The sequence below is a fragment of the Halichoeres trimaculatus genome, unplaced genomic scaffold, assembly GCF_033239565.1.
Source record: "Halichoeres trimaculatus isolate MK-OKI-2021-1 unplaced genomic scaffold, fHalTri1.1 fHalTri1_scaffold_17, whole genome shotgun sequence".
Lineage (NCBI taxonomy): Eukaryota > Metazoa > Chordata > Actinopteri > Labriformes > Labridae > Halichoeres > Halichoeres trimaculatus.
The window spans coordinates 15,875,655-16,130,135 of record NW_027437195.1 but is presented as its reverse complement, the minus strand read 5'-3'; the positions used below and the strand labels follow the sequence as shown (position 1 = coordinate 16,130,135).

The following is a 254,481-nucleotide window of genomic DNA, read 5'->3' as shown; positions in this document are numbered from 1 at the left end:
TCTGTTGCAGTGTTAAAAGTTACACTTGTCAACAATGCTAGCCATTGAAGACCAAGTATTCTTATTGGCTTTAACGTTGTATCAAGAACGCAACTCTATAAATAAAATTTGAAATGATTTTAACCCACTGACCCAAAAATAGAGAGAAAACACTGATGTCTATGGCACAGTGACTCTCAGTACAACAAAACCCATTTCATCAAGTTTAGAAATGAAAGATTTCAGCTATAGTTTGAGGTAATATTTCATAACAAATAAATTGCATTACCTATAGGAAGGTGAAATATTTAATACTTATCATATTTCTGACCAGTAAAATTTACATAATGCAACTCACTGTACTTTTTCAAAAACGAGCAGGTTTTTTAAATTAATTAATTAATCAACTAATTAATTTATCTAACTTTTAATTATTAGAAACTGCTAACAAGCGTTTATCCAGCCGATTACAGTTTGCCATTTACAAAACTTAGTAGGATAAAAAATTTCATCTCATAATCTCCATGGTTTGTCAGAGTTTTAACTTTTTTCTGCTGGCAATGCTTGATGAAAAGTTCATACCTTTAGGTACCATAGTTATCTGAATAGGGATGGAAACAAATGTCGGGATGCCTCTGTAAGGGTCAGTCACTGACTTACTCAACCGTTAAATGATTAACGCATGTGCTATGATGCAGACAAGCTACGTACGGCTCATCTGAGCCTGTGCGTGGTGGTATTTACTTCTCCATCCAAAGCCATTTGTCTGTCGACATAAAGCAGGATTTCTGGTTACAAATGTGGTAATGACATAATACATTTTCAGGCTTTCTAACAATCTGGAAAATTAGAAGAGTGAAATAATGTCTAACATTAGTATCAAAATTCAGTTCAGCCCCCCTGAGGATTATACTGTTACGCTACTAAATAGACTGTTATTCCAAAGGTAATACAGACTTTGCTTTGGCTTTGAAAAGTCAATATTTCAGAGGTATTGAGTACCATGAACCTCTGTGACGTTTTTATTACAGAAACACGATTCCTTTGGTTATTGTGAATTTCTCAGGATAGTCACTGTGAGTTTTAAGCTCTACACTGAAATAAGCTTATTTATGTGTTTTCGTATTTGAAGACATTCAAAGGTACATTTTAAGGTTGGAGTTCATTATTGAGCGTGGTGACCAAAATGGTGCCAACCTACTTATCTTTTATCTACTTGCTGTAGTTTTTTACTATTATAACCTCTCTTTTAAGAATTTTCCTTTTCAAACATTAAAATATAGAACTGTAAGTCTTTCAAAGTTTAGGTGGAGTTTATGTTTCTTGTATTCTTTATACTGACAAAAATCAAAGCATAAAAAAGCTGTTGTGCTTTTTCTTGACTGACAGCAGTAACTTTCAGGAGTTTCCATCAGCTGTAAAAGAAGAAATAGTTCGACATGTACCTCACCGCATAATGAAAGACTCTCATCCTGTAGTTTTAGCGGCATAAAACAAATAAATATAATACTTTAATCAGTGGGCTTTATAGTAACTGGAAGGCTGTTGGTTGAAACCCTATAAGTATATGAGACATGAGAGCATAATCCTAGACTACAGTTAATCACAAGCAAATTAGGGTTTTGCGTTAAAGTGGTTTAAATATATCTATTTATCATTTCCTCTCATATTAAACTGCAACCTTAGGCTCTTTCTGCTGCTATCAAACATCCATCATGAGATACTTTTTGTTAGTTCCTTGTACCTTAAACACCCAAAGTTTATTGTGATTCTTATGTAATATGTTGCTCCAGACGTCTAATTGCATCCATTTCAGAAGCTGTTCTGTGTGAGTCTTCTCTCATGAGAAATGAAATGTGCGCCGGGGGTATTTACGTGATAAACTGAGTTCAATTTCATGGTGAAAAGCTGTGGAAAATCTCCCTGTAAAGGAGGATAATGAGCTTCTGTGGTTGTCTCTTATTTGCGTCTCCTGTTGTGTCTGTTTACAATGAGGCCCTCTTAATAGACAGTGAATACTTTGGGTGTTGATGACTGGAACATTTGATTCTGGTACGTTTATGGGTGTCCTGTCTTCCTCATGCTGTTAATGTGATGAATGCGATCATCTTCAGGGGCCAAAGGGCCAAACCACAGGTCTGTTGTATGCACATTGTACACAGTCGCTCCATCAGCACCACACTGCACAGCACATTTAGCTACTTTATAGATGAGATGATTTGAGCTGTCCTCTATTTTTAATTTTTACGGTTAAATGTGTTGATAAGAAGCAATAGTACAGCTTTAGGAATATCTTCTATATAATTTTGTGTGAGCACACATTAGAAGTTGTGTGCAAAAAAAAAAAAAAAAAAAAAATTCCTTCAATTTAATTGTTTGAAATCTGTTTCCTAACATTTTACTATGAGACAGTTATCATCTTCGAATGCTTGATGCTTTAGCACCTTGAATGCTTTAGCACGAAAGCAAAAGTTGATGAGGCTAATTATGATGCAAATTTCTCTGCTAACAGTTGAGTTCTATTACAAGTATCTACATTTTCAGCGGATAGATAGATAGATAGATAGATAGATAGATAGATAGATAGATAGATAGATAGATAGATAGATAGATAGATAGATATTCATCCTGAGAGAAACTCATATGATATATTTTATTTGTAGCCCTGTGTTTGTCTATATTAGGGGCTCTCAAACATTTTCAGACCATGGAACAGTTTCAGCTGAGAAATTTTTCCAAGTAGTCTCTAATTACCATAACACTGATTAGCATAATGATGATATCATGTAATAATGCACTATGTAATACTCTGCAGCGACTGAATAAGGCAACATTTAAAATTTCCAAGAAAGTAATTTTGTAAACTTTGAGAAAATTATGGCTCTGAGGGGATTTTCATTTTGAGTTGTTGTTTTTTTTTTGGCTTACTTTTTTACTATTTTTAAAATTTTTCACTACTATTTTACTGCTGATCTCAAGGCACAAAACTGAAATGGGTAGGAGTATTGGCAAAAAAAGAGCTGGTTTTGTTGTTGCAAGAGATACTGGTTTGCTTTCAGTGATATACTTTTACAATCGTTTTTCAATGATCCCCAAGCTATGGTTCACGAACCCCTAGGAGTCCTGGGGCCCCACTTTGAGAATCATTGATCTTTATTTTTAAAATCCATTACTCAACTGTTCTAGCCCTAGTATCTGTTAACTACCTTTTGCTCCCTTTTGCTACCTTTACTGCTTTATGCTCGGATCTGCCATCAGGCCCTCAGTAAAATTTGATTTGGGGCCCTCTATTTCTATTCATAATACTACACAAACAGGTTAGCAGGAATAGTACGCTATTTAACAGGCCAGTTAAAAGATAACTTTCTCTCATTTTTAACTAGCTAGCTTATTTTCTATTTAAGACTACACAAATCTGTTTGATAAACATCCCATTACTAAGACATGCAAACATACCTTTATCTTTGTGTTTCTCTACCTGCATGGAGGCACACATAATTGGTGCAATGGAGCTTTGACGTCACAGATAGTAAAACTCACCAGGCCTAGACCATACATCCAAAAAATACAAAACTATAAACTATATATTTATTTTGCTGATTGCTCTTGGGAGCCCCCTAGTGGCCACGGGACCCTAAGCACGCGTTTTGTTCACTCTGATTATGCTTCTGTACAGTATTTTGAACAGCTAGTATTGATGCAGACAGATAGTGTACACATCATTTTGAGCTTTCTGAGCTTTCTGCCTCTTTCTGTCTTTAATTTGTTCCCACATCTTGTAGTGCTAAAAACTGCTGCTAGTCACAGGACTGTGCGCACCAACTGACGGATAACGTCATCAGTCTAGCACTTAAAGCTATGTAGACAGATTTCAATCTGTTTGGAGGAATTGTTTTTGGTTCTCATTCACAGCTGCTTGAAACAAACAGAGATAAAACCTGTGGGACTGAACCAAAACAGTCAAGTTGAGACTAAAAGAGCCAAAAAGACAAGGTGGAAGATGCTGTAAAGCTCCACAGAGCAAATGAAGACTAATTATGCTGGAGGTAGTTTCTGTTCTCCACGACTGATACCTTCCACATTAGCCCTGATTGTTACCTCAGCACTCTGAATCTTACTTTGGAAGTACGTTGCATAATGTGCTTTCCTTAGTCTTAGAGGGAAAGTAAAAACAGGGTTTTTTCTCACCTTTATCCAGCAGCAGGCTTTAATTTGTGTTTTTGTGACCTCACATCCTTCTGTTTCTGCCTAGAGTGATAAAATGCTTGCCCAGGAAGAATCTAACATATAAATCAAATATTTCCATAAACAGTGCCGTTCTGCTCTTCTTCTTCTTCTTCTTTTTCTTCCCTGGAACATACGTACAGAGACGTAGACCTCTGGCTGAGTGTGTGGAAACATTGCACTTCAATTTGGTTCAGCAGAGGACAAACATTTTATTAGCCCAGGCAGAAAATAGACATCTGTGGGATCACACAAAAATATTTGAGGACAGGAGCCACTGCTGGATAACAGGTGAAGGCAAAATGTTTTTATTTTCCCCTGATAATGACTGAAAGTACATTTTGTGACCAAAAAGGGGCAAAGAGAGCTGAAGTCACTGGGACAATTACACAGAGCTTCAGTAGTACTGAGTTTACTTATGACACACAGTATAAGAGTTTTTACAGGTTAACAGCATTAAAGTTTTTGATTTCTGATATTTTTTTAATGAAAATAAAGCAGACAGAAATCCACTTGTCTGGCTGATAAGTAAAGCATGTGTTGTTTTTTAGTGAGTAATGGAAAAACTGATAAGGTCAAGCTGTCCGTCGGTGATCTGGACTAGTATAAATGTTTTTCTCAAGGTCTCTCGTGGCATTACAGATGGAGGAGTAGTCATGCCTGGTTTGGTTTATGTGTGGTTCCTTTTATCAAAATCCTACAATAGAGACCACAATATGAAAAAAAACCTTTGCCAGCATTGATTTCAATGATGCGATTTATCTTGACTTCAGGAATGCTCACCAACTGCTACTGTGAAGTAATCATTGAACCTCAGACATGACGTATTTGAGAAGACCTGGCCACCGAGAAAGCTTCAAATGTTTATTAATGAGCTCCTCAGACTCACCACAGTTATGTTGCTGGATGCTTAGAAAGACATGAGCTAACTCAATAAACTTCTAAAGCCCGTCAGATTACAGCTTTACCCTTTGCTGTGCAGGCTGCAGATCACCCTGCAGTGTCATCTAAGATGGCGTGTCACAGATGTTAATCGTCATAATAGATTGGGAGCATTAGAGAGCGAGGCAGTGGTCACATTCTCTACGTTTCGCTAGCCTGCGTAGGAGGTTGTGTTGGAAATATTAACAAGATGGTGAGGCCAAAAGTAAGTCAGAACCATTAACAGTTCAATACCCAGTGTTTGTGGTATGGATATCTCTTTCTGTGTGTCTCAGGAGTGAGATCAACACAAAGGCAGTGAAACTATCGGAGCCCTAAGTGATCTAGCAGAAGGAAATGGGTTGTCTAATGTCTGCAGAGAGGTTTGTGCAGAGGTATGCTCGCAAGTTTTCCATGATTGCATGTTCAAATCACAATAAATATCCCTCTCTGTTGAGCTACTGAGGTAAAATGTTCAGAGGCCCTACCAGATGTATTTGCCATTTAAAGCCCATGGTAAGGTGCTCACAGTGTGAAATACCTGCAGTTGTGATTACTGCTTGAACCACTAGAGGGGGGAACCTGGGTCCAATGAATCCTGGAGTGGAGAGAATATGTATAAAAACTGATGTAAATAATGTGTTTCATATGCAAGCTCAACAAGAGAAATAAACATGCCTGTAATGTGAGACCAACATTCATAATTCTACTTCTGTAAACCTTTGTTGACTACCATCCAGCTTTTACAAATGGGGCTTTTGTTTTGAAACAGCTCGATTAAAATAAGTACCAACTGTAAAGGTTCTTAGTCAGGAGGAACAATTAAATTAAAGGTCAAGGTTTGAATCTTTGCATGTTATTGCTCCACTCTGTAAAAGGGAATGGCTTAATAGAATATTCAGGATTTGTATTATATTTAAAAAAATAAGGATTGCATCTATATTAGAGGCATTGTGAAAAGGACTGAGGTTTCTAAGTGGTTTTGAAAGAGTCTCTCGTCTGGATATATGCCTGATTAAAATCCACAACTTAAAATGAGAACATCAGCATCAGAATAGGTTATTTCTCTGCTAAAAACAATTTAGAAATAGAACAGAAGAGCAGAAGAAAGCTAAACAGGACCGTGACCGAGCACAGGCTTAAGGCTAAAACAGGATCTAGGCTGTTTGTTATAATGTGCAACCCACAGCCTGCAGTGGTCTGTTCAAACTTAAGTCTTTCAATAAAATGAAGAGTAAGGTTACATTTACTCTGCTTGGTGAGGTTGGATTGGTAGGACATAACGCAGATTCACTGATGTTACACGCTACAGAAACATCTCAGAGCATTGGACTGTGAGCACTAAACTTAGCCAACTTTTTAAAGTGTCGCTGCAATCCACTTCAAACTGATAGTCCCTACAGTATCTTGGAATAGATATTAAAATTCCAATCCGAAATCTTGATGGCTGGTGGTGAAACTGCTTTCTTCTTGATTTAGACAGCCGAGCGGTCCAATGTTTTGATGGTTGAAGCTGTTTCAGCCTTTTTGAAATGGCCACTATCTACTAAGTGTCAACAGGATGCCTGAACACACTTATCGACGTGTTTTTTGGTGACATTTTTGTTGAATGGCCTTTGTCATTGTCTGACCGCCCTCTGCTGGTCTAGGAGAGTATTGCAATTTCCTTTATTTTTTCCTCCATATGTCGGTTGTCTGATCTGCATAATCTACCCAGATCTTCAGCCTGTGATGAAAACAGACAAACAATGGCAGCCATGTAGTGTCTAGGGGATGTCTTTATAGGAACTTAAAAGTTCCTGGGCCTTCTGGTCAAAAAGCATCTGTATTCTCTGTTTTGCACGATTTAGCTCTTTCATAATATTTGGAATTCTCAGTAAATCTTTGTTCAAATGTTTGTCTATCTTCAGGAGGGATATACTAGGGCATTTATACCATCAGTCTTCTTGATGTTTGGCCTCATAGAACCACAAAAAAGTGTTTGGCACTTCCTCACCACACATGCCCTCCACCTGTGTGTTTATGTTAAATCCAGTCTGTAAGAAAGTTCACCAACAGTGCAGCCCTAAATGTAAAGGAAACTTTTCTGGCCTCCTTTTAGGAAATAGGTGAATTCCTCTTGAGTTTATGTTTCTGTTTATTACCCCTGAATTCTCCATGTTCTCATGTCAAAATACAGAACACTTTCCTCACCATATAAGAACTGTGTCATAAACCCAGCCGTACGGTAAATGATATCATGGAATAAAGACCCAAATGAGGTGCGAATACGGCACAGAGCACTCCTGAAATTCTTTTCACTGTAGATAATTTGCAGCGCAGACAGACACCACATGGAATAGCATTTGTGGGGCTATAATCCCAATGCAGCCGCAGCAGCAAACGTGACAGTAAAGTTTTGCTGCTTCATGTTTGGACTTTATGTGAAACACTGAGATCAGAAAAAAAAACACTCCGCCTCAGTTTTAAGATCATGTTTAGAAGACCCTGGAGGTCAACCCACAACAGCAGGAAAGAGCTCAAAGCACGAGGCCGACACAAACTTTCCGTAAGGCTTTTTATTTTTTATTATTTTGCTCAGTTGAGGAGACTTTGGGCTGTTAGGTCAGCTATTACTGAAGAGGTATAGAGGCATGATCAGCTTTTCCATGTGGTGGACATTCCAGGCCACATCTGCTTTAAATACTGACACATGTCCAGCTGTTTCAGACCTATAGGCTACCAGTCTTCTCACAGCTAGTCCACTGAAATCCACTGAAGCTGCAAGTGAGACTGTCATTAACGTTGATCAAATCTATGAATGTACTGTCTTTTTGTTAAGGATGGTGTTAAGAAAAGCTACGTCACATACTGTGATTGTTGGAGCACTACAGCAGCAATGAAAAGATGATGTCTTTATGATGCCCGTCTTTTTACATCTGAAACCATTTGTTCGAAACACATCAGCAGGCAGTAGATCATCAAGGATTAATTTGAATGTTGTTGTTGACATCTTTCATAACATTCATTATTGAAGCATCATCCAGAAGATTGTCATTTACTGGTAGATGTTTGAGAAATTACAGCTCTCTGTGGAGGAAGTGAGCGTACATCTTTGGAGACATCTGCTTTTGATGTGCAATTTAAATCAAAAGAAACAACCATGTCTTTGCTTGTCTGGCTGCAGCTGTGTGACGAGCATCACGTCCTCTCAGGGTGTTATTTCCTTCATCCCTTGACTGTTCCACACTAAAGACTACAACTACTGAGCTGTGAGAAGCTCAACAATGGTTCAGATATGAAAGTCTGCTTCTGTCCACACTGAAACTATAGATGGAGATGAGAGCATACAGAGTATATGGGCTTGTATTTCATACAGACCCCAAGGGAGAGTTAAGACTTTTTTCCTTGTCTGGCCTTTGGATCTATAAACCCCCACAGCTGATCTATTCAAAGTCCCTTCTACCCCCCAAAATGTGTTTTGCTTATTGTTGCTGTGCTACACTTGGACTCTTACTTAGCAGAATGATGTACGATGATTGTTTTTACATTTATCTGCTGATGGGCAGAAGTTTCTTGATGCTCACATTTTCTAATGCACCTCTTACTCTACTATACATCAATACACCACATCTGGATTGTTGAAGGAACACAATGCAAACAAACTTCTTCACACTGCCTCTGCAACATCCTGCACATTCCTATACAGAGTTAACACCTCTTTTCTAACACTACAGTTGAAGTTGAGCTACATTGACAGATCAGCGGTCACCAACCTTTTTGAGCCCAAGATCTCTAAACCCTACTGGCATGAATGCAAGATCTACCTATTGAAGGCTTGAGGAAAAATTGAAAGCACATTATGTATTTCCAGTTTTAACAAGCCTCAGCTGATGTGAAATACATGCAAGCGCCAGGGCGCAGCACTCATCATTACAGTATCTACAGACTAATTAAGATGGAGGTTAAAGTAAATATAACCCACACAGAGTGACAGAGGAGCGAGCCTTCAGGTGGAACTCCATCATGCGTGATCACGAGTGATTCGTTTTTCTATTACGGGCGTCGGTGGCGCAGTTGGAGAATGCGCTTGGTCGGTGATCGGAAGGTTGCAGGTTCAAGCCCAGTTCTGGGCGACACATGGCGATGTGTCCTTGGGCAAGACACTTAACCTCCCACTGCTGCGTCAGAGGTGTGTGAATGGGTATGAAAGGGCATGACTGTGTTAGATGTACTGATGGATAGCTGTAATAGTAAAGATTGGATCTATCAGTGTGTGAATGTGAAAGCGAATGGGTGTGTGGATGGGTAAGTGTGATCTGTGGTGTCCAGCAGCTTTGAGTGGTCCATGACTAGAAAAGCGCTATATAAGCTCAAGTCCATTTATTATTTTCAAGAGCTACCGGGAAGCTTCAAAGCTCGACCAATAGATCACGATCGATTGATTGGTCGATCCTCTGCAGTAGATTGTAGCTTCTTTTTTTTCTATCTTTCAATATCTTATTTTAACTGTAAGGCACTTTGATAATAAATGGATTGAATGTCTGTGTTAACCTACTTTGCAGTGCACTCTAATTCTGCTTGTGTGTGACATAGCCTCAAAGAAAAGCTCAAAGTAGAAATAAAATCTTTGTCAGAGCAGGCAACCTAAACCACATGTACATCTGCCAAACCAAAAAATTAGTCATCACCTCTAAAGGCTGTTCTGCTTTTCCTTTTAATCTTTTATTGTTAAGCACTTTGTGACCTCTGCTCATGAAAAGTTGCTTTATGGATAAAGGTCATTTTCTGCGTTGCTTACTCTTGTAAAATCTAAAAATACTGCCCTGATTGAGCACAGATATCCACTTTAAGACACTTTTAAAGTTTGCTTTTAAAGTGTGGGACACACATGCCTGTCATGGCTTTTAGGTGGAAACAAAATAATATGTTTGGCCTGACAAACCACAATGAGGCCAAGAAGACAAAGCAACAGAAAACTGGCTCTTACTGTCACCTATAGGTAACTCTATGCATTTTTCATGAACTGGATATGGATGAAACAGTTCCAACTTGAAACCTAATACCCAAATACATGAGCATCACCAAGAAGCTTCTGAAGGGTTTATTTGGAGCCAGCGTGGTCTTCCTCCTCAGACCTACTGAAACATTTGTGAGCTGCCATCTTTGATAACTGTTGACTTTCACAAGACCCCATACTGCAGAAATCCATACATATCTGTGTACGTATCAACAAAAGGAACATACAATGTGAGATATCCTTCAAATAAACTGAGCATAGACAGTTAGAAGATGGTTGTTGGTGCCAGACAGGCTGGTCTCAGTATTTCAGGAACTGCTGATCTACTGGGATTTTAACCCACGACCATCTCTGGGGTTTACAGAGAATGGTCCCAAAAAGAGAAAATGTCCAGTGAGCATCTCTGAACACACAACACGTCCACCCTTGAGGCAGATGGGCTACAGCAGCAGAAGAAAACACCGGGTGACCCTCCTGTCAGCTAAGAACAGGAAACTGAGGCTACAGTTCACACAGCAACACCAAAACTGGACAATAGAAGATTGGAAAAACGTTGCCTGGTCTGATGAGTCTGGATTTCTGCTCCACATTCAGATGGTAGGGTCAGAATTTGGCATCAACAACATGAAAGCATGGATCCATCCTACCTTGTATCAACGGTTCAGGCTGGTGGTGGTGGTGTAATGGTGTGGGGGATATTTTCTTGGCTCACTTTGGGCCCCTTAGTACCAACTGAGCATGGTTTAAAGTCCACAGCCTACCTGAGTATTGTTGCTGACCATGTCCATCCCTTTATGAGCACAGTGTACCCATCTTCGGATGGATACTTCCAGCAAAATAACGCTCCATGTCATAAAGCTGGAATCATCTCAGACTGGTTTCTTGAACATGACGATGAGTTCCCTGTACTCAAATGGCCTCCACAGTCCCCAGATCTCAATCCAATAGAGCAGAGGTCTCCAACTCCTACCCTGGAGGGTCAAGAGACTGCAGGTTTTCTTTCCAACCAAAACTCCACCAGCTGATTTCACTGATTAGTCCCTGCTCTCTGCTTGAAGGTGAGATAATCAGTGAAATCAGCTGGTGGAAGTTTTTGGTTGGAACGAAAACCTGCAGCCTCTCGACCCTCCAGGGTAGGAGTTGGAGAACCCTGCAATAGAGCACTTTTGGGATGTGGTGGAACGGGCGATTCTCATCATGGATGTTCAGCTGACAAATCTGCAGCAACTGTGTGATGTTGTCATGTCAATATGGACCAAACTCTCTGAGGAATGTTTCCAGGACCTTGTTGAATCTATGCCACCAAGGATTAAGGCAGTTCTGAAGGCAAAAGGGGGTCCAACCTGGTACTAGCAAGGTGTACCTAATAAAGTGGCTGGTGAGTGTACACTGAGAGATAACAAGATTTTAGAAAGAGGTGGAATGAATAGAAAAACAAGTGAATGGGTGATCAAAAATGATGTTATATCCGTTGAACATTTTGATTTCATAAAACATGTGTAGAATAACTGCCACAGTTGTATGTTAAAGTTTGTTGAGAATAAAGTTTAGTCAGTGTGGTAGACGTATGTGCACTAGCTGTGGGTGTTAAAAAGACTCAACTCAACTCTCTTCTGTTTCAGTCTCTCGTCAGTGCTCTTCTAACAGTCTGAAAACATAAAATTAATGAGCTGTGACAACTGATAAAAACCCTCATGTTCCCAGCATCTACTCGATAAAATGTCTCTCAGTTCACTAAGGGCAGACAATGCTCTGAACATAAAACAAAGACATGCCTCCTGTCTGGTTCCTAACTTCGTGTAATGTGTCTTTCACCATCATCACCTTAATCTTTGCCCTGGCCGTCAGCCAATTGCTTCCTCCCTGCGTCGACCCCAAACAGCCCTTTGCCATCGAGTCGCCATCAGCGTCTCGAGAGTTCATGTGGCGGTAGAGTCTGGACTCGTCTGACCCCTGTTCTCATCTGGACTTTGGAGCTGTGTCAAGCTGCCCTGGAGGGGCGCTGGTCAGACTGGAAAGACCCTTTCCTGGGCGGCAGCGGAGTGAATGCATGGTACTTAAGTTGTCTGTTTTTATTTTCCCAGAAATCTTTCACACATTCCTCAACTTTTCCCATGTTTGCTGTGTTTTATCATTTAAGATGGAATTAATTATTACATTTTGTTGCTTCAGGATAAATGTCTGATTTTATGTAATCATCTGGTGGTGCTAAACTAAATCAAACATATCTCAGCCCAGGGACTGCAGACCTGATTTACAGTAGTTGACAAGCTCTGCAAATATACATCCAAAGGTTAATCATGCCTTGATCTGCATCCAGCTCGGCCTCCCTGATCTTAAACGGTTTTACAGATGAGGAGCATAACGTTGTTTCTCAGCAGATAAATTTCTCCCCTGGAGCGGTGTCAGCATTTCCAAAGTGACAGCTGATGCTCACAGGTCAGGTTCTGTTGTGTGTTTAAAGCGTCCTCTTTAGTAAGGGAGGTCAGTCTCCTCGTTGATCCCTCAGGACAGAGGCGTGCTGCAGCTTCCAGCGGTCAGTGCAGGTGGTCAGCAGTCACAACATGTAATTGTTCAAAAGAATGTATTTACTTTAACCTTAACCAAAAAATTAATAAGATATAAATGAAAGTTTTTGTTGACACTCACTGACATCTTTTTTCATTCATTGTGTTTGTCCTAACTTGAGCTTGTGTGATGAAAAAAAAAAGAAATAAAAAATCATGTCAGGTGGACAATAGATTTACATTTCCCACTGGAAAAACTTTTCAGAATAAAACACAGCTATGCAGTGCTGTAAAAAAGTGCTGCTGTGTCAGCACTTTAAAAAGCTGAATTCCAGATAAAGATGGTCCCGCTGGGAAGGGAACTTCCAGCTTGGAAACAACTTGTTTTTGACTCGTCAGATTGCTTGTAAATGTAGGAAGATATACAGGACTCTCTGCTTTCCCACTACTCTGTGAGTTCCTGCAAAGAAAAAGATAAAAGCGGCTCCCAAACTGAAACATCTTCAATCCCAGCCAGAGCTTACATAAGACAGTCAGACGTGTAGATCAGGATGATTTAAAGGCTACAGAGAGGTGTTTGGCAATAATATCGGAAAGCGACTGTGTGTGTGTGGTTAATGCTTCCATATGCAATGACCAAAATATGTCTTCAATTTTAGGTTTTCAGGATTCCTCTCAATGCATGCTCTGAATATGCCAACAATCCTTTTGCTGTGTAGTTTGACACGTGCTGTAGTTTTTTTGAAATTCTGAAAGTCTCACCCCCACGCCACAAATACCTACAGTGCTTTCCACTGCTGGAAGCAACAATGAGAGGAGCATAGATGCTGGTGTGTTTCATCTTTCAGGTTTCTGGGCGTCTTGGATAGACTTCATGTCCTACATTATTTTCAAGAAGTTACAAAACAACCAACTGTTTTAGAAATGTATGACCTGGCTAGGTTAGATACTTGATTCTGATTGGTTAAAATCCCATAACAACTGTTATTCATTCTCAACAGCACAAGTGTTGCCAGGGACAACCTGATCACACTCGTCATTTTAATACAATCATCAGAAAGGAGTTCAGCACACCACCTCTGTCTGTTGGCGCCGTGGAAAACCATAATTTTCTGCCCCAGATTGGTCCCAAAGTCAGGAAACAACAACAGTTGTGGGCCACGAATGTAAGCCAGACTGCGGAGCAACTGAGCTCCAAACATCTCTGAAAGAGAAAAGTAGAGCAAGTTCCTGTCCTGCATCTTGTAGTTGTGGCGTAACGGTCATTTGCGTTCAAGATGTGTCAGCTGCAAAAGCTTCCAGAGAGGAAGAGCTGAATTAAGGCAAAAATGTCAGCATATAACATTCCTGCAGAATCAAGTTCACCTTGTCTAATGTCAACTTCAGTGTAAAAGTTCAGTGCAGTGTGAATTACAATAAAAAAGTAGGGTAATGCTTTGATGTTGTGTGATTATTCAAGAAGATTTGATAAGAAATATGATGGAACAAAAGATTATCTGACCCCGAAATCCTGGTAGTGGGAGCAAGACTCAGGCTGAGTCTTACTGATTTTCTCAGTGGCAGCTGGGCGATGTACAGTGGGGGAAATAAGTATTGAACACGTCAACTTTTTTCTCATCACATTTATTTCCAAAGATGCAATTTAAACTAAATTTCTACCAGACATTGGAATTAACTCAAATAATCCACACATGAAAAGAAATCACAACGTTCAGGTCTGCAAATAATGATTATATGGAATTAAGTACGATAATACAGGAAAAAAGAATTGAACACACTAACTGAGACTCATTGTCTGCTGGAAGGTCAAGCCACGTCTAATCTCCATCATCCTGGTGGATGGCAGCAGATTCATATCAAGAATTTCTCCATACATGGCTCCATTCATTGCTCCATCAATTATATGAAGTTTGCCAACACCATGAGATGAGAAACAACCCCAAGCCATGATGCTTCCACCTCCAAACTTCATTGTTGATATAGTGTTTTTTGGGTGATGTGTAGTGCCATTTCTCCTCCAAACATGGTATGTAGTATGACAGCCCAAAAGTTCAATTTTTGTCTCATCTAATCAGACAACATTCTTTCAGTATTCTACATGCTTGTCAAGATGCTGTTTAGCAAACTTTAAACCAGCTTCAACATGCCTTTTCTTGAGTAATGGAGTCCTGCAGGCTGAGTATCCATAGGCCATGGCGGTGGAGTGCACTGCCTATTGTTTTCTCTGTAACAATTGTACCTGCTGCCTCCAAGTCTTTCTGGAGCACTTTCAGCGTCGTCCTTGGCTCGTTGAGTACTCTTCTGGCTATCTTTCTGACTCCCTGGCCAGAAATCTTGCAAGGAGCTCTTGTGCGTGGCCTATTGATGGTAAGGTGGTGCTTTTTCCACTTGCGAATAATGGCCCCAACAGTGCTGACTGGAATATTCGGGTGCTTTGATATAAGTCTGTAACAAGTTCCATTCTGATGCTGAGCAACAATCAGGTTGCGAATGTCTTCAGAGAGCTCTTTGCCTTTACCCTTCATGAGGTGACTCGTATTTATCTGCTTGGTGAAAAAACAACCTTTTTTATAGGACCATCAATTTGCTGTAGCCCAGCTGATGTTGGTTTGCACGAATTGAAAGTTCAAGTAATAATTACTGACAGATTTCAGGTGGTATGGTGCATTTCCTTGCCAAAGTATACAGCCTTTCCATGGTGTGTTCATTGCTTTTTCCTGTGTTATCATACTTAATTTCACACAATCATTATTTATGGACCTGAACGTTGTGATTTCTTTTCATGTGTGGATTATTTGAGTTAATACCAATGTCTGGTAGAAATTTCGTTTGAATTGCAGCTTTGGAAATAAATGTGATGTGAAAAAAGTTGATGTGTTCAATATTTATTTCCCCCACTGTAGTTTTGAACAAAAGTGACACAAACAGGATTGGATCATGTATCTCTTGGAGACTGTTTTGAGTCCCCAAAACATTTACAGCATCACCCTGGTGTAACAACAATGCTACAGGATATTTCTGATGATGAAGTGATCAGTAATCCTTTTCAGTTTCTTGATGACAATGGGGAGGGTGAATGGTAGAGCAGAGTAAAATACGTCAAGCTTTGGCTAAACAAGAAATACTTTTTGGTTTGAGTGAGGTTAGGGTTGGTTTTGGGTCTGCTCATAGCATTTTTGACAAAATCCTAATAGTAATAGGAAAATCCCACAAACAAAGAGGAACTATCAGGCTGAAATCTACACAATCTGTCTCATCTTTCCTGTCAGCACGTTATAATGTTTCTAGGAATATTTGTAATCCATCATTCTGTGATCCTGAGTGCCACTTTCGGAAGGAGCTTGTCCAGCTTTCATTTACTGTCATCAAAACTGGAATGTCCATAACTCCAGTAATTCCTACTTTGGAAAACTAAAGAACTAAAGCCACATAAAATCACATCCTCATATTTCTGCAATTGCATAAAAATATCACTCACCCTACACCACAATCCCTAACTGAGCTTAAAACAATATTATGATGGAAACTGAGCAACACACAGCTTGGTCTTCAAGGACATGAATGTTAAAATGACATTTTCCAGCTCTACTCACTCAAGGTTTCTTTTTTTGGTCACAAGCAGACGACAACACTGCTCAGCTTCTCTGTACACGTCTGTTCACTTTAGAACTTCTTCCTGACTGCAGGAGTTTTGATAGTGTTTTACTTTGGCAGATATCGTGCTCGCTCAGTTTATTTGCCAAAGTAGACCTTGTCAAACTCATCCACCCCCGGGTAAGCAGCTTCAAACATAACACATCTGTGCGATGGGTTGCTCGGTGTTGAAAGAAAGCTGGTCAGAAAGTGGAAGTAGAGGAAGGTAAAAGAGCAGTTTCTGTCTGAGAGGTCACACCAGCAGATGTTTATGTGATTTATTTGTGGAGGCACGGATGTAAAAGGACATTTATTTGTCCTTTGTTACCGTCTGCAGTGCGATGGATGCCTTCATCAGGTCTCTGTCCTGCAGGATTACTGACATTCCTCACCGTCTCCTGGATCCAGCATAAGTCAGACATGATCTGTATTCACAAAAATGACTCACATGTTGCTCTGCAGAAGTGTTTTGGTCATAAATTTAAGTCAAAGAATAATCACATGGTCCTGCTGCTGCTGGGTACTTCTAGACAAATCCAGCAGATTATTCTGAAAACCATTTACTCCATTTAGCAAAGTTCAGCAGTAAATCCTACTGCTGACAACACATTACTAAAGTGAGGATGCTCTGGTCATGTCCTGGTCACAGCAAGCCAACATCGCCTAGTTAACATGTTTGGACAGACCAAGAAATGAGAGAAAAAACAGGAGGAGCTAAAGAGAAAACTTGTAAGTTACCAAAGAAATCCACAAAACTTAAGAAGAAGAATGAAAGACCATTGGGATAGGAATACCTTACAAAGCACATTTGGAAGTTTAACTGGTTTTAAAGTTGTAAAAAGAAGAGCTTTGAACCAACTACTGTAAATTGAAGTGTGCTGCACACACTCAAACCCAAGCTTTGTGTTTTCACTAGCAGCACATGAACCTGAGCAGCTCAGCGTCTGTGATGGACCACACTTGAAGACCCCGCGTTATCTCCTACCATCAGACAGCCTCTCAATTAGAACTTCTGTCAGGCATGCATTTTCTACAACATAAACTCAGACTAACTGCATGCTGCATGAGCAGTCAACAAAAGAGCGAGACAGATAAGTATATCATTGCACAGACTTCCTTTTAAAATCAGTGAAACGACATAACACACAGGTGACTCAGCCAAGGTTTGCTACAAAGGAGGTGTTGACGCCAAGTCTGCTGGAATACTCTCGGTGTTACTCAGAGCGCAGCTGCTAAAATTAATCTCTGAACGTCCAAGTGTTTAAACAGAGTGTAAGGCTGCTCCACCCATTAATGAAGTATCCTTACAACGATTAATTATCTTTTAAATGCACAAGAAAGCAAGATGGAAATACAGAACTTGACCTTCTAAAAAAAAGGTCAAACCTCATTGGCTTGTTAAACTTAATAGCCAAAACAGCAGGTTCCCATTTCACAAGCACCAAACTGTTGCAAATCTGCACCTTTCTCTCAACTTTTGTCCTGCAACCGAAAAAAACCCACATCAAGCACAAAACAAACTCTCCCTGAGGTTTTGTTTGTGTTGCTTAAGTCTCCTGTAGGCCGACAGTAGCAGCCATCCAGAGCAGGCTCCTGAGGCAGAGCTGCTGTCTGGGATATATGAGAGCCCCAGAGGAGGAAAACCGGGATTCTAATAAATCCTTCAAGCGGGGGAGAGGTCTATAAAAACTGGCCTCCATTAAAAACACTCAGCTGTCATGGCTTGTCTTTGTACTCGGCACTGTGAGTGATTTAATTGTCAACATCTTTACTGCTGGTGAAGAAGTGAATTGGTCAATAAAGTTGCTTTTTAGTTAGGCACCATTATTGCACTGATTTAGCAAAGAGGATAGTAAATCAGTGCCATGATATAATACAATAAATATCCCTATAGATATATAGGGATACATCTAAACCTTCTTTTATCATGTGCATCACAAGTCAAAAGAAATGCTGTTGTGTAAATATCAACTTTCAGGAGCTGAAGAAAGTATAGAAATATTAAGACTAGTGAGTAGAAGTTGGTTAGGTAGCAATCAAGTTGATTCGACTGAGTCAAAATTGCACATAACACCTCAAATACACTAGATACATGTTTGGTCCGGCAAGCCCCATGACTGACAGACAGCTGGAATCACCTCAAACCTGTCGCCCCCTGGTCTGGCTCCACTCATTATGAAAGTTTATCATCACAGTCATGCTAAATATGAAGTGCTTTGGACACAGTTTGTTTTATTTTGAAAGTCACAATGTTTTTTTTAGGTCGTTTACAGTCATGACTTCTGTCCTCGATCTTCCCTACACTAAATTTATGCGTCACAGCTTCATGTCCGACAAAAATAGGATGGCTACATATTACCTGCGACATGATGGACCAGCCACGCCAACGGACTGCAAAGGAACAGATCCAGTATAAAGGACAAACTGGCTTGATTGGAAACCTATTTGATCAGTTGCCGTGACGAAGTGGAGACGGACTGCTGATGCATCAGGTGTATTTCAGTCTATTCAGTCAAGAGCTCTCAAGTTGAGAGAAAGCTTCCTAAGCATGCAAGCAAGCTAGTTAGCCACATATATAGGTGGCCTCACAAAAGAAGGGAAAACTGGAGAAGCATGGCAAAACAGCACAACAAGACTGATTTTCTTGCTTTAACATCTCTACTGAATGAAAATGTGAGAGCTGAAAGGACAGTTAGAAGTTTTTATTTCTGAGTCACTTTTCAACCCCTGAAGAGCTGCAACAATAGCAACTTATTGTGTCAGTCACACTCTGGATAAACACATGGATGGACTTTTGAAGATGGCAAAGCCAGAAAGACAAAGAAAATGGTCCTTTTGAGAACTGTTTCTGGTTAGCTTTTCCATTTGTTGAGTTTTAAATACTGACTATTGTGTTTTTATGCATAAATTGCTGTAACAATTTCTATTCAACCCCTCTCCTTGTTGCCTTGGAAGTTTCCATTGGAGAATGTTTTACCTGTCTTGTTGTATAGACACGTGCATTTCTTCTTAAAATCAGTAAATTTCTTGGCTTTCTTTCAACCTTTCAAGTTTTTCTACTTTTTTAATATTTAGTGTTTTTCTGTGCTTTTTCTATTTACAACAATTGTACAAAGAGAGTGCAGCTTTAACCGAAGTCAAATTCCTTGTATTCTGGAAATACATGGCAATAAAGCCCATTCTGATTCTGACTCTGATTCTGATTTCTTTTTTCTTTCTGTTTACTCTCCGCAGCCAGGCTGCTTTTGTGGTGTTTCCTTCCCTCGAACCACAGAGTGTGTGCTTGGCTGTCCTTAGGGTTATCCCACAACAGGATATCTGACAACAAATATTCAAAATGTTTATTATTTCAAACCAGTCCAGCCATGATCATCTTCTGATCTGGTGGGAGGAATTAAAACCACTCTTAAAGGACAAGTTCGGTTTGTACAGCTTTTACATTGATTACAGAATGAAGTAGAACAAAATACTCACCCAGAAGGCGTTCCTGATCCATGCAGTGCTTCGGGAGATATTTAGATCCAAAATCGTGCAGCGGACGTCCGTATAATGGGATCCATCGGGGCATAGACAGCGCCGCTCCTAAAACTCCATTAATCATCCAAAAACTCGTGATTTTCATCAATATTCCATCATGGTCTGCTCCAGGTAAGTCCTCTGTTGCAGTCTTGTCACTTCAGACAGAGCTATGTATCTGTAATGACCTCTAAACTGACGAAGACTTTGTTTACGTTTGCCCCTCAAAGAAATGAGTCAGCTCTCCAGAAAGTACTGCGCATGCGCAGTCGGCTCTCCAGAGAGTACTGCGCATGCGCAGTACTCTCTGGAGAGCTGACTCCTCTCTTTGAAGGGCAACGTAAACAAAGTCTTCATCAGTTTAGAGGTCATTACAGCTACATATCGCTGTCTGAAGTGACAAGACTGCAACAGAGGACTTACCTGGAGCAGACCATGATGGAATATTGATGAAAATCACGAGTTTTTGGACGATTAATGCAGTTTTAGGAGCGGCGCTGTCTGTGCCCCAATGGATCCCATTATACGGACGTCTGCTGCACGATTTTGGATCTAAATATCTCCCGAAGCACTGCATGGATCAGGAAAACCTTCTGGGTGAGTATTTTGTTCTACTTTATTCTATAAAATATGTAAAAGCAAACCGAACTTATCCTTTAACTAGGGATTGGTACCGAATTAGGTACTTTTACAGGTACCGACTGAATTCTGTCAAAAGTACCCGGTACCGATTCGCGTAAAATCAAAAGGTACCATGTTTAGGGACCTAAATGCATCCTTATGACTATGAGGGAGTGGAGAAGTAGGCGATTTTCCATGCTGGACATGAACACAGCACACACTCTATTTAAAAAACAAAATAGTATTTTTTTTTAAACAAATTAATATTTTTTTACCATATTAACCCCAAAAAGTATCAAAAATTGGTACTGTTGAGTACTGGTACCGATTGCTAAGTACCGGGCATTGGTACAATATCGTTTCAAATATGAAAGGTACCCATCCCTACTCTTAACACACCTCACACCAAAAACTGCCAAGACATAAGAAAATCCGACATTTGATGAGTTTTGTCAGGAAGGAGCTTGGGTCCTTCAGCCTGCTCGATTATTAGCAGGCGCTTGAAAAAAATTTAATACAAATTCATGGTTCGGTTTCTAATTATTATTCCATAAAGGTCTGTCGTTCTTCTTGTGGGGAGTGAGGGAGTGATGTCCTCATGTGCTCTACTGACAGTTATATCCCTAAAAAGAGCTCTATAAATGTTGCGTTTTAATGCTCCTTCGATCATAAGTACATAAGTCTATCAGCAGATTTGCAACAAATGTGTTAAAATAAACGAGTTGTGAGAGCAGATTGATGAGCTGTGAATGATATGATCTTAGTTTGTTTGGAAAAAGCACTGAGTGGAACATGTTTACACCGTTAAGCATTTACCTCCCAACGTGTCTCCAGGCATTCGAGGAAAAAAACCAAACAAGAGGCTGCTGACAGAGCTCCAAGTAATCCTATTGATGTTTCCAACAAGAGAGGTCTGATTTTTGAATCAGATGAGCCGGCCAGAGACAGATTTAGTGCTTTTGCTGTTTTGGGTTTTTCCAACACTTTAAATGGCAATGTCACCTTTTGAAGTGGTGGGATCAAATTACAGCATTGCAACTCTTAATCTGGGAGAAGAAGACGCCTCTTCTTGTTGTTTCTTTGGTTCTGTTTCCTGAGAACACATACCTCTTGTGATTGTCATCTGTTTACATCCTGTTGTCAGTTCTCTGACTTGCTGTGTCAGTAGTCACTTACTGCCAGCAGGTAATGAGCTTAGGTGGCTGGAAAGTAACCACAGTGTCCTGTCTGAAGTCTGCTCTTAGTTTTCTTTGATGGACATTTTTCAGTTCACATGCATTTAGGCCATAGTGTACTGATAAGTTGTAGCTGTGGAAACTCATTCATTCATCACTTTCACATTCCCCAGTGGTCCTCAAACGGTCAGGTTTAATTAAAAAGCTTTGTGGATACATCAGCCAAGAATAACTTTGGTAAAATATTGTGAAAAGTTCTAATGAGATTATAGTGATTAATGGACACTAATTGGACTGTGTTGTCAGTGTGAGGATTACTGTTATTTTGGGCTGGTTATTCATGATTCATTGACTTTGAACATAACTTGGTCACTGGGTTTATGAGTCAGGATCTAGAGGTGACGATGGAGCCTTTCTGAGTTTGGATTAACAATGAGTCAGAAAGATGAGATTCACAAGATTTGTTTTGCACTGTCAGTTCTCTTCCCACACTTTGTCTTATTTTATAATGTCACTGATATCAATCATTTTACTTCATTATTAAGGTCCAGGGCTGCATCAGTTTTTAAGAAATACTTCAGGAAATACCTCCATAAACTCAGTAACAATCTCTAACAAGCAGTATAAATGATGTTATTGTTATAGTTATATACTTAAGCAATGGACACTAATTTATGGAAAGTGAATTACATGGGCCTTTTTGTAACACTGCAGGGCATACAAGCCCCCCCAGCAGCTTTTCTTGGCTGACTTTCTGCCTCCTGATGGGGTCTGGAAAACATATATCCCTGCAAGGGGCTCCAGTGGATGCTGCTGCTCATTGCTGCAGCTCAGCAGGCAGCGCTCCACTGTATTATGCCCCTCGCTGGGAGCACCACCGGAAAGTGTCAGTCACGAGACTTCGGCATCTGCAACCTCAGGAAAGCCAAACACTTACCTTCTGTTTCATTACTTTCCCTGACACAGCACATCGTCAAGAGCACATGCCCACTGAGCCGGACCTCCAGCAGAGGAGTACACACTGCAGAGAGCTGGACATGATGGTGCTGGGAGGTTAGGCTCCTCTGGAGAGGCTGCTCTGTGTCATGTCATTTTAAAAGTCTCATCCATTAGCTGTGTCTGTTGGCTTGTACCATGTCTCCTTCAGCAGATGACAAAGTACCCTCAGAGGGCCAACACTCACAGGCCCAGCGGTGCAGTTAAACTCAGTTTATTTGTTTCACACTAGAACAGAGAAATATGGCTAATATGAAAACCACACTATGTGTAAATAAAGCTCAATGAGGAGTGCTCTCACCATACATTTTTACCTTGTATTATTTGAGTATGCTTGACACTAGTGGCTCAGCTTTCCTTAAGTTAAAAAAGCCTGCAACAGCTTTCCAGAGGGCACATTGCACAATCCCCATGAGGGTAAAACTAATATTTTAAACTTAAAAATAGGAAGCTGGGGTGGTGTTGCTCAGCTTAGGGAAAAGGACATGTTTACATGGACCACCTTGTTGTGAGAACGGGCTGTGTTATGGAGCATGCTGTCTCCCTGGCCATTAAGTCATCCTGGATAAATGTTGATATTAAAGCTGAGAGAAGGACGTGCACATTCCCCTCGCTCATAAACCAGTGGCAGTTTATCCTTTTAATGTTTTTATTTAGTTACATTTTCAGATATGAACTAAGCTCATTTTTCTGTTTTAATAAATGAATGTTCATGTTTATTTCTTCAAGAGTTCTTCAAGAGTTCTTCAGAGGATGTATTTTGGTTCTTGTGAAGTCTGTGAGGAGCGCCAGTTTTCCCTGTCATGACTTGTACTTCCCTTTTCTTTTTTTTCCACTTTTGTATCAACAGGGGACCCCCAAAGAATTATTTTCTTACCAAACTGACCTGGATACAGATTCCTTCAAATGAGAAAAACAAATTCTGGTTGTCAATTTTTCCACAAACTGCCTGTTCTCCACAGGACAAAGTTCTCCAACTGGTATGTTAGAAGTTAGAAAAAAAGATTCAGTCAGCTGATCTCAGCTAAGGTGTATGACTTCTGCAACTTAAGTTCACAAGACGCACCAAGAAGAAGAATTAAAAGAATATGGGTCTTTTTTATAAATCCTTGAGGTATACAATGTCTGACTATGCACAGTTTTCTGTTTTATGGGGAATACATAGGGCTTCACATGGATACTGCCACCCAATCAAATGCAGGTTGATTTCAGCTATGGTGTGTAACACAGTCACTCCAACTGGCCTCTTTTGCAAGCTGCAAAATTACTACACAAAATTTGACTTGTGGTCTTCTCAAAATAAACCTGTATTAATGAGCAAAGTGCAGTGTGACACTAAGAAACTACATCTCCCATACTGCCTTAGGCTTAATTTCCCGGTTTGATGCATGTCCCATCAGTTAACATAGAGGAAGTGGGCTTCGGGATCTTTAAAGCAGCTAATCAGAAGTAGGAAACCGTGATGTTTTGGCTTCACTTTTGTGAAGCAATCATGCTGTGCATCATTTCAGATGCCATGGAATGGAGTGATGGAAAAGAGTCATTTTGTGTTTCCCGGAACCAAACAGAGCTTGGTACAGCATGTCTCTGACCGGTCCTGCAGTTCCGATGTTTATTCTGACAGATAGTGCGGAAAACTTAAGAGTGATTTGATGTGAAAATGGAAATTAAACAGACGTACCAAAGAAAAGATACCCTCATAAGTGTAATGGGGAGTCATGATGTTTCCTGGCTCTCATTTTGGTCCAGTCAGTGCAACAAAAAGGCTTCAGTTCAATCTTTGATTGATTCAACAGTTTGTCTTCATCAGCATTTAGAGTTTGACGGAAGAGGCTCTGACCTCTCTGCTGATTTGGAACAGAACATACCTCATACTCTGCTATTTCATAGCGATAGAGATGGAGTTTTGTCTTCTTCTGCCTGGGATCATCTGATGTTAAAAGTTATATGAATTTAATTTCATGAATTAAGACAAAAGATAAAGTCCAGTTGAGAACAAACGTCACTGGTTGAGAAAGCCTCGACATGATCTGACATGGGTCACAAACCAGTACTGAAGCTGATGCATACTATAACCTATTAAACCTACATTATTACATAGAATAAGCTTTTAAAACCAGTATAAATTTAGGGCCCAAATGTTGGAGTGTGATTGAGCATGTGTTTTTCTTTAACATCTGTATCTGTTACCTTCCACATAAACAACAGTTACACTTATCCCTGCTGCATTTCTGCTAGATCAGATTCTTAACCTGAGTTAAATAAAATATATGTGCAGCTCTTAAGTCTGTTCATGCATTTTCAAGCTCCTGTGAGAAAACTAAAGTTAATAGTCATGTCTAATGTGCCTGATATGTCATGCCTGATGTCCTATTTAGATTACTGCCCCTTCAACAGAGGGTTTCCCCATTAGGACACACAGGTACGTTCCACAAATAAACAAAGGCATGTATTTTTGGAAAAATATAAAGAAAAACTTAAGTCTTATTCACAATATAAAAATAGTTGTTTAAAGAAATACAATAATAATAATTTACTCAATAAGTTGCAGTAAAACGGTCTGTAGGTCACCCTCTGTAAAAGAGACACTGAACTGTGCCTCACAGGCTTATTGGGTCAAATCATAAATCAGTGGATAAACAACACATCTACTGATGAATAGAAATGCACATCCAAACATGAAAGAAAAAAAAGAATAGCCAGACTAAATGATCTAAGCAGCTACAGCCACGGCCTCCTGGACACGAATAAATCCCAAAGTGGTACAGAGAAGAAAGAGAAAAGAGAGACTAAACCCAACACTGAAAGCCAAAGAAAAGTAACAGTGTTATAACTGTAACAAAACAGGACATTACCAAACAACAACAATAGTGAAGGTCAACTAAGGCTGCATGGTAGCTATGGCAAACTGTAACAAAAAGCACAACATATTAGCCAATGACAAATCACCTTGGCTGCTCGCGACTTCATGGCACTCCGCCAGTAATCACTCGTCACATGAATAGTCAGCACTTCAAACTTGCTGAAACACCAAAGACCCCCACGCAAATGCGGTCCTGGGATTGAAACATTAAAGTTAGCAAATGCTAACTCAGCTAACCACGAGGTAACCTGCAGCACAGCTCTTACCTGCTCCTGACCTGGAAGTTCAAAGAATGATAGGAGCTCTTGCAAGCAAATTTATCCCCCTGGGCACAATCAGGTATCAATCATTGGTTGGCCGCAGGGCATAACCGCTAACCAGCCGGTCACACAGGGTTAAATGAGAGTCTTTTCAAAAGCAAGCGCATTATCCACAGAGGATGCTAGTCAAGACAGCAGAGAACACTTGGTGACTGCTACAGACACTGTCCCTTTTTATTTTTAAAAAGAACTCCTGATGGGGAATCATTGCATTAAGCTGTCTAAAAGTCACTCATGTGTAGAGCAAATTCCATGGCAAAATAACACTCCTGTATTCATCACAGTTAACGAGAGATGAGTGGATGATTTGCCCATGCTGGAAAACTTGATATTTGTAAATATGAGTTTGAACAGGCTGTACCCATTCAAGCTCTGTACAAGTTGTATTTTATTTTTAAATGATGTGGTATGAATATTGTGCAGCAGCATTGCAGAGATGACAACATCCCTAATTTTGTAATCAAGGGAAACCTTCCCATCTAGACCTCAGCTAAAACCAGCAGCACAAGAACACAGAGCCTCCCTTTGGTCCCCAGAGACATAACTCCAGCATGCTTCAGCTTTACCGTAAATGCCTCGACATGACAGCAAGAGTTATATGTCCACCCGTGGAGGGAACTTCCAATTTGTGGGGGTATGGAAAGATCCTCTGAGCAAGTACGAGGAGGAGGAGCAAGGGGTTCCCGGCACTCTTCAAAGGGTGATGACCTGATATTCCATCCTCCTTTCTGAGAAGGACCCATTTTTTTCTTCATTGTCAGGAAGAGGAGAAGCCCCCCAAAAAACGTGCGGAAAATTCCTCAGATTCTTGCTTTTTCTAGAAACTCTGGTTGTTCGTCCAGCTTGTTCTTTGGTTCTCATTTTCTTTTTATAGCACACTGATGTGTCATGTTTATTTCCAAACACTCTCCTGGCTATTTTAAGGGCATTGCTGGGAAAAGCCTTTCGAAGGTATTTATTGTCTGATAAATGGGTGACTTTACCACACATATGGCCAACACATGGGGTGAGAATTATTCACTTCTAAACATGTACGCGAGTGAAATGACTCTCAATGCAAATATGTCTGTGAATTTCCATAAAAAGTAGATTGTTGGAGGTTGAAATGAGAGGGAAGCTTTTGGAAGACTTTGTAAAACAGATTAAAAAGAATCCTCAACAGCCGGATAGGGAATGACTCAGCTGACCACAGGGAGACACTGAACCGTTTGATCAAAGAGAAGAAAGCAAATGAGTTTTTTCTCAAAGAAACATATTAGCCTGTAATATTTATTACATAATGCACATAAATTACAGCAGCGAGTCTTCCAGTGAACATCTGCATGTGCTGGCGTGTCCCGCGTTACGAATGACTGGAAGTGATGCAGAGTACCTCTGAGGCCTGCTAAAGCTCTGTTGACTTGGGAATTAATCTGTTTGCACAACATGCAGGTTGTCCAGATTTCAGCCAATACACGAGTCATCTCCGAGGCCTGAGGTCTGACAACTACGAACTGTGATGCACTTTCACAGACTCGTGTCCAGATCAGCAAGAGAGCATAAATCTAATGAATCCTTTAACGGGAAAAAGTTAACGTCACAGTTACAGGTAGCACCTGCTGTTTTAATACCAGGAGCCTGAGGAAACATTTACAAAGCTGAATAAACCCTGTTTACCCCAAGATTTCAAATAAAGAAATGACAGATGTTTAGAAATGCTGACCCTGGTGACACCAAAAGAAATCTGAAGAAACAAACTCAAGAAATGAAATGCTGTATTTTTCATCTGTGTCTAAAACTTCTTGACAACACAGAGAATGTCTCCCACCTTATTTCTCATTTTCACATGACTAATTGCCCAGAAGTCCCGCTCAGATCATTATTTATATCAGTGCAGTATTTTAAACCCAAACTTGCAGGTTCACTGATGTTGAACTACAGGATAAATAATCAGACGGGCTCTGTTTTAAAGCCCTCCTGAGAAACCAGGACAACACGCGGCTCTGCTCGTGCCGCTGAACCAGCCTCATGTTTGGAAGAGTTATTCTATGTGAGCTGTTCCACAGTTGTAACTGGCATTACAATAAATCAGCCACATACTGACCTGAGCTTTAATAACAATGTTGTAATGTTTAGTGTGATAGTGTGTGGTGTGTTGGAGCCTCCGTTTGAAGCTTTTACTTCATCCATTTGGCTCAGGAGTCAGTGTGGTGTTGAAGTCGTGTTAAACTCCCTGCAAAGTATCTCTCTTTCATCGGTGCTGTACCGTGAAACAAGCTAAACCAAACTGGGCTCTCCTCACCAAACTGTAATTACTTGAATGATGACGTTCCAAGAGCTGTAATAAGTCATTTTAATGTATACGCTCTGCCTGTGGATGAGAACCCTCTGCTCTCAACAACCCCCTGCAGCTGCAGCTGCAGGAAGAACACTGAGGGAGATGCACTGATAGGTTTTCAAGATGTAAGGACTACAAACAGTAGTCGGCGCTCGGTTTAAGTGCTCTCCAAGCTGTGAGAGGCCCTTGCAGACTGAATGGTAACAGATTCAATTGAGGGAAAAAAGCCAAGGCAATATCTGTGTTTGGGTACATTCTTCGGCCACATTCCCAGACACCAGCAGTGGCTTCAGTGACGCTCGAAGACCGGACTGGATTTGCCAAGTTTATCCAAAATACAGGGACAATTAAAATGATCCAAATTGGTGATTGATGGAAAGAATAAAAGGGAAATGGAAAAACAAAGGAACAGTTTTTGATCAGGCTTTCATGTTACGCAAACATCTAGTCCAGCTCCTTGGAGTAATCCGTTTGTGTATGTTGCATGCGTCAGTGCTACATGGCAGAGGAAACCTTTTTGAGTTAAAGTTGACCTGGTAGTTTTCCCAAGAGACTTGGCTGATGTGTATGCCACTGACTGGAAGAAGCAGCTGCAGGAAATAAAAACGGTCTTTATCAAGCACATAACCGACAATAAAAGAAACCGCTGCCATTAATTAGCTTCTTTACCGCCCTGACACACTCTGTTGATTCGTTTCCAGGTAGAGAGCAGAGGAATGATTCGGATGGCATAGTCCCCAGAACACAGTGAACACTTACTTTACACAGTCAGAACCAGCGGTAAACACTGCACGGTACATTTGCAGATTTAGACGTGATGAAAATGGGGGAAAAAAATCTAACAAACTGCCATGGAATTACCAAAGAAAATGAAATCAGTCTTCACAAGCAAATGTCTAGACAATGACTGTCTGAACAAATACAGAAGCTTGGAATGAGCCAGAAAGTTCTGCTATGAAACCCTCTACAATTTTTAAAGAGGGTTTAAAAGTTGTGCACAACAAATCTGTTCACCCTGAGAGGCGAACTTGATCACGTGTAAGGTGAGCAGGGGATCTCAGGACAGCTCGTGCAGAGCTGCATAACCTATAACTTGAGGCAAATATGTGCAATAAAGCTACTGGAAGACATTATATTCCCACCTGGTTCAACTCAGCAAAAACATGTGAAGGAATGTATGGAATTCCTAGGATAGCACCATAAAAGAGATTTTAATCAATGGCTAGGTTACACAAACTGTTTTTCTACTGAGAGCCTGACACTGACGGTGATGATAACAATGTACTTCTACTGTTTTAATCATTTAGGTCAAATATGAAAACGCATGTTTAAACTGCACCTTAAAGCTGGATTCTTTTACTCATAAGTAGGTCAGTCATTGCACAAAGAGTGCTTTGGATTCTTCCTCTTCGAATGTTTTCGTTTCCCTGCACCTTCATCACACTTTGTTTGAACTTCACAGCCCCACAGACTCCTCTTTTTCTTTGTAGGTCACTCATGTGCTATGGATCATTAAAAAGAGGGCGTGATTGACACATTTACCTCTGAAAGTCCCCCGGTGCACTGAGGGGTGAGCTGAAGCAGATTCATGTCCCAAACGTGCCTCAGTGGGGGATTGTCTCTGATCTCCTCACCTAAATAGACAAGAATGTTCATCCTATACATGAGTGATGATGTTTTTGAAGCATGTTCTCCACTTCATTTTCCCTCTGAGTTATCTGGCTGCACGTGTGATGCTTTCAATAACCGCGAGTGAAAAGTGATTCCTTCTCACTGGACCCAAGGGATGTTACATAGGAACTACACGACTCTGCAAAGTTTACTTCTTATAAGTTCCCAAGAATAACGAGTCAAAAGAAGTTGTGAGGAATGATGCCGCATTCAGTAGAATCGGTGTTTTTCTTCATTATTTCTTGGTGAAATGTTTTGAGTTAACTTGTTCCTCTTTATTTGAACAGAAATTTGAATCTACTCCGAAAAAAGACAAAGGTGAACAGAGTTAAATCAGTGAACTCAGCTTAACACAGGATCACAGGGTGTGCTGTCAAACAATGTTGAATACTTTGATGAGTGTGGCTAATGGCAGCAGGGCTGCTCTAAATTTTGGCCAACTACATTCTGCAATGAGATGACCTCTGTCATCTCTCGTTGTTTTTGGCAGATCAAGCTCCAGCTTGTGGTGGGTGCCTCTGCAACAGCCATACAAATCACCAGCATTTCAGGTGAATGATAAACAAAATCTTGATATCTTTGCAAGTAATGACTGAAAAAACTGACAAACTGTGCTGCACTGCAAGACACCATCTGTCATCTGTGCTTGTTTTTATCTGGGTTGTAGAGCATTATAGCATGATGGCAGTAGTCATTCACTGGACCAGCCAGTGGAGGTTGGCTGTGCTCTGACAGAACAACTGACAGACTGTTTTAGATAATAGTAACAAAAATATTAATTGTTGAATATCAATTGTTATTATAACAAACTAATAATTCTGCTGCCTACTAGACGAGCTGACAACATTAAGTCCACTAAACTCTCTCATCCCTACTTCTCATCATTGTGAACACTGTTTTCTGACTGCAGCAAGGTGGTAGTTGGTGTAAAAATGATCCAAAGTGCATTGAGCAGCATCTGTTGAAGAAAAAACAATACATTTAGTTCCTGCAGCCATAGACAGTGTAAAAAAGGGAAGCCAATTCTAAAATGCAGCAGTTTCTCGAGTGAATGAAAAAGTCATGGAATCCTCGTTGGGCCTCATGAGGTTTGTGGGGGTTGTCACAGGGTTGCACTTTATTTGCCTGCTAGGAGACTAAAATCCTGCCTTGGATTCATCGCATTGCCTGTGTCTTGGTTGACAAAATTAGGTTGCATTTCAAATGTGCAAGCAACTTTAAGTCCTTAGATCAGGGGTGGCCAACCAGTCAGAGACCAAGAGCCACAAAAACTACCATGGTACTACAAAGGGCCACACCACACACACACTTCCTCCCACACATAAACGAAAGAACATAAGATGTGAATCAACACACTTCCAAATTTTGAAGTGGCATTTATTGCGTTTGTAAGTGTGTTACAATTCGTACTTGGAGCCGTGTCAAAGACAAGTTTCTGTTTTCACAGCAGAAAAGACAAAGTTCCATCCATCTATCTAGCTAGATAGCTATGAGCACAGGTACGATGTTGAGAAAAGAAACTGAAACTTAAGTATCAATCTCATCACCCAAGTATTGATCAATAGTGATCACAACATTAATATATCAATAATTTAGATTGGTTGGTACACCACTACTCATAATAACAATAATTAATGGATCAAAGAGTCGCACACCGAAAGGCAAAGAGCCGCATGTGGCTTGCCAGCCGCAGGTTGGCCACCCCTGCCCTAGATATCTGATGTCTGACGTCACACAGAGTATGTCCTTGTTTTTTTCCAGTCTATTGTTCATCTTCCTCCATTTTTTCTGGAGGTGGTGCAGACCAAAACTGAACTAAAAAGGAGAGCAAAAACATCCATATCTGTTAGTCTGGTATGGAACAAGAATATTTATGCATTATTTTTCTATAGAGTAAAGTAAAAGCTGAAGGGTCTACAGGTTTATTAGTTTAAGCTCAATGCTCCTTTAAAAAAGCACAGGAACCAGAGGTGATAAAATTTACAAGATACCAACACTGAGCAGTAGGACTCCCTGAGGGCTTGAATGTACAGTGCATACAGGGATTTCAGCATAAGTCGACCTTGTGCAATAACACAGGCTTATGATGTCAATGAGAAAGATACAGAGTGACACACTGACCCCGGGGTGCTGTGTTTTGAGCGGCTGATCGGTGCCTGAAGAAGGGGAAGAATGGAGGAATTGAGTCTCACCTGACTGCCATCATTAAAGGCTGTTTCACTGACTTTAATATCCTTCAGGGTCGGCATGGCAAGAGTGCACTTCCTAAATTCAGTGTGGAATTTTTAAAGAATGCCAAGACAAGCAGAGCAAACTGAACTCAGTGTGTGGGAGGAAGAAACAGTGCCATCAACTTTTAGTTTATTCAGTACAGATGAACGCACCATAACATCAGTTACTTTCGTTGGAAAACCACAATTTCCTTCTGAGGAATTGTAGGAGGGACAGGCTCTGATGGTGCTCTGTCAGAAGCCTTGTTTCAAGGACTTCTCTCTGTAAGGAACACATTTCCTGTTCGGGTAAGTTCACAAGAACTGAAAATCTGTTAACATTTCTACAGTGTTACACCACATCAAAAAAAAAAAAAGAAACATGAAAGAACAAATGAATTAGACACCTCAGTTTCCAGTGAAATCAAAACTTTCCTAAGGAGATGGATGAGCAGCCAAACTGCAAGAGAGCAATATGATAACCCACCATGGAGTATTCCCAGTTTTGCATAATATTTTATGTTTCACAATGTATTCAAATGTTGCATAAAGTGTTGCCTTTGACTGACGGCTCTTATCACTCCCTGATGGAAGAAGAAGTTAGGCACATGAATAAAAATGCATTGCCTTGTTGAAGAGTTTAGATAAAACTTTGGCAGTCACACCCAAGCAAATTTTACAGCACTAAAATCATTTTATGTCTTTCTTTTAAGTTTGGGAAATGCTTTCTAGAGTTGGAAAAAGAAGCTAATGTTTTTCTCATGTCTGCACATGCATGCATTCAACAGCCAACAGGGTCTAAATCAAAGATAGTTTTCCTCTAGCTTCATGTTAAATCTGAGGGCAGAGAAGCAAACACTTAACAAGGTCTTTGTAGAAATATTTATGATGAAAACCCTCAAATAACCAAAATTTATACTGGCAATGCTCTTTCTAAGAATTAGAAAATATTTGCATTTGGAGACTAGATTAGCACTTAGCCACCCAAAATCTCAATTAGGATGTACTAGGCAGAGCCCACTGAGAATGAATACTACTTCTCCAGATTTCATTTAACTGTTATGAAACTCACAGTATGGCACCATTCTGCATACCATCAAGTCACATACATAGACCGTAAAAAAAAAAAAAATGGACGTCCGCTTGCTCGGCTGGAAGTGAGGTCTCCCCAAATCTGCTTTCCCTGGTGGCTGGCTGCAGTATAGGTCAAAAATTCCATCTCCCCAGTCGTTCCAGATGGGCTGTGGTCAAACTTTAAAAAATTAATACTCCTCGTAGAAATGTTTGTCATGTCAGATTGTTGTGGTGATTTGAAGATATTATTTGGCTGTCTTGTGTTCAAGTCCTTTTTTTCAGAAAAGTTTGGTTTTCATTAGTTATACGAGGTTAAAAATGAGGCTTTACGTAACGTTCAATGATGATTGACAGCTGCCGTTCTCGTGTATTCTTTTTCTGGGATTGTAAAATATGTTGGGAGGTAGGGTCAAGACGTGGTTAGACTCTCAAAAGAAAAAAAAAGATTATTATTTTTGTCACCCAGCTCCACTCAGATTCTCCCAGAATCCCTCACAGTCTCTACTGCGCAGACTCTGGCTGCAATTGCTGCCAATGGCTGCTCCTGTGACGGGGGTATTTTGGCTTCAAAACCGTACAGCTGTCCACTCTATACACAGTCTATGGTCACATACAGCATCCACTCACACAGTGTTGAATCAGACTAAGTTAAAGCACACTGCGTTGTGATTAGGGTGTGTATCGTTTTGTATTACATCAGTTGTTGCTGCATTAGCATCATTACTACAAGACTCCCACTGGAGATGCCCAACCCTGATCCAAAGTGATGCTATTACTGCTCTGTGTCCTTTGGATGAGAAAGTATTTGTTGGTTCAGCCTTTAAAACTTCTTAAACTGATAATCGCTCAAGTGCACCATGACTATATCCACTTAGATCTCTTACATAATCTCTAACAATACAAAACAACTGTTGCGTGTTTTCACTCTTTTCAACGTGCTCTAACATTAGCTGTCTGACTCAGTGTTGTCTTAAGGTGTATTTTTCTTTTAAAGTTCAGTCATAACAGTGTTTCTGAAACCACTGAGATTCCTAAAAAGCCATTATCCACTTGTGTGGTCACCAGAAGCTTCGTGATCATGAGCCCCACTTCTTGTACAAACCAAACACTCGCTCGTGCCTCTTTTCAAACGACCTTTAACATTCCTGCATACAGCGTCTTCCTCCATCTGAGTGGCGTGTGGTCTCTCTGCTCATTAGTCAAAGGTGGGCACTTAACAGCAGAGAAGTCGGAGAACAGCGGCGAACATTTAGCGCCATCATTCACCAAACCCAGAGCCCTCTGTGTTTGAAAACCTGGCATGCTAAGAGCATCATGGATGACTTGGTGTCGCTCCGTCAACAGTGAAGAAGAAGACAAGCTTTCATCGAGTCTGTCCAACATAATCAGACTCTGACATCACTTGCCGGAATAGAGCAGACTCACTCCAACCAATTAATCATTTTCTTTCATGCATACATCCAGACGTAACGTAGCAAAATGCAACCACAAGAAGAGCTAATTCCAGCTTTTCAGTAATAAAGAGTTTAAAACAGCAGATTCATGAGATATACATTTAACGGTTCAGTACAAAGCCGCGTCTGGACATCATGAGCACATCAAAGCAAGAAGAAGATGACAGTAGAAGGCCTTCTACATACAGACTATTTTTATAGACGATATTTGACCACGGGCAGGCTCTTACAAGGCTTTCACCGACCACCCCTTTGGCCAAGCTAGGCCTGTTCCTAAGCCACCAGTAATATCCATATTTCCCATTTTTATCCTTCCGTAGCCAAGCATGGATCACGATCAATGATTTACTACAGCCAAAAGGTCTAAGCCGTTTAGTATTCTGGCATATGCCGGAGACAAAACAGCTGAAAGAATAAAAGGAATCCTGGTTTGGCAACACACTGCCTTCAGCTCCTCTCACAAAGGATACTTTTTGATTCCCCAATTCTCTTGGAAGGCCCTTAAGCTCCTCTGTTAACATTTAATGGTCAGTTGCTTCCTGGCCCTCTGAAATATGTGCACACTAAGTTCAGCAACCTGACAAGACAAGCATGAGGATGAGTGTGCATGTCGTAAATGCACCGAAACAGCACATGTTCCAAAACAACAGTCACATCTGATCTTGCTACTGACCATGTTTTCTGACAGTCCCCCGTGACTCATTTAGTTCTTTGTGTGACTAGTATCTATGTAGGACTCTTAATCACCTCTCCATCCTCTAGACCTTGTATTTTTTTCCTCCTTGAACAGAACTTGCACAAGCTTTCTCCTCAGGGGCACGTTTTGTGTCAGGTAAGAATGATGGGCTCAAGAAGGGCTCACTTGCCAAATAAAATGTGTTGATTCACGCTAGGTTTTATATACGCCTCCTTTAGAAAAAATAAAACTCTTCTCTCATGCTGCCATCCTGCAGTATAAAACTACAGCTGCAGGGGACACTACGCTGGAAGCTTTCCAGATTAAAGATGGTACAGACTTGAACTGTTTGATGACTTATTCAATAAGAATGATGGCAAGGAGAAAGTCTAAACGTGTCTGCACGATAACACTGCGTCATTCGTACCAAATATCAATCCTAAACTGCCCAACCTCAGATGTCTTTCCAGTGCAGTGCCCTGTTTCTATGCTTCCATAAACACTAAACATGCAGCTTGGAAGATACAAAGGCCCACATAAGATAAGTATTCTGGCAGTGAATTCATCAAGAAGCCCATTTTTAAATAATTTCCTACTGGTTGGTTAAACTTTTACAATACAAACGCATCAAAATCTCAGTTTAAGCATTATAACTTGTTAAAGATAGGAATTTCACTTGTTATAAAGATAACAATGGCAAAACGCTTAGTGGTTGGAGTTGTGGCTAGATCTGAACAATTACCAACAGTGATGAGTCTTTGTTTCATTGATTCTTTGAGTACTTAATTGCTAGATTAATGTCTGTCTTTCATCTGGTACATGCACAGATGGCACAAACAAGTTTTCACCTGAATGCTCGTGACTTTGAGGCAGCTCTCTTAAAGCCACAAACCCATATTATGATAGATGATACCTTCCTATTGTCTTTCATGTTGCCTGTTATACCAGCCTTAGCCTGAGGTCATGTTAAATGATAAAAAAAAAAACATTAAATACAGGGCAGTTATGCTTTTTAATGTTTTAATCTGATCTCTTCACATGCTCAGACACATGCAATTACTCATCACTCAAACAACAAAGTGTTGCTCTCAGTGTTGTTTTTAAGATTGCCAATGTTGCCATAGAGTTGGTTCTTCACTGGTCCTTAATTTCTTTCACTGTTTGTTTTGACTGGATACCTGTTTCCAGCTGTAAACAGATTACATTAACCAGTATTTACACACATCATACAGATATGACTTAAGCATTTTGTTGATGTGCGAAGGATTTATTTACACCTTTGGACAGAGCTAGGCTAGTTGTTTTACTGTCTAAAATGTTTGTGCTAAGCTGCTAAGCTATGTGTAATGTAGTTGGTGCAGGTGTGTGGAGCTAGAGGCTAATACTAGGACAGCAGCTCAACGTGAAACAGAAAGAGGGATTTTCCACACAACTGTTTTACGACCAAAACTAAACTTGGACGATATAGCCGGGTTTCCATGGCACTACATTCACTCTTCTTACATGAAAAGTCAAATGTCGATGTAAAATCACTAACGGAAGTGCTCCACACGGTGGGTCAGGAATGCAGTCTTTGAAGCACCACCTAGCGGTGCCACTTGATACTACCGAAGTACATCACTGTAATACTGACTGACAATGGGACTGTTACTTATGCTAATGTCATAATGTCTGTAGCAATTTAGTGTCTCTTTTACCATAGCGCACAGACAAGCAAAGTGAAACTACTGGTTCATATTAACCCTGTTAGCTTAGCTTGGGACAACAAACACTCAAGGGTGACACAGTTAGCCCAGCCCTGCTATACCTTGCCTACATTTCAGTGATATTAATTACTATTCTATTTTTTTCTAAAGTGAAGTTAAGTTAGGCTAACATGCTGCTAGCTTAAACCTCTCTACTAGGGCTTATTCTCAAACTAGTTGCTTAAGAACCATCAAAGTGTCTTTTTCAGGGCTCTTTTTTCGGCAGATAATGTTTTTAGTCAGTAAAGCCATTAAATCATTTAGACTTTTACTTACAGAAGCACTTAAACACCAATTCTCAAACTGACTTCTGGTAAAAGATGGTTGTTGTTTAAAAGATACTGTTACACAATATAATGCTGAGAGTTGCCTGATAGAAGCTTTTCTTTCCCCAGCACATTATGGCATACAGTTTTTCCATTGGGGACTTCAAATGGACTTATGTTTCTTATATATTTTGTTTTATTTAAGCCCATGGACTAAGGAGCGGATAAATTCTGCATTGTAACACCCATTAACTTTCCCACCCTCTGACAGGTGTATGTAAGCTCCCCCGTTGGAAAGAAGAGTCCAGGGACACACTGGGAGTAAACACTCACTATCTGAGGGCTGTTTCCGCTGAAGTCCTGGCTCCGTTCTGCGAGTATTCATCAGAGCTTGGCAAGCCTCTTCACCTCCAACACAGTCTTGTCAGTCTCACCTCCCACGCTGTGAGCTCACAGTCACACCCACATTGATGTGCCTTGTCACACCTGTCTATGATATCTCCACTGTGGTTCCCATGAAACCAGAGACTCTTATCCCACCTCTGTCCTATTTCGCAGCCTTGGAGACATTTTCCAGTTGAATGATGGATCAACCCAGACACATTAAGGATTGTCACTGCCTTATCACCCGGTGTAGGTTTGTGTTTCACCATGAATATTACAAGCTGTAAACCCTTTTGTCAGAGTGATCATATAAACCTAAATACTTCCGATGTGTTCTGTATCTTCTGGATGAAGAACAGGTACCAGATGTAATGTCTCAGAGGTCCAGAGATCTAATCTATTATTAGAACCTTCCTTTACTTTGTAATGCCGTCATCCATGGCGTCACTCAATGCTCCTGTTTTTCCTGAGCACTTTCATGTCTGCCGTCTACTCTAAACATCCCTATATCCAGAAATCTGCAAGCCTGCATGATTAAAAGCCTCCTATTTCAGCACTGACTGTCTTGGAATGTAAAGAAACAAGTCTGTCATGGGGTTTGTTTTCACGTTGTGCTCTTGCAAAAAGACACGAGTCAAAGGTTAAGTGCCTGGTCATAAAATCGTAACCTAGATCTGTCCAATGATGTCAGGATTTGGGAATAAATTAGAGGATTTGAGGTCATAAGGATTGGGGAAAACTTATAAACTTGCTGAGAAAATGAAGTTGAGAATGCTGGAACCTCAATAAACATTTTTTTTTCTGGACACCTTAAAAGTTAAAAAGGTTCTTGTGATTAACAGTGTCTGGTGTTTTCATTTGGAGTGTTTTACAGTTATCAGTTTCTGCACCGCTAATAGTGAGACACACTGATATCTTAGGCTAAAAAAGTAAATAAATATATAATATATGACAGAATGTTTGTTGTCTTTTAGTGTCACCTAATATGACTGATCATAAAAAGAGCAACATATGTTGCAGTTCAAAGCCTTTGTAGCTTGTCCCAGACAAAAATTAGAAGTTAGAGGCTGAAGTTTTCACGTAGTTTGCATTTCAGCGACTGAGAATTTCACTCAACATTTTTAAGACAGTTTAATTTAACAAATATCTGTGGAGTTCTGGGATAAATTTTCCTCTATTTCAGTAAAATATGATAAAAATTGTACAGTGCTCTACATCAACATGTTTTGTTTTATTTTTACTGCCCCATACATCTTCTAAAGCCCCTCAGATGTTTTCTGTGACCTTTCAGTGAAGGCCAGGCACAGAGAGCCTGCTGGACTGACCTGAAGCATCAGGGAGGGGATTTTAGTTGGTTATTAAACAGACTAAATGAACACATATATCAATTTGAAACCTAAACAAAGCAGATTATACTAACTGGAAAATCATGTTCAATGATAGGATCTCTATATTATAGGTTATAGGTTCTTCTTCCACTCAATCAAAAATGAAAAGTCACCTGCACACTGGATGCTCTGTGATTGACTGATGGAAAGACGCTTACTTTCCGCCCAGAAACGTTTTGACAAAACCAAAACATCAACATACAGGCAGAGGAGGGGTTAGAGGCAGACTAATAGACACTATAGGAGACAATTAAGCAAGATTATTCCTGTTTAAGTAGACGTTTTGCTTCTTTTGGAAAATTCTGACAGACATTACCTTTAAACTGAACATAATGAATGCTTTCCTCTGAATGATTGTGTTTACGTTTCCATATATTTTTGACATAATCCTCACATTATTTATATTCTGTGTCTTCAAAGTGTCTTCTGGTTTGAGTTATTCTATCATAACAAGTGTATGATTAATTACTAAGAGTGCATGAAGTGTGTGCATTGCTGTTTTTGTTGTTTGTTTTTTTTTCCTCAGGTTTTCCACACCACTACTTCTCAGAGAAAACCTGCTATTACAGAACAGAACCATGTCCTCATGTACCAAAGACACTAAAACATAGCAGTTTATGATGATTCAAATAATTAGTATTAGAACTGACATTCTTAGACTGTTGGTTTAATCATGTGACCTTTACAGCTGTTAAACACTGTGATAATGTGATTATTCCTTTACTCGTGTGGTGGGCAGCTCATGACTATTAAGATCCTTTGAGACTAGGCATCATTTGACTTCTGTCACCACTGTACCACAAAAACTGCACTCAGACATGGCAGCAACAGTTTCACAACTTCAAGATTCTCTAAAATAATCTTTCATTGATTTGATTCAATTAGGAGGATCAGTATCCATACAAGGGGATAGAGACCAATTCAAGTCGAAAACAGTCTCCGTACATAGAGGGACACATGCAAAATTAAAGAATGAGCATGAAGTAACCTTTTTTTTAACAAAACAAAAAAAAAAAAATCAGAAGGAATAGATTGATTTTAATTTAAGATTCCACAAAACATTTGTCTGTACACATTATGTGTATTATCTCACTTTTATTCACATCAACTGCTGGATTCTAAAAGGTTTTCTGCAAATGAATCTTTTTTTTTCTCATCATTTTGACTTTATTAAGCTTTGTCAAGCTTTTTGACCTTTCTTTAAGCTCACTCTCACATTTCTAGACCTTCCCTTTTTGCACACATCCAGTTTAAAGAATACACAGTTACACCTCTCACTCACCCTGAACATATCAAACTTTTATTACTCACTGAGTCCCCTGGTGGCCAGACGTGGTACAAAGAAAAAAAAAAAACACCAGGCCAACTGAGCAGAGAAACCGTCTCTTGCTTTTTGTTATAAATATGAAGTGAAATTAATACGTACGTCTGAAATATGGAATATAACTTAATGTTTATTTTGACTTTTATATTCCCTCATAACTCGTTTTATATTTCAGTCTACTGAGTTAATTGGCCTACTTATGTGGGAGCATAAGAAATATAAATCTACATATATTTAGGAGGGAAATGACTGCTTTGTAAAATTGAGACTGTTTGCCGAACAATTAAACTTTTATTAGACCGGAAACGACCACGTCTTGGCTCCACAGTGTGTATGAAATATTTGTCCGGTGATGGAAACTCAGCTCAGGAATGCATTTTCCCCCTCGGTGTGTGCGTCGCGGATATTCCTCTGACTGGCTGTGAGGTAAGACAACAAGTCCGTCCCTTTGTGCTGCTGCGATCCTATTGGTGGAGACCGCAGCTCAGGAATGTACTCAAACTGTTTAAATAGCAGTAGTATCGATGGGATAAGTCAGTAGAATAAGTCAAATCCCCGGAATAAATCCCGGAGAGGAGCTCAAAGAGACTTTGAAACACTCTTCAAGAAACTTCAAGGAGCTTCTACAGAGAGGGAGCTATAAGGGAAGAGAAACGGGACAGATAACCAGAGAAGAAGGGAATTTTTCCTACTTTAAAAAATCTTTCCACTGAGGGAGTTTTCATTTTAAAGGTTTGTACATCATTTTGTATCATTGTGAATGGGAAACATAGCTTTAATGTGTCTCTAACGGTGTGTTTGCTGTTCTTTGGTTGCATCAGGAATCACTTGAGATTTCAAGATGATGCTGTGTGGCATCTTTTTGCTGTTGATGCTTTGGAGTTGTGAAGGCGCGAGGTTGGCAGGTGAGAGTTGAAAATGTCTGTTTATTCTTCATTGTAAAATACGTTTTAAAACCTGTGTGTGCTGGGCTTTTTGTGTTGTCTGCTGTGTTTATTCCTTTGGCAGTTTCTGACTTTCAGTGCGTTTTTACGCACACTGTCATTATGAGAGAAAAAGAGCTGACGAGGTTTTTCTTTTATTTCCCTTGACCGCAGAGAGCCGAGATGATAACAGTGTTTTTGACTTGTTCGATCTGGTCCGAGTAAACAAGAGACAACACGGCGTGACCCTGGTCAAAGGCGCAGATCCTTACAGCAATGCATACAAAGTCCTGAACGCAGACCTGATCCCCGCGGTCCCCGACAACGACTTCAGGGACCTCCTCGACTCCATCCAGGCTGAGAGAGGCTTCCTCCTCCTCGTCAACCTGAAGCAGTTTAAGAGAACCAGGGGCAGCCTTTTGACCATTGAGAAGACTGACGGGTCTGGACCAATCTTTGAGATCATCTCCAACGGGCAGGCGAATACTCTGGATGTCTTCTTCTCCACCGCGAACCAGCAGCAGCTTGTGTCCATCGAGGATGCAGAACTGGCCTCCGGACACTGGAAGAACATCACTCTGTTCGTTCAAGATGATCGGGTGCAGCTGTACGTCGGCTGTGAGGAAATCAATGTGTCAGAGCTGGACGTGCCAATCCAGAGGGTGCTGTCTCAGGAGGTGGCTGACATTGCCAAGCTCAGGATTGGAAAAGGATCCGCCAGGGCAAAATTCATGGTAGGTTTATCAGCGCTGTACTATTTACTACTAATTATTTTCTACTTTTCTTTAAAACTTATTCTAATATGTTTTTTGTCCTTTAGGGAGTCCTTCAGAATGTGCGCTTTGTCTTTGGAACAACTCTTGAGACCATTCTGAGAAATAAAGGATGCCAGAGTGGAGGTAAGTCTAAAAATATATGAATCATCACCAAACAGCAGAATAAAATACCTTTAAAGTTTTGAACAGAGGGAGTCTTAATCAGATGTAAAATATAGAAGTATTAATCATAATAAAATTAGACTTTCAGCTTAATTGAACAGAAATGCATTAATCTTCTCACCCCTTTCCCCCTGAAGCTGCTTTAACTGATGTCATGACCCTGGACAACCCTGTCAATGGCTCCAGCCCTGCCATTAGGACTGATTACACAGGCCACAAATCCAAAGGTGAGACATCTCCTCCCCAGACACACAACCTGTGTCTCTGTACCAAGGCTCAGCTGTAAACTTTAGCAGGTAAACTTATTTATGGTACTCTCCTCTCTTCTCTCCGCTCAGACCTGAAGTCTGTCTGCGGCTTCTCCTGCGAGGACATCGCCGGCATATTCAAGGAGCTCAGAGGACTCGGCGTGGTTGTCAAACAGCTGTCAAATGAGCTGCGCAAAGTGGTAAGCTCAGAGGGCCTTCAGGCTGTCTGCTCTTTTTCACCATCGTCACTCACCCCCATTTTCCCTTTTGCTCTCTCCCTCTTTCCCTCCGCGCTCTCACTGCTGCCACTTGTCACTGGTATTGTAATTACTGGCCAAGTCCTTAATGAGTCCCATGTGAATACACAAATATGTTTGGCCGTCGGTCACATTTGCACTGCTTCGCTAGAGTCAAGCAATGTCTTAATCATGGTGTCAGTCAGTGATTCATTTGTACTGGAACTTTGGCAAAGTGAAAGTTTTCCATCCTCTGTCCTGAGTAGCTCCATTAACTCCTCCTCTCTTTTTTGTCTCCAGTCTGCAGAAAGTGACCTGATGAAAAATCAAATGAACATCTACAGTGGCATTTGCATCCATAACGGCATTGTGCACAAGGACAAAGATGAGTGGACTGTGGACGGCTGCACCGAGTGCACCTGCCAAGTAAGTGCTGTCACACCTCCTGGAATGCAACCTTCGAACCTAAAGCAGAAACCAGCTCAGGGAAGATGCAGTGGTGTTTCCTGTATCTTAGTTGTAATGAGGTGATAATAGTGTTAAAGCTACTTAGCTCCTGTCTGAGAGCTATCAGCACGTCCTTCAGACCATGAACAAAGCAGCAGGAGGCCTCACCAGCAATGTCTAGTGAAGGTCGTTCAAATGTAGAGTAATTAGTTTGGTTAGGTGAGGGAAGAGTTTCCCATCAACACAGGAGGAGTGTTATATCCTTGATAAAGATCTCACCATTGGGGAAAAGCAATTAGGCTTGGAGCAGCACCAGTAACCACTCATCCAGTCAGCTCGCTCATTATTTCTGTACTAATTTGACTGTTCCTTTCTCCAGAACTCTGCTACCGTGTGTCGCAAAATCTCCTGCCCTCTGATCCCATGTGTTAATGCCACTGTGCCTGATGGAGAGTGCTGCCCCCGCTGTGAACCACGTAAGCTTCTTTTTCTTTTTCAAACCTGCTTCACCTTTTATCAGAGTCTCTTGATTTCTTTCTCAATTGCTTTTTCCCTGAGGTAATCATCCCTGTTTCTTGTTTCCTCCCTGCTACAGCGAGAGACTTTGCAGAGGATGGTTGGTCGCAGTGGTCTGAATGGACCCCTTGTTCAGTGACTTGCGGCCGTGGCATCCAGCAGCGTGGACGCTCCTGTGACCGCATCAACAGCAACTGTGAGGGCACCTCTGTCCAGACCCGTGACTGCTACCCCCAGGAATGTGACAAGCGCTGTAAGTCATTCAGGATTCTTCACATGACAATCATGATAATAAATATTCTCAGTTTGAGAAATGAATTAATTGTGAATGTGTTTCTCACAGTCAAACAGGATGGTGCTTGGAGCCACTGGTCCCCCTGGTCTTCGTGCTCTGTGACCTGTGGTGAGGGTGACATCACCCGGATACGCCTCTGCAACTCTCCAACCCCACAGATGGGTGGCCGGGACTGCCAGGGAGAGGGACGCCAAACTGAACGCTGTCAGAAGTCCCCCTGTCCCAGTGAGTTCATTTCAAAAGCAACATTTGAGCCATTTTTTGTGTATCAACTGAGTTTGAAATATTAAATGTTGTTTTTCTGATGCTTTTCAGTCAATGGAGGCTGGGGACCATGGTCACCATGGGACACTTGCACTGTTACTTGCGGAAGAGGAATCCAGTACCGCAAACGTCTTTGCTCAGACCCTGTCCCCAAATATGGTGGAAAGGATTGCGTTGGTGATGCTACCATGTCTCAAATGTGCAACAACCAGAGCTGCCCTATCGGTAAATATTAATGATTTCACAAACATTAAAAAAACTGTCATGAACATATATATTTCTTTATTGAACACTGTTTATTCCTCTCTGCAGATGGTTGTCTCTCCAACCCATGCTTCTCTGGAACAAGATGCACCAGCTTCCCTGATGGCTCATTCAAGTGTGGCAAGTGCCCACTTGGATACAGAGGAAATGGCATCATCTGCAAAGACATTAATGAGTGTGCTGAGGTCCCTGATGCCTGCCATATGCATAACGGCATTCATCGTTGTGAGAACACAGAGCCTGGTTACAACTGTTTACCTTGCCCTGCACGTTTCTCTGGTCCCCAACCGTTTGGAAGAGGAGTTGAACAGGCAACTGCTAAAAAACAGGTGTGTGTTTTTACATATATGCTAGGTTTTTGGCAAGTACACTTGCTGCTTGCAGTCTTTTGAACTCTCTGTAATTTTCCATAGGTTTGCAAACCTCGCAACCCTTGCCAGGATGGTAGCCACGACTGCCACAAGAATGCAAACTGTATCTATTTGGGCGTGTACTCCGACTCCATGTTCCGCTGTGAGTGCAAGCCAGGCTATGCTGGAAATGGCCGTATTTGCGGAGAGGACACTGACTTGGATGGATGGCCAAACACCAATCTGGTGTGTGTGGAGAACGCCACCTACCACTGCAAGAAGGTAGCCAGACCCCACATGGATAGAAACACCAAGGGCTATCATTATCCATCTGCACTCCATTATTGTGATGATTACCTTCTTAACCGCTCTTTTGTCCCCCTCATAGGATAACTGCCCTAACCTTCCCAACTCTGGACAAGAAGATCATGACAAAGATGGCCTGGGTGATGAATGTGACAATGATGATGACAACGATGGGATCCCCGATGATAGGGTGAGTCATCACAGCAGTTTATTTTTGTCCCAAACTGTGCTCTGCCTCAGAAACCAGACGTAGCAATCAGGAGAAGCCATCCTTCCTTTGGGCATGACGCATGTCAAGTCTCCATGTTTGTGAGCCTCCACCAGACAGTCAAAGTGGAAAGCAAGTAGCATAGGAATACCCTAATTTGATTCCAAATAAGGCAGAATTGAAGAAAAGGTGGCTTATTGCCCATAATTCATAGTGTGTGGATTTGGAAAGTTGGGGAAGAAAAATGTTGTGGTAAAATTACCAGCTCACTTGCAGTGGAACATCACATTCCAGCTTAAGCTAGAGGAGGAAAAGTCTTAAACAGCAGAGCTTTGTTCCTATAAATGTATCTTCTTTGAGTAATAACCCATTTCAGAAATTTAAACCTGTTTATGAAACTTCTTTTGAATCTCAGGACAACTGCCCAAGAGTGTACAACCCTGCCCAGTATGACGCAGACAGGGATGATGTTGGCGACACTTGTGACAACTGTGTGTTTGAGGAGAACACAGACCAAACTGACACCGACAACAATGGAGAGGGTGATGCCTGTGCAGTGGACATCGATGGTGATGGTAAGGGGTTTCTATTAATTCTAAGTCCTTTGAAATGCCTTACCCCAGCCCCCCAAAAATCCCTTTCTGAGCCCTGGTGACTAAGTTAAATACTTTCCAACAGGCATTCTGAATGAAAACGACAACTGCCCATATGTCTACAATGTGGACCAGAGAGATACTGACAGGGATGGTGTGGGAGATCATTGTGACAACTGCCCTCTGGAGCACAACCCTGATCAGGTAATGCCAGTGCTCATTTTCAAGAAACATAACTTCATAGATGATCCTTTATAAAAGCATTAGCTCTCTTTTACACCTTATGTAAAGCAGAGACTTGAGAGTCTGTATTTAAGGAACCTCATCAAACATGAATTCTGCTCTCCTACAGGTGGACTCTGACTCAGATCGCATTGGAGACAAGTGTGACAACAACCAGGACATTGACGAGGACGGCCACCAGAACAACATGGATAACTGCCCCTACATTCCCAATGCCAACCAAGCTGACCACGACAAAGATGGCAAGGGTGACGCCTGCGACCATGATGACGATAATGACGGCATTCCTGATGATAAAGACAACTGCAGACTGGCCTTTAACCCAGATCAAGTGGACTCTGATGGTGAGTTGAGTTTTCCTCATTGTTCATTTTGTTGCACCTTGTCTATGCTTTCTATGGTTGTGATTTTTACTTGTTTGTTTTCCTCTCAGGTGACGGTCGTGGTGATGTGTGCAAAGATGATTTTGACCAAGACAATGTCCTGGACATCCATGACGTTTGTCCCGAGAACTTTGCCATCAGTGAAACAGACTTCCGCAGATTCCAAATGGTTCCCCTGGACCCCAAGGGTACCTCTCAGATCGACCCCAACTGGGTGGTGCGGCATCAGGGCAAGGAGTTGGTGCAGACTGTCAACTGTGACCCAGGCATTGCTGTTGGTACGTCAAACCAAAATCAGACTCTCACTGCTTGTACACAGATACAAAGCGAGAGTAGTATCATGTTCTAAACTATCTCACATCTTACTTCAGGTTTTGATGAGTTCAGCGCTGTGGATTTCAGTGGAACCTTCTTCATCAACACAGACAGAGATGACGACTACGCTGGGTTTGTGTTTGGCTACCAGTCCAGCTCACGCTTCTACACAGTCATGTGGAAACAGATCACACAAACCTACTGGTCCCACACACCCACAAGAGCTCAAGGCTACTCTGGCCTGTCAATCAAAGTGGTCAACTCCACCACCGGTCCTGGTGAGCATCTGAGGAATGCTCTGTGGCACACAGGAGACACCCCTGGACAGGTGAGAGAAGATTCATTCACTCAAGATTGAAGCAACACAGCAAAAAGGTGTTTACAAGTGTTCACATTTTTAACCTTCGCATTTGATCCTTCTCAGGTTCGCACTCTGTGGCACGACCCAAAGAACATTGGCTGGAAGGACTTCACCGCCTACAGATGGCATCTGACACACAGACCCAAGACTGGACTTATCAGGTGAGTTTGAAACCTGCCAACTAGTGTATGTCAATAAGTTTGCGTCTTCTCGTTCAGATTTATGTGGAAATAAGCTGATGAAAGTTCATCGTCTCTTTTAGGGTGGTCATGTATGAAGGCAAGAGAATAATGGCTGATTCTGGAAACATCTACGACAAGACATATGCAGGTGGACGACTAGGCTTGTACGTCTTCTCTCAGGAGATGGTCTACTTCTCAGATCTCAAATATGAATGCAGAGGTAAGCACATTAGTGACGCTCCAGTATCTTAGAAAGAGTGGTTGCCAAATGCCAGATTTTATTTCTAACCATATTTCTTTAATTCTTTCAGATACATAATCGGACAACAGAGACTTCCAGACAGAATCAACCTGTCAGTATGAGTATTTAAAACAAGACCTGGATCAACATCTCTTTAACCTTTCCTTTTGAAAACTGCACATTTGGAGGAATGACGGGCAAGTGAGCAAGAATGAGGAGATCTGACCTCTGGACTCAAAGCCAAATGAAAGTTCAATGATAATTCTGCGCCAAACTCAAATATGAGCGCAGCTCTGCTCAGAAGAAATTAACCCTCTCTTTGTCACTATGCAATGAAAGGGGGCCAAATTTCAGCGCTTTGCACACATGAACTATCTTTGGTTTTCCTCTGTGGATGAGGGACCAAATGAAAGAGAGTTCCACGTCTTAAAATATTTTTTTATAACTTTTTTTGAGCATTATTATACATCTGCTGTGGACTCAAAAATACTTGTGTAAGTGTGGAGAAGGCAGTGGGAGACCTTTCATAGGCTGGGGTGATGACACCCGTTGAAGGAGCTGTTGAGGGACCGTGGACAGTATGGACCGACTGTTACTATCAAAGAGAGTGAATGGGGTTTGTGTGTATGTGCATGTGTGCCAACCAACAAGCATAGTTAAGAAGTCAAGTGGATCATTTTTTTATTTTTTGTTTGGTTCCTTTAAATGACTGCCCACTCTAATTTAAAGCAGACCTGCGTATGCATGGTCTTGTATTCAGCCAAGGCTTAGGGCTGGCCCAGAATATTTGTCTTCTCAGGAAAAAGCACAAGAGGAAACAAGGTGAGCACAAAATTCAGGACAGCACAGGGCCCTAAAGCAGAGACACTAAACACTGCTTTAGACAGTAATTATTATCAATTATGATGTAAATATCTCAGACAGTTTCTAGGGACATTAACATTATGGGCCAGTCTATTTCTTGCCATGAGTAAACCTATGCAAGTCTGTCTTTATTTACTTATTCATCATAGAGGCTGTTACTGTTGCTCATCTTTCCAGCTTAAAATGTTGTCAGCAACTCATCACAAACACCTAAAATCAGTATCTCCTAGTGGCAAGAAATTGCATCATATTTGACCAAAATAGGCCTCACATACAGTAAGTCTAAATATTCTGCTTGTACAGTGTGCATGACTGGTGTGCCTGAGCTTGTGTGTACATTTATGACGAGGGAGAATCTAAAGAAACCCTTTATGTACAAATATTACCTCATTAATTCTTTTTATATTGAGGCCAGCAATGCACAAGAATCACTTGTCTTTGCATCAGAGTAAAAATTGGTTGGCTTCTTCTTCTTCTTCTTGTTTTGTTTTTTTTTTTTTTCTAAACGCAAGACTTTTTCATCCTTTTATATGCTGTACATAAGATATTTTTGTAGTGAGAGAAGCCCAAACAGGAACGTAAAGGAACTAAAAGAAATGTTGTCTTGACTTTTTTTTGTGCTATATGTTTTTTTTTCTGTGCATTTTGTGATAAATTATTGTTTGTTGTATGTTGAGATTATTTCATTTGTGTAGATATATGCTATTTAAATAATTTATCTAGAAGCGTAGCCTCATATGGAAGCGTTTCTGTCTGTATAAACTTATTTGCACACTGACATGAGGATGTCTTTGTTATTTTGGTTTTTGTATGTGTCTTTTTTAATTAATAGTGAAGCTTTTCTATAAACTTTGTACTATAGTTTCTACTCAAAGTGCTGTTTATACTCCTACCTGGTATTTTGTAATGTCAAGTGAACAATAAACACTTCAGGAAAAATGTATCTTTGTTTGTGGTGTTCTGTTTTGGCAAACAAATGGTTAAAAGTGCAAAAAGGGGCCAAAGAACCGAACTTCCTTCTTAGCCCTTTTTGACATCATATCTCCTTGGATTGAGGTCCTCTCCCATGCTGTGTCAAGCAACTGGAATCTATTAGTTGATTCTAGTGAAGCCTTGGAGAAAGGGAGTATCCTTGGGAGTCAAAAGCAGGAAAACACGACATGAAGTACAACCCACTAAACAGGCCATCCAGATCTTTTTACATATTACACCGGCATCTTCTTACACTTTCCAACGACAGCTCCCCACGTGAGAGGTCGACAGAAGGAATTTAGCAGTGAGCTGAGGGAGTGAACAGAAGTTATAGCTCTGCTCTCACCAGTGAGACTATGAATTGAAAATTCCAAAGTTTTCTCTAAAAATGTCAAAATGGAACTTGTCAAAGTAGATGAATCATCCACAATAAGACCCTGAAGCACTACATCATCAGCTCACAGCATTCAGACTGCTAATTGAGCTGTTTCACAGGGCCAGAAAGAGCTGTAATCTCAGGCACCAGTGAGGCTTTCTGCCAGAAAAACCAGACAGTCTCAGTATGCCGCAGGTCTCCTTACATTAGGAGTGACCTCATTCTTACCATGCTGAGCTCACCAAGTTTCCATTCTCCCAAACAAATGGTATATCTGCCCTACTAAAATTACATTGGCGTTTCACAGATGGTTTTTGTAAAAAAGGCAGAAATCCTACATGTGCTGTAAATGGGGCTAAAATATTGTCAAGGAGGTAAAGATTAAAAAAACAGTTCATCTGTGGGATAACAGCTTGCATGCTCTCTGTTTGACTTGTGCAGAGGTGTCTGTTTAGATCCCCTTACAGATAGGGCTGCACGTCTCACTGATAGCAGAGCTCTGGTTTGGAGTTTCTGACCCCAGAGGCTCACCTGGCCGACGTGTTTTCAGTCCTGAGGAATGTGAGATAATTCCTGTCGTTTACACGGGGTCAGCATGCGTGAGTGGGGTGAAGAGTGAGATGAACAGGCCCGTAGGTGTCCAGTGCCAGGAGAGAGAGAACAGGAGGGACCTCTGGGCTGGGGTCAGCCAGGTGCAGACTAACCACTCACACTGCGCAAGCAGGAGGGAAGAAGACTGGTGTCAACAACTTTTCCAAATCTCCTGAACAAACCAAAAATGCATAAAACTCAAAGCTGGTCCTGTCTTGTCAGTGGGGTCCTGTTCCTTTGAATAAAACTGGGAAAAAAATGTCATACAGGGCCCAGTTTCAGGAGATCCTTTTAATCTGAAGTAAAGTAGATCCCACTCCGAAGCAGATCACCTACAGAGACAGGAATGAAAGGAATGCTCAAAGCTGAACTTGCAATCACTCATATGAGGCCGACACCATCGCCCTGCTCTGTGTTTGAAAAAAATAAAAATAATGAATGCTTAAACTCCCATCTGAGACATTTATCTTAAAGAAAAGGAGAAATTTATTACAATTAAGTGCTCAGGCTCCATCAGAAAGACGTGCAGCTGTCAGCTGAGTGTTTATGTGTTCAGTAGAACATTCTGTGGCCACCGTACCCAGCTATTACACTTAATGACAGCAATTTTCTGTTCTTGTATATGATACTTGGTTAATACAAAGGGTGGCCCTGCTGCTAAGCTTCCTCATGCAGAGACATTAGCACAAATAAAAACAATGGGATGCTTTCCAGCTGTATAAAAACACAAAGGCAATTAGAATAGAAAATAGCTGTTATTTTACTCAGCTAGGCAAAAAGACAGATATATTGCATTTTCAAATTCTGAATCATATGCTGAATATTTATTTTCCTTTTCAGAAAAAAAACCCATCATGTCTAAATTAATATAAAAGCATTTCACTCTAGTATGTTACAGGTGTTTGTGAGATGAAAATGACTTTCATGATTTTAAAATTTTCTCATTTAGTTCTGTTTAGATCCAAGGAGTCCTCTATGGTGGCAGCAAAGGGAGAACCTTTTTTGAAATCAGGACTTTAGATCTTTAGATAAGGCCTCTTGATGACTCCCGATCCTGGACCCAGCTCTCTGCTAGCTCACATTCATACAGCAGACTCGATAACTGCTCCTCAGTGAGGCCTGGTGACTCTGTCTGCAGGGAGACAAAATCAAAACACATACATGTTAACAACCCAGCTTCATCACAAATCACTCAGCTGTGTTAAGTACTTGATTCTGATTGGTCCAAACCCCATTGCAATGATTACTAACTCTAAATAGGAAGTGCAAAACCTGAGACAACCAGATCAAATCAATACATGCACAAGAGTTCAGTCACATTGCAGTCATCCTCGTCTGCACTACAGAAAAAAAAAAAAAAAAAAATATATATATATATATATATATATATATATATATATATATATATATATATATATATATATATATATATATATATATATATATATATTTTTTTTTTTTTCTAACAGAAAAAAAGCCTGAGGTCAAGCTAGCCTCAAAACACACCGATGCATACTACATGTGTGCAGGACAATGAAAACATTTCATCCTGTTTTTTTTTTTGTTTTATCTACTTGTCACTGAGATGTGAGAAAAAAAGATCATAATAACCAATTCATTTTAAGACGTTAAAATAACCAGCAACCATGACCTGCTACATGGTATTAGCTTTGGGCTTAAGCCTGGTTTTATACTTCAGTGTTGACTCCACATCATAGCTTCTACTTCTCGTCTTCCACTTTCTTTCAAAGCATATCAAAGACGCTTAATACACCAATGACAATTTGATGGCAGAATATTATTCAGCTTAACCGCTCATACCTCATCTAACACCCTCCCTACATATTTTCCCATTTCAAACATCCTTTACTGGTATTAAAAGTCAGTTCTTGACAAATCCAGACTACGTGTTGTATTAAAGCATGACCTGTGATAACAGTGGCAGTTTATAATAATATACTTCACCGCTGCGGCCTTCCCCTGTGCCTGGTTGGAAGCTGTCCGGGAAAAAAACGCTTCCAGTTGGATATAGCTGTTGTTTTTGTACTGATAAGTCAGATTCCTCTAAGGCAGCGCTCTGGGAGTGCATGTGAGTTCAAGAAGAGACGCCAACCTTCTTAAACTAGGTTATGAGGAAACATGTCTAAATGAACATCTTTTCATAAGAGTGATGGGATATTTGGCAACTTCAAGAGAAATTTCTGTTATCGAGCTCTTTGGCCATGTAAACCTTTAATCCACTTTCTTTACACTAATAAGGAGAGACGTGACTAATTTACCTATGCAAGAGTGCTCATATACAATTGCCGTGTCTTAGTGTGAGAATGCAGTACTTTATTTAGACAGCTGCGACTCAACAGTCAATTTGTTCCAGTAATATCAACTCATTACCTTTCATGACACGAACATTAAGCCAAAAACGTGTCCAGGAAAGCTAGACCTTACTTGTCTGGATTGTATAGTAATGACTGCCTTCATTCTTTCAGCGTGCCACAGTGAAACTCATGTTTCTAGCTGTAATACCCCTCTGACATGAATGTCCATGACCTTAAAGAACTGATGTCCTGATTCACTCTTTAGGTCTTTGTTCTTGATGCAACACAGTGCTGGGTTATTCTGTTTTTTGGGGGTTCATTTAAGGGAAATGAAACAATTTGTAAGCTCAACATTAATGTTATTTACTGTTGAAAAAAATATTTACACACTGAGAGGATGAGCAACATTGTTTGTCCATATAGAGTCCAACTGAGAAATATGGACCTTACTTTAATTGAGCTCTGTTTAGCTGAAAGAAATTACAGCTGATGCTGTGCTAAAAGGAGCAACTTAGCCTAGCCTAGAAGACAAAAAACAGGCATCTTAGCCAGTACTTTGTGAGCCTTACTGACACTAGCAGTTTGATTCTATTCCCCTCAGAAAGAGAGAAAGAAAGCTTTTTCATCTTACTGAAAGTTTTCATGCTAATGCTAGCTGTGTGGTTGAAACTGATCTGTGTTTTTCCTGTTTGTTTATGTTTTTAGAACAAATGCCTTGGTAAAAGAAAGACAATTCCTTTGTATTGTTCGCTCCAACAAGAACACCTTTAGAGTCATGCAGTTTTGTCCATCTGTAGCTACTGCTAGCCTTGTGCTAATTGCTAAATAACATTCATATTTTTATAAATGGTAATCCAAATTTGGCTCCTGTCTGGCACTTTTTCCTCAGACAGAGAGAATATTTACTCATGCAGTTTGTTTTCAACCATTCACCACATCCTGCTGAGTCACTCGAGACAAAATCACATTCCTGTGTCTCATTTATCCAGACTAACTGCTGCTAATACTCTTCATCGATCATCTACTCCTCCTCTGACCAGACCACCCTCTGAAACTCCTCAGCCCCTTAGCCAAGACCAAGATGCTGATATAGATCTCTACCTAAACCCTGTCCATGTTCAAAGTCCCAAGACTAAAGTGACACCCCTTAGGTCATGGCAGGTTAGGTTGTGTTACTCATTTATGACCCTTGCATTTACCCAGAAGCTGCACATCATCTCCTTCCTATGGATAGGACGACCACAGGCAGCAGGGGCACATTCCAGCATGGACGCCCCCTGCAGCTCTACATGTTTTGGTGCTTTGACATGCATGTAGCAAGATCTGTCCTTTGGCTATGGACATGACCTTCACATTTAAATGGCAAAGAATATAAAATAAAATGTGTTTTTTTACAAATGAATATCATGACAAAAGTAGCTTCCCTTTCATGTTTACTCCAGACTTAGCTAAAACTGAGATCCCACTTGTGGCAAAAAATGATTTGCTGGCACTAACATAATTGAGCCATTACTGCAGCTTGAGACGATAAGCACAAAAAAGCACAGGGCATTTACAGGCATATCAGTGTTCAGTGCTCATGAATAAGGCAGTAAAAAGTGCCCCACTGGCTAGAGCATTAACGGCCACAAATGCTTCTAACAAGCACCAGACGGCTGGATGGGAGCTGTGACTTTCCTGCAGAGGAGAGATCAGCGATGGAACAAAGAAAGTGTGTTTTAACTTCTGTGTCAAAATGCTGCAGCTCTTTAAAGCTGGTTGACCTCAGGTGCCCTTAATACTAGAGAGGCCAAGGGTGTCTTTGGGTGACTGGTGTGTGTTTTCCTGTCTGACTGTCTGTCTGAGCTAGCTGAACTGACTTTAACTCAATCCAGTAATGCCAAGCAGACACCACTTTTATTTCAGTATACAGGAGAGTATAAAGCTGGAAATACTGACAGAGCTGTCCAAAGAAAACACATGACATGTTCGAATGAGGTTGTTCCAGGCAGTTCCTTTCTCTAAATGGGGTTATCAAAGAGACAGGAACAACTTCAGCTTAGTTTAAAGAGCATAAACATAGCGCTTCCATCAGCCAGATTCCACAAGGAAATGGATGAAAAGGGTGAGGGGAGAGGAAACTTTTGTCTGAATTGGACAAGCATTTGTTTTTAAGCTGCCATGGGTGGTTTTGTGCAGCCATCCTGTGTGACAGATGTAAATACAAAAAATATTTAGGGTTTATTTTTTTGAAGACCACAGCCCAGTCAAAGGAGGCATGCAGCTGTGCGAGCAGCTAGACTTCAGGCTGGATTTGGAGTTTCACCCAGACATACATCCTCTGGCATAAACATGTGAAATACAAGCTGGATGTGGAAAATCTATGGACTCACTTACCACTGACAAAAGTAGGGCCTTTGACTCGTCTATGGAAAGACATTCACTTGTCATAACTGAGGGATAAAACTACAGAGAAAGAAGTACCGACAACCTTTTCATTCAGAAAACATGCTCACTAAACATGATGTTTGGTTTCATAATGGTTCTGTATCCAAACACTGCTTTAAGCCTCTTCTTAAATAGCATTTTCTGCAATAAGAGCTGATTGAATATTTTCATCTATTCATTCAAATAACAAAACCTCATTGAGGAGCTCAATGACACAGTTGCTCATAAACCAAACTAATTAATGGCAAATTATCGATTTGGCCCCGATGAATGTCAGACTGTCAGGTCAGCAGTTTTTTTGTCTGGCCTGGGATCACGACCCTGCAGGTGCACAGGTGGTCTGTGGATGCACAGAAACTTGCAGAGAAGATGTAAAGAAAACCATCCGTCTCTATTATGTTTAGCAGCTCTTGAAAGTGTAACCCCTCTAGGATAATGTACTGTCATTTGTCACTCACCTCCTTGTGGATTTGAATGGTGCATTTGTGACAGTGTGTATTTCACCCTCAAGTCAGGCAACTCAGGTTCCTTGCCTACAGGTAATGGTAGCATGTTTAAACCCTCAACCTTTTCTACATGATCATGCCTACTATCTGTTTCCCTTCTGTAGATCAGTCTGACAAAGCGTAAACTGTTTCACCCGCCAGCTATCTGCCCTCAACAGACCACCGCCTCTGCACAGCTAACTGTTGGCTCCTGTACACACAGGGAGCAGGACCCAATTACTACAAGGATGGGCCGCTCAGTTTTCAAACCCACTGACTTCAGTCACATACCTCAGCTCTATCGTCCTCAGACCCAGAGGCCAGATCTCCTCCAATATATGAAGGAATTTGATTCATTACACACTTAATGCTCTCAATCAAATGTTGACACCAACTTGCTAAACAAACCTTGTGCTTTTGTGAACCAGTTACACCACCGAGAAGCACTGAGGTCAAAGAAAAAATATTGTATTTGTCAAATGTCAGTTAATGTAGATAATATAGATTGTTCGCCCCAGGGTGACTCTGTGCTACTTTGTAAATGTCAGTGAGTCCTGGCTGACTCTATCACCTCACTTTACCCATCAGTGCATGCATGGCTCCTTGCACGTGTATTCTTTAAATAAAAACACAATTTAGTTTTAGCTTGAGTAGTTGGAACGAGCCATGATCAACCCCAAATTAGAGATAGAGTGCATTTACACAATAAGCTATGGTAACAAAGCATGAGCTAAAAGTACAGTCTGGCTAACCTATTTAGTCTGGCTTGCTAAGCTTAGCAAGCTAAACTAAGTGTGCATTGTTGTTATCCTAGATTTAGCGACCTCATTGGAGTGAAATCAAAATAAGACAAGGTTTTCAAGAAATGAAAAAAAAAAAAAAAAAATATATATATATATATATATATATATATATATATATATATATATATATATATATATATATGGGGAAAGTTGGGTGAATTTAGAAGCTGCATAGCTGTATGTTGTACCTATAATGGAGAGGTAAGGTGAGAGACACAGGAGTAATTTCAGGGGCAAGGTATAATCATCCATAGCTAAAAAAAAAAAATCAAGTTTGCAGACCTAAATTACAAATCATAGGCAGATAAAGAGGTAAACTTTTATCAGAAATATTGATTTATAAAGTGTAAGTAAATAGACTTTTTCTGTTGCTTATTTTGACCTAGTACTCAGCCCTGGGGTAGATTGCCTCCACCTGCTGTGTTAGAGTGTGAACTAAGCCCAATTTAATTCTTGTGATTAGCCCTGCTTCTCTTCCTTTTCTTATTACGCATTAAGGCATAGCTTAGAAAAGCCAAATTAAACATGCAGGGAAAAGAAAAAAGAAGCAAAACTTATTGAACCTAAATCTTCAACTATATGATATCGGAGCACATGGTCAGCTCCAACCAGCTTACTCAAGCATGAGGGCCTCGACTGGGCTTGGCCTCTTTTGATTAAACCAGGAAGTGATATGTGTCCAAGTCAGGAGATTCAAAGACAAAATGTTATGATCAGTAGGTAGATTAGATAAGGTCAAACAAGGGAAGACCCCATGCAAAAAATACACTGAATAAAGCTGTGTTGATTGGGTGATTGACCTCAATGAGCAACAAGTGTTCAAGTTACACCTTGATTCCTACCATTGCTACACTGGCTCACAAATGAGGAAATAAATCACAACTATGAGGCTGATTGACAGTAAAAAAATGTAGGTCAAAAAACAACTAAATCTCCCAGTAAAAGAAGGGTATTTGCTGCAAATACTTCAGTATCATTAGAGTCAATTTTCCTACAAAAATAAGAAAAGTTTTCTTTTGAATGATTGAAAACAAAACAACTTTTTATGAGGAGATGTTTAAAAACAGAGCTGCAGTAAACAAACCGGTGCACACCCATGCCCACATGGTTTTAAGTTGCCTTGCTAGAAACCCCCCTAATCTGACACACAATGGGAACGCTTCAAAGAGAATGGTTGTCAGAGTTTTTACCTTGGGTCAATTTGTTTTAAACACCCACCAAAAGCTTACAGACAAGTAGTTTTGCTATCCTTAGAAGAAATGTCCTCAGATTTGAGGGCAGAGTTGTTTTTCACAATTTAAACAAATCCATATTGGATTTTTTTTGCCCTCCAAACCCATCTTCTTTTATTCCTTTGCAATTTGAACTGAAGAGACAGACTATGCCATGTCCTTATTTCACTTGAAACATACAGATGACCCTGTGCATAAAAACTGGTATGCAATTACCAATAACATACCACAAATACTTCGACTTAAGAAGAAAATCATTGATGGCACAGAGAATGAGTGTGTGTGTAATTCTCTGCCACTGATTAAAAGCAGTGCCAGAGGAAAAACAGAGACCATTGTAGGAATCCCTTTTTGTTGAATGGTCTCTATTTCATGAGATCATAAAGAGGGAAAACAAGAGCAGACAGCGTGACTAGCCAAAGGCCAACAGCCAAGACATGGATGGGATGAGGTAGAGGAGGGTGATGGCTCCCTCTCTTCTTGTGAACCTACCTGGCCTCTGTGGAAGGACTCCCTCATGGTAAATTGAATCAGGGAGTCTTGGCTAACCTGAAAATGTCTGTTTGATAAACAACATCTGCCTGATTGGTCCAAGACTGCCTGGTGTGCCCGTTCTGTCATTCTGTAGGGATGGTTCTCTCATTTGATCTTGGAACAAAGCCAAAAGATGCTTCAGAAAAACTCAGGGATCATAGATTAAGCTTTAACTGTTCATCACAATCCAGAATGAACTGTATCATCACCTTTTTACTGTGTTCCTAAATAGGTCATAAAAAGAAGGCACTGGCCTCAATTTGTTACAGCCTGGTATTTTGGAAAGGCAAGATGAGAGGTGTTTCTTTGGCAAAGAAGAAACATTTCACAGAAACAAGGTGTCGTTTGGACTGAGAAAAAGTAGAGCAAAGATGACGCACATCCTGGGTTTTGAATCTGAACCCAACATGGCAAAGCTTTGGTTCAAATAAATCACTGTGAAAGCGTAAACCAGGTAGATCTCTACACAAACACTTGAACTCTTATCATCACACACTTATTCAATCAAACTTAAGTGGAGTGGAAAATTGGTAGCCACTGCTGCCACAAACTGGTGACATAAACCTTTTGAATGTATTTGGGCCAAGCAATGATTAGAGTACTATAACAGAACAATTATATCCAATCAGTCCTGGCAGTATCATAAGAGACACTGCATACCTGGAAGAAAAACATTTCCACAGAATACGTCATGAGAGGTCAAACTCTTATTTGGCTGTTTCATCTGGAATTAGGGATAGTAACTCTCCAAGCAAAGAGGAACAGCAAACCAAAGCTCCTTTCAGGGTGTCAAAACTAAACCTTTATGTTGATTCAAACAATATTGTGCTATCTCTTTAAATAAATGGGAAACCTTAGCCTCATGATGGCATAAGAAGATGTATACTGTGAGCTCTGCAAACAGTCAGAAAGTTCACCTCAAACTGACTTGAACTTTCCCTGTCCTGCCCTGTCAGCAAAATGTAATGGAAGGCAAGAAAATGGATGTAAGGCATTGGTATGAACGCAAAATCTGTTATCAAAGCTTTGCATTTCTAAAAGGAAAGCTCAAAAAATATCAAGACAATTTTAACAGAGCATAAGCAGGAGGCTGTGTTCAAACTCAAATAACCTGGTGCATGATTTTCACGTTCCTCTGTGTAAAACATTAAACATGTGACAATACTAAGAGATGGGTGGGGTAGATGTTTGACATATTTCTGAGTAGTTGCAGGCCAGACCCAAGTGATGAAGAGGTAGTGAACAAGTATGAGCATTTGTGGCATTTAAGTGTTAACTGTAGTACTTAAAGTGAAAAAACTAACTCAAGTCAAGTTAATGAAATACTTAATGATTTTAAAAACTGACCTCTTTTATAATTTTCACTTCTCATACACAGGAAAACTAAGCAGACAGTCGGTCTGTGCTTCAGGTGCAGACAGACTGTGAGAAGAGACTTGAGCTACGGATGTGACATAAATCAACTTTATGAGTCAACAGAACTGTGTGAAGCTGTTTAAGAATGCCCTCCCAGACAAATTCCATACAAATAAATTTCTCCATACCACAAAACAGGCCTGGTGGCTAAGAATATACACAGTGAGAGTGCTGTTTACATTGCAGCCGCTCGCTGGCTTCAATCATTTAGTCACGGTGTATAAATGCTCTGACACATGGCTAAATGCAAAGAGTGTCTCGCAGCAGTAGTAGTTAAGAGTCTGGTGGTTTTGGTGTTTTGAGATCATAATGAGAGAACAGTTTCCTAAAACAGAGAGTGGCTTCATTAGCAAAGAAAATTCAGATTGTGTCTCTGTCATTAGGCCAGGAATAGGTTTGGGCTGCATGGCATGGGGCCTTGTTTGAAGAAAGGGTGTGGCTGCCACTTCACGTTTTACTGCCTCACTTAGTGAGGGCACAAAGGGCATCTTTTATGTTTAAATTAAGCATGTATGCATCATGTTGTGGTTCATCAGCGTCTTTCATGTTTAAATTAAGCATGTTTACATCATGTTGTGGTTTATCAGTGTGAGAACAGAAAGGTTGGTGAGGGTTTTTGTATTCCACTGACACCATCACAGCCAAGAAGCAAACAGGTAGCTTTTCCTGCAGGTCCATGAGGAGCTACCCATGGAAGTAATAACAAAGTCAGACCAGGGAGTTTATCTATAATGTTTTCCTTCTTTTCTCACAAAATTTAAGGTCATAAATGTCAGCGAGAGCAGAAATCAAAGCCATCCACCTTTGTTCTCAGAGCATTCCTCCTTTGGGTCTTTAGCTACGGGTTTTGGGGAGAGAGTGACAGTTTTGTGGTTGTAGCTCTACAGAGACTCCTCAAAGCAGACGGAGCTCAAAGGTTTCTAGGGAACACTGTGGACATGGAGATCCAGTCTGAGTGAAGAATGCTCCAAAGCAATGAAACACAGGGGAGGACAAAAGGGTATCAGTGGGGAAACGACTGTCCTTTCTGTACAATCAGACCCAAGAACTACTTAAAAAGCACTTGAAACAAAAGTAAATCAAAATATTGAATTTACACAAAACTGCAAACTTTAGAGTGGCTGTGTGTTTTGGACAAAACAGAAGAAGGATACTTAGAAACAGGGGAAGAAATATGGGCCTGCAGAGACAGAAATATTGCATCTGATTTCATCGTCCCCCTGTGAGGAGGCCTGAGGATGAGCTGTGTGCATGTAATAATTTGTCACACACGTGTCTACGGATAGAAGTGCTGAGGAGTATTCAAAAGCAGAACGCAGACAGTGTGTGGATGTAAGTCTCATGTGAGTTTGAGCGTGTGTGTGTGTGTGTGTGTGTGAACGAACATAGCTTTGAACTCACAGTCATCTCCTGGCCCAGACACAGGAGCTCCAGCTGCTGTTGGATCTCTTGAAGACGCCTCTCCTGCCCTCTTCTCTCCTTTATATCCTGCAGAACCTTCTCTCCTGGCTGCTGGTCCCCATCACACGTACAGCCACCCTGGGAGCCACTGACCTGATACACAACAGATACAACTGTTTTTCACAGGGTACAAACGACTCATCTCACATATGGACCAGCTTGGGTGCTCTGCTGGCTGATGGCTGTCACTCGGGAACAATGAAACAGGGATCAAATCCATAAAACAGCTCATAATTTGGGTGAAAAGTTTCCATTCCTTCATGATTCTTCTGTCACAATGTGCTTATCACTTTCAATTTGTCAGAAGTTTGGTATTTCTAAGATATGGCAATCAGTACCAAATGTTGTTTCTTTCGTTTTACAGATGAGGAATAAATAATTCTGGTGAACTTTCCAGAACTGGAGAGAGGTCATTTCCTTAGACAAAGTATACATGGGTCAGTGCATTAATGGCATCTACGTGCACAAGTTTGCCACACTGAATCAAATGTCACTCTTATACCACACTTTAAAAAGACATGTTGGTAGAGAGTAAGATAATCATGCTGAGAGGAATATCTAGGAACATAGCTGCCTCTATGACCACAAAATGCACTTTTTCACTAACAAGAGAGTCATTTAAACAAAAAAAACAAGAACTTTTAAAGCCTTAGAGCCTAAGACTGGTTGCAACATATGAGATAAGTGATCTTCAATACGACCCTTTCTTTTTGTCTATGTCAAGACTGATATGATCACATAGATTAGGGTAAATGCCAAACATCAATTTAAAAAATACTTTGAAAGAGTTTTTCAATTATCTCACTGAAACTTAAAGGTGTAGCTGCAGTGACAGCTTAGCTTCTGTAGATGTAGCAAGGTGAACAAATGCTAAAATGCTTACAGGGTTTGGCCAATTATCAGAGGCTATGCTTAACTGTAAATATACATTTCCATCTGACCCACACTTTAAATCTTCCTGAAGAAGGATAAAAAAATAAACAATGTTGAGGCTGACCAGTGAATGATATGCAGTGGGGCCATATTTCGCCATAACACGCAACTACCCCATTAAAGCAGCAGCTAGGTTGAAAAACGGTTTGGTCTGGGGCGAGGATGTTGCCAACCACAGGGCTGTTTTGGAGTGTCAGTCCAGCGCCGTGTGGTTGAAATCTCCATTTTTCTTGGTTAGTCTGATTGCCAGGATGGCGTATATATGATCTAATAATGTCAAAATTAATGGATATCTCATAAAACACCGACCTCCCAAAGGGGACATGCATACAGCAAAATGGTAGGTTACAGGAGACAGCGAGATGAGGCAGAAAAATGAAGTGAAGAACTGAGTTACTAAATCTATTTTGACACATTTATGATAGGATGTAATCTTAGCTAAAACTTAGGGAGGAGAAGAGCTCAGATAAGTTGAGGCAGCAAATTTAGGAGAGGAATAAAGCCTTTTCCCAAGCTTATCAGCAAAAGAGACGTGCTTTCTCTACGTTTAGCTCATATATGTTTAAACAGCTGAATGGTGGCAGTGTGACTCTAAGGTCTTGGCAAAAACAGGACTTTTCTGTTCCAAAGTGTGTGTGGCCTCACCTAGCAGTGCCCTTTCTCCCTATGGAGAAATAATGACAGCTTTTCTTTCTGAAGCCGCTTTTAAGTGGTCGTTACCAGAGCCCTTCAGTTAAGACTGTCTCATCCAGACTACAAAAGCCAGGACCACGATGGGATTAGACTCCTGTTTTGCACCAGAGTGAGAAACACAGCATCACAACCAGGGAAAATAAAAATTAAAGTCTAACTTTACCACCATCCTAACACCACTAAATGCATGGTTACAAAAAAGCCCAAATCTTCAGGAGCGATCATTTATTTCATTTGGAAATAAAGTTGCCCTACTTTCAAGAACTATACGCTGCAAAGTTTAAAATTGTCTGCAGGGATAAGTGGTGATAAAGCTATCACTCAGCAAAGCCTAAATTAATTTAGAGTGTGTGTCACACATTTTCATACTAAAGCATTTGTTTGTGGCTAAATTAACACCCAATGAACTCTAGTGTGTTGAGGGAGCCCACAGCCCCATTGTAAAAATAATAGTGATTTACTGGATTAACATGGTTTTTCCAGCTTTCCTCACCTCATTACTGTTTCTGATACGTGGACGTCCATTCTCCTTTCCATACTTTTATCATTGAACCAACTTAGGCCCCGTTTACACGACAACGTTTCATCTGAAAACGCTAAAACTCTGTGAAAACGCAGTGAAAAAAATCTGTGTTTACACGGAAACGCTGATGGACTGAAAACGCTGTAGCAAGCATGCCAGGCCTGTAGATGGTGCTATAACTATCTTGTCCAGAAGTCGCTTTTGGTATATCTCCAACGAAGTAGAGTTGAGCCGTTCATCTGGTGTATTGGGGAATACTAAGTTAAAAAGTGGAGCAAAAGATGCACATTTTGTTGAAAGACAGTCAGCAGATTCAGCGGATTGAGCAGCACAAGCACAACACGGTAGTTTGTGACGGTTGTAACAACGGTACTGTTGTTCTGTTGTATGCGGGCGCGGGAAGCGGAGTGTGACATAATAATTTCCACTGAAAACGCCGACTTACTGTTTACACGGCAACGGTATCGGTAGCGTTTAAAAAAAATCCCAATCTGGAGGCCATTCTCAAAAGTTGGCGTTTTAGGTCGGCTGAAACACTGTTTCCGTCCAAAGGCAAGGCTGAAACACAACAAAACTTTTGCGTTTCACCTTAAAACCGTTGTCGTGTAAACGGCCTCTTAGTTTGGAAATCTAACACAGGCTGGGTTTTTTGCATTGTTTTCTTGCATACATGCTCACAGTGCTTTTATGATAATGTTTTGCAAATGTAAACTTTACCATATGCTCGTTTAAGGGATTGGCATGCTAACATGGTTCAAACGCATTTGGTACAAACATAGACTGTGTTGTACATGAATAAAGCCTTAATGCAATCATTGATCAATTTCTAAAGTTGAGTTCTGAAGTCTTTTCTCATTGGATACCATGTTGGAGAAGCTGACTGCACTTTTTGACGGAACTACAGGCACTGAGGTGGAGTTGAGACAGGTCTTTAGTCTTCTTGCAAACAGCCACAGAACACACACTTGTCAGTTAAGTTAACCAGGTCCAATCAAGCAAAAGCCTGAACCTCAATATCTCCTAAACTTAGGCACAAACTCTAAGTGGACATTTGAAGAACTGCAGTTTTGAACACTTCTGCTTCATTTCTCACATCCAGAGGTTGCCACAAAGTACAGTACATCTGGGGCTAATGGGAGCAAGTTGAGTGGATTTTGGTGATAAACCAAAAAACCTGCTGGTTTGATGATGACCAAGAAGATACATTACAGGATCAAATACTTAACTTTAGTTGATCTTGAGCAGAATATTAATTTTGAGCCGAGTTTCATGGCAGTCTGTTGAAGAACTTCGATATTTGACTGAAACTCAACCTAACATTGGATGCATGAGAAGGCTCATAAAATAGTTTTATGAAATTCAAAAGTTTTATGAGAACATGAGTGTAAAACTAACATGGTTCGTGTCCCAGTTCATGAAAGACTCAGCAGGCTGTTTTATTAGCAGCATTCTGTGCCGATGTCTCTACATGTATAATTGATTAAGCAATAATAGGAGTTCAACAAGTTTAGATCCATCGACCAACAAGAATAAACACAAGAAAGGTCTCTTATTCATGTCAAATTATAGATGATTCACTTTTTGGAGACAGAAATTTTGTTTCTTGACCTTAAATGGCTCCAGTGGCTGTTCTCGTACATTACAGCATTTACGCTTTTTACTTTAGGAATGTGTTCAAGCTTTAACTCTGTGTGAGGTTATGAACTGAGCAGAGGAGAGAGACCAGGGTTCACCTTATCTGAACATCAGAAAAACGCTGTAATTGGCTCTCCTGGAGTAGCCACTTGACATCCTTGTGAAGATGTCCAATAATCACATCATCTAACTAGGTCACGAGACTGTTGTGAGGCCACGTAGATCCACACTCTGTTTTCTTTAAGTTTGAAAAACATGTCAAACATAATCATCTGTCAGGAGGAGGGTATGTCAGCCTACTGATGACACATCAAATGAATCTCCTGGAATTTAAAGTGGCATCAGTGTCGAGAGTTAATTTAAAGTGCAGCACTGTATATATGTATGAAATGATCTGCCAAGTGCTCTTTGAATGTAGAGTCAAAGTTATTACAAAAAGGAAAAGCTCACCGGTGCGTGATACGGCAGCTCCTGAGGAGCTGTCCTTGTTTTACCCTGTGGTTCACATTTTGTTTCTCCCAATGTGAAAAATTATTTTCTACTCCCAGAAGCAAAACCATCATTAGTAGCTAATTTGTATGACTTTCAGATGACTTGAACCAAACATGCATTCGGCAGTCATTGATGATCAGTTTAATGGTTTCGAATAAAAGCAATGCATTCCATCCTGAGTTTGTCATGCTGCGTTAGTGAGAAACATCTGCAGGGTTTCCGTTTGTGTCCAAAGTGATGAAATTGGAAAACTATAGAGCTTTGTTTATGTTTGTGATTGAAAAACAAATTCTGATGCCCAAATTCCAACTAGACTGAGCATGTCATATCATGAAAGTTCATGTAATGTTCACGTAGGTTTAAATGGACATTACTCATATAGTTCTATTAGATGGTAAGGGGGGGTCGTTGAGATTGTGAGCCTGGAGCTCCTGCTCTGGATTACATCTGTGTTTGGATTTGCCAGATATAACAGCTGGATCCTTTCATGCAGATGCATTCACAGAAACAACTCCAAACAGCAACAAAACAAGGCAAATGCCTTGGTCACCATTAGCTTGGACATCTTCTGCATCCTGCAGCAATATAACACACAAGAGCCTCTGGGTTCCTTCTTAGACTGTATGAGACCAGGACAAAGCACTGACACAGAGGCCTGATGACCTCCTTCACATCCTCAAAACAAGCTAATGAAGGAAAACGTGCACAGAGGCAGTGGGCTAATCCAAGAAAACGTCAATCTGAAATCTGCTGCTGCTTTCTCTAAACAAACTAATTAAAACAATTTGTGGTCTTTTCAACTCCTTTTTTCCACTTAATTCAAACAATCTAAGACAAAACATGGTTTGAGAAACTGTCCTCACAAAAAGGAAAATGAGGACTTCTGGGCATTTTTGCAAGCATGATGTAAAGACCTAAACAAATCAAACCTAAGACAAAGCCCTCGATGGACTTTCCCTCTAAAAACACTTAAATTATGTGGATGCTCGCCAACATTTCAAACAGCAATTTGTTTTAGCATGAAGTAGCCACAAAATGGTTCACTGGCCTCAACTCTTGGGGCCTTTGTAATATCAAAACTATATGTAGGCCAGATTGAGTCACCCTGTTGTTAAAAAACAGGCCACACAGTAATGAAAACAGCATGTTTTTTTCCGTTACTAGTTTATTGGGTAATTAAAGTCAGTCCAAAACAATAGCTGCAAAATAATTCCTATCTTTTTTAAAAACTTCCTATTGGAGTTCAGATTCAAACCTACCATGATAAATTTGTGGTTTTGGGCAAAGCAGTGTGCAGCTTTTTGAAAATGAACTCTATAAGAGAAGAAAACAGGTTGCAAAGATGCACCTGACTGCTGGCAACTTACTATAGCTCTTTATAATGCAACCTCGATTCCAGAAAACTTGTATGAGTTAATGTACAAAATCATTGATGGGTGTTCAAAAAACAACAACATGAGTAAGAGTTGAAACATTCAGGAATGATTATTTTAAAATGTAAAAAAATTGCCTAATCAACTATAAATATCATGGACACCCTGCAGTGCCTCCACAGACCCGCAGGGGCCGTGGCCTCCCCTGCTGAAGACCTCTGGCCTTGACGCTTTTACTACAGAGCCATGGTGTTGGGATACATACCGAATATGGTTTAGCATTGTTTTGCTCAAACAAACTAGGTCTTCTCTTAACTGGCATTGTCTAGATGGCAGAACATGCTACTCCAGAAACCTGTACTGTTCAGCATTGCTGGGCGCCGCCCTGTTGGCTATGGCTGCCTTTTGCAGCAGCTCTCTCTTCTTTTCCATTTCTTATAATTTTCTCATCTCTTTTTTGTAATCTTTATATTTGGAGCGGATCTTTACTTTGTATGGCCCTTAAGTTTGGTCATTGACACCAAACTTTTTGTGGCTTCAGCGATATTTTTACTACTTTTTTCTCCTGTGTTTGTTTGGAGATCCTACATGAAGCCATGGCTGCATTGTTTACATTTGAAATCAGCTGTTAGCAGCATGTAGCATGTCAATGCTAACTGGTGCAAGGCCTGATGCTTCCCCACAAGGTGAGGAGAAGGAGCTGAGGACGTGCTGGTTCTCAGGTGAGAGCTAAGAAGTGATGACATGGACCTGTCCTTCCACCCACTGTTATTGGGAACGTAAGATCTATCTCCAATAAGATGGATGAGCTAGCTGTGCTAACCCAGCAACAGAGGGAACACCAGAGGGCAGAGTGGCATCATGCTATTCACAGACGTGGCTAACGGAGCTAACATCAGACACCAACGCCACATTGGAAGAGCTTCACCTGCTGTGAGCAGACAGGATCTAGGAGACAGAGACTGAACAGACTGCTGAAGAGGCTCAGTCCTGGACCCTGTGGAGGTGGAGGCTGGCTGAACTGGACAATGATGGACAAGCTGTCAGCATCTATTTTCTTATGGACCTTTTTGTACTTTCTATACACTTTCTTACTTTTGTTTTCTTGATTGCTGCTGTGACTTCAATTTCATTGTGTTTGTTACAATGACAATAAAGTTCTATTCTCTTCTATTCTATTAATGGTGCCCTCTCATGTTTGCACCACTTTTAATGAAATATGAAATTCCTACCAGTATTTTACCCAATATCACGACTTCTTTGAAAACGGGGTTATAAATTGTGAAGGTCTACTTCTAGAGAACTCGATTCCAGCTGAGTGAAAAGTATTTCCCCCTGTGTTCACAGACAATATTTTTGTAAACAACTTTCAGCTACACATTCCAAAGGGACAGAGTTGTTTGATAAAAGGGAGCCAGCCATGCTGACTCACCCAGAGAGAAGGCAGTGGTGTTGTTCTCAGCAGCAGTTTCCTCGCTCTTCACTTTCTGTTTCTCTCCGCTGCTCTGCCTCTGTCTCTCAGGAAATATAAAGTATAGTAGGAGCTCTGGCTGTGCCACGTGGACCAAGGCTACCTGCCAAGGCCCGTCCACATGCCTTGCCACGAGCACTCCCTGTGAGAGCTCAGGAGTGAGCTGCTCGGAAGCCATGGCTGAGAGTCTCCTCTTAATTTCTTGAATTTCTTTCTCTGCCTCTCAGATTGATGTTTTGCCCAGCCATGACCTGCTGCTATGTGCCACGTAACTGGGGCAGAAAGTGCTACAGTTCAGATGTCTGCCATACACATTAGAGGAGCTAAAACTTAAACCAGGTAATGCAAACAAACATGTTTGATTATGCAAGGCTCTCCTTGCTCCAAGGCAGAGTCTACTTCTTAACCCTGTTATTTCTTCCACCTCATTCTCTTCAAAAACTGGAACACAAATCAATCTGATATGACACCATAAGAAGCTACGTAACTGTTTGTGTGTCTTCAAATGTCCTAGATATGACAGTTGTTTTTATCCAAGTTTGAATCTGGGGTAAGGGACTTGGTGATTGCCATAACATTCCTTAAGTATTAGGAGATTTACTCGTAGGTCATCTGGACTTTGAACATGTTTTTTCTTTCTCAGAACTGGGGGTGGTCTGGAGCAATCACTATTGCACAGATCAAAACCTCCTGCTGTCTCTTACAATCAAAGAAGCATGTTGAATGTGATACTGGGTGAAGATATTCACACCACCTGTGAGTTTGCCACATCATCCAACAAGCAATCAAAGGCCCAGAAATGTTTCAATTGGAGATTTTACTGTTCTTGTTATGGAATACAATCTTGTCTTGCGATACCTCCAGACCACTGTACAAACCACACTGTCTATGGCTTTCACTGCGGTTTAGGAAGACTCTCCAACAAGCATCAAGTTGCTAATAGAAAGTAATTTAAGCATTTGCCAAATAATGACACACACAAAATGAATCCAAACAAAGAGCTTAAAAGCAGGCCATTTAGATATTTATCTAAAGCATATGGAGAGAAAATACATCCCAGCATCTTTTTGCGCTTCTTGTCCCCCCTTGACACATGCTGCTGTGTACTGTCAGGCTCAGTATCTGACCTAGATTTCAGCTGCTGAAAGGTTTACGATGAAGCGCTCATCAACAGAGAGAGTTAAAACTGAACCGTGAGTTCTGTTAGAGCAGTTTGCTAGCTAACAGTTAGCTTTGGGTCATCCAAAGCAAAACAAAACAAAACCTGCTGTTCAAACACTTGAAGGATTGGAAGAATTTAAAAAATTACGTAGCTTGCTAGTTGGAAAGTTAGTACACGGTCACACTGGCAAACTGTACCGTACTTGAGCACACTTCAACCCCAAAGTCCACATCATTTGGCCAGTGTGACCAGAAGCATGCCATGCTTGAGCACGACTCACTTCTCTGCTTTGGCACACTTTGGAGAGGTGGACTTCAGCATGGCACCTCATGCACGAGCACAGGCAGCCTGTAAGATCCGAAGTCTGGTTCATGTTGGAGTTGTGTGACCGCTGGTCGTCCTCTCCAGCAGGGGAATGGGGCTGCTGGGGGCAATCGTGCTTGAGTACGGCACAGTTTGGATGGCCAGTGTGACCGCGCCCTTAGAGTTTGAAGCTGTGTCCTAGTTCGGGGACTCTTGCATCACAAAACACCACCCCATCACCTCACAATAAGTAAACAGGCTTACTAGAGGGTTGCGTGACACCATCCCATCTTCAAACTTAAGCTAAGTTGAACTAGGCTACATGTTGCAACAGCTTCATGTGCACCTCTCTGAGGTATTTGTTGAACCTTGGCTCTAATCTTCATACACCCTATATCAGATGGGTTTTTCAAACTTTGAAACAACCCAGAGTCACTTAATTTGGGTCACAGAGACAAGAGTTGAAAAAAGGCACTTTTGTACTATAAGCAGATGAATAATCCTCTGAGAAGAGTCATAACGAGTGGAAAAGTCAAAAGTTAGATCCCGACCCAAGCAGGGAAAAACTTCCCCAAACCACTTAACACAACTCCTGCTGCTGCTGTGGATAACACCACTGGGAGAGGCGTTTATAAGAAGACAATAAACTTGGTCCCATGGCAATTATAGGGTGGAGAAGGGTGTGGAGTTTATTCTTCTTCCCCAAGTTAACCATGTGAAAAACACTAAGCATGCCACATGTCAAACCTGACATCTCAGGTCTTGTCATGTAGCCGTAAAGACTCCTGCAAGATATAAAGGCTACAGAGGCATCTGAGATGATACTAGAATGTCCATGTTAACTCATGATTTGAGGAAAATTGGGAAATCTCGACCTTTTTCATGTCAGTACTTCATTGGAAACAAATCTATTTACAGCTAAAATGGGGGCAGAGAGCTGGATTCAGTCAAACTCCTGGCACCAGTGAGAAACAGAACTAAGTCACATCCTTTCCTGTTGTGAATTAGCATATTTTCAATATTTCAAAGAGGGAAAAGAACATTGTTCTCTGGAAACCAGACAAATCTGTAAGTACATGTTTCATTTACTCTGGCAGATGCGCCTGGTCTCTCTCCTGTTCGATCAGGTTTTCATCTGGCCTGATTCAGGTCAGGACAATCATAAGCGTTTATCTAATATGGGGCAGGTTTTAGGGTCGTTGAGGCATTAAAGCAAAGATGGCTGCCACTGATGTGGAACACTTTGAGTCTGTTATTGTGTAAGTATTAAACAAACCGGAAAATTATGCATAAAGGGTAAGTAGGTTACTAAATCATGTCAAGCAGAACCTCGATGTAATATTTTGGATGAGAAGTCATATTATTGTGACTAAAGAACTAGGTTATCAGTCTGCTGCTATGTAACGAGTGTTTTGTTCTTATTGGGGTGGGTGGCGAAAGTGTTTTAATATTAAAAATGGATTGAGAGGTCCCAGACTTATTGGCAGTGGATAAACTACTCCGCAGAAGACCCGCTATACACATCTTTTCCAGAGAGGACAGTTACTTCCTTTGCAAAGACTTCACTAATATAAAAGAGGAACTATACTTCTATTTCATTGTACTGCCATTTCTTTATTTGCTCCAGTTCTGGTTTTATTTTGATACGGACACATCCATACTTTTATGTTTGCAAAATAATGGTTTTCGTAAAGTCAGCTGTCCAACAATCCATTTGGTCACAAAATTAAAACCCATTCAAAACTGTTTTCAGAGTCCATACTGACAAAGAAAAGCCAAAAAAAGAAAGGCTATAAGGAAGGCAAGACCACTAAGCAGGAAATGTTCTGCTCTCCACTGAAGTGACCACCTTAAGAAAAACTATCCACTGAAGTTGAATTTCACATTGTCAGACAAAAATAGATAACACAGTTAGGAAAAAATAAAAAATCTTGCATCTCAGCTGGACCAGGCGTTCCATACACGCTGCACAGTTTGCACACTGGGCTTTGACCCAGAAGTCAAACAGCATAAATGCAGTAAAGAAAAGTAAGGTAGTAAAGAAAATCATGTGTACAGAGCTGTAACGTTGTCCATGCTAATTTCAATGCTCCATATACAACCAGCTCGCCTCTTGCTAACTTATATGCTGTTTGTTTCAATATGTTTTTAACAGGTCATCCAGAAAAGGGTCCAATAAAGTGAAGTTGGGCGTATCTCAAGACATTGCATATATATGTTCAAGTGCATATTTCTTTTTACATATCAACTGAGCCTTTGTGGAGTTTATTAAATTGAAATATGTCATTCAGGAGGGCAATAGTCTTTTTTTCTATCTGCAGCAGAGGGAAGCAGGTTGATGCTGCAGCTTGTCCACAGTGTGTGGATGGGTAAAAAATCGCATGTGATTAACGAACACTTAAAGACTGGTTAACACTGACAGCCCTGGTTGCAAATGTGTTTGGTTAAGATTCATTTGATGAGAGCTTGGTGAGCAGATTTGTTGTTTACAATGCTTCCTCTGCTATCAGTCACTGAGTGGGTCTGTGGTAAGGTGGATTAATATGTAGTGTAATGAATGCTGAAAAAAAAAAAGTCCAGACGCAAATTCGGTCCATTTACTTATTTTAAAGTGGTACAGGGTAGGAAACTTTAAGGGCACCTTTATAAATACCTTTGGTTAGCTGTCTATTATGAATTCTAAATAAGCCTACAATCGATGATTTCAAAGAGAACTAACCTATAGTTTGGATGAATACAACATGACCAAAGCTTTTCCACGTCTGTTTAATTATATGACTAGACCAAATAGGATACATTTGTAAACTAGCTGCTGACCACTTTGTGTTGGTCAAAAGGGCGTTTTCTGCCCAAACTCTGCACTCTCACTTAACACTCGCTAGTTAAAATCATGGGTGCTCATCAGCAACCGCGCAAAATGACCTCATAGTCCTACATCAAAACATAGCCAACCAATACAAACAAAAACACAGCTGGAGTTACTATGCAAACAAAAGAGGATCTGAAGCTCTGATGATGACAGCAGGGATCTGAAGCAATCCAACACCGGGACATGTACTAAAAAGCCATGATAACACTCATTAATTTTTATTATAATCACACTAAAAAGCCACATGTGAGAAAATAGCATGTGCAGCTCTGATCACACTGAAACACTTACACACCCATGTCACCAAACACCCACAGCAGCTAATTCTCATGACACAGTCCCCTTTTCTGGCTTTGAACTGTGGGTGGTGCAGGCATTACCGCACAGCAGTACAGTAGGATGGGTGAACTGTACATCAGTCCTATACACCAACACATGTTTTTAATGACAGAGGCTATTTCAGCTGAAGCCTGTGAAAAAGGGAGAAAATGAGGAATGCAAAAGAAGCAATTCTGTCGCAAGAACAATATCAGCAGCATCCAAGGAAAACGCTGTTCAAAGGGATGTTTTGATTCCATTCAATCCAGATCATTAAAGCAAGGCTTCAAGCTCCGTGACCTGTTTCCTGGCATCAAAAAATAATCAAAATGGGGGCCAGAGGTAAAAAGAACAAGGCTCTTTTTAATCAATACTTCCAGTGTGACTCATATAGTGGACATCTTTTCACAAAGGACAAAAACTGGAGCATCAAAAACTTAATTTCCTGTTTTCTGGGCAATGGTTATGCAAGAATTGATACTTTTGCATCACTGTGAGGGAAAACTATGAAGTAAGCCGCTGTCTTTTTAAAATCAGAAGGTTGACCTTGATGTGGGCAGGGAGACGAAGGCTAGTGCTTAAAAACAAAACAAACAAAAAAAAAACAGCTGCAGCATGATAAACTAAACCATTTTTGCACCAAAAGCTGTTCCTGCATTGTCTGCATTTCTGTTTCCCTGATTCAGTCAGTGCATTACACCTTTAACAGTGACTTCACAGTGACAATGGCCTAGGTCAAGAGGGTGACTTAGGCCACTTTATTTCTGGCCTAAGTCAAAGTTTCAGAATATTTAAGATAAAATGTGTGACTTGGGCAATAAAACAAGCTTTCATGATTTTTCTTTTTCAAGAAGAAACAGAATCTTTAATGCAGACAGACAAAGCTGTAAACATGATTCTTGATTCAGTTTCTACTGGTGAGTGATTTGGTTCACTGTCACAAAGACTAGGGTGCGACAAAGTGCTACAAGTTATTTGGCTGCAGGTGCCGCCATTAAGTGCAAGATATTTTTTATTCTTTTTGTAGAATAATGCAGCCAACTAACCACAATAAGTTGCTGCAACAAAATAGCCTAACCTCCAACAACATACAGTTATTAGTGCTGAAAATTCAACAAGAGCTGGGTCTGAGACCTTCTGACTCATTATACCCCTGAGGACAAAGAGAAGAAGGGTCAGCTTAAGTGCTCAAGTGTTCCCTGAACAGATGAGTTTTCAGACATCTCTTAAAAGTAGAAAGGGACTCTGTGAATCGTATGGAGTTAGATAATTCATTCCACCATTTGGGCACAACAGAGGAGAAGAGTCTGGCTGGAGATTTAGAGCAGCGCTGGGCTGGGAGCACCAGGCGTCTTTCACAAGCAGAGCGTAGTGGGCAAGAAGGAGTGTGGACCTGGATGAGGGACCCCAGGTAGTAAGGAGCTGTTCCTGTCAGTGTTTTGTAAGCCAGAAGAAGAGCTTTGAATTTGATTCAAGATGCCACTGGAAGCCAGTGAAGAGAGATTAACAGTGGGGTGACGTGTGCTGTGCAGTTATAAAAATTGAAGAAATGTTTTTGCTTTTTGGTAGATGTATGAGTATGTCTACTAGACAGAAGACCTGGAGAAGTGAGAAAAGAGACCATTTGATTTTCCTGACATTTGTTCAATTTAACTCAGGGTAATTTCACTTTAGAGTTTGCACTATGGATTAAGAGGGCAGTTTAAGCCAGGTTGCCTAAGTCACACTAGAATGTTAGAAATTCTCATAAGTCACTTTATTCTTTAATGTTATAGGATTGACACAATGTTCTATGCATGTCAGCAGTCATCCACTGGTAAGGCCTTTTCGATTGAAATGATCAATAAATATGACATGTTCAGTATTTCGTGAAGTTTTTTTTGTTTTCTCAAAAAGCATTGCAAGTTCACATATTGAGAATAAACATGTTAAACTGAAAAGCCTCATTCCTTTTCTGGCACTCCTCTAACTTCACCAGCTCTGCAGTTATGTCCTGGAGATATCTCCCTCCATGGCAGTATCTCAGCTGGTGCCAGACCTCACAGACTGCATCCATCCTTAAACACTTAAGAGAACAGCCCATCTCAGAGATGCTACACCTTAGGTGTCCAAACAAGAATGCAAGATCTGCTTTTTCTTCAGAGTATCAATCATGACTTATTGGGAAAGGATGCGGCCAAACTCTGAGGTCAGCGATTCAAGGACCGACTGCTCTTCTCTGAGCCAGCACTCACTGGAGAGCTGAGTAACTCCTCCCTGTAAAAACTGACAGATGATCAATCTGACATCAAGGGAAAGCAAATGTTGAAATGCAGGCTGTGATTGAGCATCAAGGTGAAAAAACACAGTTTTAAGAGGTGTTGAAACACAGATATGATGATGTCGTTTGTGTATCTAATAGACTGCACTGGAATGAGCGAGTGAACAAGCAGGGTCCTGCCACACCGTGCGAATGGTTTCAGTTAGAAACGACTGGTGCAAGCTACCACCGAGAAGAAAGCTAACCACAAAACAAAAGCATATTTATTTTATGACCAACTTTAAGATTTACAGGCCCTTATGTGGAATGAATGACTGACTCTGAGAAAGATTTACTGTCAGGGCAGTCTATGTTTAATGTATGCCACAACAGTGAGACGGGATCAACCTCTTTAGCCACACAGGTGTGGCATCCAACAACATTTCACTCTTTATTCTCTAAACTGCATGTAAAACCTAAACGCAGTGACTTTTAGCAACCTCAGGGGTGAGCCATCTGCTAATACTTGAGAGACAAAGGTCCTTTTTGTCATTGTTTAATTCATATTTTCCATCGTTTTAAAAGAAATGCCTGCATTAGCTGTTTCAGCACTAATGGAGAGCAGATGATGGATGGCGGGGAGTTTTACTCTCCCTTAAAACTTTTTTAAACAGGCAGGATGGTTGAAGGGTGGGATGGGGGAAGAAGTAGACTACATAAAGTAACACATTCATCTGCCCAGTTATATCACATTGTTGTACTGTTGGCCAGAAATCCACTCAGGAGGACGATAAGGGCGGGTTGTCTTATTTTGAAAGAGTCTTACGTAAGGCAATAGTCACGTTTATTGAGCAATGACAGTATCATACTTGTGCATCAGTTCTGCATTAGTGCCACTAGTTTCATTAATAGTCTGTTAAATCTGAAAGATTCTTTTAGGCCTCCTAAGGTTTCTCCTATTGCTCTAATCTGTTTGGGTCCAATCCGCTCTCAGTGGAATGGTGATTATCAATTACATATTGATGGGAGTTTTATTAGCTCAGTTAGTCTACTAATGATTTTATCATGCCATTCCTTTTTAAACAGTAATGGCTTTAGAGCTACCTGTCATTTAATCGTTGTCATTTTAAACTTTGAGCACAAAACACAGATGACCTCAGTAGCTCAGCTTTAAATGTTAGACACTTCTTTGCCATTTCCTTATGACATAAGATGAATGATTGATGAAATGTACAATAGGAAAGTTAAATACTTCAGCCAATGACATAAATCTCAGTCCAAGCATTATGACATGGGTGATGAGCTATTCCAGCTCTGAGATCAGGCGCTGCAGATTTTCCTTGTCTACATCCAGTGATAGTAGAAAATGGCACCATGGGTTTACAGAAACTGTTGTAAAGTTTTTATGATTTTAAAACACCATTTTCCATTGACAGGTTATGCAAATGATGAGCATGCCATCTGGCCTTTAAAAATGCAGTGAGATAAGCTCCTGAGATATCTCACTGAGCTCACGTCTAGGAGAGGACCCAAACGCATGCATGAAGCAAGGCCTGGAAAAACTGCACCCTAATAAATGTTTGTTAAGCCGGTTGCTGTCTGGTGTGGTTACTACGGATGGATCATATTGTAAGTGTTGACATGTACTACATTTAAAGGATGGGTACTTGAAAATGGTAAAAACTTCAGCCAAAATGTAGTAAATACAGAACTCTAACGCAATAGAGAGACTTCCAGGAATCACAATAAAACAAATGTTCAGTGCTGAACTACTAATTTACATCTATGAGAAAAGGATATACAAAATGTTCCCATGAAACAACTCAACACTGTACATTGAGATGGGATTAATGCCAACATGTAGGATGTATCATATTAACCAGTGCACTTCTGGAAAAAGAAAGAAAGCTCTTTTTAACAATGAAACAATAGTCTCTCAACTTATTTCTTCTATAAAGTTTACTAGCTGCAAATCAGGCACCAGAGGCTTTAGATTATGGCCTTCATATGGAGATGTGGAAAATGGGGATGGAAAGTGAGGCAACCCTTAGATCCAAATTACTCCAGCTTACATAACAGTACTTTCCCCTGCTTCTGAAGAGGAGAGAGTCTCCCTGATGGTCAATAACAAAAGGTTTTACAACATGTTGCTATACCCTGCTGATCTTGTATCGTGATGTAACACTGATCAGAACAATCCAGAGCAGCCCTGGATTCTGTTTAAAGCCACTTTGTTTAAACTCTGTCACCGTACAGGTTGACGGTAGTGCTGTTGGACACAAACCTGGGACATCTCTCCAAGGTTGAGGTATGAGCTTTGCACTGAGAGGAAATCCTCCACTGGGTGGAAACGCTGAATTTCAGAGTCAATGTCACTGAGCTGCTCCAGGTCCGAGGGCTCTGGGGTGTAACCCTGGCCGGGTGGGAATGACACAGCCCACATGTCCACCTGGAAGAGAATAATTGATAATATAAGTCAAAAGGGATGTCTGCGAACTGAATATGATCGATTTAAAATCAACCTGGTGCTTTAACCAACCAAGGGCATCCAGAGACTGCAGTGCATACAAAACTGCCAGGATCCTGCAAAGGGTCTGTAAATACAACCACATCACCCCCTTTCTGAAAACTCTCCACTGGCTCTTTATCTCACTCAGAATTAAGTACAAGGTCTTGTTTTCACAGCAGAAATTAACATTTTTACAGCCTGGTACAATAAAAAGCATTTCCTGTCTGAATTTCTAATTTATCTTAGTTCAGCCAGTCAGAGGAACAACTGATTCAATCATTTGTTTCTGTTCATCCAAGAGTTCATGACAGGCTCATTCAGTGTCTGCATTCAGCAGTTCAGCACAGGCTTTTCAAGACTTTATTAAACCATTTTCAGACATATCTTCACTTATTCATCCTCAGAATCCTGCTCTGATTCTGGCACTTGACTTAAAGCTAGCTATTCAGACTTAAGCCAATTTTCAATCGTACTGAAAAATATTTCTTTTAGGTAGGGATGGGTACCGAATTTGGTACTTTTATAGGTACCGACCAAAATCTGTCTTAAGTACTGATTACTGATTCACATAAAATCAAGGTGATTTTCCATGCTGGACATGAACACAGCATTGCAAGTTTACATATTGAGAATAAATATGTTAATTGAAAAATTTTGAGATTTTATTATTACGCGAATAAATATTTATTACCACATAAACACACACAGAAGAACCAAAAATTAGTCCCCTTGAGTACTGATACCGATTGCTATGTACCAGGCATCAGTACTGTATTGTTTCAAGTGTGAAAGACAACTTTCAAAGGTTTCACACCCTTTTGACAATTTAGAAAGTATTCTTATTGTCTCATTGCTCATGTAGGTCTTATTTGACTTGACTCCAACAATTCCTAAACTGACCTTTTGAAAAATCAAAGGTATGTTAGGAATGTAATCAGATGTTTTATTTTTTTACTTGATGACAACAAATGTTACTATTAAGGGCCTGTGGTGTAGATTTTAGACCAAAGTTAGAGGGTAAATGTTGGTTAAGAGATTACATTCAATACTAAGAAGAAAAATATTCTGTTATTTGCAGCTGCAGATTTTCTGCCTCAGGTTACTAGATCCACATGAAAAGAAGAGCTTGTTAGAACAGGCAGTCATAATTTTATGAAAAAAAGGTGACACAAACAAATAAGTAGCAACTTGATGTGTCCAGGGGGATTCATCTAAGGCCTGGGTGCAGCCTTCAAAACCAAAGACACTTCACTGCCAAAGTCCTGGTGACAAAAGTCATGTGCTTACAACACAATGACCATTCATAATAGTATGCCTCACAATAACAGGAAGTCTCCCTCCAGCCAATAAAAAACCAGAGGATCTCCACTCCCCTGAGTATGGTATCTACCACCTCAATTACAGCGGTACTGTTTGAAAGTCAAGGCAAAGATCATAAATAGAAGAGAGAGACATAAAAAAACTGGCAGCTTGTCCCACGGATGCAGAGCTGTTGGGGTCAGGCTAAATGGAACCGCATGTGAAAGGTAAGTATGTTCCCTCTCGCCTCCCAGCATCCCATCTGACTTCAAACTGGCCTTACAGCTGCCAAAAAGGGCTGTTAAGCAAATCGAAACTGACTATAACAACATTTGGAGCCAGGATGGTGTTGGTGGGTTAACAGCAAAACACAGGATCTCAAATGCACCATCAAAGGAAAGAAAGAATTAAAATATGCTGCTACAATCTCTTTCCTTTAAGTTCCATCATCACATCACCACTGTGAGTGCACTCACGCTGATAGCACAGCTATTCGAAAGATCCAGGAAGCTGGATTTCATAGAAATACAACAGAGGGAATTGTTATGAAAATGTGCTAATAAAATGGATTCAGATCATGCGGCCTTCCATGTGAACTGCATATGGCACTTAACATCTGGTTCATAATCTGAACTGCTTTGAGGAGACAGAGTCTTCTGCCCAGAGGCTGAATCAACTGCCAAGTAGTCATCAAAACATAGATATGTGACCAGTGTTCCTCTGCAAGCTGTTCCTGGGTTACTCAATAAGTTTGTTAACGTAGTTTAAAAGACAAAATATTACATATTGATAGAGGTGAAAGGAATTAAGATCATAACACACACATTTATTGATTTCAAATTGTGTCAAAAGGATGTCTGGAAACTGTATATGCTTCCAATAAATTCTTGACGTACTATGGATTTTATGCAGTTCATGTAAGGTGAGAATGTCGGTCAAATAAGCAGTGAAAGGATCATCTGCTGTAATGCTGCTCTCCATAAAAATTTTGGATATGAAGTGAGGTATTAGGGAACTTGAAAAAAGAGACTCATCATAAGCATGTGTTGTCTGTTAAGGCTTTATGTCAGTCTACCTCACTGTCAGCCCCTCTGGCATTGTCGTCTTCCTCTTCGTCTACTTCTCGCAGGAGCTCAGCCAGACGCTCTTTTTCTGCTTGGGTCAAAAGCACCTGGGCCCCCTCGCCACTCACAAGCTGTTGGATTGGAAAAAAACGTCTAGAAAATCATTTTTTCTTTTACACAGCACTCATCTTCAGTGGTGGCCTAGTGGGCTGAAGATCTGTCTTTTTCTTGAGCCAGAGACAAATATTTTCTTACTAGAAAAACAAACTGTTGACAGACTTGCTGCCTGTCATGCGATACACCCCAGCACTGCATTTGGCCTGACATGAACTTTGACATACCTCAATGTTTCTCTTGACAAAGTCCTTCTGTTTTTTCTTGCCTTTGTAAGCTCCACAGTGGCTGCTTTCAAATTGCTCTTCCCCTCTCTCCTCATGGCCTATTTTAAATGATTCTCTCCAGCTGTCTGGCATCTTGTCACCTGTCAGGTAAAAAACACTTAAGATTCCAAGTGGTCAATACTCTTGTGGAAACACTTTACCAGCTTAGTGAATAAAAAAAAGGTATTTTCAGCCATGTGCTCTTATTCTGTCACCCTATCCACATATATTTCCCAAGAGGATTGATTTCATAAAAACCCACAAGATCTTGATCAGGAAATTGTTCATAATTGGCATAGTGGGTGAACTATTACGCATTCACTCCTGGAAAACTGCTTAATATCTGAGTATGTGCCCTTATGTCAGCACCAGCCTGCTATGAAGAGAAAAGCACAAGTGCTTTTAGTTCAACAAGCTCATGGCGCCATCAAGTGCACAAACAATGCAGTACAGCTACGTTTGAGAGAAGATTGCCAGGCCCACGACGACAATAAAAACACGGGAATAAAGCACACTGCACTCCTCTGATTTTCATTGACTCACATTGCTCCATGTCTTTGCTGCCTCTCATTTGGTCAGAATCGGGAACCTGAGTTTCAAACACTGGCACAAAGTTTTCTTCCTCTTCTGTACCTTAAGGGGGAGACACATTTATAATGTCACACGGTTACCAAATGTAGACTGCTTCTGATTTGAATACAGCTACTTGTACTTACCAGTGGATTCTTCCAGAGCCAGAAACAACCTTGTGTTTAAAGCTTCATGGGCACTTTCAGAATGACCTTCAGGCTTACTTTGCTGCAGAAAAATATTCAGCATAACAAAACGTAAACGAGAAGAATGGCCATTTTCAAATGATACAAGACTTGTTTGAGGAACTGTTAATTTGGTAAGATTGAATAGGTATATGAGTGACAATTAAATCAAAAAAGGTGCGTCAAGCCAAATGCATAATTATCATAAACAACCAGATCAACAGCGTGTGTTAACCCTCTCTGTGGTATATGCCACTAGTATGCCACTTAAATTTTCTCTCGCCTGTTAGCTGATCTACAGTAGCCATTCAGAATAATTCATAGCAGACAGAACATGATTCATCCCAACTTGCACACCATAATACATATACGCAGATTGCCCAACCATAAATGCACAGATTAAAAACAGTTAACTACATAACATCAATACTTTTCAAAGTGTTTCTTCAAGCCATAGGTTTTTATGTTTGAGGATCATATTATACCCATTATTAATAATTGGTTAGGCTGAGGAGGGCTATATGTATTTTATGTCATTGTGATGGTAATGAAATACTATATAAAGGAAACAGCCACACTTTAAAAACACATGAAAGACATACAAGGGGAACATAAAAAAATGTGTGTAGCATTATGATGGCATAATGACATGTCAGTAGCAACTTTTTAAACTTTTGCTGCAGATAAATACATTGACTACCATCAGCTCTTGCCAGAGTCTTGCTTGAAGTTCTTTCCTTTGACGCCTGGCTTCTTTTTCGCGGATGATTCTCTGATTTAATAATTCATCAAGTCGTCTCATTTTCTCAATGGCACTCTGTAGATTATAATCTTCTTTCTCTTCATCAGTTAGATCAGCATAAAGTTGACCTAAAATAAATATATTACACAGTGTCTGTATCTGTATCATCTCAACAGAAAGTGTACAAATCTACATCACATTACTGACCTTTATCATGGTGACCTCTGGCTGATGAGATGATCATAGTATCTTCAGTGTTGCTCTGCATCTACAAGAGATAGGCTATTCTTAAGGGCTGGCAAATCTTTCAGTTATTATGAAATTTTACAAAATCAATTTACTAAGATCCGATTACCTTGACATCAGTGTCATCCTTTGACAAAACAACAAGGGAAAACGGTGTCGTAAGACAAATTCTCTCATTATGAGGCAAAGACACGCTGGACACACGACTACCTGTTTGCTCACTCGATGCAGGTCGGGAAATGTCCTCCAAAGTCCCTCTGAATATTTCCATTCTGTGACCTTTTAATGATGCTAATGGGTATTTAAAGTGACAAATTTAAAGTTGTGGTTCTGTTAAAAATGTGACACAAAACTTGCTAGCTTTTTCCGCCTGTTTTGGTATCTAAGGACGCAAACACTCCCGGATGTTGTAACTATGGAAATGTGCATTTGTTACTCTGGCTGCCGGACGGGAGTGAGGCGGCGGAGCTGATGTTGCAGCCAGCTAGCGTCACTGTTAGCGGGCTAGCCTTTAGGGCGCTAGCTAACTGTTAGATATATTAGCACCGCTCGGCTCGTTTAGTCGTATTATTTTTTGCTACTACAAGACATACAATGTCTATGGTACACCAAATTTATTGGTGATTAATGTCACCAGTTTGACAAAACGAGTGTGGAGGTTTAAAGGGGCCTTGCTTTGTGGTAGGTAACGTTTACCGAATAGCCCTTTTCAGTTTCAGGCTAGCGTAACATTTTGTTGCCTCTAAAGGCTAATAGTGATCATCTTTTACTAAGCCTAAAATGAAATATGTGTTCCGTTGAACACCGTTTTTATCGAGAGATGGTAGCATTGATGCTTTCTTGTTATCGTCAACATTGTATACGAAATAAAGTCGCTGGTGTTTTGGCCTTTTTCCCTTTCACGTTCCAAAGCTTAGCTATCAAAGCTAATTAGAAAGCATCGCAGCGGGTGTGTAACACAGTAGTAAGCCTCTGAAACGCAACCATTTAGCAGTCATAATGGTACATTATATGTCAAATATAATTATCCAACGTCATTGCATTTCTAGACATATGTTATTATTAGCAGGTGTAAAGGCGAGTAGTTATTGGGATGTGATAACTGCGAGCTTTTGTTATTCCTATCCTGATCTCAGTCTTGTCATTTTACCCACTGTCTGTCCCACGATCACGCCCATTTCTCTGGCAGCTGTCCAGGCTCTGCAGAGTACCTGCGCCAGGCAGGTGTTAGCATATGGTCAAGGCTTCGGGCAATTACTGTTTGAGCATGATTCGTGATGATTTTGAATGAAAATGCATGATATATATATATATATTTTTTCAATCTTGACAGGTTGGGTTGACTCGATAGGGGAAGATGTGCAATGGAATGATAGAGTCAACATCAAATGCCTTTCTGGCCCACACCTCAGCCACTAAAGGGTCCATCCTGTTGTTGTTGATACTGACTGCAGTGTCCACTGGACTGGGGTCAGGTAAGAGACAAGATACACTGTTAAACATTAAAACAATACAAAGCTCTTGAGATTGTGTCCTGTATATATCAAATATTCTTTTAGCTGCTGAAGAAACATCAATCAGTTTCAGCATTAGGAGGATTGGTGAAAGAATATAGTCTTTGTGTCATTGATTTAAATATTAAAACTCAGTGAACCAAACAAATCATCTGATTTCTGACTGTTAACAGTATTTTTCAGCTCATTGAGAAATCTGCAAGTTTTAGATTTATATCAACAATGTTGCTTCTCAAAATGTGACTATTCAGTCATTTATCTGTAGTTTGAGTTAGAAAGTTAAATACTAACAAAGCACAGGTTCTGATACTGTCCTATAGGTGTCAAAACGCTGCCAGTCCACATTAAAACAGCTAGTTAGTTAGCACCAATACCACAGCGCTTCCTTTTGCAGAAAGATTTGTTATGCAAATACGTTGTCGTTCTCACCACATGGCTTCACAGCTGATGTGTAACTCCAAATATTTGTGTTTTAGTTCAAAGTTTCATAGAATTAATTCTTCTTCTGTCTCCTCTTCCCAGGATGTGTGAGGCCATACATGGTCCAGAACAGCTGGGTAAACCTCACAGAAACCAACAGAGGCTTGTTTCCTGTGGGTACTGTACTGCAGTACAGCTGTGACCCTGGTTACCTGCCTGATGGACCCAGCATTCTCACTTGCACAGCTGTGGGACGCTGGACCTCTGACCCTCCCCATTGTATACGCAGCGGTGGTAAGTTATTCTGACCACAACATGCTGAGGCTAAGTTGTGAGCTGTCTCTAAGTTTCGAGTGGCTTGCCTCTTTTTCTCCTCAAATGATTATCAGCGAATTTCGCCAACCAATAAGATTGTCTGTTTATTTTCCACACCAGCGTGCCTCCCCCTCTCCAGACCTGAGAATGGAGGATACACCTGCCACCCAACCCCTTGTCGAATGTTTGCACACGGTACTGTGATTGAGTTCTTCTGCGATGAAGGCTTCATTCTCACTGGGGACTATTACTACCTGACCTGTCAGGATGGACAGTGGGACGGCCCCATGCAGATCAGCTGTGTGAGCCAAGGTGGGTCAACCTCAAACTTTCATAAAACTGCTGTTTTTATCTTAAAGGCTATGGCTTAGTGATTTAGTCTTTGAAATAGCCAGACATACTATCTTACTTTTTACAGTGTGTTACTTGGTGCAGATCTTTAAAGCTACTTAAAAATAAGGTTTTATGTTAAAACACATTTATTTATTTTTATTACACACAACTGTCAAAGTAATTTTTACAAACCTTTAACGTAATTGTTTGTTTCCAGCTTTTCTGCCCACCAACATCTAAAAAGACTGACGGCAATTCATAACATATGGATACAGAGTGTAGCTATGTGATATAGTACAAAAATAAGTAAATAAAGATAAACATCAACAAAGACTGTGCAACAAAAATGTATATTTATTTAGCACTGTACAGATATGACCTGTAATTTTGAATGTTGTCTCTGTTTTCCAGGTTGTATACGGCCCTCTACAGTCCAGCATGGCACAACCAACTTGACCGACACAAATAGAAACTTGTTCCCTGTGGGTACCGTCCTGCAGTACAGCTGTGACCCAGGTTACCTGCCGGATGGACCCAGTATTCTCACCTGCACTTCACTGGGACACTGGTCCTCTGAACCTCCTCTCTGTGTACACAGTGATGGTAAAGACAAACCCTACGAGGCTTTTGTTTTCTTAACTCTGCATTCAAGGAACATAAATCATCAATACACCTTAGACCTTTACTATGAAACAAATTTAGCATACCAATATTTTTTGATAGCTTTATATCTGTAACCCAAAAGTGAAAATACTTTAGGCCATCAAGTCAATAAACACCACTGGACTCCATGAGGGCATTAAAACAAAAATGATGGTGTGCAGCATAGAGCCAGTGCTGCACAAAAACAGATCCGCAATCAATAGAGCCACATATTTTAGACAAATGTTAGACAGGTACAACTCTGTGAATTACTCTATCGAGGCTAACAGCAAAACTGTGATATGGGCAGCTATGTCATCCTTATCCTGATGTGTCGAGGCTCTAACATTAGCACTAAAAAAATGCAAAATTAGTATTTTTAGTGATAAAGCAGTGCCAGTATCAAAACTGTTTTTAATAAAAACCTTATAAAAAATGTACAGTAACCGTATGTTTATTATCTATTCAGTCAATAAACTGAAATTTCTTGCTTCTCTTTCTCAGGATGTATACGACCCTCCACGGTGCAGCATGGCTCGACTAATCTCACAGAAACCAACAGGAGCTCATTCCCTGTGGGCACAGTGTTGGAGTACCGCTGTGACCCAGGCTACCTGCCAGATGGGCCGAACATCCTGACTTGCACCACACTGGGACACTGGTCATCCCAGCCTCCTCGCTGTGTACGCAGTGACGGTAAAAACAAGACTGTCTACTATCTGAGTGTTAAATTTTGGTTTATAATGAGTTTTCAGTCTTTTGTAGCTCTCAGTGATGGCTGTTCGTGTGAAACAACACATCCTACTGCTGATGATGATTGCTTTCCTTCTTTTCCAATGACAGTGTGCCAGTCTCCATATCAGCCTGAGAACGGAGGCTACACCTGCCATCCCTCTGCATGTGGAAGACTTTCTCACGGCACTGTGATTGAGTATTTCTGTGATGAAGGTTATATTCTGAAAGGAGATTATAAATACTTGACCTGTCAGTATGGAGAATGGGACAGCCAAATGAAGCTAAGCTGCATCATGGAGCAAGGTAAGAGGGAATGATAACATAAGTATTCTATGAGAGAATAATTACAGGAAGTTCTGTCTGAAAGCGTGATTATTTGTTTCCCCACAGGCCGTGATCCAACTCTACCGCTGGGGATGCCCGCCTTGTCCATAGTGGCATCCACAGCCAGCTCCGTGGCTCTGATCCTGCTGCTGGTGGTACTGTTTGTTCTTCTGCAGCCCAAGCTAAAGTCTCTCCACCGGTAAATCTGCTTTTAATCACATCACTTAGCTTTAAATTTATATCTATCAATCAGTCAGTCAATCAGCTTTTAATTGTAAAGACCATTACAGCACACAAAGTGACCAAAGTGCTTTCCATCAAAATCAACATCAGTTCCAAACAATTCAAATTAAATATAACAATACAATACAAATATAATGGCAAGATATCCCTCTGCATTATTGTGTGTAGCCAGTCTGAATAAGTAGGTTTTGAGCCTGGATTAAAAAAGCCAAAAGTCCGTAATGGTGCACATTTCAGGTAGCAGCTTATTCCAGAGTCTGGGCCTAGCAACCGAGAAGGCCTAATCACCCCAATTAGAGTTAAAGTTAGATCTTTGGGCCTGTGTCCACATAGCTTTCTGTTCAGGCTGGGAAACACTGGAAGGATGCTGGGTAGTGTTTGGAAGAAGTGCTTGTGCCCCTGGGCTAACACATGTCACCACAAATGCTTTCTTCTGATCAGGAAACAGATTTAGTTAGAGCTGTTGTAGACACAGGCTTATTTACATAAAAACACATTGAGCACACTTATGGAGACTAAATCGTGACAGATGTTAACTTCTCTTTACTCATCCAGACGTGATCAGGGCGTGACTGGCCAGCCTGTCTCCATCATGGTGGAAGGAGTCCAGGTAAATCTGCCCTCGTATGAAGAGGCTGTGAGCAGCGGCAGAGCTTCAGCCTCGGCTCACAGCTCTGAGTCTCGAGTCCAGATCGTGCTGTCTGAGGGTCAGCATGCTACAGCGCCAGAGGCTGGCCCCTCTCGGCCCTCCTCCCTCAAACAGCAGCAGTCAGAGATGGCAGTGGTTCACCCTGTACCACCCTCCTCTTCTTCACCATCACCCTCCCCGTCATCTTCTACCTGGGTCCTGGAGCATGTAGGTGCAGCTGCTCCTTCAACATCATCACTGAGAAGGACATCTCCAGGCAGTGACCAACACAGCTTGTCTTTGGACTCTGAGATGGACTACTCTGATGGTAACACCCTCTTCAGATTTCATTTAACTCATTGGAATCCCCACTTTGCTCTGACCTCTGTTTTTATCTGCTGTTTATAGATATGCCATTACTGAAGGAGGCCTGAAAAACGCTTCAGCCTTTGGACTTTACAGAGGGAGCCAGCATTTCTCAAGATCTGTACTGGTGAGCAGGGTGCCTCATGAGGGTTTGACAACACAGCTGTCAACACAGACGAGTCCAACATGAGAGGCTTTGTGTGGAGCTGTGAGTTCCTTAGGAAAAAATCCTCTGAACATCCCAAAGGAGAGAAGAGATTCACATGTACATACATGCTTACATCTTTTTATAGGAATTCCTACACTCTGTATGTACGTCTTATGTCGGGAGCTGGGTTTGAATTGTTGAGCAAATACAGAAAAGAACGGGCATCACTAAAAGAGTTTGAAAGAATTGCTGAGGAACTGAATGGGCAAAGCTACAAACTCGTTTTGGGAGCTAATAATCTCACCAGTGTCTTGGAAACGTACCTTTCATAAACCACATATCACACCATTAGACACAAACATTTCTGTGATGATGAATCATTATTTAAGTTTTTTAATCATGACTCACATCATTCCACGGCCACTGTGCAGTTATTGGCTTGTTATCCATGAGATTATTGAATATTCCATGGTTTCCTTGTTGGATTGTGGGTAAACCTATTTTTTTAAACCATTTGTCCACGCCTGTATTCACCACATCATCCTTTCTTCAAGTCAAGATTTATGGTCTTCATCTTCACACATGCTCCCAATGGCCTTAGCTTTCCACTTCTATGCACAAGTATCAGTATTGGACTTAAGGAGTTTTAAAAATGAATGTCAGTTAAATGCCTCCACTGCTTGGTGATGTTATGTGTGGCTTTGTCTGACACATCACTTGTACAACAGAAAATATTGTTCTCTTAATTTATGCAGGCTGCTTGGAGACTGCTGTTTTCAGTCTTTACAGGAAATTGTGTAACTAATTTATTTGTGTCCAGAACGCTGTTGATCAGCCATGGCTTCTTTTGACGCTTCCACAGCTCTTGGAGGGAAAAAAGTCTTTTTATTTTGTGGCTTTAGTTCTGATCTTTCTGCAGGCACGTTATTTGTGTCACTGTAAACGTGAATGGTTAGGGACAACCCTAAAATGAATAAGTGTACAGATGTGTGTAATGTCGGTGTTCACTTATTGACTGTCCATTGAATTCACTTTTGGACTAAGGAATGATTTTTTTCTTTGTAAAGATGTTTCATAAATGTATGTAAAAAGTTCTTATTTAAGTTTACTCTGTATATACCATCTGACCATTTTGATTAAATATTATTTCGGGTGTTCAGTTTGCCTATATTCTTCTTTTTTTAGCAGACTGCTTTTCATATTTAAACTTAAACTTTAAAACTATTTTTCTCTTTTTCCATCACAAACCCTTTTCCCTCTGATTGGCCAGCCCTCCGGAGGCCTTTTGGGGGCAAAGCCTTGTTGTTTGAGGCTCACCCCCACAATGTATCAGGATTTCAGCAAGTCTCACGAAGATCTTGTGCTATTTTTTAGAATGAACCGTTGTCAGCACTTGCTGACAGATTCAGCGATTTCAGCAACATCTAAACATTTAGCAATTTAAAAATCGGGACATCCAGTATTGGTACTTGATGTCAATGTTTAAAATATGGAAAAGCACATACCCTTTCTTTAACAAAAGGTTAAAAATTTAAACGAAAAAAAAAGCTTACCTTATCAAATGGCGAGTGATGATAGTTGAAGCTCTATTAAGGAGTTTTTAGTTTGTTGCTAGACAGGAGAAAGTAATGATGATACAGAATAACCTTCGCCAAGGAGGTTATGTTTTTGGGAGAGTTTGTCTGTTTGTCTGTGAACAACATAACTCAAAAAGTAACAAACAGATCTTGATGAAATTTTCAGGAAATGTTCAAAATGGGATAAAGAAGAAGTGATTAAATTTTGGAGGTGATCTGGATCACCATCTGGATCCAGATTTTTTTTAAAGGATTCTTTATTATTGTGAGATAGGGCTGTTTTCACCATGTGTATATAACTCCACCATAAAACATTGGATTGCTTTGCAAAATGAAACAAGACAGGGTCACCATAATTTCTGACAGATTTAAAAGTATGATCCAGATCCTGCCAATATTCTGGATACTAAGATCTGGAATATGAAATATGTACTGGGTCATCATCATTTTCAACACTGTCAGGCAACAAATTATTGTACAAACCTGCAACTAACACCAAATTGTAGCAGACAGTCTGCTGAAAGGGAGTATAACATTAAAGTAGGACTAAAGCGTTGGTGACAATCACAATATGCTTGGTGGAGGTTTGTGCTCTCTGACTGCTTTTCTAGTTTTAGCCTTACAATGCAAAAAAAAAAAAAACTGAAAAGATTACGCTCACTTGGATGGTATGCTTGACTGTTAAAAGAAAATAGTATAAGCATTAAAGAAACATGCGCAACATAGAGAGGGTCAAATCACCAAAAAAAAAAAAACACATTTTCAACAGGGGGCGCCAAAAATAGTGAAATCTAAAAGTTCCTTACAGAAGCTTTAACAGGATCAGAAAATAAAAAGGAGAGTGAACTTTAAAGTCAGTATAGGAGCATAAAGGTTAACAAGAACAAGAACAATTACAATGAGAAGTTGACAGGTCAATATTTTCTTGTGTCTATGAAATCATTTATTTTTACATTAAATTGTACTTGAACAGCTTCATTCAGAAAATTAATGGAATTATTCATTCATTCATCATTCATATTTTGAATACAAAAATATAAATACAAAATGTCATTTAAAATCATGAACTTGCTGCTTTAACTTTAACACTATCTGTACTTAACATTGTGTAGGTTGATTTAGTTAACAGTTAGTATTACTGTTACACAATCTCTAGTAATGTTTCCTGAAGAATCTTAGACCTGAGTGAAGAGTCTAATCCCTCAATCATCATCCATGAAGAATATGCAGATGATAAAATGACAATGAGCTGAGAGCAGCTACCTCATTGGTGAGTATGATTCAGCTCCGCTTTGTTTTCTTCTCTGCAGTGAGGTTGACTGCTGTGAGGCTGTCGCCCCTCTTCTGTTAAATAACACCTTCCTTGGGTATATTTTTTTCTGTGTAAGAAGAAGAACAGTTGCATTGGACTTTCTTTAATCTAAATTTAAAGGAGCAAAAATATTGTGGAGAGAGTGCATGTGCTCACCCCCCCTCACAGCCTATCTCTACACAAACACACATGCAGCTGTGACATTTACCCTGGGCTGGTGGCTTGAATCTTCGGTAACATCTGAAGCACAGCGTCAACAGAAGGCCCTCAGTGACCTGGGACCCGAAGTAAATCAGAGGGAAGAGAAAGAAAGCTCCAATGGCCTGCAGGGAAAAGGTCACCTTTAAGATGGCAAAGCACAGCTGGATGTTTTGACATCCTGTTTCCATGGCGATGGTCCTGCATAATCTGAAAGGGAAATTAAAAATTAGTATTTTTGATGATGCTGACAGCTGAAGCACAGCTTTGCAATGGGCACTCATGCATCCCACTACCTGATTCTCCTTTTTAAAGCAATGGACAAGGTGAACATGATGAGAAGTCCCTGTTGTTTCTACATGGTTTCCTTTTTACATGGTTTCCTTTTTACACGTGTGGAGGCAGAAACGAACTTGTTCACAGACAATGGTTTTGAGCTTATCCAGTGATTCCTATTGTAGAGTCATATCCACTTTTAAAGCAGTGCAACCTAAAGGTCAGCTGATCACACAAGTCCAGTACTGGTTTGTCTACCATGTCCCTTTTGTTCAGATTTCTACAGATTCTTTAAATCTTTTTATGATATCCTGTACTGTAGATGTCGAAATCCATAAATTCTTTGTAAATTTTCACCAAGGAACATTTTCTAAAATTGTTGAACTATTTGCTCAAACAGTCTCTTGCCAAGTGGTCAGCCTCTCTGAAATGTCCTATTAAACCCAGTCACGTTCCTGACCTGGTACAAATTAACCTTGGTAGTTGGGTGAGGTTTTTACAGTAGTTTTTGAAATTGAGCATCTATTTCAGTGCTGTTTCAAATTTTTCTAAAGTGTTACTGTCTTCAAATTTTGGCTTAGTATAAATATTTTTATATAACAATCAAATGTTTCAGTTACAGCATTCAACATGTCCTTTTGCACTACAATCAATGGGACTTATGGTTTAAATATTTTGCAAACCATTAAAATCTATTTTTAGTGGACATTTTACACTGCCTCCTTAGTTTTTTTCTCCTTTTTTGGAATTAAGGATGTAGTAAGAGCATAAATACAATGTTTAAATACAAGTATGTGACATTTTACATTTTAAGGCAAACTTGTTATAGCACCGGTTGTGATATAATATATGTGATATAAAAAGTAAAAGTACTTGACACAGGGTGGTAACAGGCAGAAAAAAAGGCTTAAAAATCCTGTTATACTGGATTTTCATCCGATATTCAGAATTGAGTGTAGGTCAAGATTTATTAATTTTCCTGATACATAAATCCACACTAATACTTAACTGCGTTAATTCAGGCTACATGAACCACGTTATGAATTAGATTGAGAAAACAAGTGACAGCTCACTACCTTTGCTTGAACTATTTAGATGCCATATTACTATGGGCGTCGTCTACCTCACAAGACAACGCACTCCGGTCGGTCTGAACCTTGATGGCCACCACTGGATTAAAGGATGATTCATTAAAATAAAGAACAATCTGGTACAACTTGATTTGATTTGATTCAGTTCAGTTGGGTGTAAATTAATAATGAAATCCCTTGTTATTTTTTACTTTGTATAACTAAGTTAAAAATTAAACACAGTTTGTTTTTCAAAACGGCATGCTTGTGTTTATTACTTTTCTGAGCAACAACAGGGCCGAATTAAATGAACAGTTTTCCCACTTGTGGAGTAATGTGAAAGTTGACAGGAACCTTGTTTCTGTTGCCCAGCCTTTATAGACTTTGTAATAGCCCTCTGAGCTGTTAAAACAAAGTATTTCTCAGAGACATAATTCAGAGCCAGTTTTTCAATCAAATTAAATGAAAAAAAATCCCTGTACAACAAAGTTCACTGTATTACATTTGACAGCGGAGCTATTACCTTGTTAAAGTGAGCTAACAAATGCTACGATAGGACATATACGCTAATGTTACTTTGGTGAAGGATAAAAGATCAACATTCGAGTTATGCAGATCTGAAGATGCTGAGCACAGTTTGAGGAAGTAACAGAAAAATCAGTCAGTAACCAGGCCATCAACAGGCGGCCAACTCAAACATGGGTTATATGAAGGGTGCGCCCACTCACTTGTGACTTTGTTTGCATAACAAGGACAAAATGTATCCCATCGTGAAGCCAATTAGGGGCATCAACCCCGCCACGGCAATAATATCGGGTGTGAGGATCAACATCAGGACATCTTTGATGGCATATCCAGACAGAGCAGACACTATGATGGAGCAGATCACCAACAAGGTCAGACCACCCTGTCAGGAAAGTGAAGAGATACACATTACTCTCTATCTCTGATTTTAGGTCAATCTCAGGATCAGAAACAAAAAAACTTCTCTCTGCTCATCTCCTGAATGCATCAAAGGATGGTGGCTTTCTCAAAAGCTTTTCTCTGGGGGTCAAAGTTATTTACGTGTCAATGGCTTTGCCACACAATCATAACCTACTGGAACACTTTCTGCTAGAGGCCACAATCAAAATTTCTGTTGAAAGAAAGCTTAGAGCAGATTTCAGGAGACTCACATTTTTGATGATTGGTGTGTACTTGGGTTTGTAGTGATTCACAGCGATGCCAATGGCACAAGGAACCAGTGTGAACACGAGGGCAGTGATGATGCCAAGGTAGGGCACAGCATTTTTCAGACTGGGGAAGCCTTGGCAGTAGATAAAAAGCAGCAGAGGCATCATACCCAGGGCTGCCACACTGGAGAACGTGGTCATCACAATGCTAAGAACAAGAGAGGAAACATGTTAGTTATGCATGATGAAGTTCAAATGTCTGGAATGATGCATGTTAAAAATCTCTGGGAACCAAGACAGATTCAATCTCACTAAAAGACATGGATCAATGCATGGATATGGGTTTACCTGAGGTTCATGTCCCCCTCTACAGCCAGGGAAAGAATATTTGATAGTGTCCCCCCCGGGCAGCAGCCACAGATGAGTACAGTCACAGCTTTGAAGGATTCCATCTGTAGCACTTTGGCTAAACAGAAAGCGGTTAGGGGCATGATGCCAAACTGGGCCAGCAGGGCGATGGCTACACCTTTTGGTTTAAGGCAGTGGGCCTTTATTTTGGACATTTCCATGGTACAGCCTAGAGATATCATGGTAATGAAGAGGATGACCATGGTCAGGATGTTGATGATGCTGTTCAGCATTGGGGGGATGCTCAGGAGAGCTAAGCCTCCATTGTCTGTGGTGTTTGACACATTGTAGATGTGAGTGAGTCCATCGTACACTTCTGTTACATTCATGACGACACTCAGTCCAACGGTGTGTGTTCGATGTGCCACAGTTTTCACCTGTCACACAAAAGCAGATACATTCAAAGGAATAATTGATAATAATAATAAAAATAGGATAATCTTGCCATAATTGTCCCAATTGTGTGTGAGAAAAACTGGTAGCATTTGGCACATTGCAAATGATATAAGCCATAGCGCCTTAAAATCGCTCTAGTTAATTACTGTGCTGAACATTTCTGTTATTAGTTAATTTTCCAGATTCTCCAGTACAATCCCATCTGGACTGAAAGTAGGGTGTGATTTGGAGTCTGTCTACTTGTGACTGAATAGTCACTTCCTGGAAACCAAGACTGTAACAAACCAAATGCTATAGATTGTATAAGTTATTGTCTTAGTTTCTGTGGTGTCACTGGTCAGTCACTGAAGAGACTTGAAGCCTTTGAATTTGGATTTGTGCTATATCATCAGTTACGTTATGGAATTTTTTTTTTCTTAGACATTCCCTGGCTCTGACAGAGCTGTAAAACTGGGGATTTTAACTTTGGAACGGAAGGGTTTCTTAGGCTTTTTGAGGCAGCCTCACATGCACACCAGTTTTGCTTGGTGCATACAGAATGTTACCTGAATATGATTACTCCTGGCTTCATTAAAAAAAAAAAGATTTTTATGAAAAAAATGGTGAAAGCAAGGGCTGACAGTTGTGGAAAAAAATGCGACAGCACTGTGGCTTGTTCCTCCTTTGGTACTATGAGGTCTGGTTACATTTTGTGGGTGCCCACATGGGGACCTGTAAAATCTTTTTAAAAGAGATTCTTGACAAAGCGTCTCAACAAAATGTTGAACAAAAAGTCCAGAAGTCCCTTCAGATTGCAGATGTCTGCATCTGTGTCTTCTACTGGCAGCTGCTTAACTTTCATTATTACCACCCGGCATTTGTTGTTACAGCTATGATTCACTCGCTCCATTGAGACCTGCACGGACATTAAGAAACTTCAACGCTGTTGCTTTTCTAGTGGACAATAGACTAAAATGGCAAATTTATAACTTCCTGATCCTAAAATGTAATTAGTGACTAAACCATCAACATATCACTCCATCTCTCACATTTTCAATGTCTATGCTTTTTATAAAAAAAAAAAAAAAAAAAAAAAGATGAGATAGTTTGTGAAAAAGTGTATGTTTTCCAAACAGAACTAAACATTCCCCTTGTTGGGAACTTTTTTTTATGAAAGAAAACCCCAGTGTCCAGGCTCATTGCGATTGGATGAAATGTGTGTTTCATTCATTTTTAAACTTAAGGGGAGTTTGCAGTTCAGGGGGACAAGCTTGAGGAAGATATAACTAGATAAAGTTAAATCAATTAGTCCATTGTTGTTTGGGTAAACATGCTTTAGTTGCTGACGGTAGAATATTGGAAACACTTTTTGTAGTAACACACTCTAGCATGTGGAAGCATCTCACCATGTGTGATCCTTTATAACAGCAGTAGGCCTGTAAAGCATCCCCCATGTGTCCTTGCAGTTTTCTTTGCCAGTACTTGGTTTCTGTTTCTGTCTGAGGATTTTTCTTCAAGTGTTGTCTAATTTTTTGGTTAACAAATGTTATTCAGTAGCTAAAACCAACAATAGTCGGATTATCTGGGCACAGGATCCCCCTGCTTCTTATAATACATCACTGAGTAATGTGCTGTTCACATGGCATCACCAGAACACGATGCAGCTGTGTCTCGGCAATGCTTGAAGCAAAAGACATGACTGCATTGATCACTGCTGGTTGGTCACAATGCTATCAGCTTCTCAGTTTTCAGCCTGTTCAGTTCAGATCACTGATTAAAGAGCAAAGAGACAGAAACAGCTGTTTGTTGCAGCTGCAGATATAGACAGTGTTGATTTATTTAAAATCCTTCCCATGAGAAATTCAAGGCCCACTTATTTTCATTTTCTGTATGTAATATTAACAGAATAGACAGAATGTGAACTTAAGTGTCAGAAATTTTGTCTGTCTTGTTACTGTTTTGATGTTTAATGTAATGTGCTACAACATTCATTTTCAGGCATTCTGAAAATCTGCATATGCTTTACAGAGTACAAATACGTGCCACTGAAATGCTCCCAGACATCTTACTGTGTGTGTTCTGGATTGTTTTTGAGAGTCGGTCAAAGCAAAAGTAAGGAAACAGAGCTGAAAAATATTCACTCTTAAAAAAAAAAAACTTTTTGAATTACAGGAAAGACAGTCAAGATGCAGCAAACATGTTTTTTTTAAATAATTTTTTTTTTAGCATTAATTGCTGCTGATGATTTAATAATAACAAAGGGAGGTTTTATGGATATAAAAAGTAACAAGAGCACTTTCTTACCTTGTTTGGGACAAACTTATGAAGCTTCTCAGTTCCGGCTCACTCACTTGTTTCAGTCTCACTTCACATTCTTGTGTCTGGCTGCTTTTCTCTGCATTTGGACCCCTGTGCCCTCCCTTCCCTGTCACATGGGCTCATGACAACAAGCTAGGTGTAAACAAGGCAGTCCACTCCAGAAGAAATCCCCTAAAACTGTGTCCCCCAAAACTCCTTGCACAACCCTTTCCCCCTGTGTGACTCAGATTTCTTGTGAAACCTACACGTTTTTCAGCCGTTTACTGGAAGTCAGCCCTGCTCCATGGTGAGACAGTTGCACGGTAAAACTTTTTCAGGACACCGTGGGAAAATCTGGTATTGGTGAACTGGATAATGGGGAAAGAATGTAACTGCCTCTGTAACCCCTGAAGAGGCACTTTATTCATTAGGCCTCTCTTGCATGTGTAAACAGACCTTCAATTAAAATTATGCAACCAGGCAGAGGCAGAGGGTGTCGTTTGCCTGGCAGAGTTATCAGTCCTTTCAGAGAGAGGCCATCTTTTTTTCTTTGAGGCTGCTTTGTAAACCACAGCTTTTACTTACAGCTGGAACAATAGATAAGATATTTTACACAAGGCTTGAAGGTTGTTGCTTTAATCCTCAAAGCATGACTGAGATTCTCAGAGCACCTCACGTGTTGGATCCTCTCATGGAAACAACAATAAACTCCAACTTTTGCATTCATTTAAGGCTTCTTGAAAAACGTGGGCTATAAAAAGTATTTCACAGCAAAACAGCTGCTAATCCTTTAGGGTCTATTCCAATCAGCACTTAAAGTTGTATTCACAAAGACAGAGAGAGAAAAAGAAATCAAGGTTGCTGATCCAAACATACAGTGGATGAACTCAGATACAATGGAAATAAAAAGTCCACACATCCCAGTTAAATGCAAGGTTTTTGTGATGTAAAAAAGAGATCTCTATAACCTCTACAACTCAACTGGGGGATAGAAAAAGTAAAAAAATAAAAGTAGTTGCATAAGTTTGCACAGCCTCCTATAACTTGGGATGTGGCTGTGTAATGTGGCATGTTTTCTCACAAAGAAACGCATCCAAGCTCGGCTAATTCAGTGAAAACACGTTTAAAGTCTCCCAAAATCATTTGAGAAAATATGTTATGGCCATAATCCCGAAAGGTATGTTAGGTGCAAAAACAACATTGCTCATCACCAAAATAGCACCATACCTACAGTAAGGCACGGTGGTGGTGGTGGCAGCATGATGCTTTGGGTCTGTTTTTCTTCAGCTTGAGCTGGGGCCTTAGTCAGGGTGATGGGAATTATGAGCAGTTCCAAATAACAACCTGTGTTAGCGTAAAACCTTCAGGTTTCTGCTGAAGAGTTGAAAATAAAGAAGAACTTAATCTTTCAGCATGAAAATGACCCAAAGTATACATCCACGTCAACAAAAGAACAGCCCCACCAGAAGAAGATTAAAGCGTTGCTCAGCCAGGGCCTTGACCTGAATCCATCTGAAAATCTGTGGAGTGATCAGAAAAGGGTCATGCACAGAAGACGCCCTCGCTATCAGATACGTTTGGAGCATTTTTGCAAAGAAGTGTGGCCAAATAGTTTTCTAAAGTAACATGTTAAATGTTGTATGTTATGGTGTAATATGATATCATACCATGTTAACTCAATAATATTTTATTCTAATATATTATGTCATATTATATACTGTCTTATACAAACATATTGTTGTGTTGTGTATCATGCTGTTGTATCATATGGTATAATATGGTATCATATTGTATTGCTGATATTGTGTTGTGTTGGATTGTAGTTTTTTATATCATATTTTACTTTAACATATCGTAACTTCCACACTGTAGACTCCTATTTTAGAAAGTTACCTTGGGCTAAAACACTTGTGACACCTCAGCCTTTACTGAGATGTCCATTTTGATGCTTTGATGTCAAGTCCTCCAATAACAGAGAAGCTGAATTCACCAATTAGTAGTGATGGTGTTCACCCGCTTATGAGAGATGTAAGCTGTGTTTTGACCATGTTTGAAGAGGTTGGTTTTGGCCCTTCAGTCTGGTTTAAGCAGTCATTTGGGATTTGTTTGTGAGTGTTATGATATCACAGTGTGCATGTGAGCTCCTACAGCAATGTATGACATTTCCAATACTTAGCTTTGCCTTGATTTTGATAGAAATATCCAGTTCTTGATTTTAATGTTCATCCTTGTATCTGTTCGTAGGTTTGTAGGCAGTGATGGCTTGCTGCAGTGACTATTAAAAGACCCTATAGAGGCAAGCATGCAGCAATGGTGAGTGGGGGAGGGCAGCCAATGTGAGCTAGGCCACCATCTGGCCTCATAATCATATGCTGAGTGAAGCCTGGTTATTGTCTCTAACCTCTCTGCCTCCAGTATCCACTGAAACTACAGTATTTGAACCTCTGCATCTTAGAATCCCCTGAATCCTGTGCATGGATGTTTTATTCCTGAAACACGTCCCTATGAACACGGACTTAATGAATATATTTAATACGACATTTATTTAATCGTGGCATTTTAATTAATTATGGAAATATATTCGCAAAGGCACACAAAAATGTAAATCATGATGTACTGGAGGGAACACGCTGGAGGTCCAAAGGATGCTGTGTTTGCTTCTTGTGGGAGATAACGGTTTACTTTAGTAGGCGTGTCCAAGTCCCTTTGCTCCTGGGGAATGTAGTTTAAAATTGAAGCCAATCACCGAAGATTAAACCTGGACAGTGTCTGGGAAATGACTCTATTACCCACAAGGCCTCGTTCTGTTACGCCTGCGCTGTGAATGTTTTCCCGTCCATGTGTAGGCGAATCACGTGTAGAGAACGCGTTGATCGTCATGTATCTGCTGTAGCAAAGCCCTGTGCTACATTTCATTTGCCCCCAGTTGTCGCTGCACTTTGTTTTGACAGCTGCTTGTTTTCTTTTCTCAGACCATTTTACCGAAGAATGAGTGAAAACGATGACATCGAAGTCGACAGCGATGTATGTGGTTTAGTTTCCTTTAGAATTAGCTAGTCAGATTTGAGCCAAACAGCAACTTTAACATTCCTGACATCCTACGCTGCCTTCACTCTGCTAGCTAGCTAGCAGGGTCTTTTGGCTAACATAGCTGATAAATAGGAAGTGAGCCCAGAGAAGTGCTATTTTAGAAGTGCTGGCTGACAGGCTTTTTACTGAAAGTTTATTACTTTAAAGAGATGATTGAGGTACATTGGGTAATAACGTAGAAGTTGTCTGTAGCTCGCAAAAAAACGTGTTTGGCGATTAACCGTGTAGATTCTGTTGCGCAATAGCTCGAGTAATTACGTTACGGGAATTGACAGCGACCAAAAAGAATGAAGGGAGATAGCAGCACATTATGATAATCTTATTAAAGCCATTTCTCCCTTTGTAAAAACGGAATATTACTTTAAATTACCTAAAGTGTGTAGGGTTGCCTGTTTATATAGCTAGTTACTCGTTTATGTAGCAAGAGGTACCTAGGATGTGATAAGTAGAGCAAAAAAAAAAAATATGGTACATAACTATTAATTCTGAAATTTGACTTGATACACTAATGTTCATAAAAAAATCCGAAAGCAGTTGGGAGTTAAGCGTAATAAATTTGTACTGGCAATGATATCCCAGTATTCCTCTTGATCCTTTTGACTTCTAGTTAAGCCTTTATACCATTGCATGACACGACAGCCTTGAGTATGCCGCTGATTAAATCGCCCACCTTTTGTCTCCTGTATGTTTGCAATAATGTTATATCTGTTACTGTTCAATAATCCCTGCAAAAATACAGTCTTCGATCTAAACACGTCCATTTTGACCGCTTCAAGTACTGGTGCCGTAATGACAGAAATGGATGCGCAAGCAACCTAAGCGACAGCTCAGTTGACCGCAGTACAACTAGGACATCAGAGTCGGTCGTGTGAGGGTTTTATGTTTTTTTTATATCCGAGAAGAGTCCAGTCGAGTTTTCCTGCTCTCCCCTGAACCTTTAAAAGATGATGCCCTTTAATAGCAACCCTGCACTGCTTTAAGACTTCAGTTGCATGAAATGCTTATATTTCATATGGACCATTGAACAGTTTTTAACATGATCACCAGCGTCCCAGAATACGTACAGACCAGCTGTATTGCGTTAACCGATTATGTGATGCATGGTTTGAAAACACTTCGCTTCGGTAACAATGTCAGATCCTCGAGCTGTCACATATTTGTCGGGGCTTTGGATTCCCCTCCCCCCATTTGATTATGCTGGGATCTCCAGCTTTGGAAACATACTCTGCATTGTTGGGCCTGTTGAGCCTACACGTTAGGACAGTGATAAATTAAGTATATATATTACAAATAAAGTGGCAACTATTTTCTTAGTGACAGCTACTGATTTACTTTAAGGCATGAAAATAGCTGACCCATGGAAAAATCTTAACCTGCACTAAATCTGTGCTGCTATCGGCACAGCGGCACAGTATTTAATGTTTAATTACTCAATTGTATATTGATGGATTTTGATGACAATAGTGTCCCGGTGTGAACTATACTGATGTCAGACCGTAATGGATAATTCTTTAAAAGGTGTCTGTAGCTTGTTTATCATAGTTAACAGGGTTCAACATGTCAGAACGCAGTATGCCAGAGTCCTTGTTAATCCAATTTATATTTGACAACGCAATTGGGAACATTTTGCCTCCAGTCAGGAAAAGCGTTTTTCTGTCCTGTCCTTAAATTATTAACCTGGATTGCATCCTGTCTCTGCCTTTGCCATTCATCTTTAAAAGACACCCTTTTGTAAATGCATCTAGCTTCAGGCTCAAGGTGCTAAACAAGTCCATGTAAACATAAGAGGTTACTACTGTTGTCAAAGTGACAAAAAGTAAACAACATGTTCAGTTACGATTCTGTAAACACACCTTATCCTTCTACACAGTGTACTTCACACAGGTTTGGGTTGTTAAGTGTTGAAAGAGTGAGCTTTAAATGTGACCTGCCTTTATTTCATTTTCAAAGCTTCTTTATTTTTTAATCTGGTGCATGTTGTAAATTAAGTTATTTTCTCTCTCTTTGCAGGCAGACAAGCGAGCACATCACAATGCGCTGGAGCGCAAACGCAGGGACCACATCAAAGACAGTTTCCACGGTTTACGAGATTCTGTGCCTGCACTACAAGGGGAGAAGGTGAGAGCAAGACATACTTATTCTCTACTTTATATATACTTCAATAATTTTTCATTCATATTAAGATGAATGTCAAGACTCAGTAACCTTTCTCACACGACACACCTGTTATTGACTTTTAATGAGTTTGAAAGAGGGAAATTTCCAAAAGACCCAGCAAAGCTGTCATATTGCACTTTCAGAATAGATGTTTCCACAATATCTGGGAATCATTGTCACAAGTCTTGAATCAGAGCCGATCTGGGCCTTTTCGAATTGATTAGTAATTAGCATTTAAGTTGATTGTTGATCTACACATGCGACTAAATACACTAAAGGAAAGAAACAAACTCCAGACTTAGAAGGAAAGACAAATATCTTTGAGAGAGGATAAAGGCCACCAGCCTATCTTTGTGGAAAAGAGTAGATCCATGGTTCATCCTGTTGTCTCTAACATGTCAGACACCTCCTTACCAGAGCTGTACAGCAAAGTTAGTGACGACATAGTCAGGGATGTACAACATAATGTAACTGCAGTAAGTTTAACAGAAGAGCTCTGATGCCTCACTGCACACTGGGTTGATCATTCCACTTTCAAGTTTCAGTTGATACAGGTCAGTTAATAGTGTTATCCAGTGTATAAGTGACAAAAAGGGAAAAATAGACTAGAAAGCTGAGTTAAGTTGGAATATTCTTTGTCCAGCAAGAAGGTGCCTCTATTGTGAATCTTGCAAGAGTCGCATTCACAGCAGCACGGCAGAGAAAGTCAAACAGACAACAAGGCTAGCTGGACTGAGTTCAACGAAACAAAGAAACAACAACTATGTGCTGGTCTATTAGCTAAGCTTGGCTAAAATTTGGGAGTAGAACCTGGTATCAGCAGATACTCAGTATTAAAATAGCTGTTCTGGACATCCCTAGTTGACATAAACCACAGGCGAACCTTTATAAGATGGTCATAGTATTTTGAAAAAGAGCTTTAAAACTTTTCAGCAGCTTAGCATTTTAATACTGGATAAAGAGCAAAATCTTTGTAACTCCAGGCACTTTAAGTAGTCAGAAAATCATTCAAACTAAACCGTACAGTTCACAGGAAGTTATTTTTTCTAGTGAGAAATGTTTCAGTCGATATATTCATGGCCAACATCATAAACTGTAGAAATCAATTGGTGTCTGATGAATGATAAATTGAGCTAAAGACATCTCAGAAACCACTGTTTTTGTTTTCATGGTATGAGTGGGATACTATGTGTTTGCCAAGGTGAAACTTGTATCTCCACAATTCTCGATGTGGTTCAGCTGGAGAAAGAGGAGGAAAGGTATTTCCCCTCTTTCTGTGGTCAATCTGCTACATGAAAGTGTTAGTTTATGTATTAAAAGTTGCTGTCGTCTCTAATGCTGCGTTCCATTTGTACTCAGAACTGGGAGGTACGGAGTGGGAATGACATCATCCCAGAGTTGGGCGTTCCAGTTGCCAAGTCAGAAAAACTTAACATTTAACTTAATATTTCTGTATACAAACATAGAATAATACTATGTTTATGGCTGATTTGTTGGGACAAACACTAGTCAGAAATTCTAAACTTAAGTGAATCTAATAAGAGCTTAATTACTGTTTATCCCTGAACTCGGAATTTCCTACTAGGGGTCGTGAATGGGGCAACATCCGATTAGTTAAAATGAAGCCTATGCGAAAGTGATAAAAGTTGCCGTTCGTGGAGTATCCTCTTGAGGCTGGCTGCAGAAAAACCGGAAGTCACGTACACACCCAGCTATTAAAACAGACTTTTACAGCATTAAAAAGCATATTTGCAGACTAGTTCAAAAAACAGCTTTGGTATAAAACACTGATTTCACTATCAGCACACACTGTACGGTGAGTGATTTTTTTTCTATCTCTACGGTTTAGAAGTTATTAGGATCGTTTGATTTACCAATCGGAGACACAGCTCAGGTCATGTGACTGCCGGGCGCCCTGTAGCTGCTTGAAGAAAAACTCACAGCCGGCGTCATAGCGAATATGGTTGCTTCTGCGGTTTGGCTTCATTTCATGGTTTCAAGAGCAGACGGGTGACATCGTGGATGCTTTGTCCATGTTTTATACAGTCTATGGGGGCGTGTGGGTGCTTCCGACATACGAGCCGGAAATTCTGACCTCTGAACGGCATTCCAGCTGGGTGGTCCCTCTCGGAACTTGGAAATGCCGACTCCTGAGTACAAATTGAATTCAGCATAAGCGTTTACATTTTTTACCAGTTTATAATCTGGACTAAGAACTCTGTGGAGCATATAACCTGTGATCTCTGAATAGCATGTTCTGTGTAAAATATGAAACTGCTACATTGTCCCAATGCTCTCTGAAATCTCCGCTGACAGAGTTCTGTCAAACAGGCTTCCCGAGCACAGATTCTAGACAAAGCCACAGAATACATCCAGTACATGAGGCGAAAAAACCACACCCACCAGCAAGACATCGATGACCTGAAGAAACAGAATGCACTGTTGGAGCAGCAGGGTAAGCAGAAACTTTGGTCTACAGAATGTTTTTTTTTCTACGACACAGAGTAGTATTTACCACTGTATTTACTGTCTTTCTGTGTGTATGCGTGTAGTTCGTGCTCTTGAGAAGGCCAAGGGGAACACTCAGCTCCAGACAAACTACTCTTCTGACAGCAGCTTGTACACAAACCGTAAAGGGAGCGCGGTGTCCGCCTTTGATGGTGGCTCCGACTCCAGCTCTGAATCAGAGCCGGACGAGCCGCCCACCCGGAAGAAGCTGCGCATGGATGCCAGCTAAACTGGGACCTCGACAGGTTCTCCTAACAGACTCTTTGGGCCCCACCAGCCATCCTGACTCCTCCGACCTGTCCACACTCAGTCCTTCCTTTTAACACCAGTCCAGGTGACGAGGTGGAGACTGTGTGAGAGAGGTGCTCTTATGTATAAAATGCTTTTACCTTTCCTTTTCCTCCTGGCAAGCATCCTGTCACTCCTTTTTGTGGCCCAGCAACAACTTTTAAGACTCCCACAGTGAGGCAGCTCTGCAGTTTTGAAGGACTTTAAGCTTTTCAAACCCCACAATAAGCTTTCATAATCAAATGTGGAGATGACATATTATGGGGCTTTCTTGAAGCTACAAAAATAAAAAGTTTTTTTTTCATTTGTTGGACTTGTGAGGCTTTACCACCTTTGACAAAAAGTGTAATTAGGGATAGTTCACCTTTGTGATATTCATACTTTTCCACAAAAGAATGTGAAGTTGCTTTCGAGAAAAATGTCTGTAATGCAAAATGCAACCTTCCTTGTTCAGTGTAGGTGGCTCAAGTTTTTGTTCCTGAAAATGTTTGTGTAATGAAATGAACCCTTATATTTATGGTATCACATCAAAATTGGTTTTTAACTCTGCAGTCTGGTCTCTTTTCTGTTCGGCCTGAGATTTTCCCTGAGAAGACAGGAGGAAGGAGAAGCTGACCTGCTGTTTCAGTGGGTTTAACACAGGTTCAGCTGATTATTTCTCCTCTGTTTTTATTATCACCAGATGAACTGTGCGTATAAAAAAAATTCCCTAATGGATACTGAATGTTACACAATGCAGTCAAAGGACAGTGACCTTTTATTTTTGTTAATGAAAGTCCTATTCAGTGTGTAGTATATAACACTGTATACTCTTAAATGGTATCAGCTCTGCAAAGAAAAACCTTCCCTTGAAATATTTGCCTGTGCTGGGAATGTTTATCTTTCTTTTTTTTTCTCTTTTTTTGCAGAGGTGAAGTTAGTGTGTACGTAATCAATATTTGTTTGTTCCATTCCGTGGAAATTACAGGTATGTTGTACATACTGCCAACGGTTGTCTTGCAAGTTGAGGCATACCTTTATTATGAAACTATAAATAAAACTATTTTATCCTTTTGGGATGTATTTGTGGCTCGGCATGTTTTTAATAACATTGCATGGTGGCTCTTGTATATCATTAATTAATTATGATATTGTATTTGTTGTTGGATCAGAAGTTCCAACAGTAGTAATTGGGGTCATTAGATACTGATGTAAATTCTTAAGTATTATCATGACCATATTGGAAATGTGATTTAAAAAAAAAAAAAACACATAATTTTTATTGAAATGAATAATACCGATAAAAACACCGACAGGAAGGTCTGCGTATTGATACATAGTGTTTATAACATATGCTATATATATATATATAACATAAAGTAAATGCTACGAAGGACCTGTGGGACATTGGTGTATATTATAAAATAAAAGGAGTAAACGCTTGTTAATTAAAGTGTTGTAAAATGGGAGGGGTTATCTTTGAGCAATTTGGTATAATTACTTCAGCGTTCATCACCCAGCTACTACTTTACCCTTCTTTGTTTAAATATTGAACTTGAGTCAGCCCAGAGATGTGTCCCAGCTGTCCTGCTGCTACGAGGCAGCCTCTTAAGGATACAGGTTGGATGCTGCCTTTAAGGGTCATAGGAAATAAAATGACGTTAACTAGGCATACTAAACTGTGCAAAACTGAAATATTGTTGTGCATTTAACAGAGGCTGAAGACTGCGTTAGGGCACGGACAGGGGAAATCAGAAAAGATGATACGAGTTGCATTGTATATGGTGTTCTTTACCGATAAGGTAAGCTTATTGGTATGTTGATATAGCTACAGTGTTCTTTATTTACGAAGAAGAATTTACAGACGGATTAGTTTCTGAAATACTCTAATATGCAATCTCACGTCTCTTTCTTTCTTTGGGATATTATCCAAGTTGTTAAGAGTTTAAGTCGTTTAACAAGTTTTTCCACTACAATCAGAAGTTTCCGAGGGTCCCTGAAGGCAGCTCAAAGCGCCAGTGCGCTCGAGAACATCACCGAGCACAGCTAAATGGTAGAGTCATGGTCCTGTCAATATTATAGTTTTTTATCATGGCGAAACAGTACGACGTTTTGGTCAGGCTGCTCATGCTGGGAGACTCGGGGGTCGGGAAGACCTGCATGCTGCGCAGGTTCACGGAGAGTGAATTTAATCCTACACATATCTCCACTATCGGTAAGTCATTCAACAAGTTTTCAGTGTCGTTTCAAAAAAAAGTCATCACATGTCTGTGTTAGCCTTTCATTGAGGCGTGCTGATGCCATTGATAAGCCTTTCTCCAGCTTTAATGTTATGGCTCCAACTTTTAAATGAAACATTTACCGAGTTTTCACTTGTTCAGAGAACAGAAGCAGGCCTATTTAGCTGGTAGGATTAGTGCAAAGTGCCTCAGGTCATAACAGCTTTGGAAGTAACTGAAAAAGCTGTTGGTACTGTGTAAGTTCTGCAAATAGAGGCCAAAGTAAAGTGTTACCTTTTAACGGAGATGTGTCTCTAGGCTTTAAATGTCTGAGAAATATGTCATTTAAACATTGGCGAGGGATAACAAAAGCAGGAATATCTCCATTTACGCACACCGTGTTTGATCTTTTCCCCCTTGTTTGTCTAAAAATTGTAACCTGTGAATTGATCTGCTCGTTAATGCTCCATATCCTTATGCTCCTTTCCTTCCTCTGAGATACACTAACGACACAGGGGAAAGTGCTGAGGCTGATTAAAAGCAAAAGAATGATCTTTTGTCCACTTTAACAAAGAAAACAGCCTGCACATACTTCCATGTTGTTCTGTATGGTTTGTTGTGACTGTTGAAGAAAGCACTGGAGCTGAAAAGAGAGCTTTATTCAGGGCAGAAGGTTTTTGAGGTGAGGCTGCATTGTGGGAAAGCTTTATGGGATTAATCAAAGATATTTGACCCGGTGCACGTTGTATAAATTCTCATTGCAACTGTGATTGAAAGATTGTTATGCCACTCCATTCATTCTTTCAGGAGTGCATGAATTTCTGACAAAGCGGTGATACTTCCCATCTCTGTACCAGGCCCCTCTTTCTACTCTGATGAGGACACCCAGTCGGACTGAGTCAAGCATATTTTCATTATCACTTCAAGTCCCTCATATCAAAATTATTAAGTTGTGAAAAGGAGCAGAGCCTCTGTTAATGCTATTAGGTCATGTGCTAACAACATTAAAAAGTTAACAGGAGATTACTAATGATGGAATAGATAATCTTCTCCTTCTTAATGAACTGTTTGAGGGTAAACAGCTTCTTTGATCTTTCAGAAAAGAACGCCATACAACCCTTTAAAGCATGCGATGTCAGTGAAGTGCATAAAGAATAGAAATGAATATCTCACAGTCACACTGTTATGACTTCTTGTGGCACTTGAGTAAAACAGAGCCATTTTTAATTATATTTGTGAGTGTATTTTTCACACTCTAACTGAAAAGCTGTTTGAAAATAGAGGAAGTCCTTATTGAAAAAATCAACCCACAGTTTGTATGGTTTGGTATGGTTTATGTCAGGATGATAGGCTTAAGAAAACAGAATACTACTGTATAAACAATACTACTGTTGATTAAGGTATGTAGCCTGGAGCATCAAAAATGTGTATCACTGTTGGCTTTCTGGTACAGTTAAAAAGTACAGAGTCATTGTTAACACTATTAGCAATTTGCTGCATTATCTTTGAAAAATGTAATGCCCAAGGAAACATACACAAAATCAATATTTATTACACAACTGCTGCAGTTTTCCAGATATTTTCAAAAGATTCTAATTGAGATAGATTGAATTGAATAAAAAGATTATATAACAGTATAAATATTTTATGGATCTGATTTACAGTTTGTAGCATGATAACAGAACTGAGCATCTCACTGTCACATGGTCAAGTCGTTCAGGGACAGCTGAATAGAAGAGAGACATTGTTAACGTAGTTCAGTCATGCATCCTGCAACTGTCACAAGTTCATATCTCTGGGAAATCACTCAGTGGACTGATCATCATTTCAATTATTTAAGAGCTTTTTTAAACAGTTTTATATTCAGGAAAGAAAACTTTTAAAAGACTGATACACAACTGAGATGTCATTTAAAGAACTCAATGTTTACAGGAAACAGCATTAAGAATGGATGAATGAATACTGTCACACTGCCATGGCTTGCACAGTTGATGGGACTGAAACAGAAGTGTTGTTTATGCCACCAGCTCATGTGCTTTATTACCTTACCATTTTAATATCTCATGGAAATAATGTGCAGCTCAATCATTATTAAAAAAGGAATGACACTGAAGGATGAATAACCTAAAATACATGGTGCACCAAAGAATATCACCTGTAAAAGCCATAAGGAATAGGAATTTTACTGCAGCTCTGTCATGGTGACTAATAAAGACAGTTAAATCGAATCCAGCTATCGTCTGTTAACCACATGTGTAATCTTTTTCACTGTGACAGTCTTACTGTTGTGGTAACACAGCAGTGTAAACATTAAAAAAGTAATTATGGTTCAGTTTACAACATAAAGAATTTGAACGAACATTTCACTGCCAGACCACGGCTGCTTGAAACGTTGCTAATGTTGTTAGCACGCTGGTTCCTCCATGTGCTGATGGTGTTAACAATTTGTAATCTCTTAAAAGAATGAACAATAGATTTTTCAGTGTTAGATGATTTTCCACTTATGATTTGAATCTGTTTATTTTAAGATTTAATAGAATATTTAATTAAAGATATGTTCAGAATCTAATCTTTGGAAGACTTTGCTTAAAGAACAGTGACTAATGTCACACTGTTATGGCTCACCAGGACGGTAAAAGTTCAAATCTCTGTGAAATGGATTAGTAGATTAATTGTGTATAAATAACAGTCGTAAAGTTAAATACTGAAAAAAATAATAATAAAAGAATGAATAAGACCAGTTTACAGTAGAGCCCGACCAATTTGGGATTTTTGGGGCCGAAGCTGATACCGATAGTGGGGGCAAAAAAAAAAGCTGATATCCGATATATCGACCGATATCCGATATATCAGCTGATATATAATAAATTCATTGATATACACAGGATATATACTGTATATGAACACAAGTCATTATAATACCCAAATTATTCAAGACAGAGACAGAACAATATTAAATTAAAACAAGGAACTTTAATTATAAAACTGTCAACATAAGAACTGTAGTGTTAACCAATGTTAAATAAAAAATAGCTGTAAACACAATAATAAATAAATAAGTCAAACTTTAAACACAGTAAGTAGAAAAAAAATTCAAAACTGTAAACACACAATGAGCAACTTACACAACGTTAAAACGCTGTATTATAGTCTTACATTAGATAATGGTGGATGGAGGGGCCGAGCACTCGGGCAGTGTGCAGCCCAACACACAGGCGCAGGAGCGACAGAATCTCAGCAGAGTAAAAAATTTTTATGATCGGCTACATTTTGGCCGATGTTGATTAATCGGCCCGACCAATTAATCGGTTGGGCTCTAGTTTACAGTATTTGGCATAAAAAAAACAAAGCTAATGGATACGGTTAGTACTGGACTGTTCAGCAAAGATCAGTTGAAACAGAAAAAAATACCCTACCTTTTATGATTGAACGTGTTTGTCGCACTGATCTTGTCAGTAAACTATAGAGCAAAACATAAATAAATAAAGAAGCATGGATCATAATGGAGGTTAAATGTTTCTTTCGCCCTGGGATTGATATGGTCCCAGCTCAGTCTGAAGTGATGCACTGCTGTTTTTGACAGCCTGGTAAGACATCTTTTTCTGAAAACTACCAGGTAAAACACTATGTGAAGGGAAGAGAGTGGTACGGAGGGCTACTTGTCTGATACAAACCTCCTCAAAAAAATTATACTGATCACTTTTTTAATAACAATAACTGTAGTAGTAGTAGTAATACTATGTGAAGACACTGCTCAATGTTAAATATTCCACAATAATTAATAAAGATTGACACAAAAATGATGGTAGGAAACGTATTCAACCTCTAGCATCGTGTTGGTGACCCCGATGATAAGTCAACACTCTGGCATTTGAAAAACAGTTCATTAGGGACAGGAGCAGTTGAGCTATGCTCATTAGGTTCCCTGCTCATAAAAGCACGTGTTGTAACCTGATTCTCTCTGTAATGTTTCTCATTTTGTCTTTTTATATGAAGGAGTTGACTTCAAAATGAAAACACTAGAAATAGATGGAGTCAAGGTGCGGGTACAAATATGGTAGGTGAAGTGATGCATGTATTTATATTTTTAATTCACACCATGCTTATGTGCAAACAATGGAAACATGAAAAATGATTCCTTTCTACTGATATGATGTGTTCATCTGATGTGTGTTTGCGTGCAGGGACACAGCTGGTCAGGAGCGTTATAAGACCATTACCAAACAGTACTACCGGAGAGCACAGGTGACCCCCTCACATCAACCATCTGAAGAATCAATGCACTTTAATCTATCAATACACAACTCATTCTTTCATTGTACCATTCATTCTTTCATTGTTTTGTTTTGTTTTTTTAATTATTGTCCAGGGTATCGTTTTTGTCTATGACATCACAAACAGACTGTCCTTTCAGCACCTGGCAATGTGGGCCAGTGATGTGGATGAAGTAAGTCAATAAGCACTCGTGTTTCACGCCCTTGCACTTGTCATCCTTCAGAGTCACCCATTATTTGTACTTCTTCTAAGCCTTATGAGTCTTGTGGTTTTGTTTGAGTGACAAGAACATGAAGTCCTTCATCTCTGTGCTCTCTGTCTTGTCTCTTCATTTTGTTGTGTTTGCAGTTTGCCCCAGATAAGGTGCAGAGGATTTTAGTGGGAAATAAGTCTGATGATGAGACCAGCAGGGAGGTTACAAGAGACCAAGGAAGCAAGGTTTGTTTGAATTCTATTGAGCAAGCTCAAAAGTTTCTGTATATGCTAAGTCGATATTTCTTCAGGATACACAACTTACATCTGCATATTTAGTCAATTAGTTTGCCTCATATTTCTCACAACAGAAATCTGGAATATTCTTTCAGGAGTTCTTTTTGTTTTTGTTATTTACACAAAATCTAGAAGCATTCAGTGTAAGACTGTGTGCATGGTGGGATAAAAGATTCACACATTCATTTCTCAAATAAGCTGACCAAGCACACAAGCTTATTTCAAATTTCACAAAAATACTGATTTAGGAAAAAAATATTACTTTGCATTCAACACTGTTCCCAGGATGATGATACAAATTTTTTTCTTATTGAGAGTTTTGCTTTCATCATAAATAAAGCAATATAAACCATTAGGCTGAAGAAACAAGCCTCCAGCATAATGGAAAGAAAGGTTCAGAAAGTTTTTATCATGTTGATCTAAACTTCTAGCAGAGCTAAAGCTGAAGAAGATGCAGAGTCAGAGGAACTTTACTGTCCCACAAAGCAGAATGTGTTGCACCAAGGGCTCAAAGAATGACATAATGCACAAAGAAAACATTAACAGTCAAATAAGATTCAATTAAAATCAGATGCAAAAATCGTACTTGGTACTAATAAAACATGATAGCAAAACAGAACTTGTACTGAGCTCAAAATCATAGAATGGAAATTACTACAGAAAGAAAACACTGACAGGTGGACCCTCAGTAAAAATTCCTATTCTTCAGTTGGAGGTAGGTTGAGTATGTCTGCATGTATTGTTGAGTCAGGAGTGGTATTAAAAGGATGGTGTGTGAGGTTATATGAGGAACCTCAGCTGTAGGTGTCTCACCCACAGGGACATCAGTCGGCTCGGCTGTTTTCTTAAGAACTGGATCAGATTGCTGATCAGTGCCCTGCAGGCAAGGGAACATGTTTGTGTTGTCTCTATGAATAGTGCAACACAAAAAGGCTGAACACAAACTAAAGTGCTAAAATATTTCAAAACACAGCATACACTTATGCTGCCATTAGTGTTTGGTAGAGAGTTTCTTGGAATGTGCTAACTGACATGGTAAAGCTGAGCCCATCTACAGCAGCTAATGGCCCAGCTTCTGTTTTCTGGCTGGTTTCTAAACAAAGGCGCTAAGCTGACCGGGATCACCTGTGGGTCATACATTTACTGTTGGCAAGTACCTCATACAACCTGACATCAAAAGTAAATAAAGTGTTTCTCTAAAACTGTGTCTAAGTTTAAGGAAAGAATTACTGATTTGAAAAACGCCTTCAGCCAGCCTTCTTAAATATGCTCAATGATAATAATACCTTCCATTTACTGTCATTGAATATAAGGAAAAAATATGAGAAGCAAAGCAATTTGACAGACAAATTGATTAACTTGTGTCTCTTTTTTGTGTCTGCCCTCTGTTTATTTTTAAAGAAAACTCAAAAAATCTTAAGAGATGCCTTTAGTTGTTTTATATTTTAAATCCATTTGGGTCTTGCAGCTAGCAGAAACCTATGGTATGGACTTCTTTGAGACCAGTGCCTCCACTAGCAAAAACATCAGTGAGGTAGGACACTGTCACAAACAAGTCAAACATGTCAGGGAACTCCCTGCTGTGCTTTAAACCATGGTTTATTTGTTCTTCCTCTTCCTCCTTCCTTCAGTCCTTCACAAGAGCAACAGAACTTGTGCTGCAAGCTCACATGAGAGACGTGGACGACCTGTTGGGTTCACTGGATGATTACCTGGAGAAGGCAGCTCTGGAGGCAGAGAAAGGCAGTCAAGATCCTGATGAAAACACCAGAAAGACCTGCGCGTGTTGAAAAAAGCCACATCCCAGTGCTAAAGCCTCTTTCCTCACTGTGACTTGAGTCAGTTTTCCTCACACCATGCCCTATTGGCTGGGAAGGTGCTCAACTGGTTTCACTTTTCAAAGTTAATACAGTGACATTCTGGTAAATGTTACCATCAGCAACCAGCAGAGGGCAGTTTTATTACTTGGTGATTGAACCACTTTCAAAGGCAAAGTGAACAGAGCTTAAATCATCACCATCACTTGAACTGTTTAAGTGTTTGCCATTTGTTGCATTTTAGGATGAAAAAGTCTTTAGATATTTATGTAGTGATTTTAAATATATAGACCATGAATAAGGAAGAAATTTCTTATGAAGCTGTAAACAGAAACATGCTTAAAAATGGTCGCCTGAGGATGGTGTTGAATTATTCACACCTCGAAACTCAAACCGAGCAGGGGTGGATTCATTTACACAACGGACTTATTTCCTCAGAAGAGACAGTGTTGTGCCTTGTCAGTTGACCTTTCTGAATGGAGTACATATTTATTTTCAAGCCTGAATGTATATGTACAGTTTTTTTTTTTTATGAATGTGACTGTCATTGCTTCCTGTCTGCAATGCACTCCAGAAATGTGACTGCAGTTTAGAATATTGTTTCTGGGTTTACTGAGGTGCCATAAAAATGTGATCATAGTCTTATTATTGAAACGTATAAATGTTTGAATCAGACCATGGATGAGTGAATAAATTATATATGCTGTACTTAAAACTAGTTTATTGGCCGTTGGTGCCTTGCTGAGTCACTAAATTTGGATCGAGAGTGAAGTGAGGTCCTAAAAGAGTTCAGACAGTTGGTTCATTCATTTTTTATTACCTGCTGTGAAAGACAGGTGATAACATGTTAAAGCTACAATAGAGAGAAACTGGATACATGTCATACAGGTACCATAAAAAAAGCACTGCAATCAACACGGTTTCCCAAACAACCACGTTTTTAATGATCACGCCGGGATAATGACCAGATGTTACAGCATTTTAAAGAATAAACAACTTTTGGAGTAAAAATCCCTTTTTGGGGTTTACCAAGAACAGAATATTGCATCCCAAAGGAAACCATGCAAAACCACTTCATGTAGTTGTGTTGTCACCAATCCATCTGAACTGCTTAAAGGGTATTGTATGTCAGGTGTAGATCAGTTTCTTGCAGAGCCATTTGACACCCCTGAAAGGCAGCTTTATGCACCGAATGAGTCACATGACCAAGCAGCAGGGTACAGCCACACGTTGAGATCCTGTCTACTTTTATTGTGGAAGCACAGGAGGCAAGATGACGTTCATCGCCAAGACCTTTTACGACCTAAGGGCCACCACACTGGAGGGAGACTCGGTGGATTTTAACGTGTTCAGGGGCCGGGTTGTCCTAATTGAGAATGTGGCCTCACTCTGAGGTACCACCACCCGGGACTACAATGAGCTAAACCTGCTTCAGAGCAAGTACCCTCATCGGTTTGTGGTCCTGGGTTTTCCCTGCAACCAGTTTGGATATCAGGTTAGTAGAGCAAAGATTCTGTCTGCAGACCTTAAAAGACCAGGCTTGAGCTAGGCCACAACATTTAGAATACTTTATATACTAATAATGTTTAACCACACATGTAAAATCTAATACCAGCTCAGTTTAGAATACTTGAACCATAGTAAACTTTCATCTGGTTGTAAAAAATTTGGTTCTCTATAGATGCACATACTCATTCATCGCTCAGTGCTTCTCAATCTTTAGCTTTAACCCTTTATCTTAGCAGCTGAAAAGAACCTTCTCTTGTATGTGACTCTCAGATGAGTGCCTCTTATTAAACTTACCTCAAAGATATTGAAAAATCAGCTTGATTACATTGTTTAGCTTGCTGTGATGCTGGAGTCACATTTAAATGATCTTATATGTAAATGAATACTTGTGTTATTGTAGGAGAACTGCTCCAATGGTGAGATCCTGAATTCCCTGCAGCATGTGCGTCCAGGAGGTGGCTATCAGCCAAACTTCACCATCTTTGAGAAGTGCGATGTCAACGGTACAAACACACACCCAGTCTTTGCCTACCTTAAAGACAAGCTCCCCTATCCTGACGATGACCCACACTCCCTCATGCAGGACCCAAAGTTTCTGGTTTGGAGTCCAATCTGCCGCACAGATGTCTCATGGAACTTTGAGAAATTCCTCATCGGACCTGAGGGAGAGCCCTTTAAAAGATACAGCAAAAAATTCCCCACCATTGAGATCGAGCCTGACATTCAAAGACTGCTGAGATTAACAAAGACCTAAGAATCACCTCCGTCTCTTTAACAGCTTCTCATCCATCACACCCAAAGCTGATATGCTGTCCTCCACGCTTTTAAGCCTTATTTAATGAGGGTGATATTCTGAAAAGCTGAGGGAATATTATCTGAGGCCTTATAAGTGCTTAAGACTAGTGGAAGAAAGAATTCAACATATTTGAAGGAAATTTAACAGTGTAATTAAAAGATTAATTTTAGGGTTACATCAAAGAAACTGCACTTTTTACTCTGCATGTCTTTTTGTTCCTATCATTCTCAATCCTGACCAGCAGATGGCACTGCTGACTTGATTAAACAGACTTCCATCGTGATTTTGTGAATTAACATTCCTCACACACGCTCACTCAATGTTTGCTCTTGAATAAAACCCTGAAAACCTTTTTTTTCTCTCTGTAGTTTATAATTCAACCATAAGCAGCTTGAAAGATTTATGCCTCTTACGCAAGGTTAAAAAAAAGTTGTTGTCATGTTGGATGAGATCTGTGTAGGCATACTAATGTGGATTGAAATACATTTCAGGGAGTGGAATCATGATGCATGTTATCCACACACTGACTTAAATAACTTATAAGCCATTCATCTGTGTTGTGCATCCTCCAGTCTGCTGATCCAGTGTTTGTATGTTGATATTTTCTACATTTCCACGTAAGCTGATACCAGTTGCCAAATAAAACTGCAGGAATGCTTTATTGCCATAGGGACACTTAAGGACATGCTCTAAATAATGATTTCAGGTAAGTATTTACCTTGTTGCTTTTAATGAGCTCTTGCACAGCTTTTATTTCCTATGCACAGTCCGCACTTTTTGAAAGGTCCTGCAGATTAGCAGCGGATTTTCTGCACATCTGCTGCTAATTCACATTCACATCAGCTGATGATGATGTCAGAGCCACAGGGTGCACAGGTCAGACAGCGCCTTAATGTGTTTGGCAGGTTGCTGCAGGGACAACAGTGAAACACCCTGCCACCTGACACTGTTATTTCTGTTTGTAGATAACCTGACTCAGCATCTTTGAATATTACATTTGTCTGTTTGTGTTGTTATGACACATAAGGATGTGTGATTAATATTTCTCCATGAGGACTGCTGATCTGTAGTAGACAGCCAGGTAAGTAATGTTTCCTATTTAGAAGAAGCAAATATTGGTGGAGGAAAATCAGGAGCCTCCCCCCTCTTTGCACTGCTCATACTCACTTAGCTTGCAGAAAAACACCACCAAAGATTGTTTATGTAAGAGCAATGAGCCACAGATTCAACACTCAGAAACAATGCATACCCTACCTCAGATGTTAAATAAAATACACCATGATCACTGCAGTGTCATGAAAAATTGGTGTCATGTGTTGAAACAACCCAGCACATTGTGGTTAGAAAGATTATAATGCACATTATGATTTAGACCTTCTTGTAGGTCCATCTCATCCCTTTCTGAATAGATGATAATGTATATTCAATATGAACACAGTTTCTTTCATAGTGCAGATCTAAAAGGTTTTTTTTTTTTTTTTTTAAATAACACAGCCAGGCCTGACTTAAATAGAAAAGCTTAATATTTTCCACCTCATTACTAAGAAGACTCTTCTTTAGTGTTGCTCCCACTGGGTTTCTAGTTATATTTCTGAATGTCACTGAAGTGCAAATGTGGGGTGGCTTTGTTGAAGGTCTCAGCATGTGTGCTCCATTGTTTCTGGACAAATCTTGCATCTGATTGGAGAAAAAAAGGAAAATGCTAATTTGCCTCTCAAGGGTATTCAAACAGGCAACAAAATGGGGTTTACTCGTTTATTTGTCAAATTGAAAAAAGCATAATTTGCAAAAAATGTGGAATTAGTAAACTCAAGATATCATTGGGTTATCCTTTAACTTTACATATCTAAAAACACAGCACCAAAGTTCACCTCTAAACCGATTATCTGACCTCACAAATATGATGCACCTGTAATTGTTATCACCACGATACAATTATTTTGCTTAATGAATGAACATGTGAACCTCACACAAACATATTTTCATCCACATGAGACCTGTGTAATAGTCATTACATGGATTACAATTTTATTGCTTGCAATCAGTAGTCCTATCATTCTAACAAACCATATCTCATTTGAAACAAAGACATAATCCAAGAGTGATGAGCATGGGATTTCTTCTGCATCACTTATCTCTTCTATTTAAGACCATATTTTAGGTTTAGGTTATTTTTGGTTTTAGCTCTTTGTGTAGGACTGTGCAAGAGAATTTAGCATATTTTTCTTTATGATTAACATTTGAGACATACACTTCCTCTCAAAGCTACACAGCTTCCTATTTTTTTTTGTCCAATCCTGTTTTATTGGTCTTTTTTTCCCCAAAATTAATCTCTAGCAGTCTCAGCAATAAGGGGATTTAAATGACAGTAATCATAATATGTACACTTTCACACACACACACATGTTCATACAATTAACACATAGGCTATCATGCCTTTACATTCAACAGATAATAATTGTAAAAAACATATATATTTACATGTATTCATAACCATGTATATATATACCAACTGTGCATTACCAGTAGACAGTAGTAGTAGTAGTATTATTATGGATGAAAGCTTTTTTATCATTATTTTAGTGTTGCACTACTTGCCAGTACAAAAACAAACAAATAGTTACACAATACCTAAAAAAATATCTAATAAATAAATAATAATAATAACAATGATACCTAAAAAAAAATAACAAATAAATCAACAGATAAGTGAATCGATAGATAAGTTAAGACAAAGGGAGAAAGGGGGTTTCCTTATAACTGGTTGCTATTTTTAAAAAATCTGCCCCAACTGTAAAAAACAAGTAAAGACTTGATCTTATAGATATTTTAAATTGTCAGTGATCTCATTGCATTGTTATGTTGTTCAGAAATATCATAGATAGTGTTACACAGCTGCTTGCTTCACGATGCTGTAAGGAAACGAGATTTACCTTGTTAAAGCACCCTGTAGCTTTTATAACTAGCTTAAGATAATAAAACAGGCTCATAGACACAACATAAGCACAACATAGCTTCATGTTCAGTTCACTTGGAGGCATATGAAATCACTTTAAATTTGCTTAACTATTTCCATCTTTTATGGTAGTACCTCAAAAGTTGCTAGTTTTCCTTAACCAGTGATTACACTGGCAGTGTTCGGGGTAAGTTTTAATGATTAAACCTGAAAGTTTGGGAGAAAAATTTAAAATGGCAAAATAAAAAAGTAGGGAGATGTCAAGAATAGCCTAAATGAGAGTTTCAGCTTCGTGTGCTTCTACCTCCACACAGAGTGAACCCTCTTCTCGTCCCCCTCCTTCTCGTCCCCCCTCCAGGTGAGCACTGTTGCCACGGAAACGTTTGCTTTCCCCACGTTTGCCCTTCTCTCGCGAGACTCTGAGGGCAGAGGGAAAGGGAGAGAGAGAGAGCCAGCGAGGGGAGTCTGCCTGAATGATCTCATCCCTCCAGCAGCTGCATAGCGCAGCCAGGCAAACACGTAACTTTCTATCAAACTTCCAAGTTGCCTTTCGGAAGAGGACACGGGAGCGTTTTCGGTTTGAACCGGAGCAGACACGTTTCCCGCGAAGGTAAGGAAAACGCGGTGCGCAGTTTGTGTGTCGGAGTTCGCTATTGGACCTGAGTTGAAACAAAAGGAGGAAACCCCGCTTGGTGTTGTGTGACATCTGAAAGCTTGTATGAGAAAGAAGGAAAGGTGAGTGGGAAACGGAGTGCTCGCTTTGTGTGGGGTGTAGCTCGTGGTAAAGGTGTATACACATCTGTGTGCTGTCTGTGGACAAAGCTTATCTCTGTGCTGTGTGAAGGTGCTGTGTTGAGCCACTACGCAGTGAATGCCACTGTTTTTTACTTAATGGGGTTGGTGTTAGACGAAAAAAACGACTTTACCCGACATTCAATGGGGCTGTCAAAATGTATCTAGCCGCTGCGTCGTTGTTGCTATATGTCAAGGGCATTGTTCCCAGCTCTGATTTAGGAATAAGATTCACAGGTGGTATCATAACCACCATCCCATGACATGTAACTTAAATGTGTGAATGTCACCTTGTGTAATCGCCGAAAAATCAGTTTATTTTTCCAGGTGACTTTGGTATAGCCTGCGAACGAGGGGAGATCACAGACAGGTGATTTCTTTGAGTCACATCTGCCTGGCCCTATGAGCTCTGGTTAATCCAGTTCATTGCCTGTTCATCATTTTGATCAGAATAAACCAACCGGATTGCACTTTGAATGCAGAGTCCAGTCTGATCAAAGGCCTTTTAGAATGTATTCTGTCCAACAATGTGTCTAGTCATTGAGTATTCATCCAGCTAACTCGCAGTCATCCTTCGTGGCTCATTTATCAGACTGTTTGAGAGATTGTTTTCACATATGGATCACACCAGTCATGGCAGCATGATAGGATAAGATATGGCAAAGCAGGGACACAATGCAAACAGATTTGTTTAGACAGTCAGGAGCAGCCAGGAAGCAGTGCCAACCTGTTCAAAGTTCAAACATAAGCAGGATTGTGTCCTAAACTGGCATATTTACATGATATCAACTGTGACAAACCAGGGCTCCCTTAGCTCATGGCAACCTGCTCCTGCAGCAGTGCTTATTGGAAAACCTGGCAGGAGTCAGGTGAATTAAAGGAAGCTTTGGAGTTTGGCTTTGGGCAGAGATCAAGGATTTTTAGCATTCTTGATAGGCTTAGTTGACCTGGCATGACTGATCATAGAGCCGCACTGCCATTTTTTAAACTAGCGAGTCTAATCTCAGCTTTGCCGCTAAATCGAAGCTATTACTCAAACTGGAATGCATCTTGTTTTCTGTGATTGGATTTATTCTGGAGAATTAATCTAATGCAAATGCAGCAGGTTTATATAACAATGAGGAAAGGATCCACTCTCTGTTACAATCTGCCACAGCCTGCCAAGAGGTCTGCTTTTGCTTTCATACTGCTGAGAACAACACCTTTGTGGCTCAAGACGTCTCATTTATGAAGACTGTTGTAAGGCCATAGTTCCATCCATAAAGCTGACAAATAAAGTCAAAGTATTTGTTTCATACTCTGCATGGCATGCAACTTTAAAACTGGTTTCCTTTCCTTAAGGAAACATTGCTTCTCTCATTTCCTATAATCTTAAGGGTCCCCCCTTTTGCCTCATTACCAGAGGACAGTGCTTCTATTTCCACTTCTTTGCATCATCTAACACAACAATAACAATTGTTTCTGTCATCATTTTGTCGTGGACTCATTTTGAGGTGCCTACTCGTTCACACAGGGTTGCTTCCTGTTGCTAAGTTGAGCTCATGTTTCTATTGTTTCTTGTGGGTTGGCTCATTGGGGATAGCTTGAGCAAAGATGAAAGACAACAACAACAAGAGCGTTGTGCTGCTTTAGAGTTTGCCACTCTGGAATGTGTCATCTGTAATTATCCTAAGTGGCTATCGCTAATTTCTAAATTGACAGTTTACATGTCCAGGTTGTTTTGAATTGCATTTGGTGTTTCCGGTCGGTTTTGACCAAAGGGCTACCTCCAGTTTTTAAAAACGAGACCAGAGTGAAGACCCATGTAGACTTAAGCATCAGAATTGAACATGCTTATGGTGATTTAGGTGTCTTAAGCACATTTCTTGCTGTAAAAACAGCATGGAGGGTGATTTATTGGAATTACTTTTCTTCTTTTTGTTTTATTAGACTCAGAGTTGGGCTTAATTCGTAGCACAGCTAATTTGACTGACAGATAAGGAGATTGAGGCCAGTAAGCAAGATTGATTCAGCCTGCCTTAGCTCCACCGCTTCTTCTAGACAGACCTGAAGTTGGCTCTGTGTGGCAATTGCCAATGTTGGGCTTCTTCACCACCTTTTTGTGAACCCAAGGGGGTTGTCACCAAAACTACATCCACATTTTCCAGTACTTGGATTTGACAGGGCACTTTCCATTTGGAGCCAAGTGGCAACATCCAGTCTCAAAGTATGAAGCCTGTGCAGAAGCGGTAAAAACTATTACTGTAAACAATAATTTGATATTTTTAAAGTGATTAGATGTAAGTAGGGGTGCACCGATTGCAATTTTCTAGTCAATCACAGATCACTGTTAACTAAAAACAGCAACCTGCTGGTACCGTTTTTTATTTTCTATTTTTTATAACTGACAGCATATACCTTCTATGTTCCAGTCTTATTTTACTGAAAATCATTGAACAATACCTGTGAAACAACAAAATCTTTATGTTTTAACTTAAACAACCAAAAGAGTGTCCTGAGTTTTAGGTCTCAGAGCAAAAAGCAACAATGGCTGGCTGTCAGACCTTCCTGGAGGTACATAAGATCAGTTTCATATGTAAGGATGGGCCGATCACCGATCCCCTCAAATTAAGGAAATCGTCACCGATCAATTAGTGCATGTCTAAAAGTAAGTTTTGCTCATTTACGGACGTAGTGCATTTAACTGACAGGCAGGGGTAAAGACCTGCCTCTTAACCTCATCCAAACCCTGATTGAAGGTTGTGTCAAGCTTTTTCGTCATACCACTTGCTGGTGATTGGCTCAAACGCTTCATCAGAAACAAATAGGTGACATAATAGATACTACATCCATGTATTACACAGTCCATGGATGGGACAAAATATCACTGTGGCTGTGTACTCCATAGTGTTTTTCTGACTAGAAACAGATAAGCCTTCCAAATGTGTCACTATTATTATTTTGGGATTCTGTGACTCGGTGGTCGAGTTATTTTGCCTCTTGCACGTGTCTTATCAATCATACCATGAACTTCTTAAGTTCTCACTTAGGCCTGTCACAATAATCAATAAATTGATTAACCGAACAATAAATACAAATGTCCTCGGTGAGTTTGCCAGCCTCGATAAACTGACTTTCGACCAAAGAGGCTGAATGAGAAGATGGCTCACTACGTCTATCGTTCCTAACATCGGGGTGCATAGGTTCTATAGCGGATTAAGTGGATTTATAGCGGAGTGAGCATCTGTCAAAAATGCGGTCTTTTGCATCTTTTGTGATGGGGCTGCTCGCGCGTACACACTGAGAGAGCTGAAGCGAGCGTCTTGAGGGGTAAGGAGGAAACACACGCTAATATGAGTGATGGCACGAAAGATACGGTTCTTAAGCCGCCTGCCACAGTCCCAGTGTGGGAATATTTTGTGTTTTTATCAGAATGAATAAAGTGTGAGCTCATGAACACCAACGAGCTGATATGTCGCATTTATTTGAAAATAGTGGCGACGAAGAAGAAGAGGGAGGTGCAGTGGAGCCCTATTCTTTGACAATCCGCTCTTACTGAGGCTTTTGGTCTGCAAAGTAAATAGAAATAAAAGCGCCAAATAGTGGGGGCTCAAAGACAGCTACATCGCCAAAGAAATGCAGCCCTTCAATACGGTTGAAAGCCATAAATGTCAAAAATGTTTGACAGACAGTACGGATTGACTGGGAAAAAGTACATGTTACAAACAATTCAGGAACTGTATAAACTCCCTTTTATTTAGGCTATAGTTTTTATTGTTGTTGTTTTTTTTGTAGTTTTGGTTTTTTCTTTAGAGACAGGGTCTATGTTTTATTGTTTTTGATTAGTATTTATTATTTTCATTGACATGTATTTTTTTCTGAAAGAGAGTCCATTTCATTTTCATTGTATTTTTTTCTCTTTCTTGTTTGTTAAATTTATAATATATTTTGTTTAATTCATTTTATTTAAAAGATTCTGACCTTTTAATTACAGTTAAATACTCTTAAGAAATTAAAGTTTCTTGCTTTTGATATGGTGTACTCACTTTATTATCCCATTTATCATAATTACATCAATGAATAAATGGAAAAAAAAAATCAAAATAATATTGACAATAATATTGTTTATCGGCAATATTATTTTGGAAAATTATCGTCTAGCAAAATTTGTTATTGTGACAGGCCTATTCTCACTCTGCTTTTCATTATGGAATTCTGTTTCGTTGGTGCTTTGACAAGTTTAAAGGTTAAATATTTCTGTTAATTACTTGATCCTAACTTTAAGAAATGTGCTGCCAGTCCTGACTGGCTGCTTGTAAACCTGTGCCTCCTCCTTCTTCCTGTCCCTGGGGACCAACTAGCGGACAAACTAAACTGACCTTCAGTAAAGTCCCTGGATGATCTGGAGCACAAACATGAAATGTCAGCAACAAGGCCAAGTTCTCCATGCCTCTATGACAGACAGACAGAACATGAGTCATATATATTTGTGTGTGTGTGTGTATGTGTGTGTGTGAGGTTTGACACAATAAAAAGAGGAAGCTCCATGAGTTTTAAATGAGTGGTGTGTCTGTCCAGTATTAGTCAGCTCATCGTCACAAGTCAAATGATTTGATGATAATTTGTCTGCTGGCGCTTTTTTTCCGTGCCACTGTCTTTTTTCGCCGGTGACTGACAGGGTCGATGAGTTTGACTGTAATGAGGTGTGAATACTGGGTCCACACTTCCTGCTTGCTAAACTGTTGGAATGCTCTTTCTTTGTGTGGATCGGACGGGCCGCCGTACATCGGCCAATGGATGAAGGCAGAGGGCTCGGAAGCTACAATGCTGGTGATGTAATCCCTTTTCAGTGCACTGCCACAGAGAAAATGCCTTCAGACAAAGGAAAATTCCCCTCCTCTCTCCCCCACCTGCCACAACGTTTGGGGAATTTTGACCCTGGAATCACGACCCTGTAATTATCTGAGGAAGATTCTTTATAGTTTACTAAAACTACGTGAGTTCAGTTTGGGCACAGGTGCAGAATGCTCCTTTGTCTCAGATCTGGACTCACCTGTCTTACATTTGGGGTTCATTCTAGAGGTGCACACACTTGAGAGTTAAAGCAACATCTCTGTGACTGGTTTCTGTTATCCTGCATCAAACTTTTGAACTCCCAGGCAGAACCCACAGTCATGCAGAGATCAGACACTGTGAAATCCCCCTTCTTGCTCCAATCAAACCTCATACAAGCCCCAAAATAGCACGACACGGCACAGAAGTTGTGCGATGATGTAGTAAAACGAAAACACTTTGACAAACAACCACCTCAGTTAGGAAAAAAAAAAAACTTTCCGTAATGAAATATGGGATTGTGCTGATGATGTGTTGCTGCAGGCTATCTCTCTGCAGCCACACGCTCATGACGTGCTCGGTATTGTCTCGACATGTCTGCCAGTCGCTACACTGTCTCTCTGTTTGGCCTGCTCACTCTCCCTGGAGCGGATTACAGAACTCTGTGCTCGGGGAAGAATCAAAACATCAAGTGGAGCTGCAGGCCCCGTGCCCCATGCCGAGCTAATGTGGGCAGCGGTGGAAAATAATTCCACATACAAAAAAAATAACACACTCACATGCAGAGGTTTAGGCTGTTGTCCCTCCTGTGGACAGAAATCTGAGAAGCAGGCAGGAATGCGTGAGGGCTTGGTCATGGCTGAGCTCAAAACAGATCTCGATGCATAGACAGGTCTGTTCAGCCGGTCCTCATTCCTGCTCGTGCTTACAACTGTTTTTGTTACTTTCAGGAGCCTGTTTTTATGTGGAGTAAAACATGGTCTGCAGGCAAAGCAAAACACTGCGTGAGGTTCTCTCTCCTGCACATTCTTCAAAATACTGAAAGCATTCTTGCTTTAGTCTGTGTTGCGCTTCGTTTCCTGTACTGAAAGTCAAAAATTCCTTCCTTATACTGCTCCTAAATTCCACATCCTTTGCTTTGGGAGCAGGGAATCCATTTCCATCCTGCCAGTTCCTGCTTCGCTCAGGGTAAAGCTGAGGGGGAAGAATGAGTCCACTGTGAAATAAAGGCTTCCTCTGCAAGATTCAGATGACTTTTTAAACACATGGATGTTTGAAGTGCTCTGCTTGAGAAGTGAAGGAAGAGCTTCTCCTCTCGCAGCGTGACCATCAAGTTCTGTTGTACTGATACAGCCTTAGAAATAAGTTCACAGTGAATTATAAAACAGTAAGGCTGTACAGTATATAACGGCACTTTGTCTGATGAATCAGGCCACAGTCCTTTCCTCATGTTGCTCCAGGTGCTGGGGGCAGATAGGGTTGACTAATAACAAACATGGCTGCTTTCCCAGCCTTTCCTCTCTGGCTGCCTGTTTCCTGTATGTTTCATTGATGTGTTCCTGGATACTCGGTCTACAGCGCTGCTACAAGAGATGCAAATTTGAAACTGAAAGCTGTTATGGATATGACAGAAATGTGTAGAACATGGATGGATACAATGCTGGGTGGACCATGATGAAACTGGAGGCCCAGAATAAGCTCAGATATCAACATGGAAAAGTGAAGAATCTCATTTTAGGTCTACTTTCTGAATCAGTTCTATTAAACTGAAAACTCAGCGTCTTGGTTATTTTTTCAAAGATGACATTTGTTTTGAAATTCTGACTATTTCTGATAATTGTATGTCAAAGGAAATGTTAAAAAATGAGTGCAAATTAGGTTGGTATGTTCAATCAGAGGAGACCTGTTTTAGTCAGGTGTAGCCTTTTGAGGGGTTTAGTAGTTTTGCATGAAAGAACTCAGGGATACACCAATCTGACTTTTCAGGTCCTGATACCAACAGTAGCCATGTTTACATCAGGAGTTTTTCGTCTTTCTGAATGGAATCTTTCTGAATGACTTTTCTGAAAACAATAGTATACATGGAAAGGAATATTCCAATCTCTAGTCTACATGCGCCGCTATAATCAAACAGAATGGTCAATGGGGCATGCACAGAAAAACGTAAGCATCATGTGATTTATCAAAGACAGAGGACAACAGTTTTTTTATCACAGTGTTGCTGTACTCCGTTTTGCGAGTGTCCGTCCAGTCTTGAAATTATGTTCAGTTCTTCAGAGTTTGGATCAAAAGCAAACTTTCCTACAAATATGACTGCTCGCCGCCATTTCTCAATTGAGGAACGTCTCTAGTTGCGTCTTTCGTCATATCTGAGCATGCGCTGAAAGAAGGCACCCTGACAACTTTCTGTCTGAGTGGATACATGATACCTCAATCGGTTTGAGGAAAGGAATATTCCACCCCTTTGAAACCGATTAAATGTCCATTCGGATTGGCACTTTTCTTTTGGAATGAGGTGAATACAAAGGTTAAATTCTTTCCGTTTGAGCAAATAAACCAAATGCAAGCGGAATAGTTGGGTCCATGTATACGTGGCTACTGATACCTGGACCTTGGGATTGGCCAATGCCAAAATGTGTACATTTGTAAAAAAAAAAATTGAATAACAATATTCAAATTGACAACATTATTATTTAATGGGATTATGAATGGGTAATGTGTGGTAAATAGATTTCTTAGTACTAACAGGAATTACAGTTAAACTATAAACCGTAAGCAGATAAGTGAGGAATTGAACTTGACAAAACAACTATAAAATACCCCCAAACTGCTGAGCAGCTGAAGATTCCTTTTTCATACTTTTTCAGCAAAAATGTACCAAACTGCTGGTGTTGATGAACACTGAATTGTCTAAAACTGAGTGGAATAAATCTGTCCTTTTGATTAGGGAATGTATCAATCCAATCCTGGTATCAGGTATCAGCCTGATCAAGCCCCTCAAAGCTAGATAAGGTATCCGTGGGAAAAGATCGGTCTGACCTTGACACTAAGGCTAAACTATGATTTAGTCTCCAGGGTATAAAAGTTTTTAATTTAATCAGATCAGTATCGGTATCAGGATTCAAGATAAAAAAAAGTTGTATTCGTGCACCCCTACTTTGGATTGGCCTTAAGTCATGGATACTGGGTCTTACTTTTTTGAGTCCATATCAGAAGTGAAAAGTGATACCAGAAACTGGTAACATGTAAAAGAACTATTTCAATGCCCAGACAAAAACATCAGAGAATAGCTGAGCTCATTCTGCCCATCAAACCTGGACACACTCTTTGGTTGTTGAAGCATTTTGTCTGATGTTAATAGTAACATCTGGATGTTTAAGTGACTGATAGTCTGACTCTGATTTGGGGAAGGCTTGCAGTATGTGGACATAACCCAACAGGGGATCATCACAGGTAGGGATGGGTACCTTTCACATTTGAAACGATACGGTACTGATGCCCAGTACCTGGCAATCTGTACCGGTACTCAGCCGTACCAATTTTCTGTACTTTTTTGTGTTTCTGTGGTAAAAAATACCAATTTGTTTAGTAATAAAATACTTTTTTTTTTTTTTACTACACCTATTTATTCTTCTTTCAAAAACCTTGCAATGCTGTATTCATCTCCAGCGTGGAAAATTGGCTACCCTTCCACTCCGTCACAGTCACAAGGACATTTAGGTACCTAAACATGGTACCTTTAGATTTTACATGAACCGGCACCCGGAACTTTTGACAGAATTCGGTCGGTACTAGTGCTGCATGATTTGGGGAAAAGGTGCGATTTGCGATTAGGTGGACAATGTTGCGATTGCAATTGTGCTTGCGATTAAATAAAAAAAGTTGTGTCATGATGAGTCTACAGACTTGCTTGGTTATCATGGAGAAAAATCTGAATTGCATGTGCTGACATTGCGATTGCGATAACCTCTTTTGTGATTACGTAATTGCGTGTGCTGACATTGCGATTGCGATTGTGAATGCGATAGTCGTGCAGCCCTAGTCGGTACCTTTAAAAGTACCTAATTCGGTTCCCATCCCTAATCACAGGTCACCAGCTCAGTACACTTTCTATGAGCCATATTTTCATGATAGTGCACCAGTGTTTCAGTTATCAGTCAGCGCTCATGAGTAGTAAAGGAAGTGTTACTCTGCTTGTATTAGCATGTTGTTAACACTTGACTTGAAATGCTGATTACATTCAGGTCACATGTGTCTGTCTGCTACCAGGACTATAAAACCTGCGCCTGTTCCTGTCTTAGTTCCCTGGACCTTAGACTCCTGCCTGATTTTCACAAACTCCAGAAACCTGAACCAGGTGCTGAAATCCTCAGCACGTGTGAGGCAAACAAAATGCAAATGAAAGCCTCACAGAGAGACCCAGAAACTTGCATGTTTCCCTCCTCCCCCGTGACTCGTGGGGATGCAGCGTTGTAAGCTAATGTAGGATTGGGGGTGTTAATTGCTGTCAGCTCTGATCTGTATCTTAGAACCAAGACTAAAACTGAAAAAAGAAACAATGTGGACAGCTGTCTGATTAATAAAGCTCATGCTAATTTTCTCCTCTTTTTCAGTCACGTGTTTTAAAATTTGCTGTGCTTGATTAAAAAAAAGCATTCAGCACTGCTCCCTGGGCTGCTCTTCATATCTGATGTGTCGTGCATGCGTCTGACTCTGCAGCATGATAAACCACAGTTGCAGAGCTGGACGGAGCGTCCCAGTGATTGCAGCAGCAGCAGCAGCAGCAGAACACCGTGCAGGTTTGGTTCTCTGGCACATACTGTGATTTAGCAAGACACCCCTGTTATGCAACACTAGCTGGCTTATCACAGTCCAAATGACTCTGTATGAATTGATTAACTCTGCGGCCTGACTGTTTATAATTGGACTGGAAGTGCACTGGGCTGTGCACTGGACACGTGCCAGAATCAATGACGGGGAAACGGTTTGTGTGTATAACTTTGTTACATCGCTGTTGTGGATTTTGTGTTCTCATTATGCCTCCCTGCAGTCAGAGCTGTGAGTTTAGAATCTACAGCATTTCTGATGAATAATACTCATTGCTGTGGCACACCTGAGCTCTCCTCTGAGTTCTTACTTAGATCAGGCTGCCCTCTAAGCTGTAGGGACAGCACTGTCACCCTGGCTTCTCCAGAGACATGGCAGAGAATTCCCCCGAGCTTTCCAGAAAGGATAACAAGCCCTGCCTTTGTACCCCTCCTTCTTCCCTGCACTGGTCCTCGTGTCAACTCACACTGAAGCTCTCCCTCCTGGTCCTTCGCACTGCAGCACATGCCGTTACCTTGTTTAAGTGCTTACCTGGCAAGATCATATTCTTGCTGTTCTGCCTCCATCCGTGCAAGCTTAAAAGGGTTAATTGCAAAATTGTACAGAACGTCCTGTGCCGAGGAAGACGATTAATGTCTGGTGGCAGCACAGCAGCTCTTTGGCCAACGTGAGTGGATATTAATCAAGCTTTCACCTTGACTTTAGCCTTCCAGAATGACTCACTGTGTTTTCCTCTGATTCCTGTCCTCTTAGCTGAGGCTTTAATTGTTTCTAACAGCACAACTGTGCTCCTCTGTCTGTTATTTGTCTGTGGGGAATCCTTGAACAGTTGAAATGCATCCCATTATAGCCGCCCCTATTCATCCAAGCAATCAAATGATCTGCTTAGCTTCCCCCGATTACTGCAGAGGTGTATTTGTAGGCTAAGCAGCTGATCGATTGATACTTGACTGATGAAAATGAACTCCAGAAGGATGTGTAGAGGATCTTATGATAGATCTGTTGGTATTCTCCAGGGGGCTTTTAAAAAGCCTGTGGTCAATGCTGCTGCTGCGGCAGTGGAGCTCATGTTTCTCATGTTTGCTCTGTGGGGTCCTAACCTCTCACAAACAGTCAAATCAAACAGCTGCTCCTCCACAACATCACCTCACCACAACCTGTCCAGACAAACGACAAACACGCCAGCACGTCATTCCCAAAATACTTCATTCTTGCTATTTAAACCAGGCAGTGAGGTCTCTTTGGTGGTTTTTGTTCCCTGAGAGCTTTCCATTCCTCTGTGGCTGCCTGTGTTTCCATTCTTTCCTCCTGAAAGGCTGTTATCTGATCTGAGCTCCCAGTGATTGTGTCTGTGTTTTAGCAACAGATACTGTTGTTATTGTTTCGCTGGCACATAAAGGCTCTGATTGTCTTCGGATGCACCTGATTAATTCCATGTTTGCGATGAATTAAGATGTGCAGTGGGGGTGGTCTCATCAGGATTCTGTCTGTGATCCGCCTTGTTTGCTACCTGTGTAATCAGACAGAGGATGTGAGAGGCCGGAGGTGGATGACTTCCAAACATCACAGACATCTGTCACATTGACACCTCGGCTGGGAGAATCAGTCAGCCTGTTGTCAGCTGACCTTGCTGCACACTCACTGTTGTTCACCAGGAGCTAACTGCTGTCACCCTTGCCCTGTCTTGCTCCTTAACCCACACCACGATGCATAATTAGGCCCTTAAAAAATCGCATCCACACGTTGCAGGGCACTCAGAGAAAAAGCTTGATGGATGCAATATGACGCAATATGGAGCGAGAGGCAATTAGGAAGGAAAGAGGAAGGCACACCTCTGCCAAGGCCAACAGTCCAGCCTGGTGTGATGTGCTAATCTGCGAGGAGAACCACTATATCTGTCAAGTAAAATTAGTTGAATGTGTTTTTATAGCTTGTCACAGAGTCAGGTCTGGATTCAGACCAAATTTTAAAAGGTCCTTCCTCTGCACTTACAGCGAGATTCATTTAAACTGATGAGAAGATTTGACAGCACTGAATGAAGAGCTGCAGACGGCATCTTGGTTTACCTTTTTGTAAAATGAACACACAGAATGCTCAAACTAAACAAGGTTTGCTTCATGTTTGAGACATGTAAGAGCCCAGCAGTGAATTTATGACTTTTTGTATTTAGGAAAGACAAATGCAATCTCAAAAGTGATACCACATTGTAATGCTAGTTCAAATGTTGATATTTTAATTTCATTTCACTCATTTATATTCTCTAAAAATATCTTTAGATTTGATTTTAGAGCTGGTGCCAAAGAATAAGCCCTTTCATATGTTTAAGGAGTATTTTGTACTCTTCAGTTTATCAGACATTGAGATGTGTCGTCATATGGTTGTTTTGAAAGCACTCTTAGTATTAAACATTCAGAAGAGCCAAAAAAAAAAAAAAAACTAGTAAGACATGATCTTTCCTTACCATAGACTGTTGAGAAAATGGAAGTCATCTTGCTTGGCACAAAGTGAAACTGCCCCAAAACTGCTCCCCCTGGTGGCTGGCTGCAGTATAGGCAAAAAAAAAAAAAATCTGTCTCCCCAGTCATTTCAGGTGGGCTGTGGGCAAACTTTAAAAAATTAAAACACCTCGTGGAAATGTTTCTCACATTTGATTGTTGTGGTGATTTGAGGATATCATTTGGCTGCCTTGTATTCAAGTCCTCTTTTTTCCGAGGAGTTCTGTTTTCATTAGTTAAAAGAGGTTAGAAACGAGGCTCTATGTCACTTATAACAATGATCGACAGCTGCTGTTCTTGTGTATTTTTCTTGGGGATTGTAAAATATGTCAGGAGGGAGAGCTAAAAAGATATTAGACACTCGAAAGAAAAAAATACCTTTATTTTTGTCACCTGGCTCCACTCCGATTCCCTTCGAGTCCCTTAGCTTCTACTGCGCAGACTCTGGCCGCACAACGGCTGCCAATGGCGGCGCCTGTGACGGGGGTATTTTGGCTTCACAACCATACAATGGTGAATGGTGGAGCCACGCTGTCCACTCTGTATACAGTCTATAGTCCCCACTTAGAGGGAAATAAAGACCACACTGGACAGCCTGGACAACTTTTGAAACAAGGAGATTTCCTACATCAGCTGAGTGCTTGGCTTCAAGTGATGTTTGAGACTCAACGTCCTCCAGTAATGACACGATTTATATTGAGTGTGTGTGTGTGTGTGTAATTGTGTGTGTGTGTATACCCCAAATAGCGAGCCCTGCACTGATGCCTGTAGCTGATATTTATCTGTATCTGATGCATCCTATCCTAGTTTAATCAATTTAATGGTAGCAAGCTAGCGTACAGTGCTGCTGATTCAGAGGTAGGAGAAGTCCCCTTTTGAAACGGATTCATTCATTTTCCAAATCCCTTGTCCTGTTCAGGGTCTCAAGAGCCTATTCTGGCTGTCATTGGGCGAGAGGCGGGGTACACCCTGGACTGGTCACTAGTCAATCACAGAGCTGACTAGGGATGGGTACCGATTTAGGTACTTTTAAAAGGACCGACCAAATCCTGTCAAAAGTACCGGGTATCGATTAATGTAAAATCAAAAGGTACCATGCTTAGGTACCTAAATGCATCCTTGTGACTGTGAGGGAGTGGAAAAGTAGGCAATTTTCCATGCTGGACATGAACACAGCATTGCAAGTTAATATACTGAAGAATAAATATGTCAAAGTGAAAAAAAAACTTTATTATGAAACAAATTGATATTTTTTACCACATGAACACAAAAAAGTACCGAAAATAGGTACTGTTGAGTACAGGTACCGATTGCCAGGTACTGGGCATCGGTACCGTATCGTTTCAAATGTGAAAGGTACCCATCCCTAGAGCTGACACAGAGACAGACAACCTTTCACGCACACACTCACACCTATGGACAATTTAGAGTTACCAATTAACCTGATGAGCATGTTTTTGGACTGTGGGGGGAACCGGAGTACCCGGAGAGAACCCACGCATGCACAGTGAGAATGAAAAAAAAGGAAGCTAAATCATTATTTCAAACATGGGTGTCAGTGTCTACCTTGATTTTGAAGATTGGTGCATCTCCTCTCCCTGCACATTGTAAATTGTGCTCATATCCTGCAGGCCCATCCAAAATGATGTTTATTGGTTGAGATGAATTCCTGCTGGTGGCCCCTTGAGGCCATGCTGCCCTTTCACCTGACATTACCAAAGTAGCTTCATCTAATGGAGTGACCAGAATTATCAGTCACTCTGAGCTCTCAGTTTCAGGGTTAACATTTAAGAATTGATTGGTTTGTTCCAGGCAGGAACAATGTGTCCATGTGATTAGTACCAGTAAAGATTTCTATGTATGTCATGCGTCCTCCTTGTTTCTAAGCATGAGGATTTTCAGGAATATTATTGACTGCCTGCCACGGTTTATTTCCACCGTCACTCGCCATGAGCCACAGGAGCAAAAGGCCGTATTGGCCTGTGCCCAGCGAGGACTTGAGCTGGGCAAGTGACCAATCCTCAGTGATGGGCGCACTCATGCACACAGCATGGCGGTCTGGCATACAGAGTGTGTGACCACTGGATGCCCCCAGCCCGGAGCGACCAGCAGTGCACGCGACACCATGAAGCACCAGCCTTTCCTACGATCCAACACAAAGATCTGATTGACATTTTGATTGATGTCGGATGACCCACTCTGTTTTTTTCATCCAAACTTTCCTGCAGCTCCATAACTCGGCTGCTGCTCCAGAGATGTGACATCGATCCCGCGGGCAGTCGAAGTGAATCTCAGCTTGCTTCATACGCACAAAGAGTGAGCAGCGCTGCCGTCCTGTCCTGATTTGTGTTGCTTGTGAGTGCCTGTGATCCCAGAATGAAGTAATAGTGGGTTTGGAAGTATTTGGCAGCCCCCCTTGGCTGAGCCCCATCCTCCCAACTCCTGGCACGTGGAGAGGCTGAATTATAGACGGCAAACACAAACTATTCACTCAGCCCTCCTCCTTGCATCAACACTGTTAATTATGTTGCTGCGACTCTTGCATCTCTTCTATTTTAATCCTCAACTGATGGAAATTACCCCATCCAAACACACACACTCCAGAGCGCACACACACACACACACACAGGCATGCGCCAGCCTCATGCTGTGCTGGGAGTCTTTGTTTAGTAACACATCTGCCTTTCACATACTAAGAAAGAGAGGCATATTTACCTTTTGTTAGGTGAAGAAAGGAAACTTTCCCCCTGTAAACACCTCCCTGCCCCGACCCTCATGTCCCTGTTTAACAAGGTGCACTGCTGGGAATTGCTCCCGTTGCACCAGGGTTAATCTGGAGGGCTTGGTTGCTGGGATCAGCGTGGTAAAACTGTGTCAAACACAAGAACTGCTTACATTTTTACCCCAATTCAAAAAGTCAAAGTACTGGAACAGAATAGCTGTTAACCCCCAGGTTTGAAACTCAGGGGCCGTTTACACGGCAATGGTTTCAGGGTGAAATGCAAAAGTTTTGTTGCATTTCGGCCTCGCATTTACATGGAAACGGCGTTTCAGCCGACCTAAAACACAAACTTTTGAAAACGGCCTTCAGAGTGGGGTTTTTCTGAAATGCTGCTGACACTGTTTCCATGTAAACAGTAAGCCGGCGTTTTCAGGTGAAACGCTGACATCACACTCTGCTTTACGCTAGCGCATACAGTACAACAGTACTGTTATTAGGATCATTACAAACTACCGTGTTGTGCTCAATCTGCTGAATCTGCTGACTGTGTTTCAACAAAATGTGCGTCTTTTGCTCCACTTTTTTTACTTAGTATCCCCCAATACACCAGATGATCAGACCAACTCTACTTCAGTGAAGATCTACCAAAGGCAGCTTCTGAACAAGACAGTTATAGCGCCGACTACAGGCCTGGCATGCTTACTACAGCGTTTTCAGTCCCTTGGCGTTTCCGTGTAAACGCAGATTTTTTTCACTGCGTATTGGAGTGAAATGTATTGGTGTAAACAGGGCCTGATTGGCCACCAAAAGCCTAAGGTATCATCGGCTGTTTCCTTGTCAGAGATGGGACTTTTTAATCAACTACTTTGGCTGTGTCGTAATAGGCTGGCTGTAGCTTTCCTGGTTTTTAGTGAATTTTCTTTGGATAAAATTTGGATGAACATCCTACTTTAAACCCTTCAATAAATAAACTAAGAAAATGTATGTGTAGCTGGTCTGTAGTATCATCCCTTAAAGGATTAAACATCGCACGCCACCTACAGGCCTGGCATGCTTATTACAGCCCTTTCAGTCCCTTGGCGTTTTTGTGTAAATGAACATTTTTTTCACTGCGTTTTAGCATTTTTGGATGAAACGCTGTCGTGTAAACTGGGCCTCAGATGCTGTAGTGGGAAACCTTTCAGCTGAGGAGGCATCCGTTGTAACAGCAGGAGAGACAGACTCCCTACAGGGGTCACAGAGAAACAATCCCATATCAATCTTTAAACTTTTTCATCTGGAGGAAACTGTGTCGCAGAATGTGTTTTGGCACAGTTCCTGTGTGAAAGTGGAAGCGCTGGTGTGTTTCTCTGCACTAAGGATTGTGTTTTTATACTCTAAAGCTCTTTTAATGATATCAAAGTATCTCTGCCTTTTCAAAGAGGCAGACTCGTCTGATGTGTTAGGCAGTCAAGGACGTTGGTTACTCTGCACTCAGTCACAGTGTTGCAAGCCGAGGTCAGATTAATATGTTACAAAGAATAAGCAATAAAAAATTGCTTGTGGGAAGTTTATATGCATCTGACTGGCAGCAGTGGTGAGAGAAACTTCAAAGCAGGGGATCGTGAGCTTTGGACTGCGTCATTCACAAAGGGGGCACTAGCAAAACCCTTCAACCTGCTAAAAATCACCTGGTAATCTTTAATACGAGTCTGCATTGGTAAAATACAATCCACCAACAACCACACAGTCCCTGTGTCTCTACATTTAGAGCTAACCAACAGCAGCCAGTTTGAGGCTTCAACACTGCAATCTCTCCAGCCAGTCGTTTGGCCTGCAACCAAGCAGGAAACACCGCTGCAGAGTCTTTGACCTGCTCATGAATGAAGGTTGTTCATTGAATTTTTCAGTAAAACTTGATTTCTACTTTTATTTGAACCCACTTTACATCCTGTTTGAGTCAGTATGAAGGCAGACAGGTTGAACCGCCTCTTTTGCATTGGCTTTCAGCAACCATAGCCTGCAGTCATGTGATTTCCAGGAAAAGGTGATTTCCTTTTGAGACAGGTGTTGTAAAAATAATAACTATGGACTGATGGAGAAAAGGAAAGTGCTGTCTGTGGTTGATGTTAGCAGAAAACAAAAGTAGTTTTTTTTTTAAACAGATTTCGTCCCATGAGTTCGAGAGCTGATTCTCAAATTAACTGCTTTGTGTTCTTCTTCTTTCTCTTTGCTTTGTCATGCATGTGTGTGTTTGAGAGCTTTTGTCTTTGCGTGTACCTGTCCATGTGCATCAGGAGCTCACCGCCCCTCTAATGGAGTCCTCGGGTTGGAGACTGCGAGCAGGGAGAGGGAAAGTGCAGCCTGAAGCAGACATCAACTTTTAAGCCTCAGATCCCGACTGCTGCAGTTCAGGAGCCAGGCAGCCGCCTCATTATAATTTTTTACATTCCTCTTCAGGCAGCAGCACACTCCTCCTTCCCATTGCTCTTTATAAGGCACCACTTTTAAAAGCTGACAAGCTTAAATCTGAGCTTTCTCAATAAAGACAAGCCATCTATAGCCTCCTGTCAAATATGAGACACTAAACCAACTCTCGCTCGGCCTCTGTAGATTTAATGTATTTATGAAGCATGACGCTGTAAAACTGCTGTGCAGACTTCTGCTGATGGAGCCACAAACTTGAAACCACCTGAATACAAGCCTATAAGACCGAGGACTTTTCCATCTTTTATTTTGACGGGGCAGCTAATAGATTAGTCTTCTTTACTCCAGACAGAAGAGACCACCTAAGCTGTAAGCAGGGCAATTAGTTTTCTCTCTCAAGGTAAACGGCCCTCAAAGAGTCGGACAAAGGCTTTCAGTGAGAAAACCCCCTCACCCACCCAGATAATGACATTGAGAACAGGAACGGGTTTGCCGCTGCTAACTTTAAACTATGTCAAGTGCCTCAAGTGTCTATTTATCCCGCTGTCTCTCCCACGTAACCGTGAAACCCTGCTGGAGCACTGAGTGGATAAGAAAGGATGAAGAATCGAGGACACCCTGCTGGAGATAATGGAAAAGAATATATCCTGGCGCTCCTCCAGAACTGTCTTCTTTGAGGGAAATTCACTCTGCCAGTAGTTAGCTCTGCCCATTTACTTAGTGAACTGTGCTGCAGTGATAGCGTGGGGCCCAGCGTTGGTGCAGAGCAGCACAGAACAATGGTGATGATGATGAATGTCGATTCACTGCCACCGGTTTTTGAAGTTCTCTAAATACACGAGGTGTGTGCTCAGTTGAACCGTTTGTCGCTTCAGTTCTCATGTTGTGATTGTCTTCATCCTTAGATGGAGCTTTTATTTCACAGATCAAAGCTCAATTAAAGACTGAGCCATTGTTTTAAAGTCGTAGCAGGCTTCACAGTGTTTGTAACAGACTATCACTTGGAGGACTGGTGTTACTCTACCCTCGCAGAGTTTGCCTGAACATGCCTTTCGTCTTCTCTCCCCCTTCACTCACACGTTCACCACTTCCTCTCCTGAAATTGGTGGAATTCCAGGCTCTCGCCTCGCGGTTGGGTGACGCGACTATCGTTTGTCTGCCAGCAGGCCTGCCTGTTTTCCTCTCAAGGTGTCAGCTTCTCAGGCTTGCTCAATCAGACGGGCAGGTTTGTGCCTGGTTCTCAGCCAGATGCACACACAGGAGCAGACAGAAAAGGATGGAAATGAAAAAAAAAAAAAAAAGAGTCCCACAGATGGAGACAGGGGAGTAAGGGAGATGCTCTCTTACTTCCTGTGCATGTGTTGTGCCTCTGGGCAGCAGTGGCTGAGCTACACCTCTGAGGATGTGAAGAGACCCCAGTTAACCCCACTCTCCTCAGGATGATGTTGTGTGGGAGGAAGAGAAAATATTGTAGCTGCAGATTTTTTTTTTCTGCCAGACAGCTTCATAAATTTGTGGGAGAGCTTGCTCACTTTGGAAGAGTTTGAAGTTTTCCAGTCAGGCTCCACTCTTCTGTTGTTAACATACTTATTTTACAGATCAGACCTGACCAAACACAAATAATGCAAGAAATGTAGAGTCAGCATCTCTAGAAATCTGATCTATAGCAGTATGAGATTATTGTAAAATCAAACTACAACTAGTGTCATCTGTCTGTTATGATTCTTATTTTCCTTTCCTCTCATGCAGATAACTTTCTCTCTATTATTCCTCAACTTACTGATTGTTACAGTCCATTCTCCTGCAGCTCTTTCCTCATCACAACTACATCGTCCTCACTCTTTGACGCTTTTGTTTAACTTGTTTCCAAACTCTGCTTCACTGTTTATCTCATCTCGAACTCTTCAGCTCTCCCTCGCATCTCATTTATTCTGTTTTCCTGGCTTCATACACACAGCCGTAGTGGGGCTCCAGTGCCAGGCAATTTTTCAAAGACTTCACTATGTTGGAATGAGGCCCCGGTGTTGCCCAAGCCAGGACAGAGGGACCTTTGTGCCTGCTGCCCAACAGCTCAGGCAGCCCTTGGAGAGGGAAGATTAGGAGACAGGGAGAGCCAGTGGCCTAAATGGTAGGGTGCCTGTTTGAAAGCCAGTGGTGTCGGCCAAACAGCTCCTTAGTCCCATTGAAGCACACAGTAATTACAACCTTGTAGGGCAATCCTTGGGCTCTTTTGTCTCGGCTTTGGAGACACTCGCCCAGTTCACTAAGAAACTTCATTACCTCTGTGTTTGGAGTCCCAAGACGAAGAGTCTTTCAGCTCCAGCATGTTGCTTTTTATGTCTGAGACATCAGCTAACCAAGCCAGCCCAGAAACAGAGACCCCAGCTTTGGAAGCACCTAGCCCCCCTACTGTGAGCTTAATGACGATGACTCAGATCTTGTTCTTTTGCTTACTCTTATGTTTGTGAGTCAAGTTTTAAAACCTCTGACTATGGGTTCATGCTCCTGATTCATCCCACAACTGTTACATTGTCATCTCCTGACTGACTGGGTGCTGTCTGACTCCCAACTTTTATTCCATGTAGAGTGTTTGTGTGTGATTTATCACAAGATCCCGAGAAGTCCTCTGTCTGAGTCAACGTGTGCAGGCTGAGCTGTTATTCAGGCATGTTACTTCATCAGAGCGCAGTCCTCTTCTGTGTCTAGACTCGCTCTGACAACCAAAACAACAAACTGTAGCACCTCATAGGTGAGCTGTGAAATCAGCCACTCTTTGTTACATAAGTACCTTTGCTTTGTTTAACTCTCTGTGGGGCCGATGGAGCATCTGGAGGGTCAGAGCCTCAATTACAAGAAGTTAACCTCATTTAGAAAACAGGCTCAAGCTGTCAAGACATGACCTACAGACTTGTGAATAATTTCTCTGCTTAATTCTGCTGGAAAGTGAAGAACAGGGTGGACTGGAATAACTTTACCACAAGTTCTTGGGATGTTTTATTTTGAAAGACTATGAAGCAGCGATGGCATTAACTGTATATTTTACATCTAGGCACAATTTTTTAAAGCATGATGGAAAATCTGAAGGCAGTCCACCATTTACACATTAACAGTAAATGAGTTAACCCAGTTTGCTTTCTCTATAAGCTAGTGTGCAGTTAATGGAGAAGGGGACCATGAGCACAACAATATGATATCTCTATGACCACAATTAGCTGTGTTTAACATTACGTGCATTGGGCCATCATTACAACAAAGGAGCATTAAAAGTCTTACTTGGTGTTGTAGCGAACCTGAAGCCGTGCCCATGACAGATGTGATGATTTAACAACCAAGTTTGAAAGAGTACAGCTAACTGTCTTTTTTGGGTGGGTGGGGGGGCTACAAGATCTTCAGCCGACTTGCTAAAATGATGAAGTCATTACACATGAAGCAATTTTTAACTTGTTCATGACACTTTAGTTGGGGGACATTTAGGGATGGGTACCAATTAGGCACTTTTATAGGTACCGACCGAATTCTGTCACAAATACTAGGTATAATCAAAAGGCACCATGTATAGGTACCTAAATGCATCCTTGTGACTGTGAGGGAGTGGAAGAGAAGGCAATTTTCCATGCTGGACATGAACACAGCATTGCAAGGTTATATATTAAAGAAGAATTATGTTAAATTGAAAAGTTTATATATTTTATTATTAAACAAATTGATGTTTGTTTTAACACAAACACCGTATTGTTTTAAATGTGAAAGGTAGCCATCCCTGGGGACATTCACTTCAAACACATTAGGCCAGAGAAGCCTCTAAAAGGCTGGCCAATCAGAGGGAAGGAGGCTTAAAGAATGGGTACTCTTAAAGAGATAGCAGCCAGAAGGAAAAACTTTATCAGAGTCTGAAATAAGGGTTTTCTAAAAAAAAACAAGAAATCAGTGTGAGAAGGCTTTAAATCCTTTAAATTTTCTTTTTCACCTCTTTAAACAGCTTCATAGAGACATTACAACAAATGCTTGTGCAAGCCAAAGGTAAAATTTATGTTTGCACTACATCAATGGGTTTGTTTAATCAGATTTATTGAATGCTTTAGTCATCTCAACTAAATTTAGACTGAGCTCTGAAGTGTTGAGTGCTATGGGTTTTGTCAGGTTTAACCCTGTCCATTAAAATCCCTGTAAAAAAAAGAAAAAGAAAATATCTCACCCTGCTTCTGCCATGTAGCCTGCCATCTCTCTGTGTCCACCAGCAGGGAGATTAAAGGCCCTGCTTTCTGGGACATATGTGTGTTTTTTGTCTGTTGCTTCTGTTCTTTTGTGTGTCCCCACGGATGCTCAACAGCAGGAGAGAATGAGGCTCAACCCTGTGGGACTGGATCTGCAGTTTAACTCACAGTCCCTGATCATTTCTTCTCATTTTCATGTCAGAGAAAGTAAGGGTGTTAGTAGGACATGAATTAGTTTTTTTAATTACTTAAAAGGATTTTATTAATCTGCTCTAGACACAAACTTTTTGTCTATGCCCTGAAGAATAGAAGCCCATTCATGAGAAAAGTGTATCCTGTATGGTGTGGCAGATAAGAAACAGGAGTGAATATTATCTTCTATCCTGATTTTTTTTTTTTTTTGAGATTCTGTATCATGTAACCAGGAAGCTTTTGTGTCCTGGATTTGAATAGAGACAGGTCCTGTCCTTTTCTTTTGACGATCTTTTTTGCTCATTATCAGACACTAGGCGTCTGTTATTAATGTGTCTTGTGTAAGCACCCTAGTTTATTCCTACTTTATGTGCGAGGTAAAAAAAATAAAAAGTAGGATTGTAATATTAATGCAAAAGAAAAGACAGCTCGTTCAGCGTTCCACGGGGACACAGATTATGCCTCTTAGTCTTACCTTAAAAGCTCGTGCTGCATTGTTTTGCTGGATATTGGTCGAGCAGACGCTGCATAATGAGCCGAGCTTTAGAGGTTTGCTGTGAGAAAACATCAAATCTTGTGTTTTGAAGAAAAGCTAACATTGGATCCTTTGCCTCAGGCTGTGTGAGATCTGAACCACCTTCAGAGCCTCGAGGTTTTACTCTCTTCTTTTAAGAAAGCTTTGCTTTCTAAGAAAATTTGACCAGTCTCTCAGCTGAATGTACCTCCTTGGTAATAGCTTTGGTCACATGGGATTATGCAGTAATTTCTTTTTGAGACTCAAAAGCTCCCATGCATCAGATTCATTTCTATGATTCAAAAGGAAGGTGAATGTCTTCTTTTCAGTAAGTAAATGTATGTGTCATTGTTAGCATAGACTTTGCCCTGAAGCTGGGATGAAGTGTGAAGGTGGTTCTGCTGTAGGCCCGTCACACTGCTGTGATTGCTAGTGGCTAATGTGATCACAGCCACAGCCAGGCAGAGCTGACGGAGAGACGAGCCTTAATCTCCCCCAGTGTCTTCACTGCCAAATTGGCTCGATTTGTCAGGCAGAGGATCATCACTCACTTCTCAGATGACTTTCAAAGAGCCTCTTTGCTTTTTGATGTGCAGCTTGGGATATTGGTTGGAGAAAACTGCAACTCTGCATAACAATTCAGTTATGTAGGCTGCTGGAGGAGCACAGCAAGAAGACGACCGACAAGTCACAAGCTAACACTCGCTGACAGAGGGAGGTTCAGAGGTTTGCCAGCTGAAGAGATTGTAGTTTATTTATAGATCCAGATAATTTTACTCTCACTTGTTTGTCATTTTGATTACAATACAGTCCTGAATGTAGAGGGTAAAAAGACAAATATGTCATCCCTGCTTTTCACTTTGCAAAACTAAGAAAGGTAAAGGCGTAATTTAGCTTTGGCTCTCAAGAATTTAAATGACATTCATTCATTTTAAATATGGCTGAGCTTTCATGTTCCTTCTTCAGTGTGTACTCTGAAATTGGTTCAAAAAGTAGGTGCTCTTATCTGAAATTGAAGATGTCAGTGACTTTTCATTTACTCATTATAAAAAACATCCTTGTTGGCAAAAAAAAGAAAAAAACATCCATTCTTTCTGCAGGCAGCTTTCTGGTTTTGAAGTCTTGTGCTATTTTCATAGCATACGTAAAAAAGATGAATGCAAAAAAAAAATGCTTTAAGAGTTTTAAGAATGGTATAGAGCGAACCCCACGCCACGTTCAGATGTATTCCCTTGCTGCGTATGCTTTGGATAGAACATTAAAGATCTGTGGCAGAAAGCCCTGAAGGTGAACACCTCCTGTTCCTGGTGTTAGCTTGGTCTACTCCTTAAAGATATGACAGCACTGGCATTAGAGTCTTCAGAGGAAGTCAACATTAAAAATAGAGTGAGAATATCTGAGGAAAAGGCGGATAGAATTAAAACTCTGCTCATTGTGGTTAGTTATTGTTGGCAAGAGAGGAAGCTTCAGTCTCAAGCTTTGGAGGAACCAGTTCTAAAACAATATTGCTTTTTGCTTTTAGATTGTCATTGTGCTTCCCCCATGTCAGGGAAAGTTCAGCGCGGCACTGTTCAAAGCTAATCAAGCGTAAAGGCCTCTGATTGCAAGTACAAAGGATTTTGTCTCAAAAGCCTTTTGGTATCAGACCTCATACTTAGCTAAGCTCTAGATCTACAAGGTCTTGCGTTAATAGATGTGTTGTTGACTGATTTTTCTTTTCTTTTCTTTTCAGGATTGGAGGACGTTTAGGGGCAGACAAGTATCAAGATACAATGTGGGGGAATCAGCTTGAGTCCTGAAGACGTAGACTTCTCTTTCCTTTTCTCACCTCCTCACCTGTTGATCCAGACAATCAACCTGCTCATGAAGCCAGGGAGCAGCATCCCCTCCCAGAGACAGCCATGTCTCCCTGCTAAGTGCCTTTAGCCTTTGGCACTGGTGTCATGACCAGCCTGAAGCGGCCACCTATGGAGCGCACTGTTGGGGGAACCATCCCCGCCACTGATGAGTTTTACACCCGCCACCTTCGTATGGTAAACGGAGTAGCTTTGCCAACCCGCACAGACAACATCCATGCCACTGTGAGCACAGGAGTGCCTAAAATGGGTGTACGGGCTCGGGTGGCCGACTGGCCCCCCAGGAAAGACATTTCAGGAGCTGTGTGGCAAGCATCTACAGAGCCTGAGAACTCTGGTGTGCCCTCTGCTGGAAAAAGTCACGTTAAGTTAGGCTCTATAATGAGCCCTCAGGACTCGTCTATGCTGCGTAACATCCACAATACTCTGAAGAACCGAGCTCAGATCCAGGCCAACAACTATAGCCTCGACACGCGTTATTTGGCCCCAGACTACCGAGGTCCTGCTCATAGAAACCCACGACAGAAACGTATCCGTCAGCGCAGCAACAGTGACATGACTATCAGCGAGATGGAAGCAAGTGGAGACAGTGGAGAAGAGTGGGGCTCACCAGCAGGGGCTAAATGGTCTCCTCTTCACCGTGAGTATGGTAGCACCTCTTCAATAGATCAGCATGGGGCATCTGGAGAGAGCTTCTTTGAAATGTTGAAGGGCTACCAAGGGGACAAAGTTGACCAGCGTAGCCCTGCCCCGGCTAAACTGGAGGACATGCTGAATGTGGGGCAGAAGCAGGCAGCTGTGGATCTCCATGAGGACGCTGTAGATGGCCAGCCCCCCAGAGCTAAGGACAGAGATAAGCCCCCAAAGAGACGGACTAAATCTGAGACTGGGGGCGAGTCCATATTCCGCAAACTTCGCAGTGTGAGGGGTGAGTCAGACTCCCCCAGGGTGGGCTCTGATGCAGAGGACAGCCGGGGCGACGACATGGGTCCACCTTGGGTGTGTCAGAAGGGTTTTGCCCACTATGATGTTCAGAGCATGCTGTTTGACCTGAATGAAGTCAGCCAGCTCAGACAGACTGCAACCAAGAGGAAAAACACCACCACAGGGGCATCCGCTGCTGCGGTAGCCTCTGCTACTTCCACACTGTCCTCCACGCACAGCCTGCCTTACAGCTCCCCGAGTGGCAGCCAGGAAGAGCTCAGTTCCAGGGACAGCCCGGGTCTAGATGCAGAGGACGAGCAGAGCAATGAGATGCTCCTAAGTTGCCCCTGTTTCCGCAATGAGATCGGTTTTGACAGCATTGGTAGGCGCAGACTGGGGGCAGCTGGAGGGGGGTACAATGGGCTTTTGGGTGGTGGAACAGGAAACAGTGGCTCAGGGAGCACGTGTGGGGACAGTAACCTGTATGAAACATCTGTGACCACACACTGCACCAATGCTGGAGTTGCAGTGCTCGAGGGCCCAAAGGAAGGGCCCAGCACACTGAGTGAGAAGGGCAAACAGTACATCGTGGAGCATGTGGACCTGGGCGCTTACTACTACAGGAAGTTCTTCTATCTACGTGGTAAGATTCTACTTACCAGCATATGGCTGTATGTTGTTTGAAGCAGATGTTTTCTAAGGTAAAATTTGCCACTTCTCTTCTCCAGAGCACTGGAACTACTTTGGGATAGATGAGGCACTGGGTCCAGTGGCTGTGAGCTTACGCAGAGAGAAGCTGGAGGAGGAGAAGGAACTCAGTCAGCAGTACAACTACCGCCTCATCTTCAGAACCAGTGAGGTAGGCCACAGAGTCATGTTGTTTACCCAAAACTCAAACATCAGTACACATTTTATCAACTCCTCCTGTCCATAGAATTCAGAATAGATTAACATGATCTTGAATATCCATAGCTTTGGACCCTTTTTAATTTTGGAGGAAGTTACTCTTAATGTGGATCAAAATCAGTACTGAGAGGTGAAACGGTTGGGGTTAGAGAATCGGAATCGGAATCAGAATAGTCTGAGAAGCTAACGATCCTGCGTCGATGTGTAGGGGCCTTCAGGAGGCCGTCATCCACAGGAGACCACCCCCCACCCCGTGGAGAGTTAAAATGATTGGAGCTAAAACAATGATATCTGCCCCGCTTATCTATCTGTATTCAGAGAGAGGAAGGGGTTGAATACCTGATGACCCCCTGATAGGTTCTGGCTGATCTAATCATGACACAACACACCTGGACAGATCATGTGTCTCCAAATGCGTCTCTGAATATGTCTGCTTTAGAATTAGAAAAGCCCAACAGCCATATAGGGAAGGTTTTGGGGAAGAAAAGCAGAAACCAGTAAATATTTTAGGTCACGAAGCCCCTAAAGGGATATAGGCAGAGAAAATAAAGATATATGTTCTTCATGCACCTGAGAAACTAACTTGTGCTCATGAAAAACTTTCTTGTGCGCACGGGAAAGTTTCACATGTTCACAATACATCAGGTGCACAACAGAAACCAGCCGGTCTTAGCCTTCTTAATTCTTGTGATGGACATTACAGGACTTAGTTGGGCTATATTTTAACCTTGGACTTAATTAAGAGGACATAACTGCTTTGTTTGCGCACTGTCCCTGTTATACTGTCTCAGAATATGATTAAAAACAGGTTTTAAAGTCTTGTAATCTGTTTCTGCACAAGGGATACACCTGTATACATCAGGTAATCGCTTTAAATTTACTAACAAAACATCGGGCCAACCTTATGGATACGGAAAGCTGTACATAAAATGCAAGGGATATGGATTACAAATCAAGGAAGATCAGTCTGCAGCGCACAGCCAGCCAAAGACGTCCTTTTCCAGCTTCAATCAAACAATGTCAGAGAAACTACAAGAAATGTGGCCACAGGAAAACTTTCTTGTGACCATGCAAAAGTTTGGTGAATACACAAAACTTTATTGTGTGTGCGCACAAGTTAGTTTCTCATGAGCACCAGTTATTTTCTTGTGTGCACAAGAAACATACATTTTTATCTTCTCTGCCTATGTCACTTTAGGTGCTCCGTAGGCTTGGGGTGCAAAAATTATTGTGAAGTGGAAAACTCAGGGGTTAAAAAACATAACAGTAATAACATTTTTCACATAGAAATGCAAAAAATGCAGCTGGTCCCAAGAAACCCTCATTAGTGCCTATTTTAAACATCTCATTTCGTAAATTATTCTTTGAGCTTCTTTGTGCCTTTAGGGTATAGGAGAGGACAGTGAATAGAGCTGGACGCAGGCTGAGAGTGCAGGAAAGAGGCCACAGGTGGGACTTGAACACTGGCCGCCCACACAGGGGCAAACCCTATGAGCGTGATCTTGACCACTTGGCCATCTGTGTTCCATCAAACCTTGTTTATTTCCATACAAAACATGTTTACAGTCAGATCTGAAAATAAACAGTCCTAGTCTATCTCTTGTTTCTTTATTTCTGACCTCTGTACGAGTCAGTGTGTCTCACCTGTTTTGATTGTATCAATGTTTTTTATTTTTAGGGGTGTGACTTATTTGATTGATTATTGTTTATAAGTCTTTTTGGTTGGCAGATGAGTGCACTGAAGTGTTTTGCCAGGCAAAAATGCTACAGGCTGATTTCTAGATAAGCCAAAGATTGGTTGGAGTCAGCATTTCCAATTTGGTGACCATCATTTTTGGACTTCATAATGCTGCTCTAGAAACTAATCAGTGAGTCCCTGAGGCTCTGTCCATGTTTTACACTCTGACTCATGCATTTGTGAAAGGAAAGGAACTGCACTGGTTGGTTGTGATAGTTGACATTAAGTCTGTTGACATTATTGTTTTAAAGATTGTACAATCTGAATCCCCAACCAGACTCAGGGTCATTTTTAACACTTGTTGGGGTCTTTAGCCTGTTTTTCTGTAAAGGCAGTCTTTACAGTTCATGCACTACTTTTGCTGCTCCACACACTGAAGACCAGCATCAAGGTAAATCCTGTCTTGGTCCTTGTTTGTTATTATGCTAAAAGGCCTGAGGCTGTTCTGCTGTCTGCAGATATTAACAGTGTGTGAAGAAACTTCAGAAAGTGCGCTCATCTTCCAGCCTTCCAGGCCTGTCAGTGTCCGCCAACCTCAAACCGCTGCGTGGAGAGCTTTGCCTCAGTGTCTCAGCAAAAATAGATCGTCATATTTAGCAGTGCTGTCGGCCTCCAGTCTTCTGTGTTTGGTTGGGGATTTTGAGGTTTTCAGTTTTGGGTTATTGGCTTTATTACATGAACACACATTCCCAGACAGAGGGTAACCAGCCTGAGGATGTTTGTTGTGGACTGGAGAAGGACAGGTGCATGTGATTAAACCCTCTGCTTTAGACTGAAGTGCTTTAGGACCCTCGCTCTGGCTCACATCTTCCACACATAGGAAACACAGGCCCATTGTAAACACAGTCCCTGCGCTGCCTCAAGCGGCAGGAGAGAAAGTCTCCGTCCGTTCCAGGTGCTTATGATAGCCGAGAGATTGAGTTCACTCCCTGAGCCGAGACAATGCTGACTCTGTGTACACAGAACACTTGGACAAGCCCTCCTAACTCTCCTTTCCAGTTCAACTTTTTTTTGTCAAACTTCAGTCAAACTTGTATTTTGGTTCCTTTCTCAGTCTTGTTAAGCTTACAACATGTCCATGACATGACTTTGAAGAACTCCAGCAGCACGCTCCCTGTGTCTGAACAGGCAGGTTTTCCTATCAGGGTGTGCAATCTCCAAGAAGACATTCAAAGCCCAGCAAAGATTCCTGAGATGCATTTGTTCAGTCTCCTCTCACCCTGCTCTGTGATCTTCCTCCATCAGCTGACAACTCTGAGGGGCTCAATCCTCGAGGATGCGGTGCCTTCCACCTCTAAGCACGGCACCTCCCGGGGTCTGCCTGTTAAAGAGGTGCTGGAGTACCTTCTTCCTGAGCTGGACCTGTCCTGCCTCAGACTGGCCCTCAACACACCTAAAGTCACCGAGCAGCTGATGAAACTGGATGAACAAGGGGTAGGTAACAGAGCAGGATTATCACATTTAAATCCAAGTGCTAACTAAAAAATGAGTTGGTGTCTTTTGATTTATTGAGTTAATCTGCATCCTGACACAAATGGTTAATATTGTTTCTGCTTCTTCTCTGTTCGTCAGCTGAGTTTTCAGGTGAAGGTGGGGGTGATGTACTGCCGTGCGGGTCAGAGCTCAGAGGAGGAGATGTACAACAATGAGATGGCTGGTCCTGCCCTGGAGGAGTTCCTCCAACTGCTGGGAGAGAAGGTTCGCCTCAAGGGCTTCACCAAGTACAGAGCCCAGCTGGACACCAAAAGTACCTCCCACACACACACACACACACACACACACACACACACACACACACACACACACACACACACACACACACACACACACACACACACATACACACACATTTCATGACCTGTTTGGTTAAGAATCTTTAAAATAACCATTAGTTTTAGATAAAATAGTGTCTAGCCACATATCAGATTGTGGATGTAATGTTTTTTACGATCTTGATTTGTAAATTTATTACTCCTGCTTTAAGTTAGTTTCACTTTTCCCCATAAAAGAGGTTATTGTCTTCTAATTACACTGAACTTGCAGTGTGTTCACTTTGCTCCTTTGTCCCACTCCAGTAACACTCTCACTTTACACTTTACTTTGTAGTAATCATTCTTTTCAGCTCCTCTTTTTATTCCTCATTTTGCAGAAAACAGTCTGTTTTTTTAGCTTTATCAAAACACTATTTTTCTATTTGGTTGTATTTTTTGTTTAATCCAAAAAGAAACTAAACTGTCACACAAAACCACAAAGGCCTCTGACAGCTTCTTGTTAACAGTCTGACAAGTGACAGTCATCTTATCCTCTACAACTGATCCTCTATTGTCTTGTTGTTTGTGCTGAAGTGAAATTGCATCCTGTCTTGAACAGAAAACACTGAGCACACATAATGCACATTGAAGAAAGATGGATTGCAGTTATTGTACGATGGGTCTCAACACTCTGTCGCTATTTTTCCTGCAGCGGATTCCACGGGCACTCACTCGCTGTACACGACATACAAGGACTATGAGCTCATGTTCCATGTGTCGACTCTGCTGCCTTACACACCCAACAACAAACAACAGGTAGAGACTGGGAGCCCTGCCTTTTGTGGTGCACCATTAGTTGTTTATCAGGAAGTAGAAAACCCCTTTGTTTGGGAACAAATGTAGTACAGAAAACCAAGGAGGAAGGGCGTATAGTTAAGAGGAATGTGTGATATGATTTGTATGAGATTTGACTCCTGTCCAACTTTCATTTAAAGAATTGGCTCAGTGCATTTTTTGTTGTGATGACATAAAGATAACAATGTGATTTAATACCAGGATTCCTTTAATTCAGCCTTTTTTTCTCATCTATCAGCTGCTAAGGAAGCGCCACATAGGGAACGACATAGTGACCATCGTGTTCCAGGAGCCCGGTGCTCATCCCTTCACCCCAAAGGCCATCCGCTCTCATTTCCAGCATGTCTTCATCGTCGTACGGGTGCATGACCCTTGCTCTGACAACACATGCTACAGGTGGGTGTTTGAGCTGAGTATCAGTTTATATTTATAAAATGTGCCGTCCATTGAGGTGACAGCAGTGCTTATGTGTAGCGTGTGTTGTGTGCTTTTGTGCTTGTGTGGTGCTGTCTGTTAACGTGCTGTCTTGTGTGCTTCTGTAATGAGTAATGCAGAGGAAAAACATACACTGGGACTGTATTTCTTTGCAGGGTGGGGAGTTCAATAATCTTGGATTACTTATGTTTTAGGATAAGATTGCACAGCAGTTACTGTACTTACCTTTTAGTGATTTGTGCACACGACTCACAGTAAGGATAGTAAGAACGAAAGATGGCTCACTCCTCGCAGCTCTGTTCCAGAAAAATATGTCATGCCTGTTCACAGTGTGAATACACATGTGGAGAATGATTGTTTTCTGGCACGGACAGTGTCGTCTAATTGCTGCATCCCTGGTTTGTGCAGTGAGTTGAACATAATGGAAATGTGCCTTTTTCTCCATCACACATGTACATCTGCTTTGTGGTTTGAGTTTGTCAACAAAAAGAATGGGTTCATGTGCACCAAACAAAACCTCTTCCCGGGTAAATGCAGGTTTGCAACCCACGAAAAGCCTTGGAGAGGCTTCCGGTTTACTGCCTCAGAGCATTCTGGGCACAGACTGTGACTGACCATGAGGCTAAGGTTAGCCCATCATCTACGGTTAAACACGAGCGTGTCACTTAGACTTAGGAAACTAATTACAATTTCAAAGTGGGGCAGACTGACCAAACCCCACAGCTATGTTGAATTAAACCCAGATTTGTCTTTTCTATCTCAGTGCAAGGCTGCTCTCTTTTTATAGGAGCAGTAAAAGCCAAACACCACGTTCATTGCTATGAGCGGTGTGGTTTTTATGCAGGTAGCTACAGCAGCATTAAGACAAAAGCATTAGCTGGAAGGCACGGGTCAATCATAAAAGCCAGCTGTGTGACTGTCCCATCTTTCTGGGCTGTTAGTGCTCATGTCCCCAGTTTGTCCGCACAAGTCTGAATTTGTTTGATTCTGGTGCTATAAAAGAGAGGAGTCCTGCAGTGGCTGTCAAACTGATGAGATCTCCTCCTCTGCTCCTCCTCTGGCTGATTCTTGTCCTCGTGATGATCAGACTGCAACTCTGTGGCATTCACACTTCTGCATGGCTGCCCCACACAAAAGCACACATACACACTTTCTGTGCTCTGCATACACAGATATTATCCACACTTAGTTGCTCCCTCTCACTCTCATACACTCGTTTCTCCTCTTACCCCTTTCTTATGCTCACTTGCACACAGTTACACTCACGCACACATTTTCTTTCCCCTGCACATCAATTCACTCAAAAGCTCACTCTTTCACACACTCCTGTAACACAAGACTCTCCCCCTACCGTCTCCCCCCTCCTCCCCCCAGCCTGCCACTTTGCCTTTGGGCAGCGTGAGCCGGAATGGTCTGAAGGAGTTAGCGCCGTGCACATGAAGTGCTCTCTTCACCCGGACATGCATGTGAGCGCGGATGATTGTTGAGAGCAGAGTCCCCTCAGAGCTTGCAGAGTCTATCTCAGGAGCGGATGGGTCAGGCCACGTTTCTGTCCCAGAGATCACACCCGCTTCAGATTTGGGCTAATTCATCTCAAGACCCCTTTTTTTCATTGCTGGCAAATTTTTGACCAGCTGCTAAATTGAGTGTGGACAGGTGGATGCATTCTTTAAGCTTGTTTTCAGGCCAATGTGAGCTTCTGGAAAAGTGAGAGGTAAACATGCTGGTTTTCCTGGTTCGCTTGATGGACGAAATGGAGAGGCGCGGGACACAGAATCCTTAAGGACAACCTGGCAGCTCCACCCAGAGACACAGACACACTATCAGCCTTTTACCTCTACTCTTACTCTGCGGATCGAGCCACCACATGTTCAACTAAACTCCTGACTCTTTGTCACAAGTCTTTCCATGGATGCTTTTCTCTGCTCGTTTGGAAAAAGTAACGGCAGCCTAGAAAGGGAAACAGGATACAAGGATTTTCTACACCATCCTGTGTGGCGTCTTTGTGGTCTTAACCTTATCACTTCAGAATGTTTTAGTAACACTGGAGATATCACTGTTACCCTTTGGTAAAAGTGGGAGGTAAGTTAAACTTTAGCTGTTTGTGTTGATGCTTGGAGCTTGTGGTGCGTTGGGTTTTAACCATGTTCAGTTGTTCAAGCACTGATCTGACTTTTCAACTCATATACTGGAAGATGTTTGGATTTTAGCAGATTGCTAAGCAGTATTCACAAACACTTAACATTTACACTGAGTCTTACACTCAAACATTCTGGCTTAAAGCTTAATTTTTTGCAGAGACAATAATTTCTCTGATTTGTGTCTCCATGTCATGTGACTGTCTTTGTATCTTGTGAAAGCCTGTGTCACCACCAGGGCCGTCTTTATGTCTCTAATCTCTATAAATATAAAGCGTAAGGATTTGTGGAGTCATCAAGATATTAATAGCTGGTTTTTGCTTTCTGTTGAGATTTGGGAAAAGCTCAGGTCATATTGAGCCAGACCAGAGCATTAGAGGAGTGAGTGGCCTGGGGCCAGCAGGGTGCTAATCTGCTGCTTTCAACTGCTGTCTCTAAGTCACACGGGGCCAGCAAGGCAGATTGCATAACTAAACCTTTGTTTGGGGAACGCTGGCTGTTTGAGCTCACCAGCTCGAGCTGCAGCGCTGCCTCCACACAGCACGATGTGGCAGAGAGTGGCAGCGTGTCCGCACTGGGAGCAGGCCTGTCAGCTGTGATTGGATGTATAGTATTTATACGCTGAGGTTATTCATCCATGGTTGCAACATTTCTGCTACAGGCGATGGGGGTGTTATCTGTTAAATGGACTGGATGGAGACTTGTCAGAAATATCACTTCAGCTTAGTTGAGACATGACTTGCTTTTCACAAACTTGTGGGCTTTAGTATATTCGCTGCTGACAGTATGCATATATGCCCCTATAGACTCCATATAATCCTCATACAGTGGACACGTCTAACCAATTAGGCCTGCATTATGTGTGAAAAATGTGCAATGTGAGATAACATTGATCAATGCTGCAAAATCAGCTTTGACATATTTCACAAATACCTGTTTGTCACATGTGTGACTGAATGTGCTGAATGAAGGGTCCACAGAAAAAGTTAGCTCTGTAGCTAACTCTAGCTTCACAGTTTCTCTTTTTAGTATGTTTTGTATGGCCCCTGTCAAATAAACTATAAAAAACAAAACCATAAATCCAGTATTTTTTCCCATGACTTAATCTGAGCTAGCTGATGGCTAACATGGATCTCATCTAAGGAAATCAAAATGATGTGCAAGTAGTGTTGCTTGGTAGCATCCCTTTTTAAAGTTATTTTGCTGCATGCATTCAGACTTTTAAAAATGTATTTATTGCTCATTTTAATTTTGCAAAACAAAGAAACAAATGATTTTATTTGTGCAGCTAAAATACCAACTAATATGACAGTCCAAGCATGGTGAATGCTTACATTTGAAAAGTGCACCGTTCTGGATATACCGCCTCATCCTAGGAACAACAGGTGCAAAGCATCATTCCCTTCACTTGTTCACTAACTTAAAGTAATCCAGCTCAAGGACAGCCTTTGTGTGCAGGTGGAATAAGAGCAGCAGAGGGTAACAAGAGGAGAGCCAAACCCCCAGGAGTTTCAACACCCTCTTTTATATTCACAAGTGAAACAGGTCAAAGGCAACAATGCCCGAGGGGGAACTTTGTAAAGATGTCCCTCCATTTTTTTTTTTTTTAGCTCATGTGCTGTTTATCATTGCAGTGTTTCCTGCTTGTATTATTTTAGAGTTTCTCATGTTTTTATGCCAACAGGTATCCATCATCCCTTCTGATTTATACAGAATATATTGTTGTGCTATTCAAAATGCAATTTCTTCATGTTTTTGTCACATAGAAATAAAAAAACCTGTGTTTGAATCTTAATGTTTTTGTTTACTTTGTTGTGATGGTTAAGTTGCAATCATTTTCATAAAAGAAGCATACAGTACTTACCAGTGGTAGCTCTCCACACAAGTACGTGTTGGGATGTTTGTTCTCTCATGTCAGCCGTGATTTTACACCTGTCTTCTTTTTCTTTCACTCTGCAGTGTGGCTGTCACTCGTTCCCAGGACGTCCCTTCCTTCGGCCCACCAATTCCCAAGGGCGTCACCTTCCCCAAGTCCACTGTCTTCAGGGACTTCCTGCTGAGCAAAGTGATCAACGCTGAAAACGCAGCCCATAAGTCGGATAAGTTTGGTGCCATGGCGACACGCACGCGGCAGGAGTACCTGCGAGACTTGGCTGAACGTCACGTGACCAGCACACCTGTCGAACCCACTGGAAAGTTCCCTTTCATCTCTCTGGCTCACAAACGGCGGGAAAAAGTGCGCCCGTACAGCGGGGCGGAGCTTCGGAGCCTTGGGGCAGTGACCTGGCAGGTCCACGCTGAAGATCAGGTGGCCGGTGCTGAGCGTGAATGTTTGTTGGCGATTTCAAATGACTTCATTATCCTGTTGGATCAGGACGCCAAAGCGGTTGTGTTTAACTGCGCCACGCGTGACGTGATTGGCTGGTCGACGGGGAGCCCTGCCTCCATGAAGATCTACTACGAGCGTGGTGAGAGTGTGTCACTGCGCTCCATCAACAACAACACAGAAGACTTTGGAGAAGTTGTCAAAAGACTGGAGGTCAGTGGGGCAGCGTAGCTGTCTGTGACAGTATGTCTCATTAGCACACACCATCTGCTGCGGCCGCCAGAGGTCACACTGAGCCCAGCAGCTTGTAATCAACACAGTCCTTGTACCTCTGACTGTCTTAATGCAAACTTCTTTTATCATTAGATTTACATTTCAGTCAGCATCTGGACACAAAGATAACGCAGAAAACAACAAAATCAATAGAGAAAACTCACAGTTCTTAATCTAGAAACCTGCTATATTTTCAACAAGTCGATGGCTACGTCTGTGGGAAAAGAGCTTTTTGGCTTTTCTTGTGGTATCAGTGACTTCAGCTTTCATAAGATCACGACAATCCCTCTTTTAACCTCTTTCATAGAAAATTGTGCTGCCCTGTCATACGACTAAGTATTGTTTATGTTATTATTGCAACATCAGGGCGCAGCATCTAATTATACAGAACAAAAAGCCACAGCTGCTCTGTTACCTCTGTGATTATAAATCATGATACACAGCCACAGACATTCAGGGATATGATATTACTGAAGTTTCAGAACGGTGAAGGTGAGGCCATGTATTTGGTGGAGTTTGCCAGTTTGTGGTAGACGAAAGATGGTTTTCTAATATGTGCTAAAAAGGCTTTTTCCCTTCTTAAAGTAATAACATGTTTTTTTCTAAATATTTTGTTTTGGGCATCTTGATGTGCATCAAAAATACAACTACCTGAAAGCTCTAAGCTCTAAGTAATCTACACTGTGCAAACTACTTTTTTGGGGGGTTTTTTTGGTTGACTTCTCACAGTCAGAGGAAGAGCAAGGCAGTGATGATGTCTTATCATGGGAGTGTATCGAACAGTTTGAATCAAAGTTTTAATATTCTGTGGCTAAATGGATGTACCAGCCTAGGTGGGATTAGAGCTAGTGTTGGGTGCATCTTAAAAGTTGATTTACTAGCTGTGTTACTGAACTTTAGGGGTTTAATACACAATGCGTTTCTCTTCTTCTTTCTGTGTTTTAGCTTTTGACCAAAGGCAGTCAGACCACGGAGATGACCCTGCGCCGTAACGCCTTGGGCCAGCTGGGCTTCCATGTCAACTTCGAGGGCATTGTTGCTGAAGTGGAGCCCTACGGCTACGCCTGGCAGGCTGGGCTCAGGCAAGGCAGCCGATTGGTGGAGATCTGCAAGGTGTCGGTGGCCTCGCTGTCTCATGAGCAGATGATCGACCTGCTCAGAACCTCTGTTACTGTGAAAGTGGTGATCATACCGCCGCACGAGGACTCCACACCTCGCAGGTAGAGTGGATGAAATGATCGATAGCTGTGAGGAAGGCGGCGTGTGAGGTTTTAGGGCTTTCTCTGAATGCGTCATGTCTCAACAGAGGCTGCTCAGAAATCTACCACATGCCACTGGTGGATTACAAGAACCACAAGGAGGGGATGCCCTACGAGTTGAAGTTCCCCTTCCGCCCTGCCAACAACAACACAAAGTGGCCACGCACCTCATCGAGCCCACAAACTCGTGCTGCTGGCACAGGAGGAACCCTGATCAAAGCCCCGCCTCCAGACTTCAGCGACCGCAACTCTGCTGCTATGCCTCGAAGTGTGTCCAGTGATGGACGACCCCTCAACCCTAAAAGGTCTGAAAACCATTTTAATGCAGTAAATCAGCTGAATAATCCACAGTCTGGGTGTTGAAGGCACCTTTTCTCACACTCTTTTGCTTCACCACAGGTATTCTCCTGGGAACGACAACTACGCTCTGGCCTGCTCCATCGTCATGGGCCGCACAATGCATAACACAAACTCCCCTGCCACACTCTCCTACACAGACACCATGAGCTCCAGCCACTGGAGGCAGAAATCCATGCCTGATGGGTGAGTTTTTCTGCACCTTGTTATGAGCTAACATGCGCTTTAATTGACCTGCTGCGCTACCTGACAACAAAGATGATATCCTCATTTCCCCTCCAGGTTTAACAACAACAACTGCCAGTCTGCTGTGAGGCAGGGGGCCGGGGAGGGGGCCAATGGGATTAAAGCATGCTCTAGTGTTGGATGGTCTCGATCTGTGGAGGGTGAGGCAGTGGGACGACCAGGAGACAAAGCAAGTGCAGGTAAGATGAGTTTAAGTTTTAGCAATGCCAAACCAAACACTACGCAATAAAGTCTTATTTTCTCATAAAGTTGTAACTGTTCCTCTGATATATCTTATCTGCAAACTCCATTACTCACATGTTTCTGCTCCCAGCAGACACTGTAGTTTCAAAAGCAGTGATCCCTCGTCCACAGCTGCTGGAGCAGAGCGGCCACATATCTCCAAACAAAGGCTCTAAGGTGAGTTGGAAGCAAAAATGATGATGGGATGTAACTGCCTCTGTGTTATGGCATCTTTATAAGATGACAAACAAATACTAACGTTTAATTAGTACCAAACATCAAGTGCTTTTGAGTAAGAGCTGCAACTTGTGTTCTATTGATAATATGACCTTTATCTCCAAATAGCCTGATGGTCCATATTCCTCCAGCCAATCAAGCAGCAACACTCTCTCCAGTAACGCCTCCAGCTCCGCCCACAGCGACGAGAAGTGGTATGAAGCGGGCTCCCGTTCAGGCGTGCGCAGCGATCTGGAGCTCAATGGTTATCTTCAGGGTACCTCCACGGACAGTGGCATAGACGCTACTTCCTTCACTGCCACACAAAGCAGCACAGCTTCCTCCACCGGTGCCTTCAGGGCCAAAGACAAAGTCCCCTGGCAGGACGATTCAGCAGGCAGCCAGAGGACCACAGACACTCCACCTCCGGCGCAGGACGCTCTGGTCCCTGTTGGAGGCAGCGAGATCCCCGCTAAGAGTCCTCTTAGCCCTGACGGTGGATCCTACAGTGATGCTGCCTCCCACTCCAGGTGTGCTGCTCGTCTTTTCAGTCAGCTGGAGGCAGCTCAGGAATTTCTGCTCTTGCATCAATGTTTCATTAAACAGACAGTGATTCATTGTAGTCCAGATATATACTCGGCTGGTTCCAAAAGTCTGCGGTTTGGCATCAGCAAAGGGAAAGAGGAAGAATATAACCGTGTGTGTGTGTATGCATTTCAGTGAGTGTGTGGTTTTGCATTTGTATGTATCGCATCCACCGGTGCCTCTGAAAGAGAGGCACTGCTTGAAGTTTCTAGAAATGCAGTCTGTGAGCTGGGTCCTGTTCCCCCTCGTCTAAATCCCACTTCCTTTGAATCAACTGAAGCTTTCCTCCCTCTCCTCCTCACTCAGCCAGAAATAACTCAACTCCACTAGACCTGGGTACAGGCAACTTTGTTTTAAAGTATGTGCGTATATGCACCACACAGACTGACACTTCACTTCTTGTTGTGAAGACTCTGTAATGTGGAAGTGGGAAGAATCTTCTTTGAATGTGGAAGAAAACAAGAGCAAGGACACTGTGTCCTATTTTGTATCCATGGATTCATCAGTTAATCCAGCTCGCAGAGATACTAATGATGAAACAGTTTAAACAGAAGGAAAAATTATTACTTATTTATTTTAATTAGAGTAAATGCATATATGAACTTTGGTAATCAAACAAACCAAATAAAAAATCCACAAACCCCATCAGTACTCCAAGCACTTTTCAGCCAAATCCATTCTTGAAATATGTTCATTTCATTAACACATGGATATAAAAGTCTGATATCTCTCACTTTCTCTGTTCTACATTCAGCTCTGGACACTCAGGGAGTCCAATGTCACCACAAGAGGACGCAACAGGCAGGGCCACCTCACCCACATCCCAGGACTCCCCTGGAGCTAAAACTTTCTACCCTCGTCAAGGAGCGACCTCCAAGTACCTGATTGGCTGGAGGAAACCGGGAGGAACTGTCAACTCTGTGGACTTTGGCAGCACTCGCAAGTAAGACAGGAATAGGTTCTACCTCTCATGCTCTTTTAATGTTTAAAAACTTTGCCCCCTGCAGTGAAAAAGGTCATTCAGCACAAAAATGATGTTTTTCTATTTGTGCTCTATTTGTTTATGTGAGCAAATGTGGACTGGATTCATTTTCAAGCCCCAAATTCCTCGTAGTGCTGTTTTTTTAATTGTACAACACTGCCACCATATGGTGAAAGTAGGGCTGGAGCTGTCTTATTCCAATTCATTCTTTTATACTAAACATAATCACCTGTTTTATATGTGTCATTCAGCTAAAAGGGTGGCAACATCTTCGCTCATCAACAAACAACTTTCACCACTACAGTCATGAATAATAATAATAATAACTTATAAAATCCCACCTTTCAAAAAAAAAACAGGTCGCTTTAAAGAGTCAGATAGGGGTAGGAGTGAGGGTGATCAGGTGTTGTGATCCCCATCTATTATCGCAATTAAACTGTCATGAGCTTTATTTTAAGGCATCCTCTGTTTCATATATCGGCAATCCTTCCATAGATTTCTTAGTTTTTGGATGAGATTTGTAAAAAGTATCTTTCCATCTTTTTCTCTCCAGGCGGCACCAGAGTGATGGTCTACTGGGTGGTCAGCCGCAACTCAGGGCCAACTTACGGGGTGCTCAGTCACCCCAAAGGCACACTGCCAAATCCAGCCTGGAGGAAGACTTGAAGAAACTCATCACACTCGACAGCCCTCCACCAAGTGAAGAGAAGGTACGAAGAGACTTTGGTGTAGTCATCTACGTTAGTGTTAACATGGTAACTCACAGCCTTGAGGAGCTCTGTAGCTCATTGGTAGAGTGGTTTGTCTGTCAGCCAGTTGTTTTAGTTTTTGAGCCCAAGTCCCACTTTTACATGCCAAAGAGTCCTTGTGTAAGACACTGAACCCTAAAAAGCTCCAGGTGACGAAGACGCTGTGTGTAAATGTGCAAGAATAAGATACGTTAACAATAGCTGCGTTTCCATTACACCTTTTTCACAAAATAAAAGCCATATATCTGAAGTTTTGATAAAGAAAAATTACGCCTGTCGGTGTTTCCATTACGGCTAGAATTGCCTACAGTTTTATATGACGCCAATTTGTAAAAACCATTAGTGTCTTTATTCACTGGTTAAACTGTCGGCTGTGACCACACCAACTCAAAACAGCTAGAAACAAAATATTGAATGAAAATCATCATCTGCAGTTCGCCTACTCTCTCACAGTCTCTCTCACACACACAGCTAACAGCAGAGCTGTTGTAATATGAACGCCAGAGACCGTGTGTGTGGCAGTGGACATGTACTCAGGTCTTTAGGGAGTCTTTAGAGGATCGTGGCCAAGGAGATGAGGGAGTTGCGTTGGTATGACAGCACAATATGTTTTTGCAAAGAATGCATTTCTATGGCACTTTTGCAATAAACTTCAATATCAAAACTTCTGAAAATAAAACACCTCATGAAAGTATTAAAACTTTTTATCAAAATTTGAGGGTTTTTTTCAAAATTTTGGTGTTTCTATTACCATTTTTTATTGCTATATTTATGATTTGCACAGTTCTAGGTGTAATGGAAACACAGCTGGTGATTGTTCTCAACAAAAGCCCCCTCTGTCATCAGTGAACAAATGTGATGTTCCTGTGACAACTATTGTGAAAGCATTTCAGTGGTTGGAGAAGATTTGATAAAGAATTTGATAAAGAAAAGTGCTGTCAATTAAAATAAATTGTCTTGATGAGTCCTAGTAGAGGCAGTGAGATATTGGCAGCTACTCTGGTTTCAGATTTTTTTTAACACATTTATTGTGCCACATTGAAATGTAAAGAAAGCTACTGGCAGCCTGTTGCTACACTGCAAAAACTGATATCAAATTACTTTTTTTATATCTTATTCTAAGTTTAAGAAAAAAAAAAAACTTTTTTGGCTTCCTAAATAAAATCAGGCTATAGCCATTTGTAACAGACCGGTCCAGATAAATGTCTCAATACCAGAGACTGAACCATCATTTCTTACCTGACCCCATTAGCTTATTTTATTTATTTATTTATTTATTTATGTGTAACTTTTCCCCCAAGCATTTAAGAGCTCTCTGGACTGGTTAATGTGGCTCATATAAAGTGAAATGTGATCAATTTTACTAAAATAAAACACAAACACTCAATTAGATTTCAGTTTTTACAGTGCACTGCTTAAAATGTTAATTGAGAATTTGCAAGCCAGTCACATTTTAGATTACCTGGACCTATTTACTAACTAGCAATACAAGTACAAGTAAGTGATGTAGTCTAAATGGCTCTGTGGAGTTACAGTTTTTCTTGTTTGAGAGTGATGGATTAAAGATAGCCAGCAAATGAAAATCTCAAATAGTTAATGAGTGGATGCTTTTAAGCTTAATGATTTTGAAAAGCCAGTTTAGTTTCATGACTGATATGTTAAAGTTCTGGCTCACAATATTGAATAACAAATTAAAAATGGATCATCAGTTTGAGCCAAAAGTAAAACATATCCTTAAAAAATTACCAAGACATTGAAGGTAAACAAGATAATGGATATATTGATGTTTCACCAGCTTTTATTGCTCTATTTATTTATTGACTTTAAAAACTTTAAAAGCCACAGTTCTATTTAAAAACATTTAATTTTTTTAGGTTAGTGTTGTTGAAAGTATTAAAAATCACCAGTATGGTTTATTACAAAGATTATATGGTATTATCATATCATCATATGATAACTGATTTTTTTTTTTTTTTTGCTAGGATGTACCATAAAATTGTCAACCTTTTCCACTCTGCTTTATCTGACTCCTGTCACATCTTGTTTCATCCCTCTCTTAAGCCATTGTTCCCCGGTCCACCGCCCACTCGCCGCTCCCTGCAGAGGACCCTCTCAGATGAGAGTATATACAGCGGGCAGAGGGAGTCATCCTCCTGTGGACAGCGTGACACGCCCACTGACCTTCTGTTCAGCTGCTCCACAATGCCACGCTCACCCACTGCACGCCACGGAGCGAGTCGGAGAGCGTCACACAAATCCCTGGGTGAGTCTTAGTTCTTTAAAGCTGACCTCAAATGAGTTGGTTGTGTGATACATATTGTCCTGTGGACCATTTTTTTTGTTATAAAACGGGATTATGTGATCTCTAATACACTGTAAGTCTTTAGATAATCTCCCAAAACAGAAAACAGACAGGCTTGACTTAATACCTTCTGTCTCACTTTAAATGAAACATCATTGTGCAGCTGTAGTTCTCTGTTTTTCTGTCAAGGGAGACGTGATACAAAAGCTCTCCAGTGTGGTTAACTTTGCTCTTTCTCCCTCCCAGGAGACCTCTCGGCCCCAGAGAGCTCTGAGCTGGAGCAGGAGAGGAAGAGGCAGCAGCTGCAGGACTCGGCTCTTATGCCCCTTCCTGACTCCGGGGCAGATGGCCCGCTTGACTGGGCCCACCTGGTAGATGCTGCTAAGGCCTTTGAGGGTAGGAGCACGCTATGTTTCCAATTCCTCCACCAGAGGATTTAAAGTGAAGGTTGATTACTTTTCAGCTGAAGGTGTGGCAGGACTCACCAGAAGGTGGCACTGTTGGTCTCTCTCTGCCTCCCTCCAGGTCTAATAGTCTCACTTTCCCTTTTTTTATTCAGAGCAGAGGCTGGTGTTCCTGGCAGCTCAGGAGGAGAGCGCTATGGCTGAGAGCGCAGCAGCCGCCAGCCCCCAGCAGGCTGAGCCTCAGGCAGCCCCACTGAGACAGCCGTCGCCTGGGTAAGAGGCCTCAGGTCATGGCCCGAGACCAGTTTTAGCTTTAATCCACTGCTGTCCAGCACTGTGCTTGTGTGGTAGCTCCTGCAGATCACTCTCTAATCAAACACTACTGCAGCTGATATTACTAAAGCATTAAATCAGGGTCTCCAGTGTAGCTGCAATTAAAACCTCTGCAGCTGCTTCCCTCCGAAGATTCAGTGTTTGTCCTGTCTGTTCTTTTCCAGAGAGACCCCAGCCTGTCTGATGGGGAAGGTCAGCCAGCTGGAGTCGATGGTAAAGGCACTGCAGGAGGACTTGAAGAAGGTGAGTTATTGTTCAATGAAAGCGAGCGCCCCCAATAGAAAAATCGAATTAGATGCAACATAAATGCCACTCCAGCAGATTTAGATCGACAGTATGTTATGTATTCGATTTATTTTCCAATTTGTAATCCAATTTACTTTTTAATGTCAGTATCCAACATCAGATTGCTCACTCATGTCTGTGTCACCACCAGGAGAAGGATGCAAAGGCGTCGCTGCAGATTCAAATCCAGAGCCTGCGAGAGGACAACCAGCGTCTCCTGGAGGAGTCTTACAGCGCCTCAGCCAAGCTCAAGAAGTTCACAGAGTGGGTCTTTAACACCATCGACATGAACTGATGCACACAGCTGACGACTTCTCCACATTAGGAGTTTGACCACTACTCAAACTGAACCTCTGTACTGCACATACAACAGATTCATTTACAAAAACTCACAATGTGAACTCTTTCTCTTGAACTTTCACAAACCAGTGCCAACATGGACTTACACCTTCATGCTCCTTCAGCCTCCTTCAGCCTTGTGGATTTGTGGTGTCATCACCTTGAAAGACTAAGTGATATTATGGGGAAAAAAGAACAGTGGTGCGAGTGTTTCAGTTTAGAGCAGCATGCACTCCTTTCCTAAAGTTTCAAAATAAGAAATGTGTCTGATTGAATGGATTGCTGGTTTCCCCGCATGTCAGAGACAGCAAGATGTTACCCTAAGAGAATTAAAGCCACTGTTTCCCTTTAGCTCCCTGGCTAATCTAATCACAAGTAAAAAGATTTCCAATTAGAAACCCCAAACACAAATTGAATAGTGTTCCTCCCATGCAGGAGGTAAAAACACCCTTTATTCCTCAGATAGAGGAATTCACTTTATTTAAGCTACAGTGTGTTGTTGATTTGTTGCTGTACGAGCATTCTTCAGTCATCCCAAATAAGTGGGGCCACACTGATTATTTTTCTTTCTTATCAAAAGTTAATAAGCTACCTGAGATGATGTCATCCTCCATACTACACTATGCTTATATGGTAGCAGAGTGGGTAAGTAGACAGGCTGGCCGACCCTTTCCGTAGCACATAATGGAAAATCACTGTGGGGTCAATTGTCTGTCTGTTGAGCCTGTGTAATAAGATTGTAAGAGTGTGTTAGATGTTTAACTTCTAGAGGTTTAAAAACAAGTGGGTCTTGTAGGATGGTCACAAGCTCACTTAAAGAATATATATTGCAATAAAAAAACAGAACAATATTGGTACCATAAAGAAAGAGACTGACAGTATAGTGTACTCAGATTATTGTAAATATATAATGTAACATTTATTTTCTCATCTCTATCCTTTGATATGTTATGAAGAGTATATATATATATAAATGACTATATATATATGACAAAGATGATGGCCTAAAAAGAAATGTCAGGTAAGGAACTGAATCATTAGTTTGATTATTTAATATAAACAATCACTTGAATGAGAAGATATTTACCCCCATTAGGAGAAAGCTACTTTTTCCAAAGAGAATTATTTTAAATTGTCATTCAAATAAATGTTCAGCCCTGCTTGCTATATTGGATGATTGATAGCGCCACCTGGTGTTGACAACATGTAAAGTGCTACATGGAACTGTCCCTGTTTTAAGGCCTCATCTGATCCTTAATTTTCTGAAAAGTCGGTACTGTTTGTAATATGAGAGTGCGATCATGTGTAAATCCTGCTCCTAAGCCCAACCTGAATTTGCTCTGTAGATATCCTGACAAAGACCGTTATTTAAGCCTCATTACTGTTTCCTTTTGTACTCAGAGACTGTGCGACTGTATATAAAGAGAATTTGATATTCTTCAGAATTTGCACCTTCATTTTTATTTTAACGATAACCTCTGATGTATTTCTGCTTTATGGGCTAGGATCTAGTGGAGAGGACCAATATGAGAGAAAATCAGGGGATAAGACAGGACAAAGACCATGAGCCAGAGTCAGACCAATGAGTCCCGGGCCCCGAGCACAGCAGATCAGCCCCTGCACCTTCATTCTTAACACGTGTGACAGCATGTGACTCTGTTTCCATTGAGCTGTGATGTGTAAAAAAAATGTTTATACCTATTAAAGATATTTTGTTGAATTACACCTCATCTCACAGAGTGGTTTCTTGATTCACACACCACCAACATCAGCGCTACAAAGAGGGTTCAGGCTGGTTTATAGTTTGAAATTTAAAAAATAAAGCTGGGGCGGTAATCTACCTGCTGGAGCCACGTGAAGTGCATCTCAGAGTAAATGGATACCTGACAGTGGGCTGGCAGGAGGTGGCCGCCTGCTGTTGTATTGTGATTAACAGAGAACTGCTGTTTTTCCACTTAGGCACGATTACATGAAGCAGTCGCCCTGATGAGCTGAGATCAGACAGAGTGATGGATGAAGATAACCAGAGAGACGCCAGGGTGAAGACAGAGAGGATTATGGAGCCAAAACATGACTGGAGTATGTCTTACAGTCTTACAGCTACACTGCACAGCTGTCCAGGGATAGCATGATGACATAGGTTCACATTTTACCACAGTTAATCCTGTAGTTGTGACATGATCACCTTAACACCTAAAGCAGTAATGGTTGCTGGAAGTCTCCTTCCTATACTGCTCATTAAGAGATTTAGTGAATAAGACAAATCATATCTGCTGCCTCAAACTGTCACACAAAGGTAATATGAGCCATCACTCCTTTGACATAAACCCAGGTTCAGTTTCTTCTCTTAATGTCTTGATTAGTTAAGGTTTGGGAATAGTTAAACAGTGCAGTCTTGTGTATTTTTACACATCAGTGCTGAATTCCATGATACTGTCAAATGCGAACACGCTAACACGGGCATTGCTAAATGACCATATTGGCAGGCGTTGCTGTAAGACTACAGACTATACCATGTTGTTTTAACCTGTTAGCATGCAAACTTTAGCTAATTTTTTAACCTGATCTCAGCTGTTGGGGAAAAATTTTGATAGTTGTAAAAAAACTTGACAAGAAATTTACGACAAAAAGTTCTCAGCAGGTGTGCCCATGACCATCCTTGAAATTTGACTGGCCACCCTGAAATTCCATACCATGGTTGGTTATTTGCCTTGTTAGATGCTAACAACTCAAGTATTTGGGTTGTGTTTTGGCACACTGCCAGTTGCTCCATTGTGTTTTAGTATGGACATTTTTATTTATTGTTATTTTAAGTGGGGACTTTGGACAAACATTCCTTCAAGTTCTAAAGCATATATTCAGCAGCTTTAGTTATTTCCCCTCTGTAGAGCTACCTGTAAATGGTAAAAATTATAAACAGGGTTATAGCTTGTTTTTTGATTCTTTAGTCCAACAAGTTAAAGTAAGTGTGATTGGGGTAGATTACCCTCTAAGGTTTGTGGTGTTCCCCTAATGTCTAACATGCCTGGCCACCCCTACTATAGTCTAAGCCCCCAGTATGGTTTGTTTTATTTTTTATTTTACTGACTCATTTATTTATGTCACTGTTTATTGTTTTAATCTGGGTATTTATCCCAATCACACACAGAGCAGCACTGAGAGGACAGCCCTTTCACACTGAAAATGAAAATGTGAAAAGACCCAGCGAGCTGTGGATTACAACAAAAAAATAATTTGAATCAACTCAGACGGAAAACCATTGCTTTCAAAACAGACCATAACCTGTGGCAGGTAATCAAAAGCTCTTTTCTGGTCTAATCTCAGCACATAACAAATAATTTTATCACTTAATATAATTTCTTTTATTAAGGTTTCTCCCAGTTACAGTGGGTCTCTACCACTGGTTATCGTCATTAAATTTCTACGACCAAGGATGACTGCAGTAGATTTTACCGTAGCACCCATTATTTTGCAAACACATATCCAAACCTTCCCCGTCAAATTGCAGGATACTGACAAATCTTATTTTTCTGAAGTGTTTTTGTGTTTGTGAGTAGTCTGCATGGAAGTGCTCAGCGTTTAAATGGACATTAGCTGAATGAAAAACAAACCAAAACAGGCCATACAGAGAGCTAAGTGTTAAAAACCTATCAGCAATTATCTGACAGCAATTTAGCTATGATTAATGTCCATAAACAGATATCTGCATGCAAGTGTAGATTTCAACATCAAGAACTCCATTCTCAGTTTCTCTCAGATAATATACAACCACTGGATTTTAACATTGTTTACTGCCTGACCAACTGAACAGCACAGGGTTTGAGTTGTCTTTGGGGCCCTCCTGTGGTATTAGGTTAACTTTTTACTGTCCACTGCATAGTAAATAACTCATTTATTTATTTAGCTATTTATTTTTTAAAAGCAATCATACCCGTAACAGCCATCACTAATGTAGAATTATTGCTGCAGAAAATGTGGAGAAAATGTTGTTTTGGTGGTGTTCTGTTGATCTCCTACCCTACATGAGTGATGTAAAGCACTAATAATAACTAATAATAACTATATAGGAATAATCTACCCTGTGAATCAAGGTCCCGTTTGTTTTCCCAAATCAGTCAGAGACATCAAATTTATTTTCAGTCTGTTTTATAACCAATGAAAAACTCCTCACAGCAGCTTTAATCACTTGGCGTACCAGTGTGGTCTCTTTGGTGTCATGTGTGGTCTGGTCAGTCGTGCTGCTCTCTGGCAGTGAACAGGCTGTTCAATAATTTAGCATTAATGCAGATTATAGCAGGGCCGGCCCCCTTAAAGCAGATTAGAGAAGTGGCTGTCTGCCTGCCTGTCACCTTGTTAATGATCACTTCTTAATGCTGTCGCAGCTCATGGGAAGATGTGCTGATGTGTGGTGTGGCTCATTTGTGTGGTTTGGTGTAAATGAGGGGGGATGTAGAGAGGATGTGTAGCTCTACTAGAATGGAGGAGGGGATGTAATGTACATTTCTGTTATTGTCCTGTAGAAAACTATTAGAGGAATGTGTGGGGTAAGCACCGTGGGCCGACCGGTGGATTCACAAAGTAATAGGCACGCCACTCACGCGGGTGTATGACCTCGGTTTCCCTTGGTAACCACATTCTCTCAGAACAGCTTAGTTCATATTTTCTGGCTTCATTCGCTTTCTCATGACGAGAAAAAGCCAGATGCTGAACTTCTTTATGATGAGAATTCAGCTCTTCGTTTGCTTAGCTTGATATCTTTCATTTCAGGTTCTGGGTGTGAGAGGAATTCATGAAGCGCTTCAGATATTTTCAAAAGCAGTGAAGCGAGGACTTCACAGAGTCAGGATAAGCTCAGAAAACACAGTGAGGAGAAAGAAAGCAAGGTAGATCTTAGTTAACTGGTGAACTGGTTCTGTCAACACAAACATCTGTGTGTGTGTGTTCACTCTCCATGCAAGCATTCACAAATTGGCTAGGCCATGTATTTCTGGAGTATCTTCCTCAGGGGCTTTTGAGATCTCATTTATGGCAGAGAAAAAAAAGGTTCATTCGTTCTGGTTGCCATTTAAGCTTGAATGAATCCAGAGTTTCAGTGAAGAGCAAAAGAAAGAGGAGAAGGTGGAAAGTAGGGAACGAAAAGAGTGCCTGTTTGCTTTAGTTTTAAAGCAGAGATATGAAGTTTAATAAAACACAGAGTTGCAAAAATGTGTCTAAGTTTGGATCATAGCCTGAGGAGTCGTACAAACACAAGCCTCCAGCACAAAAGCTTTGAATGGGAATTGAAAAGCATTATCTCTGAGGCTGTTTGCACAAACAGGCTGGAATATGTATTTATAGTCTGTGTGTGTGTGTGTGTGTGTGTGTGTGTGTGTGTGTGTGTGTGTGTGTGTGTGTGTGTGTGTGTGTGTGTGTGTGCTCAGTTACAGAAACTTGTTTTTCTATTAGCATTTCAATACCCTCCTAATGAAATGTTTCTCATTTTCAGCATCGGTGGGCGCTGCTGCAGTGTGCATCCCTGTCCTCCTTTCCTCTTCACTGTGCATCCTCTATTTCTCTCCAACACACACACTCACACACACACACACACACACACACACACACACACACACACACACACACACACACACACACACGACAAACACACTCTCTCTGTGTCTCTCCTCCCTCTGTTTTTCTCTTTATACTCTCTCTAATTCCTTCATCCCTCCCCCTTTTTTCCAACTTGATCTGCCCCTCTCCACTGCACAGCGTCTCCCTCCCTCCCTCCCTCTTTCTCTCCCTCCTCTCTCTCACACACTCTCACTCTTTCGCCTGCGCTCCGACTCGAGCACATCCAGACAGAAGGAGAGAGGGGGGGGTGAAGGAGGTGCACACATGTGAGGATCTCCTGAACTGCCGGGCCAAGGCAGAACTGGTGAAGAGAGAAGAAGAGGAGGAGGAGGAGGAGGAGGAGGAGGAATAGAGGAATACTGCAGTGACCAGCCAGCTTCTCTCCCTCTCTCTTTATATTTCACTCTCTCTCCTCCTCGCTGCTTCACTGCTTTCATCACCCAGTCTTCTTCATCCCCTTCTCTCCCCCTCTGCCAATTATACCATGAACCTGCCTGCTGCTTGTTGCTAAGGGGGAGCCGACCGAGGAGAGGGCAGAGTGGACCGGCGTTATTTTGTCTCTAAGGTAATACAAGCTTCAGTAACGGCAGCTGTCAGGTATCACAGATGTTGCATTGCACTGGACTGCTCTCCTGCTGTGACTGAACTCTCAGTGTGTGTGTGTGTGTGTATGTGTGTGTGAGGAGAAGTTGGTCTGTGCATGTTTGTGTGTGAGTTCTGAGCATTTATTGGCCATCTTATGTGAGCTCTGATTGGTGAGTGTGTTTGCCATGTCCTGCCTTTGTGTTTGTCCCTTCATAAACTGGTGTTTGCAGAGTGCTTGGATTTGTGTTTGCGTGTGTGGATGGAAGCACACAAATGCTTCAAAAGTAGGCATGTTGATCCTCCCTGCCTCTCTGCTTTAGTGTGTGTATCTCACCCGTCTCACTTTGACACAAGCTCACAGTTAACATCTTGGTGAGCCCTCTGTGGAGTTAGATTTGCATGCTTGAACAGTTCAATTTAGAGGAAGTTGCTCTCTAGAATCACAGCCTCATGTCCACAGGGACCTATTGTCAAACTATTGTTTCCTCTAAGAAGGTGCTATGTAATCCATACCGCCTGCCCCCCTATACGGCCCCGGAGGAAGACGCAAAGATTAGCTGTCTAATGTGCTCGGATGCTGAAAAGGAGCACAGATGTGTTAGCCAATGGGGAGCTCTGCTCTCTGCACTTCTGGTGGCAATAACAAACACTGAGGCGAGAGCGGATGATTACTTATTCAATCATGCGCATCACTATGCTCCATGATGTAGTAGATTAAAGTGTGCAACAATGGTGACAAAGCCACCTCGCTTTTGTGCTGGTGGTGGGCTGAGTTTTAACAATTCAAATCCTCCCCATCTCTCCACTGGTGCCATTATCTGCAGATGTAAAACTTGAAACAGTGCTGCACGGCTTCAATTACATAATTCAACTACTTCAAATCCCATTTCAGCAGCTGGCCCTTTGTGAGATGCGGTGTGTTACTAATGTATTGAATACACTGTGTGTGTTCATACGTGTCTCACATGAACAGCTGTGTGCATCTTCTGTTCCTCCTCTCATAAATAACTCATCACACTACTTTACAACCAAAAGCCTTAAAGGTGATTGTGAAGGAAGTTAGGTGAGATTATTTTATGGGTTTTGAATAATGAATTCCTCTTACAGTTAAACGACTGAGATGCTACACATTAAATACTCACAGGAGCATGGCAAAGGGTATTTGGGGCCAAGGAGACACACTGAAGCCCTGGCGTCAGTGCAGGTTATGAAAATCCTTAGTTAAGCAGAATTAATTCTCATGAGGGAGAAGGAGGTAGGGAGGGAGGGAGGCAGCCTGTATAGGATTGGGGACTGTGAAGGTTGTAAGTAAATCCCTAAACAGAAGCCTCCTGAGAAATGCTGGTCAGGGAAGGTAATATGAGGAAAAGTGGCCATATCAGTCATAAGCATCATGTGATCACACACCAACTTCAATCACTCAAAGGCTTTGTAAAAAATGGACTTGTTCACAGTGATATTATTTTGTTAAGCACAGTTTCAGATAGCTGCAATATTTAGTAACACTGACTTACCCTTACATCAGTCAACTTACAGGAGGCAGAGGCCAGATGAGGCTTTTAGCTTCTTGGCTAACACCTACAACATTCCTGCCTGTTGGTCAAGTCAGTCAAAAGTGTGCCAGGCTGTGAACATCTCATTTTAATGCCTGTCCTGGGCTTTTGGAGCCAAGTGGACACTCAACGAACCGCAGTTTTACCACTTTTGCATTGGGTTCATTTTTCAGCACTAGTGGTTGACTCTTTTATCTGGCTGGAAAACAACGAGAGTAGCTAGCACTGACTGTTGTAAACTTCAGTGTGATTTATAAAGTTATAAAGACTAAAGTGCATCAGCAGGTTTTGTGTTCTGCCTTTGATTTGGCTGGAAAAATATGACCCCAGCTGCTGCCTGCTTAGGTTATAGAAAAACTGATAGGCAGAAAACTTTTTATTCTCGTGTATAGCATCCTAACAGAAACTGCCTTAGCAAATGTCACAACTTAGTTTATCTTTGATTTCTTAGCTTACGAGTGTACTATTTTAACTGTTAATGCCAGAAGTGTTTGTTTAAAACAGATGTCAAAAGCAAGATTTTGTGTACTTTTAGCTAACTATTTCAGACATACCAATTAGAGCTATCCCTTGATGTATTAGCTAAGCATGCTAATTGCTTCAAATTAAATATAGTAACTACTTTAAGCTAGCTTTTTTAAGAGTCAAATCCCTGCTTTTCAGAACATTTCAACTCCTTCCATCTCTTAAGTTACTCATTTGAATTGTTAAAGCTCATCATCTGTTTATTAATAACTTTTTGCTACTGCTAGCTATTTAAACCCTTAGTAAAACACATGCAATTGGCATTATTAAAAGTTTTCCATTTCAGTCCATGACTTAAAGATTTGTCTCTCTGCTTTGTAGAACTGGTTTCACTCAACTATAGGTTTACGTGTGGTATAATTTAATTAATATATGGCTATTTCTAATTTTTAGATTAACCATCTCCATTTTTTCTCAACAAGTAAAGCTGCCCTTGGTAAAAACCACTGCTGTGTTTTATGCTTAGGCTCTGTTTTTGCATCTTAGTTAATATTCATACATCAGCCTACCTGAGCCCTCTTATCTTTTCTTTCTGTGACAGGCGTCTCGTCTCTGAGCCAGCAGCTAACATTATTACAGCTGAATGTCACAAGAAAGGCTTGAGAATTTCCAGGGATAAAAAATGCTGAGTGATGTTTATCGAATCCTTTTTGAATGTCCCTACACAGAAAGTGTTGTAAGACTGTTACCTTCACGTAGTTTATCCTTGTCCAGGTCCAGGTCCCAGTGAAAATGGCAGAGGGGGTTAAAGAACCAGTCGGTGTTGGCACCACTGATCCAGAAGAGGACTCTCCCAATATGATCGTGTACAGAAAGGTAAGGCTGACTCTACGTGAGAGCTACAGTTTGTGCTCTATATGGTGGGAGAAATACTGGCTGAGAAGCAATGGCCCACAGGCTGGCTGCTGACAGCCCACTGGTCCGTGTCAGTGTGTATCTAGCACACACTGGTTTCACTGTCAGGTGTCAGGGAGCTTCTGTGTCAGCTATCCTGAAACAACCACAACACTATCTCTTCCTCCCAGTCATTTTTCCCCTGTCAGGACCCTCTCCTGTAGTACCACAAACTTCAACCTACCAATGTTTTAATAAGCTCTCATTCCCAGCAGTGAGGGTTTGGCCTGCGAGAGGTCCTTTAATGTCAAGAGTAATTATCCCGTCCCCATGGCTCCTCACTCTCAATAGCTGCTGTTTGATTGGAGAGGGTTGCAGTATTGGTGGCTAATTACGAGGATGTTCAGCGTTCGCTGGAAGGAGCTGATTCTCCAGGGCTGGGAGTGGAAACGGCCAATCAGCTGGTGGTTATTTCTCCTCAGCTGACGAGTAGCTTGTTATTTCTCTGCCAGCGCTCTGACAGCCCACTTACAGAAAAAAAAACTGCTTTTGATCAGACTCAAACCACAGGATCCACCGCTCCCACCAATCCTGCTGTCTTGATTATGGGTAAAATGTTCGCTATAAGCAAGATGGAGCTGACAGATCCTGTCCCACTGTCCTCAATCTGTTGTTGCATCCAGTCTAATGATTGTCCATTTAAGAAAGCAGCATGAGCAGATTAGGGGAAGGATTGGCGAGACGGGATGTGAGATAAACCTTGACGGTGACTGGGTTGGCGGTTAGGATTTCCTTCAAAGAGTTTTTGCAGTCCTCTGAAAACTGGCAACGAATCATTGGTCTACTCAAAGTGCTCAACATTTTTCCAGCTTCTGCAAGGAATCAAGAAAGGATAACGACCCAATCAGATCAGGCCAATGACATCTCATTGAAGGTCCTGTCCATCAAAAATATCTGTGTGCTCCATCTGTTTTGGCGTGTGTTTATGTGCGTGTCCTACATGGTAATGCATACATTGTTTATTCACTCTTCTCATTAGCCTCCGTGTTCTGAAAGAAGCTGTCATGCTGCACAGGCTGCACGCTGGGCTTGCATGAAACACCGGGCATCTTCGTGGATTTCACAGCAGAGCCTCATTACATAACGCTACACATGCCTGCAGGGGACACATTTAAACAGGCTAGTTTTTTGCTTGTCAGGATGCTGCCTGAGGGAATACTCATCAGTTCATGTGTAAGTCATTCACAGTGACAATGGACAGATGAATTGGAGAGTGACAGGATTGTTTCTGTCCTTCGTGCTTTCAAAATGTTTTGGTTTGAAGCTCTCGAGAAAGAAAGCTTAATGAGAAAGTAGTTGTTTGAGATAAAATATTTTGAAGTATTTTCTTTTAACTTATCTCACTTGAATTGATTTATCCGTGCTTCCAATCTTCTGATATTTAACCTCTCTGTTGCTCACTCACTGAAGATTTCACAGAGGCCAAACGATAGAGAGGTGCTGGGTCTCTGAGGGCAGAGCGCCCATCGTTTCTGGACTCTGTGGGTGTGCAGCATGGCGCAGAGTGAAGGCGCTGCTTGCAGAGAGGCAGATGGCCGCCAATATGCTCAGCCGCCTGGGAAAACACTGGCAGCCTCATCCCAAAGGCCTGAGCTGCTGTCAGCTGGAAGATATCAGCATTTTACTGAAAGGAACAAAGAGGGTGAAGAGATAAAAATAATCTACAGTGTGGGCAGCACCTGTGTGAAATGTGCAGAAGATAAGAGTTGAAATACTTTAAATATTGATGTACGGGTAGCAAAGCTGTAAAGTTAACCGTGTGGGCAGGTAGACAAAGGTGAGTGTGACATATTTATCCATTAGAGAGGCTGAGTACTCAGGATGGGAGCAGGTTTGTCTCTGTCCGTGCAGTGTTGCTGCAGCAGAATTGTCTTCCTCTGTCTCTCTCCTCCCACGAAAAAAAGAGGAAACCTGGCAAAGCAGTCCCATAACTGCAGGAGGTCTTATTGCCTCAAGACTGAGACGAAAAGTTTCCGAGGTGCAGAAGAACGCAGCAAACATACGGTGCTTGCACAAACACAGGATCTGACATGCAGGCTTCTGATCCTGTTGCTGTGTTTTGCTAGCTATATTTGGCGTGCTTCGCAGACAGAAAAAGGCGGGTAGATGAATTGGAGTGGCATCAAGAGACGCACAAAAAAGAAATTAAAATAATGATGAGACTCACTACCGTGCTGGGAAATGCTATAAAGCTGGGGAGTGGGTCCACTTTGCTGCTCTGATGTTTTGAAGCTAAACTCTTCATATTTGGCATGGATTGTTCACTAATTCCCCTTCTCCTGTGACACTGGGACTGAGGCTGTTCCTGCAGGATTTTGGCAGCCTGTTTTTGTGACACACTTTCAATTGTTCCCCAGAGATAAAAAAATAAATTCCTGTCCTACTCAGGGTGAGTTAATATTCATGCTGCATCACCTCTTCCGTTTATCCAGACCATTAAGTGTTTGACGGGATAATTCTTGGCAGCCAGCTCATACCTCAAGGCGGGTATCATAGTCATAATATCTGTTGTGCAATTACACAAAACTGTCATCTGGATAAGTTTAGGAACCATTTGTGGGGAAATATCAGTAATGAGCCTTGGCAGGAGGTTCAAAGCAATATTAGGTGCTAGTGGCCTTTGGGCCCAACTATGTTATTCTCTTGCTCAGTTCACCCTGACATTTTCTCTGCGGGTTCATGGGTGCTCCATCATGGTGTGCTAAAATCTCTATCTATATGAGATAAATGAGTGCAGGGAGTTTACTCTAGTCATGCTTAAGGCATGGCTGTAAGACAGAAAGAAAAACTGTCTCAGTGTTGTTAGATCGTCATTTACACACACAGCTTTAGCAGATAATACATCAGTTTTCTGTCATCCCATGATCATTGCAGATGTTATTCCTCCCTGCTTTTTGTGCTTTATGTCCCACTCAGGCTGCTGTAAGAAAGGTCTTGTTTGAAGACTTTCATTCTTACTGCTTTCATAAAGGAGCATAGATGGATGTCTGGAGCCGCAGTTTTTGTTTTATTGTATCCTAGTGGATCTGAAGAATATACAGTCACCTGAACCTGTGTGATTAACTGTAAACTTGGCAAAGAGAAAGAGGACTGATTTTTCTTCAAGGTGAAGCTGTGATTGGGATCAAAGGTTATGGCTGATCTTTTTTTCTCCTCCAGCCAGTAACATAAAAGCACTTCAGAGACCTTAGTTTCTTTACGTTCTGGTTCCCCAAAAGTCATTAAGCTCACACTGGTTTGTCATGGAACGTCTTCAAAAACAGTGACCTTATTAACAGAAATAATTGTACTCTAAGCCCCCATTCTTTATTTTATTTTGCTGTGTAAGGTTCATGTTACACCATTGGCATGTTCACTAAACGCTGACGATAGTGTTTCCTGTCAACAGTTATTTCTTGTGTTTTTTTGTTTTTTTGTTTTTTTTTATACAGCATCTCTAAGCTCTTCCAAACAGCTCTGGTATTGGTATAAAGAACATAACCTTTGGGGTCAATGTCAGGTTCTGTGTCTGACCCACAGTTACTTTGACATGTGTAGGAAAGGAGATTATGATGACCCTGCAATAAGAGACTAAATAAACAGAGCATTTTTGCTGTGTTTCCTCACTTAACCTAGCAGGCTAATTCTACACAAAGCATTAAAAAACAGGCATTTGTCAACCATTAAATTATCCTAGATTAATTTCCTGCTGTTGCACCACATCTTCCTATATCTTATTGTGCAATATCATATCATTTCAAATCATTTAATATCATACCATGTTGTAACATATCATATTGTTTTGTATTGTATTGTATCATATCATATCATATCATATCATATCATATCATATCATATCATATCATATCATATCATATCATATCATATCATATCATATCATATTGAATCATATCATACATCATATCATATCATAACATATCATATCATAAAATATTATATCATATCATATCATATTGTAACATATCATATCATATTGAATCATATCATATCATATCATATCATATCATATCATATCATATCATATCACATCATATTATATCATATCACATCATATCATTTCATATTATGTCATATCATATCATATTTATCATATATCATATCATTTTTCACATATCTCATACTATGTCATATTATATCATATCAACTCATATATCATATTATATGATATCATATATGATATCATATCATATCATGTAGCACTAAATGGTATTGTATCCTATCATTTCATACACTGTAGTATTTTATTTTATCTTATTTCATTGTATTAAATTGTTTTGTATCACATCATCTTGTGTTATATCAGGTTGTATCCTAGAACATTATCTATTATTACCATATCATGTGAAATGGAATCCATCCTGTTTTTATATGTAATGAAGGGTCACGTCATCTTCCATCTTATTGGATCCTATCTCATCGTTACAAGTTGTGTTGTATGGTAGCATATTCTGTCCATTTGAAGTGTGTAGCGTCATATCATATTGTGTCATGTCAAATCACATGAGATCATATTCTGCCCTGTCGTATAGTATTGCGTGGTCTTGTAATTTTGTCATGTTGTGTCATGTCATGTCTTGCTTTGTCGTACTGTATGGTTCAAATTCTTTTTAATCATATGGCATCAGTATTGTGTTGTTATTGAATTAGTTTTGTATCATATTGCCTCATGTGACACAATTTCTCAATATGTCATCCTCTTAAACTGTACGTTACCACACCCTATCATATTATTATGTACTGTTTAATACAATATCAAATTGCACTTTATTATGTTTTATTATGTCTCTCATATTGTGTTGTTTGGCTGCTCTCATGGCTGATGTATTTCAGTTGTTCTACCTTTCCCTTCCTTTTTCTACACGTCTCTTTCTTTGTTCAGCATTTCTTCTGCTTCCTGTTAATAATTGAAGCTCATTACAAGCATTCCATCTTTAGAAAACTATCTGGACCTCAGAAACATCATCCCCAGCCATTAATTTATTCATACCATGCACGTTGTTGTCATCACTCTGTATTTTCAGCTTTCAGTGTTAAGATGAGAGAACTAAAGAGGAGAAAGGATGCAAAAGAAAATGTCTTTTAATGCTTTGTTAAAATACATATTTTTATCCCCTTTGACGTATTCATGGATTTGTACAGGCCTTTCCAGTGATGTGTGGCAGTTTTAGTATAGTTAGTGTTCCGTATTTAGTAGAGCTCTGAAGCTCCACCGGGTAGAGATATATATATTGGATCCTACATGACGGGAGTGATGGAGAAAATAGATTGCTTACAGCGCACAAAGGGAGCTCTCTCTGACAGATGTGGATGATGTGGAGACACAGGAAATTTTGTTTGAAAGAACAGACGCTGAGTCTCCCTCGAGTGGCTTGAGAAGATGAAATTACTGTAAATAGCAGCTTCCCACACTGTCCATTCACTTATCACCACAGGGACTGACAGCTGGTCGGGTCTAAACGGCCGGGAGGACTGAATCGCTCCAGTTCTGCAGGTCAGAGGGAAGCTCGCCTGCTTGTCTTTTTGCTGCCTCCTATGACTCACTTTTTCTCTCTTTCTCTCTGAAGCCCCCCTGGGGCCCATGGAGGCTCTATCTCTTCTCTCCTAGGTCCAACCTCCATACGAGGTGTCTGCAGTGCAGTACTGGCTGTTCCTTTGTGCACTTAAGATAACACAGTCCAGCTAAACACTGTGGATATCACTCTTGCAGCTGTAGGGACGAGCTCTCTCTGTGGTTTATCACATATGAGCATTTTAACACCGTCTCCTCTTTCACCATGGGAGCCTTTATCTGCAGCACTGGTATGGGCTGAAGCACCAGGGTCACGCTGAAGCCTGAGTGCTTGCATGCTAAGTGCCAGTGTGGGCTGCTTTCCTGGTTGGGTCAATAAGATAAAACAACAGTTACAGTGTAAAGCGCGATCTCTTATATAACCAACTCCTGTGCTGTGTGTTTGCTCGTCTCTAAGCACAAGAACCAACACATGAAAATCCTGAAAGTCCACAGGAAAACAAATCATAATTGGAAAATGACTTTCAGTGTTTGGCAGCATGAGCACTGAGATTATTCAGCTCCTCTACAGAGAGCCGCTATGACTGAAATAAAAGGCTTTTCTCCAGTAAGGAAACTCCACAGCCTCTACTGGTTTCTGCTTCTATTGCACATTGCTGACCGTGAGCACTTATAGCTGCACATTAAATAATGCAGATGCTGTTTCTCTGCTTCACAGAGCTGAGGAGTGAAACTGCATTGGATGGTTTAGATTGTAGAGGTTGGCGGTTTAGCTGCCACCACTGGGTCCCACTTCTTAATGCTGTGTTACCCTTCTAAGTCTCGATCTTCTCAGGGATAGCTTGAAACCCATTTCACCTCTTCCTGAAGCCTTAATACCCCCTGCATCTCTACAGCACACTTCAGAACTGATCAGATAAAAATCCCTGAGATATGTGAAGAATTAAAGCAGCAAGTCTTAAAGAGGATTTCCACGTGGGATCAACTTTCCATTAACTGTCTTTGATTGAAGTGTAATACCGTCAGTGAGGAAGCTGTGGCTTGTTAAACTGTTGTCGATGATGCTTTTAAAGAGCAAACTCTTGTGTCATCATGTACAGTAAATACTAATGGGTTATTGGAACTGGCTCTGACAGTTGTGTGTTAAAAGCTGCTGGTCCAGGCTGCCTCCGAGTGACAGTCTGACGAGTTTGACAGCAGTGACTCGCTAGGCTAACTGTAGCCCCGCGGTACCACTGACAGACTGAATTAGTGGAGAATAGGATGCAAAAAGAGGACAGGCTTTAATAGTCCTACATGGTTATGTCACATTTTTGGAAATCAAATGACTTCACAGTAAAAGAGAGTGTAATTAAACACTGACACTGAGGGCAGACTGTTCACATCAAGATAGAAAAACTAAAGAAAGATCAAGCCAGATTATAGCAAAGATAAAATATTTCAAATCCTGAGCGAGGAGAATCGTAAGATAAAGGAACAAAATAGTAGTGGCAAAAGACAGTGGCAAAAAAAAAAGGCCCTCATACCTCTCAGTCCATCAAGCCATTTCATGAGAGGACTTCAGGTTTGGCTTGTATCAAACCATCAAGTTAAGCTACCAGATTGGCTGAACAGAGCCACCCTTAGTGAAGAATGATGACGTAAGAGTTTAAAAACAAAAGAACAGCTGAAACACAAAAGTCCAAAAAATGATGTGCTACTGTCGTGTGAAATGACATTATGTTTGCGGGTGCTGTTGTACAGTTAAATAATAAAATAATATTAAAAATATCCTGCACCCAATAGCAGAAATGCCACTTTGTTTGTCCTTTAGAGAGCGTTTTAGAGCAAGTTTAAGTCACAATCATCTGGCATCTTCTTCGGAGAAAACTAAAACCAATCTGGAAAAATTGCAGTTCCTCAAGAGTCCACTTGAGGCTGTATAAAGACCACTGACCAGGTGTGAACATTTTAACAGGATCTTACAGAAAAAAAAAAAAGTATTGAATCTCCTTACCTCATTTGCTTCAGCATTTGTTATGACTGTACAGCAGAGGTGTAAACAGAAGAATGGTCAGGGGTGGCTCTGCCCCCATTGAAATCTGAGGGGACTGTTTACATGACAACGGCTTTAGGATGAAACTCAAAAGTATTGTTGTGTTTTGGCCACTCGTTTACACAGAAACAGTGTTTTAGCTGACCTAAAACGTTGAGTTTTGAAAACAGCCCCCACAGTGGATTGTTACTGAAACGTTGCCGTGTAAACAGTAAGCTGATGTTTTCAGTGGGAACGATGACGTCACACTCCGCTTCATGAATGTGCATACAGCAGAACTATTGTTATGATTGTCGCTAACTACCGTGTTGTGCTTGTGCTGCCAAACTTCTAAATCTGATGTCCGTCTTTCAACAAAATGTGCATCTGTTTATCCACTTCAGCAGTTAGCATATGCCAATACCCCAATAGAGCCCCTCAACGTTTCCGTGTAAACACAGATTTTTTTTCACTGCATTTTTGCGTTTTGGAGTGAAACGTGGTGTAAACACGGCCTGATTGGCCTCCACAGGTGACACCTCAAAAGCCTACGGTAACGTTGGCTGTTTCCTTGTCAGAGATGGGACTTTTTATCAACTACTTTAGCTGTGTTGTAATAGGCTGGCTGTAGCTTTCCTGCTATTTAGTGCATTTTCTTTGGATAAACTTTGGATAAACGTTTTACTTTAAACCCTTTAATATATAAACTAAGAAAATGTATGTGTAGCTGCTCTGTAGTATAACCCCTTAAAGGTAAAACATTGCACACAGGGATAAAACAAATGTTGAAAACTTTAATGTTAGTGCCTGTGTGAGAGCCCCAGTTTGGCTGTCTTAGTTAAACAAAATAAAAAAGAAAAGAAAAGAAAAAGTCTGGAAGCACCTGTGCTGTAAAGTGTGGAGTGTGTGAGGCACTGCTGAGCTGTTTAAGCACACAACCCATAAACAGATGCTGAAGTCCTCCTCATGGTGGTCGCTGATTGAACTCCCATTCACAACCGATTGATGCATGTCTTCCCACAAATGTTCAGTCCCTCTTTAGCTGTCCTGTTGATAAAGGCAAAACTGCCTCAATGTCTCTTGAGAAAGCAATGGTGAGTTCCCTGTGAGGATGTTTAACACAGTCTATATTCACGGACACTGACATACACAGTCAAAGGAAGCTTTTCCAACAGATATGGAGCTATTGTTGGTCAATGAAAAAGTGAAGTTCTGGTATAACTTTTGCTAAACCAAAAAAAAGATTTTAAGACAAAAAACAAAAAAAAACAAAAAAAATGGAAAAGATCAGGTGGTGATATTTAACGGTTTAACATGAGAGAACCCTTTCCCACCAACGTGGTCGATTCAGTGTAGGAATAAAAAAGTACTGACTGCTGCTGCTCTCAGAGCACCACCCAAAGCAGTTCAAAAGATTTCACAGAAATTATTGTAAATCTGATGAAATAACTTGCAAGAGGGCTGAACTGCAGGACACGGAGACAGCATCCTGATGAAAAACAGTTTTTGCTCACAAGAACATATAGAGTCAGAAGTTCAAGTAAACTCAAACCAGCATGAAAAAACAACAACAGCAAGGTCCAGGAAAAAGAAGTAGACTCTTGAAAAAAAAAGGCTGGAAAGTTTGACTCAGGGTACCCAGGGGAACTGGCACTGAGAGAGGGGACACAGACAGAGTGTGATAAGAAGGAAGAGATGACTACTGACAGAAAAAATACACAAAAGCAGCAAGGTAAACATCTGAGAGAAGAGATGAGGTGAATTTTCATAGAAAAAGAAAAGAAAGGATGTAAAAGAGAAGCTGGAGAGCAGTGAAGGATTTTACAAAGACTGTGTTTGGTGTATACATCAAGCATTTTATGATTACAGAGAGAGCCCTTGCACTTTACTGCATTTGTTCAGAATACATGCAAATTTTAAAAGAGGGAGAACAATGGGTGGTTTGAAAGAATCAATGTAATAATGTTAAATTTGTGCCTTTTTTGCATGCAAACCTTTATCTAATGCCTTTTTATGATATGAAAGAACACAGAGGCTGTATAAAGCTTTGTTGCCCTCTATTTTTCAGCCAGATTTGCATTATTAAATCACAAACATGGATTAACTTTGGGCACTAATCTACAATTCATGAGCGCTGTAGCATCTAAGGCGGATGACAATCAGATCATTAAAGTAGCTGACCAAATTATTTGTTTATGCAACGTGTGAAGCCACAGTCGGCTTTTAATAGATTTAGCACATAAAAATTTAATAGCCCATCAAACTCTGGGGACAATTAATTCTTACGGCCGAAGAGAAAACAACTTTTTAAAGGAGTGTTAAGAAGAGAAATTAAAGAGGTGCCTGCTAAATTCAGTGTTTAAAGCAAATGACCACATGAAATCCTGTTTCAGACAAAATTGGTTTGTCCCCAGAAGGACGCCCTTTATGTCCTGTATCAAAGTCCCTGCCCTGAAATCAGATACCCAAACTATCAGGGAAACTGACCCTCAGCGTTGAGTACCCAGAGAGAAAAACATCTGACGACCTTTGATTCATCAAGCAGACTTGTAAACATTCAAAATGCTCTTTAATGTTGATGTTAATGTTAAGTGTGACAGGCAAAGCTCGCTGCTCCTGTGCTATTCCTTTTTCACAAAGTCATCTTCTTTTTGCTTCAAAACCAGCTGCAGTTTTTTCCCTTCTCAACCTCAGGGGATCTTGTCTAGAAATGCCCCTCCTTCCCCTCCCATTTTCACACTTCTCATCAAAGAAAATGAGCATTTTTGTCCCTTCTGACTTTTTCTCTTTGTTGAGCGATGAGACTGTCCCCAAAGTGCTGGAAAGAGCTGATAAAGTGTGGTTCTCTTCTCGCTCGATCACAAGATATTTAATATTTTGATCTCTGGACGCCTCATTAGTCTGGTCTGTGTGTGCTCTGAAGCTATCAGACGTGTCCAGAGAATGAAGAATATCAGAAGAATCTTTGGTCTGACGCGTTCACACGTGGCATTCAGACTGATTTTAATTACCTCAGACAAAGAGGACAAGCGATGATAAACCAGAGGACATTCTCTTTTAAAATGAGGACAAAGAAAAATGCTGATCAACAACTGGAGCTACATCTGCCACCCCCTCCATTTCTATTCTTTGAGCAGATATATAGATTGATGGGATTGGTCTCCTCTTAAAATAGCAGTTGTGACTCACAGAGACAGACATATTGTCATGTGTGCACTGTTGAACCTCAGGTAATAATCAGCTGTCTGTTGCAGTGCGGTGAGACTCTCTGTAATTGTCTCTGGGTTTCAGCTGAAGCAGAGATGAGTCACCCAGGTCCCAAATGTTAATCTCCATGGCCAGATAGACCGAGCAGCCTTCAGCCTCCCCTGAAAGCACCAACCTGCATCACTGAAAACCCCATCACCAGCCTCAGTCCACTTCAGACCACCATGACTCTGCAGTTTCTCTTCTGCCTTCAGATCAGCTTCCGCTTCCCAACCTTTTAGCATAATTTGAACAATGACTGAAATGTCCTTTCTTGTCCGTTACAGTTTAATACAGCCCCAGCTGTAAAGCTCCAAACAACCCATTTGTCAAAGATGACAGTGTGATCCTCTGCCACGCAGGGAGATTTCAAACTGCATCAGTGGCGTTGTTGAGGCTGGGCTGCTTGATATGATGCGAGTAAGGTAGATAATCGTGGCAGTTTTTCTTCTTTTTTTTCCTTCTCTGCTTAGAAATAATAGAAATGTCCTTGTGGGAGACCTTGCTGTGTGGCAGTTCCCATTTCCACTCCAATCGCTTAGTCAATAACTCATACGGCAGAGGCCAAATCCATAACAAAGCTGTGATTACTTTCATCAAACTGAGAGAGAAGGCCTGGACTCCTTTTCTGTCAGTTTTGGTCTGAGGGAAACTATTTTAAACGTTAACTCCGCAAGAGTCTGCTCAGATTTCACGCACACATTCACAAGTGAGTCTTCAAACCACATAACCCGTATCTCCTACCAGAGTGAGAAACCTTTATTAATCCCTGCTTCCGTCCAAACTACTTACACATGTCAGGCAACATGAGCCTAATTTATGTAGACACTTTAATATCATCCAGCTCTGACTCTGACACCACCGCATTCGCTTTAAATGGAAATTAGTCTTCGTTAATGGGGGAGACAGTAAGGAGGGAGTGCCCAAGCTTTTAGGCTGGTTATAGTCATCAGATTCAATCTGGCCGACGAGAGACAGAGAGACAGAGAGGGGTGCTCATGATGCTGCAGCAGGGCGGTAACTTGAGAACAGACAAACACAGTTATTCCCATGTCTCAGAGGAACAGCTGCTAGCGACAAGCAAATACACATTCATAAATATGTGTTTTTGTTTTTCCACAGGAAAGGCTGTTTGTGTTAATATTTCCAGATCCACCTCTGAATCAGTTCAACACCTCACTTAATAACGTGAGACAATTATTACTCAGTGTCCTGCCCAGTGAGAGGGATTTCAGTGCTCAGCTGATGTCAGTCTCATACTTTTTATTATCTTTATTGAATTTTTAAGGTGAAAGCAAGAGACAACTTGTATCAAAGTCTGTATGATCCATAGCACGAGAATGACCAATCTGTACAGAAGACACAGAGATTTTACAGTAGATTGGAGATAAATGAAGCTAAGATAGTACATGTTTCTGCAAGTTTTTAAGTGTGACTTAATAAAACATGTCATATTGTTGAGTTTGTTTGAATAATCCTAAGGCTTCAACATTCAAGGTCCCCGAGCCTGCAGCCTGTGCTGCTAAGTTACCATGTCCTTCACATGAAACTGATGTTCATCCATCCAACATGAAATCAACCCAAAAAGATGAAATGATACAGCATTACTTCTATAATCTGGTACCTGTGGTTTAAAAAATGTTTTATTTAAAAATAATAATCCCACTCTCATAGCTATTAATTCAGTAATGCATCTCTCAGTACTGGTTTTATGATGACATGCTCACAGGAAAACCTTTTTTGAACTCTGCTTACATCACACACACATCACACACACATCAACATGTGAGTGTGTTGGTTGAATAAAACAGCAGATCAGTATAGGATCCCTCTGTAAAGACATTCGTCTCCTCCTTTTGTTAAACAGTGCAGATAGATCATCCATTAACTCCTAAAAATGAAAGTAAGACCTGATGGGTTGGAAGTGTCATTATTAACAGTGGTGGTACCTATGGGCTATCATCTGAAAATACAGTCCTCAAGGTGTGTTGAAAAACTTTTCTGACATTCTTTTGCAGCCAGAGGTAAACTACTTCCAGAAAAGACTATGATCTCAGTTCTTCTGTTTCTGTTGAGTCTCAGTTTCTCTGTAAATAGAAAAATGAATCAGAGGTTTTCTCCCGCTTACTTCACCAGCATGAACACACAGAAGAAAATTAATGCCTTGGGATTTACTTGCCAAAAGGATCTGAAATAATGACACTGTGATACCGATTTTTGAAAAATGCAAATTGTATTATAGGTTCAAACAAAACAACTTTAAAACCCTGGTGTGTTGAACTGAGGCCATATTGATTTATTGTGATCCATACCAGTAAGTCTGTGGCAGATTTGCTTTTGAGAAACAGCAGAACCGTTTTTTTTTTTAATCTAAAGTAGGTTTTAAGGTAAGATTAGTTTTAGCTGAGTTGGTAGAGCATACCCCTGATGCACAGAAACTACAGCTCTCTTGGCACTAGCTGTAGATGGGCTTGATTCACAGTCCTGACACTGTTTGGTGCAAGTTCTTCTCTCTCAACACGTTTGTCATCTTTATTATGCTGTCCTGACACACATAAAAAGAAAAAAAAAATCAGAGGGGATTTTTAGCTGCACTTGCATGCTATTGCCTGTTTATGGAGCTAAATACGTAATCGACAGATCACTTCCAAATGGAGCAAAGCTGTTGTGACTGACGGAGGTCCGCCTGCTTTTACTCTCAGCACAGACTGTTTGTCTTAGCCTGGCATCACCAGATCAGTTCACCTTGGTTAATGGGTCTGTTCAATTAATTTCCTTTCACTGTGGAGGCATTAGCAACAGCCGCACGCTGGAGTGCTTCTGGTAGTGACTGGACAGACCTGCAATCAGTCAGAGCAACGTAGCATGTGACGCAGAGCAAAGAGGCAGAACATGCTAACAGGCAGCAGCAATGGTTTGTAAATACGTACTCCAATGAGTGAAAAACAGCCTCAAAAAGGACCTCCCTATGGCAGAAGCTGCCACCTTGGATGTTTATGTAGAGGCTGAAGTGGTGCTCATCCTATAAATTCACCCTTGTTCCTAAATGAAGGACTTTGATTGATTGATTATGTGTATTTGAAGTTAGCAAAAAAATGTTAGGGATGACAGTGACCCACCTGCTAGTAAAAACAAATGTTAGCTAGGTGTTGGTTCTGGGGATGCTGGGCTTCACTTTTCTTACATAGATATAAAACATTATAGAATAGAATAGAATAGAATAGAATAGAATGTACTTTTCCTGAAGGGAAATTCAGGACAGATATCAAACTCAAAGATATCACAAATAGAAACCAAAATCGGACTCTGCGCATCAGGATTGTTAGTTATTCAAACACCTGCATAACAAGAAAAAGGGTGTGCTAACAGATGTTAAGTCTGTGTATAAAAGAGGTCAGGGCTTTGTTGCCATCAGCGTATGAGGCTTTGTTGCTTTCCTGAATAAAACAAAGCTGTGGGTGAAAGGCTGTCACATGACAGATTTTATGTAGATGTTCCTGTTCTTCTTAAAGTCTCTGTAGTTTGTGTTTCATTCTCTGATTTTAAAAACAAAAATCCATGATCAGAGAAGTACTTTTAGTATTTGCTTAGCTGAGGAAAGAGCTGGATACTGGTGTTGTGCGGAGTCGTCCTGCAGGTGTGGCTGACCATATTGCCTTGCTAAATTACAGCCAGCTGTCAGGCACAGATAGCACACAGCCAGGGATGGAAACAGAAAAGGACACTTCACTTCACTTTGAAATATGTTGAGAGGATATTAGATCACAAAGCATGGCTGGTCCCCTCTCTGGGAAGCTTATTCAATAATTCAAGGGGGAGTGATGGTTAGGTTGCAAATTCGAGCTGTGCAGACATAATAGATGGTTCATTTTTGGCTCCCCTGAGGTGAAAGAATAAAGGATTTATGAGCAAATTTGGTGGCTGCATGCTTACCAGTGCAATGACTAGCACTAAGGGGGGTCTGTTGACATTATAGATAATCAATCAGCAGTGAGTAAGGACTTGAAGCCATAAAACATCCAGTGTAGAGCTCATGTTTTACTATCTATTGATTCTATCATTTGGTCAGTCTTTCACAATAAGACTTGGTAACAGATCCTGTAATGAAACACATTCTTTAGCCTGGATGCTGTCACCTCAGGCCTCATTTGGTTTCATTAAAGGATGGTTAGAGGACAATAATTGGATGAGCTGCACGCAGGGGTCGAGGTTGACAATGTGAGGACAGGTCCTCTGCAGGTCCCTGTCAGGAAGACGAGCCCTACCCCCGCAGGATAGAGGCTGCATTACAGGTGTGCGTCTCTACCTGCTGCCCCACGGCACAGCGAGATGAGATTTTCCCTCCATGTGTCGCTTCAGCTGCCTGAATTTCATTACCAATACCTGCCAGTTGGACGTAACGAGGTTTTATTGCCAACACTTCAAATCTGTCACCCAGCAAGAGCAGGGTTGTTTTCATAGCACCTTGAGATTGTGCTCCAAGAAAATCTCCTAATGCTGCTGTGTATTACACAAAAAGCCTGCTGGTGGAATAGCTGCTCACTTTCTGACAGCAGGTTCAGCTCGCATGATTTTATAAAAATCTTTAAGGGTCTTCAGGCACATTTTCCCCCCTCTGCTCTCCATTACGCCTCCTTTCTCTTTCATAACAGCCCTTTTCACTTAGTCCCTCTGTTGGAGTAGTAACACTCCTCGCCCCTGAAAGCTCGACAGCATTCTCACACTTGTGTGGGGGCATCCAGCGCAGGTAATAGGGACGTCAGGTCTGCAGTAACAACGCAGTGAGTAGCACCACGGAGCACAGAGGAGGAGTGTAGCTTAATGATACACAGGAGAGCTCTAAAAGAATCTTTTCTTATTCCACTAGCCGTGACAGGAAATCCATGCGTCTGGAAAGGTCAAGGGCCTCTCTTCCTCACTGATTGCATGTGAGCATGGGAGCACGTAAGGGGGAACGGCACAACACAGGGAAGACAGTGTTATTTTGAGCTGAGCGAGTAGCTGAGCAGAGGATGGAAACACAGCGCCTCATGACAGAGAGAGGGAATTAGGAGCAGATGGCGTTAAAGAATGATGACATTAGAAAAAATGAAGTCGAGCATTACTTTAAATCAAAACTTGGCTAAGCTGATTAGGCCGGGATGCACCATTTGGCTGCATGCTTCACACTCGACACCGCATACTCATTCAACAGTTCACTAATGACAGACTAAAGAACCATCTGTGTCTGCTGTAAAGGATGGATCTGAGCACAGATGGGAGACGTCCAACCTGCCCACCACTTGCATTTAACTGTTACCAGAGAAACACACTTTGTCATTTCTGAAAACTGCTTCATTGTTTATCAAACACCAGCACTCTAAAGAATGGTTTAGACCTCATCCACAGTTAAACAGCAGCTTATACCATAGACTGTAAAAAAAAAAAAACGACGTCATATGTGACGTCACCAGTTATCAGGATGTGTTGGTTTACTTTCTGAGAAGATGAGTTCACTCCAACAAGTGATTCTATAATTAGGAGATCATTTCAGATATACAATAAAGTAAGGAATGTGCTTTTTTTGTTTCATATTCTCTTTGATTGCAAGTGATACACCTGGAATGTACGAAACTCATTAATTGGCAAGCTTCAGCTCTAATAAATTCTAAAATATTTAAGTAACTTTTTTTTTTGATGAAATATTGATGTGGAGGAGTTAAAACATTCAAGAATTTCTTCATGGTTCTCACCAAAAAGGGTGTGACTTCATTTGATTTAAGTCATGTGACTTTGCAGCGAACCATTGCTGATTTGTAAGGTTTTATTTTCCATGGGTAACACGGTTGATGCAGATTTCTCTGACACAACCAAACTGAATTATTTTATCCATATAAATTATTTGAATAGTTTTTATAAAAAACACCATTGCCATATTTGAATAATTTTTTTAAACAAATAATATAATAGTTTTACAGTTTAACAGTTTCATTTAGCAGGCACTTTTGTCCAAAGATACATACAACACAGGCAAGAATTTAGATAGAAGGAAAACTTAGTTAGTGCGACAACAGTGCTACAAGTTATTCGTCTGCAGGTGCTGCCATTAAGTGCATTTTTTATATTTTAGTCATTTATTTATTTATTTGTTTATTTATTTTTTATTATTATTTTTCTTATACATTTATTTATTATTTATTCATATATTTATTTAATTAATTATTTAGTTATTTTATTTATTTATTTATTTATTTATTTATTTATTTATTTGGGGGGGGGGGGGGGGGTTATACAATAATCAACAAGCCAACAAACCATGATAAACTGCTGTAACAGTACTTCAAACAAAAAGTGCTAAAATATCATAAGAGCTGAGTCTTAGACCTACTGACTCATTCCACCCCTGAGGACAAAGAGGAGAAGGGTCAGATAAAGGGCGTAAGTGTTCCCTGAACAGATGAGTCTTCAGACATCTCTTAAAAGTAGAAAGAGACTCTGTGGATCGTATAGAGTTAGCTAATTCATTCCACCATTTGGGCACAACAGAGGACAAGAGTCTGGCTAGTGATTTGGAGCGGTGCTGGGCTCAATATTGAAAATAATATTCAAAAACAAGTATTATAGAGGTCATTTTGAAGAGCAAACTTGACATTTGAGAAATCGCACAGCACAAAAACTGCAAATTCCAAATCCTGATTTGCATTTTGGCTAAATAAATGATGGAACCTGTTCACTTTCTGTACTAAATATAAGTAAAATATCACCAAAATGACTCACTGTAAAATTGGTCATTGCTTGAATATTTAGTAAAAAATGATAAGTATTTTCCTTGGACATGAAATGTACCCCTAATCATAGAATCACTCCAACATGAGGAAATCTGTCTCCTGTGTGAGACATCAAGATTAGGCTTGTGAGCCTGGAGAGGAGCAGGGCAGACCTGGGCTTGAAGACACTTCCTGTCTCCTCTTCCCTCCTCTCTTTCTCTCTCTCTAACTCAATTACCAGCTGGCCTTAAGGAATGGGAGCAGCAGGAGCAGCGCGTCAGGGGACCATGCCAACATCAAAGGTAGACAGATGGTCCTGAGGTTTTACCTCCTCACACCAATCTCCTGCAGATAATATTATGTGATCAGCCGCTGCAGTGGCCCAGATATGAAGACAGAATGAAGACGAATTGATCGAAAAAAAAAAAGTGGAAAGCTTCAAAGTGAACTTAAACTCTGTGTCACCTTTCCCTCACACAGCAGCTGCAGCAGCTACCATGAGGCTCTGAGCTCCTAAATTGGCAGCATCAGCGAGAGTTGTACCCGGTCTGAGGCCCACATAGGGGCTTTAAACATGGAGCATCCTCACCCCCATACTTAAAATAGCTCAGTGTTATCTGCTGCCACCCACCTAACACTGTCACACCGTTGTTGATTTCCTCTTTTACATTTTAGCAGCTTACCTCTGTCTTACATAAGAGCAAGACTTCAGAGGCTAGACTTGGATTTCTCTCTAGAAGACAGCAGACTGGGTGAAGTGAAGAAACTGATAAATGATGGAAAAGTCTCTGTGAGGAACTTTGAAACTGACATCAGCAGATGTTTTTTTGCCTGCTACAATCTGTTAGCTTTATCTATAGCAAGCTGTCACATCCCACCTCTCCCTCTCAGATTTCTTTAGTTCACCACATAGAAATATTCTTCATCCAGTACTTTCTTAACAACACAGTAGCAGGTGTAAAGACGGAGCATATTAAGACCTGTACGAGATCTCACATGTGCTCAGAATGCTTGTGGTGTGAGAGGTGCTAGCAGGTGAAGTGGCCTGCCTGCATGTGAATGATACTGATTAATGATCTGTGAGGTAAATATGGCAAATGAGTAAACTGCAGGTAATACAGTTTGACCTTTCTTAGAGCTTTGTAGCCAAGTCATGTTAGTTACAGAGCAAACTTAGGGCCGTTACATATATATATTGTTCATTGATTTTGATGTGCTGTTAGAAACCCTGGTTCACTTGCTTGGGCATTGTGGTTAGCTATAAACAACTCTTTCTTCCTAGAGGTGCGAAAAAAAAAAAAAGAAAAAAAAGTCCCCCCCCAGAGAAGCGCCTGTTCATCAGTTTCTGATGAGTCACAGTTTCACTGTTAACAGTAACTTACAGAGAGGCTTCTCTCTAGCTTGCTCCAGTGGTGAGATTAGAAAACTTTCATCTCAGTTTTTCTTTCTGTGCATTGCATGTATGCAGCCCAATGAGCTACTGTAGTTCAGTGGTGAAGAATGGTTCATACAGTCTATGGTTCAGTCCCAGGTCCTGCTGACTACATGTTTGTGTTACCCTTTGGGAGGAGACTGAACCCTGAGCTGCCTGTGGTGGCGCTGTTCATAGCAGCCTCTAGTATGTAAATGGAGTTTGAGCAGGTGAATGTGACTCGTAATGTAAAGGTGTTTTTTTTTTTTCCAAGAGGTCTGAAAAACTTGAAGCTGATTGGCTAACCATATTGCTCGCCAAAATTTGATTTTTCCATTGAGAAAAGTTTGTTACCTTGACTTTCTGGCAGATATCTGTTTCTTGAGAAATATTCTCACCAGTTTACCTCTGATGGGAGCTAGCTGGATTGCGTCATACTACTTGGGCCTGATCTACTAGGATCCCAAATAACAAGCGCTAAATTGTGTGTGCTAACTTAAACATTGCACTTGCTGTTAGTGGGTGTGCTATGTGTGATCTACTAAGATTGCTGAGACTTAACTAACTCTAAGTTTTAACTGACTTTACTAAGATTTAAATGAGGATTTTGCAAAGTGACCATAAACAAAAAAAGATTAAGTTTGCAGCCATTGAGTTGGAGAAATCAGGGGATGGTTACAGGAGGTGAGAGCTGTGTCCAATGTGGTCAGCATCCTCTGACTTGGCACTCAGGCCGTTGTTGGGCACACAAAGCAGCTGGTCAGTGCAGTGTCTATGCTGACAGTGACCGTCCATGCCCTAGCAGCAGTCAGGAGGTCATTCAGTGCCAGTGGACCTTCATATAAATAAATATATATATATATATATATATATATATATATATATATATATATATATATATATATATATATATATATATATATATATATATATATATACACCCAGACCTTTTGTAGACCTGGCCCCTTGTATTTTGCTGCCCTATTGAAGAGGCTGCTGATCTCTGATTGGTCAGTACTACTACCACAAACAATCTACACATAATAACAAGATTTTCCCAGGCAAAGACAATTTCAGGCCTAAAGCAGCTTCTAAGAGCAGCTGGTTATTGTGTGTCCGCTGATACCCTTTATTTCAGACAGTGTCTCTTTGAAAAGTAGCCTCTGTATCTGCACAGGCCACTTTGTTTTAGAGTGGACTATCTATTCAGACTTCTGTTTTGCCTGCACTCGAGCCCTTAGCAACCCGTGGAGTATCTAACAACAGACATGGACAAGAGGGGAGCTGATCTTTTTCTGTCCTCCTTGAGTCTCATCCACAGAAAGGTGACCTGATGAGTCACTGTGGTTTGTGGGCAGACGTGCAGTGTCTCTTTAGCCTTTCTTAGCCTTAGCAGCATTCCCATCTGCATTTTGCTCTCCAGCTTTGGCTGTAAAGTATTTTCTTTTGATTCTGGGGAGCTTATTATATTTCAAATCTTTCAAAGAAAGAAGTCAGAAAGCGCGGACAACAAGATTACCCCTCCCGTCCGAAGAGCCCCATCTGTAATTGCAATTTAGTCAGGCTGGCTTCTTGCCCGTGCTGGAGCCAAATTTGACAAACTTTTAATTGCTTCAGCTCCTCTTGCCTCTGTGTTGCCATGGCGATGGAGAATCTAGGCTGACACACACACACCCAACCATCTCTGTTCCCCAAATCTCCTCACTGCACCCACATCAACTACCATAAGGGATCCTGGACTGGCCCAAACAAGCTACAAACATCCTCATCAACACACTGCGTCCCAACATATGGGTCCGGTGGTTTAGCAGTCAGACTCTTCTGCATCTGAGCACGCCTCCCTTGGGTGCACTTGGCTAATCAAGCAGCAGCTAATTGGAATCCTTCAACAACTACAATCTTGTACCTCTGGGCCTCTTTGTCAGGACAGGGTCTGTATTGTTTTGTGGCCACCTGAGATAAAAGACAGCTCATTGTTGCTATGTGATTAAATTACACGCAAATCTGCTGTGTGATGCCTGACCAGGGAAAATGTGGAGTCAAATTTATCTTTAAAACACATTTAAAATCAGCATAGTCTGACCAAAGTACAAAGAGTGAAAATAGTCTTTTTAGAATCCACCTTAATACGTAGAATCTGCGAGCAGCACTCTGAATTTGGACATGACAAGCCTTCTGATATCTCAATGTTGTGTGTTCGTAGTCCGAGTTTGGACCAGTCACATGTACGCAGGTCTGTGTGTGCTAGAAAAAGAGTCCAAAGCCAAGCAGGTAGAACAACATCCAGGTTGATATAAACTTCAATAAACAGATACAAACGCAGCCAAAGATCTGGTCTGGATCATACACTTCAACTTTAAAGATCGATCTGCTATGTCAAATCTTGACATGGCCAAAGTGAATCAGTGTTTCGATTTTCACTTCCTTAAATGTGGCAGAAAATGACCCTCATTAAAAAAAACATTAAGGGTAGTAAGCCTGTTTCTTTTTCAGGTTCTCTCCTGGAAATGATGTCACACAGAGAGGCTGGCTTTAATGAAATGGATTCATTTCCTCCAGACAATTAACTCTGGTGTATTTACAATCAATCCCCACTAATGATTGCAGGATTACATTGAGAGGTAAAGGCATGAGGGGAAATAATAGGGAGTGATGAGCATGTTTTTCAGCTGCAGGACCTGATGGGAAAACATTTGTTAATTCCAGTAAAAGAAAAAGTCTTTCCCTGCGGGGCGTTCCTGTGGAGAAGGCAATTTGGAGAAGGAATGGATCAGTGAATGTGTCTCTTTCAGAGCCATTAGGACCGGTTGATGCCTCACTGATACGCAGTATTAGAGACAGCAGGTGATACTTTAGATTTTCATTGTAAAGATGAGATTTTGTAAGAGGTTTGAGGTAATTGTTTGCATTGCATGTGTTCACACGTACATGTCTGTGTCCGCCTCTGATCGAGTGATTAATTCACACGTCTCTGCAGCAGTGAAGTTTTCCAACCATCACACTTCTTTGTCAGGGCTTTTCCAGTCGGCTGTGTCTCCCTGTGTGTCTGACAGTCACTTGGCAATACTTGGAGAGTGAGATGATGGTGAGAGGAAAAAAAAGGAGGAGAGAAAGAGAGAAAGTGGGAGGGAGAGGTCCCTCTCCAGCAGGCTAGATTCTCACCTCCGTCCCCCGGGCTCCACACACCAGCTGGAACTCACTTAATTATGCACCCAGTACAGTGCAGAGGTCACAGTGGCACTCAGAGAAGTGTTGTGTGACAAGTTGTGTACTTTTTAGAAGTTATTTCATCATTCAAAGTCCTGTAGGTTAAAGTGGAGGACAGAATTTATGCAAGAAAATTTAGTTTTTTGACCGAGATTCATCACAGAATTTTAATTGCAAATGCATTTTTTAATCACATGTAAAAAATTATGTTATTGTGAATTTCAAAAACTGTTTTTAAGACCAAGAGTCTAAGCAATTTTAAATTTCCAAACCATTATTCATGAGGGAAATTATGATGTCATATTTTGACTTATTTGATAACAGTGTCGATGTTTTGGGATAAACCTCGCTGGAAAATCGTGTCTGCAGCCTGTAAACTCCATCTGGATCTTTTTTCCCCGGGGTGCTAATACAGCTTTCAGAAGTGATTTGGTCCGTTTGAGAGCAGCAGTGCTCTGAACACAATACAAAAAAATCAGTTTGAAGCATGTGCTCAATTTTGTTTCTTTTCTACTCCCAGTGTCAAGCAGAGTTTATGACTCAATATATGTTTCATTTATTGGAGCTAATATTATTGGGCTGCCTCCATGGAGTGTGTCTTTGGTTACTCCACAGCTGTCTAAATAAAACCAGCAATCAGACTGAGTCAGATTTACACTCTTTCTTTATCACTTTTTTCCTGTTGCCCAGCTAAATTAAGGTGAATGGCTCACAAGTTTCATTTTGTTTGCTCACTAACTACTTTTGGATGTAAGAATAAAGAATCGCAACAAGTTTAAAACTAGGTTGTGTGCCAGTGCAAATATAATTCAACTCTTTCAGAAAAGAAATCAGATATTTTGTGGAGAAGTTGAATGTAAACAGTGCAAGAAAACCTCTAAAGCATCATGACATAAAAAACCACAAAGAGTCATTTGGAAGAAAAGAAAGACACAGATCCACTGCAGAGGCAGTTTAGTATGCTGCTGGTGTTCTTCTAGCCCACAAGTGTCTGCAAACATAAGTACAGCAAAGGACAGTCTTATGACAACTCACTGTGGGTAAAAGCATGCTTTGGTAGCACTGTTCAGGAGCCACTGCTCACTGTGACAGGTCAGATTTAGAGTAAAAAGGCTGGACAACTCAGCTCAAACACCCCGCAGCTGTTAGCAGCTCAAAGTATACATATAAAAAGACAAAAGAGTGGGCAACAATCTGCCAGTTTGGAGTGCTTTGAGACAAGGGAGGAGTTACTGTCTGTGTGTCCTAACAAAACAGAGAACCCAGGCCTCATGCAACAAAACCAAACACATTGAAAAATTAGCTTCTGTTCAGGTCAAGAATTGCTGCTCTTATCACTGCTGTCATAGGACAAAAAGTGAATTTTAATAGGATTTGTTTTTCTTTGTGGTGCAATGAAACTGCTTAAATCTTCTACCACCACAGGGTGAAAATGAAAGCCCTTTTCAATCTTATTCTGTACTTTCAGTATGTATCCTGGGGTCAGATGACTCTATGCATACAAAACCATATTTCTATCTGTATTTCTTGACAATTTTCCATTTTTAATAAGGCTTTGGAGGACTGCATTGAACCCAAGAGACTCCAGCCAGGTATTAATTATTCAGATGGCTGGAAAAACGTGTTAGATACCATTGTGGTGTGTAAGACATATTCAGATTTATCTCCTAGTAACAAATAATGAGTCTTCTTTTATAACTCAGCCTCAGAACCAGCTAGATACGGTCATTACAAAAAAAAAAAAAAAAAAAAAAAACAGGAAAAAACATTCTGCATCACATGATGAATCCTGTACCAGATACTTGCTCTTGATTGGTCAAAACCCTGTAACAAGGACTGTGCCCTAACAGCAATGAAATGAAATGATATAAAATAAAAATGAAATAAAATTAAATAATATAAAATTGTATTTTATTTTATTTTATTAAATTAAATTAAATTAAATTAAATTAAATTAAATTAAATTTGAAAATAAAAAACAAAAAAGTTGCAGTGGACAACCTGACCACACAAAACTACATAACAGGGTGCACCATATTTCCCCTCTGCCTGTTGACACTGTGGCAAAATCATTCTTAGAATTCCAGATGTCTGGCTCAACACTGTGGATGCTATTTTTAGTGTCTGTCTCAAGCTGGTCATTAGAGTTGGGAAATAATGACAGCTATCAGGCATCCTTGTGAGAGCCCCCTGAGGAGCTGCTGGTCCTCAACCATCTCTAGTAGGGTAGAATAGAGCATGACAGCGTCCCCACAGTCAAGGCAGCAACAGCACAGCTGGTGAGTGATTTGGGAAATTTGAATGATTTATGTTTAAAGGTGTGTCAAATGCAACACTCTGAGGATGTTAGATATCTGCAGGGCTCTTTTTTCACTGTGTCTGGCAAGGTTCAGTATAAAAACAGTGATCACAAAAAAGCAAGCAAATGTAAAAACCTGACAACAATTAAAAATATTCAGTTAAATGTCAATTTGTGCTGCAGAGGCTGATAAGAATCAGTTACCAGTTTAGTGTTAGAGGCTACGTAATCAGGGGGGCTATTTTTTTAACCATATTAGAATATTTTTTAAATCAGCACTACTCTCTTTTATTCAGTATTTTGTATTTACCAATCTTTTTTGGTTGGTAATAAGTGGGTTAAAGTAAAGTGAGTGGCTGGATGGGAAAATTAGAATCCCAACATAAACGTTAGTTTGTGTTGGAGTCCTGCTCACCCTGTCTGGTTCTAATTATACATTATCTCTGCATGTATCCAATTACATTTAACACTGATGTGGTTATAGTGTTTTGTTTTTTGGCTATGAGGTAGAGCTTCTGAGCTGAAATAACTTTCTCTAGCTTTAAAGTAAAGTTTTTACAACAAAGTTCCAGTCAGGCTTTTGAGAAAAGTTTCACCATTAAGAAAACTTTCTTTTCATTCTGGACGTAACAGTTTTATCTCCAGGCCAGAAATTAATCTTCAGGACATTCACCTGTACGTCCCTGATTTTTTCCCTGCTGACCCAAATGTCTTTCAACAATGACAAGTGAGCCCAAGCCGGCTGATGACTGCTGAATCATTAATGACGCTATTACCGCCTGATACATCTTTTAGCAGCAGCTGTCTCATTTCCGAAGACTGGGCCAGTTTTTAATAGCTTCGTCTGGGGCCATTTTTGGAAAAAGGGCCACAGTGTTTCAATTAGGAGTGAATGTTTCTGTAATTTCTGACTCAGAGTTCCACATAACACTCTACACCATGGTTATTTATGCCTGTGATGCTCTCATTTAGACGGTTTTATTTCACTTCATTAAATCCCAATTGCAAAACCCTGTTACAGGAAGCAGTGACTTCAGATTGTTCAGGCTTTTCCTGACAGTAATATAGAATAGATGCTTTTTATTAACAGAAGCCTTAATATGTCGTACTTCCCCTCTAGCTGCTCCAGCGCTCTCCCACATGTGACATAAGGGTGCGTTTCTTGCTCTCAGAGCATAAGTGATAAGATGGACAAATGAAAACACTAACAACCATGGGGACAAGTTTGGTAACACGTGTGCATTGAGAGGCAAACACACAGTGGCAAGACATATAAGTGTTCTCTTGATAATCATTTATAGAGCTCAGTAGCGAGGGGCAGAGTGCTGTTATCACACGCTAGCAGCAATTTTCAGCTCTCCAAACCCCTCCATGCCAAGCTGCAAACACCATTAGCTCGTACACGCAGGCGATATGATGTGCACTTCCAGCTGCTGTGCCAAGTACTTCTTGTCTGCTGTCATCCTATAGGGAGATAATGAGTCATTCTTTCTATACTGCTAAACCCAGGCCAAGGTCCATTATTAGATGAGAACAAAAGGACTTAATCCTTTCCATGTTGTTGTGTCTCAGGGGATTTGGGGAGTCCTTCAGAGCTGGATCGAACAGAGCTCATTTCAAAGCTTTTTCTCTCCTCTTGTGTTTGTGTGGAGGGTTCGTATTCGAGGCAAGATTTTGTTGTCTCGATGTTAATCTGTTGTGCCCTTTGTGTGAAACTGTTTACACTCATATGTCGGCAAAAGCAGACCCAAAATACCAAGACTGTGTTCACAGCACAGAGGGCAGATGTAGCTTCCCCTTCCCCTCATGAGGAAGATTTATCAACAAGAGTTGGAGCAGTAATTCTCCTCGGTAGATGCTCAATAATTCATGCCAAGATGCTCGCTTAAGCTTATGGTGAGGGATAGGTAATTGTCTTGTATGGCGGCACTCTCACACTCCTCTCTGCTCTGCATTGTGTGTGTTATTAAATCCATACACATCTGGGTGTTTTGTTTTAGATTTATGGGCCCCATGTATGAATCATCCACTTAATGCTACGCCAGGGAGGATGACTACCTGTGATTGTAAAGGTGGCTGAGTAAATGTGCTGCAACATGCTGCACTTTCCTCTGGTCGTCCTTTTTTTACCCTACTACTGACTCCTACTCCTAAAAATATACTGGATTTCTGGCAGACTGTCACTTTACAGGTGTAATATAACGTTTCTGTTTCACACTGTCTAAAAATAACAACAACTATGATTTGTTGTGTTGTGCACTAACATTACCCAGATCGTTTTTATCCTCCAACCTGGGGAAATGCTTCAAATTTAGTGTCAGTTAACACTTCTTGAGGTCATTTTATTTCTAACAAATGATGGTAAATAATCTTAATTCAGAACAACTTAAATATAGTTTGTTTTTGTTTTTTTTGTTTTTTTTTTACCTGCCCACATCTGGGAGATTCATATTGACGATATCATTGTTAAACACAAAGAAACAGAGTAATGTTCGGACCTTCTTTCAGAGCCTCCTCCCAGTATAGCAGTGGGACTCAAGCTTGACTGTGTTAAATGATAAATGAACAGTGAAGGAAGGTGGAAAGGGAAAAGAGGGAGGTTGGGAGGGTCTACAACCATGTTTGAACTGCCTCAGCTGACAGACCATGGCATGTCTTTGTGATTGGGAAATAGAGGGATGGGAAGGATACATCGTCTATTTTATATGATGGGGAGCAGAGTGTATGAATCAGAGTGTGTTGAATCCATGAGTTGAACTCCAGAAATTTACTTAATCAGCTTTGTCCTACACAAGTGTGTTTATGTGTACAAGCATCTAAGTGTGCTTACGTATTAGACGGATGCTTAGGGAGCCATAAAGAATTTAACAGCAAGCACAACAGCCTTAGCAGCCACTGCTCTGTGTGTGCTGTTTGCTGCTGATTTTACAGCTAAGTGTGCAAAATAAGGATTTTTTTATTGATTTCTCACAGAATGCAACAGCATGCGCTGCGTACATCAGTATGGGACCTGACCTGGCTATTTCTGCTCATAAACAACCTGTTCAAGCACCTGACCATACACATATACTTGAAGAATAAACCTCACCTCCGTCCTCAGGCTCTGTGAATGGGTCTGTATGTTTGTGTTTGAGTGTAGATGTCCTTGAGTGGCTCAGTGTTTGCTTGTTTACTTGTATGTGTTCTTCTTTTGTAGCAGAGTGGTGAGTCGAGCCGTGCTGGGCCTAATTTCAGGCTGCCGTTGTGTGATGTGTGTGGGTTCTCTGGCTGTGTTGGAGGTGCGATGTTTATCTCTGTCTCTGGGGAGCTGTGACAGCCTTTTTCAATTGGCCGGAGGGCTTCTTACTTAAACTGTTGTAGCAGCTGAATAAATCACTCCTGTATGGAGCTACGTTATAATACTTATTCAGTGTTTAAGCTTTGACCTGAACACCCTTATTATTCCACATCTGAGCTTTATGGTGTGATTTCAGCAGGGTGTCAGAAGTTTAATTTCTTTCAGGTTTGACATTTAAGTCTAATTCCTCAAAGAGTGTGCCAGGGGAATATTTAGATAACCCTTTTCTGATGTGCTTTAGTGTTCATATGAAACATAGCTTAATCTAACATTTAAAAGAATGACATCTAATTTTCTTTTATCTTTTTTACCTCAAAAGATTATGTGGAGTCAAAGGGACTGTGAGGTCATTCTTAGTCACTGAAAAGTCTCCCTTTTAGGTATATGCCTGATTGTAATCCACAATTTAAAATGACATTTTCAGCAACAATATCCCAAATTGCTATTTCTTAGATCCCTGATTGAGTTGGGCAGGACCGGATTGATTTACAGCACATAGAAAACTCAATGACAACCACATGCCAGCTGATGAAGTTTATTAGTAGGAAGAGAGATTAGTGTTTTTCTCTGCTGGAAATGATTTCTGTGACTAATTTTGTAGTGATAGTGGACACAAGAGCCTAACTGTCAGACAGAAAAAGGACAGAACAGAAAAGAAAGCTGAACAGGAGAGAGATAGAGCACGAGCTAAAGGCTAAAACACGGGCTAAACTATTCTGCAGTGGTCTGTTCAAACTTGAGATTCTATCAATAAAATGAAGAGTGAGGTTACGTTAGCTCTGCTTGATTGATGACTGGCAGGACATAGCTAACCAGGATATAGCTGACCAGGACTTACTAACGTTAGTAATGCTAAATTTAGGCTACATAAGCTTATAATCTACGGTACAAAATGACAAAGTTTGCTTGTTGTCATGTTAGCCTACTGATATGTTGGAGTACCAGGCTGTCAGTACCACTACATAATGCCGTCTACTAAACTACGGTACAAACTTACAATGGTTTGCTTATTGTCATGCTTCAAAGGCGTCACTGTAACCCACTTCAAACAGAACCTCCTCATAGTCTCTTTAAATAGAAATTTACCATATTTGCATTTCAACTACATGTTACTTTTACGTAAACCTTTGCCAATAAATGCTTTGTTGTCACACAAATTCACAACTGGTTTTAGCCTCTCTTAGCTCTTATAGCTCTGAGAAGGGTCCTGTGCTACAAAACAGAGAAACATTCACTTACCAACTTAGCATCAGATCTACATTGTAGGTCTTCACCTACACAGGGCCTAGCATGTGGCCAGGACATATACCTCCTCAAAAGTGAAATGCGTCAAGTCAAGACAGACTTAAAGCCCTGTGATTGGTCGATTTGGTAGCTCTGTATTGTGTATTCTTACCTTCTTCCTCCATCTTTCATCCACATCTTACCTCCATTATCCCCTCTTTTTTCCTTTTTGCAATACCTGTGATATGTCACTTTTAATCTGCTTAACATTCATCAGTTCCACCTCCAATTTGATATACTTAGAGTAAAAAACTGCACGCAAGGTTGACCCCTGAAATCTTATTGACCACCCTAGAGGCCCTGCTGAACTTCCTGCTGAAACTCGACCTGATCCAGAAGCTACGAAGGATTTCGACTTGACCTTGACATAACCTAATGTCATAATAATTACGATTGGACAGGGAGACTTTTTCAAGATCACTTTGAAACTCCTCACAGCCCCTTTAATTGGAAATAACTCCCCCAGGTTCAGGTTACGCTCCTCATGTTTACCACACCTGGCCATCTCTACCAAAGTCAGTGCCTCAGTTTGGCCACCTGAGCCAAAAAATAAATAAATCTGGCACTGCCAACTACAGTTTAGGCTGGGTATTGCACAGCAACATGGACTCTCCACCTTACAAATATGTAGTGCTGAAGTATAAACCAGGCCAAGGAGTCCCATGTAGCTTTTTCTGAACATGATAAATCATCCAAGGCTTGTTTTAAGCTCATCCAAAGGTGAAGTTAATCAAAAATGACTGGGCATGGACAGCAAGTTGATCATTAGTAGATATCATGTTTTACTAACTCAGAATAAACCATGATTGCACAAAAATATTAAGAAGTTAAGCACATGCTCCACGGTGATAAATCTATCTAGCTGCATAAGTAAAATAAAGCATTCAAGGCAGAAAAAACTAACAGTGAATGCACAAATCAAGGCTTTATCACTTTTATCACTTCCCCATCATTAGTGTGTGAGGATCAGATCATCATAACTGTGGTGTGTGCTATCAACTTGTTTTTTTGCTTTTACTATATCTGCAGTGTTCATGACATTTTTGATTGTTTTATTAGTTTTATTGTTAGTATTAGTTAAGGAGCCAAAAGAGTGAATCTGAAAACACATTTGAAACCACAAGTTATTTTTCTTGTGAGTCTCTTTGCAAGGTTGTCCTACAAATGCACCGTACAGTGGGTAGAGTTTTTCAAAGAATCATCACCTGGACATTATCTGAACCAATTTATTGTTGTTATAAATGGTATGTTGACGCCTGCTTGTTAGGTGTCTGAAAAATCAGAGGGATTTTGGTGTATTCTATACGATGTTGACTGAAAATAACAATAGTTTTCAGCAAAAAAGCAAAGATTGATGTATCAAACATCCCCTTCCATGCAAACATGCACAGATCCTGAAGCAAAAAGCCTGGATGAGCACAGGGAGATGATAAACACCTTTATGGTACCAGGTATCACTACCTGGGGCTTTAGGCTTTGTTGAGCCAGAAAAAAAAGCTTTTGATGCTAATGTTTCTCCTCGTCTGTAAGATCCATTAATATAAAACTGTAATTTTCAAACTTTAAATAGCTCCTGTAATTACTGAAAATGACTCAATATCCCCCTGACTTTGGATGTTTTTCTCTTTAACAGCCGTTATGAAAGACTGACGGCAGCTCATGCACGTTCATTCCATTATTTTATTCGCACCTTTAACACTTTTTCCCTTCCTCAGATTGAAGACATCGTGACACGAATACAAGATGAGAGTGCAGGAGGTGTATCCATCCGGACTGTCAAAAGCTTCCTCTCTAAGATCCCCAGTGTGGTTTCAGGTAAGTGTGTGTGTGTGTGTGTGTGTGTTATATGTTTGTGTGTGTGTACATGCCTGCTGAATGTACCCTGACTGACTACTGTGACACATTATGCAGTTCCTCCTGTGATTCTTCCTCAACTAGGCCTTCGTTACTTGATGTGCTGATAATTGTGTGTATGTGCCTGTGTGTGTATGTGTGTGCTTTGTTGCCTCACCCTGCGAGACAGCATCAGTAAAGCAAATATGACCTTTTGGGCTCATTTAAATTGCAGCTACTACAGTTGGAGGCAAATGATGTCTTTGCCGATAAGAGCCCAGCGCTGAGGAGACAGCCTGGGGTGTGAAGCTGCCCTTGTCACACCACAGAAACGCCTTTTTTCCCTCTTCCTCTCTCTTTACTCTCACACACACTGTACGCCTTCATGTGTCTGTGTGTGGATGAGTCACCAGTGTTGGTTGAGGGGGACACTCCTGCTCACTCCTGCTCTCCCAGAGGTTGTTTTGGAGTCACTTCTTGCCATGGCTCTCTCAGGCCAGATGGCCTCAGGACCACACTGTGCAGCCTCTGCCAATGACACAGGCTGTAAAAACTGCTCTGCTGTCCAGGATCAGGAAGAGAGAGACAGGGGGGGGGGACAAGAAACCTGTTTGTATTGTTTTGCGATACTTTAATTGGCTTTGAACAGACAAAAAACTTCCTGAAAGCTAGTTTGTGTTAGTGGGTCACTACAGAGATAATCTACATAATGACATCACTTAACAATCGACTCTTTGGTTACACGGGCCAAAGACCTCAAGTTGAGCAACAAATCTGCCTGACACTGCGTCACATCAGCCAATCAGCATTTAGATCTCCAAACTCCTCCAAATGAATTAAAAATGTTTTTCTCTTTTTTTGAGGACATACCTTACAAAGATAGCATTTGAGCTTTTTGTAACTCATCATTTTCAGTGAAACTGAGACTCACTAGAAATGGATGCACAGGCACTTTTGGGGAGATATAGAATATATAGATGATATAGATGATGACAGCCTGTCCATCATTGTCCAGTTCAGCCAGCCTCCACCTCCACAGGGTCCAGGACTGAGCCTCTTCAGCAGTCTGTTCAGTCTCTGTCTCCTGGATCCTGTCTGCTCACAGCAGGTCAAGCTCTTCCAATGTGGCGTTCATATACAGTTAGCTCCATTAGCTATATCTGTGAATAGCATGATGCTACTCTGCCCTCTGGTATTTCCTCTGTTGCTGGGTTAGCACAGCTAGCTTGTCCATCTTATTAGGGTCCTCGGCCTGAGCCAGGGCACCTTCTAGCAGGGCTAGAAGGTGCCCTCGGCACCTTCTAGCCCTGCCCTCGGCACCTTCTAGCCCTTCTAGCCCACTATTGTTCCTGCTGCGTTTCTTTTTTTTTTCTTCTTATTATTCCGCACCGTCTTTGAACGCTTATTTGACCCCCTAAACATGCTCAAAAACTCACCAAAATTTGCACACACCTCAGGATTGACAAAAATTGCGTAATGATACCAAACATGACCCCCGACATCCCATAATAATCTCTCTAGAGCCTAAAAACCTCTAAAAAACACACTTCAACTGCCCCAGCTCGAGCTAGGAATGTCGTAGAAAGATGAAACCAACACCAAAACGTTCCACTCATTGACACGCACAAAAAATATAGGAGGTAATTTCGCGTAGCTCCAACAGGAAGCCGGCAATTTGCCCGCCAAAATAAGAGATTTTGGCATTTTTACCGTTTCTGCCAAATTATCGCCTCAGGAACCAAAAATGGTACTGGCATGAAAATTGCCTCACATGACAGACCAGACCCTGTTCTACAAAAGTTGTTCACGTAGTTGTTATTTCGGGCCCGGTTTTCGAATGGCGAGCCCTCAAAGTCGCCGACCACGCAATGTTAACAGATGGGAGAGCAGCCCTCGCTGAGCAGTTGGGCCTCTAGACAAAAAAGTAAAAGTCACACAGCTTTAAAAATGACATGGTTGGATTCCTGACAAAATTCCCTACAACCATATGATATTTTTACACAGATTAAGCCAACATTGTGGCCTACAGGACAAGTAGTTCGGACATTGCTCTAAAATAAAAAATCAATTTCTAGCACTTTTCCACCTCTTTTCCACCGGTTTGTGACGCATTTTGGCTTCTACAAAAAAAAGTATAACTCGTACAGCTTTAAAAATGCCAAATATGGATTCCTGACAAGATCTACTATCAAATATGATATTTTTGTCACAGATTGGGATAAAATTGTGGACTCTGTGCGGATTTCTTTACATTACATGCCTAATAAACTCTCAGTCTCCACTCTGTTTGGGGTTCTGTCACGCTAATTAGAGTTCCAAGCATGCAGCTGCTGGTGATGTCACTCAGCATAGCAGAGGATACGTTGCTATGGTATCAACTGACTCCCTGACATCCCATAATATTCTCTCAGAGCCATTAGGCTCACTTCCACCCCACACACACCAAAACAGCCCTAACTGGGGCTAGGAATGTCATAGAGACATGAAACCAACGCCGAAATGTTCGTCTTATTCTGTTGGACACATTGGGGCTAATATTGTGACAGTGGGGTAAAACCGGCATGAGCCCCGAGGACCCATCCAACGCTGCTTGCAGCTTTAATTAGAAATAGATCTTACGTTCCCAATAACGATGTCGATGTCACCACTTCTTAGCTCACAGCTGAGAACCAGCACGTCGTCCTCACCTTGTGGGGAAACATCAGGCCTTGAACCAGTTAGCATTGACATGCTACAGGCTGCTAACAGCTGATTTCACATGTAAACAATGCAGCCATGGTTACATGAAGGATTTCCAGACAAACATAGGAGAAAAAGTAGCAAAAATATCACTGAAGACCAAAACAGTTTGGTGTCCATGACCAATTAATGAGCCATACAAAGTAATGACCCACTCCAAATGCGGAGATGACGAAAAAGAGATGAAAAAATTACAAGAAACGGACAAAGAAGAGAGCTGCCGCAACAGGCAGCCATAGCCAACAAATAACATATAAATGAACAAATAAATATATTATTATAGTAATGTCAATATTTACACTACAGACACATCTGCAGTGTTTGTTATTGTTTGGCTTTTTATTTGAACATAAGTTTCAAATTGGACAAAGAGGTCATAGCTGGAGGTCAAGGTGCTCCTACACTGGCACTCTTAAAAAGTTGGCCATCATTCCCATGGATGTATCTCATGAGAGGATATGACAGGCTTTAGGACTGGTTGACTCCAACACTGTAGAAATCATAGCAGTGACACTTTTAACCAATGTCCTTCTGTGAATTCTAGGTGCGGACATTGTTCAGTGGCTGATGAAGAACCTGTCTGTTGAAGATCCAGGTATGTCACCATCCTACACATGAGCACAATCCAGAGAGCTGAACAGCTGCAGGAGGTTGTGGTCTCATGTCTGTCTCTGCCTTCTCTTATGTCAACAGCTGAAGCTATTCACCTCGGGAGTCTGATCGCTGCACACGGCTACATCTTCCCCATCTCTGACCACGTCCTGACACTAAAGGATGATGGGACTCTTTATCGTTTCCAGGTACAGAGAGCTCAACCTGTGGACAGCCCTGTGGAAAGTTTGGAGGCCTTTGAGTTTGGGATGACAAGATGATAGGGGGATATGTTTATTGCGTGATGCTAATGAACACAATCCTCTCTAAGCTTATTACTCATCCAACCAAGGTCGCTACTGTACATCCCTGCTGACGCTGTGTCACAGCAGAAACTGGGCTGCAAAACGGGGTCCCCACAGGCAACCCGTGCAGCCTGTCAACAGGGTGTTATTTTGTTGCTCCATCTGATCCAATATGAACTCTGACAGGTCCTTTTGACAGCTACAGGCCCTGCTCTGCTCTGACTCATTACTGTGACTGACCCATTAGCATCTCATCCTGGCCGGCCATGGCAGCCTCCCCTATGGGAAGCAGTGAGCCGTCCACACGCTGGCTCTGCACTTTTCCCTGCCACCACCCTCCCTCCCCCATCATCTAGTTCTGAATGCATTTATCCTCACCTCTATTGCTCAGGATTAAAAGCCATTATTGTGCCTGCGCAGGAAGGGCAGTGTGTGTCACACTTGCTCATTCAGCCAGGGCTAAAAATACTCTCTCTGATGTTGTCGTGATGCAACAGGCCCACGTCATCAGAACATTGAAACAGAGTCCACGGTGCATTAGAAATGCTGGGATTATAGACAGGGGGATGTTTCTCAGTCTATAAATAGCCCCCTGTTTGGTGGAAGACCTAGATTTAATAACAGCTCTCTTCTGTTGTTTTTCACAAATTTGCAGACTTCCCTCTAAATTTAGAATGACAGTAATATCACTGGATGGCAGCATGATAACCCTTTTGTTCATTACATTCAAACAAGCACGTTCATCAGTGTCACATTCAGCTCTTAGGCTAATTACTGTCATGAAAAATGTGCTCTAGTCCCACCAACTTCTAATTCTGCCCCGTTATTAAGAATGCTTGACAGATGTGAGAGATCCATTATTTAAGGGCTCTGGAAAGAACTGAAATGGATAATATCATTTTGCAAAAGACAATTAAATATGGAGAGATATAATAAAGCTCTAATGCTCCGCTGACAGTAATGTGCAGCAAACAGACGTCATGAGTTTTTTGTGGCAATAAACAAATCATCCTTCGACTTTGTGCAAACGTGAGTGATGGGAAAAAAATAAATAAATAAAACTCGATCATTCAAAGAAAAAGACTACATTTGGTTACCTTAAAGGGGCTGTGAGGAGTTTGAAAGTGATCTTGAAAAATTCTTCCTTCTGGATATATGCCTGATTGTAATCCACACATTAAAATGAGATAATCAGCGCCATTACTGCTGGTTACAGGTCATTTTAAATTGCTACTTCTTAGCCCCCAGTTCAGGACCGGATTGATTTACGGCACGTCTAGGTCTCTATGACAACACTACACTGGCTGACTAAGTTTAGTAGAGAGAAGAGATAAAACACAGAGATCTGCGTTTTTCTCCGCTAAAAATGATTTCTGTGATTAATTTTGTAGTGATGGTGGACACAGGAGCCTAACTGTCAGACAGAAAAAGGACAAAAGAGCAGAAGAAAGATAAACAGAAGAATGATACAGACTCTGTTAGCCTACAGATATGTCGGAGCATCAGGCTAACATATAGCCGGCTACGACAACGCTAGCTTGATGTCACATTTCAAACCGTAGAGCTATGTAACTAATACCTCACTTAGGCGATGGAGTGCAATTAAAACACATCCTCCTCAGCAGTTTTAAAAAGAGCCTCATGCTGATTTTATGAGCAAATAAACAAAATCTGTGTCTGTTTCATTCCTCTCTGTTTCACCAGTCACCGTACTTCTGGCCTTCAAACTGTTGGGAGCCTGAGAACACAGACTACGGTGAGTCACACTCTGTCACTTGATTTTTTTGCATGTTTCTTCAAACTGGTAAGATCTCACTGTTGCCTCCAGAGCTGAAAGACAGTTCATGCTGCAGATATGTTATTGACACACTCTGAGTATTGATCCACAGGGCTATTCCCTGTAATGTATCTGGCCCTGAGGAACCCCTACCACAGAGAGTCCTGAGGGATAATAGTAGCCCAACAAAACCAAGGGACAGTCACTGATATGTGCACATATCCATTCTCTGCAGCTGAGACATCAGTCACATCCGTGGAACATTTCCTCTTTAATTTTCGGGTTAGAAAGCTGACAAGCTGACAAACTTTTCATGTCCTTCTCTCTTTCTATCTTTATCCCTTCAGCCATTTACCTTTGCAAGCGCACCATGCAGAACAAGGCCAGGCTTGAGCTTGCTGACTATGAAGCAGTGAGTATTCTGTCATCCTGGTTTACCATTTCCAGGAAGCTCTTAGTTCAGTGCCATTTTGTGTGCATGAACCATAATAAGATAAAACTGCATTTCCGGTCTTCTTTCACTTAGGTGAAAAACACAAGAGCTGAAACAGAAACAGAGGGTTCTCATACCTCAAAATCAATCAATCAGTCAGTCTTTATTTATATAGCGCCAAATCAAAACAAAGGTTATCTTAAGACACTTTCAAAAAACATTAGCAGACTTAGACCTGTTAACATTATTAATTTTTATTTTTTAAACAGAGACCAAACATCAAGACAAGATAAGAAGTCTTATCTCATCTTAACCCACCAGCACTTTGCAGCTTTCTGCAAAATCAATTTCCCCCTGCAGAAAGCTTTATCAATTACAGACAATTTAACAAATCTGTGGAAGGCAGTTATTCTTTCACAGCAGCACCATTTGGCAGAAAACAGCACAGTCATTTACCAGCCCCAAAATATTTGCAGACACATCCATAAGCCTACCTGGAATCAGCAGATCAATAAAGTCTCAAGAGGGGCATTACTGCAGTGCTCATCTCCTGCTGTTATATAAAAGCAGAGCACTTCAATATTCTAAATTACTCTGCAGCTGTTGTCCAGTACACTTCCTTTCTCGTCCAATCAGGTCACTTTATGACTCCAGGCTTCATTGCTACCACTGTTCATCCCGGCTAACTGGTACTTACCATTATTTCTGTCTTTGCAACAAGGCCCAAGAGCTGAGTTTGAAAAAGTCAGAACTGCAGCACCACTTGTAGAAAAGAGAAGAACTTAATTCCAAGGTGTAGAGAAGCAAACTATAGAGAACATGCAGGGGGATGAGTTGAAGACAGCAAAAACAGTCAGAGACATTCAGTCATAGCCAGTATCGCTAAACTAGCTCCTGCCTGGACTAGCTAGCAGGTCTTCCTCTATTAAGAGTAAAAAAAAAAAAAAAAAAGATAGTTAAAGAAGCCTTGAAACTGGAACTTATTACCTCCTGCCATCCAAATTGTAACCAACGACTGAATTTACTGTAAATTGTGGGCAGTTCCTGACAGCTAATCAGTTTAACTAACCAAGCACTAACACTGAAAGTGCTAGCTTGGTTTTGTTTATGAATCATAAATAACAACAACAAACCTACAAAGTCAAATATTACCCCTGTAACTTAACCTACGCTTACAAATACAGAAGTGAACATACTTCAGAAGTTACTTTGCTTCTCCAGCAAACTGTCTGACCCTCAGCCTCCTGCTGAAACCCTTGTTTCAGGGTTTTCTAACTGCCTGAAACTCAAACACCACCTGGCAGCAGCGGCAGCTTAGCAACTTGTTCAAGGACATGTTTGTTGAGAGGTCATATCGTCTCAGCATCAATAATCCAAAGTCATGGCACGCCATCACACTGAATGGATAATGTAATCATCTAAAGGCCTTGAATTCAAATAACCTCCTCCACTAACAGTGCGTCTGATTGGTTCCTGCAGGAGAACCTCGCTAGGCTGCAGAGAGCCTTCGCCAGGAAGTGGGAATTTATCTTCATGCAAGCCGAGGCTCAAGTCAAGTGAGTATCCGTGTTAATGCAATTCACAACATGCCACCACCTGACATCTGTGGGGTGTGTACGGCTGTCAGGATACAGAGATGAGGGTTTATGCATTCATATTTATAAAATGCTAACCTTTAGCTTCATGCATGACCAGAGAGTTATTTCCCAGAGGAAAGAAAATGCTTCATGTGCTGTGACAGTTTGGCATTATGCCAATGCCTTCTCATCAGCAGTGCTGTTTTAATGCCCTGCTTTGACCCCAGGGTTACTTACATTAAATACAGTAAGATTCCCCCATAAAATAAAAAACACACAGTGTGCAAAAGTCTACCTCTTACTGAGACTTCCATCTGGTGGCTCACATGTGTAAGCACAGCAACAAACTCTTATTTCACCAAGTCAGGAAGAAGCTTTCTTTATTGTCTCTATAAATCCAGTAAAGCCACATCATTGTTTGTTACCTGATGTTTTGTAATATTGAAATCAATAAGTCTTCTTATATCTCAGGAGTAAGCAGTGCTGAGCAAAGATGGATCAGTAAATGTCAGTTATGTAAGAGCTCAGCTTCACCAGTGGTAAATCCAGACATTGTTCAGTGAGGTGAGCAGACAGGTTAAGACTCACACACTTTGGCTTTTACTCTCTGATCTGACTTGTTTTTGTAAGGTGTGTGGGTTTTTTGGGGGGATGGACCTGATGTTTCAGGAGTGTGTGCTCTGTCTGTTGTGTTTGTTCACAGGATTGACCGGAAGAAAGACAAAGCAGAGAGAAAGATCCTAGACAGCCAGGAGAGAGCTTTCTGGGACGTCCATCGACCAGTGGTGAGTTAGAGCTGAATCATGAAAAAGCTGCTTTTTCAGTGCTTGATGGAACTGAACAAAACAAAGAGAAGGAATTTAAAGAAGGTCAGATTTTGAAGAAAGGCTGTTTAGGCCTGTAAAGACTGTTAACAGCTCATTCAGCTCCACACGCCCCTCAGCTTCAACCCCTGGCTGCGTGTGACCGTGCTGATCAGAGGAACACCACCAATTTCTATTAGTTAGACTAAGCAGGAAGTAGTTTGCTAAAGGAGCTATCTGACTCTGTCTCATATCACCTCCCACAGCCAGGCTGTGTCAACACCACAGAGATGGACATCCGCAAGTGCCGAAGAGAGAGGAACCCACACAGGGTGAAAAAGGTGAGCAGAGGAGACAAAGCTGGAGGATTGCTGTACATGAAATGTTGGCTTCAGAAACTTTGACATCATTATCTCTGCACTAGTTTTCAAGCTAACTTCTCATCCTACAATAGTCCCACACAGGGCCAAAGACGTGCAGGGTTTAGAAACTCGTTCCCATACATTAATGCGTGTTTTTATCTGGCAGAAAACAAAATGTAACATAGAGAAAAGTTTTATTAGTCAAAGTTCTTTTTTTACGTAGAGTGGATAGAGCAGGAAACATGTGACATGTTTAGGTTGATGCTCCATGGCGAGCCTCATCATGGCCTCATGGTGCATGCAGCCCAACCACTACACATTTTTGTTATTAAGCTTTTATTAAACAATTACAACATTTAAGGCCCTACTTTTTCATATTTTCATCAAGAAATGTCACAACTCATTTTTATTGATCTTTTTAAAAAGTATGAATTATAGGAACAGCATACAGACAGACATGAAATATCACATGATGCTGAGATTCTACAGCACTCACCTTTACTTACACTCATCAAACTGGGATATTGATCTGTATCATCAACACTAAACAGGGTTCAGCATGTCTAAATTTCTATCTCCTCCAGTCGGTCTACGGGGTACCCGATGACGGTCAGAGCCAGCCAAGTCCAGTCCACATCAGCTCCCAGCCCACCAGGAAGACCACCAAAGAGGACGTTCAGAAAGAGGTAAGCGACAGTCTTCACTGAGGCCATTACTGAAATCAGCCTCAGCTATCCATCAAAATGACAGCCAGGGACACAGACTGATGAGCTGCTCTCTTATTTAGCTTCCTCATTACTCCCTCTGTCTCTCTGTCTCCCTCGGTCAGATTACCTTCCTGAACAGCCAGCTGGACAGGCACTGTATGAAGGTTTCCAAAGTGGCTGACAGTCTGATGAGTTACACCGAGCAGTTCATGGAGTATGACCCCTTTGTGTCAGCCATGGAGCCTTCAAATCCCTGGATCAGTGATGACACGTCCTTCTGGGACCTGGAGGCAAGGTGAGGCCGAAGCAGCAGCAAGGGGATGTAGGCAGAGACCTCTGTGAAGGCCCATGTAGGTCTGTGTGCAACATGAGTAAGACAAACACAGTTCTCTACTTTTCTGTTTTTGTGTTTGGTACTGAGTGCAGTCGTGACCCAAGCCAGCAGCGTGTGAAGAAATGGGGCTTCTCTCTGGAGGAGGCGCTGAAAGATCCAGCAGGACGGGACCAGTTCCTGAAGTTCCTGGAGTCAGAGTTCAGCTCGGAGAATCTGCGGTTAGGCTCTCATATAGTTCCTCATACCTTTCCTTCAGCTTCACACACACTCACACCCAATAACCACAGCTTTGGCCTTTACATGCGATAAGCAGAAAAAAGATGGATGGAAAGATGGATGAATGGAACTAATGAGATTCAATGCTGTTGTAGGTTCTGGTTAGCAGTGCAGGATCTGAAGCGCCGGCCGCTCCAAGAAGTGTCCTCCCGGGCCGAAGAGATCTGGCAAGAGTTTCTAGCCGAGGGAGCACCCAGCTCCATCAACCTGGATTCTCACAGTTATGAGCGGACCAGCCAGAACATCAAAGACCCTGGACGCTACAGCTACGAGGACGCTCAGGTGAACCGCAGTGTTTGCCTCTCATGGCTGAATTCACATCACACATACATGTTCACAGAGGCATGAAAACAAGCTCTTACAGTCTAAAAAAACACTAGAAACACAGTGTGCCAGCACACCTGCGCCTGTGTACAAAAATACAACCATTACTTCTCCCGAGCTGCCTAGAGAGCTGAATAATGGAACAAAAAGGTGCTGAAACTGTAGAACTAAAAAGCTGCTTTCACCGAGTGAGATGAGCTTCTCCTCCACCATGTCCCTGTTTACACACAAACACATCCTAACACACACACAACAGCCCTTTATTCCCTCTCCCATCCACATGCCCACAGAAATACTGAGCCCCTCCACCCCACTCATGTTACTAAAGTGACTGAATGAGAGGCCACAGAGGAGCAGAAAGAGAGAGGAGAGAGGAAGAATGACGGAGTGTGTTTGTGCCAGGGCCTAATGAGCCGAGTAATGCCATGAATAGGCTGTTCACTCAGTTCACCATGGATTCCTCTGCTTCAGAGTGGGTTGGTGATGTGTGACGTGGAACGCCTCTCACTGGAAGAACATTACTCAGCTCTGTCTCACAGTTTTCATCCCTCCTCTGAATCACAAATACTTACAGTACATTGCATTACAAATTTCAGGTCTCATTTAATCCTCTGCTAATGGTCTCTTGACCTTTTCTCACAGACTCACAAGCTTCTCTTTCTGTTGCAGGAGCACATATTCAAGCTAATGAAAAGTGACAGCTATGCACGCTTTTTGCGATCCAACATCTACCAAGACCTCCTGTTAGCTAGAAAGAAGGTGAGCTGCACTCACTGAACTCTATGTCACCTCTTTTCTTTTGTTGGTACATCACTCTCCTTGGTTTGATTCTGTTTTTTGATAACTGGAACCACAATCCAGGTCCATGTGTGCTGTATGTTGGTAGTTGGAAGCAGCTTCCAGGGCTCTGTTTGGGTTGCTGAGGTGCAATATGACATCCTGTAGGGCAATAACAAACAGTGGGGGTTGCAATTAGGCATAACTACTCAATTCTGTCGCTTATCCCCCTACTCCATTCTGTAGACATACACAGCAGTTTTAGTATAATGCATATCATAGACTGTGTATAAAGATGGACATGCTACCTCCTCCTCTACAAAGTGATGCCAAAATAGGAGTAGGAATTGGCTCACGTAGCCAAACCAAGTGACAACCTTCAAAATAAAATAAGAAGCTTACACAGGAATACTTCAAAACTGCAGTTCTTAAAAATTCTGCTTGAGGCTGGCTGCAAAATGTAAAAACCACACACCTCACCAAAAAAGATTTTACAGTAAAAATCAACATGTTTACAGGCTGGGTTGTATATAAATAGCTCAATTCTCTATCAGCACACTGTTTTTTTAGAATGCATAATTTTCTAAATTGTTCACTTTACAAACTTTGTCCATGTAAGGGCATCCTGTAGCTGATGGAGGCTGAAGGCCCACCTCTTTACCTCGCCCTATCTAAAATGAAGCTAATGTGAGCTCGGCATTACCAATAATGCTGATGTAAGGCTTCAAAACTCTGTGTGAGAACCAAATAGATGACATCACAGAGACTGCGTCCACATGTTATACAGTCTATGAGCCACACGGCTGACAGCATGTCTCATTTGTAAACCAGACACAGATCTAAAGTAGCAATAAAAGCAAAGATACCCCAGATCAAGCAAACACTGGTGGTTGCAGAGCGGTCAGTTAAGTGTCAGATAAAGGGCATTGCAGGAGCCACATTAGTCAACAGAACTGTTAAATATGCCTATTCCCCCTTTTCTTTGCATCAAATTACACTCTCTAATCCAGAATATATAAACTGCATTGGTATATAGGACACAGTCTGTCTTGGGGTTCTCTCAAAGACAAGGTTCAAACTCTCCTGTGATCATTTTGGACTTGGTCTGTCTCATGCTGTCTAAAATTTGACTTCCTGAACGCTACAGGTGTGATAATTGAGCTCAGCTTATAATGACTTTGATATATGTAAAGTACACACCCACCTCTTATGGCCCATTTGTTTTCAGTCCTGCCACCCCCTTAAATTCAGTCTTTTCAATTAAACCTGGTCTCAGGAGAAAGGAGACAAAAGTTTAGTAGTTTTCTCATCTACTTGTGTTTCTGGAGTATTCTTTTATCCACTAAATGTAAAATAAGACAACCCAGTCCTTTGTTTATTTGTGGTCCTTCCTGGGTAATCCCACCCCCACCTTCTGAGCCACACTTTGAAAAAGCCTGTCATGGGTTTACTCGACTGGGTAGGATGTGGAGATCTCATGTTGACATGTAGCTGGATGTTATTAACAACAATGTTCTGTTAGTCATTCTACCTGCAGTAATCTAAATGTGATGCTGTCACTTTCTTGAAACACAGAAGGTAAATTTACACATGATACAGGCCTGAACACATGTTCAAATCTGCACAAGGTTTATGTCTGACTCTATCACCATAACAGGCTAACATGCAGAACCACTGTTGACATGACACAAAGTTAATAACAGACCATTACAAAACTTGTTGCATTCCTGATTCTTCCAATTCAGTGTACTGTCTCCTGCAGACATGTTTTTGTGCATCCCCACAACCTACTCAAACCATGGTACCAGGGACTTTTAGATACTGGAACTAATCTTCCAGAAGCTAAATTGGGGGAGGATAAAAAGGAACTAATTTGGGTTTAAAGCACCTTGCGGCAAAACCTTAGTTTTTAGAAAGAGCTGGTTAAAAACCTTCTCTAGTGCTTGGTTTATATAATGATTTGAGTGAAACATGGTTCATTAAGATAAAAAAAAAAAAAGTTATGTGTAAAATGGTTGAAAAGGGGTTTGATGTGTCACCTTTAAAATGTGCTCACTAGTTTGCTGGAATAAAAAAAGAAAAGGTATTCAGTGAGTATTTTATGATGAATTTGATAGCAACCGAAACTAAACTTCCTAGCCAAAAAATTGAACAAAAAATCATCAAGAAAATACATTTATTGACAGAAATTATGTTATAAAAAACATGAAATTGCCTTGTATTTTGATTTCAAGGTTTGAGCCCTGTCCCCTCTGCTATAGCCAGTCATTAGAGAGAGCTTCAAAGCTTTTGGCTTCACTTTTGAGGAACTGTAATGTCATTCATCTTTTGATGCAGTCTATGGTTTGCATTTCAATCAGTTTGAGTTACTTAACACACTGTAAGTTTATATTTTAGGCTAGGAGACTGGATATATAATGTGATTTGAGTTAGCCCTCATCTTAAGCATCCATATACATTCTTATGATTTGATGATTGTTATCTTTTGATAAAGCGTACATTATTTATATTTCTTTAAACAACAAAATTGATGTCAGTTAGTAATGTTTTTATACAAGGGTTTTGAAAAGTAGTTGGTGTTTTTGAGATGCACTTTAAGGTTATTTAATTGCAAGTTTGCACTACAAAGGGGGTTGATTGAATGTCACTTGACAGCATTCATTAACTCTTGAAAAGGTCTGCCAATTGGTAATGTGATTCTTTGATGAGACAGCAAACAGAGCAGTCAAAAAGGCAAACCCACTGAGCCCAAGATGCAGGTGCAAGGAAACTACTAAATTATGTAAAATGTCAAAGGAACTGTTTCAAAAAAACATGACATCATATGCCAACACAGACCAACTACTGAGTCAAAAATGGGTACATGCAATTCATGCTGTAGACATAACAGGGAAGGAAAGTATCAGTGTGGTTATTTTCATTTTTACTTCATTTTTTTAGACTTGCACATCCAAACAAATGTAGCTGTTTTGTGTAATCTGGAGCATTTCAGCCAATCACAGCTGCCTGTGTTCATGCTAGCCTCTCTGCCCTCTCCTGTTCAAACACTGCTCCTCCTGCTGGCCTGTCACTGACCCCTGCTCCATTTTCTAAAAAAAATGCAACTCCCACATTGTCCACGGCCCTCATTTTTGCAATGCTTGGCCTCCCTTTTTGTCCCCCTACTGACCACATCACCCCCGCCCCCCCTCGCTACACCCCTACCTGACCCAAACACTCACCCTGCTTCCCCCCCTCCCAAAACAGCAGCCAGCAGACACTGAGCAGGGCCGCCGCACCTCCTTGGAGAAGTTCACCCGCAGTGTGGTAAGTCATTTGGAGCTGGGGCTGTTCATATCACAAACCACACTGGCTGGCTCACTATCAGTGGCTTTTTAACCATTTTACACTCTATTGTGGCTCTTTGTATCTGTAACAGGATGTGTTTGTGAATAACACGCTAGCTACATAAACGTATGCTCTAATGTATAGAATTTGAGGCAAAACAGCGCCCTGTCTTTTTGAAATTTGGTGTGATTTCTCCTGAGCTAAATCAGCGTCTGAGTCTAGTAATGTGTTTTATGTGACCTTCTAGGGCAAGTCACTGACGGGGAAGCGCCTGACAGGCCTGATGCAGTCATCCTGACACCTCCTGTGCTGCAGGGGCACAGCCAAACCCCATGGGGGGGTCCATAGCCACACAGAGGCACAGGCAGGGGAGCTGAGCTGGACAGGGCTGCTATGGAGGCTAACAGACTCTGCTCAGAGGACTGCTGTCTGGCTAAAGGTTCTGATAAAGCACTGGGCTTGATGGTGCCTGAACAGAACTCTAAAGGAAAAAAGACAACGACAAAGGGAAGCCTCAGACATCACACCATATGGCATGCAGCGTACGGTATAAGCACATCAGACCAGGTCTGCCATCTTTCTGTCTCTTCGTCTGCAGACTGTCAACCAAGCAGATCCATTTGTGTCGTCTTTATTTTCATTTTCTTTCCATGTGTTAGAAATTAAAAGCACATATCTGGTATTCTAACAGTATTCTTTGATACATTTGCTGCAACATTTGCAATGAATTCATTTTTCATGAAGAAGTCCTTAACAGCTGGGACTGCTCCTAACTCGACGACTCTGACAAAAGGTCACAGGCCCACATCATTACTGATGCAAACATACAAAACTCTGTAAACAGCTGTGTACCTACAAGGCAGCCAGCAATAAATCATAAGTTTGTTGATTTTGTTCTGTTTTTAGAAATTATCCAAACTTTTATATCTTTAAAATTTCTAATATCTGTTCCATATATAAAGCACACGCCATCTGAAGATTAGGTTTTGGCCTAAATCAAAAGTACAAAGTATGTTTTTACCCATAAGCTTTATTGAAAAGAAGTTTGTGAAGGTGTAATTTTCATGCTTCATTACATTCCAAAATCTGGCATAAGGGCTTAATGTAGCATTCACACTGCTCCGCTGCATGTGTCAGCAGAAAGCTGTCTCTGTGGAGGATTGACGCTTTGTTTCTACAGCAGTGCTTTGTAATGTCACTTATGTGCGAAGCTGAATTTAATCCAGTTTGAAAAGCAGTTCAATGCTTTCACAACTTCCAGGCCTCCAGTTCCAAAATGTTCAAACTGCACAGTCTAATTAATGGGTTTAAAAAAGTCTGTGGGAATAACTGAGAAGCTTCAACTCAAACATCGTCCACATGGTTCTGTGAACAGCTGTGATTTGAGGTTGTCTTCACACCAGAAACAGAACTTCCTTTTTTTTAGGCTCCTACTTTAGCAGATGAAGTCAAATGTTTCCAGCACCATGGGTCCACCTAGTGGTGGCTGAACTGCAGGACCAGCTACAGAGTGTTAAAGGTCTGTATAAAGCTACAGTCACATCATGATGTCAAAACTAATTTTCCCTAAGTGTGGAGATATCACAAAGCTCACAGCCCAGTAACCACAAACGTTTGGCTGCTTTTCTTTTTACAGCATGTGATTTTTTTCTGTCTTAACAACAGTACCTGTCTACTTCTGTTTGGCAAAATGTATGCTGTGACTCTCCACCGTATATTCAATGTGTGTTTTCATGACTGTGAGGAAACTGGTGCATGTTATCAGACCAGACTGAGAGTCAACTGGGGACAGAAGGGCAGAACTCCAAAGACAGACATCAGAACTGGAGCAACACTCTGCTGTGATTGGGCCTCAAAGAACCACTATTTGACCAATCACAGACGCTGCACACTGACTGCTGAGTCCTCTGTGCTCCACTGTTGCTCCACACTTCTTCTACAGACAGAACAAACCTGGACTGAGAGGATTGCAGCTCCACAGCTCCACCATGAGGCCAGTGACTGCTACAGTAACACTGCTGACTGAGAGAACCATTGATTATTTTCTAATAGAGTCATTTCAATGCACTGTACAGGTCATATTAACCATCATTGTTATCATAAACCAGTAACCTCTTGAGTGTAAAGTAGAGAGATGCTAAACTTGAGTCGATGTACCAAATGTTACTCTCAGCACAAACACTATGACACTATGTACAGGGTGCGTTGTAGATACAAATTGGCTAAATGTCATTATCCAAAAGCACACTTTATTATCATCATTACTATTATTATTATTATGATATGGGCACATTACTATGCATGAAACATATTCAGGGCATTTTGTGCTTTTAGTTTCTCAATCAGCAAGATGACTACTGGCACACCAAAACACTCAAGCACCTGCTATCTATTCATGGGTACCAAATAATAAAAACTCTGGACCTGTCTGCTCTGTGTGCCTCTCTTCTTGCTCCTACATCATTTGTTTTGCCTGAAATCTGATCAATCTGAATTGGATTTTTGTTTTTTAGCTCAACCACAAGACAAGACCGTAGGCAAAATTTGGCAGATTAAATTTACATACAAAAACACTTTCTCTATTCAGGATACTTTCTCTGTACATTCAGCAAAAAAGGCCTTTTTATTTTGGATTTCATTTGCCTTGACCTCATGAATAGCAGCATCTATATGCATAAAAACATACTGAGGTTTAAAAATAACATCTAAATTTACTCTCTGGAAATACCAGAATTTACACATGAAGCTGATGGTTTTATCATTAATTCTGGGTGCATGATGAGGTGATAAGGATCTCCTGAAGGGGAGGCCTTTCCTTTCTTTTCCTACGGTAAAAATACAAAATGAATGATATATCTGACTGTTTAAAGTGGGGGTATTCTGCTTTCCCATATTTCAAACATAGGTTATGGTTAGGGTTAAAGTAACAATACTGGATGTCTGTAGTATGTTGTAGAATAGAAATGCCTAAAAATGTCTGTACATTGCTAAAAAAAAAAAAAAAAAAAAAAAAAAAAGCAGTCTGTTTGAAATTGGCAAATTATTTGCTGAAATGAGGAGGTCATCACGTTAGGTTTATGACAAGTTGGAGTTTATGGCTTTGTGGGCCTTAAACACCAAGGTCTGCCCATAGCTCTGCCCCCAACAGGCCTCTTGAGGGCTGACCAATCAGAGGGAAGGAAGTCTGTCACATTTTTTAAAATTTGTTTTATCAATATTGTTTATCCTTTCCTACCGCTTATCCAGTTCAGGCTCATGGGTGGCTGGAGCCTCTTCCAACTCACATGCACACTCACACCTATGACCAATTTATAATCACCAATTAACCTGATGAGCAGGTTTTTGCTGCAACAGCACTGACCAATGCCCTTCTACCATTATTATTATTATTATTATTATTATTATTATTATTATTATTATTATTATTATTATTATTATTATTATTATTATTATTTTATTTATTCATTTATTTTTATTTTATTTTATTTTTTCTGGCACTTGATAAAAAGTATATCACCAGTCCCTTTAAATCCATAAATTTGGGTTCCTAATTTTATTACATTCTAAGTGTTTGTTGTTGCATTTCACAGAAGCCACAACCCAGAAGGGGGAAAAAAGCTCTCGTGCACACCAGAGATGTCTTTGAAGCTTTAATTAGATTATGAACCTAATTAAAAATACAAAAACTTAGATTCTGAGGGGAGGAGTGGACTTAATGGCTAATGACCTCTCTGGATTGAATTTGTGCTTAAAAGAAGCACCAAGTAATAAGGGAGCCTCAGCACTTATAAAACAGTGGTGTAAAATCCATCACAACCCCTGATGGTCACTTTGTAATTCACATCAGCTCCTCTGCAGCTGCCTGGGCTGAAAAAAAGTTTGATGAACCAGCAACACATCTAATGATGATATTTGCTTTGTTGTACACCATCATTTAATTGCGTATATAACACTGTTATTAAGTCATTAAACTAATTCAACAGACCTTTCCAAACCTGCTTTAACATCTGCTATTAAAATTCAGAACCCATAAAATGCTGACAGTAATTAACTCTAGGCGCAGTCTCTGTGTAGGCTGACGTACTTGAAGAATATCAGACTTATTGGCCCTCATTAATCAGATGTGTGTACGACTGAAAAATGGGTGTACCCTCATATCCATGCACAGATCTGCATTAACAATCTGAATGTTGGTGTATTGTAGCCTCAAATTCCATGCCAGGTCTGAGTTCATGTATGCACGTTTCACAAATCACACGTGAATGTTGGCGTAAGCTCATTTTTACATCCAGATCTGCACCAATTTCCAGGATTGATAAATGAGGGCCAGTGATTCTCAAACAGCTCCTACTAATCAATAGGTGCTTGTTGCACTGACGCCTCTTTTTGCTGCCTTGTTCCTATTTAGAGTCCAGAGCTGCCACCTCTCACAAACTCAAGCAGTGTTGTTTTTTCCCTCGTCTGCTCAGAGTCTGAGGGTCGCTCTGACCTATTGATCCAGTCTAGGATTCTTCTGCTTATCAGCTGCTTTTCCAAGAGAGACCCTTGATCCGTCTTTGAGAAAAAGAAAAACAGCACACAGTGTTACCGTTCTTTTCTGCTTTATTTTTTTCAGAACAATAAAAATAGTTTAACAAAGACTTCTTCATTCTCTCCATTTCCACTCATATATTTACAGCTGAAGATGAAACAAAACACCCAGTCATGTCCATTTCATCTCCTCTTGGCTCCGATCCCACCCTGATCCTCCCTCTCCACCCCCCTGCAGGCTTGACAGGAGAGTACCAGGGCCTATTGCTGTGTCTTTGACGAGGTATACAGGCTATTCAATGATTGGTGACACATTACTCAAAAGCAGACATCACTGACTTTTGCATTTGCAGGAGCTTCTCCTTTGTTCAGAGCTGCACCACTCCAGGCCTGTTCGTAAAGAGGGGGAGAGACGTTAAGCAGGTTATGATGGATGTCATGCTTTCACTTACAGGTATGACTTTGGAAGATTTAAAGACACAATGACCCATTTCACTGTGGAAACAAGATAATTGTGAAGTCTCAGATCCATTCTCTGTCAGGAGAAGATAAACTGCTGTGTGAAGGGTCCCTGAGGGAAGTGAAGAAATATGGTTTGAACGCAACAAGTCATACCACGGACATAGGATTAATGGTTAGCTTCAAAAACGGAGCGGCTGTTATTACGTTGCAGCGATACTGAATAATCACATGAAAGGACACAGAGCTCTCGCACAGTATCTACAACCTATAGACCAAACAGGCTTTTTGATACAGAACTTCAAGTACCTTCTAAATGTCATAAAGCAATTAGGCCCTTAAAAGCACTCAAAGGAAATGTCACATGTTGCTTGGACTTACAGTTTTTGCTTTTCAGGTGTTTACTGGAGATGATTTTTCTATTCAAAACCTACTAAGACTGCTGATTCAAACAGAAGCTGGAGGTTTATCATTGAGAGTATGACACCAGGTAAAATCAGCAGAAAACAGACACACATGAAGGTATTGCAAAGTTGATCTGAAAGTATGAGACTGCAGAACCCCGACTCCCTCCTGGGAGGTGAGTATAACAGGATCCTTGTGTGGCGTCAGAGTCCCTCTATGCAAGCCGAGTACAATCAGGTGAATCAGGGCAGAGTGGCTGAACAATCAACAGCAGAGGAAATAAAAGATGCCTGAGTAGTTGTGGCTATTGTGCACCTGATCAGGACAGAGGTATTGATACAGTCCGAACAAACCCAAGAAGTCGTACTAGTCAAACGTTAAAGAGTTCAAACAGAGAAATATTTTACAACAGAGAAAAGATGCAAAAATGTGCTAAATTACTGCGACTCATTTGATGCTCAGGGAGAAGAGACGGAGGGACAGAAGCAGAAGATAACCTGTGTGTCAGAGTATTAATACAGTAATCCAGAGGTCTTCATGTAATATTGGGGGATTTGAGCACCATCTCTATGGCTGAGGGTCAGAGGGGTCACTGGTCCAATCGTGTTGGAGGGTCATGGCTGTCAGAGCTGGTTTCCAGTGCAGAGCGGCAGGCTGGCACAGTGATGAGGATAATGACGTCTTAGTGTCACATCAGATCACGCAGCGCACACACAGTCACAGAGCAGGAGCGGGCAGGCTGGGCCCCAAATGCACCCATTGGGCACAGACAGTCCGAAAGGCCGGGCCTTTAGTGTTCCCGTTGTTTGGTGGAGCTCCAGCACAGTGCAGGAAGGATGAAATGAAGCTGGATCTACTCAGATTTCAAACGTTCTGAAGGGATCAATACACATCATCAGGGGAGCTTTTGCTTCAATTAAGCCAAACAGACTGAAGAAAAGCTGGATGTCCATTCATCCGTTTCAGTCCGTCACTTTAGGCCCAGATCAGGAGGGGCATGAAGGCTCGTTAGTTTTTCAGAGTTAAATCATTTTCTTCACTGGTCGCCCCCTCTGCTGGGCCACATGCCAATGTGCTGAGTGCTCCTGCAGTAAACAACACAGACAGCACGAGTTAGACTCAACAAGAATAAGCCTGAGCAGCATCAACAACCACAAAGCTAACGTGCTTTGGTTTAACAGGTAAAATGTCACGTTATTTTCTCAGCCTGCTGAATTAAAAACCTGATGCTGACCGCTCAAAACCCTCAACAACACTATCTGAACAGCAAAGCAACATCTCATGTGAAATCAATCCATGGAAAGGAGTCTACCACATTTCACCTCTGCTTGTTTACACTGTGACAAAAATGTTTATGTAAGTGTATAAAAATACAACCACTTGTTGCTTACCTTTCATTTTTATAAATCCTCAAAGACTTAATGTAGTTTCTTCATTTTCAAATATTTCCAGTGGCTTGTGGAAGTCCTTTCATTAGTTCCTTCACTTGCGTACAAGTTTAATCCAGAGTTAGAGCAGAAAAAAAGAGACACCTTCATCGTCACAGCGACTACCGATTCAAAAACATCCAGTAGCTTAAGTATGGGTCTACAATGACATTCAATCAGCTCCCAGTTACACTGTTTGGGAGATGATTTACTAATTATGCATTTCAAATTTTCAATTGTTCAAATTTCTCCAGTGTTTTTTGTTCATTATGTTTATGCTCCTTCTGCTCCAGTTAGGAGGGAAAAAAAAAACACTCCATCTTCATTTTTCTGTTTTGCACGAAGATCCAGTCCCTTTGCCAGGGAACACTGTTGTTCATTGCCTTAAAAGTTAATATTTATATTTATATATAAAAAGGTGTTCATAAATTATTCAACAATGTTCAGTAGATAAAATACCACTCGCATTTCTGTCCTGAAATGATCACTTTGTGCTTTCCACAAACGAAAAACATTGAAAAAGAAGCAGCAGATTTTTGCCAGAGGTTAATCCTTATAAAAAAAAAAGTCTTTAGATTTAAAAGGTTTTCTTTATCTGTGTCGGTTTGTTATTCCGTTGCTGTTTGTGCCGGGCTCTTCCAGCTCGTCGTCCTCAAAGCCGTGAAAGGTGGAAGTGTCGCTCTCAGAGGTGGTGCCAAACAGCTCCTCAGCTCCGGCAAAAGTCCCATCTTCCTTCTCCTCTCCACAGTCGGCTGAAACACGGAGACACAGTCAGGTTAGAGAGGACAGAGGAGCTCACCTGCTCTGAAATGCACCAGTTTGGACAGTAAAGGTGCAGACTGTATGTGTATCACACTGGTGTGCATGGGCACTCACTTGTGCATCGACAGGCTGAGAAGGGAGACACCGATTTACCCGTTTTCTTATTGGAGCCCTGGCATTTAGTACAGTAGTTGTTGGGAATGCTGGTCCCACCTGGACCCTTCGGACCTGTAAGGGAATTCAACTCCACTGAAACACGAAGTTTTAGGGACAGGTGATTTTAAGGGATAGGGCTGTTCTGACTTTTTAATTCTTATTGCATGATACTTTATTTATATATGCTCAATATAAATTTGTGCTTCTTGTCTTATGGAAATCTCTGTAGGCTAGTGACAGGTATTACAGAGTGATTTAAAAGACTTCAACAACAACTTTAGCTTTTTAATCTAACAGTAGGTAGTATTGTGTCGTGAAACACATTTGCAGTCATACCTGACATTTGTGTATGTTTATTCTTGACTAACATTCTGTAATTTTCCTTTATTTTCAGCTCTTCTTCATTTCTATGTGTGCTGTTTGGGTTTCATGTCTGCCTGTTTTGAGGCTGATCACCTTGTTTTGTAGCTACCTGTTAAACCTTGAATTGAGACAGGCAGCTTCAGATACAGAACGATTTGAAAACCAGAGGTGTGTTTGATGAAAGCTTATGTTATATTATCTCTGGCAGTGAGGTTTCCTCCTTACGTTTGTGTCTGTCAGTCTGTTGTACAGAGGGGGGCCTGGTTGCCATAGAGCTTCTCTCTCCAGCTCGCTCCTCCTCTGCCAGGTGGGAATGGGTGTAGTGGTAGCTTAGTCCTGTACGGTTCCTGTAGCGCTTTGCACAGACTGTAACGGAGAGACCCTGTTCAGTTGGACTTAAGACGACTCTCATTGCTGTAAACTGGATTTTTGGTTTAGAAACGCTCCTGTCAACTATGGTTGTAAGCATCCACAGTAAATGGTTTAACACCAATTTATTTGCATTAACTTAGTACAATTGCTAAGTGCTGACTGAAAATCACAACCAGCACAGAAAAGTGAAGCAGGACATCAAATAGTTTTAAATGGAAGTAACTTTTCATTTTTGACATCAAAAAAAGTTATAAAAACAAATAGCTCTGTTTGGTCTGATTCCAACAGTAATTTAAAAAAGCAAACAACACAAACACAGACAACATAATAACATCTTGTCTGCTTCACAACACCAAGAGCTTGAGAGAGGAAAGATAATATAGGGGCTAAATCAATAATAACAGCACTTGTGACACAAATACTCAGAAGCTGTATAAAAAAAAGAACCAAAACAAAAGCTCTGGTGTCAGTCAGTCAGTGAGTCAGAGTACCTGAGGTCGAAGATTTTGAGTTCGGCTTTTGTTTGTATCTGTCTGAAATAGAGAAGAAACAAAGAAAAAACAAAAACACACTATGTGAGTTTTTGACACATACATAAATGTAAACACTCGAGGCTACAGTGAAGAAGAGAACTTGGTGCGACATAAAAACAGTAGTAGGGGGTTGATAAGAAAAGACATCCAACAGAAAAAAAGATGCAGAACTCAACCCAATTCATCAGGCAGTTATAGAAAGGTCTTGCGTGGCACGAGACTTTATTTCATACATTTGTTTTAAAAGTCCAAAAATGTGTACAGGACAGGATAAATCCAACAGAGAGAAATGACTCATAATTTTACAGAAATCAGCAAAATTCTGAAAGAAAACAGATTAACTGGTAACCTTTCATTGCAAAGCCACCAAAATAAAGAACATAACACTGAAAAAAACACAGGGTGTGTCACATCACTACTTACTGTCACAGACATATGGCTTATCATCGTCCAGGTCAGTCCTCCTACGGCCTGAACCTCGACCCTGCAGAGAGAGCACCCACATATTGTAACCATCATTGCAAAAGTGATCGATTAATGTGTGTTCATCATATTCGGACATATAAACTATCACATCAGGTTGTGGCTAAAATAATCACCACGAGTTATCGTAACATCATGTGATAAAGGTGAAGAAAAGGAACATTTTTAACAACAGTCAGTATAATGTTGACTCTGTGTCTTAGAACCAAATAAAGTAGTTGAATAAAATGGCTTGTAAAACAGTATTTTTGTGAAAACCCATGGAGAAGCTGTTAAAATGACAAGTGAAGAGCAATTGATGACTTACCCTTCCTTTGCCCCGATGTCTCCTCTTGGGAGTGTCCACCTCGTAGTCGTCATCATCATTGAAAGCATCTTCTGCAGCATCTGCCTCCAAAACCCTCTGAGAGACATTAAGACGGAGGACAGACTGTAACAATACTCTGATTAAATTACCAGCTCTCTCAGAAATATATCAAACAACAGCAACTGAGAAGAAAACAAAACCAGTTTCTCATTTCTCAACAGTCTGGGTGACAGATGTAGAATTTTGAATATTTATTTATTTTACTTTTATAAACGCCTTTTTCATGTTGAGAATACATCGTTTTTTGCAGCAGTCTGTCTATGCAGGGAGTCCTCCTCTCTTCCTGTATGTCCTTCCTGTAAACACGGGCTGCATGTATCCACATGTATGTCTGGTGGAATGTGTGAACTTCAGATAGGACAGATCATGACTTCCCCCAAGAAACAACAAAGATCAGCATCATGTTTTGATGACAGGGATACACATTTGAAACTGAGAGTCATACTTTTCTTTTTTATTCACTTCGTTGTCAACATCACTGATTACCATCTGTATCCCAAATAGCACAACAGAAACTCAAATTGAAACAGAGTCCTGTGGATCCACAGGAGAAAATTGACCTGCTGTCTTGATGACTTGTTGTACTGCAACATTTCACTTCTGTTATTGCTCAACGTTTACATTGAGATGCTACTCAAACCTCGCCTGTGAGTTTTGTGGTCTTGTGTTTGCTGCTAATGAATTGTCGGAGACTGGATCAATAATGGCGTCTGAACTGGACCAGAGAGAACCACAAACACACGTAAAAGCAGTGTGAGACTGAACTCACCTGGATCTCCAGCAGGCTCTCCTCATCGTTCTTTGAGTTATTCCTCTTGTCCAGACCCTCTCCTCGCAGCAGCGCCTCCAGCGTGGTGCTCTGGTTGGGCAAGGTGTCTCTGGACATGAGGCCTCCCTCTGAGCAAGGGACGAAACAGAGAACACTTAACACAGGAAAAAAAAACTAAATTACCCACAATTATTAGCTTCAGAGCTCTGTCTGCTGCTTTATCCATTTGCTGTCATGACTGTGAAGGCAAGCTATCAGTGCTGATACCTCTGACCTCAGTGAGCCGCTTTCTAAACCATTTTTCCATTATGACTCTTCTTTTCAATTCACACTCTTCTCTGTGAAAGCATGTGGCCGGAGCGTTTGTTTGCAGAAAGGGTGTCATCACAAATGATTTCACACCATTACATTACAAAACTAGAATCACTGCCTTGTAAATGTTGGGGTATAACAACCAGCAAAGCAATGATTTAAATCCATGGACGCCCAGACGAATAGAAGACATCTAGAGGAGAGTTAAACAGAATTTTGAGGACATTTACTCTGGCATTTACGGTACTCTGACTTGTGGTTCCTAGATTGACGTCACCAATGCCTAACACCAGGTCTTTCCTTAACCTTCTCCACTACTGTTTGTACTTCTACAACTTCTTTTCCAACTAAAGTATTATAGTTGTTGTTATGATAGTAAAAGATGTTATAACTGTCTGTTTTTCCGTCTAGCTCTCTTCCTTATTTACACTCTGAATCTCTTTGTTTGACGAAGATGGCCGTCCATGCACTGCTTGTTTTCAGAGTTTCTGCCTCATAAAAAGAAGTCTTTCATGCTCCTATGGTGACATGCAGCAGCTTTAAATATTATAAAAAGCCTCTCTAAACCTGTTTTGTATGTAAATTGTAAAGAGATTTGTGGTTCAATGTTCCATATGGACAGTAGAATATTGAGCCTTGGCTCTGAGTGATAGCTCACATTACTTCAGCCACAGCTAATGCCAGCACACACACCTAAAATGTTGTTATTCCAAGAATGCAATGTCATTGTTGAGCTCTCAATGCTGCATTACGCAGAGATTAGGCTGACTTGGTCAACAGGAATCTCTGGAGGTACAATGTAGAGGAGTGTGTTATCACTTTAACCTGAACACATCATGCAGATATCTCCTCCTGCAGGTGAAGATCTAAACAAACAGTGTAGGAGGCGAGCAGGTTAAGCAGACAAAGCAGAGCAAACACAAGCTTTGACAGCCAGTTGGAAATCTTATTTACACAATCTTTCCTCCTCAGAAAGCCTCGTGGTCATCCAGCTGCTTTGAGGATGTGCGAAAAGAGAGCAGACTTCAAAGCTCCCTGACTTCAGCTTTGGCGAGCCCTTCATCCTAGCTCTGCGCTCACTAGAGAGACTTCTGCAGAATATTGAACACAAGGTGTTGAAGCAAAGAAGGCTGCAAAGGTAAGAGGCTGATACAGGAGGTAGGCGTGAGAAGCAGATTCAACACGCTCCTCTGAAACAAGTCCTCCTCCATGCGGCGGCAGCCCCTCACCATTGTGTCTGCACACGTTGACTTTCAACTCTCCGCGACGAGACAGACCCCCCTCCCCTACCTCCCTTCCTCCCTCCCTCTCAACCCATGGGAGCTGGGGGGGCTAAAAATAGAGCCGGCAGCAGCCTGCAGCACGGAGCTGATTCTGCATGCAGCCCCAGTCTCTAGCACAGCCTCAGTTAGACAGCCAACCCAGGCAGCGAGACAGACCCTGGCTGCTGCCCTGTGCCGGCCACCTCTGGCCAGCTGCACGACGCGCTCCATCGAAGAGACGCCAGGTTAAATCAGGCCACGGCTCGCCTTCGCTGGCACTCGCAGACAGCACATAAAATCCACTGTTGCTGGAGAGGGGAAGGGACAGCAGGGTGGTGGCAGCGGGGTCTTAGTGAGCTCAGTGGAAAACAATAGGCTGCAATTGGATGTGTTTGGGAAACAAAGGCTGGGTTTATGTGCTGTCTTTCAATGTTTCTTTCTCCTTCCAGGCTTTCCTTCTTCTTTACTTCTCTGACTTCATGAAAATTTGTGCAATGCAGATACAACATTTCAACTTGAGTACCAGAGAAATAAAAATTTATACCAGCACACAGTGGATTTCTCCCTGAAACTACAAGAAAGTGGAAGATGTAACATGACGTCTCTGTGTAAGATTCCCTCCTTTGTCGTGCTCATTCCTGCGGGTAGTGTAACATCCCAGTGGGCATGCAAGCCTTGGGCACAGAATGGACCAGATATTTGAGCTAAGTAACTGCCTACAAACACACACTGACTACAGGGAGAGATGGGGAGATGAAAGAGTTGCCACAGAGAAAGAGACAAAACCAATCAGTGAGGGAGGTGGTGAGGAGAAAATAAGATAGAGGGAGAACAGAGGAGAGGGTAAATGTGTTGAGTGAGCTGTTTCAAGTGGCGGCCAGAGAAGCCAAACTCCATTCCATAACATTTATTAAATAGTGTCTGCAGCGGCCGGACTCTGTCTCGCTGCTCCCTGCAGTGGTAAATCTAATTACATGTTCTACTTCTCACAAAACAAGTTTACCAGCCGGAGCGAACACAGCCACATTTCATCCTCTGACAAATGACTGGCAGCCTGTTCTGCTCAGTGCGCTGAAACAAGAGCGATATGCTTTTAGCCAGATTATTCCAGATCATCACCAGTAATCACATGAGCTGAAGGAGCTGGTGGAAGTGGGTGGGTGAGACGGGTCAGGAGCATGGCTGTGCAGGAGGAGAGATCTGAAAGGAGCAGAGAGTGACGGGGAGGTGAAGTGTGGAGAAGAGGCTGCCGGATCTTACCGAGCTGGAGACCGTAGATGCCAAGACGGGGATCTGTGGCAGTGTGCAGCCGTCTTTTCTTTCTCCAGCAGCGGGCGGGGTATGTGTACATCTGTCCAGCTGCAACCCCTGAATAAAAATAACACTTTCAAAACACTGTTTTCAAAATGTTCCTGAGCATAATTATCATCAAGACATCCAGGTAAACAAAACAAACTGGATGGCTCTGATCTTTGGCTCCTCGGGTAGAAATAAACAAAAACAGACATGACTCTGAAGTGGAAATCACTGCATGGACTGAAATGCACTTCTAAGAAGCACTATGTGTGAAAACTGTTCATGGCTGAATAACAAAAAGAAGGTGAAACTCAACTGAGCAAATATCAAAACTTACTAGATCCATAGATTACAGCGACATGTCAGGGCCAAAGCTTAAGTCTGATGGACTTAAGGGATATGGACAATTTTTCTGTTGTTTACTGACTCAAAGCTAGCAGTTTTGTGTAAGATCAGGGCAGCTGTGTCCTGTGGTCTAAAGAGGTGAAGTTTGACTAATCTGTACCTTTGAGAAACAGCAGAATACAGATTTTTTTTAAGTGCGCTGTAGAGACGATGTCTTTCTCAGGAAAGAATTGCTTATGCCATGACAGTGTTTCACCGGCCATTATACTGGGGGGACACCCGCCCCCTGTGAAGTCAAATTAATTTAATTTTCCATATAGCGCCAGATCACAGCAGAAGTTATTTAGTTACCTCTGGCATTAATCAGGTCTATACCTTCTTTTATTTCAGACTAAATAATCTTATGTTATCTTGTTTACATAACAGGATGTCATTTGTGTGCATATTGTTGCGTTCAAGACTCCTCTCGCAATCTGTATCACGCATAGGGAAGTTCTGCCCCAAGGCATTCAAAGACACACATATGCACTTTATGTGCAGTGGACAGAGAGCCTGGAAAACCACCACAAGAAACATAGAAAAAAACATTTCCCAGCACCTTTACTGTGAAGATGCAACACTGGCTCTCCTGCACACACACACAGACACACACACACGCCCTCTTCAACTTTTTAAGATCCAACATCAAGCACAAATACAGCTATCCAACTTTGGATATTCTTACATAGGGATGGGTACCGAATTAGGTACTTTTATAGGTACCGACCGAATTCTGTTGAAAGTACCGGGTACCTATTCATGTAAAATCAAAAGGTACCATGTTTAGGTACCTAAATGCATCCTTGTGACTGAGGGAGTGGAAGAGTAGGTGATTTTCCATGCTGGACATGAACACAGCATTGTAAGATTACATATTGACGAATAAATATGTTTGGTAGAATTTTTTTTATTATTATCATTAAACAAGTTTACATTTTTTACCACATAAACACAAAAAAGTACCTAAAATCGGTACCGTTGAGTACCAGTACCGATTGCCAGGTACCAGGCATCAGTACCGTATCATTTCAAATGTGAAAGGTACCCATCCCTATTCTTACATGAGTCGACATGGACAATTTGGTTTTGTTCGGAAATATCTGTACTGATTTTAACACTTTGTTGTACCACTTGGCCATAATTAAGATTCACTGAGGCTCCAAACATGAAAAAAATGGAAGTTTGTGGTTGACAGAAAGCTGAAAGCAAACACTTGATTTGTTTGGATTTGTCAACAGACAATTAGACAGATCACTGAAATACTAGTCACTGTGTCTGGTGTGGTTTTTCTCATCTAAATGTAAACAACAGCTCATACCATGTTCAAAATAATGTTGTGGATGTGATGTCAGCAGATCACTGAGTGACCCTGTTCCTTATAATCCTTCATCATGCTAACCTTTGCATACTGATAAGAACCCCTTCAACTGAGATATTTCATAGAGAACCACAAATACACAAAATGACAAGAGTAAGGAAAACACAGGAAGTCCTCTGAGTGTTCACAGCCAAACATTTTCATGGAAATGTTTTGGCCCTGACTAAGTGGAAACACTTTTTACTCATTATGACAACATGCGTGTTTCTGTGCACACGCACCAGGGCTGCGGTGATGTCGCTCCATCCAGATGTAGCAGTTGTTCTGGGCCACGCCGGTTTGCGAGTCCAGGAACGGCAGGCGAACGCTGCGCTCAGCACACAGGCGGGCATTGTAGCTGCGGCACTGCTCGATGGCGTCCTTATAGAACTGGTCGCCCAGCCTGCAGGAGACAAGAAGCAGAGGTCAGGGACACTGGGTGATGTGGCAGCAAGATTTAAGAGCAGCACTGATGTAAACATATTAGCGCTGCCTCTGATATGTGCGAGTGCCTGGGTAACGGCGTGCTGTGTTGCTGGCCTCAGATCATTAAATTAAGAAGCTGAGACAGATTCAAGATTTGTGTTTGAGTCCCTCAGAAACTCTCCACAGCCCACATAATGCTGTTTCCACCTATTCAAACTTCTCATCAGCACCCTTCAATGTGCTACCAAACTGACAGCGGAGCTCTTCACTCGTGTCAGAGCTTACCATCAGAGGGAAGTTGAGGAAAAAAATGAAAGGAAACCCAATAACAACATCGCAACAATGGCCCTCCTGCTCCCACTCCTGAAGTTAAATATATTATTACCTCTGTGGGCTCTTTGTCTGATCTGATTTTAGATGGGATGTGACTCAGTTTGTGCTGCTGACTGAGTCAGATTGTCGCATCAACAGAGAACGAAGGCTCTGATACCGACTCAGTCAAGACTCTCACATTTTAGTTCCACTTTTCTTAGCACCACTGGATTTTGGCAGTCCCTCAGGGTTTCAATGTTAATATTCAGAGTGAAATGGGGGAGGATATTTCACATTCAAGCCCTCCATCGCTGCCACACGCCTGGTATGGTAATTAGCCTACTTAATTAATCTCAGCAGAGTGCCGAGCACAAGGGCAGGTTCTAATTTGACTTTATCAAAGATGGGGTAAATGCAGAACTCTGAAATCACAGCAAGGTGCTTTGAAAATGATTTCCACAGTCTGCTCTTATATCACAGGTTACACAGGGCAACTAGCAGCTACTGGTTCTTCTGGTATTAACATCTCCACGTCTGGATAATGAACTTCCTGCACGTGTTCCCAATTACAACATTAGGAAGACGGCCATTTTGAAGGCAAACTAATGAGCTGAGAGCGGAGCCTGGAATCTGTAACTAGAGGCAGAGGAGGTGGGAGCCGGATCTGTTAGCGTCTCACAGACCCTGCTCTCTGTCTGCCTCTTCACCAGACCACGTTCAGGAGACCAACAGCCGTCGGTGTCAGGAATGTCGTTCTGCACAAAACCCTCAGCTCTGCAGCTCAGACAAAGCCACTGTGTGTTTGTGTGTGTGTGTGCAAGTGTGTGAGGCTTCTGGGAAAGAGAAGCTTCGTGTCAGTGTGACTGAGAAGAGTAAACAGTCACAGGTACAGAGAGAGTTAGAGAGCGAGGGGCAGGCAGGGGCAGAGAGGTGTGAGAAAGAGGAAGTTGAGTGGGAGAGGAAAATACAAACAAGCAGAGTGGTGGATCAAACAGGCGTGACAGTGAGACAGGAGGTTAAACACCAACAAGTAGATCATCACTAATGACTACAAGACTTTTTCCTTGAATGTGCTGCACTCATAACAGGAGTGTGGCTTTAGGGTATTAAGCAGTCACATCCAGGTGGAGAAGTGTTGCAGTGTGTTGATTTGTCTGCGCGGGGGCTAGAGAACACCCAGATATATGTGCACGCTTTAGGAGGAAGGAATTTTTACTGCAGGAACCTCACAAGGGTTAGGGCTGAACAATTACTCGAATTGAAACCGACATTGAAATGTAAAAGAACGCAATTTTTTTTTTAAAAAAAGGAAAAAAAAAGTTTAGCATACACAGACCTGGTGGGAATGTAGTAACTTGTACTATTTCTCCCTTATAAAACAAGCAAAAGTCAATTAGAGCTGAAACGATTCCTCGAATGATTAGAGGTACTCGATTACAAAAATTACTCGAGTAATTTTCTCCGCCTCGAGGAATAGTTTGATTTAAAAAAAGATCAAAGAGTGGTATTTCAAATAGAGCTGAGGCCATATTCAGAGAGTTTTCAGACCCCTCAAGCTACCTCTTATACAAAATAGCAACTAGCAACAAATCTAGCTTCTTTTCTGGAGTTTGGAGACTAATGGGTCATTCTACGAAACGGGTGCCGTTTGGGTCTGCAACATTTGATGAGATGTACAAGGCACAAAAAATGTGTCAAAGTGTGTTTACAAATTTTGGAGCTACCAAAGCAAGTGCTCTTATTGACGTGCTGTATCCGAAAATTCTATTTCTTAAAGAGAAAAATTTTCGTTTGAAAAATAATTGCTCTTTAACTTAACAAAAATGTATTTTATCCGATTACTCGATTAATCGATGGGATTTTCAGTAGAATACTCGAATACTAAAATAATCGATAGCTACAGCCCTAAAAGTCAATATTACACATCTATAAGGCTTGAAGTTAAATCAGTCAGTATTCTTCTGTGATTGTAAAAGTTAAATAAATATATGTTAATCGTATCAATTAATGCGTCAATTTATCTAATTTCATCAAAAAATATAGGCCTGGCCTACAGGGAAGAGTTTATGTGTTGATGGTGTCCTTTGTTGTGTTGGTCATGCTATAGAATGATTTACTGCTTGTGTGTAGGAAATAATGCAGATAATAAACATCCCTCACAAAAAATCATATGCTAAATCACAATCACAATGTTGGTCCAAAAAAAAAAAAATTAATTAGATTATTTTCCAAAATCGTTCAGCCCTAAAAGGGATACACGTCTAACAAACCACACAGCTGATTAGAAAGCTCAGGTTCACAGGTAGCCTGATCAAATGTTTCCTGTAAAGATGAGCTGGCTTATCATAAATACATCACTGTGTAAAAGCACACACCATTTGTATTTTTTCAATTGTGTGAGAAAGTTTTTCTTTCCAACAGTAAATCCCTCCACACTAAACTCCTTTACAGTCATTCCTTGGCATCATCGCACAGCTCTGATGGGACGCAGTGTGACATATCAGTTTACTAAAAGCACAGCAGCTGTAAACGCTCCCTAAAGTCTGCGTCGAGTGCACACTCAAAGGGCACGCACCGTGGAGCGCTGAGAAACTCCTGAGATTACTGGAGTTGGACAAACCTGGAGAAGATGACAGCGATACGTCTGGAGTCAAAGCTAACAGGGCTGTGAGGGGGAGCAGGTGAGAGGAGAACGCCTTTCTGTGGGTGTTGCTGTCTGCGCCACAACACGCTCTCTATCAGGGCCCAGACGCTCGGTGCAGCAGGTGCACAGGCTGAGGTGAGAGATCTCGCTGACACTTGTAATGAGTGACAAGACCCACACCATCGACCACCAGTGACACAGGAGGGGAAAGTGAGTCACAGTGACATTCACAAACCACTTACAACTCTTCCCCTCTTGCTTGTTTAGATGCACGTTTCTGCCTGGGTCCTTTCAGATCAAGATCTTTGATCATTCAGTGAGAACAGATTGAGATTTTACCCAGCATTCAGACATCACTGAGACACACACATCTACACTGCTCCATCCTGCCACCTCCTTTGTTTACAGTGATGCAGTTTCACCGCTCATGTCAGCTCAACAGTGGAACAGCTTCACCTCATCCTGCCCCTGTGACATTTACACTGACGGTGAAGCTCAACAGAGACATAAAACTCTCATCTCCAACAGTCAATAAAAAGGGCTGAAAACCACCAAGGACTGCATTTCCCATAAGCACCAGCATGTCAAGATGTGGCTCCTGCTGTGTATGTGTTGTTGAAGTAAACGAATGAAAAATAATTCCACTTTAGTCCTAGTTTTTATTGCTGGAGACAACTTTTGCAGGATGCAGAGTGATGATGTCATGTATTGATCTGCTGCTACCTGAATTACTGTGACGTGAGCCTGAAAAAACTTAACTTGACTTAACATACAAGTTTAACTTCACCTAGGGTCAGAATAAATGCCTGAAAAACAATAAAGCAAAGCAGTGAAGCGCTCACAAGCAAACATTAGCATTAAAACTGTTTAAAGCCCACAAAAAGAAAATTTTGCTAAGTTTTCACCAGCACCTTTTACCAGCAGAGCTCCAAACCCAACAACTTCCAAGCAGGTGCTGAATATAAATGTTGGTCTTTTTAGCAGAAACAACCAACCATTAGGGGTGGGCGATATATATCGCATACAATATTATCCAATATGTTGCTTTAACGATGTGCAATTTCATATTATCGAGTATTACTGTTTTGAAAAAAAAAAAAAGAATAAACAGACAGTGCATGGATGGCAAAGGAGAGGTGCTTGAAAGTCCTCATTTGCTGAATGCTTGCCTCAGAAGCCAATCAGTGGACAAGGTTCAGTCATGTGACTAAATGGAAACCAAACACTACATAGTCGCACATGGAGGAAACATGCAGGAGTCTCCCGTCTCAGCACGGGTCCACGTCCCTCGCCTGGAAATGGTTTGGAGCGAGTGTTGCATCTTCACAGAGTAGACGCTGGGAGATGTTTCTTGTGGTGTTTTCCCAGCTTTCTGTCCGCTATATGGAATTTGCATGTCTGTGTGGACATGTTTGTGTATCTGTGAACACATTGGAATGGAGCTTCACCGTGCGTGAAACAGCGCAAGGAGAAATGTGAACGCTGCGATGTACATATGACACCCTGTAAGGCTATAGACCTAATTTATGAGATGTACCTCTAAATTACTTCTGTGTTATATAGAAAATAAATTAACTCAACTTCCTGGGGGTACAGGTGCCTCCGTAGGGGGGGATGCCCCCCCCTATACAGGTTTAGGGAAAACACTGTCATTGTTAAGTTGCCATAGAATATTGTTGGGCAATGTTTAACAGAGATGTATGAAGCACTTTAAAAATAAACAAGAACTGTTGTTCTGAAATGCTGTGTCCATCCATAGTTGTCCTCCTGGTTGGCAAGTGGTTTTGTAGTATTTTTTTGTTCAATATCGTCAGAATATCGTTATCGGAAAATTTGAAAAAACAATCGAGATATATTTATTTGCCCATATCGCCCACCCCTACCAACCATTGGCCTTAAAGTTCAGTTTAGTATGAAGAAACTACAAAGCTTGTTGCTGAAAAACTCATTTTACCGAGTAAGACATAAAGAGGATGGTTTAAAACTCTTCACAGTGCCTTTAAGACTATTATTCACATCTTTAGCCACTTTTCCTCTGGAAACAGCTCGCCTACCTACATACCTGCCAACACTCTCCCTACACGTTCACTGTGCAAGCTAAAGCTACCACACAGTCACCCAACACTGGTAGAGTCAGAGTGTTATATACAGACATGATCCTCCTGTATCAGTATTCAGAAAGCTTTACATGTTATGATCAAAGGGTCAGGTTTTGGGATTTTCCTGCTTGAGTACTTTTTGAAGTCGCTCATTCTTGCTGCTTACAGAGCCAAACTCACCGGGCCTTGGCTTTGATTTTTAGGAAAGTAAGGAAGTGAAGACAACTCTGACTAGAGAAACTAGGAATTTAAGCTATCTGAAGGAAACATCAACAACAGTTTGAAAACAAGTCACTGCTTCAACTTTGACCTCCTTTGGGATCTGTACTCAGAAGAACAATGACAATTCATCACTGACACAGCAAGTGCACTTCCTTTCAGTGTTTCCATTTGACCTTTAAAGATTCATTTTAAGTCCAATGACACAACATCCACTTTCTTTTCTGTTATATACCTGTCTGCATATTCACAAGAATGAGAACTACTTATTCTGCTCTTCTTTGGCCTGACTCATTTCTAGACCCCACAGTTTTATCTTGTGGTCCTGAAAGATACCTGTGACATCAGCACTGTTTGCTTGTGAGGCTGATATCTTTGCTGGCTATTTCTATTTTGACTTATTTGAGCCGTCCCATGTTTTTTGATCTCTGACACAACTTTTGTGAATTCATTTCAACCAAAACTCGTAAAATAAGACCTTTACTCAGCTAGCATCGGTCTCTGAAAACACCCAAACTCAGAAGACTTGTGTGCTTCACAGGGTGCCAAAAAGTGCCTCAGTGGTATGTGCTACACATCCTCCATATCTTCCAGTTGAGTAGAGAAGTTGAGCTTGTGCATGAGGGCGAGGAACAAAAGCAAATCTTGTGGCCAGTGGGGCCTCCGCTATCAGCCTGCTCCTGTCAACGGTTTGCAGCGCCACATGGCTGCGTCCGTAATGCGAGCATGTGTCAACACACATTTTGCACGTCTGACGACAAAATACAGTTTGCAAGAGAGCAGCTAAGGCTGAACTCAAGCATCTACATCAAAGCGGCCCAGCACTCAGGAGGACCGGCTGGGCTGAAAGATAAATGAGGACAAAAAAAAAGTCTGATTTCAGTCTTCAGCTTCAGTCTCCTGCTTAGGAGGTTTCTGAAATGTGCAGGTGCATTGCTCCTTCACAGGAAGCACGAGCTACCACATAACAAGAGAGGGGGAGGAGGAGGAGGAGGGGGAGGAGAAGGAGGGCCTACACAGTGACTGCATCCTGACAACAACCTCTGATTACACCAATCAGAGCAACACAGTCAGGGTGAGGGCAGGAGAAAAACCAGACCATACACCTCCACACTGCAGTGCCAATAAACAGCAGGCCTGACTCACTCAAAGTCTACCCAACACCACCGACAAGGTCGCTGACAAATTGGGGAAGGAACTCGCCCATGAGGAGAGCTGTGGACGATGTGCTCGACCCACAGAAAAAACTCCAGCTGTGGCTCAAATTTTAATGAGCGGCTCCTTTATTAATCAAGAACTCCAGACTCCATTTTTAATCAGCGGATTGTGCAGATTACTGTCCTCCCCTGCTCACAGGAGGGACAGACCTCACACAGACGTGTGCAGGCTTGCTCCATCCACCACCACTTCTACAACAAAGTCAAAGCGGCGTTTCATTTCCCTAAAGTGAATCATCTTAATACAAAAAAAAGGTCAAACTGGTCCACGGGAGCGACATCCAATTAGTGTCAAGTGTGACTAATTATAATCTGACAAACGTGTGAAATGAAGTCAGAAACCCAAGACAGAAGCTAATTATAGAACACTGAAACACTTCATTAAGCACAGTTTATAGCAGGAAGACATTCCACATCAGAATGCTAAAACGTGTCCGCCATGAAATCACAGCCTCACAGTGGACACACAGCGATGTCTGTCAGGACACAAGGGACACAAGGAAATGCGCTGTCCGATAATCATCTGACCTTTAGAAAACAAACATTGGAGGCAGGATCATGTGATAAACAATAATAATTAATAATAACAATAATTATTGAATCTTTGTTTTATGCAGCCTAACATCTAAAGCTTCATTTTGCTGATTGGGTAACTGAGATTGTAACTATTTTGTGCAATTCCTCCAAGGAGTCTAGGAAACTGTGCAGTCAGACGCTGCATTAAAGAGGACATATCATGCTTGTTTCTCCTTTTCACTATGCCAGACTAGGATGCCTGTGAAGCATTTCTGTCCTCAGTACAAGTCATTTAGTTCCTTCATTGCCCCACAATAGCATTCTCAATATCCTCAGTTTAGGCCATTCTGAAGATCTCGTTGAAACGCTCCGTTTGGAGAATGACCTCCAGTAACCTCGCAACGTCACAGCCCTTTGTGCTCTGATTGGTCAGTTCTATCAGAGGGGCGGAGGGGGTAGAGCCAGGGGGCGGTTTTTGCAGCATGGCAGTATTTACAAAATCCCCACATTGAATGGAGCAGACTGAGCGAGTTTGCTGTTTGCCAAAACTTCACCGTAAGGCATTGATAACACTAATAAAATGGCAGAGTGTAGGATACGTCCTTTTGTATTGGACCCCGAGTCAGACCCAGACGGTTCTGCAGCTCAGGAGGAAGAAAATCCACCTCGACACAGATCATCTCAGGATGCTTCAGTGTGGTGAGTCAAACCGGTACTGTAACATGTATAGTTTATACGTGGAAATATAGGCAGACTTCACCAATAAACTATTTCTATAACAGGGCTCCATCCTGCTCCTTCACTTTTCTCTGTCTGTTTTATCCATCATGCTGAAAGTGTAGTCTAAAGATCACCTCTACCGTCAGTTTGTCACTATGTTAGCACTCAGTCAAGTTAGCCACAGCTAGTAGGGAGCTGTATTTATACTCGGCTCTTGGTGGGGGTATCCCTCGGTGGTGGTTGTGTGACTAACTGACATCACAGAGGAAGGATCCTCATGTCGTCATGAAGGTCGAAATCTCGAAGCCAAATGTCAATGACCTATTTTCAGAGGCATCAAATCTTGTTCTAGGATATCAGAAAAAATACAATATCTCATTTTTTTTTAATTCAGGGGGTGAGAGGTCTTTTCAACTTTATTATTTTATATGTAAGTATTAAATCACGGATCAGCATGATATGTCCCCTTTAAAAGTGCAAGATTCAACAGAACTGTTGGCATCAGAGGGCAGCTCTTACTAAAAGCCACTGCAAACAGTTGTTTTGATATAGCATCAACATCAAAATCAACTTGAGAAAGCATAAGCAGTTTCAGGTACCAGCGAGTATATTAACCAATGTTATAACCTGATTCTAAAATTTATTACACCCTCAAAAATAAACAAGCTCATGTGGTACATTATCAAGTGATGGTACCAAATTACCATAATTCCACAGTAGCACAGAGTATTTAAAGGGAAAATGCCAACAGTGAGTGGTTTTTTTTTTTCATCATAAATATTTTTTTAACCCAGCTGGTGTTGGAGAGGCAGCTAGCTTAAAGCCCATACCATGAAACAGGAATTTAAAATGTGTATTATTACATCTTTACCCAATCAAGCCTGTGACATGTCCCATTGGATAGTTACAGGTCAACAGACAAGTCACATGTAAAATAAGGTGTTTTGGAGCAGACAATCAGGTGTTACAGACATGGTCTTGTAGCCTTCCAGTAACAATGTGCGTATGATAATAATGGCTGATGTGCAAGGTGTTCTGTGAGGTCCACTCCTCATGCTAAGGTGCCAGGGTACCTCTGTGGAAGAGCAGATGGTTCTCCTGCTTGTGCCCAACACTTCCTCTCTGTCGGAGCATCTCTCTGACAGATGGGCCCAGGATCCTGGACCAAGCTAATCTCCAGCACTCCTCCACTTAAAGGCACAGTGGAGAGCCTGCTGCTCTACCTCCACACAGTCCCACAGACAGACAGAGCCATGATGGTGAGAGGAACACATCAATACAGGCTCAACGATCCTGTCACGTCAGGCAGGACGTGCGTGCCATTAAATGCCAAATTATTGTGGAGTTAAAACATTCATGACAACAAACTAAAGGTTAACAGAATCGCAATGCAATAACATGTGAAAGCAGTGGAATAGGTGAAACAATACAGAAGAACAAAGGAGAAATGGAGAAAAAGGTGGAGCATTTCTTTGAAGTTGAAGGGGAAAAACGATTATTGCACGAGCTCTTAGAGCACGAGGTGACACTCTGCTTCCAACGGCTGCCTAAAATTGCTGTCACTTTGGTCGTTTTCGCCAGCAAGCATGCAAATAGGCTACAAAATGCCTCCTCCCTTGCTTTACCGGGTCCTGACCACGTCTGCGCTCGGAGGAGCCAAAGTTGACATGTCGACAATTCACACTAACTATAAACGACTTTCGGAATGTCAGACGATATTCCGCCGCTATGCCCGACCGAGCACGAAGAAAATCGGCTTTTAATTATTCGGAGCAGCGCAAAGGCACGCTGTCGACAGTTTTCAAATAAATTTATAGCCCAGGAAAGACGACACTCTGTCGTGTTGAATGCATTACCGTGTAGATAAAAAGCTCTTTTATGGCAGCCGAAAAGCCAGGCAGCCTTTCGCACATGTTAAAGACTATATGTTAAAATCTCTTGGAATAAAAGAACTATACGAGGCTACTTTGCCATGCAAGAAGTACACAAAATGAATTTGGACAGCTTTATCTGGCTTATGCACACGGCTGGAAATCACATGCACCAACAGCCGGTATTCATATACAAGTTGGCAACAAAGTAATTATTCAAAATTTCGCAAATGTCTGAATTACTTACGCTTTTAGTGGATTCTGAATGACAGCCGCCATTTTGCTACAGTGTAACGCAATATCGGCGTCTTGCAGTTCTGAGGGAAACCTACAGCAACGGACCAATCAGAGCCCGGGGTGAATTCGTGGACCAATACATCCGCAGCATACACGGATGGGGCGTGGCTTAATGGGGTAAACTGTCAAAATTATTTTAAAGGGTTTTCCCTTGTATTTATATTGTAGACAGTAAGTGAATAACAACACTTTTAAAGAGACCATGACTTCGGCTTGTATTACATATGAGTGCAATTCCTCCTAGGTGCCATGCGGTGCAGCTGCCACAGAATACCAACATGGAAGCCTGAGTTTAAATATTTATTGAAATGATTATAAATCATTTATTATCATCAATAAGCACCAAGCAAATATTTTTCCTCTCTGTTTCTGGAGCTGCAATGTGAGAGAGGAATGCAAGCAGGGCTCATAATACTCAGGCTTGCACACGATCTTTTCCTCCCACAGACAGCACATTAAGTGGCTTGACACAGGAAGGTTTAAACACACAGACACTCACCAAAGACATGGATGCAATTCCAGATTATGTTTTTGACAGATTAGGGACGATATAACTTTAATTTTATGCAAATCTTCCACCAGTTCATCAAATATCAACACATCATTTCTTCAAGTTTGGTTTAAAAAGCTTTAATTGTACCAATAAGTCCTGCTTGATCTGTAGTGTGTAGGTGAGAAGTGTTGATAGCACCCAAGCTAATAAAAAAGATGGACATCAATATTCACATTAGCACACAGTTGCATTGGAATAAACTCCAGTACAAATCAAATGCTATGATCTATTTCCTATTTTATGCTGTGCAATATTAGCATATCAGAAGGGTGTGTGTGATGCAACATTCAGACACATAAATCTATTTTGAGACAAGGCAGACACATCTTCTCATCAGACATCAGAACGAAAAAGTTCCACGTTTGGAGCAAAGAGAGGATTAACTTTATCTACAGAGCATACAATCACAAATATTCTTTTTTTTTCTACATTTTAACAACAGATACAAGCATACAAGATAAAGGCAACACTTTGTGCTTTGTATGATATCCTTTAAGGGACTCATTACTCAACTCAAAACTAGTAAAGATGCATGATCAGTTAAAGCTCTCAGTCACTAAATATGGGTCAATGTAATGATTATTTTTTTTGTTCTTGCAAAATTTTGCATCAAGTTTTTAGAGAAATCCTGAAGGACAAAAACAATATGATGAAAACAAAACTTTACAAAGCCATACAGTAACTTATTAACAAACAAATATCAATACAATTTTATCAATAACAGAAAAAAAAACATGCTAGTATGAGCTTTTACTGGGAACAAAAGTTTCAACCTTTGACTGGAGTCTGCTTCCTGTCAGGCTGTGCCGACATAGACCTGAATGCATAAATTCAGTTTTCAAACATGTTTAAAGTAAGATTTGGATATTCCTCAGCTCTGAAAAACAATGACAATACAAATGTTAAGAGAACAATGTAACTCAAGGTGTCAAGAAAACAAACATGAAGAACAAACTATCTATGACATGTGAACATTAAAATGCCGCTTGTTAAAAGAGATGGTGAGGTTTATTCAGAGTAAATTCTCTGAACAGAATCAAAGGCCATCGTTTCCTCACGCTGCCTTGCATGCCAGAGTACTAATAGCTTTTTTCAATACATAAATAATTTTTGACTTTTCAATTGTACACTCTAATGTAATTCAGTCTTCATACAACCACAAAGTACATGATAAAATCTTAACAGTATACCAGCAAAGACACAGTGACCTGAATGATTTATGGCACACCAGATATCCACAACATAGACCCAAATGTAGCAGATTTCAGCTCGGTTTGCGACACGCTGTCTGATCAGGTGGATATCTGGGATTTGGCCATGGTAAGCAACAGCCTATAACAGCTGAAAAAGGCTTAGTGCAAAAAATGAAAAATGTTGCAGTACAGCATGCAATGGAACCTGCAGTTTAGCCTGCATGGATATAAAATATGTCCTCGCCATTACACGTACAACATCAGAGAAACAATGCTCAACAAGAAGAATCACTGGAAACTAACACACCAACCCTGCAGGGTTCTCAACTAGCTAATATTCTTTAAATGATACATTTTTTAATATAATTTCTAGTTGTAGAAAAATAGCTCAATGGCCTTATTTAAAGGAAAATCAGGGATTTGTGTCAAGAAAAAACAATATCCACTCTGTGAATTACCAGAGTGGAAGTACATGTTTCACACTCAGTCAATTCACTCACATGTTCTGGCTGTTCTACAAAGGCCACAGGAACTCTGAAATCCCAACTCTGCTAAATATCCTATAAAGTAAAAGCCTAAAAACTTCCTTTCCACAGATACAAGACAGAACCATCAGAGGAGCAGAGGTAAAGCTGTGTCAAATGTCAGCTGAGTGAGTGACTGGTTCTCTCTGGTGCTCTGAGGAAGGAAGCTTTTCCCCCGTTAAAGTTCTCCAGGTTTCTGGTTGCAGCCGGTGCACACGCGCACAGGGTGGTCCCAGCCCCGAGATGGCACCGTCCGACGCTCCGGGGAGCAGTCGTCGCACACTCCTTGGCCACAGGCTCGACAGTGGTGCTTAGACAGCTTGGCAGTGAACTCGCGCTGGCAGTTGTGGCAGGAGAGGATGTCCTGGTCAGGCACCCAGTAGGCAGGACGAGCTGCGTCTTTCACCAGGCCTGGGGGACATGGCACAAATTAGCAAAGACATAAGGTATCACTTACTGTATGGTTGTCCCTTTGCCTTTTTAAATATCACAGTGCAGACATCAAAGAGCTGCACACATAAGCCCTCTCTTTATTGCAGTTTTTTTCTTATTACTGTTGTTAGCAAAGCATATCAGCTGGAATCTGTTACTGTATGTTTGCACAAGACAGCAGCAGCTAAAAGAAAAGGAGGATTTCAAATCAAAAGTCTTCCATTTTAGGCTGCCAAACATTTCAAATGTGCTATTTGTTTTATCTTGTTTGATTAATCTGTGAAAATAGAACCCAAATCTTAAGACATCATCATCATCATGAAGAAGTTAAACAAGAGGTTATGTCTTGGAGTTTTTCTTAGCAGGCCGTAATTACATCCTGGAGTTTCCGCATGCAACTGTTTTTAGCCAAAAGAGTCCAGCACACAAGCACTTTTGCAGACCTATATTGTGTTCCTCCCAAAATGTCCGGCTAATGTTTTTCTAATTTAGTAGTGTAACACGGATACCATTACACCCCCTGCTGATTAAACACTGACACACACTGCAGTAACTAAATAACCCCCCTCCCCTATTAACTCTTATCAAAATACTGCTACATCAGTAAGATTCCCATCTATTCTTAAGACCAGTGTTTATTGCACGGCTCTCCCTTCAACCATGCTTACTCTTCCTCACCACTCTATGAAGTGCACCTTGACATCAAGAAAAAGTAGGTCCTTGGTCAGCGTAGCCATGGAAACTTGGATACAAGGTTCGGAAACATGCCGGCTAATTTTGTTGTGATTGGAGCAGACTTTGCTCTAAAGTATTTCTGGGTTGGTGAAGGATAGACAAAGATTCGTAGCAGGATATCAGGTTATCAAAAACATACCCATCTATGCCCTTCAGCAGAAAATATGGGTGCACAGTGGGCCCACAAGGCAGCCTTATACATAAAAGGCATGCTTAGGTTTTGCATGTAATAATCTGTAAGAGGTTTTAATAATCATAGTAAGAACAAAAACAAAGACGAAATGAGGCTAGAAATTGACGAATATATTACAATCAGTATATAAATTATCCAGCTTTTTGCACTTTCTCTAATACAGCAGAACCAGTCTTCGAACAAACACTGTCCCTGATTTAGATCTAGAGCACTTTCTGCCTCCAAACATCTGTATCTAAAACAAATATCCTGTGAGTTTACAACAGGAAGTCTTATAAAATGAAATGAGTAAACAGGCTAACGAGTCATCTATCTCACCTTTGCACTAGTATAAGCAGCACGGTTTGAAGTATGTGTTAAACATTAGGGGAGCAGAGCACTACTCTAAGAAGAAACAACCACTGATGTGTTCAGGAGAGCATGTTAAAAACAGTTTTTGATTCTGAAGTCAGCATGTGTAGGAGGATTGTAATTTTGGAGAATAAACATTAAGAACAGGCAACAAATGATCGGACATTCTCTGTTTAAAGATCAGCTTTTAGCTTACTACACCACAATTCATTCACTTTATGAGCCTTTCAAAACTATACAATTAAAGCATAAACACCATCTGTAGTTTTAGAATAGTGTGCCCTAGTTTGTCCCAAAATTCACTTTCTCAAATCATACAGGAGTTGCTATAGTTAAATTATCCAGGGAACTTGTACCTAAATTCATATTTGCTATTCCAACTCCTGCATGACATTTTTAAGAGTTCAAACCAGAAACAAAACCTCACATCTTTTCTGCCAGGCTTTAAATAAGCATGCCACATGTCTGCCACCAGAGGGCAATGTGCCCTTTAACTCACAGTTCAGCCTACAGGGTCATTAATTCTAGTTACATAACAGTCCTGTTTAGGCTTTGTGCTGGGGAACACTCACCAAGTGGGATGTCAATGGCAGTGACCACAACCCCAAAAGTGTTGGTCACTGCTTCTCCGACCTTTCTGGCGAGGTTTCCACCTTCCTCTTCCTCGAGCTCGGCCTCAAGGAGCTCTGGAGAAAGAAAACAGTAAAGTTTTAAACAAGCTTAATGTAACCTGGCTGCATCATAAATGACTCAAATGAAATATTCAGCAGTCGTGGATGTTCGCATACCTGTGAATGTGGCTCTCTGCTCAAAGCAAACATCACAAACTCTGACAGGAGCAAGACCCCAGCCTCTTTCAGGGACAGGAGCAGCTTTGGAAGAGCAGCCGTCGCAGAACCCCTCCCCACAGGCACGGCAGTGATGTTTGGTGTCGTTGTCCTGGAAGACTGCGTGACACTTATGGCACCCCTTATACAAGAGAAAAACAACAGCAGAAGTTGTTATTGACTGAAAGCACGAAGAGAGAAGACACAATCTGAGCCTTTCCAGGTTTTATCTTGTGACCTGCAAACACAGATTGTGTAATCGTCTCAGAACAGCACACACTGTAAACATCCCTCTGGACAGGAAAGTGTTGACTTGGCTGTTGGTAGTGGTGGTGGTGGGTGAGGGGGGGGCTGAGTGACACTCACGAAGATGAGGGAGTTGGGTTTCCAGTAGGCTGGAGCGATCTGATCCGTCAGCCAAGAGGTGACAGCCTTTGCAGGCTTGACGCTGAGCTCTGACACAGACTGGGCTACTAGGTTGACTCCATCCAGGAGACGCTGAGCTGCATTGCTGTTGTCCTTTAAAAAACCATCCGACTGAAGAAAAGAGACAAATTATGAATGTGTGAGTTGTTGAATGATTACCTTTAGCTGTCATTACAGAGCTTCAGAAAATTGTTGACATAATATAAATACATCACAGAGTCTGCTCCTCTCACCCCAGGCCATACATGCTGGATCTCAGTACGGACTACAGTATCCACAGGATCCTGGTTCCCATACCAGTACTGACGACTCCGGTAGATCACCCCACAGTTTGGACATTCAATCACATACCTGTCCAGACAGAAATATTACACTCAGATCGTAAAATGAAACACATTTGTGTCTGAAGTGTAACATGAAACATGTAGGTTATGTTAAAGGTAATCTGACATGGAAGTTCAGAGTCTGGTACACCGAGGCTAAAATTGGGTGCTGCAAAAGGTAACAGAAGCTTAGCTAGAGACCAGTTAGCATGAGCCTGCTATACATTCAACTGCAACTCACCCAGACCAGGCGTATTTGGCAAGACCCATCCATGGGGAGTCTGAAGACGCTGAGGTCTTAGGGACAACGATTACTTCCTTTCCACTTTCATAGCAGGCCTAAAATGATGCACAGACACAGTAACTTCAAGCTATCAGACATAATCAGAGAGGTGACAACACCAGCAGATAACAGGGATATTTATATCAGGATATATATTTCAAACCGTGCTTACCTTGCAGGTGTAAATACGATTATCATACTGAACAGAGTAACGACAACGATGCTTTGCTTCATGACCTGCTCCTTCTCCTAAGTGGTTCATGCTGTTCTTGCAGCCAGATCTGAGAAAAAATTAATATGTCAGAGGGGTATAAAATGTCAAGAGCAGAAGGTTTTAGAAAAAAGTTGGTAATTATTGTCATCACTTTTTTAAATCACAGCAGGATACTCACCCACAACTGAGGCAGAGGCAGGAGCAGGTGAAATACTCATCAGGAAAGAAGCAGCTGTGGGCTACAAGCTCACCTGTAATTTCCCCATTAAAGCGCTCACTCAGTGCCTGTGGGGAAATGAAGGATGAGAACACTGACAAACAAAAGGACACATCTCGTCTTCATGTGCGCACTGTAAGAACAGTATGGCAGCAGTTCAAATGCCAGCTAACTTCACGTCCCCACACACACACACACACACCTGCAAGGCTTTGAAGATGACCACCGGGGTTCTAGGAGAACGGGTGGCGTTGTTGTCGAGGAGTTGCTCCAGTTTGTTCTGCAGGCCGCGGAAATCAGTAGGAGGGTTAAGAGTCTGTGTGCCCAAGTACTGCACAGAGCTGAAGGCTTCTGGGAACCGGGCAAGCTTCTTGAAGCGCTCAGATAGCAGCCGATCCACAGACTCAGAGGACTTACCTAAAGAAAGACATGGATGAAGAGGTTAACACAGATTGTAAACAGAGCTTTATCTGTCCACAAAGTGCAGCACCAGAAAGAAACACTAGGGCCTGTCATATCTGAGTGGAAATACTCTAACACTGAAATATTTAGTTGCTGTGTTGCAGTGTCAACAATAAGCTCCCAAAATTATCTTGTACTTAAAAAATCTGAGAGCAAAGGCAACCTTTTTTGATTTCTACTTTAATACTCTGATGCTTTAACCCTCTTTTTAAGTTTTTATACATCCACAGAGTAAAAATCAACTTTTAGAACAATGCATGGAGCATAAAATTCATGATTTTTTTTTTTTTAACCGAATGAACACCATGCAGTGGGAAAACGTATGACATTAATGTCAAGTTTTTACACCAGCTGTTCGGCTACAAGGAATGGAGAAACACAGTTACATCTTCTTAGTGTTTCAGGAGCTTCAAATATGTGCACTTAGCTTCAGTTTGTTGTCCGGAATGTAGTGTTTTAACATTTCTTTAAAACTTGGAATGCTAAGTGTTACCTCTGGTGTTCAGGAATGAAGTTTATTATTTCAACCTGCAATTATCTGCCGAGCTAAAGCCTTAGTTTACTCTAAAGGCACCAACCTGTCCCTTCCAGTGATGCACACTTTAAGTTATGGAGATGGATCAGGATGTGTTGTTTTAACAGAAGTCAAATTTCCGCAGGTTTAACTTCCCTAATAAATGTGTAGCAGGTGACAATGAGAAGCAGAGCTGAGTGTTTTACCTGATCCGAGCAGCTTGGTGTGGACAGTTTCATGGAAGATGACCACTGCAGGGCCCAGTGTGGACAAAGGGACGTCCAGGCCACAACGAGCTGTTGTTGCCTTCAGCTCCTTAGTGAAATGCTTCAAATAGGCGTCCGAGGCATCCCCGAGGAACTTGAACAGGTCGTCATGGAGGCGATCAGCATGGGTGCGGTAGATGATGAGGTCAGAGATGGCGAGCACCTTGAGCAATAGGCGTGTTCTCTGGCCCTGTTTGGAGCTGTTCCCCAGCAGCCCTTCTGTATCGATGACCACTACGTTACGGCTGGGGTCCAACGCGGCCCACACGCCCACTGTACATGACTCCTGCGTAGGGGAGGTCTTGAAAACTTCTTTGCCAAGAAAGAACGTGTGGTTTAGGGTGTGAGACTTGCCCTCTCCTGTGTTGCCGAAGATGGACACCACCTTAAGGAGTTGGTCGGGGTCACAGCTCAGGCGCTTCACAAATGAACTTTCATCCTTTATCTTTAAAGAGAAAAAGTGTAAAGGTGACTGTTATGTATTAATGATGGTGTTTGAATGTACATCATGTACAGGAAGAATTTCGATAATATAAAAAAAGAGACATGCCCTCAGAATCAGTCAATAATTTCAATATTTTTTTAAGAAATTGGAGCCTCGTCTAAAAACATGAATACAGCATAATTCAAATACAATCACACGTCACATGTTTGGGGTGAGGTTTTTCAATTAGCTCATCTCTTTTCAAACATTATCAGATTTATATAAAAATATTTCTCAGCCTTTCAAGCTTTGTAAGAAATGAAACAGCATTGGGAGTATGTAAAATGCTTTTATCATTAGACCTTCAGGTTAATTTAATAAGTGTGCAGTCTTCTTCCTCTTCTTTTAATATGTATGTATCTAATAGGGCTGCAGCTATCGAATATTTTCGTATTTGAGTATTCTACTGAAAATCCCATCGATTAATCAAGTAATCGGATAAAATACATTTTTGTTTAGTTAAAGAGCAGTTATTTTTCAAATGAAAATTTTTCTCTTTAAGAAATAGAATTTCCTGATACAGCATGTCAAAAAGAGCACTTACTTTGGTAGCTCCAAAATTTGTAAACACACTTTGACACATTTTTTGTGCCTTGTACATCTCATCAAATGTTGTTGACCCAAATGGCACCCGTTTAGAATGACCCATTAGTCTCCAAACTCCAGAAATAAGCCAGATTTGTTGCTAGTTGCTATTTTGTATAAGAGTTAGCTTGAGGGGTCTGAAAACTCTCTTAATATGGCCTCAGCTCTATTTGAAATACCACTCTTTTATCTTTTTTTTTTTAATTAAAGGATTCCTCGAGGCTAGAAAATTACTCGAGTATTTTTTGTAATCGAGTACCTCGGATAATTCGGGGAATCTTTCAGCTCTAGTATCTGAGGAACAAAATGTGCAATCCAAGTATCAATTATGCACTACTAACCTGCATCTCCTCATTCTCATCCACCAAGAGAAAACTGGAAACCTTCTCCAAAAGTTTAGCTTTCTGAGATTTGGTCTCATCGTCTATGTGGACAGCAGGCGGCACAGATGTTTGGACCAAGCTGACCTCCGCAGGTTTGGGTGGAGGAGGGTAAGATGTCAGCTGGTGTTTCTTCTTGTTGCCTCCACTGTGGGTGCGTTTCTGACAGTCTTGGCACAGGTTAAGTTTGCAGTTCTGGCAGCGGACCACAGATCTGCGGCGCTTGCCATTGTCTCCGTTCCCTCCTTTGCAGTTGTCACAGTATGGGACATGACCAGGACCTATCTGAACCCGCTCGTGGTTCTTCAGACTCTCCTGGTTGTGGAGCTCGAGCTCACAGCGGACACACTGCAAGCTTTTGCATTCGTTGCACTCAAACGCAGCCTCCTCAGAGCCACCACAGGCATAACTCTCTTGACATATTAAACTAGTATTGACTCCCTTTTCTGAAGATGAGCCATGGCCACTCATCGTTTCTTACACGGAAAACTTGAATACAGAGCAGTGTCTATTGAAACACCCTTGACAACAGCAGCTTGTTCTATAGTGAAAAATGAGAAATGACAAGCCTTTGGTAATACTGAACACGGAGACGGCCTTACAATAACTCAACTTAAAATAGCTGCATAGTTCCAGGTGTAATGTCCTAACAAGTGTACAATAATAACTTAGAAAATATTAACAGGTGAAACAAGAAAATTATGTAATTTTGTGCAAGTGAGGCAATGAAGCAGAAACAGCCGTCAGCTTGAGTAACAGATATCCTATTACCTCAGTTAGCTTGTTCGTGAGTTTAAGTTAGCATTTAGCTGCAACAGTAGATACAGTATGTCATAAGTTAACATATAAAACGAACCTCACACGGAAAAATATGGACGTATCTCGTACCAAGAGAGACAATGAACTCTCTCCTAAAAAGATGAATGTGCAAATGCAGATGCTAACAACAGGCTAGCTAGCAAACTGAGCAACAACAGCTCGCTGAGAAACTCTGCAGATAATTTGGCCACAAAGCAGTTACGCGTAACTTACAGCTAGCTGGTTTCGAGGGACGGTTTCAACTTTTTTCCAAAGATTATCTTTGATATACAAGGCGGCGAGTCCTAACAGCTCATATCCGTCCTTACAAGCAGCTAGCCCCCAGTCTGTCAACTGAGCTGTAACAACATATCAACCAAAACAACAGTCCATCGATGGTAAAAGCTCGGATATTCGCGTTCTCCTTTGCCTAACAACGGGAGGAAATCCGCAAGACTACGGTTAGAAAGTCTTTGAAAAGTGTTACTGTGTTTGGATCCTTCCGAGCAGTGTCATTGTTTTGTTCTTCAGCCCCCTCCCTGGCAGATCCCTCTAGCTACGTTATTTTGTTGCCAGGTCAGATCAGCTGATCAGATTATTTTCAGTCACAGGGTCAGTGGAGGGTAAGAGACAAGTGCATGATGGGACTTGTAGTTCTGTAGCACAGACCAGACGCTAGGACACCACTGAGCTCCAGAGTGTCTTAAAGTATTTGCAATTCCCCTTTTCTATTGGAAAAAAAGTCACCTATTCTCAAACTTTGTTTTAAGTATCACTCGTTTAAGTTCAATTTAAGCTCTCTTGTAGTTCTTTCCTTTAGATGGGCCAGAAACTTAAACCAATGTAAACATTACTACGTTAGAACTCAGTTATACCATTTATTGTTGTAAGATCAAAGTGACCCAAAGAATGCATGTAAAACACATCTGTGATGGTTTATAAGTTCATCTGACATACAAATGATACAGTTAATGTAAAATGGTATGGCAGTGGATATTGTGCTAATTTTGCAACCAAAATTCCTGAAAATATAAGCCGTGAAAAAATGTGAAAAACAAATGTAATATTTTGTATGTCATTCAAACCCTGTATTATAATGAAAACAGCACAAAGACAACAAACTGAGTATTAAAACTGAAATGTTCACCACTTTTGCCTGAGATAGAATTTCTGCTGCTCATCAGGGGGTTTCCCATGTTGTATTTTTTGTTTCATTGTGTATCAGCCTGGCCAGTTAGCATCCATACTCCTCTACACCTGAGCCATGGTGTTGCTACATGGGTAGATTATTTTTCAGAATTATGTTGTTCAAAAAAAAAAAAAAAAAAAAAAAAGGATATTCACTATGATAAGGGCATTTCACAGAATATGTCGCTCCAAAACCTGCATTTTTTTCAGCATCAATACAGCCTGAACACATATTAAAGTTACCCATTAGTGCTTATGCATTCCCATGCCATCAAGGATGGATTTTTAGTTATTGCATTTTATAACATGTTTTGTGTTGATAACAAGAGTGGAGGTTCCTCTCCTTATTTGAGGATGTAGCATCTATGATTTTCAAAATAAATTTTATATTTTGATTTGTAAGACAACAGGTATATTTACTACTTTGCCTCAGTTACTCTTAAATAAGCTTGATTCTGCTGCTTCTTTATAGATCACGTTTACGCTTAATTTCATCTTTGCATGGTATTTCCATTTTCACACAGACAAAAAAAAAACCTCAGATTTTAAAAAAAAATCCTTGGTGGAGTCGTTCACAGAGTAGATACAGCATGTTTACATCTGAGCCAAGCCTCTCTAAAATGCACTTTTTTTTTTAACA

General features: G+C 41.1%; 11 protein-coding genes across 18 annotated transcripts; 7 read left to right on the top strand and 4 right to left on the bottom strand.

Moving 5' to 3' along the window:
* The first annotated feature begins 40,846 nt into the window (after positions 1–40,846).
* thbs1a (thrombospondin 1a) lies at positions 40,847–49,271 on the top strand. The gene is made up of 22 exons (XM_074692566.1): positions 40,847–40,995; positions 41,085–41,168; positions 41,361–41,920; positions 42,007–42,085; positions 42,262–42,351; positions 42,463–42,572; positions 42,909–43,034; positions 43,435–43,531; positions 43,651–43,824; positions 43,915–44,091; positions 44,182–44,355; positions 44,443–44,723; positions 44,808–45,026; positions 45,133–45,240; positions 45,674–45,833; positions 45,937–46,055; positions 46,204–46,438; positions 46,528–46,755; positions 46,849–47,120; positions 47,217–47,314; positions 47,416–47,555; positions 47,647–49,271. The coding sequence occupies exons 2-22, from the start codon at positions 41,105–41,107 to the stop codon at positions 47,652–47,654; spliced, it is 3,519 nt and encodes a 1,172-aa protein (XP_074548667.1). The 5' UTR covers positions 40,847–40,995; positions 41,085–41,104; the 3' UTR covers positions 47,655–49,271.
* Positions 49,272–50,820: 1,549 nt separating this feature from the next.
* Positions 50,821–82,509, bottom strand: fsip1 (fibrous sheath interacting protein 1). 2 transcript variants are annotated; one of them, XM_074692728.1, is made up of 11 exons: positions 82,269–82,509; positions 82,168–82,185; positions 82,020–82,080; positions 81,771–81,940; positions 81,032–81,113; positions 80,859–80,948; positions 80,277–80,416; positions 79,947–80,066; positions 77,348–77,512; positions 60,993–61,145; positions 50,821–51,511 (listed from the first exon to the last, which is right to left on the bottom strand). In XM_074692728.1, exons 3-11 carry the CDS (start codon positions 82,078–82,080, stop codon positions 51,404–51,406), a joined length of 1,089 nt encoding a protein of 362 aa, XP_074548829.1. In that variant the 5' UTR covers positions 82,168–82,185; positions 82,269–82,509; the 3' UTR covers positions 50,821–51,403. The 2 variants fall into 2 exon arrangements, with proteins under 2 accessions (XP_074548829.1, XP_074548828.1); XM_074692727.1 differs by having other exon boundaries at positions 82,168–82,509.
* On the top strand, positions 82,486–88,885 carry LOC141806983 (sushi domain-containing protein 4-like). Its single transcript, XM_074692726.1, has 10 exons — positions 82,486–82,739; positions 83,392–83,533; positions 84,095–84,286; positions 84,428–84,619; positions 85,052–85,243; positions 85,787–85,978; positions 86,126–86,320; positions 86,408–86,540; positions 87,140–87,540; positions 87,621–88,885. The coding sequence occupies exons 2-10, from the start codon at positions 83,416–83,418 to the stop codon at positions 87,644–87,646; spliced, it is 1,641 nt and encodes a 546-aa protein (XP_074548827.1). The 5' UTR covers positions 82,486–82,739; positions 83,392–83,415; the 3' UTR covers positions 87,647–88,885.
* Positions 88,886–90,376: 1,491 nt separating this feature from the next.
* On the bottom strand, positions 90,377–96,541 carry LOC141806869 (hepatic sodium/bile acid cotransporter-like). The gene is made up of 6 exons (XM_074692560.1): positions 96,419–96,541; positions 93,680–94,116; positions 93,335–93,539; positions 92,888–93,066; positions 90,824–91,023; positions 90,377–90,682 (listed from the first exon to the last, which is right to left on the bottom strand). Exons 2-6 carry the CDS (start codon positions 94,066–94,068, stop codon positions 90,651–90,653), a joined length of 1,005 nt encoding a protein of 334 aa, XP_074548661.1. The 5' UTR covers positions 94,069–94,116; positions 96,419–96,541; the 3' UTR covers positions 90,377–90,650.
* A 2,727-nt stretch (positions 96,542–99,268) lies between these two features.
* On the top strand, positions 99,269–105,508 carry LOC141807016 (protein max-like). Of its 2 annotated transcripts, none has more exons than XM_074692770.1 (4): positions 99,269–99,436; positions 101,513–101,620; positions 103,991–104,114; positions 104,212–105,508. In XM_074692770.1, exons 1-4 carry the CDS (start codon positions 99,401–99,403, stop codon positions 104,394–104,396), a joined length of 453 nt encoding a protein of 150 aa, XP_074548871.1. In that variant the 5' UTR covers positions 99,269–99,400; the 3' UTR covers positions 104,397–105,508. The 2 variants fall into 2 exon arrangements, with proteins under 2 accessions (XP_074548871.1, XP_074548870.1); XM_074692769.1 differs by having other exon boundaries at positions 103,976–104,114.
* A 966-nt stretch (positions 105,509–106,474) lies between these two features.
* Positions 106,475–113,654, top strand: LOC141806879 (ras-related protein Rab-15-like). The gene is made up of 7 exons (XM_074692576.1): positions 106,475–106,649; positions 110,650–110,710; positions 110,838–110,898; positions 111,023–111,100; positions 111,277–111,366; positions 112,886–112,951; positions 113,049–113,654. Exons 1-7 carry the CDS (start codon positions 106,526–106,528, stop codon positions 113,205–113,207), a joined length of 639 nt encoding a protein of 212 aa, XP_074548677.1. The 5' UTR covers positions 106,475–106,525; the 3' UTR covers positions 113,208–113,654.
* Positions 113,655–114,502: 848 nt separating this feature from the next.
* gpx2 (glutathione peroxidase 2) lies at positions 114,503–115,673 on the top strand. Its single transcript, XM_074691984.1, has 2 exons — positions 114,503–114,729; positions 115,144–115,673. The coding sequence occupies exons 1-2, from the start codon at positions 114,508–114,510 to the stop codon at positions 115,495–115,497; spliced, it is 576 nt and encodes a 191-aa protein (XP_074548085.1). The 5' UTR covers positions 114,503–114,507; the 3' UTR covers positions 115,498–115,673.
* Positions 115,674–118,912: 3,239 nt separating this feature from the next.
* LOC141806393 (signal-induced proliferation-associated 1-like protein 1) lies at positions 118,913–164,630 on the top strand. 4 transcript variants are annotated; one of them, XM_074691895.1, is made up of 22 exons: positions 118,913–119,105; positions 143,202–144,892; positions 144,978–145,108; positions 148,139–148,327; positions 148,466–148,640; positions 149,357–149,460; positions 149,738–149,895; positions 154,032–154,611; positions 155,617–155,891; positions 155,978–156,235; positions 156,330–156,473; positions 156,570–156,712; positions 156,847–156,932; positions 157,101–157,501; positions 158,311–158,499; positions 159,092–159,248; positions 161,349–161,550; positions 161,836–161,985; positions 162,149–162,266; positions 162,491–162,569; positions 162,763–162,875; positions 164,456–164,630. In XM_074691895.1, the coding sequence occupies exons 2-22, from the start codon at positions 143,413–143,415 to the stop codon at positions 164,460–164,462; spliced, it is 5,139 nt and encodes a 1,712-aa protein (XP_074547996.1). In that variant the 5' UTR covers positions 118,913–119,105; positions 143,202–143,412; the 3' UTR covers positions 164,463–164,630. The 4 variants fall into 4 exon arrangements, with proteins under 4 accessions (XP_074547996.1, XP_074547994.1, XP_074547992.1 ...); XM_074691893.1 differs by having other exon boundaries at positions 156,850–156,932; positions 162,763–164,629; XM_074691891.1 differs by having other exon boundaries at positions 162,763–164,629.
* A 4,105-nt stretch (positions 164,631–168,735) lies between these two features.
* On the top strand, positions 168,736–219,758 carry LOC141806406 (regulator of G-protein signaling 6-like). 2 transcript variants are annotated; one of them, XM_074691920.1, is made up of 17 exons: positions 168,736–169,125; positions 171,938–172,039; positions 202,886–202,985; positions 206,287–206,337; positions 206,436–206,542; positions 208,343–208,394; positions 208,763–208,827; positions 210,328–210,404; positions 211,129–211,210; positions 211,495–211,569; positions 212,175–212,276; positions 212,420–212,592; positions 212,724–212,849; positions 213,003–213,189; positions 213,901–213,990; positions 217,255–217,314; positions 217,583–219,758. In XM_074691920.1, the coding sequence occupies exons 2-17, from the start codon at positions 171,956–171,958 to the stop codon at positions 217,631–217,633; spliced, it is 1,482 nt and encodes a 493-aa protein (XP_074548021.1). In that variant the 5' UTR covers positions 168,736–169,125; positions 171,938–171,955; the 3' UTR covers positions 217,634–219,758. The 2 variants fall into 2 exon arrangements, with proteins under 2 accessions (XP_074548021.1, XP_074548023.1); XM_074691922.1 differs by lacking the exon at positions 217,255–217,314 and having other exon boundaries at positions 168,740–169,125.
* Positions 219,759–221,942: 2,184 nt separating this feature from the next.
* Positions 221,943–242,918, bottom strand: LOC141807006 (zinc finger protein DPF3-like). The gene is made up of 11 exons (XM_074692759.1): positions 242,844–242,918; positions 232,815–232,975; positions 230,796–230,903; positions 227,962–228,089; positions 227,133–227,228; positions 226,766–226,826; positions 226,301–226,342; positions 225,663–225,803; positions 225,033–225,146; positions 224,121–224,908; positions 221,943–223,814 (listed from the first exon to the last, which is right to left on the bottom strand). Exons 1-10 carry the CDS (start codon positions 242,873–242,875, stop codon positions 224,748–224,750), a joined length of 1,044 nt encoding a protein of 347 aa, XP_074548860.1. The 5' UTR covers positions 242,876–242,918; the 3' UTR covers positions 221,943–223,814; positions 224,121–224,747.
* A 324-nt stretch (positions 242,919–243,242) lies between these two features.
* Positions 243,243–253,221, bottom strand: LOC141806717 (zinc finger FYVE domain-containing protein 1-like). Of its 2 annotated transcripts, XM_074692359.1 has the most exons (12): positions 252,888–253,221; positions 251,817–252,396; positions 250,347–250,851; positions 249,367–249,581; positions 249,126–249,232; positions 248,906–249,014; positions 248,692–248,789; positions 248,361–248,478; positions 248,068–248,238; positions 247,663–247,843; positions 247,447–247,560; positions 243,243–245,574 (listed from the first exon to the last, which is right to left on the bottom strand). In XM_074692359.1, the coding sequence occupies exons 2-12, from the start codon at positions 252,324–252,326 to the stop codon at positions 245,342–245,344; spliced, it is 2,361 nt and encodes a 786-aa protein (XP_074548460.1). In that variant the 5' UTR covers positions 252,327–252,396; positions 252,888–253,221; the 3' UTR covers positions 243,243–245,341. The 2 variants fall into 2 exon arrangements, with proteins under 2 accessions (XP_074548460.1, XP_074548459.1); XM_074692358.1 differs by having other exon boundaries at positions 251,817–253,221.
* Positions 253,222–254,481: the final 1,260 nt, after the last annotated feature.

Excerpts from the sequence above, each read along its gene's own strand:
- LOC141806869 (XM_074692560.1), bottom strand. The coding sequence starts at position 94,068 with ATGAATGTAACAGAAGTGTACGATGGACTCACTCACATCTACAATGTG. Across the intron at positions 93,067-93,334 it reads ACACACCAATCATCAAAAAT|GGTGGTCTGACCTTGTTGGT; the intron begins GTGAGTCTCCTG and ends CTTTCCTGACAG. Across the intron at positions 90,683-90,823 it reads ATTCAAGCCACCAGCCCAGG|AAAAAAATATACCCAAGGAA; the intron begins GTAAATGTCACA and ends CTTCTTACACAG.
- LOC141806717 (XM_074692358.1), bottom strand. The coding sequence starts at position 252,326 with ATGAGTGGCCATGGCTCATCTTCAGAAAAGGGAGTCAATACTAGTTTA. Across the intron at positions 248,790-248,905 it reads ATCGTATTTACACCTGCAAG|GCCTGCTATGAAAGTGGAAA; the intron begins GTAAGCACGGTT and ends GCATCATTTTAG. Across the intron at positions 248,479-248,691 it reads GCCAAATACGCCTGGTCTGG|GTATGTGATTGAATGTCCAA; the intron begins GTGAGTTGCAGT and ends CTGTCTGGACAG.
- LOC141806406 (XM_074691920.1), top strand. The coding sequence starts at position 171,956 with ATGGCAGAGGGGGTTAAAGAACCAGTCGGTGTTGGCACCACTGATCCA. Across the intron at positions 172,040-202,885 it reads ATATGATCGTGTACAGAAAG|ATTGAAGACATCGTGACACG; the intron begins GTAAGGCTGACT and ends TCCCTTCCTCAG. Across the intron at positions 212,850-213,002 it reads TTCAGCTCGGAGAATCTGCG|GTTCTGGTTAGCAGTGCAGG; the intron begins GTTAGGCTCTCA and ends ATGCTGTTGTAG.
- fsip1 (XM_074692727.1), bottom strand. The coding sequence starts at position 82,329 with ATGGAAATATTCAGAGGGACTTTGGAGGACATTTCCCGACCTGCATCG. Across the intron at positions 80,949-81,031 it reads GGCTCTGGAAGAATCCACTG|GTACAGAAGAGGAAGAAAAC; the intron begins GTAAGTACAAGT and ends CTCCCCCTTAAG. Across the intron at positions 51,512-60,992 it reads GTCTGGGCCAGGAGATGACT|ACAGAGTCACCAGGCCTCAC; the intron begins GTGAGTTCAAAG and ends GTCTCCCTGCAG.
- LOC141806879 (XM_074692576.1), top strand. The coding sequence starts at position 106,526 with ATGGCGAAACAGTACGACGTTTTGGTCAGGCTGCTCATGCTGGGAGAC. Across the intron at positions 111,101-111,276 it reads GGGCCAGTGATGTGGATGAA|TTTGCCCCAGATAAGGTGCA; the intron begins GTAAGTCAATAA and ends TTGTGTTTGCAG. Across the intron at positions 111,367-112,885 it reads CAAGAGACCAAGGAAGCAAG|CTAGCAGAAACCTATGGTAT; the intron begins GTTTGTTTGAAT and ends TGGGTCTTGCAG.
- LOC141807006 (XM_074692759.1), bottom strand. The coding sequence starts at position 242,875 with ATGGCGGCTGTCATTCAGAATCCACTAAAAGC. Across the intron at positions 232,976-242,843 it reads ATTCAGAATCCACTAAAAGC|GCTGGGCGACCAGTTCTATA; the intron begins GTAAGTAATTCA and ends TGTCTCCTGCAG. Across the intron at positions 226,827-227,132 it reads GACATCGGGGCAAAGGAAGG|GGTCGAGGTTCAGGCCGTAG; the intron begins GTAAGTCATCAA and ends CTCTCTCTGCAG.
- LOC141807016 (XM_074692769.1), top strand. The coding sequence starts at position 99,401 with ATGAGTGAAAACGATGACATCGAAGTCGACAGCGAT. Across the intron at positions 101,621-103,975 it reads CTGCACTACAAGGGGAGAAG|AGTTCTGTCAAACAGGCTTC; the intron begins GTGAGAGCAAGA and ends CTCCGCTGACAG. Across the intron at positions 104,115-104,211 it reads TGCACTGTTGGAGCAGCAGG|TTCGTGCTCTTGAGAAGGCC; the intron begins GTAAGCAGAAAC and ends GTATGCGTGTAG.
- thbs1a (XM_074692566.1), top strand. The coding sequence starts at position 41,105 with ATGATGCTGTGTGGCATCTTTTTGCTGTTGATGCTTTGGAGTTGTGAA. Across the intron at positions 42,352-42,462 it reads CACAGGCCACAAATCCAAAG|ACCTGAAGTCTGTCTGCGGC; the intron begins GTGAGACATCTC and ends CTCTCCGCTCAG. Across the intron at positions 44,356-44,442 it reads CAACCAGAGCTGCCCTATCG|ATGGTTGTCTCTCCAACCCA; the intron begins GTAAATATTAAT and ends TCCTCTCTGCAG.
- LOC141806983 (XM_074692726.1), top strand. The coding sequence starts at position 83,416 with ATGTGCAATGGAATGATAGAGTCAACATCAAATGCCTTTCTGGCCCAC. Across the intron at positions 84,287-84,427 it reads CCATTGTATACGCAGCGGTG|CGTGCCTCCCCCTCTCCAGA; the intron begins GTAAGTTATTCT and ends TTTCCACACCAG. Across the intron at positions 86,321-86,407 it reads AAGCTGCATCATGGAGCAAG|GCCGTGATCCAACTCTACCG; the intron begins GTAAGAGGGAAT and ends GTTTCCCCACAG.
- LOC141806393 (XM_074691891.1), top strand. The coding sequence starts at position 143,413 with ATGACCAGCCTGAAGCGGCCACCTATGGAGCGCACTGTTGGGGGAACC. Across the intron at positions 155,892-155,977 it reads GAGGACTCCACACCTCGCAG|AGGCTGCTCAGAAATCTACC; the intron begins GTAGAGTGGATG and ends ATGTCTCAACAG. Across the intron at positions 158,500-159,091 it reads GACTTTGGCAGCACTCGCAA|GCGGCACCAGAGTGATGGTC; the intron begins GTAAGACAGGAA and ends TTTTCTCTCCAG.